The sequence below is a fragment of the Pongo abelii genome, chromosome 5 (assembly GCF_028885655.2).
Source record: "Pongo abelii isolate AG06213 chromosome 5, NHGRI_mPonAbe1-v2.0_pri, whole genome shotgun sequence".
Classification (NCBI taxonomy): domain Eukaryota; kingdom Metazoa; phylum Chordata; class Mammalia; order Primates; family Hominidae; genus Pongo; species Pongo abelii.
The window spans coordinates 118715911-119004268 of record NC_071990.2 but is presented as its reverse complement, the minus strand read 5'-3'; the positions used below and the strand labels follow the sequence as shown (position 1 = coordinate 119004268).

Here is a 288358-nt window from a genome sequence, read left to right as displayed (position 1 = left end):
ACTTGGAGGCATCAGAGGAAGGGATCTTAGTAGTGGTTGTGGCCAAGGGTCTTTTACTTGTCTCCTGGGGGCTCCACCCCAAAGAGATCACTCAGTGCAATTAGCCCAGGATGGAGGATGGAGGGTCTGTGCTGTGGGCCAAAGCTGGAGTTTCCCCGTCTGGGGATGAGAGTTGGTGGGGGGTGGGGGGATGTGGGAGGACCCAAGGAAGAGACACTGGCCTCCTCTCCTTGGGTTGACTGTAGCTTGTTGGAGGTACGGATAAGGCACTTAAGGTCTTTGCTCCTTTGTTAGTCCAAGGATAGCAAGGGCAATTCCACTGCAGATGCAGTGGCAGAGAGGCTTTCAGTTGCACCTGGGGGCTCTGTCCAAGGAGTTGCAGAGCTGCTAACTGGCTTGATAGCTCTGGTGGGGAGTGGCTGGAGGCCAAGGCCTGGAAGATGTGCTTGGTGAGGAGATATGGAAACAGGCACCCACATAAGAGTCTGGCCACTATTCTGTAAGACTGCTGTGGTATGTGGAGGGCCTGCTGCAGTCCCTAGTTACCTCATATTTTCCAGTATCTGGAGGTATCAACAGTGAAGTCTGCAAAACAGCAAAGATGGCAGTCTGCTCCTCAATCTGGGAGCTCTGTCCCATTGAGGTACAAACCTGTTGCTGGCCTGAACACACTGGTAGGAGGTAGCTGGAGAGTCCAGTTTTGAGGTCCCACCCAGTGAGGAGAAACAGGATTGGGGACCCTCTTTAAAAAGCAGTCTGGTCATGTTTTCATACAGCAGCTGAGATGTGCTGGGGCAGTGCTTTTGTCCCCAGTGAGCTAGGACTCTTCAAATCCCAAAGGCTGGAACAATCAAGTCACCGAAACAGCAAAGATGGTGGCCTGCCCCTTCCTCTGGGGGCATCATCCCAGGGAGGTTTCAAATCTCTGTTGTACAGAAACCACCAGTGGGGGTTGCTGTAGACCCTGGTTGGGAGGTCCTCCCAGTGAGGAGAAACAGGACTGGGGACCCGCTTAAAAGAGGAGTCTGGTCACATTTTCATAGAGCAGCTAAGCAGTGCTAGGTTGGACCCTCCACAGCCCAAAATCTGAAACAGCTGTTGCCCAAATAACAAAGATAGTAGCCCACCTTTCCCTCTGGGAGCTCCAAACCAGAGAGGTTTCAAATCTCTGTTGCCCAGAAAACAGCAAAAGGGGTGTTTGGAGACCCTGGTTGGGAGGTCCTCCTCAGTGAGAAGGAACAGGATCAGGGACCTACTTTAAAAAGTGGTCTGGCTGGCAAGGCATGGTGGCTCATGCCTGTAATTCCAACACTTTGGGAGGCCAAGGCAGGCAGATCATGAGGTCAGGAGATCAAGACCATCCTGGCTAACACAGTGAAGTCCCGTCTCTACTAAAAATACAAAAACAAAATTAGCCAGGCATGGTGGCAGGCACCTGTAGTCCCAGCTACTCAGGAGGCTGAGGTAGGAGAATGCCTTGAACCTGGGAGGTGGAGCTTGCAGTGAGCTGAGATTGTGCCACTGCACTCCAGCCTGGGCAACAGAGCAAGACTCCATCTAAAAAAAAAAAAAAAGAGGTGTGGCCAGATTTTCATAGAGCAGCGGTGCTTTGCTGGGGGACCACTTCTGCCCCCTGTCTTCTGCTTGGACTTTCCAAAATCTGAAGGCTGAAATGGCAAAGTCACCCCAAGAGCAAAGATGGTGACACACCCCTTCCCTGGGAGCTCTATCTCAGGGAGGTGTAATGCTATTACCAGAGGCTGGCTGGAATTCCAAGCCAGTGGGTCTTATCCTGTGAGGTGTCATGAAAGTGGGGCCTGTAGACTGTTGCTGCTCAGCACCCTAGATTTAGCCCCTTTCCTGGGGGTATATATGGGAGTCTAGCCTCCTGCTTTGCCAGAGTTGCAGCCACTTTTGCTGAGAAGCTCAGAAAGCCTGGGTGTCTAAGGCTCATAGATCTCCACATGTGTCTGAGCAGTTGCTCTGCTGAGGCTGCACATAGCTCTGTGTGTCAGACTGAAGGCCCTGGTGGAGTGGGTTCATGGGGGGATATCATGACCCAACGGTCACACAGATCTGTGGGAGAAATGTGGGTTCCTGGGGTGGCACATTTACTCACCTCTTCCCTGGGTCAGGGAGGTTTCCCTGGTTTTGTGCCACTCCCAAGTGGGCTGTCTTCCTGCCTTACTTTTCTCCATTCTCCATGGGTCAAGATGTTTCCTTGATTAGTCTCAATGCATGTACCTGGGTGTTTCAGTTGAAGGTGCTGTATTTACTTGCTTCTTCCTTTCCTCTCCATGAGAGCCATGCACACTAGCTTCTTCTAGTCAGCCATCTTGCCCACCACTTAAAAATTTGTTAACACTTGTTTTGTGACCTATCATGTAGTATTTTTTGGAGAACGTTTCATATGCTGTTGAAAAAGCATATATATTCTGAAGTTGCTGCATGGAAAATCCTGTAAATGTCTTTTTGGTCTATTTAGTCTACAGTGCAGTCCGACTCGTGTTTCTTGTAACTTTTCTGTCTGGATGATCAGTCCATTGCTGAATGTGGAGTGCTGAGGTCTCCTACTATTATGGTATTGTAGGCAATCTCTCCTTTTAGTTCTATTAACATTAGTTTTATATATTTGGGTGCTCCAGTATTGGGTGCATATATATTTATGGTTATTATACCTCTTGCTTGAATGACCCATTAGTCATTATATAATGTCCTTCTTTGTCTTTTTTTTTAAACTATTCTTGAATTAAAGTCTATTTTTCCTAAGTATAACTACTCCTTCTCTTTTGGATTCCATTTCTATGGAATATCTTTTTCCATCACTTCACTTTCAGTCTGTGCATATCTTTATAGGTGAAGTGAGTTTCTTGTAGACAGCATATAGTTGGATCTTAATTTTTTATCCATTTAGCCACTCTATCCTTTAATTGGATAATTTAATATATTTATATTCAAAATTATTATTGAAATGTAATGGTTTATTAATGCCTTTTTCTTGTTTTCTAGATGTTTTATAGATTCTTCCTTCTTTTTCCTTTCTGGATGTCTTTTGTGGTTAAGCAATTTTGTCTGGTAGTATGTTTTGATTCTGAGCTATTTAGTCTCATATATGTATTATAGGTTTTCTCTTTGTGGTTATCATAAGGTTTACAAAAATTTATTACAGTTGTAACAGATTATTTTAACGATAACAGCTTAACTTTGATCACAAAGAAAAGTAACAAAAACAAAGGCTACACTTTAAACACCCCCATCATTTGGACTTTTTGATGGTTCTATCTATTTACATTTTTTAATATTTTCTATCTCTTAACCAATTCTTAAACTTATTGTTTTTATTTGTTTTGTATTTTAGTCTTCACACTTATATTAATAAGTGTTTTACTTATCTCAGTCATAGTATTACAGTATTCTGAATTTGTTTTCTTTCTTTTGCCAGTGAGTTTAATACTTTCCAATGTTTTGTTATAGAAAATTATAGATAAATGTTAGCATTCATCTCTTCCTGATTGAAGAGCTCCCTTTAGCATTTTTGTCAGACAGGTCTGGTATTGACAAATTCCATCAGCTTTTGTCTGGGAAAGTTTTTCTCTCTCTTTCATGTTTGAAGGATTCATTTGGTGGGTATAACATTCTTAACTGGCAGAGTATTTTTTCTTTCAGCACTTTAAATAAGGCATCCCACTCTCTAGGCTTGCAGTTTCTCCTGAGAAATCCACTGACAGCCATATTGGGGCTCCATTGAATGTGTAATGTTTATTTTCTCTTGTTGCTTTGAGTAATTCTTTCTTTGTCTTTGATTCTTGCTATTTTGATTATGATGTGCATTGGCAATTTCCTCTTTGGGTTAAATTTGTTGGTGACTTCTGAGCTTCCTGCATCTCATGATGTCTTTCTCTAAATTTGGGTAATTTTCAGCCATTTCTTCCTTAAATATGCATTCTAGGCTGTTTTTTCTCTCATCTCCTTCAGAAATTCTGTTATGCTGTGGTTAGTTCTCTTGATGGCATCCTATAATTATCATAAGTGTCTTCACCTTTTTAAAATTCTTTTTTTCTTTTTACTCCTCTGGTTGGGTAATAATATCATATGTTCTATCTTCAGGCTCACTAATTTTTTCTTCTATTTGATCAAGTCAGCTGTTGAAGCTCTCTAATAAATTGTCAGTTCAATTATTGTATTCTTTATTTCTAGAACTTATTTTTATTGTTTCTTCTTCTTTGTCTAATTTCTCATTTTGTTCCTGGATTGTTTTCCAAATTTCATTTAGTTTCCCATCCATATTTTCTTGTGACTCCCTGAACTTCTTTAAGATAATTATATTGAATTATCTGTCTGAAATTTCATAGATCTTAAATTCTTTTGGGTCCATTGCTGGAGCTTTGGTTTCTTTTGATAGTGTTCTATTTCCTTGAGCTTTCACTGTCCTTGTGTCTCTACACTGATGCCTGCACATTTGAGAACACTTGCCTCTACTAGTTTTTGCAGGTGTTTTTTAGTTGTATTAGACCTTTACTACTTAGTTCAGGACTTAAATGCTGACCTGTGGTTTCTTAACATCTGGAGAGGACTTATAATGAGCACTGGAACTAAAACACTGCACTGCAGCTATTGTGTTGCCCTGCTATTGTTTCTTGGTCTGAGGAAGACTTATAATGAACAGTGGAACTTAAATGCTGCTTTGAAACTAAATCACTGCCCTCTCAATGTTTCTCACTATAGGGAAAACTTAAGCAGACACCAGAACGTAATACCAAGCCTTTAGTTTTTTCCAGGCCAAAGGAAGTCTCCACATGAGCACCTGGGCTTTGTAAAAACTTCAGCCAGGGATTTGGGCCTTGCCACAGATAGTGCTCCATGCAGGAATATGGCATCTGGAAGTGTCTTCAATGTAGCATTGCCACTAATCAGTGCACAGAGTAGCCAAATAAGTTCTGCGTACCAGTCACTGCAATCATCACCCCACTCTTTGTTCCCAATTCACCCCAGTTGGTTCAGCTCTGCTGGGCCTCATAATGACTCCTGCAAGATGGGACCAGAGGGGGCTCCTTGAAAAGATTTCCAGACCATTGGAGAGATAAAATGTTCACCTCCAAATCCCTCCACTCACCTTAAAAATCATGGGCTTAGGATGATTATCTGTGAGTCACATTATGCTGGCTTGGAGAAGGGATTGGCATAATCCAAAATGATGGTTTATCTTATTGGTCATGGTTACTCCTGTTTCTGTGGGATCAAGATGTTACTCCGCTTCTCTTTGGAGTTCTGGTGAATTCAGGGTGGTATTCTTTCCTTGAATAGTTTCTAGCTGTATGTTTGTGGGGCAAGAGATGCCATGGGATCTACTATTTGGCCATCTTGCTGATGTCATTCTGAAATCTAGTCTTTTCCCCCCAAGCTTTATTGGGGTATGATTGATGAAGAAAAATTGTACCTATTTAAGTGTGCAACATGATGTTTTGATATATCTATACACTATGAAATGATTAACACAATCAAGTGAATTAATATACACATCACCTTATATTTGAGTGGTGTGTGGTAATAACATGTAAAAATTGCTAAGAAATTTACTTTCTTAGCAAATTACCAGTATATAATACATTTACTATAGTCACCATCTTGTACATTAGGCCTCCCAAACTCATTTAACTTGTAACTTGAAGTTTATATTCTTTGACGAACATCTCTTCTTCTTCCCTTACCCATAACCTCTGATAACCACCATTCTGTCCTCTATTACTATGAGTTTGACTTTTTTTAGACACTACAAAAATAAAACCATGTAATATCTGCCTTTTTGTGTCTGGCTTATTTCACTTAGCATAAAGTGTTCCACGTCTATTCATGTCATGGCAAATAAAATGATCTCCTTTTTTCTTTTTTTTTATAAGATGGAGTCTCACTCTATTGCCCAGACTGGAGTACAGTGGCCTGATATCAGCTCACTGCAACCCCTTCCTCCCAGGTTCAAGTGATTCTCCTGCCTCAGCCTTCCTGGTAGCTGGGATTACAGGCACCCATCACCACGCCCAGCTAATTTTTGTATTTTTAGTAGAGATGGAGTTTCACCACGTTGGCCAGGCTGGTCTCGAACTCCTGACTTCAAGTGATCCTCAGCCTCCCAAAGTGCTGGGATTATAGGCATGAGCCACTGTGCCCGGCCAATCACCTTTTTTTTTTTTTTTTAAGGCTGAATAGTATTTCATTGTGTCCATATACCATGTTTCCCCCTGCCCTCCCGTCCCCTCGCCTCCCCTCCCCTCCCTTCCCCTTCCCTTCCCTTCCCTTCTTTCTGTTTATATTTTGAGATAGGGGTCTCAAACTCCTAATCTCAAACTCCTGGCCTCAAGTGATCTTTCTGCTTCGATGTCCTGAGTAGCTGGGATTACAGGCACAAGTCACCACACGCAGCTAATATGACACTATATTTTTTTATCTATTCATCTGTTGTAGGACAGATTGTTTCAATTTCTTGACTAATGAAAATAATGCTGCATTGAACATAGGAGTACTAATATCCCTTTGAGATACTGATTTTATGTCTTTTGATATATACTCAGAAATGAAATTGTTGGATCATATGGCAGTTCTATTTTTAATTTTTTGAGGAGCCTCCATATTGTTTTATATAATGGCAGTGCCACTATACATTCTCAACGATGTACAAGGGTTTGTCCACATCCTCACAAAAATGATCTTTTTTTCTAACAGCTGTCCTAACAGATGTGATGTGATAGCTCACTGTGGTTTCAATTTGCATTTCCCTAAAACATAGTGGTGTTAAGTATGTTTTCATACACACTTTGCCAATTTTAATGTACTCTATGGAAAAATATCTGTTTAGTCAGGTCCATGGCCCAATTTTAAATCAGATTATAATTATGTTTTCTTTTTGCTATTATATTGCACGAATTTGTTTTTTTAATTACTATTATACTTTAGGCTCTAGAATACATGTGCAGAATGGGAAGGTTTGTTACATAGGTATAAACATGCCATGGTGATTTGCTATGCCCATCAACCTGTCATCCACATTAGGTATTTCTCCTAATGCTATCCCTCCCCTAACCCCCAACCCCCTGACAAGCCCCAGTGTGTGATGTTCCCCTCCCTGTGTCCACGTGTTCTCATTGTTCAATTCCCACCTATGAGTGAGAACATACAGTGTTTGGTTTTCTGTCCTTGTGATAGTTTGCTCAGAATGATGGTTTCCAGCTGCATCCATGTCCCTGCAAAGGACATGAATTCATCCTTTTTTATGGCTGCATAGTATTCCATGGTGTATATGTGCCATATTTTCTTTATCCAGTCTATCATTGATGGGCATTTGGGTTAGTTCCAAGTCTTTGCTATTGTGAACTGTGCACAATAAACATACGTGTGCATGTGTCTTTATAGTAGAATGATTTCTAATCCTTTGGGTATGTACCCAGTAATGGGACTGCTATGTCAAATGGTATATCTGGTTCTAGATCCTTGACAAATCACCACACTGTCTTTCACAATGGTTGAACTAATTTACACTCCCACCAACAGTGTAAAAGCATTCCTATTTCTCTACATCCTCTCTAGCATCTGTTGTTTCCTGACTTTTTAATAATCGCCATTCAAACTGGCATGAGATGGTATTTCATTGTGGTTTTGATTTGCATTTTTCCAATGACCAGTGATGATGAACTTTTGTTCTTATCATTGTTGGCCACATAAATGCCTTCTTTTGAGAAGTGTCTGTTCATATCCTTCACTCACTTTTTGATGGGGTTGTTTTTTTCTTGTAAATTTGTTTAAGTTCTTTGTAGATTCTTGATATTAGCCCTTTGTCAGATGATAGATTGCAAAAATTTTCTCCCATTCTGTAGGTTGTTTGTTCACTCTGATGATAGTATTTTTGCTGTGCAGAAGCTCTTTAGCTTAATTAGATCCCATTTGTCAATTTTGGCTTTTGTTGCCATTACTTTTGGTGTTTTAGTCATGAAGTCTTTGCCCATGCCTATGTCCTAATGGTATTGCCTGAGTTTTCTTCTGGGGCTTTTATGGATTTAGGTCTTACGTTTAAGTCTTTAATCCATCTTGAGTTAATTTTTGTATAAGGTGTAAGGAAGGGGTCCAGTTTCAGTTTTCTGCATATGGCTAGCCAGTTTTTCCAACACCATTTATTATCCTTTCCCCATTGCTTGTTTTTGTCAGGTTTGTCGAAGATCAAATGGCTGTAGATGTGTGGTGTTATTTCTGAGGACTCTGTTCTGTTCCATTGGTCTATATATCTGTTTTGGTACCAGTACCATGCTGTTTTGGTTACTGTAGACTTGTAGTATAATTTGAAGTCAGGTAGCATGATGCCTCCAGCTTTGTTCTTTTTGCTTAGGATTGTCTTGGCTATATGGGCCAAGAAAAGTTTTTTTCTAGTTATGTGAAGAAAGCGAATGCTAGCTGATGGGGATAGCATTGAATCTATAAATTACTTTGGGCAGTGTGGCCATTTTCATGATATTGATTCTTCCTATCCATGAGCATGGAATGTTTTTCCATTTGTTTGTGTCCTCTCTTATTCCCTTGAGTGGTGGGGTTTGTAGTTCTCCTTGAAGAGGTCCTTCACATCTCTTGTAAATATACAGTCATGTCATCTGCAAACAGAGACAATTGGACTGCCTCTCTTCCTATTTGAATATGCTTTATTTCTTTCTCTTGCCTGATTGCCCTGGCCAGAACTTCCAATACTATATTGAATAGGAGTGGTGAGAGAGGTCATCCTTGTCTTGTGCCAGTTTTCAAAGGGAATACTTCCAGCTTTTGCCCATTCATTGTGTTACTGGCTGTGGGTTTGTCATAAATAGCTCTTATTATTTTGAGATATGTTCCATCAATAGTTTATTGAGAGTTTTTATCATGAAGAGGTGTTGAATTTTATCGAAGGCCTTTTCTGCCTCTACTGAGATAAGTATGTGGTTTTTGTCATTGGTTCTGTTTATGTGATGGATTACGTTTATTGATTTGTGTATGTTGAACCAGCCTTGCATCCCAGGGATGAAGCCAACTTGATGGTGGTGGATAAGCTTTTTGATGTGTTGCTGGATTCTGTTTGCCAGTATTTTATTGAGGATTTTCGCATCAATGTTCATCAGGGATATTGGCCTGAAATTTTCTTTTTTCTGTTCTGTCTCTGCCAGGTTTTGGTATCAGGATGATGCTGGCCTCATAAAATGAGTTAGGGAGGAGTCTCTCTTTTTCTATTGTTTGGAATAGTTTCTGAAGGAATGGTACCAGCTCCTCTTTGTACCTTGGGTAGAATTCAGCTGTGAATCCATCTGTTCTGGGGACTTTTTTGGTGGTAAGCTAACAATTACTGCCTCCATTTCAGAACTTGTTATTGGCCTATTCAAGGATTCGACTTCTTCCTGGTTTAGACTTGGGAGGGTTTATGTGTCCAGGAATTCATCCATTTCTTCTAGATTTTCTAGTATATTTGCATAGAGGTATTTACAGTATTGTCTGATAGAAGTTTGTATTTCTTTGGGATCAGTGGTGATATCCTCTTTATCATTTTCTGTTGTGTCTATTTGATTCTTCTTTCTTTTCTTCTTTATTAGTCTGGCTAGTGGTCTATCTGCTTTGTCAATCTTTTCAAAAAATCAGCTCCTGAATTCAATGATTTTTTTAAAGAATTTTTTGTGTCTGTGTCTCCTTTAGTTCTGCTCTGATCTTAGTTATTTCTTGTCTTCTGATAGTTTTTGAATTTGTTTGCTCTTGCTTCTCTAGTTCTTTTAATTGTGATGTTAGGGTGTCAATTTTAGATCTTTCTCACTTCCTCATGTGGGCATTTTGTGCTATAAATTTCCCTCTACACACTGCTTTAAATGTGTCCCAGAGATTCTGGTATGTTGTGTCTTCGTTCTCATTGGTTTCAAAGAACTTATTTATTTCTGCCTTAATTATCTTATTTACCTAGTAGTCATTCAAGAGCAGGTTGTTCAGTTTCCATGTAGTTGTGTGGTTTTGAGAGTTTCTTAATCCTGAGTTCTAATTTGCTTGCACTGTTGTCTGAGAGACTGTTATGATTTCCATTCTTTTGCATTTGCTAAGGAGTGTTTTACTTCCAATTATGTCATCAGTTTTAGAATAAGTGTGATGTGGTGCTGAGAAGAATGTATATTCTGATTTGGGGTGAAGCATTCTGTAGATGTCTATTAGGTCTGCTTAGTCCAGAGCTGAGTTCAAGTCCTGAATATCCTAGTCTTTCTGTAGGTCTCTAAGAACTTGCTCTATGAATCTGGATGCTCCTGTATTAGATGCATATATATTTAGGATAGTTAGCTCTTCTTGTTGCATTGGTTCTTTTACCATTATGTCATGCCCTTCTTTGTCTTTTTTGCTCTTTTTTGGTTTAACGTCTGTTTTGTCAGAGACTAGGATTGCAACCTCTGCTTTGTTTTGCTTTCCATTTGCTTGGCAAATATTCCTCCATCTCTTTATTTTGAGCCTATGTGTGTCTTTGCATGTCAGATGTGTCTCCTGAGTACAGAACACTGATGGGTCTTGACACTTTATCCAATTTTCCAGTCTGTGTCTTTTAACTGGGGCATTTATCCCATTACATTTAAGATTAATATTGTTATGTGTGAATTTGATCCCGTCATCATGATGCTAGCTGGTTACTTTGCATGTTAGTTGATGCAGTTTCTTCATAGTGTCAATGGTCTTTAGAATTTGGTATGTTTTTGCAGTGGCTGGTACCGGTTGTTCCTTTCCATATTTAGTGCTTCCTTCAGGAGCTCTTGTAAGGCAGGCCTGGTGGTGACAAAATCTCTCAGCATTTGCTTGTTTGTAAAGGATTTTATTTCTCCTTTGCTTATGAAGCTTAGTTTGGCTGGATATGAAATTCTGGGTTGAAAATTATTTTCTTTAAGAATGTTGAATATTGGTCCCCACTCTTTTCTGGCTTGTAGGGTTTCTGCAGAGGGATCCACTCTTAGTCTAATGGGTTCCCTTTCTGGGTAACTTGACCTTTCTCTCTGGCTGCCCTTAACATTTTTTCCTTCACTCAACCTTGGCGAATCTGACGATTATGTGTCTTGGGGTTGCTCTCCTCGAGGAGTATCTTTGTGGTGTTCTCTGTATTTCCTGAATTTGAATGTTGGCCTGCCTTGCTAGGTTGGGGAAGTTCTCCTGGATAATATCCTAAAAAGTGTTTTCCAACTTGGTTCCATTCTCCCCGTCACTTTCAGGTACACCAATCAAACGTAGGTTTGGTCTTTTTACAAGTTCCATATTTCTTGTAGGCTTTGTTCATTCCTTTTCATTCTTTTTTCTCTAATCTTGTCTTCATGCTTTATTTCATTAAGTTGATCTTCAATCTCTGATATCCTTTCTTCCGCTTCATCAGCTATTGATACTTGTGTATGCTTCACTAAGTTCTTGTGCTGTGCTTTTCAGCTCCATCAGGTCATTTATGTTCTTCTCTAAACTGGTTATTCTAGTTAGCAATATTTCTAACCTTTTTTCAAGGTTATTAGCTTCCTTGCATTGGGTTAAAACATGCTCCTTTTGCTCGGAGGAGTTGTTATTACCCACCTTCTGAGGCCTACTTTTGTCAATTCATCAAACTCATTCTCCATCCAGTTTTGTTCCCTTGCTGGTGAGGAGTTGGGATCCTTTGGAGGAGAAGAGGCATTCTGGTTTTTGGAATTTTCAGCCTTTTGGCATTGGTTTTTCCTTATCTTCGTGGACTTATCTACCTATGGTGTTTGATGTTGGTAACCTTTGGATGGGGTTTCCGTGTGCACGTCCTTTTTGTTGGTATTGATGCTACTCCTTCCCATTTGTTACTTTTCCTTCTAAAAGTCAGGCTCCTCTGCTGCAGGAGTTTGCTGGAGGTCCACTCTAGACCCTGTTTGCCTGGGTATCACCAGCAGAGGCTGCAGAACAGCAAAGATTGCTGCCTGTACCTTCCTCTGGAAACTTCGTCCCTGAGGGGCACCTGCCAGATGTCAGCCAGAGCTCTCCTGTATGAGGTGTCTGTCGACCCCTGCTGGGAGGTGTCTCCCAGTCAGGAGGCATAGATGTCAGGGACCCACTTGAGGAGGAAGTCCATCCCTTAGCAGAGCTCAAGTGCTGTGCTGGGAGATCCACTGCTCTCTTCAGGGCCAGCGTGCAAGAATGCCTAAGTCTGCTGAAGCTTCTCCCACAGCTGCCCTTCCCCCAGGTGCTCTGTCCCAGGGAGCTGGGAGTTTTATCTATAAGCCCCTGACTGGGGCTGCTGCCTTCCTTTCTGAGATGTCCTGCTGAGAGAGGAGGAATCTAGAGAGGCAGTCTGGCTACAGTGGCTTTGCTGAGCTGCAGTGGGCTCTGCCCAGTTTGAACTTCTAGTTGCTTTGTTTATGCTGTGAGAGGAAAACTGCCTCAAACCTCTGTAATGGCAGATGCCCCTCCCCCCACCAAGCTGCACAATTTCAGGTTGACTTCAGACTGCTGTGTTGGCAGTAAGAATTTTAAGCCAGTGGATCTCAGCTTGCTGGGCTCTTTGGGAGTGGGGTCCACTGAACTAGACCACTTGGCTCCCTGGCTTTAGCCCTCTTTCCAGGGGAGTAAACGGTTCTGTCTCACTGGCATTCCAGGTGCCACTGGTATATGAAACAAAAACTCCTGCAGCTAGCTTGGTGTCTGCCCAAACGGCCGCCCAGTTTTTTGCTTGAAACCCAGGGCCCTGGTAGTGTAGGCACCTGAGGGAATCTCCTGGTTTGCGGGTTGTGAAGACCATGGGAAAAGCGTGGTATCTGAGCCAGAGTGCACTGTCCCTCATGGCACAGTCCATCACTGCTTCCCTTGGCTAGGGGAGGGAGTTCCCCGACCCCTTGTGCTTCCCAGGTGAGATGACGCCCCACCCTGCTTCAGCTCACCCTCCGTGGGCTACTCCCACTGTCTAACCAGTCCAAATGAACCAGGTACCTCCATTGGAGATGCAGAAATCACCAGCCTTCTGCATTGATCTCACTGGGTGCTGCAGACTGGAGCTGTTCATATTCAGCCATCTTGCCAGCCACCTGCATGAATTTCTTATATATTTTGAATATAAACTCCTTATCAGTCATATGGTTTACAAATATTTTTTCCTGTTCCATAGGTTTCCTTTATATGTTGTAGATTATTTTCTTTGCTATGCAGAAGTAGTTTTCTGTAATCCATTTTTAACTTTTTCACCTCTGCTGCCTGTGCATATGATGTCAAATCCAAAAATTTATTGCTATGATGTGTATCATAGTTTTCCCCTTTGTTTCTTCTAAGAGTTTTATGGTTCCAGTATTTATGTTTAAATCTTTAATCCATTTTGAGTTGATTTTTATGCATTAAGATAAGGATCCAATTTCATTTTTTTGCATGTGAATATCCGGTTTCCCCACATCATTCATTGGACAGACTATCTTTTCCCTGTTGTGTGTTCTCGGCACCTTTATCAAAAATCAGTTGACTATATATGTGTGGGTTTATTCCGGGGCTAATTTTGTTCTATTGGTCTATATGTCTGTTTTTATACTGGTACCATATTATTTTGATTTCTATTCCTTTGTAATATAATTTAAAATCAAGAAGTGTGCTGCCTCCAGCATTGTGGTTCTTGCTCAAGATTTCTTTGGCTATTCAGGGTATTTTGTGGTTCTGTATAAATTTTAGGATTGTTTTCTCTATTTCTATAAAAAATATCACTGGAATTTTGATTGTGATTGCACTGAATCTGTAGATCACTTTGTGTAGTGTGGATATTTTTAGAATATTAATTCTTCTGCCCCATGAACAAATAATATCTTTCCATATATTTACATCTTCTTCATTTTTTAATCAGTGTTTTATAATTTTTAGTGTACAGATCTTTCACCTCATTGGTTAAATTTATTTCTAAATATTCTTTTTTTATGCTATTGTAAATAAGATTGTTTCTTAATATCTTTTTCAGCTAGCTTATTGTTAATGTGTAGGAATAAAACTGATTTTTGTATGTTGATTTTCTGTCTTGCAACTTTACTGAATTTCTGTAGCAGTTCTCATAGTTTTTCATAGAATCTTTAGAGATTTCTACATATAAGCTCATGTCATCTGTAAACACATAGTTTGATATCTTTTCTGATTTGGATGCCCTTTCTTTTTCTGGCCTAATGGCTCTGACTAGAACTTACAATATTGTGTTGAATGGAAGTGGTGAGAGGGGGCATCCTTGTTTTTTTCTTGATCTTAGAGTAAAAGCTTTCAGCTTTCCACGATTGAGTATGACATTAGCTGCAGGCTTGTCATATATGGCCTTTATTGTGTTAAAATACATCTCTTCTATATCTAATTTGTTGGAAGTTCTTATCATGAAAAAATATTGAATTTTGTCAGATAATTTTGTTGTCTATTGAAATAATCATGTCTTTTTTTATTCATTTTGTTAATTTGGTGTATCCCATTTGACTTGCATATGTTGAACCATTGTTGCGTACCACAGATAAATACCATTGGATCATGGTGTATTATCGTTTGAATGTGCTGTGGAATTAAGGTTTTTGTATTTTCTTGAGGGTTTATGCATTTTTGTCAATCGGGATATTGGCCTATAATTTTATTTTCCAGTAATGTCCTTGTCGGCTTTGGTATCAGGATAATGTTCACCTCATAAAATGAGTTTAAAAATATTATTTCTCTTCAACTTTTGGAAGACTTTAAGAAGGATTTCCATTAATTTTTCTTTAAAATTTTAGTAGAATTCACCAGTGAAAGCATTTGGTCCTGGACTTTTATTTGTTGGAAGACTTGATTGCTGATTGAATCTTCTTATTATTGTTCAGTTCAGATTTTTCTATTTCTTAAGTCTTAGTAGGTTGTATGTTTCTAGGAATTCATCCATTTTTTCTAGTTTATCCAATTTGTTGGAATGTAATTATTCATAGTAGTCTCTTATGATCCTTTCTTTGTGTGATATCAGTTGTTTCCTCTTTTCTTTTTAATTGTATTTGAGTATGCTCTATTTTTTTTGTTAGTCTAGCTAAAGGTTTGTCAATTTTGTTTACCTTTCTGAAAAACCAACCCAGTTTCACTGATTATTTTTCTAGTGTTTTTCTAGTCTATGTTTTATTTATTTCTGCTCTGATTTTAATTATCCTTTATTTTATTCTTCGTTTTTAAACTTTGGGCTTCATTTAGTTTTATTCTGTTTCCTTATGTTCAAGATCTTTCTTTTATCCTTCTTTAAAAAAAATTTTTTTGAGAGACAGGGACTTGCTGTCCTGTTTCCCAGGCTGGAGTGCAATGGCATGATCATGGCTCATAGCAGCCTTGAAACCCTGGGCTCAAGTGATGCTCCCACCTCAGCCTCTCCAGTAGCTAGGACTACAGGTACATGCTACCACACCTGCCTAATTTATTTTTTGTAGAGGTGGAGTCTCACTATGTTGCCTAGGCTGATCTCAAACTCCTGGCCTCAAGCAATCTTCCCATCTTGGCCTTCCATAGCACTGAGATTACATGTGTGAGCCACCAGGCCAGCCCATCTTCCTTTTTTCTTAATGTAGGTCCTTGTTGCTATAAACTTTCTTCTTAGAATGCCTTTTTTTGTATCCCATAAGTTTTGGTCTGTTGTGTTTCCATTTTCATTTGTCTCAAGATTTTTTTAAATTTTCCTTTTGAGTTCTTCTTTGACCCATTTGTTGTTCAGGAGGTGTTGTTTAATTTCCACATATTGTGAATTTTTAAATTTCTTCATGTTGTTGATTTCTTGTTTCGTACCATTGTGGTCAAAAAAGATACATGATATAAATCCAATCTTAAATTTGTAAAGACTTGTTTTGTGGCCTAGCATGTGATCCTTTCTGGAAACTGTTCCGTGTGCAATTGAGGAAAATATTCCACCATGTTGAGTGGAATATTCTGTTTATGTCTGTTAGGTTTATTTGTCTATAGTGTTCAAGTCCAATGTTACTGATTTTCTGTGTGGACGATCGATCCATTGTTGGAAGTGGAGTATTACTTTTCTCTACTATTTATTTGTGGTCTAATTCTCTCTGTAGAGCTGTTGATATGTGTTTTATATATTAAGGTGTTCCAATGCTATGTGCCTATATATTTACAATTGATATATCCTCTTGATAAATTGACTCATTTGTCATTATATAATGACTGTTTCTTTTATGGTTTTTGACTTAAGGTCTATTTTGTATGATATAGGTATAGCTACCCCTGCTCTTTTCTAGTTTCCATTTGCATGGAAAGTCTTTCTTTCATTTATTTCCTTTCAATCTATGTGTGTCTGTAAAGCTGAAATCAGTCTTTTGTAGGCAGCATATAGATGGGTCTTGTGTGTGTGTGTGTGTGTGTGTGTGTGTGTGTGTGTGTGTGTGTTTAATCTATTCGGACACTCTATGTCTTTTGAATAGAGAATGTAGTCCATTTACATTTAACATAATTATTGAGAGGTAAGAACTTATTATTGCCATTTTGTTAATTGTTTTCTGACTGTTTGGTAGGTTCTTTGTTCCTTTCTTCCTCTTCTGTTATCTTTGTGATTTATTTATTTTATGTAGTGGTATGCTTTGATTTCTTTCTCTTTATCTTTTGTGTATCTAATATAGGTACTTGTTTTGTGGTTACTGTTAGGCTTACATAAAACATCTAATAGTTACAACAGGCTATTAATCTAATAACAACTTTGATCACTATACAGGCTCTGCCCAATTTTATGTTTTTAATTTATAACTTCTTATATTATGAACCTATTAATAAATTATTATAGACATAATTTTTAATACCTTGACTTTTAATCTTTGTACTAGAGTTATAAGTGATTTACACACCATTCTTACAGCACTGGAGTATTCTGAATTTGACTACATAATTATCTTTCCAAGTGAGTTTTATATTTTCATATGTTTTTACATTACTAATTAGCATTATTTCATTTCAGGTTGAAGAACTCTCTTTAGCATTTCCTTTAAGGCAGGTCTAATGATGATGAGCTCCCTCAGCTTTTGTTTCTCTGAGGAAATTTTTATCTATCCTTCATTTATGAAGAATAGCTTTGCCAGGTTAACTATTATTGTTTGGCAGGGGTTCTTTCCAGCACTCTGAATATATCATTCCATGTTCTCCTGGCCTGCAAGGTTTCTGCTGATAGCCTCATAGAAATTTTCTTGTGTTTGATGAGCCTTTTTTCTCTTGTTGCTTTCAAATTTCTCTCTTTTGTCTTTGCTTTTGATAGTTTGATTAAAATATGTGTCAGTGAAGTCTTTGGGGACCACCATTGAGCTTCATGTGCTTGGATTTCCATATGTCTTCCCAAACTTGGAAAATTTTCAGCCATTATTTCTTTAAATAGTTTCCTGTCCTTTTCCCTCTCTGTCTTCTCCTTCTAAAGATTCTGTAATGCAAATGTTAGCTCTTTTGATGGGGTCTCAAAAATCTCATAGGCTTTCTTCATTCCCTTTTATTCTTTTTCACTTTTTCTTTTATGCCTTGATAATTTAAAATGACATGTCTTCAAGTTCTGATTCTTTGGCTTGATTGAGTCTGCTATTGAAACTTTCTGTTACATTCTCTTGTTCAGTCACTGTATTCTTCAGCTTCAAAATTTCTGTTTGGTTCTCTCTTTTTCTGTTTCCTATCTCTTTTTTGAATATCTCATTTTGTTCTCATATTGTTTTCCTGATTTCATTAAATCATTTGTCTATGTTCTCTTGTAACCTGCTGAGCTTCTTTAGAACAATTATTTGTTTCTTGGTTGGTGTCTTGTTTCCCTGGGTCCTTGTGATCCTTGTTTGTGCAGGTTTGATATATAGGTAAACAGGCAGCTATCTGTGCCTTTGAAGACCTTTTCCAGATTTAATTGACCGGCTGTGGTAAGAAAAGATGTTTATCAGTGGGGTGAGGGGGCCCTGGAGCATACTCTGTCACCAGATATCAAATGTGGGAGCATAAAGTAGCTCTGGGTCTTGTGTGGGGGTGGTGTAGAGTCTTGTCAGCTCAGAAAGCTATGGTCCATGATGTCAGCAGCAGCAAAACCTTTATTGATAAGAACTGCAGGGGATCCACAGTGAGTAAAAAACCTGTTAGGGTCCTCAGCAGTGCCTCTGGCTTCAGTAGCAAGGGACAAGGGCAAACAGTGGTGGACATCAGGGCTTGAAGTTTACACATGTGTGGCTGCAGGGACCAGCTGTACATGCAAGTGTGGCTGCAGGGGTTGGGCCTGCCAGTATGCATGAGCTCAGCTGCAAGGAACAGCTGAAGACATGTGCCTGGTGGTGAGGGAGTTGGGGCTAGCTGGTACATGTACACTGCTGTGGGGACCAGAGCTGATGGCTAGCTGCAGGTGACTGAATAGTAGTGAAGGCTGGCTGTGGGGTGTCAGCTATGTAAACACACATGCCTGCAGGATCACCCGTGGGCATACACACAGCATTGCATGTCATGGCTTGATGCAGGAACCCAAGTCATCTGCAAGCATGTGCATGCCGTGGCCATGCTGTGTGTGGGGATGGGGCACCCATGGTGGAAAGAAAGCTCTGGGAAGGGGAGAAAAAGGTGGCAGCTCAGACAGCTGGAGTCTGCAAAGACAAAAATCTGTAGATCTCAAAGGCAAAAGCTTTTGGCATCCCTTGTGGAGCAGACCGCTTGGATCCACAATGTTGAACACCAGGGGGTCCTCAGTGGAGCTGGCTGGTGGTGGTGGCGGCGGAGGCGGGCGGGGTGGGGATGCTGTGAAACACCACAAGAGCTGTTGAGGTCCTCAGTGGTGAGAGTTGAGGATCAAGCCATGGGGGGGTCACAATAGCATCCACCATATGGCTGACACTGATAGCCTCCAGCCTTCTTTGTTTTTTAGTTGAATATATGTCATGTTTTTAGTCCTCTCCAGAAGTCTCAGCTATGTTGGTGTCCCCAGAGATATGGGTGAGGTGAAACCAAAGCAGATCCTTAGGGCAATGCCCCCAAAAGACTGGGGAAGTTGGTCATTCATTCTGCTCTTCTTTTCCCTGTAAGGACAACTTGTGCACTGGGTAGTTCCCTCTTAGCACTGAGCAGTGACAGCCTCAGGAGATGAGATGGTGCAGGCAAAATGAAACTGTTGTTCCTATGCCTTTTGTGCAATAATTATTCTTTTTTTTTTTTTTTTTTTTTTTTTTTGCTTTGCTGTGTTGCTGCAGCTTTTCAAATTGATGCCTGAGCTCTCCAGAGCTATTTTCACTTGTGGATAGCTGTCTAATATTTTTTTGTGGGAGGATGAAGGCTGGCATCTCCTACTCTGATATCTTGTTTTTCCCTGAACTCTAACCTTTAAAAGGAAATGTTACCTTGTTTTAAAAAGTGCTAGGAGTTTTAAATCAAATTGTTCCTTTCTGGAAATTTTCCATTCAAAGCACTAAGAAAATGAGATACTGTAATTTTAGTTGAATATATATCATGTTAAGTAATAAGAGACAGGAGTTCGGTGTCCTTAGCTATTGCTTCAGTTGACTGATTTGCCAAAAGCCATTTTGATTCAATATCACTGGGAAAAATTAAGAAAACATTAATATTCCCTGCACAGACTAACATATTCAAGACTTGCTATTTTCAGTCAGACAAAGATCATTAGGAAATAAATTTGTGTTCATCAGAGCCAAATATGCTTAATAACTACTTCATTAAAATCTGCTAATGCTGGAACTCTTTTTGAGAAATTGGACTTATAACAACAAGCCATAAATAGCAACGAGATGACTCCACCCCTGAAGAAATGGCCCTTATTTTGTCTAGTTTAAAAATAGTTTGTTTAGTGGTAAGAAAAGCCTTAGTTCTTGGCTTCTGTCTCTTGCAGTTTCCAACATGATAACAGGAGAGGGAGGCAACAAAGAGTACATGATAGGAAAACGTGCTAGCTTCCCACTGACTGGGGGCAAAACTTCCCAAGAACAAGATGAAGACTGACCTGATTCAACTCAAAACAACAGAAGCAGCACTAAGATGGTAAATAAAGAGCTTTTTTTTTTTTTAGATGAAGACTCGCTCTTGTTGCCTAGGCTGGAGTGCAATGGCGCGGTCTCGGCTCACTGCAGCCTCCGCCTCCCAGGTTCAAGTGATTCTCCTACCTCAGCCTCCTGAGTAGCTGGGATTACAGGTACCTGCCAGCGAGCCTGGCTAATTTTTATATTTTTAGTAGAGACGAGGTTTCACCATGTTGGCCAGGCTGGTCTCCAACTCCTTACCTCAGGTGATCTGCCCACCTCAGCCTCCCAAAGTGCTGGGATTACAGGCATGAGCCACCTGGCAAATGAGGAGTTTTATGTGGACAGCACAACCCTGGCTGCTTCAGGGCTGACAACCAAAGTAACAGGCATGGGGAAACTCACAGGCAACACAAAGCTCATCTCTTTTATATTTATAAGGCAACATTGCCTCTATCCATTCTTCAGCACCTTTTCCTTATCTTCCTCCTGGGTCTGCATCTTAACTCTAACCAAGTGGTTGTCAACTCAGTGTGAGTGTCGGAATTACCTGTGTAGATATTCAAATATCACACATGATCTATTCATGTGGTAGGACCACCATAATAATACCAGAGACTGGATGGCTTAAACAACAGAAATTTATTTTCTCACAGTTCTGGAGGCTAGAAATCCAGGATTAAAGTTTCAACAGATTTTGTTTCTTCTGACGCTTCTTTCCTTGGCTTGTACGTGGCCACCTTGCTCTGCCCTCACATGGTCATCCCCCTGGGCATGTGCACCCCTTGTGTCTCTCTGTGTGTCCATATTTCCTCTTCTGACAAGGACAATAGTCAGATTGGATTAAGGCACACCCTAACAGCCTCGTTTTAACTTAATCACTTCTTTAAAGACCCCCATGTTCACATACAGTCACATTCTGAGGTACTAGAGTTGAGAGCTTCAACATGGGAATTTATGGGGGACACAATACACAGTTCAGCCCATTACTTTCCCCAAGTCCCAGTCACAGAGACTCTGATTCAGTAGGTCTGGGGAAGTACCTTGGGATCTCTACTTTAAAAGTACCACAGGGAGCCTCAAATACACAGGATTATTTTCCAGTGTATTGTATTTTGACTTCTATGTATAATCCTTGAAGTCAAAGACTGCCTTGTACATGTATGTAATCTCATTCATTTTTATAGTACCTATCAAAGATGTTTAGGAAACAGTCTACTTTGTTTCAGTTATTACTCTCTTCTCTCTGGGTTTTTCCTACTTTATCTATCTATCTATCTATCTATCTATCTATCTATCTATCTATTTATCTATCTTTGAGACAGAGTCCCACTCTGTTGCCCAGGTTGGAGTGCAGTGGCACGATCTCAGCTCACTACAACCTCCATCTCCCGGGTTCAAGTGATTCTCCTGCCTCGGTCTCCCGAGTAGCTGGGATTACAGGTGCGCCATCACACCTGGCTAAGTTTTGTATTTTTAGTAGAGACGGGTTTTGCCATGGCGAGGCTGGTCTCAAACTCCTGACCTCAGGTGATCTGCCCACCTCGGCCTCCCAAAGTGCTGGAATTACAGACAAGAGTCACCACACCTGGCCTATTTATTCTCTATATTTGATTTATTACTGACATGAGTGTTTTATGTTTGCACTCTTGTACCCTTCCAGGGGCCATTATCTTCTCATCTCTATAACTTTGATGAGGACCCACCTGTTCCCTGTCCCAGTACTTCTTTATTCTCCAACCCTATTTCCCTGCAGGGCTCTGGAATCTAAACCATTCTGGGAAGAATCTCAGGACTAATCCATACTTCAGTTAAGTTGGCATGTGGGCAAACTTGCTGCTTTTCTAATTTCAGCCTTGTGTCTCTCTGTCTTGGTAATTAGGTTTCTATCTTATTTCAGGGTCTGGATCCATGCAACACACACCAGCTCCACATTGGTCTCTGGACTGTTAGCTGATATCTAACTTCCTGCCTTGTTAGCCTGCCCATTCTCCAAGCCTGGGAACCTTTGTGCCTTGTCTTGTTCTTGCCATCCTCCCAGTGTCATCAGCATCAATAATCTAGATCAAGAAGTGGTAATCTTTTTCTGTTAAGGACCAGAAAGTAAACATTTTAGGCTTTGCCAGCCATGTGGACTCTGTCAAGACTACTCAACTCTAACTCTGTAGAGCAGAAGCAGCCAGAAATGACATGTAGACAAATGAGCATGGCTATGTTCCAATAAAACTTATGTACAAAAACAGCTAGCAGCTGAGGGCTTCTGACCTGAGGGCTGTAGTTGGCAAACTTGATCGCAATGGAGTGTTATCAAATTATTCTGTGGAATTTCATGGGCTCCTTCTATTAGAGAGGAGATTTTAATTAGATACTTTCTCTTTTATTGGTTTTATATTTAGGACTGTAATCATTCCATCCTATATTCAGTCCATCGAGGCTGCTATAACAAAATTTCATAAATTGGGTGGCTTAAACAACAGAAATTTACTTCTTATAGATTTCGGGACTGGGAAGGATCTAGGTCATGGCAGATTTTGTGTCTGGTTGAGGATCCACTTTCTACTTTACTACATCCTTACATGGTGGAAAAATTATGGTTTCTTCAGCCCCTGTAAGGGCACTAATCCCATTCATGAGGGTCCCACCCTGACGACCAAATCACCTCCCAAAAGTTCCGCCTCCTTACAGTATCACGTTGGAGATTACGGTTCAACATAAATCTTGGGGAGACAAAAATATTCAGACCACAGCGGACTCCAAGTAAAAATTTTGATGTAAAGGGGGTTCTACTGCTTTAAAATAAACGGTTTGAAAACTACTAGTATAGATGAATTCTAAGAAATGAGCAAACTGAGATCTGAAAAAAAATAACTTGCCCTCAGTTGTAGAATTGCAGCTAGAAACTGCAGCTAGAAACCATAATGTTTAAGAATTAAACAAAATGTGAGGCCTTTCTAAGCATGGGAACCTTGTACAACTACACAAATTATACAGCCATAAAGGATAGTTTATGGCTTATAAATTTATAGAGGGAGGATTGCTCTCTGTAAAGTCTGAAGAGGCACTGAGTGGTTTGAAATTATTAATAATTTTTTTAACAAGGGGCTCTGAATTTTCATTTTGCACTGGGCCTTGCAAATTATATAGCTGATCCTGCTCTTCACCTCCACATACATATGCAATGCCTTTGTGCAGTAAATAAGATGCCATAAATGTCCAGAGAGGTGAGATCCCCCCTGACTTAATTATTTTAAGAAACAGCTCATAGTCCTTACCCTCAACTTATAACTGTGCTGTAATTGCCTAGAGCTTTTGGTTTATTTATGAGTTACACAAACATTTGAGTTTGATGGCCCAAGGCAAAATTTGTAGCCAGCCAAGCTGGCCTTTGAAGTTTGCTTTCCTTCCTTTGGGATCAGCTTCATGACCCCTATTTCTGCCTGAATCCCCTCCCAAGCCCGTCTCTACCTGGGGTTCACTGCCCCCATGCTCTCCATCTTATTTTTTTGCTACATGATTCTCTCCCTTAGATTGGTACATATCCCTTGTGTGGCAACTCTCCTTCGGTACCAGATTTTTTAGCTTCCAAGGTCAGAGTAAGTAAACTTATTTGTAGTAATGGGGTTTAGCCAACATTGTTGTTCACCACCAACATGTCTCCTTAACAATAGTACTTTGATTTTCTTCAGACAGCCACCTCTTCCACATGGCCATATAATTCAGAGGAGGATACCCCATCCCTAAGCCCAAGACTAGGTCCTTATTCGTCTAAGCCAATTATGAAGACATTATTCTCCTTTCTGTGACTGCTTTGAGAAGATGTGTGACACAGTCCAAGCCAAAGAATGCAAGTGGTGGAATGGGATAAGCAGAGGTGGAACAGCATTCTGGGCAATGTTGCCTTGCTCTTAAAGATATAAGAAAATGATGCCCTCTCGTTTTTCCTCAATATGTGTGTTATTATTCCTCAAAAACCAAAATACCTGAGAATCTCATATTTATATAGAAAGTGGATTTATCTTAGCCAAAGCCTATTTTCATGTGGATTTGAATGACCTAAAAAAAAACTTTGCAGACACAAAAAAAGCGCCAAATTCTTCAGAACTCTAAGGACTATATTTATAAATTTCACAAATTGTTCCAATGCTTTTTAAATGTCTAGATTCACAGGTTGTTTTAAAACTTTACTAGTCTATAAAATTAAATCTTGCATTAAAACACAATTTCCCAATTAAAAAATGGGCAAAATCCTGAATGGACTTCTCACCAAAGATGATAAAGACAGATGGCAAATAAGCATAGGAAAAGATGCTCCACATCACATATCATTACAGAAATTCAAATTAAAAAATGAGATACCACTACACAACTATTAGAATGGCCAAAATCCAGAACATTGATAATAATGCTGGTGAAGATGTGGTACAACAGGAACTTTCATTGCCGGTGAGAATGCAAAATTGTACAGTCACTTTGGAAGACAGTTTGGCAGTTTCTTAAACATACTCTTACCACATCATCCAGCAGTCACACTCAGTGGTATTTACCCAAAGGAGCTGAAAATTTATGTCCACAAAAATCTTGCATACAGGTGTTTATGGCATTGCCAAAACTTGGAAGCAACCAAGATGCCCTTCAATAGATTCTATGGATTGAATTGTTTCTACTCCCCTCTCCAAATTCACATATTAAAGCCCTAATCCCAAATGTGACTGTATTTGGAGATTGAGGCTTTAGGAGGTAACTAAGGTTAAATGAGGTCCAACACAATTGGTGGCTTTATAAGAAGAAGAGATCTCTCCCTGGCCACTCCACATGAACTTAGAGAAAAGGCCAGTGAGGATGCAGTGAGAAGGTGGCTATCTGCAAGCCAAGAAGAAAGTCCTCACCAGAAACAAGACCTGCTGGACCTTGATCTTGAACTTCCAGCCTCCTTAACTTTGAGAAAATAAATTTCTGTTGTTTAAGCCATGCAGCTTGTGTTATTTTGTTATAGCAGCCCTAGCCACCTAAGATGGTATGTGAATAAATAAATAAACTGTGGTATATTCAGACAACAGAATATTATCCAATTATCCAGTGTTAAACAAAAGTTAGCTATGAAGCCATGAAAAGACATGGAGGAAACATAAATGCATATTACTAAATAAAAGAAGCCAATCTGAAAAGACTACATACTGCATGATTCCAACTATATGACATTTTGGAAAAGACAAAAGTATAGAAACAGTAAAATGGAGAAGAGGCTGGGCGCGGTGGCTCACGCCTGTAATTCCAGCATTTTGGAAGGCCGCGGCGGGTGGATCACGAGATCAAGAGATCAAGACCTCCTGGCCAACATGGTGAAACCTCGTCTCTATTAAGAATACGAAAATTAGGTGGGCATGCTGGCACGTGCCTGTAGTCCCAGCTACTCAAGAGGCTGAGGCAGAAGAATTGCTTGAACCCGGGAGGCAGAGGTTGCAGTGAGCTGAGATCGCCCCACTGCACTCAAGCCTAGTGACAGAGTGAGACTCCATCTCAAAAAAAAAAAAAAAAAAAAAGGAGAAGAACAGAATCACTAAGTGAAGCATAGGTGATTTTTAGGCAGTGAAAATACTCTGTATGATATTATAGTGGTGGATACATGTCATTATACATTTGTCAAAATCCATAGAATGTATATCACCAAGAGGGAAAACTAAACTATGGACTTTGGGTGTAAATGTTATGTCACTGTAGGTTCCATGATTATAATAAATGTACCACTTTGGTGTGGGATGTTGATATTGGGGAGATTATGTGTGTGAGGAAGTATGGGGGTAAAGGGGAACTGATAAGGTTTGGATGTTCTATCCCCTCCAAATCTCATATTAAAACATGACCTCCAATGTTGGAGGTGGGCCTAGTGGGAGATGCTTGGGTCATGGAGGTGGATAATATTGCAGAATATTATCCAATTATCCAGTGCTAAAAAAAAGAAACCTTAGCTATGAAGCCATGAAAAGATATGGAGGAAACATAAATGCATATTATTAAGTAAAAGAAGCCAATCTGAAAAGTCTACATATTACATGATTCCAACTACATGACATTTTAGAAAAGACAAAAGTATGGCGACAGTAAATGACTCATCAATGACTAAGTGCCCTCCCTGTGGTAATGAGTTAACATTAGATCCAGTTGTTTAAAAAGAGCCTGGCACCTCCTCCCTCTCTTTCTTGCTCCCTCTCTCGACATGTCACCCGCTGTCTTCTCCTTTGCCTTCTGTCATGATTGTAAGCTTCCTAATGCCTCACCAGAAGCAGATACTGACACTATGCTTCTTGTATAGCCTACAGAATCATGAGCTAAATAAACCTCTCTTCTTTCCAAATTTCTTAGCCTCAGGTATTCTTTTATAGCAATGCAAAACAGACTAACACAGGAACTTTCTGTTCTTTCTGCCCATTTTTGCTGTGAACCTAAAGCTACTTTAAAAAATAAAGTCTATTCAAAATAAAAATAAATTTTAGTGTTTTTCTGAATAAAATGATTTAACTATAAAATACCTGAAAATATAATAGATGAGAAAAGCAACTGAATATTGAAAATACTTAAGATGGCAAGAATGGAGAAAGAGGTAAACAAAAAATAAATAATTTTTTAAAGTAGCAAGATGGTAGAATTAAACTCAACCATATCAAGTAAAAATAGACTAAACATTCCAGTTAAAAGGCAGTTTATTAGATCTGATAAATAAGCAATACCAAAAAATATAGCAAAGAAACACATTAAATATAAAGTTGTAAAACGTGCAAGAAGCTATGCTATGCAAACATTAAGCATAAGAAAGTGTTTGTGACTGTGTTATATCAGACCAAGCAGACTTTGAGACAAGAAGTATTACTATAAAGTGGGATATTTGGTAATAATAAAAGCGACAATTATTAAGAAGATATGACAATACTACGTATGTAATCACCTCATAACAGAACCTAAAAATGCATGAGTCAAAATTGTCAAAACTAAAGAAATCAACAAATACACAATTGTAGTTGGAAATTTTAATGCCCTTCTCTCACTACTTAAAGAAAGCAGAGACAAAAATCAACAAACACATAGATTTAAGTAATACTACTGGACCTGTCATTTATAGAACATAATATCCAACAACTGCAGAATATCCATTCTGTTTAAGTCCACATGGAACATACACCAAGATACACCATGTGTCAAGCCAGAAAAAAAGTCTCAATGAATTTCCAGTAATAAAAATGATAGAGTAATTCTCTGACCACACAAGTATGAAATTAGAAATGAATAACAATACAATACCCAGAAAATTCCCAAACATTAGGAAGTTAAGCCACACATTTCTAACTAACACAAGGGCCAAAGATTACAGAACAAGGAAACATAAATTATCAGTTTCACAAATAAAAGAGGATATCACTATGATCTGATAGATATTAGAAGAATGATAATGGGTATTATAAACAACTTTATGCCAAGAAAATCCAACAAGCAAGGCAAAAAACACAAGCTGCCAAAGCTCATTCAAGAGAAAGCAAATATCCTTAGTAAACCTATATCCATGAAAGAAATTGAATTTATAATCAAAACCATTACCACAAAGAAAACTCGAGGCCCAGATGGCTTCACCAATGAATGCCATCAGACATTTAAGGAAGAAATAATGCCCATCTTAAACTGTTTTATAAAAGTTATTACTCTTTTACAGAAACACTTTCCAACTTGTTTTATGAAGCAAGGCAGCATAACCTTCCTACTAGAAGTAAATACGGTGCAATAGAAGCACAGACCAATATACCTCCTGAACAAATATTTTAAAACTCCGTAACAAAAATTAGCAAGCCAAATCCAGCAATTAAAACTATAACACATCACAAACAAGTGGAGTTTATCCTAGGAATGTAAGATTGGTTTAACAGTTAAAAAAAATCACTGTAATTCATCACATTACAATAGTAAAGAAGAAAAGCCACAAAATCATTTCCATAGATAGAGAAAACAGAAATTTGATAAAAGACAATACCCATTCATGATTTTAAAAATAAAAACTCACAGGAAACAGGAAACAGAGGGTAACCTTGTCAATCTGATAAACAGCCAACATCATATTTTAATGGTGAAATATCACAATATTTCCCTTATCCTTGGCAAAAGGGCAAGGATATGTACTATCTCCAACATTGTACTGGAAGTCCTAGCTAGAAAGAAAGACAAGAAAAAGAAATAAGCAGCATGAAGACAGGAGAGGAAGAAGCTAAATGATGCTTAGTTACACGTGGCATGATTGCATTCGAAGAAACTATGACATCTAAAAAATGACTACTCAACTAATAAGTGAAATTAGCCATGTGACAGGATATCAAGAAACATCAAGTATCTAAAAATAAACATGAGAAATGTGGAAACTGCTACAGTACAAAACACAAAACATAGCTGAGAAAAATGAAACCCTAGAGATATAAACCATTCTGTTGATTGAAAGACTCAAAATTGATGACTTTTATTTTCTTCAAATTGATCTGTAGGGTTAATGCAATTCTTATCAATATCCCAGCAAGCTTTTATGCAAAAATGTATTTAAAGTAGCCTAAAACTGGAAGTTACCAAAATGCCTGTGGAAACAGGCACATGGAAAAACAAAATTTGCTATAGCCATACAATTGAAAACTCATCAGTAAAGGGAATAAACTATGAATACACTGAACTTAACAGAAGAATTTCAAAAACATCATAAGTGAACAAATCCAAACACAAGAGGTTGCATAGTGTATACCATTTACATGAAATTGAAGAACTAGAAAAGCTAATCAGTGGTAGTTGAAATGAGAACAAAGATTGCTTCTAGGTGTGAGTAGGAGCCACCCAGAAAGGGGCATGAAAACACCTTCTGAGGTGATAGAAATGATTTATGTCTTGTTTTGAATAACGTTTACACAAGTATATGAAATTGTCAAAACTCAGATAAAAAAACACAAGATTCATGGATTATATTTAGGTTAGTTATACCTTAAATTATATTACATGTTATATCTCAAGAATGTTGATTTTAAAAGAATCAACCCGGCTGGGTGTGGTGGCTCACACCTCTAATCCCAGCACTTCGGGAGGCCAAGGCGGGCAGATCACCTGAGGTCGGGAGTTCGAGACCAGCCTGACCAACATAACGAAACCCCGTCTCTACTAAAAATACAAAATTAGCCAGGCATGGTGGCACATCCCTGTAATCTCAGCTATGTGGGAGGCTGAGGCAGGAGAATCGCTTGAACCTGGGAGGCAGAGGTTGCAGTGAGCCGAGATCACGCCATTGCAATCCAGCCTGGGCAACAAGAGCAAAACTCTGTCTCAAAAATAAAATAAAATTAAAAAAGAATCAACCCGTAGGATCTCCCAATTCTTTTACTCAGAAATGTATTGTCACTTTGTTCTGGTCTTACCTTTATTTTGAAGATAAGGCATAACTCACTGCTCTCAAAATTCTGTGTTAAACCCTGACCAAAATTATTACAAATCTGACCTAACCCAAAAAACCATGATATGCAAGATAATTGTTTTTACATCTGTGTATGGGTGACTGAAATGAGGATGTAGCCTAATGCAAGGAGAATGGAGAAAATGCTTTTATCAAATGTCCATCATGTACATGCACACAATGTTTGAACACAAACATGGTTGTGATGCTGCCATTACACAATGTGGTGCCCTGGTTCTTTGGTGATTCCCAAAGTTGTCCTTTTATAGTCTCCTCCCCTTGAATTTCACCTGGCCCAGTGACCTCTTTTGACCAACAGAATAAGGCAGAAGCCCTGGCAGCTTCTGCTTTTGTACTCTTGAAAGTCCTGAGCTGCTACATAAGAAGTCTGGTTACCCCATTGTTGACACCACATATAGAAGCCCTACGGAGACACCATGTGGAGAGGGAGAGGTCATTAGATTGCATGAAGAATTGAGGAACCCAGCCAAGAGTTAGACCAATGACCCTAAATATATGACCTCAGCAGAATCACTCAAGCCAGCTCCTACCATTAGAGACTAGTTAGTGCAGGTACCAGTCATGGAAGTGTGGAAACCATTTTGGACATTCTAGTAGACATGATATGGGGCAGACATTAGTCATCTCTGCTCTTCCCTCTTTGAATTCCTGACTCACAGAATAGTGAGAAATAATAAAAACAGTTGTTTTAAGCCAGTAAATTTTGGGGTACTCCCTTGTGCAGCACTAGACAGCTGAAAGACACCTAATGGGATAAGCTGCCAAGGGAAAGCTGGGGCCAGGAGAAGTGGGTAAGAGGCAATATGAGAATGAACAGAAAATCAAAGAACAAAGGAGATCAAGGCAGATACATATAATACTGAAGAAACAGGAGAATCCCAGAAACACAGAATTGTGCTTCAGACAATCCTTTCTACCTATATGATCCCTTTAGCCTGCCGCAGCAAAGAGGTAAAATATCACTAGGTCAAAGGATGGTACTAGGGCAGAAATGCCTAAAAAGCTATTTCTGCCAGCTTGACTATGAAACCTAACCCATACTGACTTCTTTAAAAGTCATTTTTGGTGTACACTTCTGTATTGAGATTCTCCTTATGGTTTTCAGCTGAGCTATAAAATTGAGATTGCCTTAAATAATCCCAAATGATTCTCTAGATGAGGAAGGTGTTCCTTAAAAAAATTATACATTAAAATAGTGCACTCTTATTATTTTTATATATCTGTAACATATTAAACTACAGATTCATTTGCAAAATTTTGCAGATAGCTTCACTCTACATCTGCTAGGCCAGCTGCACCATCTGTATGTGGTGCTATTTTGAGATCTATACTTAAGCAGCAGATAAAGGATACAGGAAGCTTGCAGTGGCTGAGCTGTCTGGACCTGGCTGCACTTAAGATGGCAGAGTCTTACAGAACTGCCTTACTAATAATGATGAAGTTAAAAGCACTACAGAGTAACAAAGTATCGGCTGCCTTTTATTTTTGATTTTGCAAATGCCCCCATTTCCTTATCTGCAAAATGGGAATTTTAATGGTACCTTCCTCATAAGATTGTTATGAGGATTAAATAAATGTCTAAATGCTTAATGTCTGACATGAAGTAAAGCTTCAATAATAAGTTTATCTATTATATAATTTCCTATATATGTCATATTATTCATACAACAAAAAATATTATATCATTTTATCTTAAGTTTCAAGCAGAATTTGTTACCTTTGGTGTTATAATGATGCAGACACTAGCTAGCTTGTGACAAAACTGCTTACATGTTTCAATTACTTTTTACAATCTGGTATAGCTTGAAAAGATAATCAACACCTATAAGTTTAAGGCTAAACAGGATGTTTTACTTTTACCTTCTCTGAGTCAGAAATTCTATTGGATGAATAAACCTTGAACTGCTAAGAAACTATTATGAACTAAGATGGATACCAAGAACCATTATAGCTTTTATAAGCCTTTCAACTGAAAGTAACAGAAACCAACACTGGTTCTTTCAAGTAAAAAGGGAATTTATTGGAAAGATGTTGAGAGCTCACATTATTGATGGGATGCTGGCAAATCAAACTTGGAATATGTGCCAACAAAGGCAGTACTGAAGAGCAGAAATAGCTGCCCCTGCCACCATGAATCCTGCCTAACTCCTCCTATGGATACGTTAGTCACTAAAGATGCAAAGTTCTGGGTGGGAGTGTTTGATTAACTGAGCCCTGATCCCATGACCAACTCCTGGCTCCAGGAGAGGGAAGAGGAAAAGAAAAACATTTTAGCTACTATATTTAGGGGTAGTATCCTATCTTCCATGAAGATTATACCAATGGTGGACTATCCCAAACAGGAGGGAATATTTGGAGGGTGGACAGCCACCCAAACACTGATTGTCCAATACATCTTTGAATTGTTAGACATAGTAACATTAGACTGGCATCCACCTTATGACTAGTTGTCCGAAAAGTAAGTTTTACCAAGTGACTGTAGTTCAGTAATATTTGAGGGCAATCCATACCTCATTTATCTTAGAAATCCAAATTGAGCCTCAAAAAGTCTGTACAGCACAATAATTTGAATCAAATCAGAGTACACAAGTAGCAACAGTTTGTAAAATTTAAATAATTACATAGTAAAGCATAATGTTTATTTGCACATTTTTCACATACACACACACACACACACAAACCAGTCAGGTTATGTTCTTTTTTTTGTTGTTGTTATTATTATACTTTAAGTTTTAGGGTACATGTGCACAATGTGCAGGTTAGTTACATATGTATACATGTGCCATGCAGATTTGCTGCACCCATTAACTCGTCATTTAGCATTAGGTATATCTCCTAATGCTATGCCTCCCCCGTCCCCCCACCCCACAACAGTCCCCAGAGTGTGATGTTCCCCTTCCTGTGTCCATGTATTCTCATTGCTCAATTCCCACGTATGAGTGAGAACATGCGATGTTTGGTTTTTTGTCCTTGCGATAGTACACTGAGAATGATGATTTCCAATTTCATCCATGTCCCTACAAAGGACATGAACTCATCATTTTTTATGGCTGCATTGTATTCCATGGTGTATATGTGCCACATTTTCTTAATCCAGTCTATCATTGTTAGACATTTGGGTTGGTTCCAAGTCTTTGCTATTGTGAATAGTGCCGCAATAAACATACGTGTGCATGTGTCTTTATAGCACCATGATTTATAGTCCTTTGGGTATATACCCAGTAATGCGATGGCTGGGTCAAATGGTATTTCTAGTTCTAGATCCCTGAGGAATCGCCACACTGACTTCCACAATGGTTGAACTAGTTTCCAGTCCCACCAACAGTGTAAAAGTGTTCCTATTTCTCCACATCCTCTCCAGCACCTGTTGTTTCCTGACTTTTTAATGATCGCCATTCTAACTGGTGTGAGATGGCATCTCATTGTGGTTTTGATTTGCATTTCTCTGATGGCCAGTGATGGTGAGCATTTTTTCATGTGTTTTTTGGCTGCATAAATGTCTTCTTTTGAGAAGTGTCTGTTCATGTCCTTCGCCCACTTTTTGATGGGGTTGTTTTTTTCGTGTAAATTTGTTTGAGTTCATTGTAGATTCTGGATATTAGCCCTTTGTCAGATGAGTAGGTTGCGAAAATTTTCTCCCATTTTGTAGGTTGCCTGTTCACTCTGATGGTAGTTTCTTTTGCTGTGCAGAAGCTCTTTAGTTTAATTAGATCCCATTTGCCAATTTTGGCTTTTGTTGCCATTGCTTTTGGTGTTTTAGACATGAAGCCTTTGCCCATGCCTATGTCCTGAATGGTAATGCCTAGGTTTTCTTCTAGGGTTTTTATGGTTTTAGGTCTAACATTTAAGTCTTTAATCCATCTTGAATTAATTTTTGTATAAGGTGTAAGGAAGGGATCCAGTTGCAGCTTTCTACATATGGCTAGCCAGTTTTCCCAGCACCATTGATTAAATAGGGAATCCTTTCCCCATTGCTTTTCTCAGGTTTGTCAAAGATCAGATAGTTGTAGATATGTGGCATTATTTCAGAGGGCTCTGTTCTGTTCCATTGATCTATATCTCTGTTTTGGTACCAGTACCATGCTGTTTTGGTACCAGTACCATGCTGTTTTGGTTACTGTAGCCTTGTAGTACAGTTTGAAGTCAGGTAGCATGATGCCTCCAGCTTTGTTCTTTTGGCTTAGGATTGACTTGGCGATGCGGGCTCTTTTTTGGTTCCATATGAACTTTAAAGTAGTTTTTTCTAATTCTGTGAAGAAAGTCATTGGTAGCTTGATGGGGATGGCATTGAATCTATAAATTACCTTCAGCAGTATGGCTATTTTCACAACATTGATTCTTCCTACCCATGAGCATGGAATGTTCTTCCATTTGTTTGTATCCTCTTTTATTTCATTGAGCAGTGGTTTGTAGTTCTCCTTGAAAAGGTCCTTCACGTCCCTTGTAAGTTGGATTCCTAGGTATTTTATTCTCTTTGAAGCAATTGTGAATGGGAGTTCACTCATGATTTGGCTCTCTGTCTGTTATTGATGTATAAGAATGCTTATGATTTTTGTACATTGATTTCGTATCCTGAGACTTTGCTGAAGTTGCTTATCAGCTTAAGGAGATTTGGGGCTGAGACAATGGGGTTTTCTAGATATACAATCATGTCTTCTGCAAACAGGGACAATTTGACTTCCTCTTTTCCTAATTGAATACCCTTTATTTCCTTCCCCTGCCTAATTGCCCTGGCCAGAACTTCCAACACTATGTTGAATAGGAGTGGTGAGAGAGGGAATCCCTGTCTTGTGCCAGTTTTCAAAGGGAATGCTTCCAGTTTTTGCCCATTCAGTATGATATTGGCTGTGGGTTTGTCATAGATAGCTCTTATTATTTTGAGATATGTCCCATCAATACCTAATTTATTGAGAGTTTTTAGCATGAAGGGTTGTTGAATTTTGTCAAAGGCCTTTTCTGCATCTATTGAGATAATCATGTGGTTTTTGTCTTTGGTTCTGTTTATATGCTGGATTACATTTATTGATTTGCATATATTGAACCAGCCTTGCATCCCAGGGATGAAGCCCACTTGATCATGGTGGATAAGCTTTTTGATGTGCTGCTGGATTCGCTTTGCCAGTATTTTATTGAGGATTTTTGCATCAATGTTCATCAAGGATATTGGTCTAAAATTCTTTTTGGTTGTGTCTCTGCCTGGCTTTGGTATCAGGATGATGCTGGCCTCATAAAATGAGTTAGGGAGGATTCCCTCTTTTTCTATTGATTGGAATAGTTTCAGAAGGAATGGTATCAGTTCCTCCTTGTACCTCTGGTAGAATTCGGCTGTGAATCCATCTGGTCCTGGACTCTTTTTGGTTGGTAAGCTATTGATTATTGCCACAATTTCAGATCCTGTTATTGGTCTATTCAGAGATTCAACTTCTTCCTGGTTTAGTCTTGGGAGGGTGTATGTGTCGAGGAATTTATCCATTTCTTCTAGATTTTCTAGTTTATTTGCGTAGAGGTGTTTGTAGTATTCTCTGATGGTAGTTTGTATTTCTGTGGGATAGGTGGTGATATCCCCTTTATCATTTTTTATTGTGTCTATTTGATTCTTCTCTCTTTTCTTATTAGTCTTGCTAGCGGTCTATCAATTTTGTTGATCCTTTCAAAAAACCAGCTCCTGGATTCATTAATTTTTTGAAGAGTTTTTTGTGTCTCTATTTCCTTCAGTTCTGCTCTGATTTTGGTTATTTCTTACCTTCTGCTAGCTTTTGAATGTGTTTGCTCTTGCTTTTCTAGTTCTTTTAATTGTGATGTTAGGGTGTCAATTTTGGATCTTTCCCGCTTTCTCCTGTGGGCATTTAGTGCTATAAACTTCCCTCTACACAGTGCTTTGAATGTGTCCCAGAGATTCTGGTATGTTGTGTCTTTGTTCTCGTTGGTTTCAAAGAACATCTTTATTTCTGCCTTCATTTCATTACGTACCCAGTAGTCATTCAGGAGCAGGTTGTTCAGTTTACATGTAGTTGAGCAGTTTTGAGTGAGTTTCTTAATCCTGAGTTCTAGTTTGATTGCACTGTGGTCTAAGAGACAGTTTGTTATAATTTCTATTCTTTTACATTTGCTGAGGAGAGTTTTACTTCCAACTATGTTCCAACTATGTGGTCAATTTTGGAATAGGTGTGGTGTGGTGCTGAAAAAAATGTATATTCTGTTGATTTGGGGTAGAGAGTTCCGTAGATGTCTATTAGGTCCACTTGGTGCAGAAGTGAGTTCAATTCCTGGGTATCCTTGTTAACTTTCTGTCTCGTTGATCTGTCTAATGTTGACAGTGGGGTGTTAAAGTCTCCCATTATTATTGTGTGGGAGTCTAAGTCTCTTTGTAGGTCACTCAGGACTTGCTTTATGAATCTGGGTGCTCCTGTACTGGGTGTATATATATTTTGGATAGTTAGCTCTTCTTGTTGAATTGATCCCTTTACCATTATGTAATGGCCTTCTTTGTCTCTTTTGATCTTCGTTGGTTTAAAGTCTGTTTCATCAGAGACTAGGATTGCAACCCCTGCCTTTTTTTGTTTTCCATTTGCTTGGTAGATCTTCTTCCATCCTTTTATTTTGAGCCTATGTGTGTCTCTGCACGTGAGATGGGTTTCCTGAATACAGCACACTGATGGATGGGTCTTGACTCTTTATCCAATTTGCCAGTCTGTGTCTTTTAATTGAAGCATTTAGTCCATTTACGTTTAAAGTTAATATTGTTATGTGTGAATTTGATCCTGTCATTATGTTAGCTGGTTATTTTGCTCATTAGTTGATGCAGTTTCTTCCTAGCCTCAATGGTCCTTACAATTTGGCATGATTTTGCAGTGGCTGGTACCAGTTGTTCCTTTCCATGTTTAGTGCTTCCTTCAGGAGCTCTTTTAGGGCAGGCCTGGTGGTGACAAAATCTCTCAGCATTTGCTTGTCTGTAAAGTATTTTATTTCTCCTTCACTTATGAAGCTTAGTTTGGCAGGATATGAAATTCTGGGTTGAAAATTCTTTTCTTTAAGAATGTTGAATAGTGGTCCCCACTCTCTTCTGGCTTGTAGAGTTTCTGCCAAGAGATCCGCTGTTAGTCTGATGGGCTTCCCTTTGAGGGTAACTCGACCTTTCTCTCTGGCTGCCCTTAACATTTTTTCCTTCATTTCAACTTTGGTGAATTTGACAATTATGTGTCTTGGAATTGCTCTTTTCCAGGAGTATCTTTGTGGCGTTCTCTGTATTTCCTGAATCTGAATGTTGGCCTGCCTTGCTAGATTGGGGAAGTTCTCCTGGATAATATCCTGCAGAGTGTTTTCCAACTTGGTTCCATTTTCCCCATCACTTTCGGGTACACCAATCTGACATAGATTGGGTCTTTTCACATAGTCCCATATTTCTTGGAGGCTTTGTTCGTTTCTTTTTATTCTTTTTTCTCTAAACTTCTCTTCTCACTTCATTTCATTCATTTCATCTTCCATCACTGATACCCTTTCTTCCAGTTGATCGCATCGGCTCCTGAGGCTCTGCATTCTTCACGTAGTTCTCGAGCCTTGGCTTTTAGCTCCATCAGCTCCTTTGAGCACTTCTCTCTATTGGTTATTCTAGTTATACATTCATCTAAATTTTTTTCAAAATTTTTAACTTCTTTGCCTTTGGTTTGAATTTCCTCCTGTAGCTCGGAGTAGTTTGATCGTCTGAAGCCTTCTTCTCTCAACTCGTCAAAGTCATTCTCCATCCAGCTTTTCTCCGTTGCTGGTGAGGAACTGCATTCCTTTGGAGGAGGAGAGGTGCTCTGCTTTTTAGAGTTTCCAGTTTTTCTGCTCTGTTTTTTCCCCATCTTTGTGGTTTTATCTACTTTTGGTCTTTGATGATGGTGATGTACAGATGGGTTTTTAGTGTGGATGTCCTTTCTGTTTGTTAGTTTTCCTTCTAACAGACAGGACCCTCAGCTGCAGGTCTGTTGGAGTTTGCTAGAGGTCCATTCCAGACCCTGTTTGCCTGGGTATCAGCAGCGGTGGCTGCAGAACAGTGGGTTTTCGTGAACTGCGAATGCTGCTGTCTGTTTGTTCCTCTGAAAGTTTTGTCTTAGAGGAGTACCCGGCCATGTGAGGTGTCAGTCTGCCCCTACTGGGGGGTGCCTTCCAGTTAGGCTGCTCGGGGGTCAGGGACCCACTTTAGGAGGCAGTCTGCTCATTCTCAGATCTCCAGCTGCGTGCTGGGAGAACCACTGCTCTCTTCAAAGCTATCAGACAGGGACATTTAAGTCTGCAGAGGTTACTGCTGTCTTTTTGTTTGTCTGTGCCCTTCTCCCAGAGGTGGAGCCTACAGAGGCAGGCAGGCCTCCTTGAGCTGTGGTGGGCTCCACCAAGTTTGAGCTTCCTGGCTGCTTTGTTTACCTAATCAAGCCTGGGCAATGGCGGGCGCCCCTCCCCTAGCCTCGCTGCCGCCTTGCAGTTTGATCTCAGACTGCTGTGCTAGCAATCAGCAAGACTCCGTGGGCGTAGGACCCTCCGAGCCAGGTGCGGGATATAATCTGGTGCAACGTTTTTTAAGCCCATCGGAAAAGCACCCGATGGGTGGGAGTGACCCGATTTTCCAGGTGCCATCTGTCACCCTTCTTTGACTAGGAAAGGGAACTCCCTGACCCCTTGTGCTTCCCGAGTGAGGCAATGCCTTGCCCTGCTTCAGCTCGTGCACGGTGCGCTGCACCCACTGTCCTGCGCCCACTGTCTGGCACTCCCTAGTGAGATTAACCCAGTACCTCAGACGGAAATGCAGAAATCACCCGTCTTCTGCGTCCCTCACGCTGGGAGCTGTAGACCGGAGCTGTTCCTATTTGGTCATCTTGGCTCCTCCCCTGCTATTTTCTATTACAATAGCATTTTTAATGATCACCTAAGTAACAGTAGGTTTTTCCATCCGTATTACTTTCCTGTGGCTGTTGTAACAAATCATCACAAATTAGTGGCTTAAAACACAAAAATTTATTCTCTTGAAGTTCTGGAGGCCTGAACTTTGAATCAAGTTGTGAACAGGGCCACATTCCTTCCTAAGACTCTAGGGGAGAATCTGTTTCTTGCTTCTTCCAGCTACTGACAGCATTAGGTATTCTCTGGCTTGTGGCTATATCACTCCAATCTCTGCCTCATGGTCACACCGCCTCCTCCTCATCTGCATGTCTTCTCCTCTGTGTGTTCATGTTATCTCCCTTTGTCTCTTTTAAGACTATTTGTGATGGTACTTAAGGCCTTCCCAGATAATCCAGAGTAATCCCCTTTCCTCAACACCCTTAATTAGATCTGCAAGGACCCCTTTTCCAATAAGGTAACATTTACAAATTCTAGGGATTAGGACTTGATGTCTGGATGACCATTACCGAACCTACTATACCATCATAATCTATTCCTGTATATTACTAAAGTACCCAGTAAAATAAGACTGGTTTAAAGAGAAATTAGGTTCAAGGAAATGATGAGCATTAATACATTTAATTATGTTTGAAAACAGAATGGTAGCCAGGTATTTCCAGGGTTTTCCAAAGAAACAAAATGAATAGGCTGTGGGGGATGGGTGAAGTAAAGAGACTGATTTATAATAAGGAATTTGTTCACATGATTATGGTGTCTTAAGATCTGTTGTTGGCAAGCTGGAGACGGGAGAGCAATGGTGTAAGTTCCAGTCTGAAGGCCTGCAGTCTTAAGACCCAGGAAGAGCCAATGTTTCAGTTCAAGTTCAAAGGCAGAAAAAAAACCAATGTCCCAGATCAAGGTAGTCAAGCAGGAGGAGCTCCCTCTTACTCACCTGGAGGATCAGCCTTTTTACTCTATGCAGACTTTCAGCTGACTGGATGAGACCCATGAACATTAGGAAGGTCAGTCTGCTTTCTCAGTCTGCCCATTCAAATGTTCATCTTCCAAAAACACCCTCACAGACACACCCAGGATAACATTTGACCAAGTATCTGGGCACCCCGTGGCCCAGTCAAGTTGACATATAAAATTAACAGTTACATCACGTCATGCTGAATTGCAGAGAACTCATTCTTTCTAGGAGATCATAAATTTGATTCCAGCAGACACATTCAAATAAGGATTAAGGTTGCCTCAGGGAGGACACACTGCAGTCATTTATTTATCTAATATTCGTCAAGCATCCTCCATAAGCATGTCATTGTTATGGGTGTGGAAAATGGTGCAATAAAAAAGGAAAAAGGAAATGCCAATGAAAATACCAAACATATTTGATGTTTTTACCTGTCCAAAAAAATATAAAATCCATATCAAATATTTAAAGTTCAAAAAAGTATATAAATTTTATGTAAGTAGAATAAAATATATACTACAAGGATGAAATATAGAATCCTGGCTTTTTCAATATGAAATATGCTATATAGGTGTTCCTTTACTAAAATACTACAAATTATTGAAAACTTAGGAGGCATAAAACATAGAAAGAGTATAATCAATGTTTCTCTTTTTTCAGTTATCTATATTTTACTTTCAAATATATGAAAAACTGAGTTAAAAATCCATCCATCCAAGACCCCAACTAAAGTTTATTCCTGTCTTATTTCCTATTGTGAATCAGTTTATAGCTTAACAATATATTAAAAATGCTTTACCTGCTGGCATTTGTTAGAAAAATTGAAGTACAATAAAAACGACGTGTCACAACTTTGTAGAAGCATGTCGTGTGCAGAAAATTATTTGCACTAACATATTTTCCCCTCAAGGGAAGCAACTTTCATATCTAAACCACTTACTACTTTTTAAAGAGAAGTTGTACTTTTCCATTTTCCCATAGTAACAACATCCAAATTTAAATGACAAAATCAAAAATAACTTTCTCACAACTGACCAGACTGAAATCATGATACACTTACCTATTGATGGAAACCATATCAAAAATGTAAGGTACTTTATATAAACATAAATTGCTCCTGAGATAAAAAATTAACTAACATAATGATGTTTCTGTAATAGAAATTGAAAGTTAATTATTAACTTGCCTGAGTCTAGTTTCCCAGAGAGGGAGTTGGAATTTGCAAAGCTACATAGAAACTGACTATGCCTAGCATTCAAGGCAATCATTCTCAGTTAACCCCAAATCTTGGACTTCAGTGTCTTGGTCATGCCAGGAAAGAGGCAGGTGAATCCTACTACCAGATTGCCACATCACTTGGAACCAGGCCCCTGATTACAACAAGGGAGGAAAAAAAACAACCCCCATCCCTTCACACACACACCCTAACCACAAAGCCTGAGCTATTAGGATAGGGCCAGGATCCCCCTGGTCCCTGATCAACCAGCAGGATGCCAGTGCCTTCCTAGTCATGCAGGTTAGAAGGCCAACAATCTAAGTATTCTTTCTGAATAGAATACCAATCCCTGCTAAAATCTCTATGCATTTTCTAGAGGGGATGGACAATGGCATCCCCTGGATATTACTTGTCTTTGGTAGTTTTCTCCCAGTGAATGCTGTTCTAGCAGACTTGATCAATGTACTGCCTGACCATTTGAGCTTGCTTGTGTAATAAAAGCACAATATTCCTACTCAAAAACGTATTTTCTCTTAAGCAATTTTAAAACTACATTTTTAAAAATATTAACTTGGGGTGGTCATATTCTTTTGATAAAGCTGGCGAATATTTCTTACTTATGAAATTTAAGAAAATGAAGGTTAGACAAGATCATCAGTATTGTAAAATGTGTTTACAAAGTAAAGTATTTAGCATTGCTAGAGATTTGTAATAAGTGGTAGCTCTAACATGAATTTGGAAGTCTCAGGCTGACTTTCTCTACTGCACAGACTTACCAGTAAGTTGTATGAATAAATGTAGACAGGCCTAACCCATTTGCCTTGTTTCCAAAAAAGGCCAAAAAGTAAAGGAATAGGAAAAGTAGAGTAGGCAATTGCAAAAAAAAGTAAAGCAAGGTTGTGGGCTTTATATCTGATAAAGTAGAATTCAGGCATCAAAGTAGTAAACAAGACAAATAAAGATGCTTTATAGCATTATAACCATAATTAAGATATAATCATAAGGAAGATATAATCATTTTGAATATCTACATACCAAATAACAGCAGCCACCTTCATAAAGCAGAAACTACAGAAGATGCAAGAAGAAATGAACAGAAATATACTAAGAGATCACTATCAGTCCAAGACAAGTCAAGTGAAAAAAGTATACATTAAGTATATACAAGGCCTAAAAACAGAACCAATAATGTCAATATTATATATATCCAAAATATACCCTGATGCTAGAGAATCTTATCTTTCTGTCAAACAATGTGAAACATTCAAATAAATGTACTATATGTCACAAAAATTCAAAAATAGAATACAACCAACATTCTTCAGTCACAATATAGTAAAACTAAAAGTTAGAAATTGTTTAAAACCAAAAATGTCATTTCACCCTGGAAATTAAAAAAAAAAAAATATCCATTAAACAAACAGCTCAGATCAGAGTGAAAAAAAATTGCCAAATTTCTTTTTAAAAAATCATAATTAAAATATAATATATTAGAATGTATAGTATAAAATTAAAGCAGTGAATAGTGGAAAATTTAGAGTCTATATACTTATAGCAATAAAAATTAAAGAATCAATGTACTAAATTCAATACTCATTTCAAAAGCTATAAAAATAGTAACAGCTGAAAGAGGAAATGCAATAAAGACAAGGTACAAATAATTATTTAGAAATGAAACAACAGAATAAATAATCTGACTCTTAAAACATTCATCAACAAAATAAATGGTCACTAGTTAACCAGTCAAAGTGGGGAGGGAAGAGATGACAGGAAGAACACAAATACACAAAACAGGAAATAAAGAGGGAAAAATGACTTTGACACAAATGCTGTATTTTAAAAAATGAGAGATGGCATAATACACATCTTTCCAAATAAATTTGAAAACCTAGAGGAAACAGATATTTCCTCAGAAAATACCTCTTATCAAATTTGACAAGATAGAAAGTAAAAATTGAAATGTAAAAACTTATCAAAAACTAACCTAACTAGCACTGGCCCTAGATGGTTTCAGAGGGGAATTCTACCAAATCTTCAAAAACCAAATACTCCCAATGCTATTTAAACACTACTAAAAGAGGAAAAAACTTTCCATTAATTTTTATAAAGAAAACATAACATTGATTCCAAACCTGAATTATACTGCAAAGGACAGAAAATTTTAGACCTACCTCACTTAAGAACACCAATGCAAAATTTTAATTTAAAAAAAGTCCCATTTACAATACTAAAAAAAATACTTAGGAATAAATTTAACCAAAGAGGTGAGTCACCTGTAAAGTGAAAACTATACAACACTGATAAAAGAAATTGAAGATGACACAAATAAACAAAAAGCTATCCCATGTTCATGAATTGGAAGAATTAATATTGTTAAAATGTCCACACTACCCAGTGATCTACAGATTCAATGCAATGACATTTTTCACAGAAATAGAAAAAAAAAATCCTAAAATTCATATGGAACCACAAAGACTGTGAAAAGCCAATGCAATTTTGAGCAAAAAGAACAAAGTTGGAGACATAACATTACCAACTTCAAAATATACTACAAAGTTATATATAGTGATCAAAACAGCATGGTACCAGCATAAAAACAGACACATAAGCCAATGGAACAGAACAAAGAGCCCAGAAATAAATCCATACACTTACGGTTGGTTAATTTTAGACAAAAGTGTCAAGGACACACAATGGAGAAGGAACAATCTTTAATAAATGGTGCTGGGAAAACTGGATATCCACATGTACAGTATTAGACCCTCATCTCCCACCATATACAAAAATCAATTCAAAATGGATTGAAGACTTAAACATAAGACCTGAAACTGTAAAACTATTAAGAGAAAAACATAAGGGAAAAGCTCTTCATGGCATTGGTCTGGGCAATGATTTTTTAATATATGATTCCAAAAGCATAGGCAACAAAAGCAAAAACAAATAAGATTACATCAAACTAAAAAGCTTCTGCACAGCCATAGAATCAAGAGTTGAAGAGACAACCTATGAAATGGGAGAAAATATCTGCAAACCATATATCTAATAAATGGTTAATATCCAGAATATATAAAGAACTCAAATATCTCAATAGCAAGAAAACAAATAACTGGATTTTAAGTGGGCAAAAGATAGATATTTCTTAAAAGATATTTTAATAGATATTTCTTAAAAGAATAATTCTTTAAAGATATTATTATTATCTTTAAATATCTATAAAGATATTTCTTAAAGAATAGATATTTCTTAAAAGACATACAAATGGCCAACAGGTACATGAAAAAATGGTCAACATCACTAGTCATCAGGGAAATGCAGATTACAATCACGATGAGATATCACCTCACACCTGTTAGAATGGTTCATATAAAAAAAATAAAAGTGTTGGGGGGGGGATGTGGAGAAAACAGAATTTTTTTACACTGTTGAGGGAACGTAAATTAGTATAAAAAACAGTGAGGGTTCCTTAAAAAATTAAAAATAGCGCTGGGCATGGTGGCTAACACCTGTAATCCCAGCACTTTGGGAGGCCAAGGTCAGGAGTTCGAGACCAGCCTGGCCAACATTTCAAAACCCCATCTCTACAAAAAATTAGCCAGGCATGGTGGCGGGTGCCTGTAATCCCAGGTACTTGGAAGGCTGAGGCAGGAGAATTGCTTGAACCCAGGAGGCAGAGGTTGCAGTGAGCTGAGATCATGCCACTGCATTCCAGCCTGGGCAACAGAGTGAGATTCTGTCTCCAAAAACAAAAAATTAAAAATATAACTACCATGATCCAGCAATCCCACTGCTGGGTATTTATCCAAATGAAATGAAAACAGTATGTCAGAGACATATGCATTCCCATGTTAATTGCAGCATTATTCACAATAGCCAAGACATGGAATCAACCTAAGTGTTCAATGGATGAACAGATAAAGAAAATGTGGTATATATACATAATGCAATACCATCCTGCCTTTAAAAAGACAAAAATCCTGGTATTTGGAACAACATGGATGAACCTAAAGGACATCATGTTAAATGAAACCAATCAAGCAAAGAAAGACAAATACCAAATGATCTCACTTATATGTCGAATCTAAAAAAGTTGAACTCATAAGAAGTAGAGAGTAGAACGGTAGTTATCAGGGGCTGGGTGTGGGGAAGTGGGTGGAGGCAGTTAGGGAGCTGTTGGTCAAAGAATACAAAATTTCAGTTAAACAGGACAAATAGGTTTAAGAGATCTATTGTACAACATGGTGACTATAGTTCATAAGAATGTACTGTCGTCTTGAAAATCACTGAGAATAGATTATAAATGTTCTCATCACAAAAAAATGTGAGTTAATGCACATTAGTTAGCTCAACTTAGCCATTCTACATGTACACATATATCAAAACATCATGTTGTATTCAATATAAATACCTAAGTTTTATGTGTCAATTCAATCAATTTTTTTTTTAAATTCCTGCCCTGACTTTGAGCTCACATTCTAGTAAGAGGCAGGCTATTAAAAAATAAGCTTAATAAGTAAATAAAATAATATGTTAGAAAGTGATAAGTAATATGGGAACAGGGTAAGAGGATCAGGAATTTTGAGGAAACAAGGAGACAGGTAAAGGCTTTCAAGACGTTTAACAGTGGCAGGAAAAGGAGAGATGCCATGACTCGAGGAAATAGAAAGGTTAAAAACCTAAAATACCTGTAGCTGAGGGGAAGAATATAGCACAGAGACTGGAAGGGAAAAAAAAATCCTGAAAAGAGGAAGAAATGGTATCGAGGTACAATGTGAGGCCTTGCTTGTGATAAGGAGTAAACTTACTTATTACTTGTAATAAGGAGTAAAAGGAATAAACTTTTTTTTTCTTCACACAGGGCACGGAATTTGGGGGTAGGAAAAAATGATGTTGACACGAGTTAGAGAAGGCCTCCTTGCGGCATGCTTAACTACCAAGAGCTAAGTTCATCTTTTTGGACATTAGATTTTTTTAAAATAGAGAATTCTTGGACATAATCACCAGTTTAGTAACTAAGTAGTGCTGTTTTATGTGTAATACTTATTTCTCCTTTTAACTGACAAAAATCCAAATTCTGAAGCACACAGGTTCATTTTGTTAACTTTGCTTTTTTCTTCCAGTGCTCAGAAGAGTAGGCAGTAGGGAAACTGATTATTTCCTTTAAAATAATTAAAGGCATCACCAACTGATATGCTATGAGCATTGTAGCTGGTCTTAACATCTAATAGGCATCTGATACCTTACAGTACATCTGATAGTTTGGATTTGCAACCAATTTGATATTCTGCATACTCATGTATAGATAGCTTTCAGCTTCCAAGTAACTCATAAATTAATATTTAATGAAATCATTTGCCTGGAGATTTTTTGTACTTTCCTATTAATCTCTTGGATTGTTTACATTTGGTGTGCCCTGCACACTCCAGTCAATGACAGAGTTATGAGGACTAGTTTCTCATATACATTTACATCTCATATGTACCTGAACAATAGCAGGTGTATTTCCCTTTTATTATCCCCTAGAAAAGTCATCTATCTCCAGGGCAAGCAAAATTCCTTTATAAAAAACATTCTAACTACTTATTTGTGGAAATCACAGAAGGTTGAAACCACCTCAATCAATGTTGTGCTTTCAGAAGACTAAAAAAAGACCACCAGATGAATTATTTAAAAACAAGAGGTAAAGAAATTTAACAGTGATTTAGTCTGTTCTTGGAGATGTGACCTCAAAAACAAGCCATAGTTGTGTTACAAACACACATTTTAAAGATCATTTTTGGCCTGGCGCAGTGGCTCATGCCTGTAATCCCAACACTTTGGGAAGCTGAGGCAGGCAGATTGCTTGAGCTCAAGAGTTTGAGACCAGCCTGGGCAACATGGCGAGACCGTCTCTTCCAAAACTACAAAAAAAAAAAAAAAATAGCCAGGCATGGTGTTGTCTTTCGGGAAGTCAGGGACCCCGAATGGAGGGACTGGCTGAAGCCATGGCAGAAGAACATAAATTGTGAAGATTTCATGGACATTTATTAGTTTCCCAAATTAATATTTTATAATTTCTTACACCTATCTTTACTGCAATCTCTGAACATAAATTGTGAAGATTTTATGGACATTTATCACTTCCCCAATCAATATCCTTGTGATTTCCTATGCCTGTCTTTAATCTCTTAATCCCGTCATCTTCGTAAGCTGAGCGTGTATGTCGCCTCAGGACCCTGTGGTGATTGCATTAACTGCACAAATTGTTTAAATAATATGAAATCTGGGCACCTTGAAAAAAGAACAGGGTAACAGCAATGTTCAGGGAACAAGGGAGATAACCATTACGTCTGGCTGCCTGAGAGCCAGGTGGAGCAGAGCCATATTTCTCTTCTTTCAAAAGCAAATAGGAGAAATATCGCTGAATTCTTTTTCTCAGCAAAGAACAGCCCTGAGAAAGAGAATGCGTTCCTAGGGACAGGCCTCTAAAATGGCCACTCTAGGGATGTGTCTTTTACAGTTGTAGATAAGGGATGAAATAAGCCCCAGTCTCCCATAGTGCATCCAGGCTTATTAGGATGAGGAAATTCCCGCCTAATAAATTTTGGTCAGACCGGTTGTCTACTCTCAAACCCTGTCTCCTGATGTTATCAATGACAATGCGTGCCCAAAACTTCATTAGCAATTTTAATTTCACCCCAGTCCTGTGATCTCGCCCTGCCTCCATTTGCCTTGTGATATTTTATTACCTTGTGAAGCACGGTAACCTCTGTGACCCACACCCTATTCGTACACTCCCTCCCCTTTTGAAAATCACTAATAAAAACTTGCTGGTTTTACGGCTTGGGGGGCATCATGGAACCTGTCGACATGTGATGTCTCCCCGATAATGTGCACCTGTGGTCCCAGCTACTCAGGAGGCTGAGGTGGGAGCCTGGGGGTCAGAGATTGCACCACTGCACTCCAGCCTGGATGACAGAGTGAGACCCTATCTCATTAAACTGTGGAAATCACAATTACCTACAGAATGAATGGGAGAAACTGCTAATTTAATGTTTATACAATGGGTTATCTGAAGCATGAGATTTCTCATAACTTAGTATACGGATAAAACATTACTATCTGTCAAAGAACATTTTCTTTCAAATAAACTTAAGACAACAAACCAATAGACTTTGGAAAACTGATAGGTCAAATGTCAAAGATAAATGTGAACATCATGAATATAATTAATGAGTGGGCAATGTTAATATATCATTTCATACAATTAAAATATGCACATATAATGTATCTCTAGGATCTAGAATGAATTCTAAATAAATCTGATGTTTTAAAAAATTAACCTATAGGATAAATTTTAGGCAACATCCAGTACCACCCCACCTTCCCACAAATTAAGTGACAAAATTATAGAAATCACACTAGACCAAAGATTCTGAGACTTGACACTACTGACATTTGAGGCTAATTCTTTGTTGCAAGGGCTGTCCTGTGTATTGCAGCATGTTTAGCAGCATCCTTGGCTTCGTCCCACTTGATACCACTAGTATACCTCCTGAGTTACGACAAAAATGTCTCCTGTTGTCAAATGTCCACTGGGGGGCAAAATCACTCCAGGTGAGAACCACTGCACTAGAAAAATGAACGCCATGTCAAACATCCCCAGGTAAGTAGCTTCCACATTTTTCTGGATGTCCCATTTTCTAATTGTCTGAAATCTAATTAAAATACATGGTGACAACAGTTGGTTACTATTATCATTACCTATATCTACTTCTATTTCACGTAAAATAAAAAATTTGCCTGGCATGGTGGCACACAACCTGTCAGCCCAGCTGCTCATGAAGCTGAAGTGGGACGATCGCTTGAGACCGAATTCAAGCCTAGCCTGGGCAATATAGTGAGATCTGATATCTAAAAAAAAGAAATAAGAAATTTAAGGCAGTTATTAAGTATAGCTGTTACTGATAATTAACACTGAAAAATACACATTTATTAAAATAAAGCACTCATAGAACCAAATCCATGATATAGCAATTGAAATAAATCTTTATCAGAATGGAAACATTACTCTATACAAGGATAGAACTATGCTGTTAGCATTTATCCATATTCTGAATTTTTTGTTTTTTCCAGGATTGCCTTTTCCAAGCCAGATGCTTTTCTTGTCCTCGTAACAGCAACTTAAATTACTAATACTAATGAAGGGGACTATGAACAGTCAATAGCAGATATTGCTAATAGTTTGACCTCAGAGTACATTTAATTTTATTTGTTGCAATCATCTGGATACATCATGCTAAAATTAACAGTCCTTGAACACTAAATGAGAGAAGAGATGAGCATAAAATTATTTGAAGAATTTGGGCCAACATTAAATATTAAGAATAACTGAATGTGGACTATAATTTTTTAAAACATTTTATTTTCATGTGCTATTGTAATTTATATCCAGACACAATAATCAAATACCAAAGAGAATGCAAGACTCTCAATTTCTAGATTATAGTTTTTAAAAAAATCTCTTTATTAACTTGTTACAGTAGAATACATTTTTTAAAATATAAGTACAAAAAATTCTTGGTGATCACCAAAAATGTAATCAATAAGGTTACATTCCTTTGTTTCTCTGAATCTTCTTTTTCCTATAATGAAAAGTATATTTTTTAAACCTTGAGAAATTCTTTTTGCACTACCTTTTCCTACCCATTGTATCACAGTTTACGTCCTACCAGCTAGGATCTTGGAGAACTGCTCACATTAATCTTGTTTCCTGGGTTTTATTTCAAACTGTCCTGAACTTTATAGTAATTTTTGCTAAAGGAAGTTCCTAGTAAGCAGTTATTTACCTTTGGTAAACTTAATTTTAGATGAAAACTATGCACAAAACAACAATTGTCTTATGATTAGACCTTCAAGTTAGGAGGTGAATAGTCTATACAGCATAAGACAAACCATAACTCTTACCTTTAAATTTTCTCATTTGACAAGAACTATCAAATTCCTTTTTAAAAGAGTACACAAATACGTTTTTAATTTGGAAATTTCATATTTGGTGAAAATTCAAATTTTAATTACTGTGGAATTTTGACAACTCTAGCAATGGCAAAGCTGAATTTATTTCACTATTATCTATCAAAAAGCAAGTAACATTATAAGATTTCAAATGTTTAACCTGGTAAAAGTGAGAATATACTTCAATCAAGAGCATACCATCTAAAAAAAACAGTATTGCTATCTAGTCATATGCATTTCTTATTACATTTTTGCAGCCCCTAAGTGTTCAGAATAAATGTAGCATTCACATAATACTATAGTCAATGAAAAGAGTATATTCTTTTATTGGTTTTTGTTCATACATGTTAAGTTTCAACTTTCAATAATAAAATTCAATAAATTTGATTCCTTAATCATAAAAACCGGCTTTACACATTATTTACATGTTGTCAAAGTCCATACAAAACATCACAAGGATCTGATTGACTCTATGCATGGTACCATCACACAGAAGGAGGAGGGAGCTAATCCAGTAACATACATTCAAATATTAAATTGCAGATATGCACAGTGTATTTGGCACTGTTCATTAATATTATAACACCTTCCTCTCAAAGACAGGCATCCTTAAACTTTAGTCATGATATACCAGAATTTGCTATTCACATTAAAACCACCTTTTAAACTTTATAACAGTAACCGATTATTATAGTTTTAACAAACAAAACACAATGAGAACTGGGAATGGAATTCAAATCCTCCAACTTCTTGCTATGCTCCAAGCTGCCATCCATAAAACAGGTTTAATTCAGTAATTTTTCCATTGTGGGGAGTGTCAACAAGAAACAATTTAAAGACAATATTTTCCAATACAAATAAACACACATACTTTTGTTTAAAATTACCAGTTCTTGGGAGTGCAAAGGGAGACTTGATGATGTACAACTTGTGATGCTTTTGGCAGGAATTATAGAACAACCAATGCTATTCAAGTTGTGGAGATTGTACTAGCAGGTGAACTCATAAAGAGAAGGTTCTGGAATGACTATATCTGAAATCAGAATCCTAGTAGTTTGTAGTTTGCCTCTTCCTAGAACTTCAAGAGGCTTAAATCATAGGCTACAGATGTACTTTCAAGTATATACTTATGAATGGAAGGAGAAAATAAAAGCATGAAAATGCAAATATTAAACCTTTACTGGCCTGGGCTATATTCCAGTAGGTAATTTATTTGACTAACTTAACTTTAACAAAGATCAAATCCCTTCATTTTAATCAGGTCCATTAAATTTCATTCATTAAAGCTATACATACTCCAGAATGCTTATAAGACATTTATACCTATCATGTTTACAAAAGGCATAAATTCAGTCTTAAGCTGCACTACAAATGCCTCAATATAACATAATCACAGTATAAGGAATCAGAAATTCTCTGATTAGATATGCTGTAGCTTCACACAAAACTCTCAGTAATAAATTAAAACAAAAAAAAAAGTCATACAACGTATAATGGATTATGCAGTGCAAAGTAATGTCACTGGACCAAAATTTAGTTTAATCATTTTTATTTCAAGTGTATTTAAAAAATCATAAATGGGGTTTCATAATCCAAAGTTGAAACATTTATTCTTCATAGCTTCAGAATTTGACAAGCAATTGTAGACCATGCTTTCCAAATCCAGTCTTCTTTGCTATTTTTCAAACTTCTGAGATCTAGTATTAAACTGCTCCATTCTAAATGTATAGTTTTAGATACGTATTGTACACTTGTTGATAAGGGTTTTCTGAAAACAGTCTATCAAATATAAAGAATGGTTTCTATCTAAGAATCAGCAGTGAGGGAAGAAATATTAAACACCTATCAAGAAATCAATTATTCATTTTAAAAATAAGAGAACCAGTGCTGCTCTCTGTCATAAAAGAGAACATATAAAATTTATTTTTATAGACTTTGGTAATATTTTATTCCCCACAGAGGCCTTCAATCCTACTTAAAGATATTTTACACACAGTAACCATCAGGATTTACTGAGTAAAAATCTCAGGTATTAACCATGCCCCTAAAATGTGCTATTCCAAAGAGGAACAGGTTACTTTTGAGGAAAAAAGCTGCCTTGGTAACTTCCCTCAAATGTTTATTTTAAATAAAAATAGTTGATGGAAATATTTTTTAAACGAACTTTGGGTATAATATGGCATACTGCCCATCAAACAAAAAAGGAAATCAAAACTTTCTTTCCATTTATAATTAGTTTTCCACCTTTACTATCAAGATTACAACTTAATGACCTTTTATGCTTGCTTGGTTTTTTTGACTGCCTAATCCAATATTTAAATTTTTAAAAGTCTGCATTTCAATGTAGTAAGAGTTATTTTTCAAATAATCTTCAGAACCCAGAATACAGACACCAGAGCAACACTCTCAAGTCATACTTTTGACTACAATTAAGAGATGAAAATGGACGGATATCTGAAGATAGGTATTCCCTCTGCTCTGAAGGTGAGCAAGATTTTAACATGTGAGCAACACAGAACTCCACTCCTCTGGAGCTCCTTTCAACTCAGAATGCTTCAGTTCAGTAAGTCAATATATTATTCTTAAAAATTAAAGTTTGGTCACTAAGAAGGACTGAACAAAAATTATTCCCCTCCCGCCAAACACAACCAGAACAGTTCTAATCAGGCCCTCTTCTCCCCACAAAAATAGGGAAGTAGCTGGGCTGAAGACTTTAAGTGTGACATTTCAGTTCCTAAAACATCGCTGCTATTTGCTCAAAGTTGTAGGTCTATGTATTTCCTTCTCCAATACGTCCCCATTTATAAGTTTATTTCCATACATACAAACGTGCACATGTGTGCACGTGCACACGCACACACACACACTCACTCTCAAGTAAGACACTTTTTTGTGTTTGTTGATAAATTATGAGGATTATGAACTAGGTGTGTACAGGGTTTCATAGGTGCTTTGTAAACATCAGAGTCACTTGGGTCATTTCCTCCACAAGCCTCAAATCAAATTATGCAACCAATGACCACTACTTTCCCAGACGCTGTTCACAGGCTGCATATTGACGAAGGGCAGAGAAAAAGTCCTCATAACTGATGTTTAGGTGGGAAGGCAAAGATCTGAAAAGAAAACACGGGGGGAAAAAAGCAATTAGATATACACTGTAATGTAGGGGGGAACCAGAAGATAAGGACCAAAAAGAGGTTAAGAATAGAATACACCAAATTATCCTCCACCAGACAGCACCATGACAGGCACGGAAAATGTCTTAATCATAACATGTAGACTGAAAGGGTGGGGCCCTGACAGAACCGACTGGGAAATAGCAGAGAGCCTCTGAGACACCGAGGGGTAGTGGAACTCACTGTTTATTGACAAGTGTTCACTGAAGATAGGTATTCCCTCTGCTCTGAGGGTAAATTATAAGCAGAATATGCCAAACAATTTCTACTAAGATTGTTCAGCTCATTGTGAAAGAGTTCAAGTAAAAAATTAATGTGCCTCTTTTTCCACAAGAAAAGCAACTAGTAATGAGAGATTCATAACTTGTTAAAGCATAAGCTCAGATTAATGCAAAGCTAGAGATCTATGTATAAAGGATCTCATTTAAATCCATTAAAGAATTTCTCCTAGTCAGAGTAAAGGCAATATTACTTAGTTTAGGAAAGCCATGCTTAATGTTGGGCAGAGCCACACAACATCCAAACATGATGAAATATTGTAGCCATGTTGTAAGCAACCTAGAAATCAACACTTATCTCCACCATTTCCAATTACTCAAGGACAATTACAGTGTGAAAATAAGCACTTTAAAGATAGACTGAATACACAATCAGAGGGTTCCCTTTTATGTATTATAAGTAACTATTAATTTTCAATAAGTAACATGAAAAACATCTGTAGTTTATGTAGCTTTATAATGTGGGAATTCCAAATATAATCTGGGAATTCCAAATAGTATCAGGGTCAAACACCTGGTCAGAATTGAAGAGTCACAGTCAGAGTCCTATAGTCACATGCACCACAAAAAAAGACTGAACAAACCTACCTTGAAAGGACTCCTGCCTGTCTTTAGCTATACTTTTCTTTATCCTTCCTCAGACTGCCAGAAATTCTGAAGTAAGTCACCCACTTCTAATTCCTCATCATCTCTTAATAATCTCTGCTATCAACCTTAAGTCTTATTCACGCCTCTGAAATAATATGCTCAAAGAACAAATTTAATGCATTCTTCTTGCTAAAGCTTGCTTCAAATGTCCTCACACTCTCAACTTTCCTAAGTCTTCCTCATCTTACCCCTTCAATCAACCTCATCTCCTACGACTCTTCAATAAATATAGTGCCACTACCCCTCAATGCCTCAGAAGCTCTGTTGCTATTTCTCAGTCTGTTCTGTCAGAACCCCACCCTTCCCTTCTCTGTATTATGATTAACACATTTTCCCTGCCATCACAATGCTCAGTCTCGTACAGGGTAAACAAATACAAAGCAAACCTCAGTATAATGTGATATAGCTATCATAGACATGTACATAGGTCAAAGGAACAGCCTGTTATGTGCTTCATATCTTGTCCATTATCAGATTTAAATTATCAACTCCACATTAACATGCCCTTCGTACAAATATAGAGAAGTTTAAATAACTTTCCAAAGTCACATTATTGAGCTGCACAGTCAAGATTCAAACCAAAATCCTTCTGTTCTTCCCTCCAAACCACTCCCAACTGTACACAGCATCACTGCTGCCATACTTGGAGACCACCTGAAATGACTTGAAAACCCTTGGAGAAAACCAGGTAAGAGAAACATACTCCCACCATAAAGAAACTCTGAGTCTGGAGATCTGGGTTCTAATTCACTTTGTGACAAGCTTGAACAATGTCTCTCTTCCCTATTTTCCTTATCTATAAAATGAGAAGGTGGGACCAGATGATTTAGAGTCCTTTCCAACTCTAATATGCTACACGTTCTCTTCTCTTTTTCATACTTTGTCCCTCCTGCCCGCAAGCTTAAAAGACCCCTTCGCACACCCTAGAGAGATACTCTATATTCTCATAGGTTCAACTACTTCCTAGGTTATGATGATCCCCAAACATATATCTTTAGCCTTGACTTCTCACTCAAGCATCAATTCTACATCTTTATCTGTTCTACACTAAGTGTATCCATCCAAATAAGACTATGGCCTCAAAATCATCTGCATCTTCCCTTCAAAAATGAATATTCCCTTCATTTTCTGGTTTCCTCTCAATAATATCATAATCACTTAGTCACTTAAGCTTAAAAACTTAGGAGTCATTTCATCTCTTCTCTAATTTTATCACAATTAGTAAAGTGCTATGCCTGCAATTATACTTGGTAAATACTTGTCATGAGAGAGAGAATTTGTAGTACTCTCCAAGACCCAACATTTAAATATATTTTAAGGCTACTATGTCTCTACTTTATTCTAAATTAGGGGTCAGCAAATACAGCCCAGGAGCCTGATACTTGTTTTTGTAAACAGTTTTATCAGAATACGGTCACAACGCTTGTTTACATATCATCCATGGTTGTTTAGCTATAGCAGCAGAGTTGCATAGCTGCAATAGAGAGGAGCAGTTCCAAGTGACTGTACGGCCTGAAAAGCCTAAAATATTTACTATTTGGCCCTTTACAGAAAAAGTTTGCCTGAACTGTTCTAAATAAGCAATTTCATTCTCTTCAATGTATTCTCCCTTATAGTTATGGCCTCTTCACTTGTCTTTTTAATCTCATCCCTTCCCAAATCCAATCCACTCTAGTGCATAAGCTGCTAAACAAATCTTCCAAAATCACCATTCCCACATAATATACAGGCTCAACACGTTTCCTATTGCCAGCCTACCACTATACACATTCCTATGCTGGCATTTAAAAATTTCTGAGCCTTGACACCTCTGAACTATTTGATTTCATCTCATACTACTGCCTAACACTGTCTGCTCTGGTGTGGCTAGTTCCTTATTTCTTTAAAACACATCCCAGGTTTTCTTTTTTCCCCTCTTCTCACCTTTTCTCTAAATAAGAAAACTGTACCCATTTTATATATCTGCGGATCAAGCCACACCCTTTACAGTTAATCTCTCACTCCTGATCTCCTAAGGTAATTAGTGGCAACACCAAACATCTGCACAACTATACACTCTCTTGTGTCTAACTCATTTATGTATGACTTTATTTTACCAGTGGTACTGTGAAATAACTGAGGTAAAGGATCCAGTATTATAATTCGTTAGAAATCCCCACTAGATCTAGTACAGTGCTGAGCTCAAGAAACACTTGCTGAATCTAAACAAAGTCAGTACGCTTTTAATTACTTACACAATCTCAGTCAATCTGATGTGCCAGGGAAGAAAGCCTAATGTGCTGTCCACAGGACCGAACTTCAATACTAAATCAGGATCAGGACAACCATTTGAACCTTGGAAATAAATAAATACACATGAACTTAACATGCACTGCATGCGCACGCACACACACAGAAACACACAGATCAAGGGCAAAATGTATTAATCAAATTGGTTTCTTAATCTACCTGTTTTCTTCAGAAGTTTTATCTGTATGTCTCCATGCCCCACCCCCAACTCTGTAATACATACTTTAATATCTATGCTCATTCCAAATGTGGAAGTTTACTCAAAAGTCTGTTTAACTGGATTGATTACCTGATAAGAAAGGGTAACCCATCTCCCACACTATACCCAATAGGTGCCCCCAAAATCCCATGTATCTTTTAAGACTCAATGTAGGTGTTCTCTTGGAATCCTGGGAAAGGTACTACAGTTCTAAAGGCATGACTGCTTGATTCTGGCCACAGAATCGAATAACTTCAGAGATGAAAAGGAAATTTAAAAAGTATCTATTCTCCTTCCTTCCCTCATGCACCTCATTTTACAGCTATGAACCCAAAAAGACCAACTCCTAGCCATACACTACAAATGTCTTCAGTGCTCCCCAGAGCCAGAGCAGCCTCAGAGAGGAAAAGGAGACCAAGCATCTGCCTCAATAAGCACAAGGACAATTTTTATCACTTTCATGAACCAGTTTCCATATGAGACCTGACTTGGGGAAAAAAAGGATAAGGGTATTTCAACAGCTTAAAAATAAATTTGAAGAGTATAGAAAAAAGATACTATAATCCAAGAGACTAAGGTTCCAATAGTTGTTAATATCCTCAGTTCTGCCACTAACTTGTCTGTTATACAATCTCTCCAGTGCTAAATTCCTTCATTTGTCAAATAAGGAAACTGGATTAGGCAGTCCTGTCCAGCAGTAATACTGAAAAAATTATTTCCATAACAAAGTCCTTTTAAAAGTCCATACTGGTAGAGTGAATGGGCCAAGCAGAGGAACACACATTCCTGTATCACCTAAGAAGCAATAAATTATCTTCCATAAAAAATGACAAGAAGGAACTCCAAACCAATAGTGTTGTAAAGAGGGTGGCAAATCTTCTCTATAAAAAACGTGTTAAGTTGGACAAAACCAACCATTCAAGTACACTAGATACTGACCAAAGGCGGACAATTATTCTTAAAGAAAACAACAAAAAAAGGCTAGAGCTTTCAGTAAGAATGACAAAGATCTATGGCCTTCTTGCCTGGGACTGCTCCCAATGCCCACCCACCCCAATCAACTGGAGAGAACTTACATTTTACCAGTATAGCTCTGACAGCAAAAATTAGATGATTTGCTACTTGCTGCCAAAAGATATGGGCTCAATTTGGAACTGGAGGGTGTAGGCAAGAAGGAAAAGGAACAATGAAAATCCATGGTTTGACAGTTAAAGGTGGGAAATTCAAAAGAGAAAAAATAGGAAAACCCACAGCTTTACTTGCCTGAGGTTGTAGCCCCAGTTAATACAATGGCAAGAAATTTCACAGTGAGATCCAGGAAATAAGGGCTCAGATAAACTCTCACATATCCATGGCCAACTGGGAAATAACATACATACTAGGAGGGGAAGCAGGGTAGGGGACAGGCCAGAAAGAAAGTCCAGTGAAAATCAAAAGCCAAGGAAACTTGAGAACTGGTGGCAACTTTAAATTCAGTTTCCAATACCAGAGATCATGGAAGCCTTACAAATTTAAGGTATCTAAGCATAACCAGTGTGGAAATCATTGGCTAACCACTAAGCTATGTAGACATAAGCCAGACTAAAAAATAAAATAAAAAAATAACCTGAGCAGAGACAGCAGGAGTAATCTTTATTCATAGACAACATGATCCTGTATTTAGAAAATCCTAAGTCTCTACAAAAAGAGCTACTAGATTAGGTGAACTTGTATCTCAGCAAGGTTGCAGGATATAAAATCAATATTAAAAAACAAGTGTATTTCTAAGTATTAATAAACAACCTGAAAATTAAGAATATAATTCCATTAACAACAGCATCAAAAAGAATACCTAGGAGTAAATTTAACAAAAGAAGTAGAAATTCTATACCCTGAAACTGCAAAATATTATTTAAGAAAATTAGAACCCGGCCGGGCATGGTGGCTCACGCCTGTAATCCCAGCACTTTGGGAGGCCGAGGCAGGTGGATCACGAGGTCAGGAGATCGAGACCATCCTGGCTAACACAGTGAAACCTCATCTCTACTAAAAATGCAAAAAATTAGCCAGGTGCGGTGGCAGGCGCCTGTAGTCCCAGCTACTCGGGAGGCTGAGGCAGGAGAATGGCGTAAACCTGGGAGGCGGAGTCTGCAGTGAGCCGAGATCACGCCACTGCACTCCAGCCTGGGTGACAGAGCGAGACTCCATCTCAAAAAAAAAAAAAGAAAATTAGAACCCAAATAAATGGAGAAATATACTATGTTCATGAACTGGAAGACTCAATATTGTTAAGACGGCAACTTTCCCCAAATTGAGCTATAGATGCAACTCAATCCATATCAAAACCCCAGCAGAGTTTTTTTTAAATTAAAAAGCCAATCCCAAAATTTGTAGAAAAATGCAAAGGACCCTGAATAGACACAACAACTTTGAAAAAAAAAAAATCTTATTCAATTTTTTTTTTGTACACAGTAGCCAGCCTCACTTCCCTGCTGGCTCACTCCCCCATTACCTTTCCCAGCCTCTAGCAACCATCTTCTACTCTCTATCTCCATGAGTTCAATTGTTTTAATTTTTAGCTCCCACAGGTGAGAACATGTGATGGTTGTCTTTCTGTGACAGGCTTATTTCATTTAACGTAATGACCTCCAGTTTAATCCGTGTTGCTGCAAATGACAGGATCTTGTTCTTTTTATGGCTGAATACTACTCTATGGTCCATATGTACATTTTCTTTATCGATTCATCTGCTGATGGACACTTCAGTTGCTTCCAAATCTTGGCTATTGTGAACAGTGCTGCAATAAACATAGAAGTCCAGATCCTTTTCTTTTTGGTATATACCTAGCAGTGGGATTACTGGATCATGTGGTAGCTCAAGGTTTAGTTTTTTGAGAAACCTCCAAACTGTTCTCTACACTGGTTGTACCAATTACATTCCCACCAACAGTGTACAAGGATTCCCTTTCTCCACATCCTCGTTAGTATTTGTTATTACCTGTTTAGAAAAAAGCTATTTTACGATAATACATTATTGTAGGTCTAATTTGCATTTCTCCAATGATCAGTGATATTGAGCATCTTTGCATATACCTATTTGCTATCTGTATGTATTCTTTTGAGAAATATCTATTCAGATCTTTTGCCTATTTAAAAAATCAGATTAGATCTTTTTCCTATAGATTTGCTTAAGCTCCTTATGTATTCTAGTTATTACTCCCTTGTCAGATGAGTAGTTTGCAAATATTTTCTCCCATTCTCTGTGTTGTCTTTTCACTTTGCTTATTGTTTCCTTTGCTGTGCAGGAGGTTTTTAACTTGATGTGATCTCATTTGTTCATTTTTGCTTTGGTTGCCTGTGCTTGTAGGGTTTGGCCCAGTCCAATGTCCTAGAGAGCTTCCCCAATGTTTTCTTGTAGTAGTTGCATAGTTTGAGATTTAGATTTAAGTCTTTAATGCATTTTGATTTGATTTTTGTATATGGCAAGAGATAGGGTTCTAGTTTCATTCTTTTGCATATGGATATCCAGTTTTCCCTGCACCATTTACTGAAGATAGTGGTTTTTCCCATTGTATGTTCTGGGCACCTTTGTCAAAAAATGAGTTCAGTGGAGATGTATGCATTTGTCTCCAGATTGTCTATTCTCTGCCATTAGTCTGTGTCTGTTTTTATGCCAGTACCATGCTGTTTTGATAACTATAAGTATAGCTCTGTAGTATAACTGGAAGTCAGGTAACGTGATTCCTCCAGTTTTGTTCTTTTTGCTTAGAATAGCTTTGGCTATTCTGGGTCTTTTTGTGATTCCATATAAATTTTCGGATTGTTTTTTTCTAATTCTGTGAAGAATGTCACTGATATTTTGATAGAAGTTGCATTGACTGCAGATTGCTTTGGGGAGTATGGTTAACAATATTGATTCTTCTTCCAATCCATGAACAGGAAATAGGCTTACATTTTTTGGCTGTCCTCCTTAATTTCTCTCATCAATGTTTCATAGTATTCATTGTAGAGATTCTTCACTTCTTTGGTTAATTCCTAGATATTTAATTTTATTTGTACCTATTATAAATGTGATTACTTTCTTGGTTTCTTTTTCAGATTGTTCACTATTGACATATAGAAATGCTCCTGATTTTTGTACACTGGTTTTGTATCCTGCAACTTTACTGAATGTGTTTATCTGTTCTAATAGTTGTCTGGTGGAATCTTTAGGTTTTTCCAAATTTGAGATCAGATCATCTGCAAAGAAGGACTTCTTCCTTTCCAATCTGGATGCCTTTTCCTTCTTTTTCTGGTCTGATTGCTCTAGCTAGGACCACCAGTGCTATGCTAAATAACAGTGGTGAAAGTGGCATCCTTGTGTTCCAGATATTGGAGGAAAGGCTTTCAGTTTTTCCCCATTCAGAAAGATAGTAGCTATGGGTCCATCATATATGGCTTTTATTATGTTGTAGTATGTTCCTTCTATACCCAGATTTTTTAGGGTTTTTATCATGCAAGTGTTTATCAAATGCTTCTTCAGTATCAATTAATTATGATTTTTATCTTTCATACTGTCAATATATCATATTCATTGATTTGTGTATGTTCAACCATCCTTGCATCCCTGGGATAAATCCCACTTGGTCATGATCTTTTTAATATATTGTTGAATTTGGTTTGCCATTATTTTGTGGAGGATTTCTTCATGAACATTTATCAGTGATACTGGCTTCTAGTTTTCTTTTTTTGATGTGACTTTGTCTGGTTTGGGTAACATGGTAATACTAGCTTCACAGAATGAATCTGTAAGCATTCCCTCCTTTCTATTGTGCAGAATAGTTTGAGTAGAATTGGTATTAGTTCTTCTTTAAATGTTTAGTAGAATCCAGCAATGAAGCCATCCAGTCCTGAGCTTTCCACTGCTCTAAGACTTTTTATTACTTCAGCTTCAACCTCATCATTTATTATTGGTCTCTTCAGGGTTTGGATTTCTTCATGGTTCAATCTTGGTGGGTTGTAGGTCTAGGAATTTATCTATTTCTTCTAGATTTTCCAATTTATTGGCATATAGTTACTCATAGCAGCCACTAATGATCCTTTGAATTTCTGTAGCATCAGTTGCAATATTTCCTTTCCATCTCTGATTTTATTTATTTGGGTCTTCTGGTTTTTTTCCTTGGTCTAACTAAAGATTTCTCAATTTTATCTTTTCTAAAACACCACCAAATTTTTAATCTTTTGTATACGCTCTTTCATTTCAAATTCATTCATTTCTGTTCTGATCTTTAAACTTCCCTGTTAGTACTGCTTTGCTGCATCCCATAGGTTTTGGTATGTTGTATTTTTATTACCACTTGTTTCAATAAATTTTTCAATTTCCTTAATTTTTTCATTGACCCACTGGTAATCCAGGAGCATATTGATTAGTTTCCAGGTGTTTGTATAGTTTCCAAAATTCCTCTTATTGATTTCTAGTTTTATTCCATTGTGGTCAGAGAAGATGCTTGATATTATTTCAATTTTTGTGAATGTTTTAGACTTGTTTTGTGGCCTAACATATGGTCTCTCCTTGTGAATGTTTCATGTGCTGACAAGGAGAATGTATATTCTGCAGCCATTGGATAAAATGTTCTGTAAATATCGATTAGATCCATTTGGTCTACAGTGCAGATTAAGTTCAATGTTTCTTGTTGATTTTCTGTCTCTATCTGTCCAGTGTTGAAAGTAGGGTGTTGAAGTCTCCAGCTATTATTGTATTCGGGTCTCTCTCTCTCTCTCTCTCTTTAGCTCTATTAATATTGGCTTTATATATCTGGGTTCTCCAATGTTGGGTGCATATGTACTTACAATTCTTATATCCTCTTGCTAAAATGACCCCTTTATCACTAGATAGTGAACTTCCTGGTCTCTTCTTAGAGTTTTTGTCTTGAAATATCTTTTGTCTGATATAAGTATAGTAACTCCTGCTCTTTTTGGGTTTCCGTTGGCATAAAATATCTTTTTCTATCCCTTTATTTTCAGTCTGTGTGTCTTTATAGGTGAAGTGTGTTTCTCGTAGGCAACAGATCATTGGGTCTTGTTTTTTATACATCCACCCACTGTATGTCTTTTGAAGAGTTTAGTCTACTTACACTCAATGTTATTAGCGATAAGGACTTACTCCTGCCATTTTGTTATTTGTTTTCTAGTTGTTTCGATTGGAGGTTACCATGAGGCTTGCAATACTATCTTATAATCCATTATTTTAAGCTGATTACCATACTGCTTGTATAAACAAATAAACAAAATGAAAACTAATAAAAACTGTACACTTTACATTCATCTCCCCATTTTAAAACTTTCTGTTGTTTTTATTTGTATCTTAATTGTACTATGTCTTGAAAAGTTGTTTTAGTTATTATTGACTGGGTCATCTTTTAGTCTTTTTACTTGACAGTTTTATACACCACAGTTACAGTTCTGTAATATTCTGTGTACTTACTATTACCAGTGAGAGTTGTACCTTCAGATGATTTATTGCTCATTAACATCTTTTCCTTTCTGATTAAACAATTCCCCTTAGCATTTCTTGCAGGGCAAGTGTGGTGCTGATAAAATCTCTTAGCTTTTGTTTGTCTGGGAAAGTCTATTTCTTCTTCGTGTTTGGAGGATATTTTCACTGGGCATACTATTATTCTAGGGTAAAAGTTTCTTTCCTTCAGCACTTTTTAAAATACGTTATGCCACTCTCTCCCAGCCTGTAAGGTTTCTACTGAAAAGTCTGCTGCCAGATATGTTGAACCTCTATTGTATGTTGTTTCTTTTCTCTTGTTGCTTTTAGGATCCATTTTTTTTTTTAATCCTTGACCTTTGATAGTTTGATTATTAAATGCCTTAAAGTAGTCATCTTTTGGTTAAATCTGCTTGGTGTTCTATAATCTTCCTGTAGTTGAATGCTGATATTTTTCTCTAGGTTTGGGAAGTTCTCTAGGTTTGAATAAACTTTGTAACCCATCTCGTTCTCTCTCTGTATCTCCTCAGATTTGCCCTCAAGAGGCTTTTTCCTAGATTTTGTAGGTGTGTTTCATTCTTTTGTCTCCTCTATTTGTAAATAGCTTATCTTCAAGCTTATAACTTTCTTCTGCTTGATCAATTCTGCTATTAAGAGACTCTGATGCATTTTCAGTATGTCAACTGCATTTTCAACTCCAGAATTTCTGCTTCTTTTTAATTATTTCACTCTCTTTGTTAAATTTATCTGATAGAATTCTGACTTTCTGAATTCTTGAAAACACACAAACATCCACACAAAAACTTGTACACAAATGGTCATACAGCATTATTCAAAAACTGGAAACAAAGCAAATGTGCTTTAACCAATGAATGCATAAGCAAAATGTGGTATATCTAGAAAATACTACTCACCAATAAAAAATAATGAATAACTAATGCATTTTACATAGATGAACGTCAAAAATATTATGGTAAGTAAACAAAGCAAGACATAAAAGACTATATATTGTATGACTCCTTTTATATAAAATTTATACAAAAAGCAAAAGTATAGTCAGAAACCAGACCAGTGGTTGCTGGTTTAGGGGACAGGAGTGGGGACTAAATGCAGTCACAAAGGAACTTTGGGGGTGATGGTATTCAGAATGCTTGCTTCTGTCAAATTAATGAGTTAAGAATTGTGTACATTTTCATTTATCCTAAGCCTACAATGCCTGAAGGCAACAGCTGGGCTTAATAAACATTAGCGCTTTCCCATGGACTACCTGAAGGTCATCTTTGGATCTCCATCAACTTTTAGCATGTCCTTATGAAATTACTCTCTTATTAGGGCCTCATAGGGTGCAGGAAACAGTCAACATCCCAGTAACATCTGAGCAGAGAGGCCCCATAATGGTCTACTACTCACTGAGCCTGAATATAATTAGGCAATGACAGGGTAGGGTAAGAAGCGAGTAGTCAACAAAAGTAGGAAGTTAGCGAAATCAAGAAGTGGGAGATGGCCTTTGCTCTGTGACGGACACATGTCAAAGTGGAAGAAACAAAGAATGGAGAGTTAAGTAAATAAGTTAAGATAGAAAATGCATTTCTTTTTCTTTTTTTTCTTTTTTTTTTTTTTGAGACAGGGTCTCACTCCGTCACCCAGGCTAGAGTGTACTGATGCGATCTTGGCTCACTGCAACCTCTGCCTCTCGAACTCAAACTATACTCCTGCTTCAGCCTCCTGAGTAGCTGGGACCAAAGGCGTGAGCCACTATGCCTGGCTAATTTTTTATTCTTTGTAGAGATGTGGTTTTGCTTTGTTGCACAAGTTGGTCTCAAACTCCTGCGCTCAAGCGACCCACCTGCCTCAGCCTCCAGAAGTGCTGGGATTACAAGTGTGAGCCACCCCATCCAGCCTGAAAATGCATGATTAATAAGTAAATGGATATTCTAAGTAATAAAAAATGAATGAATATCTAAAACTGTAGGCCTATAGAAGCTATTAATGAACATGAATTTACTAGAGAGATTGTCTTTCTTCAAAAGGATCAAGGCTAACGCTAGTAAGCAAGAAGGACCATGACATTAAGGCAAAAAGGTCCTAGAGGGAATTCTCTAGAGAGAATATGCAAACCAAAGGCTTTTTTAAACAGCTGAAGAAGAAAGGTTATATTTGGTATAACATGACAAATACAGTTGTATATTTGGTATAGCATAACTGAAAGAATAATTAAAAAGGAATCACGGTTAACAGTAAGATTATATTCCTGGGATCACCTCATAAAAAGATTAAATTCAAAGTTACGGGAAAGTTCAAACTAAAAAGAAAGGGGAAGAGGGAGAGGAAGGCTAACAAGCAGAAGTACTATTTTCAAGAATATTCATCACTACAAAAAAGATCCTCAAAGGTCGTCTCCTTTACCATTAAATCCTCATGCAAGTGAGTGGCTACAAATCTCACTGTCTTGAAACCATTTTTACATAGGTCTTTAAATTTCAGAAATTTAACAGGTATTAACAACAAAAGAATCAGGCTTTATGGTGTGAAAGAAACATAAATATTTTCTTTCATACTGTATCCTTGTGTGACAAAACTAAACACACACACACATACATATACATATATATGTATATATATATAAAAAACTTACTAAGTAAACTGCCTAATGTATCTACATCCAAATCTGTGGGTCTCTTTTGCTTCTGGGCTACTAACTGGCAAAAGTCCTGAGCAGCTCTTACAATATCTGCTTTTCCATCTTCCGGAGACAGCACCTTCACTGCCAAATGGCAATTTAAAACTGGAAGAAAAAACAAACAATGTATTTTAAAAACGCTCTCTTCCAGGTATATTTCAAAATCAGTTTTAAGAAATACAAGGTTAAACCAAAATAAACATACAGTTCTTACGGTAAATAAGAATTGTTTAAGCCCTTCAATTTCAATATCAAAACATACTTAGCTATTCTCCTCTGAAAGGATCCATATATCCCAAATCACATCCATGTATATATTTATACACTGCCTTCTTTTCAAAGTGTTCAGAATGACTATACATTGCGACTACATCCTCTAGAAAACAGAAACTTTATAGGCTAGCTAACAAATTTTCACGCATCTAAAATTTCCTCTATAATTGCGATATCGTTAGCAGTAGCACAGAATAAAAGAAAAAAATAAAGACTAAGAAAAAACTGTTAGAGTGGAATATGCATTGCCTATAGCATACATACCTTTATCAATTCTACTTCTATAGGAGCTATCTTACAACTGATGGGATTCTCAGATAACACTGCAAAATTCTTATCTATAGACAGGCAAATTCTTTCTTGTCCAGCAAAGATTCAATTTCTTTCCTCACCCCATAGAACAACCAGTTGTACCTCTATTTATATATTCATTTCAATATCCCTACAAATGTGTTCATTCTATGGATTCTCTGTGGAACCAGTTAAAAAATTTGCCTGGTTAAATAAAATCCTTACCATGTGTTCACTTTTTACCAAGATTAAGACAGGAAAGTCTAAATCTGATGATTAAAGATGTTGACAATAAAGAGTAACAGAGCAACGTGAATGAATAAATGACAGAGTAACAGAAATTGCCATGAAATACAAAACACACATCTTCATATGTTACATGTTCAATTATACACTCAAGCTTACCTTGATCATCTTTGTCATTACTATTTGCAAATTCTGGTGAGTATTTTGAACAATCTAGGCCCAGAAGTTCTTGCTGTTGTTTTAAAATTTCATCCATCAATCTGGAATTATTTCTTTTGAAAATACCTTTAAAAAAGAAAAAGGCAAGTAAAACACAACTAGGTTAATTTTTCCTCTTCAAGTGAATGCTTGCTATGAAAACAACACTAGATCCAGAACTAAACAAATGTCAAACAAACTGTAATGACTAGTCCTAAAATAGAATCTAAAAGGAAAACATGACAACAAAACTTTGTTAATGCAAAAGTCTGGCTTCCAGCAAAAAAAAGAATAGAGGTAACTACTTAAGTAGTGGCATGTGAATATGACAGAAATTTAGACTTAGGAATTTTAAGAGATCACTTACTTAAAATCTTTATGGATTCAGAAACTGAGGCCTAAACTCTTTAAGGTTCTTCTCCAAGAAATTATAAATTGCAGCAGTGGTCTACAGCCTGTTATGTTCCTCACTCACAGTCTAATGTACCTTTTCTGCAGATTTACTACTTGTATTAGATACTCTTGCCTCAATTTGATTAGTTTTTTAAATCATAAGAGGAAGTAATAGGATTACATAAAAAGTAGAGAACAGAAAAACAATTTAGTAAATTAAAACGAAGCACAGAAATAAAATACATAAAAACAATGTATGGTCCTCTATGCAGGGAAAAGTTAACACTGTTAACTACTGTCATGTTATTGAGAAAGATGAGAAAGACAAAGGAACTATGTGACATACATTTAATGTAAAACTAGTAAGAGCGCTAACTAAAAAAAAGGAACAAGTCTTTGACAATTTGCAGAGGCAGCTTTCCAGTAGCCATTGCCTTTTTAATCTTTATCAAATGTTCCTACTCTGCACTCTCAGTCAGGCGTGACTTTAAAGTAGTTTAACAAAATAACTGGGAGAGAGAACACAGGCTAATATATACACATCTATATAAGAAATATATACATATAAAGCTGCTTAAATCTTTTCCTTCAAACCAGTTATCTTTGTAGAATTTCCAACTTTTATATATATATATCTATGGCACAGAACCTGCTGAATATACTGTATACAAATGCCAAGCCAGAAGTGTATGTGTAACAGTAGTTACAAAAGTAGTCTCCTTTGGTGAGGAAGGCTTTATAAAATAAGATTTGAGCTGAGATGAACTCAGAAGGGTAAACAGAAGAAACTAGAGAAGATATCAGGTGGGAAAAAATGCTTAAGAAAAAGCATGAGTTTGGAATGTTAAAAAAACAGACCAATGCTGCTGATGCAAAGGATATGAAAAAACTGGTAAGAGGATAGTCCTAGTTTTTATCTCATTCTGCCTATCAAATGGATAAGCAACAATTTCTGAGCAATATGGGAATATGTAAAAATTTTCATCTTTAGAAGAATTAATCTGGCAACAGCTATAGAAGGGCAAGCAGCAGACTACTGTATTAGTCTATACATAATTTGTTGAGGCGATGAGGGGAAAAAGGATTTACCACAAAGGAAGAATTGACAGAATATGGTACATGACTGACTTAGAAGTGAATGTAGAAAATTCCATGGCTTTTATCCTAGGTAGCAGAAAATGATAATCTTTTTTTTTTTTTTTTGAGACAGAGTCTCACTCTGTCGCCCAGACTGGAGTGCAGAGGCGCAGTCTCGGCTCACTGCAACCTCTGCCTCCTGGGTTCACGTGATTCTCCTGCCTCAGCCTCCTGAGTAGCTGGGACTACAGGAATGCGCCACCATGCCCAGCTAATTTTTTGTATTTTTTTAGGAGAGATGGGGTTTCACCGTGTTAGCCAGGATAGTCTTGACCTCCGGACCTCGTGATCCGCCCGCCTCGGCCTCCCAAAGTGCTGGGATTACAGGCGTGAGCCACCGCACCCAGCCGATAACATCTTTAAAAGCTGAAAATTCCACAAAGAGAACTGGTTTGAAGGAAAAGTTTGGTTTTAGACAGCTGATGATAGAAAATTTAGGTGAGGATTACTATAGAAGTGATTAAGAGAGATGACACAGAAGGAGTTCAAAAGAGGTCATATAAGCACCAATGTGAGTAGGGATCTTATCTGTTTTCCTCACCAGGGCCAACCACAGTGCCTGGCAGAGAGCAAACAATAAATAAATGTCTGCTGAAAGAATATGGGAGCTCAGAAACTGAGACATAGATATATATACACTTGGGAGTCATCCTCCTTAACATGGGACAGCCAGATACACAAGAATAATGATTAGTAAGATTTCAAATATAAGTAGGTATATATAGAGAAAAGTAGAAGGCTAAGATGGCACTACATATGAATGCCCACAATTATTATGAAAGCCCACAATCATAAGACTCTAAGCGTGGAAATATAAAAGTGAACATTTTGAAACAGCCATATCCAGAACAAGATTAAGCAAAAAATATATCACTTAGCAAAATTTTTAAAGGAAGGTGATTAATATCAGGAGCTATTTGAATGGCAATCTTTAGAACAGTAATACCTGTGGAGTAATGCAGAAGTGTAGGATATAATCATATCCCCAAATCAATCATAAAATTCACATGTATATAAAAAGCATATATTCCAAAACAGCATATAAAATATATGATGCCGGCTTATAAATTTTACAAGATTTCCAACTATCTATGCAAGTTAGACCACACTTTGGTCTGTATTATATGTATAAATTGTGGAAGTCATATGAATTTCAAAAATTTCTTAATTTAACAATGGGCTGGGTGCCAGTGGCTCTCACCTGTAATCCCAGCACTTTGGGAGGCCAAGGCAGGAGGAACACTTGAGGCCAGGAATTAGAGGCTAGCCTGGGCAACATAGCAAGACCTTGTCTCTACAAAAAAAATGTTTTTTAATTAGCTGGACGTGGTGGCACACGCTCTTAGTCCCAGCTATTCAGGAGGCCTAGGTGGGAGGATCGCTTGAGCCCAGGAGTTCAAGGCTGCAGTGAGCTATATCATGCCACTACACTCCACTTGAACAACAGAGAAAGACTCTTTTCTTTAAAACAGACCAAAAAAACCCAAACAAACGTAAAATCTCCATAACACTCCAGCCAGGACATAAAGTTTATTAAAAATCAAATGATAAATGACTTCCTTTCCCATAAAAACTAAGGTTTATTCATTTTAATAGTGTTGGGTAATACTAGGAAAGCCTGCTTTGTCTATTCACATCACACCAATCCCCTCCTTTGATACTCATTATAAAAACCTAGCCTTCAGTTCTCACCAATTTGTTCATATTTACCTTAGCCTCCAGATTAAAATGGTAAATCTTTTCAGGAACTCTTGCCCTCTTCAAAGCAATGGATAACAATCTTATCACCAGAATATTCACTACCTCTCCTCAATCTTTATTCTTCCCTCCTCAGCTTCTCTGAAGCATTACCATTAATGACCACCATGCTTCCTTCTCAAAATTCTATCTTTATCCCAACTTGTCTCAATGTTCTCTTCCTGATTCAACACATAACCTGGCTCCTTGAATGGCCCATTCTCACTTTCCACTGAATCCTCTTCTTTTCACCCTAAATAAAGATTATTCCTCAGGGTTCCTGTCTCAGCCCTCTCTTTCTGTCCATATGCTCCTTCTTTTCTGATTCTAGTCACTCACAAGACTTGAAAACAAAAAAAGCCCAGACAAAAATAAGTGAGGTAAAATTTGGGGTGCAAAAATTTAAGGGGGTCCCAAAAAAACTCAGTAATTAAGATAGTGAATAACAATGCAGTATCTTTAAAAACTAAAATGCCAAAGTATCCATGATGAACAAAACATTAAAATTTTAAGTAGAAACAGGATCATTTGGTTCCTAACATTTCTAGTTCATTCAAACATCTAATTCTACCTTGAAGTTCTGTAGGCATCTGCGAGTGAACAAAGCCAAACCTTGGCGGCTTATCTGATAAAGCTAGCTCTCAGAACACTTATATGACATCAAGGTTAGAAAATAAATTAAAAGGAGCAGGACTTTAAGTGTATAACTTAAATGCACTTAAGAACAAGACTGGAAGAGGACAAGCAAAACGAGAACAGTAAATGTACAGGGGTAGTAGGACAGCACGTGATTTAAAATCGTAATTGCTATAAAGTGGTTTATAATTAAAAAAAAAAAAGTCCTCCTTCTTGACGCTCTATTTCTAAAAAAGGCGTAAGTATCTGCCGTCACCAAGGCATCCTCTCTACTCTCCCATTATCACCCCCCAAAGCCCTACTAATTATGCTAAGCCCATATACTCTTTTACAGCAATGTTTCCTATATCCATATTCCTTTCTGTCCATTGCCCACACTGTTCCAAGCCATTGTGCTGTTCTTTATTATATATACACATACATATTCTTAAGAAACAGGGTCTCACCCTGTTATCCAGGCTGAGTGCGGTGGGGCTATCATAGCTGACTGCAGCCTCCAGCCTCTAGGCTCAAGTGATTCCCCTGCCTCAGCCTCCTGAGTAGCTGGGACTACAGGTGCACACCACTGTGCCCAGCTAATTTTTTTATTTTTTATTTTTGTAGAGACATGGTTTTGCTTTGTTGACCAGGCTGGTCTCTAACTCCTGGCCCTCAAGTGATCCTTCCTCCTCGGGTCTCAAAAAGTGCTGGCATTACAGGCATGAGCAACCGGCCCAGCCTACTTCCTTATAATATTATAAGCAACTTCTGTGGGTGTTCCTGCCCCCTTCTATCAAGTACTGCTAGCTTCACCACAAGATTATTCAATCCTGGCACATTCCAACTTCAGTATCTTAAATGGTTCCTAAAATGCCTAGTGTATTAAGAACGAACTGCTCAGCCCAACATTAACATTCCAGCCTATGCTTCCATGCTTGTTGAACGGAAAGCAAATGAAGTTTTTCATTTCTCAGTAATACTTTATCCCCACAAATCAGAATTGCCTATGTTCCTCAAAAACACATGGGGTGACTCCAACCTCCATCCTTTATGCCACTTCCCCAAGCCCATGCCTGTTAAATTCTCCTAATTCTTCACAGGCCAGCTGAAATGTCATTTACCTTCAAGAGGCCTTTCCCAATTTCCCAGCCAGATGTGCCCCATTCCTCCTCTGACTTACCCTCACTCTCAACCCCTCCATATACACTCATTTAAACTTGTTAATAAATGAATATTCTACTTTTTATTATAGGTTAAATCTCTCCACCCTCCCCTCAACTGTAGTCTTATTTGTGAACGTGTGTCTTACTCATCTCTTTTCCTATATTTTCCATATAGCAGTTCAATGTTTATTTAATCAACTGAATTACCAATGTATAAAGTGCCACTTAACAATAACGAAACATAAAGGAACATGTCACTGAATGGAATTTTTCTTAGGTTTCCAGGAACATCCCACAATAAAAGCAGACACTTCCTTATTGCACACAAGCACAAGTTCCACTAAAAGGAAAGAATGTTACAGACAGACAGTTACAAAATGTCTCTTATAAAGACTTTCATACAGTTATTGGAACAGAATCTTTGTCTTGGCTGATTTGGATACAGAAATGAAATTTAAAGCTATAGTTTCTGAGAATTGCTAAGAGTGTAGACAAGACACTATGGGCAAGACGATTCCTAATAACTCATAACTTGACCCCCACCCAGAAATCTGATTACACTTATTCACAAGCAATATTATCAGCTTACAATTTTCTTCAGGATTCAGTGTCTACACACACACACACACACACACACTTCACATGATACACAAGAAATACAAGATATAAGGTTGGCTTTGACTAAAACAGGCAATTCCTCTAGTAATATCATAGTATATGTACAGATTATTTTTCTTATATTATAATTCATCCTGTTTCCCTTCCAGAATCCAAACTAAACCCAAAATGATAAAGAAACTATTACAAAAGTTATTTTATGTAAAAGGAAGCTAAGGCCATATTCATTCAGAAATAACTGATTAAGGGAAAACACTTAAAAATGCTCAAATTTTTAAGAAAACGGTATTTTACAGAATTATATACTATTGCGCCTCAAGAATCACTTTATTCCAACCTTTTACAGGTGAGAAAAAAGATCCAGAAAGGTCAAGCAATTGTCTTTGGCCAAGCACCTAAGAATTTGGCCTGAAATCCAGGTATCCCTCTAATTATTCAGTTCAGTTACTATTTCTAACTCTGATAAAGGAACACTACTAAACTCCACTGTACAACTAAATTTTGAATTCCCCTCCAAAAAAGTTGAATTTTATAAAATAAATACAACCTATCTTTTAATAAATGAGTAGTATTTTTCGAAAAAACTAGGACTAGAGCTTTTTTTTTTTTTTTTTTGTGGAATCTTGCTCTGTTGCCCAGGCTGGAGTGCAGTGGCACGATCTCAGCTCCCTGCAAGCTCTTCTGGGTTCACGCCATTCTCCTGCTTCAGCCTCTCGAGTAGCTGGGACTACAGGCGCCCGCCACCACGCCCGGCTAATTTTTTGTATTTTTAGTAGAGACGGGGTTTCACCGTGTTAGCCAGGATGGGTCTCATCTACTGACCTCGTGATCCGCCCGCCTCGGCCTCTCAAAGTGCTGGGATTACAGGCGTGAGCCATGGCGCCCTGCCTTTTTTTTTTTTTTTTCTTTTTTTTAATGAGACGGAGTATCACTCTCTCACCCAGGCTGGAGTGCAACTGCGCGATCTCGGCTCACTGCAGCCTCCACCTCCTGGGTTCAAGTGATTCTTCTGACTCCAGAGCTCTTTTTTAAAAGGCTTTTGAGGAGGTTTCACAGGGCAAACATATTTGAATTCTTCAGGAGTGACTTGGGAATCTAAAATAAGTTTTTGCAATAATGACTTAAAGATTTTTACTTTATGTTTTGTTGCTTTAAAATTATATTTCATGTACTCTCAATTTCCCAAATGTAAACTATATGAAATATAAAGAAAAAAGTTAAATGGGCTGGGCATCGTGGCTCATGCCTATAATCCCAAACACCTTGGGAGGCTGAGATGGGAGGATCACTTGAGGTCAGGAATTTGAGACCAGTCTGAGCAATGTAGCAAGACCCTGTCTTTATAAAAGAATTAGCCAGGCATGGTGGCTTGTGCCTGTAGTACTACCTACTCAGGAGGCTGAGGCAGGAGGATCGTTTGAGCCCAGGAGTTCAAGGCTGCAGTTAACTATGATCGCACCACTGCACTTCAGCATGGGCAACAAAGTAAGACCCTGTCTCTAAAAAAAAGAAAGAAAGAAAAGATATATCAAATAGCCATTTATGACAAAACACACACAAGAAAATCTTCAATTTCCAAAGTAAGGAACCTGCACACATATCCTTTGAATCTACAATAAAAGTTGAAAAAGAAAAAGTAAAACCATAAAATCTTCAACTTCCGTGAAAGAAGAAAATTATTCTAGCAAAGTTATACCTCAGAAAGACTACCATGCTTTTGTTATTTCTTAATAAACAGCAGGTATGCATTTTGGGGGCCAAATGAAGACTTCATTTTAGATTCTAAGAAACATTTGTTTTAAATTCTAGTCTTAAAAAATAAGATGTTCAATGTTTAGATAATAAGGGAATGTTCCCTAACCTTCCCCATAACTACTGGAATGTCCCTAATCTTACCATTGTAACACAACTATTTCTGCTTCTCAATACTGTCTAGTCTTTGTCCACATGCATATGTAATCCTAGTGTATGTGATTATGCAATTTTGTATCCTGCTTCTTTTACTTGTATAATATGTATCCTTCCTTGGTGCTAGTCTCATGATTATTTTAACAACTGCATTAAACAAAAAGTTTTTTGCTGTTTTTTTCAGTTCTTAAACTATAAAAATCAATACTTCCCCAGGTGATTGCTATTATAGGAATCACTCTATTGCATACTCTCTCTCAGCAGTCAGGTTTCTCATCACATTCGAGGAAAGAAGAGTATCATATGGAGACCAGAAATGTCAGCAGTGGCCGTAACATGAAGGGGCCTGTGGGCCTTGGTAATGAATTTCTAAAGCATTCCAACTACAACGAGAAGCTGTTGGAGGGTTTTATTCAGTCCGAATGATGCCATCAAAAAAAGAACACCTCGCTGGTAGGTGAAGAATGGATTATGCAGGGACCAAGATAGAAAAATGGAGATCAATTAGGAGGCTACTACAGTAATCCAGGTGAAAGAACAATGGTAATTTAAACTTGGGTGGCTGCAATGGAGACTAAAACAAGAATTAGGTCTCAAAAGTACTGTTTTAGACATATAAGGCATCGGATTGACCTAATAAATGATTTTAGGCAAGGAGTTAGATACAGAAGTCTGGAATTATGGGAGATATCAGGACTGTATTTCCAGCCCAAATCTGTGTGTCAGCACACACATGACATTTAAAGCCATGGGATTGGGGAGATTACCTGAGGGACAGGGGTCAGCAAACTACTGCTATGGAAAACAGCCACATTTGCTTATGGCCATTTTTGGCTACACTAGCAGAGTTGAGTAGTTGCAACAAAGTGAATAACAGCAAGACAAAGGCATACATACAGCTCCAAACTCTAGGACACCACAACATTTGGAAGTACAACAGAGGAGAAGCCAGACATATGGACTAGAAGAAAGCAGAGTAGAGTAGAAGTTAATTTGCCTAATCTACTTATTAGGTTACATACTGTATTCGGTCTTACACATTAACTGAATAATAAAGTCATGACATGCATACTTTTTTTAAATTAAGGGAACCAAGTCACAAGGAGTTTAATTAGACAAGTATTCCATCAGCAAATCTTATCTGCATTCCTCAAATACTGATTATTTTAAAAGGTATGTGAAATGTATAATCAAGTCTATAAAATGAGACTTTTAAAATACATTTAATCTCTTTTAAATCTGAAACTGGAATTTTTACTGTGATTATTTATTCCCTTCTACAGAAACAGACTTTCTAAGAAATAATAGCAAGTACTTACAAGAACAAACAAGAGAAAAAATGAGATAAGCACTGAAACAATCTCTCCTCATTATTAAGCACTTCACTGGTTATGGAATTAAAGTAATCTCTATTTATAAATAAATGCCAGTTCTAAAAATTGGCCTACCTCTTTTTCTTTTTAAACTAGTCACCGAAGTTACCTCTAACAACTCAATTATAGAACGACTAGAGAGCAATCTTCAGAGAAGAAAACATATATTTATGGAGCAATTATTTAAAATGAAAAAAATCTACCATTAAAATTTTACATGACTGAAGTAGTCATAAGAAAATAAATCATAACAAAATACATAGGCCATTAAAAGCTATTTTATTTCAGGAGAGAGCCCTTCAGGACACCTCACAGAACAACAATTATACTGTAGAAAATTATACTGCAGTGCTGTAGTAAGAGAACAGGTATGTGTAATGGTGACAAAGTATATAACAAAATGAGGGCTGGATTTAAGTCCTAGCTTGTCAGCATGTAAAGTCCTAGCTTGTCAGATATGTAAAATGAACAAACCATGTGGGTTTTTTCGGCATCTTGTTGGACATTTTTAAAATGAGAATATATTTACAGAATCTGCTCACCTGACAAACTAACAGCTCAACACAAAGCTGGAGCACCATAACATTAAATTTTTAGCTGGTTTTTTAAAAAATGTGTCCTATAACTCAAAGGATGAACATGTATACTAGTAGGATGAAGAAACTTCTATTAGTCTTTTAATATCTTTTACAAATAATTTCTATGACCTGTAGATAAGTGCCTGTTTACCAAGGCTTGAAGATGACCCAAAAGAATCAGAAACAGTACTAAAAGTGACTATTGTTGTCACATTCTCCTACCAGTGGAAATCAAAATAATGTAATGGTTAAGCACAAAAGCTCTAGAATAAAAATCTGGTTCAAATTCTAGATCTGCTCCTTACTAGATTTGGAACCTGGCTTTTTAATTCTCAGTTTCTTTATCTGTAAAACTGCTAACGACTTAAGGGACTTTTCTATAGTATCCAGTACAGACTAAAAGTTCAACAAAGGATAATTATTACTATTAAGATATAGGTTTGATTTATTGATTGATTGAGGCAGGGTCTCACTTTTTCACCCCGGCTAGAGTAAAGTGGTGCAACCATGGTTCACTGCAGCCCCAACCTCCAGGACTCAAGTAATCCTCCCACCTCAGCCTCCTGAGTAGTTAGGACTACAGGCACACACCATGTCTAGCTCATTTTTTATTTTTATTTTTCAGAGATGGGGTCTCACTATATTCCCCAGGCTGGTCTTAAATTCCTGGGCTCAAGCAATCCTCCCATGTCAGCCTTCTAAACTGCTGGGATTACAGGCATGAGCCACCACACTCAGCAAAGGTTTACTTTTATACACAGATCCAGTACTATAGTTAAACAAAAGGGTACATAGAAAATAAAGTCATTTAAAAAGTTAACAAAAGCAGGATACAATTTTTCAAAGACAGAGTAAGACTGGGGATGGAATAGTCGAGAGAGGCTACTTCAGAGATGATAGGATGGACTTACAAGAATCAACAGGCTGGGCACGGTGGCTCACACCTATAATCCCAGCACTTTGGGAGGCTGAGGCAGGTGGATCTTGAGGTCAGGAGTTCAAGACCAGCCTTGCCAACATGGTGAAACCCCATCTCTACTAAAAATACAAAAAAGTAGGTGGGCATGGTGGCATATGCTTGTAATCCCAGTTACTCAGGAGGCTGAGGCAGGAGAACAGCTTGAACCCTGGAGGCAGAGGTCGCAGTGAGCCGAGATCGCACCACTGCACTCCAGCCTGGGTGACAGAGCCAGACTCCAACTCAAAAAAAAAAAAAAAAAAAAAAGAATCAACAGTCTTTTGACAGGTAGCTAGCCCTTTGCCAGAAAAAGGTGAAGAGGACATTCCAGGATGTCAAGATAATTGTGAAACTCTGTACAAGAAGTCAACTACACAAAGGTAGAGATTAAGAATAGAATGTTCCCTTACATGAGTTTCCACATGAGGGAAGATAAAACACTAGGTTGCACTATTCAGTATGTCAAACGTAATCACATCTATATTTAGACTTTCAACATTTCCGGCACCTCTGTATTTCAACATAAGGAGAATAAATTTAAGAAGATCATACTTCTCAGTAGTATCTGTGTCACTGTGCCAACTAAGTAAACTAGGGTAAACTATGTTCATTTTCCTGCATTACTTTAAGGCTTCTGGGTATTGTGTTGGGAAGCAGAAAGTGCAATTCAGTTCATTATTCTTATCTACATGAAATGCAGCCCTTCTTTGAATTCAAGGAACACATATTAACTATTCATTACATGCATAACACCAAGATACACTCTGTAAGAAAAGCAAAAATGAGAAGGATGGGTAGCATCTGTGGAGCTTATAATCTAGTAAGAAAGTTTATGCACATATACATATAAATTTAACCACACAAAGCGGAGAACAGAAGTACCTTTAGAGATGTCTGAAGTTCTGAGGAGATTCAGAGATACAGTAAGATAGGGAACGGAGTGAATACTCAAGAAAGGCAAAAATACACAAGGTGATATTTAGGATCGACTTAGAAAAGATGAACAATAGCCCCTTGGTAGGCATACAGCCATTTGCCAGAAAAAGGAGAAGAGGGAGTTTCAGGAAGACGGAACATTAAATAATCTAAATACAGACGTAGCAAAAGGTATGCAAAGCATTGAGAAATAGGTTGAAAAGGTGGGATACACTTGGCAGACTTTTAAAATGTTACTGTGAGAAACCTGTACCCAAAAACCATTTCAAAAGCAACCTAGCTTTGATTTAAATAAACTAAGGAAATAACACTAGAAAGAGCAGCACAAAAAAAAATTTGTTATCTTACTGTTGAATTCTCACACAGAAGGCAATGCCTTATTCTGGATCATTCCAATTTACAGCAAATAATCCTAAGGCTTACCCCAAATTATCCTCAATCATGAAAAGGAACATGAAATATAAATAATCTAATGTAAGGCAAGTAGCAGAGTATCCTTTGATCTGCGTTAGGGTTAAACTTCAGTGTGCAGAAGTATCATATAGGTAGCTTGATAAAAACAGAGACGCCCAGGTCCCAGTTCCCTCATTAAGTTTGATTACTTAGTGTGTTGAATCTGTATTTTTTATAAGCATCCCCAATGACTAATTCACAGATGGTCCACAGACAGGTTTTGAAAAATACTGACCAAGAACAAGGTTCCCAGCAAGGCACAATAAAGCCAGGAAATAAGAAGAAGTTCCATCACTTAAGATAACAATACATATCCAGATAACTTGGAGCCAAGTGTACTTGCATGTGAGACACAGGCAAACAACACTGCTAAGGCTAGAACAATAAAATCCATTTACCCCAACCCCTGGTTCTTGTACCATCCCAGTTATGGTCATTTCTTAAATTATAATCATATAGACAGAACGGCCAAATCTCACTAGAATTCTGAACTCAAAAAATTCCTGATCACTGTCCTGAGAGAACAACTCGAATTTTTGAAAGATGAAAGAATTACTTGCAGACTCTATTATAATCAAGAAATATTGCAGGTAGTGAAAAACAAAAAGACCAGTTTGCTGTCAGTCAAATCAAGGTCAATATAATAGATCTTTTAGTCTAAGGATTAAATATTATTATCTAGATCCAACAATAATTAGAACGAATTTAAGTACAAATTTGAGGGCAAAGGGGTGTAGGACAGAACAAAATGTAAGGTGGTAAGCTTGTCTTCAAAGTGGCTGCCCATCCATCTCCCTTCAAATCCTCACCCAACCTTTCTACACAAGCCATTTTCTCATTGAGAGGTGAAGTCCATTTCTCCACTTTCTTGAAGCAGAACAGACGTGAGACTTCTCTGACCAAGAGAACATAGCAAAAATAACACTGCATGATTTCCTAGGTTAGGTCCTAAGACATCTTTCAGCTTCAACCTTTGGCCAAGTCTCTGGAAACATTCGTTCTGGGGGAAGTTAGTTAACTCGTTACCCTGAAGCCAAACCTCCAGACCATGTGAAGCCAGATGACCAACCTGCCCCATCTATTTCAGCCATCAAAAACCAGGCACCAGACATAAGGAGAAACCTTTAGGTCCCAGACTCTATCTGAATGAAAGCTTATGAGTGACCCAAAGGAAAAACTGCCCAACTGAACTAAGTCAATACATTAAATTGTTGTTTTAAAACACTATGCTTTGGGTAGATTTCTACAAAGCAGTAGATAACCAGAATAGCTGTCCAAGCCTTCATCCTACCTCACTTCCCAACTGTTCATTACATAAATTAACCTACTATATTCACTGCTCCCAACACTCTACTCAATGCTATTACTGAAGCTAATCTAATGGGAATGCTGCCATTAGGGAAATCCCCATTCACACACATAGAAAACACTGTTCACGCCAATCCCAATTCTATCTTTTTGACTAGGTCCAGCTCAGGTGTTGCTCCCTTCCTTAACAGACAAATATGGAGGTAACCCAGGAAATTTTCCATTTTTTGCTCCTTCAATAAAGTATCTGCCATTCACTTAGCATTTCTATATTAGCTTGTGTTGATTTTTAATGGACATCCTTACTTGAGTGGAAACTCCTTAAGAGACACCATTTCTTGTACTTCTTGTATCCCAGTGGCATTTATGAGTATGTCAATAGGATTTTTCATATGTTAAATATCTATCTAGATATAAGCTTAAATAGACATTTATTCAGAAACACTGAATATGGCCGGGCGCGGTGGCTCACACCTGTAATCCCAGCACTTTGGGAGGCTGAGGCCGGCGGATCACCTGAGGTCAGGAGTTCGAGACCAGCCTGGCCAATATGGCAAAACCCTGTCTCTACTAAAAATACAAAAATTAGCAGGGCGTGGTGGCGCACAGTACCTGTAGTCCCAGCTACTTGGGGAGGCTGAGACAGGAGAACTTGAATCTGGGAGACAGAGGTTGCAGTGAGCCTAGATTACACCACTGCACTCCAGCCTGGGTGACAGAGTGAGACTCCGTCTCAAAAAAAAAAAAAAAACACTGAAAAAGAAACACTAAATAAAGTTTACATGTCTATACTCCCTCTGAGTGATTCTTACATATCCACATGGCCTATATTTTCAAGTCTATATTCAAAGAGCCTTTCCTTGGCCTCCCTATTTAAAACTGTACCCCTTCCTACACCACTGACTTTCAACATTCCTGTCTTCCCTTCTCTGCTTTATTTTTCCTCATTGCACTTACATTATCACATATTTACCCACGTATATTATTTGTCAGACTCCCACTGAAATCTAAGTTCCATGAGTACACTGCTGCATTCCCATGTCTGGAAGAGTATCTGGTACTTAACAGACCCCAACTGTCACCTGTAAATGAATGCATGAACAAATCAAAACCAAGAATGGACTAACTGAAGGTCTCTTATTTCAGGAATATTTCTTATTCCTTTAAAAAAGCAAACAAAAAAACTGCTTTTACAGTTAAGACACAAAATCCTGTAAGCCCTTTCACTGAAAATGCTCCTTAAGGTGCCTTTCAGTTCTCAGCCAAAACTTGGCTTAGCTTACTTCTTCCTTTTAAGTACTAATCATTTTTCTTTTAGCAAGTATGATACAGGATACTTCTGAATCACATCCGCAATTTAAACACAGGACTTGCCGGAACAAGGAAATGTGGCAACATTATAGTCTGTGCTAGGAGGCACGGTCATCAAGTCAAACAATTTAGCTATACATTTTCCTTCCCTACTGGAAGATAAAGATACTTGCTTTAAAAGAATCACCTGGTTGTACATCAATCCACCACATTGCTTAATGTCTTCGATGTGCACTTTTGCTTCACTTATTTTTTTCTCCAAGCATTGGTTTAGGCATGGATTGTGTCATCTCCTAACAGTCTCATGATTTCTATTGGTCTGCTGAGTTCTTTAGCAAGTTCCATAAATGTCAGTCCCTGAATATATCAAACTTTACCCTATAGGGCAAATCATCATTTGGTGATGACAGGCTACTGCGTCATCATGTTCCTTGCGGGCTGCAGGAAAGATGATAGGGCAATCAGAGATCACCCTGTAAGCGTTACTGTCTGGCCTACGCCTACCCTTTCTGACAAAACCCTGCACTTAAATTTACCTATCTGACAAAGATTTATGCTTCTCTAGAGCACACAGGTAATTTATTGAACAGAGAATAAAACTTTCGTTTTCTTCCCTTCATACCAATACTCCTAAATCATTCTTCTCACGTCTTTATCTTTAAAGAAATTCCAATGCTCTCAAGATCTGATTGAAAATCAAACCTGACATCCCAAACCTGAGTCTTCCTCAACTTATCTTCTACCTATTCTTCAAGGTCCTGCTTAAATCCCACCTCTACTGCATGAACTTCTCAAGTTCCTTCATTCACAATTTCTCTCCTCTCTCCTCACAATAGTAATTTTACTCTCAACACTTCTTGTTTTTAACCATGTCAAATACGTGAGTGTGTGCCTACCTCCTAACAAGCCTGAGAGTCCATGGAATTAAATGCAAGATTCCAAGGAATATGCCTAGCACAGTGCTTTAGGTTTGTAGCTACCCAATAAGTAATGAATTTTTGTACTTACAAAAACTCCCTATGGTGAAATTCGTTCCCTCAATCAAAACGTATGAGAGGACAATTCAATCAAGTACTGTGTTGGGCACTGATGATGAAGGATCACAAACCATCCCAGGCTTCCAAGACAGAAAGGGAGCATTTTCTTTTCTGCCTATCCAATCTCTCACATATTTTTCATAAACTCAGTTGAAATACCACCTGACCCCCACCACTCCCATTTGCAGTACCTATCACACAGCCCATGCCTAAGTCCTCTATAGCCTCACTGCGACTTAAGAACAGCGCCTGGAAGCTCTCTTACAGAAACACTGTGGTGTAATCAAAGGCAAAGATTGTGAAAAAGCAAAGAATGGCTAAAATTCCAATATCCTCATTCCGATCTTTGTGGCCCCATTACGATCTTGTGGCCTGGGGCAAATCAGTTAATGTTTTTAAACCTTGGCAAGGGTATACAAATACCATCTACATTACTGCGGTACTATAACGAATAAGAGATTTATTTATTTATTTATTTATTTTTATTTATTTATTTGAGAAGGAGTTTCGCTCTTGTTGCCCAGGCTGGAGTGCAATGGCGCGATCTCGGCTCACCGCAAACTCCGCCTCCCGGGTTCCAGCGATTCTCCTGCCTCAGCCTCCCTAGTAGCTGGGATTACAAGCATGTGCCACCACGCCCAACTAATTTTGTGTTTTTAGTAGAGACGGGGTTTCTCCATGTTGATCAGGCTGGTCTCGAACTCCCGACCTCAGGTGATCCGCCCGCCTTGGCCTCCCAAAGTGCTGGGATTACAGGCATGAGCCACCGAGCCCGGCCAACGGATATTTTTTAAATGTTAAAAAGCGACTAAGTCAAATCCAGAGAATTAGTAGGTGTTCAATAAAGCTGATCTCCCTTCCTCGAAAGCGCTAGCGCTGTGATTTGCAGAGAGGCCGCGGCAACTCGCGCCATGGGCACCACCCGCCAGACCAGCGGTCTAGCGGTCCAAGACGCCTCGGCCACCCCCCACCACCGCAGCGAGCCTCACCTTGGTGGTCGTAGACGCTAATGTAGGAGATGCCCACGGCCATACACCACACCACGAGGCTCGCGATGTCCGAGAAGCTGGGTTCCTGCTCCACCTCGGTGATCACCAGGCCCATATGCACAGGCAGCTTCTCCAAGGAACGGCCGTCCGCGCGCCAGCGCATCCGGTGGTGTGCGGCTGCCAGGCACGACCCCCCGCGCGGGTGCCGGTGGTGACGGCGGTTCCTGCCGACTGCCGGGGGCTTGCGGAGCGTGAAGCCGAGCGGCGCTAGGACCGCGGCAGAGGCGGCGCGGCAGCAGCGCCGCCAGATCCAGTTCCAGGTGCCGAACCGAACGCGGAGCCAGGAGGTGAGCGTGCGGTGCAGACAGAGCAGCGCGTGCAGCACCCGCCACACCAGCTCGTACAGCCCCGTCATACTCCTGTGGCCCTCGGACACCCCCTCTCCCTCCCGCCCACTCCCGCGGCGCGACGGCTTTTTATCCGCCCCTGCGGCCGGCGCGGGCCATCGCTCCGCGTCCCCCCGCCCCCCGAGCCCGAACCCCTTTCCACTGCCAACACCTCACCTCGCCCCCGCCGCCATCTTCCTCCTCCCTTGGCAGCCCCGCCCCCAGTAGTACATGGACAGTTCTGATTGGCCAGCGTGGAATTCTGACGCGGCTTCTGGCTCCGAGAATATGGCCCAGCCTGGCGCAGCGAGGGAAGGTGCACGCCTGCGAACTAGCCGGGCCGATACCGCGGGCGCCCCCTGGTCGCGTGGAGGGCGATGAGCGAGTGACCCGGGACTTTTCTGAATGGGACCCCACCAAGTCACACGTGGTCTTCAATGCGATGGGCGCTTCCAGGGGACCCGGCGTCCCTTGGGTCCAGGACGTCTTATAGTGTCTCCTTTCACGGCCCCTACAGAAACGGTTTCTGAGGAGTAGAAGTGTCCTAAGTGGATCGGAAATTACAAACGCCGGAAAGAACCTAGGGAGGGAAAGCAGCCCTCAGTAAGTGTTGATGCTGGGAATCCACCAGGGTTTCCAAAAGTGACCTCAAAGGCTGGAGTGGTCCTGCTACTGTCCTTTATTCAGCCTCCCAGCTGAGGCTGGGAGCGAGGCTCTTTAGCCATGTTCCTGAAACACCCCTCTACCTATGTCATTCTCATCTAAGGTATCCTTTCCTGGCTGTACATTGCTTAGTAGAGGCTCTACAGCTTGGCAGTCCAGTCACTTCATTCTTTGTTTTTTTTTTTTGTTTGTTTTTTCATTTATTCGGCAAGACTTTGACCAACCGCTGTGGGTTAGGTTTACAGTGGGGAGAAAAATAGACATTGTGCCTGACTTCAATGACCGCCACTATTTGAAGTAAACTGCCCATCCAAGCCTTATCATCCCCTTTAACACCCTAATGTTTCCGTCCATCTGGACTTCGAAGTGGTCCTCTAGAATGGTTTTGTACTTCCCCGCAGTAAGTCTGTACTGTCTTTGCCCTTTTTGTTCAAGCTCTTCTCCTGAATTCCTGATTCCCAACTTGGTATTGCCGACATTCCAACCCATTTCTCAAGGTTCATCCTACATGCCACATCCTCTATCATCATATATATGTGTGTGTGCAATAATATTTATATTATTTGTATTTATATAAGTATATATATAAATATTAGGGAGGTATGACAAAAATGCAACTGTACACATACACATACGTATACACACATATTTACACACATGTGTGTGTGTAAACAGTTGCATTTTTGTAATACCTACCTATTCTTTGTTCGCTAAAGCCTCTTTTTCCCCCTGGGAAACATCTGTTCACGTCTTGGCTATGTGACTTAATTTTTCCGACATTGTCACTTTTTCAACTAGTCTCACTTTGGTTTCTAAGACTCATTTAACTTTACTTTAAAAGTTGAATCTCATGTCCATCTCCCTTTAGCAGTGCAATTTTCCTCCCTTTGGCAGTGCAGCCTGAAGAACTGAGGGCTGGGCACCAGGCACACCCTTCACACACTTGTTTCTCTCCTGGTCTCCTCTGCAGTAGCTCCTCTGATAATGGACAAAGAAGGAGAGGCGAAAGGCCATGATCAGGGAAGCCTACAGTCTTCTTCCTCACTGCCCATTGCTGCAGTTTATGCAGCTACATGATGCTTGTTAAGGAAGCTCCCTAGACACCAGTGTCCCATTGAGATTTGGCCATGTAGTCTGCAGACCCCACCCCACCCCCCATGCTGACTACCTTGCCACATTTCTCTAAGGTACTCACTTCTTTGCCCCAATGTCTATCGGTTCTGAAAAGATTAAATACATCAATCTCATGTTCCCATGGCCTGCTCTCAGGTGTGCAGGCACAGACAGGTTCTATCATCTGTATTTCTTTTTTTCTTTTTTTTTTTGAAACGGAGTCTCGCTCAGTCGCCCAGGCTGGAGGGCAGTGGCGCAATCTCAGCTCACTGCAGGCTCCGCCTCCCGGGTTCACTGCAGGCTTCGCCTCCCGGGTTCACGCCATTCTCCTGCCTCAGCCTCCCGAGTAGCTGGGACTACAGGTGCCTGCCACTACGCCCGGTATTTTTAGTAGAGACGGGGTTTTACCATGTTGGTCTTGAACTCCTGACCTCAGGTGATCCGCCCGCCTTGGCCTCCCAAAGTGCTGGGATTACAGATGTGAGCCACCGCGTCCGGCCCCTGTATTTCTTTGAATTGCAAACTTAAGCAAAAGGATTCTAGCCACATGTCCATCTGACACACCCACATGCAGATCCTGGCGTCTCTCCCCAGCCATTTGTTTGCTTGTTTTGCTCCTAGAGTTTCCTCCTAGTAGCAGGTCCCCTAGCTCCCAGGATGTTCAGCCTCCTAAAGAGTGGTGGGGCGGCGGTACCCACTTTTCTTCTCTGTCAGCTGTCAGTAGGCTAGGGATGGAGGGTCTCATACAGAACAGTTCTCTGGGTGGCCTTGAACCAACACAGTTCTTCCCCTTTTCTCACTTGTAGTTCTCGCGAATAACTGTAGAATGTGTTGGAATGCAATATACTATAGACAAGGAGGAACTGACCAGAACAGCCCAGGCTCTGTTCCAGTCTCTTCTAGAAATAGGATGTCCTTCAACTAGTACTAGCCCAGCACATCCCATTGCCCTGTAGTAAAAACTGAGAGCAAACTGCTTTCTGGGGTCCCTTAGTTGTAGTGCAAGTGGTGCACGAGCAGATGAGACGCCATCCTCCCTAAGAAGTTTCCCTTGGCCTTGGGAGATATGGTCATTATGACATGCTTCTGTTGTCCCTTGCTGCTTGTCTGTAAGTAATAAACCCACTTCATGTAATTTGTGTGTGAGTGTTCTGCATCACTGGACACTGGATATAGGAAAAGTGCAGTCCAAAATGCAGTGGGCTGAACCGGTAACCAGTGCACAGTGAACCTGCTTTGCATCTGTGGTTGCTGTCAACTTCAGGCTGCTTCACTGTACTTAGAAGGAGGTGGACTCAGTGCCTTTTGTTCTCAGCCACAATTCTGGAATAACAGGAAAGCCACACTGGATGTCTTGCTCTGGACATACTTGGAATCTTAAGTTTATGGAGTCCTCTCTCTTCTAAAGCTTTTCTTCTTTTGTCATTTCAAAAAAGCAGTAAATGTGGCACATTTAGGAACTTAGGGGTTCTGAATATAATGTTTGGATTTCTTAAATACCATTTAACCTTCCACCCCAAAATTTTACGAAGCACAGAAAAATACAGAAAGAGTTATCCAGCCTCAGACCCTTCAGCCCCAAAACATTATGGGGACGGTATTTCATTTACTTTTCAGTTTACAAAATGCTTTACATTATCTTAACTTAGTCCTCACAACCACTGCTACTTTTACTGTCTCCATAGTTTTACCTTTTCCAGAATGTTACACAGTTGGAATCACCCGGTATATAGCCTTTTCTTATTGCGTTATTTCACTTACTAATATGCATTTAAGCTTGTCCATGTCTTTTCATGATTTCATACCTCATTTCTTTTTAGTGCTGAATAATATCCCATTGCTGGATGTACCACATTCCATTGCTGATGTACCACAGAACTTATCTGTTCACCTACTGAAGGACAACTTGGTGGCTTCCAAGTTTTAGCAATTATAAATAAAACTGCTATAAATATCAGTGTGCAGGTTTTGTGTAGATATAGGTTTTCAACTTATTTGGATAAGTACCAAGGAGAAGGCCAGGCATGGCTGAATCCTATAATCCCAGCACTTTGGGAGGCCAAAGCAGACTGAGCGCTTGAGCTCAGGAATTTGAGACCAGCCTGGGCAACATGGTGAAAACCTGACTCTACCAAAAATACAAAAAATTAGCTGGGCATGGTGGCATGTGCTTGTGGTCCCAGCTACTTGGGAGGCTGAGGTGGGAGGATTGCTTGAGCCCAGGAAGTTGAGGTTGCAGTAAGCTGAGATCGCACCATTGGACTCCTGCCTCGGTGACAGAGTGAGACCCCATCTCTGAAAAAAAAAGAAAAAAAATACCAAAGGACCACAATTGCTGAATCATACAGCAAGAGTGTGTTCAGTTTTGCAAGAAACTGCCAAAATGTCTTCCAAAGTGTCTATATTATTTTGCGTTTCCACCAGCAACGAATGAGTTCATATTGTTCCACATCCTTGCCAGCATTTTGTGTTGTTAGTGTTTTGGATTTCGGTTGTTAGTGTTGTGAATTTTGGCTGTTCTAATAGGTGTATAGCAGTATTTCATTGTTTGAATTTGCAATTCCCTAATGATTTATGATGTTGGCATCTTTCTGTATGCTTATTTGCCATCTGTCCATCTTCTTTGTTGAGGTGTCTGTTCAGTTCTGTTAAAACCCCATTTTAAAATGAGGTGGTTTGTTTTCTCATTGTTGAGTTGTAAGAGTTCTTTGTACATTTTGGATAATAGTCCTTTATCAGATATGTCTTTTGCAAGTATTTTCTCCCAGTCTGTGGCTGGTCTTCTCATTCTCTTGACAGTATCTTTTGCAGAACAGAAGTTTAAATTTTAATAGAATCAAACATCAATTTTTTTTCACAGATTGTGCCTTTGGTAGTTGTATTAGTCTGTTCTCACGCTGCTAATAAAGACATACCTGAGACTGGGTAATTTATAAAGGAAAGAGTTTTAGTTGACTCACAGTTCCACATGGCTGGGGAGGCCTCATAATCATGACACAAGGTGAATGAGGAGCAAAGTCACGTCTTAAATGGTGGCAGGCAAGAGAGCTTGCACCGGGGAACTCCCATTTATAAACATAGATCTTGTAAGACTTAATCACTACCAAAAGAACATTATGGGGGAAATCATTCCCATAATTCAATTATTTTTACCTAGCCCTGCTCTTGACACAGGAGGATTATTACAGTATAAGGTGAGATTTGGGTGAGTACACAACCAAACCATATCATTCCACCCCAGCCCCTCTCAAGTCTCATGTCCTCACATTTCAAAACCAATCATGCCTTCCCAACAGTCTCCCAAAGTCTTAACTCATTTCAGCATTAACTCAAAAGTCCACAGCCCCAAGTCTCATCTGAGACTTCCACCTATGAGCCTGTAAGATCAAAAGCAAGTTAATACTTCTAGATACAATAGGGGTACAGGCAGTGGGTACCTACACCCATTCCAAATGGGAGAAATTGGCCAAAACAAAGGGGCTACAGGCCCTATGCAAGACCAAAATCCAATAGAACAGTGGTTAAACCTTAAAGTTCCAAAATGATCACCTTTGACTCCATGTTTCATATCCAGGCCACACTGATGCAAGAGGTTGGCTCCCATGGCCTTGGGCAGCTCCGCCTCTGTGGCTTTGCAGGGTATAGCCCCGCTCCTGGCTGCTTTCACGGACTGGTGTTGTGTCTGCAGCTTTTCCAGGTGCATGGTACAAGCTGTCAGTGGCTCTACCATTCTGTGGTCTGGAGGACGATGGCCCTCTTCTCACATGTCTACCAGGCAGTGCCCAGTGGGAACTCTGTATGGGGGCTCCAACCCCACATTTTCCTTTCACACTGCCCTAGCCAAGTTTCTGCATAAGGGCCCTGCCCCTGCAGCACACCTCTGCCTGGACATTCAGGCATTTCCATACATCCTCTAAAATCTAGGCTGAGGTCCCCAAACCTCAATTCTTGTTTTCTGCACACTGCAGTACCAACACCACGTGGAAGCTGCCAAGGCTTGGGGCTTGTGCCCTCTGAAGTAACAGCCTCTTACCTTGGCCCCTTTTAGCCATGGGCTGGAATGGCTGGGACATGGAGCACCAAGTCCAGAGGTTGCACACAGCAGAGGGGCCCTGGACCTGGACCAGGACTAGAAAACTATTTTTCCCTCCTATGCCTCCTGGACTGTGATGGGAGGGGCTGCTGTGAAGTTCTCTGACATGCCCTGGAGACACTTCCACCCCCACACCTTGTCTTGGTCATTAGCATTTGGCTCCTCGTTACTTATGCAAATTTCTGTAGCCAGCTTGAATTTCTCCCCAGAAAATGGGTTTTTCTTTTCTACTGCATTGTCGGGCTGCAAACGTTTTGAACTTTTAGGCTCAGCTTCCTCTTGAACACTTTGCCACTTAGAAATTTCTTCTACCAGATACCCTAAATCATGTTTCTTAAGTTCATAGTTCCACTGATCTCCAGGGCAGGGGCAAAATGCCACATGTCCAGCTCCCAACAAACTCCTCATCTCCATCTGAGACCACCTCAGCCTGGACTTTATTATCCATATCACTCTCAGCATTTGGGTCAAAGTCATTCCACAAGCCTCTAGGAAATTCCAAATTTTCCCATATCTTCCTGTCCTCTTCTGAGCCCTCCAAACTGTTCCATCCTCTGTCTGTTACCTAGTTCCAAAGTCAGTTTCACATTTTCAGATATCTTTACAGCAGCACCCCACTCTCAGTGCCAATTTACTCTGTCTGTTCTCACACTGCTAATAAAGACATGCCTGAGACTGGGTAATTTATAAAGGAAAGAAATTTAATTGACTCAGGCCCCAAGGGCTCTTTTGTCAACAGGTAATAAATTCTGCCAGCACTGTATCCTTTCCTTCTAGGAAGCAGGTTCCCTCTGGCCCAGGGTATATCTAGAAATGTCATCTGGGAGCTAGGGCCTGGAATGGGGCCTCACGACTCTGCCTAGTGCTCTATTCTACTGTGGCTAAGCTGGTGTCCAATTTGCAAGACAAAGTCCTCTTTGTTCTTCCCTCTCCTCTCCTGAAACAACAAAACAATTCTTTTGTTAGGTACCTACATAATAAGGATTTTTCTATCTTCTTGAAGAATTGACTTTATCATTATACAGTGCTTCTCTTTATTACTGACAAGTTTCCTTGCTCAGAAGTCTCCTCTGTCTGAAATTAGTATAGCTACTCTTGTTTTCTTTTGGTTAGTGTTAGCCTGGTATATCTTTATCCATCTTTTTACTTTTAATTTATGTATATTTACATTTAAAGTGGGGGTCTTATGGAAAGCATATCATTGGATCTTGTTTCTAGATTCACTTTGACAATCTCTGTTTTTTTTTTAACTGACTCAACTGAGGAACAAATTATCTGATTTTTAATTAGTGTATTTAGACCATTAATATTTAAAGTGATTACTGATATAGCTGAATTAATATTTACAGTATTTGTTACTTTTTTCCATTTGCTGTACTTGTTTTTTGTTTCTATTTGTGTCTTCCACTTTTTTTCTGTCTCTTATGGTTTAAATTGAGCCTTTTATATGATTCCATATACTCTCTTAGCATACCAGTCATACCTCTTTTTTTTTTTCTGTTTTTAGTGGTTGCCCTAGAGTTTGCAACATATATTTACAAATAATCCAAGTCCACTTTCAAATAACACTATACTTCTTCATGGGTAGTACAAGTACCTTATAATAACAAAATAATCCTAATTCCTTCTTCATATTTCCTTTTATAATTCCTATCATTCATTTCACTTATACATATGCATATGTACATATATAATATCTATGCATACATAATCAAATATATATGCTCACATAATTGAATACATTATTGAAATTACCATTTTAAACACACTGTTATCTGTTAGATCAATTAAGAATTAGAAAAATAAATTCATTTATTTTACCTTCACTTATTTATTCTTTATTGCTCTGTTTCTTTATTTAGATCTGACCTTCTAAACTATCTCATTTGCCTTCTCTCTGAAGAACTTCTTTTTAACATTTCTTATAAAGCAAATCTGCTGGCAACAAACACCCTCAATTTTTGTCTGTCTGAGAAAGTTTTCTTTTTCCTTCACTTTTGAAGTATAATTTTGCGAGCTACAGAGTTCTAGATTGGTGGGGTTTTTTCTTTCAACACTAACATATTTCACTTTACTCTTTTCTTGTTTGCATAGTTTCTGAGAAGCTGGATGTAATTCTTATATTTGCTCCTTCGTAGGTGTTTTTTCTCTCTGACTTCTTTCAAGACTTTTTCCTTATCTTTAACTTTTTGAAGTGTGAATATGATATGCCTAGGTGTAGTTTTGGGGGCATTTATCCTGCTTGATATTCTATGAGCTTCCTGACCCTGTAGTTTGGTATCTGATATTACTCTGGGGGAAATTCTCAGTTGTTATTGCTTCAAATGTTTTTTTTTTTTCTTCTTTTTCTCTTTCTGGAATCTCCATTTAACATAGTTACACATTTTTTAATTGTCCCAACAGTTCTTAGATATCCTGTTTATTTTTCTCCTCAATCTTTTCTGTCTTTGCTTTTCTGTTTTGGAATTTCTAGTGGTATACCCTCAAGCTCAGAGATATTTTTCCTCAACTGTGTGCAGTCTACTAATGAGCCCATCAAAGGTATTCTTCATTTCTGTTACAGTAATTTTGATCTCTAACATTTCTTTTTGATTCTTTCTTAGAATTTCCATCTCTGCTTACATTGCCTATCTATTTTTGCATGCTGTCTACTTTATCCATTAGAGTCCTTAGGATATTAATCACAGTTGTTTTAAATTCCTGGTCTGATAATTTCAACATCTGTGCCATATCTGGGTCTGATTCTGATTCATGCTCTTTTTCAAACTGTATTTTTTGCATGTTAGCATACCTTGCAATTTTTTGTTGATAGCCAGACATGATGTGCTGGGTAAAAGGAACTGCTGTATATATACTACTGGTAATGTGGTTGTAAGGTACCTGTTTTTGTAAAGTTTTATGGAACACAGCCACATCCATTCATTTATGAATACAGCAGTTTATGGCAGAGTTGAGTAGTAACAACAGAGAACTCAAGACCTACGAAGCCTAAAATATATATATATTGGGTTGTACCCATAAAAAGTTTGCCAACACCTGATTTAGTTTATAAAGTCTCTTCAGTAAAAGGAACTTTACTCTTATTAGCTTTAGAGGCTAAAAAGTATTATATACATCTAATATTCCTAGAACTCCCAGATAATAAGAAACTATTAATATGTACTAGTTTTTTAAGGGGTGAAATCCCTTTTTGACAAAAACTACTAGGTCACAAGCATTTTTATTTAACAATCCAAAATCCTTAGGTAAATCACACTGGCTTGATAGTTTGGGTTTTTTAAAAAATTTCTAAGTTCATTCCCTGGATTTATCTTCACATAAAGAAACTAGTCAGTATAAACTTCCTGAATTTTTGCACCGAGTTACTGATCAGATACATTTACTCCCATATAATGTTTTAAATTAGGAAAAATATAAAATTATAAACTCAACAGTTTAGAACTATATAAATTCTGAGAAACATTTTATATCAACATTAATTATGATCTGTAATGTATCATCTTAAATAGAATTTCCAAAATCTTTAATTAACTTTAAGACCTGGAATAATATGAAATCAGGTTAGTTAATTGACTAATTGATATACGTTGCATCAATAACTTCTAAGTAACATGGAATACTGAAACATTGGTCACGTATATACATATATTCTTATATATACACATTGATACATATGTGTATGTATATACATTTAGTGTATATATATATATATATATATTCCACCAATCTAGAACTCTGTACCCTGCAAAATTATACTTCAAAAGTGAAGGAAAAAGAAAACTTTCTCAGACAGACAAAAATTGAGGGTGTTTGTTTCCAGTAGATTTGCCTTACAAAGAATGTTAAGCTATTCAGGGAGAAGGCAAATGAGATAGGTTAGAAACTCAGATCTAAATAAACACACATAAATACACACTAAATGTATATACACACACAAATATATTTTACTGTATGTATCTATGTGTTTATAGTATATGCTCTATATATAAAAGATTGACTAATTTGATTATCTGAAGAATTAAGGGAGTAGACCACCCCTCATATTGTCTTATACCCAATTTTTGCCTCCAAAGAAAGAAGAAGTAAAAACTAAAAGGCAGAAATGAAATCCATAGGCAGACAGCCCAGCACCGCACCCTGGGCCTGGTAGTTGAAGATCAACCCCTGACCTAACTGGTTATGTTATCTATAGATTCCAGACAGTGTATGGAAAAGCATTGTAAAAATCCCTGTCCTGTTCTGTTCCGATCTGATTACTGGTGCATGCAGCCCCCAGTCACATACCTGCTGCTTGCTCAATCGATCACGACCCTCTCACGTGGACCCCCTTAGAGTTGTGAGCCCTTATAAGGGACAGGAATTGCTCACTCAGGGAGCTCAGCTCTTGAGACAGGAGTCTTGCCAATGCTACTGGCTGAATAAACCCCCTCCTTCTTTAACTCGGTGTCTGAAGAGTTTTGTCTGCAGCTCATCCTGCTACAGGATAACTTTTTTTTTTTCTTTGAGATGGAGTTTCACTCTTGTCGCCCAGGCTGGAGTGCAGTGGCGCGATCTCGGCTCACTGCAACCTCCACCTCCCAGGTTCAAGTGATTCTCCTGCCTCAGCCTCCCAAGTAGCCGGGATTACAGGCACCTGCTCTTAGGCCTCTGAGCCCAAGCTAAGCCATCATATCTCCAGTGATCTGCACGTATACATCCAGATGGCCTGAAGCAACTGAAGATCCACAGAAGTGAAAATAGCTTAACTGATGACATTCCACCATTGTGATTTGTTTCTGTCTCACCCTAACTGATCAATGTTCTTTATAATCTCCGCTTAAGAAGTTTCTTTGTAATTCTCCCCACCCTTGAGAATGTACTTTGTGAGATCCACCCCCTGCCCCCAAAATATTGCTCTTAACTCCACCACCTATCCCAAAACCTATAAGAACCAATGATAATCCCACCACCCTTTGCTGACTCCTTTTTCAGATTCAGCCCACCAGCACCCAGTTGAAATAAACAGCCATGCTGCTCACACAAAGCCTGTTTGGCGATCTCTTCACACGGACACATGAAACATTTGGTGCCGAAGACCCAGGTCAGTGGGACTCCTTTTGGAGACCAGTGCCCTGTCCTCACCCTCACTCCATGAAGAGATCCACCTATGACCTCAGGTCCTCAGATCAACCAGCCCAAGGAACATCTCACTGACTTTAAATCGGGTAAGCGGCCTCTTTTTACTCTCTTCTCCAACCTCTCTCACTATCCCTCAACCTCTTTCTCCTTTCAATCTTGGTGCCACCCTTCAATCTCTCCCTTCTCTTAATTTCAATTCCTTTCATTTTCTGGTAGAGACAAAGGAGACACATTTGATGTGTGGACCCAAAACTCTGGCGCTGGTCACGGACTCGGGAAGGCAGCCTTCCGTTGGTGTTTGATCGTTGCGGGATGCCTCTCTGATTATTCACTCACGTTCCATTGGTGTCTGATCTCCGTGGGGATGCCTACCTTGATCATTCACCCACGTTCCCTTGGTGGCAAGTCAATCGCAGGGATGCCTGCTTTGGCTGCTCACCCACGTTGCAGCCCAGGGCTGCTCCCCACTCCCCTTCTCCATGTCTCTACCCTTCTCTTTAAACTTGCCTCCTTCACTATGGGCAAGCTTCCACCCTCCATTCCTCCTTCTTCTCCCTTAGTCTGTGTTTTCAAGAACTTAAACCCTCTTCAACTCTCGCCTGACCTAAAATCTAAGTGTCTTATTTTCTTCTGCAATACTGCTTGACCCCAATACAAACTCGACAATAGTTCCAAGTGGCCAGAGAATGGCACTTTGGATTTGTCTATCCTGCAAGATCTAGATAATTTTTGTTGAAAAATGGGCAAATGGTCAGAAGTGCCTGACATCCAGGCATTATTTTACACATTGGTCCCTTCCCAGTCTCTGCTCCCAGTGAGGCTCGTCCCAAATCTTTCTTCTTTCTCTCCTGTCTATTCCTTCAGTCTCCACTCCAAGCTCTGAGTCCTTTGAATCCTTGTTTCTACAGACTCATCTGACCTCTCCCCTTCTCCCCAGGCTGCTCCTCACCAGGCCGAGCCAGGTCCCAATTCTTCCTCAGCCTGTACTCCCCGACCCTATCATCCTTTTATCACCTCCCCTCCTCACACCTGGTCTGGCTTACAGTTTCATTCTGCAACTAGCCCTCCCCCACCTGCCCAGCAATTTCCTCTTAAAAGGGTGGCTGGAGCTAAAGGCATAGTCAAGGTTAATCCTCCTTTTTCTTCATCTAACCTCTCCCAAATCAGTTAGCATTTAGGCTCTTTTTCATCAAATATAAAAACCCAGCCCAGTTCATGGCCCGTTTGGCAGCAACCCTGAGACGCTTTACAGCCCTAGACCCTGAAAGGTCAGAAGGCCGTCTTAGTCTCAATATGCATTTTATTACCCAATCTGCTCCCAACATTAGAAAAAGCTCCAAAAATTAGATTCTGGCCCTCAAATCGCACAACAGGACTTAATTAACCTTGCCTTCAAGGTGTACAGTAACAGAGTAGAGGCAGCAAAGTAGCAATGTATTTCTGAGTTGCAATTCCTTGCCTCCACTGTGAGACAAGCCCCAGCCACATCTCCAGTACACAAGAACTCCAGACACCTGAACCGCTGCTGCCAGGGGTTCCTCCAGAACTTCCTCCCCCAGGATCTTGCTTCAAGTGCCAGAAATCTGGCCACTGGGCCAAGGAATGCTCACAGCCCGGGATTCCTCATAAGCCATGTCCCATCTATGCGGGACCCCACTGGAAATTGGACTGTCCAACTGGCCCAAGGCTCTGATCGACTCCTTCCCAGATCTTCTCGGCTTAGTGGCTGAAGATTGACACTGCCCGATTGCCTCGGAAGCCCCTTGGACCATCACGGATGCCGAGCTTCGGGTAACTCTTACAGTGGAGGGTAAGTCCGTCCCCTTCTTAATCAATATGGAGGCTACTCACTCCACATTACTTTATTTTCAAGGACCTGTTTCCCTTGCCTCCATAACTGTTGTGAGTATTGATGGCCAGGCTTCTAAACCTCTTAAAACTCCCCAACTCTGGTGCCAACTTGGACAATATTCTTTTATATACTCCTTTTTAGTTATCCCCATCTGCCCAACTCCCTTATTAGGTTGAGACATTTTAACTAAATTATCTGCTTCTCTGACTATTCCTGGGCTACAGCCATACCTCATTACCACCTTTTCCCGCATTTCAAAGCCTCCTTCACATCCTCTCCTTGTATCTCCCCACCTTAATCCACAAGTATAGGACACCTCTACTCCCTCCTTGGCAACCAATCATGCACCCCTTACCATCTCATTAAAACCTAATCACCCTTACCCCACTCAACACCAATATCCCATCCCACAGCATACTTTAAAAGGATTAAAGCCTGTTATCACTCGCCTGTTACAGCATGGGCTTCTAAAACCTGTAAACTCTCCTTACAATTCCCCCATTTTACCTGTCCAAAAACCAGACAAGTCTTACAGGTTAGTTCAGGATCTGTGCCTTATCACCCAAATTGTTTTGCCTGTCCACCCTGTAGTGCCCAACCCTTACACTCTTTTGTCCTCAATACCTTCCTCCACAACTCATTATTCCATTCTTGATCTTAAAGATGCTTTTTTCACTATTCCCCTACACCTCTCGTCCCAGCCTCTCTTTGCTTTTACCTGGACTGACCCTGACACCCATCAGTCCCAGCAGCTTACCTGAGCTGTGCTGCTGCAGGGCTTCAGGGACAGCCCTCATTACTTCCTCCAAACTCTTTCCCATGATTTACTTTCTTTCCACCCCCCTGCTTCTCACCTTATTCAATATATTGATGACCTTCTACTTTGTAGCCCCTCCTTTGAATCTTCTCAACAAGACACCCTCCTGCTCCTTCAACATTTATTCTCCAAAGGATATCCAGTATCCCCCTCCAAAGCTCAAATTTCTTCTCCATCTGTTACCTACCTTGGCATAATTCTTCATAAAAACACACATGCTCTCCCTGCGGATCGTGTCCGACTGATCTCTCAAACCCCAACACCTTCTACAAAACAACAACTCCTTTCCTTCCTAGGCATGGTTGGATACTTTTGCCTTTGGATACCTGGTTTTGCCATCCTAACAAAACCTTTATATAAACTCACAAAAGGAAACCTAGCTGACCCCATAGATCCTAAATCCTTTCCCCACACCTCTTTCCATTCCTTGAAGACAGCTTTAGAGACTGCCCCCACACTAGCTCTCCCTGACTCATCCCAACCCTTTCATTACACACAGCCGAAGTGCAGGGCTGTGCAGTCGGAATTCTTACACAAGGACCGGGACCGTGCCCCGTAGCCTTTTTGTCCAAACAACTTGACCTTACTGTTTTAGGCTGGCCATCATGTCTCCATGCAGCAGATGCCGCTGCCCTAATACTTTTAGAGGCCCTCAAAATCACAAACTATGCTCAACTCACTCTCTACAGCTCTCATAACTTCCAAAATCTGTTTTCTTCCTCACACCTGATGCATATACTTTCTGTTCCCTAGCTCCTTCAGCTGTATTCACTCTTTGCTGAGTCTCCTGCAGTTACCATTGTTCCTGGCCCAGACTTCAATCTGGCCTCCCACATTATTCCTGATACCACACCTGACCCCCATGACTGTATCTCTCTGATACACTTGGCATTCACTCCATTTCCCCATATTTCCTTCTTTTCTGTTCCTCACCCTGATCACACTTGGTACATTGATGGCAGTTCCACCAGGCCTAATCACCACTAACCAGCAAAGGCAGGCTATGCTATAGTATCTTCCACATCTATCATTGAGGCTACTGCTCTGCCCGCCTCCACTACCTCTCAGCAAGCCGAACTCATTGCCTTAACTCGGGCCCTCACTCTTGCAAAGGGACTACACATCAATATTTATACTGACCCCATATCCTGCACCACCATGCTGTTGTATGGGCTGAAAGAGGTTTCCTTACTACGCAAGGGTCCTCCGTGATTAATGCTCTTTAATAAAAGCTCTTCTCAAGGCTGCTTTACTTCCAAAAGAAGCTGGAGTCATATACTGCAAGGGCCACCAAAAGGCATCAGATCCCATTGCTCAGGGCAATGCTTATGCTGATAAGGTAGCTAATGAAGCAGCTAGAATTCCAACTTCTGTCCCTCATGGCCAGTTTTTCTCTTTCTTATCGGTCACTCCCACCTACTCCCCCGCTGAAACTTCCACCTATCAATCTCTTCCCACACAAGGCAAATGGTTCTTAGACCAAGGGAAATATCTCCTTCCAGCCTCACAGGTCCATTCTATTCTGTCATCATTTCATAACCTCTTCCATGTAGGTTACAAGCCGCTAGCCTATCTCTTAGAACCTCTCATTTCCTTTCCATCCTGGAAATCTATCCTTAAGGATCACTTCTCAGTGTTCCATCTGCTATTCTACTACCCCTCAGGGATTGTTCAGGCCCCCTCCCTTCCCTACACATCAAGCTTGGGGATTTGCCCCTGCCCAGGACTGGCAAATTGACTTTACTCACATGCCCTGAATCAGAAAACTAAAATAACTCTTGGTCTGGGTAGACACTTTCACTGGATGGGTAGAGGCCTTTGCCACAGGGTCTGAGAAGGCCACTGCAGTCATTTCTTCCCTTCTGTCAGACATAATTCCTCAGTTTGGCCTTCCCACCTCTATACAGTCTAATAACAGACCAGCCTTTATTAGTCAAATCACCCAAGCAGTTTCTGAGGCTCTTGGTATTTAGTGGCACCTGGTTTTACCTCAACTGCCACCCTTAAGTCTCTCTTTATGTGGATAGAAGATCTTCAGTGGCAAGGTACCCTCCAGTACTTGCACCCTGATGAAGTCCTTTACTGTTATACTTACTCTTATTCTCATTCCCGTTCTTATGCCATCCTTTACCTCTCCCCAGCTATCTCCACCACACTATCAATCTCACTCTCTCCTAGCCATTTCTAATCCTTCTTTAACAAACAGTTGCTGGCTTTGCATTTCTCATTCCTCCAAAATCACCGAGGCCGTTACTTACTCACTGCTTAAAAAAAAAGGCCGGGGCGGGGGGACTCCGTGTATTTTTAAATGAAGAGTGTTGGTTTTACATAAATCAATCTGGCCTGGTATATGACAACATAAAAAAACTCAAGGATAGAGCCCAAAAACTTGCCAACCAAGCAAGTAATTATGCTAACCCGCTTGGACCCCCTTGGACACTCTAATTAGATGTCCCGAGTCCTCCCAATTCTTAGTCCTTTAATACTTGTTTTTCTCCTTCTCTTATTCAGACCTTGTGTCTTTTGTTTAGTTTCTCAATTCATACAAAACCGCATCCAGGCCATCACCAATAATTCTATACCACAAATGCTCCTAACAACCCCACAATGTCACCCCTTACCCCAAAATCCTTCTTCAGTTAACTCGCTTCCACTGTAGGTTCCCACGCCACCCCAATCCCACTCGAAGCAGCCCAGAGAAACATCGCCCATTATCTCTCCATACCACCCCCAAAAATTTTCACCACCTCAACACTTTACCACTATTTTGTTTTATTTTTCTTATTAATATAAGAAGACAGGAATGTCAGGCCTCTGAGCCCAAGCTAAGCCATCATATCCCCAGTGACCTGCACATATACATCCAGATGGCCTGAAGCAACTGAAGATCAACAGAAGTGAAAATAGCTTAACTGATGACATTCCACCATTGTGATTTGTTTCTGTCTCACCCTAACTGATCACTGTTCTTTATAATCTCCCCCACCCTTAAGAAGTTTCTTTGTAATTCTCCCCACCCTTGAGAATGTACTTTGTGAGATCCACCCCCTGCCCCCAAAACATTGCTCTTAACTCCACCACCTATCCCAAAACCTATAAGAACCAATGATAATCCCACCACCCTTTGCTGACTCCTTTTTCGGACTCAGCCCGCCTGCACCCAGGTGAAATAAACAGCCATGTTGCTCACACAAAGCCCGTTTGGTGATCTCTTCACACAGACACGTGAGACACTCGCTACCACGCCCAACTAATTTTTTGTATTTTTAGTAGAGAGAGGGGTTTCACTATGTTGGTCAGGCTGGTCTTGAACTCCTGACCTCAGGTGATCCACACGCTTTGGCCTCCCAAAGTGCTGGGATTACAGGTGTGAGCCACCTTGCCCAGCCAGGATAACTTTTTCTGTAAGATGAAAGACATCATAATGCAAGCCATTTTGGAAAATATTTTGGGATAAAATGCTAGTAATATATCTGACAAAATACAGATAATATCCCTACCATAAAATAAACCTTACAAATTGATTTTTAGAAAAGATGAAGAGCTCGATTGCTTAATGGGCAAAGTATATGAATAGGTAATTAACAGAAGAGGAGATGCAAAGGCTAACACATATATAAAAACCCATTTAATCTTACTAGTGGTCAGGAAAGTAAAAAATGAATTAATGAGATACCATTATTTTCACCCATCAGATTGGCAAAAAGTAAAGACTGCACATAGATGCTGATGACTTCCCATAAAAAGGGACCCACAACACTGCTGTTAAGAGTTTCAGTGTGAGTCAATATAACATTTGGAGGAAGTAATCTTTGCAAAATTATCAGGTGGGATTAATTACAATTGAAAATAGGCTGAGCACAGTGGCTCACACCTGTAATCCCAGCACTTTGTGAGACTGAGGTGGGAGGATCTCTTAAGGCCAAAAGTTCAGGACCAGCCTAGGCAACCTAGCAAGCCCCTATTTCTACAAAAAAAATAAAAATAAAAATAAATTGGCTGAGTAAGGTGCTGAGAGTTTGTAATCCTAGCTACTTGGGAGACTGAATCAGGAGAATAGTTTAAACCCAGTGTCTCACACGTCCATGTGAAGAGACCACCAAACAGGCTTTGTGTGAGCAGCAAGGCTGTTTATCTCACCTGGGTGCAGGCAGGCTGAGTCCAAAAAGAGAGTCAGCAAAGGGTGGTGGGATTATCATTAGTTCTTACAGGTTTTGGGATAGGCGGTGGAGTTAGGAGCAATGTTTTGCAGGCAGGGGGTGGATCTCGCAAAGTACATTCTCAAGGGTGGGAAGAATTACAAAGAACCTTCTTTTTTTGTGTGTGAGATGGAGTCTCGCTCTGTTGCCCAGGCTGGAGTGCAGTGGCACGATTTTGGCTCACTGCAAGCTCCACCTCCCAGGTTCACACCATTCTCCTGCCTCAGCCTCCTGAGTAGCTGGGACTACAGGCACCCGCCACCACACCTGGCTAATTTTTCATATTTTTAGTAGAGATGGGCTTTCACCGTGTTAGTCAGGATGGTCCTGATCTCCTGACCTCGTGATCCGTGATCCGCCTGCCTCGGCCTCCCAAAGTGCTGGAATTACAGGCGTGAGCCATCGTGCCCAGCCACAAAGAACCTTCTTAAGGGTGGGGGAGATTACAGAGTACATTGATCAGTTAGGGTGGGGCAGAAATAAATAGCAATGGTGGAATGTCATCAGTTAAGGCTATTTTCACTTCTTTTGTGGATCTTCACTTGCTTCAGGCCATCTGGATGTATACCTGCAGGTCACAGGGGATATGATAGCTTAGCTTGGGCTCAGAGGCCAGACACCCAGGAGTTCAAGGCTGCAGTGAGCCAAGATCATGCCACTGCACTCTAGCCTGGGTGACAGAGTAAGATCCTGTCTCTTAAAAATGAACGAACAAACAAAAAAACAAAATAAAACAAAAAACACATAACCAACACAGGGATCCCAGTTTGGAATTTCATTACATTTCCAGGTGAATCATGAGCTACTTTTCATACAATACATGGAAATTTATTGCCTATTCAGACAATTTTCAGTGACATTGGGAATTGAGGGAAAAAAAAGTGGTTGATAAATTCTAAGTAAGAAATTAGTACTATAGGCCTGAATAACAGTGATTTAATCCAGGGTGAGGGAGGTTATGGCAGTTGTGGGGTTGTGTGGTGTGGAAGAGAATAGATTGAGCAAAAGGACTATATACTAAGTATTTTTCTAATATGGAGATTGATTGGGTTAAGAACACTCCCACTCTGAAGGCAATCGTCAGTGACTGTTTTGAATGTTGAAAATAGGTATTAAATAAAATCCTTTATATTGGATTCTTAAAAACTGTGTTTTGTGGAAACCCATAGAGAATATTAAAACAATATCTTGCCTTAGAAAAAGATGGGGAAATCCATTACACCACCTCTGTCCTGTCAAAAACAGATACCACCTAGAATAAAGGCAATCCTAGGGCTGAGAATATGCTAGTAAGACCCCTGAATCAAACCGTTAAGATAATCCATTTTTATTAACTGGAATGACACCAGTTCCACAAGGTTTATTCTCACAAACATGGGCACTTTTACCATTCCCTGGGGCTTCAGACTGATATGCCAGCAAGAATCCAGTTTAATTCCCCATCAATTATGGTATGTGATGCAAAAACACTGAGTTTCTGGGTGACTTGTAAAGACGGCAGTTATTTCATTTGTGTGCATATTTGGCTAAGCAAATTTAGCTAAGAGCAAAATATCAAATTAACTAAATGATGGGTGACATAACTGAGCCATGAAGCATGACAAAGAGAGCTTTAGAAAATTATTATTCTGTAATCCAGCACTTTGGGAGACGGAGGCAGGCGAATCACTAGGTCAAGAGTTTGAGACCAGCCCAGCCAACGTGGTGAAACCCCCAACTCTACTAAAAATACAAAAAATTAGCTGGGCATGGTGGTGAGCACCTGTAACACTAGCTAATTGGGAGGCTGAGTCTAGAGAAACACTTGAACCCAGGAGACAGAGGTTGCAGTGAGACGAGATCGCACCACTGCACTCCAGCTTGGGCAAGAGTGCGAGACTCCATCTCAAAAAAAATTGTTATTATTCAGTTCTTAGTGTTGGCGAAACTCATATAACCTACAGATAAAAATCATGAAAGAGCTAAATGCCATCAGACCCTTCTAACCTCCTTTCCCCTACATTATTGGCTATTTTGTAATGAGACCAGACTCTTCAGCTGTAGCCTGAACACCAGAGCATTATTTGCTGAGGGGAGATGGTAAACACCTATAGAGAAAAAACAATTCCTTGTAAGGAAGGAGAGTTTTCTGACCATCAGCCTTGAAGTTAACTTACCCTTCTACAGCCAAGACATCCATGAACATCCTCTCTCTGTAGTAAGGGAGGAGACTCACAGGTGCAACCAAGCAGATTTGGAGAAGACTTTTGAGCCCCTTTGCAAAGGCATTAGCAGAAAGCCCACATCAGAGACAGATAAGTCTACAGCATTTCCTCCTGCTATTGTATATGCTGCATAGCAGAAATTTTTAAAGTGTCCAAAGAAACGCTTTAAAGTTGATAAATTTTGAGCAATTCTGAGTAGATACTAAGAATGCTGTTTAGTGAAAATATCAGCTCTGATCAAAGCAGTAATTTCCAGTGAGACTGTGTGTATGCCAGAAAAAAGCACTAGCTCCTTTTCATTTATTTCAGCTCTTGCTTCTTAGGTTCCAAACTGGGATGACATTCTCACCCACTAACCCAAGGCTGAATGGGAGATTAATCCATCTAAGAACAAGCAGGCCCTTACAGGGGCCAACTTAAAGGCTCTAACCAGAATTTGTATTACCAAGGGAGCAGCCCATAGGAGGCATATGACCAGGCAATGGCTCAGTTCTGACTCTTGGCAGGGCTAAGCAACCGTAATTTGTAATGTTTGGGGTCATGGAGAAAAGACAAGGGCCTTCACCCAGTGGACACATGCTGTCCACTGCATAACCCTGGGGCGAACCATTTACATGTCACCATATGACTGGCATCTGGGATATTAAGCAATGTCTCCATTGGGAGAGAGGAGCAGATTTGCAAATTATGGGGAGCAGATAGAAAAAATGTTTTTTTATATGTTTTATTCAAGAAAATTAACTCTAGGAGATATTGCTATAATCCTTAATTTACAGATGAAGAAACAAACACTGAAAGGTATCAAGAAAAACTAGTCTTTGGAAGTTTATCTTCCCTTTACCTATCTACCCCCAAGTAGTCCCTTTTCTCAATACCCAAAATGACTCTTTCTTCTCCAACTCAAGTGACACTCAACCTACACCTACCATCCAGGGCGTTGATACAACATCTCATATTTTGTATTTCATTCTTCCTTCTAAATGTCACCTGCCCTGCATCCCAATCCTGGTCTCCAGCTGCTTTCCAAGATTGATAGGTAATTATCTAATTAGAAAAAAAATTCTACATAAGTATAAGTGGGTGATAATTAGGCTTTAAAAAATTTGCTTATCCTTTTCTACTTTATCCTTCTCCTCACCCTTTTTTCTCTTTTCTAGTGAAGTAATTAATCAACTCAATGAAGAACAGATGAATGGATGGATGGATAGATAGATATAGATAAATTCTATTATTAAGTAAATTGGGTCCCTCCAAAATCCATATGTTGAGGCCCTAACCCCCAATGTGACTGTACGTGGAGATGGGGCCTTTAGGAGGGTAAGTAAAGCTAAATAATGTTATAAGGGTGAGGCCCTAATCTGGGTGTCCTTATAAGAAGAAGAAGAGAAACCAAAATGCACTGCGTGCTCTCTCTTTTTCCCTGCGTGCACAGACGAGAGACGGAGCAGAGGCCTCACCAGAAACCAACCCTGACAGCACCTTAATCTTGGAATTCCAACCTCCAGAACTGTGACAAAATTAATTTGTTGTTTAAGCACCCAGTCTATGGCATTTAGTTATGGCCACCAGAACAGATGACTGCAGATACTTTATTGGACATATGACTATTCTAGATACTGTTTGTGAGTAGAATACACTGAGTGAATGTTATATTGCTGCAAATGCTGTAGTCAAAAGAGTGCTGGATGGAAGTAAGAAAACTCAGGTACAATCAAGTTCCTGCTCTACCTCTTCCTGTAGGTGTGAATATGACAGTTACTTCACCCCTATAAGCCTGAGCTCCTTTATCTGTAAAAGGATAGATTCCTTCTCAAGGCCCTCACAGCTTGGGAATTCTAATGATAAATATCCAGGCAATGTCAGTGGGTATAAATTATTACTCATCGTGCATTATTAGTCTTCCTTAGAGAGAACTGTAGGTCTAGCACATAAGAGTTGAAGTCCCACACAATAATAAGAAAAATCATGTAAGAGTTCCCTTATTTCTATACTTCTGTGCTTCATATGCTTGGGATACATGTCAGTATGCCAAGGAGAAAGAAAAACCCCAATACAAATAGGGCTTTTCTGCAAGAGGGTCAAAATTTTTTTTTTTTTTTTGAGATGGAGTCGTGCTCTATTGCCCAGGCTGGAGTGCAGTGGGGCAATCTCAGCTCACTGCAAGCTCCGCCTCCTGGGTTCACACCATTCTCCTGCCTTAGCCTCCTAAGTAGCTAGGACTACAGGCGCCCACCACCACGCCCGGCTAATTTTTTGTATTTTTAGTAGAGACGGGGTTTCACCATGGTCTCGATCTCCTGACCTCGTGATTCGCCCACTCAGCCTTCCAAAGTGCTGGGATTACAGGCGTGAGCCACCGCACCCCGCCAAGAGGGTCAATTTTATAAAGATTTTGAGAGAGGAAAATATGAAGTAAGTACTGCAAAATGTGAATAAAATGGTAAGTTAAAACATGACATTCTGAAAAAAGGTTTGGCTTCTGGTGGACATCTTTGCTCATCCATTCATTCTCTATTATTTACTTTCTTTCTCACTGGGGATATTTTAACAGAAAAATGTTGTAAAGTACTGCAACAGATAAATCTTGTAGGACCTAATTTGGAGAGAGTTTCAGATTTATTTGCAAGTAGACTATATTCACAAGTGGATTCACAGAACAAAATTATTCTTTGGCCATTCCCAAACAGGCAACTCTCAAAAGCTTACATTTAATCAAAAGAAAGGCAGGATGGGGATTGTGGTCACCTCAGTGAGAACTGCATAGAACTCGGAGCACAACTCTTCAGGAAGGTCATTGTAGGGATATCTGTAGGATTGAAGGTGCGTGTTTGCATTTCCCTTTCTGGTTTCATTTTGGTCTGGTTAAGACTGTCAAACAAGACCTACTGTTCCTTAGCCTGGCAAATGTGTGACTCAAACTAAGCCAATTAATCTTTCCCTCTGAAGATATGAATGTTGAGAGGAGGGAGCTAACAATGAAAATAGTTGGAGGGCTGCATTCTGCCAAGAGGAGAGCCCTGAAGAAACTGAGGGTCTCTTCCATGATGTATTTTCTGCCTGGGGCCCTGGAGCAGGTTTGATCCCTGTCCTTTCAAGATCCTCATCTTTTCCTTTGATTCTTTGAGCTATCCCAAGTCCTTTCAATAACTTCTTTCATGCTTAAGTCAGTTAGAGTCTGTTTTTATTGCTTGCAACCAAAAGCCTGTAGTGTATGCCAATAGCACCAGCATCACATACAAAAATTATTTTTCTTATTTGATAAAATCAGCTACTCTATTTCCAGGAAGTTATCCATATGATGATTCTATTTAGCATTATGATTTGCCAAGTGTGATGGTTAATATTAAACATCAACTTGATTGGATTGAGGGATGCAAAGTATTGTTCCTGGGTGTGTCTGTGAGGGTGTTGCCAAAGGAAATTAACATTTGAGTCAGTGGACTGGGAGAGGCAGACCTAACTTCAATCTGGGTGGGCACCATCTAGTTAGCTGCCAGCACAGCCAGAATAAAGCAGGCAGAGGAAAGTGGAAAGCGCAGACTTGCTGAGTCTTCCAGCCTTCATCTTTCTCCTGTGCTGGACACTTCCTGCCCTTGAACATCAGAATTCCAGGCTCTTCAGCTTTTGGAGTCTTGGACTTACGCTAGTGGTTCGCCAGGGGCTCTCAGGACTTTGGCCACAGACCAAAGGCTGCACTGTCGGCTTCCCTACTTTTGAGGTTTTGGGGCTCAGACTGGCTTCCTTGCTCATCAGCTTGCAGACAGCCTATCATGGGACTTTGCCCTGTGATCCTGTAAGTCAATAATCCTTAATAAACTCCTGTTTGTATATACATATATCCTATTAGTCCTGTCCCTTTAGAGAACCCTCACTAATACACCTAGGTTTCACTATCAAGCACAAATTACTTTTTTTCTCTTTTTTTCATAACTTATTTTGATTTATTTATTTTTTATTATACTTTAAGTTCTGGGATACATGTGCAGAATGTGCAGGTTACATAGGTATACATGTGCCATGGTGATTTACTGTACCCATCAACCCATTAGATATTTCTCCTAATACTATCCCTTCCCTTGCCCCCCACCCACTGACAGGCCCCAGTGTGTAATGTCCCCTCCATGTGTCCATGTGTTCTCATTTTTCAGTTCTCACTTATGAGTGAGAACATGTGGTGTTTGGTTTTCTGTTCCTGTGTTAGTTTGCTGAGAATGATGGTTTCCAGCTTTATCCATGTCCCTGTGAAGGGCATGAACTCATCCTTTTTTATGGCTGCATAGTATTCCATGGTGTACATCTGCCACATTTTCTTTATCTAGTGTATCATTGATGGGCATTTGGGTTGGTTCCAAGTCTTTGATATTGTGAATAGTGCTGCAATAAATATATGTGTGCATGTGTCTTTATAGTAGAATGATTTATAATCCTTTGGGTATATACCCAGTAATGGGATTGCTAGGTCAAATGGTATTTCTGATTCTAGATCCTTCAGGAATCGCCACACCATCTTCCACAAAGGTTGAATTAATTTACACTCCCAGCAACAGTGTAAAAGTGTTCCTATTTCTCCACATCCTCTCCAGCATCTGTTGTTTCCTTTTTAATGATCGCCATTCTAACTGGCATGAGATGGTACCTCATGGCGGTTTTGATGTGAATTTCTCTAATGACCAGTGATGATGAGCTTTTTTTTAATCTGGTTGTTGGCCACATAAATGTCTTCTTTTGAGAAGTGTCTGTTCATATCCTTTGCCCACTTTTTGACAGGGTTGTTTCGTTTTTTCTTATGAATTTGTTTAAGTTCTTTGTAGATTCTAGATATTAGCCCTTTGTGAAATGGATAGATTGCAAAAATGTTCTCCCATTCTGTAGACTGCCTGTTCACTCTGATGAAGTTTATTTTGCTGGGCAGAAATTCTTTAGTTTAATTATACCCTATTTGTCAATTTTGGCTTTTGTTGCCATTGCTTTTGATGTTTTAGACATGAAGTCTTTGCCTATACCTGTGTTCTGAGTGGTTTTGCCTAGGTTTTCTTCTAAGGTTTTTATGGTTTTAAGTCTTAAGTTTAAGTCTTTAATCCATCTTCAGTCAATTTTTTTATAAGTTGTAAGGAACGGGTCCAGTTTCAGTTTTCTGTATATGGCTAGCCAGTTTTCCCAGCACCATTTATTAAATAGGGAATTCTTTCCCCATTGCTTGTTTTTGTCAGGTTTGTCAAAGATCGGATAGTTGTAGATGTGTGGTGGTATTTCTGAGGCCTCTGTTCTCTTCCATTATTCTATATATCTGTTTTGGGTACCAGTACCATGCTGTTTTTGTTACTGGAACCTTGTAGTATAGTTTGAAGTCAGGTAGCATGCTGCCTCCAGCTTTGTTCTTTTTGCTTAGGATTGTCTTGGCTATACAGGCTCTTTTTTAGTTCCATATGAAATTTAAAGTAGTTTTTTCTACTGTGAAGAAAGTGAATGGTAGCCTGATGGGGATAGCATTGAATCTATAAATTACTTTGGGCAGTATGGCCATTTTCATGATATTGATTCTTCCTATCCATGAGCATGGAATGTTTTTCCATTTGTTTGTGTCCTCTCTTATTTCCTTGAGCAGTGGTTTGTGGTCCTCCTTGAAGAGGTCCATCACATCCCTTGTAAGATGTATTCCTAGGTATTTTATTCTCTTTGTAGCAATTGTGAATGGGAGTTCGCTCATGACTTGGTTCTCTGTTTGTCTATTATTAGTGTATAGGGATGCTTGTGATTTTTGCACATTGATTTTATATCCTCAGACTTTGCTGAAGTTTTTTTTATCAGTTTAAGGAGATTTTGGACTGAGATGATGGGGTTTTCTAAATACACAATCATGTCATCTGCAAACAGAGACAATTTGACTTCCTCTCTTCCTATTTGAATACCCTTCATTTCTTTCTCTTGCCTGATTGTGCTGGCCAGAACTTCCAATACTATGTTGAATAGGAGTGGTGAGAGAGGACATCCTTGTCTTGTGCAGATTTTCAGAGGACATCCTTGTCTTGTGCAGGTTTTCAAAGGGAATGCTTCCAACTTTTGCCTATTCAGTATGATATTCGCTGTGGGTTTGTCATAAATAGTTCTTATTATTTTGAGATACATTCCATCAATACCTAGTTTATTGAGAGTTTTTAGCATGAAGGGGTGTTGAATTTTATCGAAGGCCTTTTCTGCATCTATTGAGATAAACATGTGGTTTTTGTCATTGGTTCTGTTTTTGTGATGGATTACATTTATTGATTTGCATATGTTGAATCAGTCTTGCAACCCAGGGATGAAGCTGACTTGATTGTGGTGGATAAGCTTTTTGATGTGCTGCTGCATTTGGTTTGCCAGTATTTTATTGAGAATTTTTGCATTGATGTTCATCAGGGATATTGGCCTGAATTTTCTTTTGTTGTGTTTCTGCCAGGTTACGGTATCAGGATGATGCTGGCCTCATAAAATGAGTTAGAGAGGAGTCCCTCTTTTTCTGTTGTTTGGAATAGTTTCAGAAGGATTGATATCAGCTCCTCTTTGTATCTCTGGTAAAATTTGGCTGTAAATCCATCTGTTCCTGGGCTTTTTTGGTTGGTAAGCTATTAACTACTGCCTCAATTTCCAAACTTGTTATTGATCTATTCAAGGATTTGACTTCTTCCAGTTTAGACTTGGGAGGGTGTATGTGTCCAGAAATGTATCCATTTCTTCTAGATTCCCTAGAGTATTTGTTTAGAGGTGTTTATAGTATTTTCTGATGGTAGTTTGTATTTCTTTGGGATCAGTGGTGATATCCCCTTTAACATTTTTTATTGTGTCTATTTGATTCTTCTCTCTTTTCTTCTTTATTAGTCTGGCTAGCAGCCTAGTTTGTTAATCTTTTCAAAAAATTAGCCCCTGGATTCATTGATTTTTTGAAGAGTTTTTTGTGTCTCTATCTCCTTCAGTTCTGCTCTGATCTTAGTTATTTCTTCTCTTCTGCTAGCTTTTGATTTTATTTGCTCTTGCTTCTGTAGTTCTTTTAATTGTAGGGTGTCAATTTTAGATCTTTCCTGTTTTCTCCTGTGGGCATTAGTGCTATAAATTTTCCTTTAAACACTTCCTTATCTGTGTCCCAGAGATTCTGGTATGTTGTGTCATTGTTCTGATTGGTTTCAAAGAACTTATTTATTTCTGCCTTAATTTCATTATTTACCAATAGTCATTCAGGAGCAGGTTTTCCAGTTTCCATGTAGTTGTGCAGTTTTTAGTGAGTTTCTTAATCCTGAGTTCCAATTTGATTGCACTGTGGTCTGAGGGACTGTTTGTTATGATTTCTGTTCATTTGCATTTGCTGAGGAATGTTTTACTTCCAATTATGTGGTCAATTTTAGAATAAGTGTGATGTGGTGCTGAGGAGAACGTATATTCTGTTGATTTGGGGTGGAGAGTTCAGTAGATGTCTATTAAGTCCACTTGGTCCAGAGCTGAGTTCAAGTCCTGAATATCCTTGTTAATTTTCTGTCTTGTTGAGCTGTCTAATATTGACAGTGGTGTGTTAAAGTCTCCCACTATTATTGTGTAGGAGTCTAAGTCTCTTTGTAGGTCTCCAAGAACTTGCTTTATGAATCTGGGTGCTCCTGTATTGGGTGCATTGATCCATTTACCATTATGTAATGCCCTTTTTTTTTTTATCTTTGTTGGTTTAAAGTCTGTTTTCTCAGAGACTGGCATTGCAACCTCTGCTTTTTGTTGTTGTTGTTGTTTCCAATTGCTTGGTGAATATTCCTCCATCCCTTTATTTTGAGCCTATGTGTGTCTTTGCATGTGAGATGGGTCTCCGGAATACAGCACACTGATTGGTCTTGACTATTTGTCCAGTTTGGCAGTCTGTGCCTTTTAATTGGGGCATTTAGCCCATCTCCATTTGAGGATATTATTACGTGTGAATTTGATCCTGACATTATGATGCTGGCTGGTTCTTTTCCCTGTTTTTGATCCAGTTTCTTCATAGTGTTGATGGTCTTTACAATTTGGTATGTTTTTGCAGTGGCTGGTACCAGTTGTTCCTTTCAATATTTAGTGCTTCCTTCAGGAGCTCTTGTCACCCGGCAGGCCTGGTGGTGACAAAATCCCTCAGGATTTGCTTGTCTGTAAAGGATTTTATTTCTCCTTCACTTGTGAAGCTTAGTTTGGCTGGATATGAAATTCTGGGTTGAAAATTCTTTTCTTTAACAATGTTGAATATTGGTCCTCACCCTTTTCTGACTTGTAGGGTTTCTGCAGAGAGATCTACTCTTAGTCTGATGGGTTTCCCTTTGTAGGTAACCCTATTTTTATCTCTGGCTGCCCTTAACATTTTTTCCTTCATTTCAACCTTGGTGAATCTGATGATTCTGTGTCTTGGGGTTGCTCTTCTTAAGGAGTATCTTAGTGGCATTCTTTGTGTTTCCTGAATTTGAATGTTGACCTGTCTTGCTAGGTTTGGGAAGTTCTCCTAGATAATATCCTGAAGTGTGTTTTCCAACTTGGTTCCATTCTCCCCATCACTTTCATGTATATCAATTCAACGTAGGTTTGGTCTTTTCACATAGTTCCATATTTCTTGAAGATTTTATTCATTCCTTTTCATTCTTTTTTCTCTAATGTTGTCTTCCCGCTTCATTTCATTAAGTTGATCTTCAATCTCTGATATTCTTTCTTCCACTTGATCTATTCAGCTATTGATACTGTATATGCTTCATGAAGTTCTCATGCTGTGTTTTTCAGCTCCATCAGGTCATTTATGTTCTTCTCTAAGCTGGTTATTCTAGTTAGCAATTCCTCTAACCTTTTTTCAAGGTTCTTAGCTTCCTTGCATTCGGTTAGAACATGCTCCTTTAGCTTGGAGGAGTTTGTTATTACCCACCTTCTGAGGCTTACTTCTGTCAGTTCGTCAAACTCATTCTTCATCCAGTTTTGTTTCCTTGTTGGCAAGGAGTTGGGATCCTTTGGAGGAGAAGAGGCATTCTGGTTTTTGGAATTTTCAGGCTTTTTGCTCTGGTTTTTCCTCATCTTCATGGATTTATCTACCTTTGTTCTTTGATGTTGTTGACATTCAGATGGGGTTTTTGTGTACCTCCTTTTTGTTGATGTTGATGCTATTCCTTTCTGTTTGTTAGTTTTCCTTCTAACAGTCAGGCTCCTCTGCTGCAGGTCTGCTGGAGTTTGCTGGAGGTCCACTCCAGACACTGTTTGCCTGGGTATCACCAGCAGAGACTGCAGAACAGCAAAGATTGCTGTCTGTTTCTTCCTCTGGAAGCTTCATCCCAGAGGGGCACCCACCAGATGCCAGCCAGAGCCCTCCCTGCTGGGAGGTGTCTCCCAGTCAGGAGGCACGGGGTCAGGGACCCACTTGGGGAAGCAGTCTGTCCCTTAGCAGAACTTGAGCACTGTGCTGGGAGATCCACTGCTTTCTTCAGAGATGGAAGGCAGGAACATTTTAGTCTGCTGAAGCTGCACCCATAGCTGCCTCTTCCCCCACATGCTCTGTCCCAGGGAGATGTGAGTTTTATCTATAAGTCCCTGACTGGGGCTGCTGCCTTTCTTTCAGAGATCCCCTCCCCAGAGAGGAGGAATCTAGAGAGGCAGTCTGGCTACAGCAACTTTGCCACTTTGAATTTCCCCATCAGCTTTGTTTACACTGTGAGGCGAAAACCACCTTCTCAAGCCTCAGTAATGGGGGACGCCCCTCTGCCTACCAAGCTCCAGTGTCCCAGGTTGACTTCAGACTGCTGTGCTGGCAAGTGAGAATTTCAAGCCAGTGAATCTTAGCTTGCTGGGTTTTGTGGGGGTGGGATCAGCTGAGCTAGACCACTTGGTTCCCTGGCTTCAGCCCCCTTTCCAGGGAAGCAAATGGTTCTGTCTCACTGGAGTTCCAGGCACCACTGGTGTATGAAAAAACAAACAAACAAAAAAAAACTCCTGCAGCTAGCTCGGTGTCTGTCCAAACCACTGCCCAGTTTTGTGCTTGAACCCCAGGGCCCTGGTGGTGTAGGGATTCCTGAGGGAGTCTCCCGGTCTGCAGGTTGCGAAGACTGTGGGAAGAGCATAATTTCGGGGCCGGAATGCACTGTCTTTCATGGCATGGTCCCTCATGGCTTCCCTTGGCTTGGGGAGGGATTTCCCTGACCCTTTGTACTTCCTGGGTGAGGTGACACCCTACCCTCCTTTGGCTTGTCCTCTGTGGGCTACATCCCTTGTCTAACCAGTCCCAATGAGATGAGCCAGGTACCTCAGTTGGAAATGCAGAAATCACCCACCTTCTGTATTGCTCTCTCTGGGAGCTGCAGACTGGAGCTGTTCCTATTCGGCCATCTTGCTAGCCACACAAATTACTTTTAAAATGGAAGGAATCTTACATCTTCTTACCATTGTTCTTTTCTGTTTTCTTCCCCCATCTCATCTTAACCCTCATTCTTAAGACATTCTTCAAACAAAAATGAGAACCACTACAAAAGAGAGTCTTGCATATCTAAGTGTATAGCACATTTCTACTTAAGAGATTGAACATTAAAAAACACTTTCTAAACTGTGAGCAAAGTTCATACTTAATCTATTTCATAGTTATAATCATCCATCATCCATGTTGATTCTGATGCTGGAGGGGTCTTCAGGTTTTGATTTCTTATTGGTCTCTTTGCTTTTCTCAGTCAGATGAAAGTGATGCTCACATTGCCTCATGATCTTCTTGGAGGACATCCAGCTCTCCCCTTGCTGTTCAGCTGGTGCTGCACATTGTCCTCCCCTTACATCTATGCCCTTGGCCATCAGGACTTCTCTCGCTTTTAAGAGACTGCAGGTGCAATTCCAGGGATTTCCATCCAGGTACAGGTGCCTGAGGTGAGTTAGACCCTCTAAGGCTTTTAGGTCTAAGGCAAAGATCTTATTGTTCCTCAGGCTTAGAACATGAAGCTGCTTGAGGTCCTTGAGCTCCCATTCAGCAATATTCTGGATGACATTGCGTTTTAGGTCCAGCCCGGTTAAGGTCCCTCGGAGCCTGCAAAGCATGGAAACAGGATGTGAGAGGAGGCCATGCCCATCATTCCACAACTGTCAGGGCAACAGTAACTGAGCAGCATTGCCTTTTCATACAGCTCTGTCTCTTCTCAAGCTAGGAAACAAGATTTATTTGAGAAAATTAATTATAAGCACAAATCTCAGTGTTAGTGTATGGATCCTTAACTTTTTCTCATAGATCTTATGTTCTAACCCTCTGATTTTTCTGGCTCCTATTCATAAAATCTTTAGTTTTTTTTCTTGTGAAATGAGATCACTCAAACAAATTGATAAGAAAAACACTAAGTTCCTCATTTCTAAGGTGGCAAAGGCCATTAATCAATAATTTACAGAAGAAGCAGTGAAAGTGTCAAATAAAAATATGAAAAAGTGTTCTTCATGAATATAAAAGGCAAATGAAAGAATGCAATGTTTTAATATAGCAAATTAAAACATGGCTTTAATTTTAAAACACTGCTGCTGTAGGTATAGTAAATACTGTTGGTAGAAGTGTAAACTGGTACCGTTTAGGAAACAATTTATTAATATGTATCAAATTTAATTAATATCATGCCTTTTGACCTAGGAAAAATAGAAAAAGTAAATATTTATTGACAAAGATGTTTGTCACATATTTGATATTTATAACAGCAAAAAAAAAGACTAATGCTCAATGATTTTAAATTATGAGATAATGGACTATTATGTGGTTACAAAAATCATGGGTTTTGATTTTTTTTTTTTTTAAATACAGGATCTGTCTGTGTGGCCCAGGCTGGAGTGCAGTGGTGAGATCTCGGCTCACTGCAACCTCTGGCTCACCAGCTCAAGTGATCCTCCCACCTCAGCCTCCTGAGTAGCTGGGACCACAGGCACACACCACAACACCTGGCTAATTTTTTTCTATTTTTGGTAGAGACAGGGTTTCATCATGTGGCCCAGGCTAGTCTGGAACTCCTGGACTCAAACAGTCCACCAAACCTCGGCCTCCCAAAGTGCTGGGATTACAGGTGTGAGTCACCGCACCTGGCCTGATGTTTTAAAATAATTTTTTAAATAACAGTTATATGAAAAAGCTTTTGTAACTATGACTAAAAAAATCTAGAAGCTATAAAAAATTGATAAAGCATCAACATTAAACAGAATTTTAAAAGAAATTATGTACAGCAAAAGACAGGCAAAGTCAACAGACAAATGATAAACTGGGGATAAGCATGATGTCTGCACTTTATATCAAAAAAAGAATTAATCTCCTTAATATACAAAAAGCACTTAAAATTGAGAAGAAAAGATTATAAAATAAAACAGAAAAATGGGCAAAAAACCAAATGGAAGTTCACATAAAAAGCAAAGCAAAGGGCCCCCAAGTTTTCAATTTTATGCAGAACAGAGAAATTAAATTAAAGCTACACAGAGATGCCGCTTAACACTTATCAGATTGGTAAAAATTCTAAGCCTTAGCAATCTGGCCTGCGAACAAAGCTGTGAAGAAACAGATATTCTCATATATTGCTCATGGGAGTCTAAAATGGCATAGCCCCTATGGAGAAAAATTTAGCAAAACCTAACAAAAAAATACATATTTATTCTTTAGACCAGCAATCTCACTTCTAGGAATACACCCTGAAGATATGACTTTACAAATATAAACAGTATATGTGGCATTTATTATGATATTATTTATAACAGCAAAAGATTGGAAGCAACCCAGTACATTAGTAAAGAATTACTATGCAACCTTAAAAAAAATAAAATAATAAAAAAAAGAGGCTGGTCCCTATGAATTACCATGAAGTGATTTCCAGAAAGTATTGTTAAAGAGAAAAAAAGCAAGAAACAGAGCCGTATATATAGTACACTAGTTTTTGCGTAAGAAAAGGGGAAATAAGAATTACATATACAAGTTTACTTATTTGGGGCAACTGAAGGAGAATGATAAACCAGAAATCAATAAAAATGATTATATATAGGGAGTGGTTGGTTCCATGTGATTTTAATTTTTCAACCATGTTAATGTTTTACGTGTTCACAAAAACAAAATCAACTCCTAAAACTGAACACAAACAGGAACAAGCATATCTAATTAATTAATCCAATGTTTATATTTGTAACATAGTCATACAGAGAAAAGAAAAAGTATTCTGACTGAACAACCTTAGTGGATATATTTAAGCCTTAGATTCTGAGGACAAAAAGATCTCGAAATTTCTCTTAGTATGTTTATTGTTAATACTAATGTTAATAATGAAATTTTGAAATTTTTTATGAATATTATCCGGCAAAACAAATAAGTAAATATATTCATGTCATTAGGAAACTATACTTTCATTGTAAGAGAAAAAGATAAAAATATAAAATAAAATAAAGAAAACCCTCTCTGATGTTAAATATGAATTGAAAATGTCAATGTGAATTCATAATTTTAAAAAATGTATTTTCTAGCTCTTGTTTGCTGAAAGGACCTAGAAACAGTATTATATTCTAGTAGCAATGCTACCCCAATGACATGAGCACACCAAGCACACAGATCTTAGCTGCTGAATTCCAATCTTTACTGGAAAGAACCAGAGCTTCTTGGAGAAATGACTGATTCTATGTCTAGGGAAAAAACCCCATAGAGTTTCTCAGCCAGAATGTGATAAAATGTTTAAGGATTAATGGAACACCCATTGGGATTGCTACTGTCAAAATAATGGAAATAAAAGTATTGGCAAGGATGTGGTGAAATTGGAAGCCTTTTGCACTGTTGGTGGGAATGTAAAATGGTGCAGCTGCTGTGAAAATAATATTTTTTTATTTTTAAAAATCTAAAAATAGAATTAGCATATAGTTTAGCAATTCCACTTCTGGCTATATATCCAAAAGAACTTAAAGCAGAGTCTTGAAGAGATATTTGTACCTCCATGTTCATAGCAGCATTCTTCACAATAGCCAAAGGTATAAGCAACCCAAGTGTCCATTTACAGACAAATAAATAAACCAAATGTGGTCTATACATACAATGGAGTATTATTCACCCTTAAAAAGGAAGGAAATTTTGACACATGCTACAGCATACATAAACCTTGAGGATATTATATTATGCTACATGAAAGAAGCCAATCACAAAGACAAATACTGTATGGGTCCACTTATGTGAAATATCTAGAATAGTCACATTCATAGAAACCTAAAGTTAGAAAGTAGAATGGTGGTTGTCAGGGGCTAGGAGGAGGGGAATATGGAGAGTTTTGTAATAGGTATAAAGTTGTAGTTTTGTAAGATGAAAACTTCTGTAGGTTGGTTACACAAGAATGTGACCATACTTAGCATCACTGAAATGTACACTTACAGATGATAAATTTTACCTCATGTGTATTTTACAACTAAAAAAAAAAAAAAAAGATTAATGGAGTCATGTCTCATGAACAGAGGAACTACCTTGGAGGGGCTCCCAGTAGCCATATTTGTGACAATTTGGGCACCAAAAGAGACTAGCAACTGTAAGTGATCAAAACATACCAAATAAATTAAAATCCGTGGGTCCATAGTGATACTTGGGAAAAAAACAGAAAAGGGGAAGAGAGAGAGAAATAAAACATTATGTTAAGTGGAAAAAGTAGAATACAAAATTGAATGATCCCAAATATGTAAAAACAAATTATGTGCTTATGTCTAGACAAAGGCTCTGGTTGAACAATTCTGGATGATTTTTTAATTTTTCAGCATAATAAGTTTTCAAGCTTGAACAGCTATTGCTTTATGGAAGAAAATACAGGTTTTTTAAAACTGTGAATACCAATTTGAAAAATGTCATGCTCATGCCTGTTGATTTAAAAATAGAAAAGAATCACAATGGTGAATGTGAAAATCTTTTTCCTACACAGAAACTTTGTAGTAAGTGCTTTCCTTTTTATGAAATACAAAACATCTGAAAGTTTAATAGGGAAAAAAAGCCCTTCAAATTGAAATACCACCTGAATGCTATTTTCATACAAAGTGAACATACTGGATATATATTCATGAATTTTAGTATTCAGTGTAGTTTATTGTGGCAGTCCCAGTTATAGAAGTGTTATATCAAAAAGAGAAAACAAATAAGTTTAGCCATATTCTATGCCAATATTACCTTTTGCTTGTTATAGTATTATTATTACATGAATTTTATCCCAGAAGGTCAGTATTTTGGGTTTCTAGCACTTAGCCTACATTTTGCCTTTGGGATTTTCTTTTTTAAACTAAATTTGTCATTTGATATTTGTAATCATATCCTATACAGTAGTATGTATACATAAGTATTTACACTTTTTGAGTAAAAATAATCATTTAAAGTGTCTTCTTCCTAGACAGAATAAATTTTACCTAATAAAGTAGTTTAATTTACCAGGGAAAATCACTTTATGCCTTCTAACAGTTTGATAATTAAATTCAATTCAAAGTTAATCTCCAAGAAAATATAATTTTGTGCACACACCAGCTTATCTAAGGTGAATTTCTAAATGGTATACAGAAAATCTCTTATGTATAGGTTCCCCCCTGCCAAGGAAAAATAGACTATTGTTGGATTGTGTAGTAGTAAGCAAGACTTCATTCCCATTGCAGAGGACAATGAAGCCTAACTGGGAAAGATCCGCTAGAGTAAACAGGTGTCAAAAAGTCCCAATGTATTAAGACTTGTGTTCTAACTTAAGCCATTCTGTTTACCACTGTGTGGTTTTAGGTAAGTCATTTCACTTCTTAAAGATCCTAATTTTCCACCCTACAGATGAACCATTCAGTACACACGTCCCATAACCAATGTTAGAGAATGAAAATGAGTAAGCCAAGTTTTCTAGGAAACAAATACAATTATCCAGTTCTTGGATGTGTATCCAAAAATTGTGCCTGTTCTTAGGCTTGCCTTTTTTTTTTTTTCGTGTCTTGTTTGTATGGAAGCCATCACCAAATGACATTGTAAGAGAAATCACTATTTATCCTGGTTTTGTGACTTTCTGACAGCCACTTATTGCTTTGATATAATTTGTCTTTATAAGTCTGATTTATATTTTAAAGTAGCTCTGATTTTAAAGTAAACAGTTTTCTAGAAATGCTGTCATGTTCTTTGGGTAGCTATTGCTTTTTAGAGTAAAAAGGGGCACAGCCCATTTTGCAGTAGATAGCAGTTGGGTGTAAGATGCTATCTGCATTTGGTTCTAAGAAGCCATTCTAGATTTCAGTTATCTGAAGAGTGGATAAAAGAGATAATCTAATTTATATTTATTCACTAAGCTGCAAATTGATGAAATCCGAAGCAGCAACAATTGAAGACCAGTTCCTGGGCATTTGAAGTAGTATAGTTATTTTATTGACAGTAGAGTAAATCCTAGAGGCAGGACTATGCAGTGGCTAAACTTCCCTGGCTCTGGAGTTAAACTACTGTGTTTAAATTCTGACTATGACGTGGACCCAGTTTCTGAATACCTCTAAGCCATAACACCCTAGTCTGTAAATTATTAGGTAAACCAGTGTACCTACCTTCACAGAATTATTGTATGTGTCTAAGTTCACTGCTGGTTTTAGTAAGCACTTAATAAATGTTAGGTATTATTTTCTATCTCAATTAGTGTAATGAGGCAAATGTAGTAGGTCTTTGAATATATGTGTACCTAAAACCATATACTACTATTTTCTTGATGAAATGTAGAATGGAGGATGGTAGGCAAAAGAAAAGATATGCCAAAATATCGTTGGTGATAGAAGCAGGTTGCCTGTGTTAATAGTTTACTTGTAGAAAACTGAATTGTATATTATAGATACTGTGTATGAAGAAGAAATATACAAATTTTTAAAAGTTGTAATGTTTAAAGGCCATAAATAAAAATTTTTTAATTAAAATATAAGGAATACATATTATCATGTTTCAAGTTTTAACTTTTTTTTTTTTTTTTTGAGACAGGGTCTTGCTTTGTCACCCAGGCTGGAGTGCAGTGGCACAATCATGGCTCACTGCAGCCTCAACCTCCAGGGCTCAAGCAATTCTCCTACCTCAGCCTCCTGTGTAGCTGGGACCACAGGCATGCACCACCACACCCAACTAATTTTTTAAAAAACTTTCATAGAGATGGGATTTCACTATGTTGCCCAGGCTAGTTTTGAACTCCTGGGCTGAACTGATCTGCCTGCCTCAGCCTCCCAAAGTGCTGGGATTACAGGCATGAACTACTGTGCTCAACCATGTTTTAAATTTTAGTGAGAGGAAAACCACAGGGAAACCTTTCTGGGTCTTTCCCACTTGTCAATCAAAACAAAAAAGAGCTGAGGAGTGGAGGCAGTGTTGATAGGGGTATTTCAAAACAAAGAATTTTGCTATCACAGCTGGCCAAGTACTTTGACAGAGCAGACAGTTGTGTTGCTTAATTTAAGCCTCACAGGAAAAGCCCACTCCCACCTCATGTTACTGGCCCCATTGTCCTTGCAAAGTAGCTCTTGACCCTAGCTGCACATTAAATTCATCTGGGGAGCTTTTCAAAAGTAGTGATGCCTGAGTCCAGGGGCATCTGATTTAATTGGTTTGAAGTGAGGCCTAGGTATAAGTATGCTTTTTAAAAATATTTCTCCATATAATTCTAATGTGAAGCCAGATTTGAGAACTATGGCTAGCTCATGCTTGCAATTCCACTATACATTCCACTGGGTAAAACACTGTGCTTTCTGTAGTCACTTGTTAAAACACAAATACTCTGAGAAGAGTAAATAATTAAGTTACTTTTTCCACTTTTTTTTTTATTATTATACTTTAAGTTTTAGGGTACATGTGCACAATGTGCATGTTAGTTACATATGTATACATGTGGCATGCTGGTGTGCTGCACCCACTAACTCATCATCTAGCATTAGGTATATCTCCCAATGCTATCCTTCCCCCCTCCCCCCACCCCACAACAGTCCCCAGAGTGTGATGTTCCCCTTCCTGTGTCCATGTGTTCTCAGTGTTCATTTCCCACCTATGAGTGAGAATATGTGGTGTTTGGTTTTTTGTTCTTGTGATAGTTTACTGAGAATGATGATTTCCAATTTCATCCATGTCTCTACAAAGGACATGAACTCATCATTTTTTATGGCTGCATAGTATTCCATGGTGTATATGTGCCACATTTTCTTAATCCAGTCTATCATTGTTGGACATTTGGGTTGGTTCCAAGTCTTTGCTATTATGAATAGTGCCACAATAAACATACGTGTGCATGTGTCTTTATAGCAGCATGATTTATAGTCCTTTGGGTATATACCCAGTAATGGGATGGCTGGGTCAAATGGTATTTAGTTCTAGATCCCTGAGGAATCGTGACACCGACTTCCACAAGGGTTGAACTAGTTTCCAGTCCCACAAACAGTGTAAAAGTGTTCCTATTTCTCCACATCCTCTCCAGCACCTGTTGTTTCCTGACTTTTTAATGATTGCCATTCTAACTGGTGTGAGATGGTATCTCATTGTGGTTTTGATTTGCATTTCTCTGATGGCCAGTGATGGTGAGCATTTTTTCATGTGTTTTTTGGCTGCATAAATATCTTCTTTTGAGAAGTGTCTGTTCATGTCCTTCACCCACTTTTTGATGGGATTGTTTGTTTTTTTCTTGTAAATTTGCTTGAGTACATTGTAGATTCTGGATATTAGCCCTTTGTCAGATGAGTAGGTTGTGAAAATTTTCTCCCATTTTGTAGGTTGCCTGTTCACTCTGATGGTAGTTTATTTTGCTGTGCAGAAGCTCTTTAGTTTAATTAGATCCCATTTGTCAATTTTGGCTTTTGTTGCCATTGCTTTTGGTGTTTTAGTCGTGAAGTCCTTGCCCATGCCTATGTCCTGAATGGTAATGCCTAGGTTTTCTTCTAGGGTTTTTATGGTTTTAGGTCTAACATTTAAGTCTTTAATCCATCTTGAATTGATTTTTGTATAAGGTGTAAGGAAGGGATCCAGTTTCAGCTTTCTACATATGGCTAGCCAGTTTTCCCAGCACCATTTATTAAATAAGGAATCCTTTCCCCATTGCTTATTTTTCTCAGGTTTGTCAAAGATCAGATAGTTGTAGATATGCAGTGTTATTTCTGAGGGCTCTGTTCTGTTCCATTGATCTATATCTCTGTTTTGGTACCAGTACCATGCTGTTTTGGTTACTGTAGCCTTGTAGTACAGTTTGAAGTCAGGAAGTGTGATGCCTCCAGCTTTGTTCTTTTGACTTAGGATTGACTTGGCAATGTGGGCTCTTTTTTGGTTCCATATGAACTTTAAAGTAGTTTTTTCCAATTCTGTGAAGAAAGTCATTGGTAGCTTGATGGGGATGGCATTGAATCTATAAATTACCTTGGGCAGTATGGCCATTTTCATGATATTGATTCTTCCTACCCATGAGCATGGAATGTAAAAACCACATGATTATCTCAATAGATGCAGAAAAGGCCTGTGACAAAATTCAACAACCCTCCATGCTAAAAACTCTCAATAAATTAGGTATTGATGGGACGTATCTCAAAATAATAAGAGCTGTCTATGACAGATCCACAGCCAATATCATACTGAATGGGCAAAAACTGGAGGCATTCTCTTTGAAAACTGGCACAAGACAGGGATGCCCTCTCTCACCACTCCTATTCAACATAGTGTTGGAAGTTCTGGCCAGGGCAATTAGGCAGGAGAAGGAAATAAAGGGTATTCAGTTAGAAAAAGAGGAAGTCAAATTGTCCCTGTTTGCAGATGGCATGATTGTATATCTAGAAAACCCCATTGTCTCAGCCCCAAATCTCCTTAAGCTGATAAGCAACTTCAGCAAAGTCTCAGGATACAAAATCAATAAACAAAAATCACAAGCATTCTTATACACCAATAACAGACAAACAGAGAGCCAAATCATGAGTGAACTCCCATTCACAATTGCTTCAAAGAGAATAAAATACCTAGGAATCCAACTTACAAGGGATGTGAAGGACCTTTTCAAGGAGAACTACAAACCACTGCTCAATGAAATAAAAGAGGATACAAACAAATGGAAGAACATTCCACTCTTAAAACTTAGCAGGATTACTCAACAAAATGCTTTCTAAAAGTCACTTGAGTAGAAAAACCCACCAAGTTCACAATATTGCCCATGGCTGTCATAGCCTGCTGTCACATCTTTTACATGATATAGTTACTGTCTAACCTGTTGTATGATTTTTCATTTTATACAGTATTTTTTTCCTTTGGAGTTGGGGCAGTCAGTAATTAAAAAATAAGGCTTGTGGCCGGGCGTGGTGGCTTATGCCTATAATTCCTGCACTTTGGGAGGCCAGGGCCGGAGGATCACGAGGTCAGGAGATGGAAGCCATCCTGGCTAACACGGTGAAACCTCGTCTCTACTAAAAATATAAAAACAAAATTAGCCAGGCGTGGTGGTGGGCGCCTGTAGTCCCAGCTACTCAGGAGGCTGAGGCAGGAGAATGGCGTGAACCCAGGAGGCGGAGCTTGCAGCCAGCTGAGATCGAGCCACTGCACTCCAGCCTGGGCGACAGAGCAAGACTCCATCTCAAAATAAATAAATAAATAAATAAATAAAAAATAAGGCTTGTGACATTGTCAAGAAGTTATTTAAATAAAAAGTAGTAGAATCTTGAGACACTGCAAGTGTGTTTTCACCTTAGGGCCCTTGAATTGGCTGTTCTTCTGTCTAGAAAACTTTCTCTCAAATAGCTTCGCAGCTAAATCCCTCACCTTCTTCCAGTCTTTGCTCAAAAGTTATGTTTTCATGAGGGTTACCTTTCTTACCTTATTTAAAATTGCAGCCAGCCACCTCACCCACTACACTCTTGAACCTGATAATCATGCCCTTTTTTGTTATAAGCTATAATAGCTAATATAGTCTGAATCTTATATATTTTACTTATGTATTATGTTTGTTATCAGTCTTCCCCTGCTAGATTTTAAACTGTATACAACAGGAAGTTTTATGTCTTTTATTACATTGATGTATCCCAAGTGTCTGGTAAAATACCTGGCACATGGTAAGTGCTCAAAAGATATTGATTAAATTAAAGCAATTGTATATTCATGCTTATGTAGTAAAAGAAATTAATTACTTTGAAATCACCTTCAATATATATTTGGAAATACTGATTTCTCTTGGAAACATTACTTTTTGATGTTTTATGCTGAGTACAGTTACCATACTATATAATTTTAAAATCCCCTTTTCGACTAGAAAAAAGAACATCTCTACATGTCAAAGATAATTTTCCCTTTTTTATTGATAAAAAATTATAATAGGCTGGGACTATAATTAGTGGCTTATGCCTATAACCCAGCACTTTGAGAGGCTGAGGTGGGAGGATCACTTGCTCCCAGGAGTTTGAGAATAGCCTGGGCAGTAGCAAGAACTCATCTCCAAAAAAAAATTATTTTAACTAGCCAGACATGGTGCATGCCTGTAGTCTCAACCACTCAGGAGGCTGAGGGGAGAGGGCTGCGTTAGCTCAGGAGGTTGAGGCTGCAGTGAACCATCATCACCCCACTGCACTCCAGCCTGGGTGATAGAGTGAGACCCTGTCTTAAAAATATATATATTATAAAACACAATAAAATTAGGTAAATAGAGTAGCATAGGATTCTATAGAGACCAGAAGTTGGTATATTAATTATGAGAAATTTGATAATGCTAATAGCCAAGGCAAGAAGCCTTTTATTTTTTCAATAAAGTGCTGAAAGGAAAAAAAAGAATCCACTGATAGACAAACATACTATCATTTTAAAGAGAATAATAGTGATTCATCCTACATTTTAAAAATTTATCTACTTTAAAATGTAGAACATAAGATAAAGTTTAAAGAAATAGGATCAATTAATATAAACACATGTTGCATTAGTTATAAATTATGAGTAGTTGGGAACAGGTGCAGCAGGTTGGGTATAAAGGGAGGGATATTCGGGAAGAGAAATTGTCCGAGTGTGAGGGCGTGCTTGTGTGTGTGTGTGTGTGTGAGAGAGAGAGAGAGAGAGAGAGGGAGACAGAGAGAGAGAGAGAGAACTGAAGACATAACCAAAACCAGAAGGTAAGACCAACCTGGTGGACTCATCCACTCATACAGACAGACATACAGAGAAGTAACCAAAGCCAGCTAAAGCTCTTTAAAGGTCACATCACTGAAAAGAATATGAGGCTCCCCAACAAGTAATTCAAAATAAATACAATATTACATTGTAAAGTTTTAATTTTCCCCCAATAACTACTACTTCAATGCATTTTAAATTATAAATATCTTACTATATTTTCCCCCTTATTTTTTCCTGGTGTCCTTGTTTTGCTAGTAGCTAAGCTCAGGCTTACTGACTGTTGATTATCCAGGCAATATGCAGTATGAAACTGAGACACAGTCTTTACAGTGTCTTCATATTATGTTTGCTAATAGAGATATCACCTGTCGGTGTCTTGTTGAGAGGTGAAGCCGCCTGGGCTTCTGGGTTGGGTGGGGACTTGGAGAACTTTTCTGTCTAGCTAAAGGATTGTAAACACACCAATCAGTGCTCTGTGTCTAGCTAAATATTTGTAAATGCACCAATCAGCACTCTGTAAAAATGCACCAATCAGCACTCTGTAAAATGGACCAATCAGTGCTCTGTAAAATGGACCAATCAGCAGGATGTGGGTGGGGCCAAATAAGGAAATAAAAGCTGGCCACCCTAGCCAGCAGCAGCAACCCGCTTGGGTCTCTTTCCACACTGTGGAAGCTTTGTTCTTTTGCTTGCAATAAATCTTGCTGCTGCTTGCTGTTTGGGCCCACGCTACCTTTATGAGCTGTAGCACTCACTGCAAAGGTCTGCAGCTTCCCTCCTGAAGTCAGTAAGATGACGAACCCACCAGAAGGAAGAAACTCTGGACACATCTGAACATCTGAAGGAACAAACTCCGATGCACCATCTTTAAGAACTGTAACACTCACTGTGAGGGTCTGCGGCTTTATTCTTGAAGTCAGCAAGACCAAGAACTCACCAGAAGGAGCCAATTGTGGACACATTGTCACATAGACAAGATAGATAAAGTTAGTGCAGGAGTGAGTTTGAGGGCTGGAGATTCCACACCTCTGTTTAAAACTTCTATCCCTAAATCCTTGTGTAGCCTTGATCAGATAATTCACGTTTGCTCTAATTCTCTTGCTTATATGATGTGCTGAATTGTCCAAATCTTCAGAAAATTTCTACGGTAGCTACAATAAATGAAAACACTCACTCACCTTAGGAGTATGGACAACAGTAGGTTCTGCTCCAGGGCCAGGTTGGAGAGCTGAGAACACCTCTGCAGGGCTCCAGCTTCAAAGAAACTCACAATATTGTTGTGCAGAATCAAATGTTTCAAGTCTCGGAGGTCCTGGAAGTCTTGTGCTGTAACTCTCTGAATCAGATTATTGCTACAATCAAGTTTTTGTAGCTTTACTGGTAGTCTGAAGGGCAACATTTGGAGCTGGTTTTGGGACAGCTCAAGAGCAGTTAAATTGTAAGGAACTGTGCCCCATTGATGGAAGAGAATAAGTTTTCTGACAGGTAAAGATGGGACAGATTCTCCAAGTGTCTTGTATCTCAAAACCTTACCATTGTGAGCTGGTTTCTTTCCATCTTTAAAGATAGCAAGGATTTGGGTAGATTGATAAGAACTTTAATCAGAAAGTTACCACCGAAACTGAGAAATTGCAAAGACAACAGAGAAGTAAAGAAGCTATTGTTTAAGATGTAGCTTATTATTCTCCAGGCTCATATGTGTCAGATGGGGAAGTATCAGGAGTCCAGCTATAGCCTCCATATTGTTACCATCCAACATCAAACTTTGCAAACTGGCAAGGGAGGAGAAATTGCTGGGAGAGAGGGAAGAGATCAGGTTGTTTTTAAGTTTGAGGATTTTTAATTTCTTCAGTCCTTCAAAATCTGATCCATGTAGGACATTTATTGACTTATCATTTAGTTTTAACACTTCAAGACTGGCTGGGAGAGCACTGGGGACTTAACTTATTTTTCCAGAGTTCTAAGGTCTTCAAAGTACTCAGAGTTTTGAAGGTGTCATTTTCTACTGACTCTGTTCCACTAGCCAGCAGAATAGAATCTTCTAAAGCCAACATTCCGGTGAAGTCAGACAGCTACAAAAAAAGTGGAGGCAGGGAAGGGGAAGAAAAAGCAATAAATTAATATTGTTTAAAAAATACCATATACACTGTCATTACAGTACTAATAATACTTCAGATTTCTCTTCAGATTCTATTTTAAATTATCTCTTGGAAAAGGGTTGAAACTCAGATCCTGAATATTTTTATTTATGATTGATAACATCAGTGTAAGGTATGAAAAATATTCTAAGCACTTTCACACATCATTGATAGACACATATTATTGGCCAACTTTTACTACATATTGTCTGACCCAGCAAATTTACTTATAGGCAGAGATACTTACAAATTGCAAAATGACTCATGCACTAGGATGTTCTTTGTTGTATCATCTCATATTAGCCATAAATTGAAACAATCTGGAAATCTTTCACCAAATTGTTAGTAGTTTCTAAATCTAGAGGGTAAGATTACAAAGGATTTTCACTAGCTACATTTTGCATTAACATTATGAATCACACGTTTTAAAAAGGCATTAAAAATTACAAAAATGTAAATGTCCTAGTCTGTTATCACTAGAATGCACTTACTGAAAACACTTTCAACTATATTGTATTTTGGAAAATGAGCCTACCTGTTTCCTATACCCAATTTTCACTTCACCAATGAAAAAAGTTCATAAAGAGACAAATGTATACATGTTATCTCCCTCCGTCTCTGTAGAGCAAAGAGTTCATTCATGCATATATCGCAGACCTAATGCCACTCTTCCTCTAGAGTTTAGATATTTGCCAAATCTGATATACTTTCTTCGTGTTTTGTAAATTCTCCTGTCTCTCTACATGCCTGCCAACCTCTGAGCTTAATACCCATGTCTTTTTCTCAATGATGTAATTATCTTTATTTGGTGCTAGGAGTAAGGTTATGTTTAAGCAGAAAAAGGAATTGTTCCATGATTTCTTCAGGTTGATAAATCTTCACAAAATTTTCAATCTGCCTTAGAATTCAATAAAGCTGCAGTTTTCAGTATACAATTTCATGTGTCTTACTATCCACAGTTTTTAAATATTTGACTTAATTATGCAGTTGAGCACTTTTGTAATACCAGTACATGATTAACAACTTCAAGATGAGTTAATTTTGTATCATATATTTATTATAAGTACTTATATTCTGAGAGCATATATGATGTGAATTATCGTGTATTTTTAAACATCTCTAATATGTTACTCCATTAGGACACTCTCCAGTTAAAATTTCCATAAATGAATATTTTTAATCATAATGGTTTCAGCAGTTGCCTTGGTTAGATATTGCTGCTAACATTTTATATTTTCTTAATGATTTATCAGTTATATTGAATAGTCCTAGTCCCAATAATGATAGAGATTTTATTCTTGCATTAATTGAGTATCTATGAGTGCCAAGTGCTTTTTTATATATTATCACCAATCTCCTAATAACCCAGCAAGTTTACTGTTATCAACACTGGCTACTAGATGAGGAGACTAGGAGAACTAGAATGTGAAAGAATTCAGAATTTCAGCAAGGTCTGTTGAACTGTAAACCCCTTTCTTCCTTAGCTACACCATTTTCTAAAGCATTTTCTATTGCCTTTGGCCTGTAATTGATGTTTTTCAAAAGAGGCTCAAGATCTAGACACAAATGACAGAGCTTTAAAAAAGCAGAGATTTTAGGGATTATCTAATCTAAATTTCCCATTTCAGCAATAAAGAATTTCAGGCCCAAAAAGTTAAATAACCTGCTGAAGACTCAGTGTTCTTTACACTCCATTCTGAAATGCCTTTTTGTAGGCTTATCTTTTATATAGAGTCAGAAATATCTCTAGACATATATCTTTATGTCTTGGACTGTTGAGATTCCCCAAAAAGAACTGGGTATTATATTTCAACTTATATCTGAGTGACTATAAACAAAAAATGATTACTAACTATATAGTAAGTCTCAGAGATGACATGGATCAGAATGGGCAATTTATTTTGGGAATGGACAAGGGATGGTGTCAAAGCTTCAATTTGTCTTGATTTCTATTTATAAAGTATACAGACTGGGCTAAATAGACTTCATATTCTTAAATCACTATTATTAAGCATAGAAAGCATTTTCTTTCTTTTTTTTTTTTGGTCAGGGTCAATAGAGATTACATTTAATTATTAATTAAAATGGCTACAATTTTAGAAATATTTACTGTATTTAATTTTTACAAAGCCCTATGCATAAGCATAATTATTCCATTTTCAGAGAGGGAAACTAAGGCTCAAGAAAGTGGAATAACCTGTCCAAGTATATCCTTTTCTAGTGGAAAAGTTGGGCTACTAACCCAGGTTTATCTTACCCCAGTGCATATATTTTTAGCCTTACTGCTATAACATCCTTTAGCTGAAGAAAATAGAATTGAGGTGCCACATAACAATGAGGAAGACTCCTGCTGACTTTCAACTTTTCAGTTGGGGTTGCAGAGCTGACAAAGGGAAAAAAATTCTGCCAGACCAATTATTCCATTTCCATGGCTTAAGCAGGGCTTCACACAATATATGTGGAAAGAGATGCTTTTGCCCTAGAGCTAACCTTGGGGCTACTGGCAGCTTTTCCAATATTGCTTAAAAAGCAAGGCCAGTAAAATGAAGTAGAGCACAGGATAGCTCCTGCTAGCTTCTCCAGGAAAGACTTTGTTTCTGGTTTCAATCCTAGGCGGACCCTTCTCCAAGTAGTAAAGGGAACACACCCTTTTCTGGCTCCTTATAGATCCAATGTACAATGAAACTGACATACACACAAAGTGATGGTTTCAGACCTGTGTGAACAAAGCCAGGAATGAGTTTGTAAAAAAATGTTGGATGTTTTCCTGATCATCAAAGCAACATTTTTTCTCTACAAACAATTTTTAAATTCTGGAAAATAGAGAGAGAGTATAAAATAACCCATTATCCCCCCATTCAGTAATAATTCTTGTTTATATATTTCTTAGGAAGAATTTGAAGAAGCTTCTTGTCTTCCACGAAAAGCTTCTTGTCTTCCACAAAAGATGTAAAGTACAATCATTTTAACTGACTGCTACCATAACTATATTCCCATTTGTCTTCTACCTCTGAAGAGAATATATCACTTTGGCTTATCCATTTGAATGGCAATAGTGAAGTAAACTTAATGATTTTTTACACATGTGGACACAAAGTACGAACTAAACCTACAATCCTCTAAAAAGAAGTGACTTGGGTCACCTAGCACATTGTCCATTTGGTATCACATGTAATCAGCTATTCATTGTGTCTTTCACTCAACATAGTTAAGCAGTTCATCATGGCTTGAGACTAAAGTCCGAGTTAGTGAATAGCAACAGAACAGGACAGAGGGAACAAAAGAATGAAGCTGAATTCCTTTCTTATGCCATACCCAAAAATTAACTCAAAATGGATCATAGACCTAAATGTACAAACTAAAATGGTAAAACTCTTAGAATAAAATATAGGCATTACATTTTCATGAACTTGGATTAGGTAAAGCTAGCTTAGATATGACACCAAATGCATGAGTGACAAAAGAAAAATAGATAAATTAAGTCAGGTGTAGTAGCTCAAGCCTGTAATCCCAGCACTCTGGAGGCCAAGGCAGGTAAAGAGCAGCTTGTAAAGAAAGAGTAACTGAATATATGGGGGTGCAGAAAGTTAGAGAGCAAGGTCTGGAGAGAAGTGTGAAGCATGGAATCAAGGGCCTTGAATACAAGGAGAGACTTGTCCTCTCTGGAGAAAAGAGTTTGCAAAAGTGGATGGAGACAAATTTGTACACAGTGAGCAGGGACTGAGGGAGATCAAGTTTTGCATGATTTGTCAATAAAATGGGAGGCCAGCTATTCATTGAGAATGAGGATGGCAGGAATTGAGTATGCAACCCAACACTCTACCGAAGTTTTGGAAGATATTGAATGATTCTGTAAATTCAAACCCAATAAATAGAATGTACATTGTATTTACCAAATGCAAGTGAGATATGGTCACTTAAAACCTATGCAAGTGAGATATGGTCACTTAAATCCTAAGTATTTTTAAAAGAGAAGTATCATTGGTCAGAACTTTCATCAACAAAAAGAACTTTCCTTTTCCTTGACAAAACAATCCTTTTATTACATTTCTGTTGTGAACAGTCCTTCCAAGAAATAATTACCTAGCTTAAAATCAGGGAAGTGGCAATGCTGCTATTCAATGAAACTAAACCAATGACAAATTGACTCAACCAATAACTGAATTTAATAAGAGGCATAATTTTATCTTATTGGCTACAAAGTACCAGTGTATAATCATTACTAGGATTAGTTGACATTCTGCTCAATAAGCATATCAAGTCCTCAGAGCAAATATTTAAGTAGCTTACCCTTTAACCAGGTGTCTTGCTTGAATATTTACACTTAATGGGGTCAGACTTTCTATCTGGTGTTAGACACTACAGGGTTAGAAGAGGAAAGCAAACAGATGGAGACAAGAAAACTGTGTTTATTGAGCCGGGATCTAAATACCATGCCACATATTTAAAACTCTATGTGTTTATGGGACACTCATATGAATATTTCTTAACCAAATTAAAGGGATGGTGTCTCTGAAGGTAAGGTACACTCACCTGCTGCCTCTCTGCACCTGGCTCACAGAGAGACATTTCTTTATCTTAGGATTTGGATCTTTGAGGGAGAAGCAATGAATAGTAAAGGGAAAATTAGAGAGCCATAGAATTTTCCATCTGGAAGGGGCCTGGGATCACCTATCTAATCTAGCCTTCTCACTTCATAAAGGTGCTGCCCAGAGATTTTTTTAACAGCCAACCTAAGATAGTCATATCTCTAATTAGGGGGGAAACTGGGATGAGACTCTAGTCTCTTGATAACTTTCAAAACATCAGAGATCAAAAATAAAAGTTCATTTATATTATATAAGTCAGACAAATCCATAGCACTCTTTTCAGTGCCCTCTGGATAAGTGGGCATAAAAATAAGTCATAATTAAAAGCACATAGAATGAGAACTGTGAGGAACTTGGCAAAACAAAAAAATTTATTTCCTCTGTATAGGTTTCCACAAAGACACTGGTACCTGACTGATACATAGGGTTTGTGTGAATTCTTCTGATATGCTGGGTTCGCTTTGGTAGTCTGATGAAACTCTAAGTATCATCTTCCATCCATGGAATAAACAAAACTACATTTTCCCCTGAAAGGATTTATTCTTAATCCTGGGGACATAAAGTAGCAGTATACTTTTTGTTAAGCAAGAGTCATTTTTACTTTGCAGCAACATAGTTTTTAATATTTTGAATAAAAATCAAAATAGAGTATCATTAACTGTAGATTCTGACTTTTGTTGTTGTTTTCCTAAAAATAAACATCCAGAGGCATATACCCATCTCAATAGTACAGAGCAAGCAGGTAGCTAGTTCAACTACCCTACTTTGATAACTAGCACATTTAAGGTATGATTATTTAAAATAAATTTAACAACCCCACACTTGCCCCTCATACTGTCTCACAAAGTAAGATTGCAACAATTTGAGTGGTGCATGGCACAGTTACCTGGAGGTGATGAAATTTTCTGTGGCTGATGTAGAGCCTCTTGATGGTAGAAGGAATACTTGATGGTACCTCCGTTGGTCTGTAGCATTGCGCCGACTGCATAGAATCACAGTTACATCTTCCAGGACAGTTAGGATTAAAACCATTGCTAAGAGAGGGCAAAATAAAGAAAGTATAAAGCAGATGCATCTTCCAAAACAGGGGATCTCAGATGTAGGTAGGTGTTCAGGTGATGTCTCTTTATACCATGAAATCTGATAATAAAATCTTATGAATGTGTACTCTGTCAATGTAAGAAGACAGTAAAGAAAAATTTTCTTAATTTGGGTTAAAACGTTAGCAACAATTATAAAGAAGAAAGGGCTTAAACATTGATAAGCTGCCTTAATATTTGTAGGTGAGCAAAACCCTATGTTATTTATGGTTTTGAAAGCTAATCTGCAAACACCTCTATTATCTGTAGTTTGCTTGTTTTGTTGAATGTGACACTAGGGAATTAGTGGACAAAGACAAAGAGCTGTTTTATAATGGGCCATAAAACCTTTGAATTTTGTGTGACCCTATATTAAAACCATTTTTGTGGGACTGAAACAGGCAGGTGTTGTCTTCTCACATTAACTAGTAAGGGAAAATAGGAATGTTTTCTATTTGTTACTGCTGTTTCAGTAACATTTTATTGCTAAATAAAACAATGGTGGTACAATGGCAAGATACTTAGAGGCACAGATAACTTACTCATTTATCACTTGATCCACCCAAATATAATATTTGGAAAACAACTTTGTTGCTCAAAAATATAGCTCATTCAGAGAACAAAACCTCAACATGAGTGGATTATTTTCATCTATTTTTAATAATGATAGAAAGGGCCTCTAGCCACTTCAGAGAAAGTTGTCAGTTGTGAAACCTCACTGACTACAGAGGGGAAAACTTCACTTGTCTAGGCACTCCTTTGATGTGGCTTTTTTATCTTGCTCTCAGCATACCTGCTGAGGGTTTCAAAAGCATGCTATGCAAAAAATTATATAAAGAAGATCTCTATCCACAAATGAAGAACTTTATTTCCTAATGCCAGCAGGCCTCAGCAGTTTTCTCTAATGAAACTCTCAATATTGAAAAGATCCTTCGGTCTCCTCTTCAACCTTGCTTCTCTGCTATAACTGTCATTTGAAATGTGAACTCTGAAAACCTGAGACAGGTCTCAGTTAATTTAGAAAGTTTATTTTGCCAAGGTTGAGAACACATGCCTGTGGCACAGCCTCAGGGAGTCCTGAGTGGTGGTCAGAGCAGTTTGGTTTTATACATTTTAGGGAGATATGAGACATCAATCAACATATGTATGATGAACATTGATTCGGTCTGGAAAGGTGGGGAGGGGACTTCCAGGTCAAAGGTAGATAAGAGACAAGTGGTTGTATTCTTTTGAGATTCTGATTAGCCTCACCAAAGAAAGCAATCAGATATGCATTTATTTCAGTGAACAGAGGGGTGATTTTGAATAGAATTGGAGGCAGGTTTGCCCTAAGCAATTCCCAGATTGACTTTTCCCTTTAGCTTAATGATTTGGGGGGCCAAATCACTAAGATATTCAGTCCCACAAGATATTTTCCTTTCACATTTCCTTCCTTTTAATTTTTTAAAATCTTTTGGAGAAAGCATTTTAGAAGAAAATGAATCTCTGGTCTCAGGTTTCATCTGATCTCTCATGGCTAGGATGTTTTATTCCTAGACAGGTGGGTCTTGAGTTATTAGGAAAGCTCATTTTTAGAAGGTTGTGAAGTGTCATGTACTATGAAAGGAAAATAGGAGGAGGAAGGGAGAAAAATAACAACAAACAAAGAACATCCTGGAAAATCAATGTAGGCCACATTACTCTGAAGTCCATACATCAGTAGGCAGTTATAAAAGTGGCTTATGTATGTAAATAGGTTGCTGTTATTTTCTTCTGAAGTTTAAGCTGTCTAGCTTCAGTTCACAGGGCTTTATGAAAGCACAGCTTAGTTTTCAGTGACTCTGAATTAGGAAAAATGGGAAAAAAGGTAAAAAAATGAAAACATTATTTTAAAGTCTTCTAGCCAAGAAAAATTAGAATTTGATCCAAACTGTAGAAAATAATAAAAATTGAAAAGCATTAGGGAAGACTAGAATCTAACAACAGGTGTACTACAGTTTTTGAAACCTAATTTTTCTCTCTCCAGTTTCCCATTTTTACTAAAGAGAAACCATAGTAGGACTAATTTGCTTTATTATATTTGGCCTAATTATTTGTATACAGTGTGGCAAGAATAATTAATTTTTACATAACTTTTTTTTTTCTTTTGAGATGCAGTCTCACACTGTCACCCAGGCTGGAGTGCAGTGGTGTGATCTTGGCTCACCACAGCCTCCATTTCCTGGGTTCAAGTGATTCTCCTGCCTCAGCTTCCTAAGTAGCTGGGATTACACCTGGCTAATTTTTTTTTTGTATTTTTAGTTAAGACAGGGTTTCACCATGTTGGCCAGGCTGGTGTTGAACTCCTGACCTCAAGTGATCCACCCATCTCACCCTCCCAAAGTGCTGGGGTTAAGGGCATGAGCCACCATGCCTGGCCTAAATAGGCTCTTAAATTGGTCTTGATGGAACTTTATTCCATAGTAGGAATAAGCCAAGCCCAGTCATGTATTTATACTATTAAATACCTATGTGTTGGGTGAATTCGTCTCCTCTTGAGGTTCCAAGATAAACCTGGGGCCCTGGACTTGTCAGAAAGTCCAGGACTTACCACAGGTCAGGAACCCTGTACAGGAACTGTGTAGACAAAGGTAAGCAGACAGTTTTTCCAAGGAGTTTTATTGGCTCAATAAGTTTGATTCCTAAATGGAAAACCCACCATTCCAGTAAAAGCCTTGGTAAAATAACCAGTTCTCCAACTGTGTCCTGTTACAAATGAAAACACATTCTTATTGCACTTATGCTACTAATTGTATTGTCACCAGTTAAGAATACTCACAAATAATTTCCATATTCTGTGGAAATAAGGTAGAGAGAAAAAAATATGCTCCAATTTTGTTCATAGGAGTATACTTTACTCAATTGTTAAAATTTGTAAATAGCTTACAAGTTGTTGACTCTGAAAAGCAAAACAAAGGATCACCAATGTTTTAAGCAAAACTTAAAAAGATTACTTCAGCCTTCTACTAGTTTAGTCCATGAAGTTAATTCCTATTCTGCTTGATATTCATGAACATTTCAGCTCTCCATGAGTCCTGAAAGTTTTCCTCTATTCTGAAGTCACAATCTTGAAAGTTATCAGAAACCTGCATTCAAGAGCACCTGTTAGAGTTTATAGAGGACTATAAAACCATCTTCTAAAGAGGACCAAAACAAGACAGTAATTGTCCATGGATGGCAAAAAGTTTCAGGGCAGCCATACTCAAAGACAAAATTGACAAGGAAATTTGTTACCTCTTGTGGCACACAATAATTTAACATAACAATTATAATTATTACTGATAACATACATTAAGTCACATCAAAATTATAGGAATTCTCATAATTTTAGAACACATACCAATAACATAGTTATACAAATACAGCCCAAAGAAAATCAAACACCATTTTATATTTGACAATGCTTCCTGTATAATTTTTATACCAAATAAGCCAAATATGTCATCAAATACAACCCAAAGAAAATCAAACACCATTTTATATTTGACAATGCTTCCTGTGTAATTTTTTTACCAAACAAGTGAAATATGTCATTTTTGGAGTTTAGGGAACTTACGAATAACATCTTAAAGGATTAATTAGGTCAGAAAGAGACATAATTTATAATTTGATTTTGGAAAGTTTGTCAATTGCCATATGTTTAAAACACTTGATATTACAAAATCGGATTACAGGTCATTGTAAAATAAGTCATTCATTTAACCAAAGTGATAACTCAAGTATTTAAAAAAAAAAAGGCAAAAACATTTATTCTTTCAGAGAGACTAATTTTCCAAACAATAAGACCTAATAAAACAGCATGAAGCCAATCAAATTTGTTTTCCAAAATTTTATAAACAATCTATAAAATTTCATCTTGATTTTAATTTATAACTTCCATAAGTCTTTATAACCTTTGTAACCTTTATTAAGGAGTCATCTAATGTTTCATGAAAACCTTGTTAATCTGACATGGGGGCTCATATGCTGGTCTTGCATCAGTGTGCCTTTGACATTAATGATTAGTTTATACAGAAATAACTTATTTTATCTCTCAAAATCGGCCCTTACAATCTCACATGCCCCCCTCTTCCATGATTGTCCCTGGGCCTTGAGGAGTTGAATAACTTTAATTTCTGACCCTGTGTTTCAGGAATGCAGATAATTTTGAGGCTTTAATGCAGTTAATTAAAGATAAGGCTTTAATGCAGTTAATTTTGATTGGCATCTTCTACCAGGTCTGAGATGACAGGAAGATCCAAGAATCTAATAACCTTAATTAATTTTTTTAATCTCAGTTTTTCCTAAGCAAACCTAACTCAATAATAATGGCATAGGAATTATTTTGGTAAAATGTAAAATTCGTTAGGCCAGTTACTAAAAGGAAAAGAAAAGACCTTCTGTACTGCACAGAGTATTACGCTAGAAGAAAACATGTCCTTGAGATCTTTAAGAAAACATTGTTAGCATCAGGCTACAAAAAACAGAACCCAAAGAAAACCATTTTGAAGCTAAAATTTGATTTTGGGAAGCCTATTAAATATGTTAAAGGTTTAAAACACTTGATATTATTAACTAGAATTCCAGGTCACCCCAAGTTATTCATTTAGCCAAAATGATGACTCAAAATTTTTTAAGAAGTCAAACCATTTACTCGTTAATGGAGGGAAGACTTAGCTTTCCAAATACTCTGTCTTTGTCTTTCCCTTCTTTTTCTTCTTTTTCTTTTTTTGGTAGTGTATTTAAAAGGCAAACAACCTGTAATCCCAGCACTCTGGGAGGCCAAGGCAGGCAGATCACGAGGTCATGAGATCGAGACCATCCTGGCTAACACGGTGAAACCCCTTCTCTAATAAAAATACAAAAAATTAGCTGGACGTGGTGTCAGGTGCCTGTAGTCCCAGCTACTTGGGAGGCTGAGGCAGGAGAATGGCGTGGACCTGGGAGGCAGAGCTTGCAGTGAGCCGAGATCATGCCACTGCACTCCAGCCTGGATGACAAAGTGAGACTCCATCTCAAAAAAAAAAAAAAGGCAAACAAATATCTTTTATTATCTCTTAATATTGCATGAAAATCTTGTTCAAGTGAGAAGACCAAATTTCACCCTTGCATTAGTTGCTATTAATATCAGCACCAATTTTTAATAAAACATCATAGATAAATCTATCCAAGCTTAATCAGTTTGACCATAAGGCAAGATTTTTATGAATCTTTTATAACTCTTTACAAATTTTTGTTAAACAGCAGATTAGTGCTTTAAGAAAACCATGTTTTGCTTTTATTCAATGTTCAATTTATGGAAAAACCGCATAGTACTCCTTTAAATTTAGTCAATATGTTCACACATATCATTTCTTTTACAAGGTTCATTTTTACAAACCTTCCAAAACTCATTTAGACCTTTAGCTTTATCTTATTTAATTTAAAATAGTCCTTTAACTCTCTAGACAAAATTGTACATTCCCTGCCTTCTTCTAGTCTCTTACCAAAAACATATTTCATTCTCCTCACACACCTTGCATGTAAACCTAATTTTTTCAGTAGTCTTAATTACATGTTATAATGGTAATTCTTAGCAACTTTCACTTTTGGTGCATAAATTTTCTTTTACAAATCCCTTTGCAACTTAAATAGAACATCTATGACATACTTGGACTTTCTGACTTGTCCTAAACATCCCTCCTTTTAAACAACCGTCATTTTACTTTAGGACATGAATGTACCATACAATACTATTTCTTATATAAAACATTTTTCTTTATAACTGTCTTTGCATAGCTAGGGGGTAAGGCTAATACCACATATCCCCAGGCCTTATTTAGAATTTAATGCCTCCAAAAGAAATTGAGTAATTTCCAAAAGTCAAAGCTGTTTATGGCCTTAAAGCATTAAGAAAACCTAATATCTGACCTGCATGATTTAGACTAAATGTATTTATTTTATTAATAATCTTTAAAGCTGTGTTTATTTCCCAAAGATTATTAAAGTTACATGAACTAAAAGGCATTACAGTTTTTATTTTTCTTCCAAAATATTTTATATGAACACTGTGATTTAAGCCAATTAATTAGAGCTCTTATATATAAACATTACACACACAACACATATATAACTACACAGACAGAAGAAGATTACTACAGTATTTGTAAGACTTTTCATTTGCCAGTGTTAAAGTTTCTTAATTGGATTACTGGCTTTAGGGTGGAGTCCTTGAAAGAACAGGGCCAGGAAAGGGTCTCTGGCATCTTCTGTTTTTCCCAAGGAGTCCCAGGCTCTTAGAGCTTCAATATTCACTTTTAATTAAGCTGACTTTTAACCATAGCACTCTTTAACAAAATCCTTTTAAAATTTCTTATTACCTAACTTTAGCCAGGCCAAACAGCTGATATTTCTGGCTTTTAAACGTTACCAAAAGTAACCTCACAGGTGCTTTGAGAAAGGAAAATTCAAGACAACTGGTGGAGGGGAAGAGAATCAAAAAATGACCAATTTCACCCAAATATCAACAAAAAAGTCTCATCCCCTAAGCTAGGGATTGAACCCTGAACTCAGGCCACCATTGTGAAAAGAGAAAGCACGTGGTTACAAGTTCATGGTTACAAGTTCAATCTCCCAAGGACATAACTTAACATTTTGCTGGGCCACCTTGAACATCAGGCTTATGGGGTTTTAGGCATGCATTTTATCCTAAGGTACCACTCTTTATTACAGAACAATACAGAAAGACACACAAAGCACACCAGATTCACTACAGCTTAAGACCAGCCTCAGAATTCTTTTTCATATTAATCAAAACTTTACAGAGGAGATAAGCAGTATCTTTTTACCCCTAATTTAACCAGTTTGCACAGAGAAAAAGAGGGAGAAAAGCCAGAAATCTGACTACCTAGGAATTCTAACACTTTTGCCAGCATACTAGGCTTCTCTAAGCAGCCCTAGTGACCCAGCTTGCTGCACCATCAACCTTGGGGCCAAGCTGCACAAAAAAGGAAAATTATCTTTTTTTTGTTCTGCCCGGAGCAAAATATGTGTGATGAAACATAGACATTAGCCACTCTGCTTAACTCCCAATATCAAACTGTCAAGGCTTAAATTTGCCCTCAGATGAGCCCCATCATCTTTAATCCAACCTCTGACTATGAATTTTGACACGTGGTTTCTGGGCAAGATGGTTTCCCTGGGTAACAGAAAAAATAGGAAAGGAAAAGTAGAGAAAGAAAAGTATTGCCTATGGCAGGGTGGGGAAGGTGAAGAGCTCAAGGAGACCAAATAAAGACCTACCCACTGCAGTGACACTGAAAAGTTCAGGCAGCCACTTGTCAGTAGCAAAGGGGTCTTTTCCAGCAGTCCCATTGGGTCTCAAGTTTCCCCTTTTGGGGAGGAAAAAGCTTCCCATATCCCATGGTCCTGTAAATGCCTTATCCTGTCACCCATACCTGTCAGCAAAAAGTGTAAGACAGATTAATCCAAAGGGAATAGCAGTTAACATGCCATAGTGCCAAACCCATTCTTAGCCAAAGGGTACTTTACTGAGAGCCCTCATTTTTAAATGTACTTCAATGAATTGTTGTTCATTTGGAATGTTCCACAGTAAGTTATCTTTAGTAAGATTTTGCCATTTCTGTAAGACTTCACTGCCTCCTGGGCATAATGTATAAGCTAGAAAGAACTCAGTTTTCCAGAAATTAAGGATCCCATTTTTACCTAAAATATTGGCTTTAATCTCAGGTTCTCTTGATTGACTTATCCAATGATTTTTCCTACCTAAGCATGCAAGCAAAAGGAAACAAAGGGGTAGAACACAAAAATACCCATGAATTTTCAAAAGCCAAATTTTATAACCCCTGTAATATTACTGCTTAATACCAGTTCCTTTCTGACCAAGTCAGATATATGGAGCTTCTAACTTGATCCAAGCCAGTTAATTCCTGGATCAAATCCATTCCTGGACCCAGCCCAGATTCTGTCATGACTTCAAACCCAGTTTGGATCAGAAAGTTGCTTGAAGAAACTCAGAGGGCTAAAAGCACAAATCCATGGAGCTCTGAAATCTGAGAGAGAGAGCTTACCCATGATCCCCAGCTGCTCTGAGAGATTAATGGACAAAAGTGGGTCCTGCAGGTACCTTGTTTGTTCACTCAGTGCTCCTAGGGCTTGCTAGAAGCTCTACTTTGGATCCCACTTCTGACACCGTCTGATAACAGAAAAACTTCAGCCAAAATAAATTCAAAGGAGTTTAATTGAGCAATGAGTGATTCATGGATCAGGCAGCCCCCAGAATTACAGCAGATTTAGAGACTCCAGCACAGCAACATGGTGGAAGATTTATAGACAAAAATGGGAAATGACATACAGAAATCAGAAGTGAGGTACAGAATGGCTGGATTGGTTACAGGTTGGCATTTGCCTTATTTGAACACAGTTTGAATACTCAGCAGTGCATGAATGGTTGAAGTATGGCTGCTGGGACTGGCTAAGACTCAGCTATTGTTACAGGCACATACTCCTAAGTTAGGCTTTCAATATTGTCTACCTATTAAACTAGGTTGCAGTTCATCCATATGGACTCATATATAGAAGTACAGAGTCCCTTCTCAGGCCATATTTAGTTTGCTTTAACGGGAAAAACTTAGTTTACAGTTTAGCTTTGAAACAAACACAGTAACAGTTTTTTCCCAAAACAAACCTTACAATTGTTTGAAATGCTTGTTCCCTGGTGCTGTAAAGAAATAGCACTTGAACATAAATTTAATTTACTCAGCAAGGCCATTTTTATACTTTCTGTAGAAAGGATACACTTGCTAGCAGTTTTGCCAAGACAGTACAAGGAACAAAGGAGACAGGGTTATTTATAACCTGGCGTGCCCACCCTAACACTGTGTCTGGTTTCCACTGGCTAGAACGGGACCTTACATTCTGTATTTGTCCTGATTGGCTAGCAACTTAGAACTTTTTAAAAGAAGTAAAGATAGAGGAGAACAAAGGAAGGAGGAAGTAACTTGTGGAATGCTGAGAAAGGTAAAAACACCTTCAAATAAGGAGGAGGAATAGGCTATGACCTAATGCTTGCTTGGACCAGTATAAGCACGCTAGGGCAAATATTTAGGCCAAATTGTGGGAGCTAAGAACATAAAGTGTATTGATTTCTTTATCACGGCTAGCAGATATTTAAGAATGTTAGCACAGGTCTTTGAATACATTTTGCGTCTAACAGAAGTTACTATTTATTCCTAATTAAATGGGGAGGAAAGTCTTTGAAGAGGAACCTCTACTTTACTTTTTACAATTCCCCCTCTTTTTATGTTATAATTCCTCTTCAAACTTCTTTAATATGTTTTGACTTAATTGCTTTGTTTGTCCTTCTAAGAGAAGTAATTTTTCCAAATAGGGTGGAGGAGAGTTAGGAGTTAACTCTGTAAGAGTGGTAGAGACAAGTTTTTGTATAAAACTTTGAAGGCAGTGAATAATGTAACAGCCTACAAGAATAAGTACACCAATAACAAGAGCAAACAAGGTGAGAATTGATGTTAAAATTTTATTTTATCCACTGAACCAATGTTTCATTATTTTAGAAAAAGGGTTATTTATTTTAGACTTTTTGGCAAGTTTATCAGATAGGGCTGTTAATCCTTGTAGCGATTTTGTTATAGTTCTGTCAGGGCAGTATTATTGGGAACAAAGGTACAACATTGAGTTTTAATTATGACACAAACAACTTTTTTTGCTAATGTTATATTTAAAGCTATTCTATTTTTCTAGGCCATCTGATTAGTAGGTCCTAATTGCTTAGCTATCTCTTTGATAGCATCCCCAGTGTAATTTATGAATCATTGCTGATTGTAATAGATATAGTTTATGTAGTCTAATTTTTTTTTTATTTACCTACCGGAATAATGTGGATTTAAATTCTGCAGCTATTTGATTTTGTGCTTTAACCTATTTGGCACTTCTCACAGGACCTTAATAGCATTCATGTAAACCTGAGGATTAAAGGACTTATAAGGAGTTTCCTTTGGCCTGCAGTGTTTTGTTTTTACCTTTTTAGATTGATGAAATGCCAGGGTGAAGGGGATAGCCAATTGGATTAGAGCCCAAGTACTCCTCCAATTATTTGGCAAAGTGTCCAATAAAGGTCCTCCACAGTACCACCATACATTTGCTTGGGGATGGCTAAGCATGGATGGATGGGCAAGCTCTTGGAAAGGCTTGAGCTCCTTGCATCCTTTTATGCTTCCAAGGAACACCAAATTTTCCCCCTGCCATGAGATACATGAAGTAAACTTGGCATTTAGAGGTGGAAACTGGATTGCCCTCAGGGGCTGACCTACAGGGTGCTGAATTTCAGGAAATTGCAGAGAGAACTCAGCATATGGATTATCCCAAGCAGTGGGATTCTGAAAAAGACCCACCATACAGTCCATATCTGGTTGACGAGGAGACCATCTGAGTGGAAAGGGGATAATCTGGGCCTCTGGCCTACTGTGCATACAAGTGTAATAATTGCTTTTATTTAAAGTGTGAACAGAGTATTTAATCCATTCCAACAAGGCATTTGCATCTTGATATTTTGTCTTGATGGCTAAGGTCTCTCTTAGATCTATTATTTTTACAATAGACACCCTAGTTTTATTAGACATAGGAGCACCTGGTGTGGGATCTAGAACTGAGGCTACTGAAGAAGGGGAAGATGGGGGAATAATGCATATTTTAAAAATACCTAGGGAGTCTTTTCCATTTATGTCAATCCCCATACCATAGAAGTGACTAAGGGCAGGTCTAGAGTTAGTTAAGGTAGAGGTGGTGATACAGAGAAGGACAGGGTTACATTGATAAGGCTGACAGTTACAAGGGGTAGTCATTTTAGTGAAATAGATGAGGGGTTTTAGATCTGCACAAATCTTTTTCATGGAAGTCCAACTTTGCTCCTGAGTAGTTTAAAGGATGGAGTCCCATTTACTACAAGGTTACCAGGCTGTAGGAGCAGAAAATCAGCGTCTTGGCTTTAGGTCATTACAACTATGAGTGCTAGGGGAAACTGTGTCAATTAGAGGGCTGGGACATAAATATTTGTGTGAAAAGGCTAGCTGTTGTTGATCTTTTACATTTCCACAAGGTATGACAGAGCAAGCACTAAAGGCAATGGTCTAAGGTGTGTCAGACTTAGTTAATTAATAACAAAGGAACTAGTGACAGAATAAAGAAAGGAAAGGAAGCAATATAGAAGGTATATGAAAGTTAAGCTTTCTTTAACTTAGGGCCTGATCCTAGTACAGTGATGCATGATTCTGAGAGGAGGATGTTTTCTTGACTTGAGTATGGTGGGTCCATTTTTCTCTCGGCTGTGTGGACAGCAGTCTCAATGGTTAACAGCATAAAATAGGGTTCTTCCCAGGGTGGCTCGAGGTTTTTCTTTCTATCTTTTGATAAGGACTTGGTTTTCAGGCTGGTGCTTGTGTGCTGGATTTCTAGGGGTGGAACCTGTGCTGAAAGACTTTAAGTTCCAAGGGAAGGGAAAGTGGAAGATAAATTAAGTATATAATTTCTGCTGCATATCTTGGGGATTGAGGCCCCATGGTGATGCCTCCCACTCTATTCCTGCTCAGCACCACCCAGGGGTTGCTGCGGCCCTGCCCCTTTTTAATGTCTTGGCCTTCTTGCGGCCTTCACTGCCCCTGCACGCTGTGGCCTTGCGGTTGAGGGGCCTTGCGACTTACCTGGCTGCCTTTTGGGACTTAAGAAAGCTAAATGCCAGGCTGGGTGCAGTGGCCCACACCTGTAATCCCACCACTTTGGGAGGCTGAGGCAGGCAGATCACGAGGTCAGGACATGAAGACCATCCTGGCTAACACGGTGAAACCCCGTCTCTAAAACAAATACAAAAAAAAAAAAAGCCAGGCATGGTGGCAGGTGCCTGTAGTTCCAGCTACTCAGGAGGCTAAGGCAGGAGAATGGTGTGAACCCAGGAGGTAGAGCTTGCAGTGAGCTGAGATCACACCACTGCACTCCAGCCTTGGTGACAGAGTGAGATTCCATCTCAAAAAAAAAAAGAAAGAAGGAAAGCTAAACACCACTTTATATTTGACAATGTTTTTTGTATGATTTTATACAAAATAAGTTAAATTTTACCTCTATATTAATGTGCTATTAATGTGAAACTTAATTTTCATAAAATCTTATTATCATTATTTATCCACTTTTAATGTCTGACTATAAGGTAAGACTTTTATAGACTCTTTTTAACTTTTTATAATTTTTGTTAAAGAGCAGGTTAGTGCTTTAAGAAAAATTTATTGTGCTTTTGTTAATGTCCAGTTCACTGGATGATACCCCTTTAGCTTTAGCCAATATGTTTACACAAAGAATTTCCTTTACAATTAACATTTTAAAACTTGTTTAATTAAAACAAAAATTTTTAAACCTTTTAATGTAGGTAAAAATCCATATTCTTATGCCTCCTTATAATCCTGTTATTAAAAGTATATTTTATCTTTCTTACATACCTTGTACATAATCTGGGTTTTTAAAAATAATTTTACATCCAAGAGGCCTAATTATTTTTAAATTATACAATATTTCTTGCATAAATTCCCTTTTATAGCGTTTCTTATGACTTTAACAATCTTCAACATGTCTTAACTTTCTGCCTTCCTTTTACGCTATTTCTTTTCCTAGTTTCACCCTCTGTGTCTTCCTTTGATTTCTGTCTCTTCCAGTTTCTTTCTTACTCTTTCCCTTGATTTCTCTATCATTTGCACTCTATTTTCCTCTCTCTCTGTGTCATCCCATTTCCCTTTCCCCTCCTGAGTTCTCCCACTCCTGCCACCAGCGGGGCCAGGCCACAGCATGGGCCCCACCCCTGTGCACATGCTGCCATCTGTTTCTCCTATTTTTTCCCCAACTTCCCCTTTTTGCTTTTTTCCTTTCTTCTTACTTAGTTTCTCAGGGTGGGTGGGATTTGTGCAGCTGCAGTCCGGGCCCCGGGCAGTCACCAGCCCAGACGCTTTGCAGATGCCTGCCACAAATTGCAAGAATTATGCCCCTTTCACCTCCTCTGCTCTCCCCCTGGCACTGGTCCCTGCCATCTTTTTCACATAGAGCCAGGCTGGGGAGTGGGACCTAACTCTTGGTGTGCCTACCTGGCTGTTTGGTGCTGTGCTTGCTGTTTTTGCTTTCTTTCTCTCTGAATTCCTCTCCTGGTTTCTTTTTCCTCTCTGCTGGTCTTTCTTTTGTCTTTGCCAGTGACCTATGCTGCTGTTTTCCCCTCTCTTTCCCCTTCCCTTAGGGGAGGGACCAGCGGGAGTGGAGCTACTGTTTCTTCCCCCAAGAGGAAAGGAAAGGGGGGTTCTGAATATTTTTCTTACTATGGGAGGTTTGTGTGAGGTTCAACCCCTGCTCATGGGGATTTCTCACCTCTTTCTGAGGCTCGAGCCCCCCCCGATGGGGATTTCTCACCTCTTTCTGAGGCTCGAGCCCCCCCCGATGGGGATTTCTCACCTCTTTCTGAGGCTCGAGCCCCCCCCGATGGGGATTTCTCACCTCTTTCTGAGGCTCGAGCCCCCCCCCGATGGGGATTTCTCACCTCTTTCTGAGGCTCGAGCCCCCCCCCGATGGGGATTTCTCACCTCTTTCTGAGGCTCGAGCCCCCCCCCGATGGGGATTTCTCACCTCTTTCTGAGGCTCGAGCCCCCCCCGATGGGGATTTCTCACCTCTTTCTGAGGCTCGAGCCCCCCCCGATGGGGATTTCTCACCTCTTTCTGAGGCTCGAGCCCCCCCCGATGGGGATTTCTCACCTCTTTCTGAGGCTCGAGCCCCCCCCGATGGGGATTTCTCACCTCTTTCTGAGGCTCGAGCCCCCCCCGATGGGGATTTCTCACCTCTTTCTGAGGCTCGAGCCCCCCCCGATGGGGATTTCTCACCTCTTTCTGAGGCTCGAGCCCCCCCCGATGGGGATTTCTCACCTCTTTCTGAGGCTCGAGCCCCCCCCCGATGGGGATTTCTCACCTCTTTCTGAGGCTCGAGCCCCCCCCGATGGGGATTTCTCACCTCTTTCTGAGGCTCGAGCCCCCCCCGATGGGGATTTCTCACCTCTTTCTGAGGCTCGAGCCCCCCCCGATGGGGATTTCTCACCTCTTTCTGAGGCTCGAGCCCCCCCCGATGGGGATTTCTCACCTCTTTCTGAGGCTCGAGCCCCCCTCGCGGGGATTTCTCACCTCTTTCTGAGGCTCGAGCCCCCCTCGCGGGGATTTCTCACCTCTTTCTGAGGCTCGAGCCCCCCTCGCGGGGATTTCTCACCTCTTTCTGAGGCTCGAGCCCCCCTCGCGGGGATTTCTCACCTCTTTCTGAGGCTCGAGCCCCCCTCGCGGGGATTTCTCACCTCTTTCTGAGGCTCGAACCCCCCTCGCGGGGATTTCTCACCTCTTTCTGAGGCTCGAACCCCCTCGCGGGGATTTCTCACCTCTTTCTGAGGCTCGAACCCCCTCGCGGGGATTTCTCACCTCTTTCTGAGGCTCAACTCCCCCTCATGGGGACTTCTCACCTCTTTCTGAGGTTCAACCCCCCACCACGGGGACGTCTCACCTCCTTCTGAAGTTCAACCCCCCCCTCATGGGGACTTCTCACCTCTTTCTGAGGTTCCATCCCCCCTCATGGGGATTTCTCACCTCTTTCTGAGGTTCAAACCCCCCTCATGGGGATTTCTCACCTCTTTCTGAGGTTCAACCCCCCCACGTGGCTTTCTCATCTCTTTCTGAGGTTCAACCCCCCACATTGGGATTTCTCACCTCTTTCTGAGGTTCAGTACCCCCACCATGGGGATTTCTCACCTCTTTCTGAGGTTTAACTCCCCACATCCTGCCCACTTCATGGGAATTTCTCACCTGTTTCTGAGGTTCAGCCCCTCCATGGGGATTTCTCACCTCTTTGAGGTTCAAGCCCCGCCCCCATGGGTATTTCTCACCTCTTTTTAACCTGCAAGACATCCCGACTAAGGAATACTTCACGGCCCTGCTGCAGCTTTCTTTCCCTAGTCCCAACTAAGGAATGCTTACTGCCCCTGTGGTTTCTCTCTCCTTGGTATATCCTAACCAAGGAATGCTTTACAGTCCTGTGGCTTTTTCCTTAGTCCCAACCACCAAGGAAATACTTTACTGGCCTCTGCGGCTTCTCCTTCCTTGGTCTGTGCAGAGTTGTCACCACGGTATGTGGCTAGGTTGCTGGCCAGTTTCTTTCTTTTCTTTTCTCTGCATTGCTGAGAGTCCGAGTTTATTCGTCACACTGGGAGGGTCTCAATTTCTCATCCCTGAGGCCACTGCAATGAGGCAGAAGAGCGCGCTCCCTCGTGAGAGAGGACTGGTGACCGCCCCTGGAGGAGAATATATCCCCATATGGATTGCCACCAAATTGTTTGAAATGCTTGCTCCCCAGTTCCATAAAGAAATAGCACTTGAACATAAATTTAATTTACTTAGCAAGGCCATTTTTATACTTTCTGTAGAAATGATACACTCACCAGCCGTTTTGCCATGAGAGCACACTGAACAAAGGAGACAGGGTTATTTATAACCCGACATGTCCACCCTACTGCTGTGTCCGGTTTCCACTGGCTGGAACGGGACCTTACATTCTGTATTTGTCCCGACTGGCTAGCAACTTAGAACTTTTTAAAAGAGGCAAACGTAGAGGGGAACAAAGGAAGGAAGAAGTAACTTGTGGAATGCTGAGAAAGGTAAAAATGTCTTCAAATAAGGAAGAGGAATATGCTATGACCTAATGCTTGCTTGGACCAGTATAAGTATGTCAGGGCAAATATTTAGGCTAAATTGTGGGAGCTAAGAACATAAAGTGCATTGATTTCTTTATCACGGCTAGCAGATATTTAAGAATGTTAGCACAGGTCTTTGAATAAATTTTGCTTCTAAGAGAAGTTACTATTTATTCCTAACTGGGGAGGAAAGTCTTTGAAGAGGAACCTCTGCTTTACTTTTTACGTTTGTGGACTAGACCAGCTAAAGCTGCAAGATTAGAAGTTATGGTAATCTTACTAAATTCAAGATGTAGCTATCTTTATTAAACCAATATCAATGTCTTATTTATTAAAAATTACACAAGCAAAGATCATTCTGTCTTGGGCTGGGTTTATAGTTTTATAACCCCTATGCCCAATTTTGACACCTTGTAGTATTTGGCAGGGATAAGTATGAAATTGCTTGATTAATAAATGCAAACAAAAATGTATGCTGGCAATTCTTCAGACATTTCTAATATTACTTTACCAATAATTTTAAAGCTAGCTTATTTACTAAAGATTTTGCTTATGTAAATAAGAAAGCATTTGACTAGTCTTTTCTTTTTTCCTGATAAAGTATCTGATTCAAGTGTTTTTATTTTCTTAAGCCAATTAATTAGAGCTCTTTTATATCAGTAGTGAAACATTGTGTTTGCAATGCATAAATACCTAAATGTATTAGGCGTGCTGATAGAAGTACATTTTTTAGATTTATAACAACCTTTTGTTTTTCCCTATCTGAGACTTCCATATTCTTGATAACCTGTTTCACAACCCTAGGCAGTAGTCAGTTAAATAGCCTTAAATTTGCATATTAAAGTAAACAACTCAAGTGAAACTCAAATAGCAAAATTTACATCATAAGGTACAGAAAGAGTAAGTTTGGTGGTGCTGTAGGAAGATTAAAAGTGGATGCAAAATCAAACATAAAATTATAGAAATCTATCATAGGATTGTATAAGGAGACCAATTTTATTTAAATAGGAACTATCTATGGATCTCCAAGCTCTGGGCAGAGCCCACACTGAATTGTAAATCTTCAAAAAGGGAAAATTATTATGAGGTTAGACCATGTGATGCTTTTACACTGGAAAAAAAATTTTTAAAGACTCTTCTAAGTGTCTAAACCACACTCTTCCTTTAAAACCCAAGAGTAACTTCTCTTGTGGTAATGATTTTAGTCAAAAATAAAAAAACAGTTAACACAATACAAAATTAAGCAGTCTAAGAACTGAGACGTATGTGGCTAGGTTGCTGGCCAGTTTCTTTTTTTTTTCTCTACATTGCTGAGAGTCCAGGTTTATTCGTCACACTGGGTGGGTCTCAATTTCTCATCCCCGAAGCCACTGCAATGAGGCAGAAGAGCGTGCTCCCTCCTGAGAGAGGACTGGAGACCGCCCCTGGAGGATAATATATCCCCATAATTAAATACATTCCCCATAAGGAAAAACAGGTTTCTCCCCAAAAGGGAGTCTGGTGCCTTCATTTTCTTTAAGGAGCCCCAGGCTATTATAAACTATTTTAAGTCCCTTATGCAGCAGAGGGTGCAAGAGAAAAGAGAGACAGCAGAAGTAAATGAAGAAAACAGAATTCAGTCAACTGAGAAAGAAAAAAAAACTTTTGCTCAAAAAAAGACATGGTTTTAGGAGAAAAACAAAAACAAAAACATAAAGGCCTTTTAAATATGGGCACACACATATGCACACATACACACACACACACGCACATCTTGGATGTTAGCTTTTAATTAAGCTGACTTTTAACCACTGAGTTGCTTTAAAAAAATCTTTTAAAATCTCATTACCGTATTTCAACTAGGACAAATTGCTGCAATTTCAGAAGTATAGCCATCGCTCTTTCAGTTTGGTCTGGCTAGTGAAAAGGTGGCCTTGTTATGTAAATAAAGCCCCTTGGTAGTCAAAATGAAAAATCTTTCCTCTTTTTTTTCCCTTTTTGCTGGCCATTTTTTTCCCTGATCACACCACCATTTTTTTTTTTTTTTTTTTTGGTAGGAATTTAGCCACTTCAGAGGCCTCATTCCCTGTAATTTGGAACTTCCTTCAGATTTAATCAGGTCAGATAGAGCTGATCAAACCCAGTGGTAAAAAGACCAAAACAACAACAAAAACAGAAACAAACAGCAGCAAATAAAAAAGTTAAGCAAAACAAACGATCACACGACTTATATAGTTACTGAGCGCTCTAATGGTAAGGAGAAATTAGGACCAGCTGGTTGTTAATCTTAACTTTAGCCAAGACAAACCGCAATTCACTTACTTATCTAGGATTGGGTCTCAAGCTGAAGACTGCTCTCTACCATCCTAGAAGCAGGGAAAGAAAACCTCTTCTTCCCTGTTGAAAGCAAGCTCAAACTCCCCAAAGGAGTTACCTGCTGTTAGATATGAGTTCTAAATTTCTTTTCAAATAATTAGTATGTCAGTATGTTCAATTCTTTGCCTTCTACTTTTAAACTTAACTTCCTCGTAAAACAACATTTTTCGATTACCTACGCCACCCTGACTCATTCTGATCACCTGCTCCACCCTAACTCATTCCAATCACCTGCTCCACCCTCATTCTAATTACCTGTTACCAGCTCTGCCCTGACTCCCACCAAAGCACTCACTCCCTCATTCTCTTTAAATTAGCCAGCCAATCAGAATTAGCTTAGCCAGTGCTATCTAACCCTAGCCAATAGGGGAACGACACAGCAGCAGGGGCCACGTGCATCAGGGATAAGAACCCCTTCCCCTCCCTTGTCCAGGTGAGTGCTCACCATTGCTCTAACTGTAAGGGTGCACCCTTCTATAGAAGTACCTTGCCTTGCTGAGAATTAAAACAAAATTTTACATTTGAGTGCTATTTCTTTTGCGGCACCAAAACTTTATATATAACACTGCCTACCATCGTCGTGGAAGCAGAAAAACTTGCCTTCCTTGTGTTGGAAACAAGTAAAACTCCAAAAAAAAAAAAGTTGTACAGCAAAATAAACTAGTTCTCAACCAAATTTTGGGAGATCAGGGATTCTTTGGAGGGGATGCTTCCAGGCCTCAGCAAATTGTTCTACTAGTTTGAGTCATAAAGATTGCTGAAGCTGGTACCAAGCACCCATAGGATATTTGTCAAAGGTGAGGGACACCTACACTCAGAATCCCTCCGTGGTTACCAAAATGTGAACCCCCAAATTCTGAGACAGGTCTCAGTTAATTTAGAAAGTTTATTTTGCCAAGGTTGAGGACACACGCCCATGACGCAGCCTCAGGAGGTCCTGATGACATGTGCCTAAGGTGGTCAGAGCACAGTTTGGTTTTATACATTTTAGGAAGATATGAGCCATCAATCGACATATGTAAGATGAACATTGGTTTGGACTGGAAAGGTGGGACAACTTGAAGCAGGGAGGGGGCTTCCAGGTCATAGGTAGATAAGAGACAAATGGTTGCATTCTTTGGAGTTTCTGATTAGCCTCTCCGAAGGAGGCAATCAGATAGGCATTTATCTTAGTGAGCAGAGGGGTGACTTTGAATAGAATGGGAGGCAGGTTTGCCCTAAGCAGTTCTCAGCTTGACTTTTCCCTTTAGTTTAGTGATTTTGGGGGCCCAGGATATTTTCCTTTCATGGAAGCTAAAAGTTTCTTTGATCAAATAATCAATTTATTTTATTTCCAGAGTAAGGATTTCTGTGTGCTTTTCTCCAAAGACTTTTGTATTATTTTTAATAATTGTTTTTCCTCTGTTTTCTTATCTATCACAGATAAGGAATGGTAAAGAGATTTTGGTAACTATTCTGACTTTCAGAACACTTTGTGGTTTCTTTTGTTGAGTAATAGAATTTCTTTTTGATTTTTAGAATTTCTAACAATCAAAATAATGCTCAATGAAAGAAAATGTGGAAAAAAAACACAAAACAGCAAGGAGGGAAGAATTTTCACCTTGAGTCACATCCCAAAGTCAAACATTACATTTCCAGTTTCTTCTTTTCCATGCTTAGGCTTTGAAAAGACAACGAGTAATACTTATTGCACATGTTTCTGCATTACTAGAAAGGTAAATTCATATCCAGTTACTTGAAATAAAATGCCTGCAAAATCCTGTCCTCTCACCTGCCATTGATAACAGCAAATTTTTCTGTTATGCAGCACAGTGGTGAGTTCCATTCTTCATCCTTTGTTGGTGACCATAGGATTCCTTTTTCTTTGAGCCTTGAAATTATACTATATAATTTTTTTCTTCTTTTTCATGGCATTTCTATACCTTTACTGCAATTCTAGCATTATTTATAATATTTTACACTGTGAAGAGTTTTATTTTCTCAGGTTGTAAACATACTCATACATAACTTTATATTTTACTCTTTTCACTATTATATTTTTGCATATTATTTCAGTTTCTATAAATCAAAACTTAAATGTCTAAATAATAGTCCATCAAAAGTATTGTCTATAAAACTACTTTCTAACTATTGGAGTTTTATGTTGTTTTTTGATTTTAGCATTATAAATGTAAATAACTTTGATCATAAAAAGTTTCAGAATGTTTTGAAGAATAAAAGATCTGTCTTTTCCCAGAACATACCTATTTATTTAGGTTAAGCTGAAAAGTCAATTTTTTCTTTTTTTTTAATAGGAGGCAAAGTCTTGTTGATACTTACAAACTGCAGAGAAAATATAAAACAAAGGTACAGCCTTTATGCTTGAAGGACACACATGTTTTGTTCCTTTTCTGGAGATGGCAAGCCTGTCTCATCTTTATTATGCTAGGAGCAATACAGGAGCTGCCACCATTGCTCAGCTTCTAGTTCACTTTCTGCCAACTTTTGGAGTTTTCACACATTGACTAAGGACCATAAGTATAAAGCTCTGGTGTTTTTATCTCTGGAGCTTGTGGATCCCTAAGGCTAAGTGTGAAGCATGCAGTACTTTTTTCCAAAGATTTTAACAACACCTTACATGATTGTTATTACTTGACTCCTTTGGGTAAGAGGAAACCAAGTGAAGGAACAAGGGTGCCTCTCAAGTATGGCAACTCAACGACACGCCCAGCAACTGTGTTCAAAATAGAGCTCAGAATCTAGCTTTAGTCTTTCAACACGTGAAAGATAGCAATCTCAAGAAATATGCTTTGTATTTGAATTTGGATTGGAGTAGATTGTTTGTTCAGATTCTCCAGGCTGGATACTCTCATTTTAATTTTTATTTTTATGTTTCTTTTTTTGAGATGGAGTCTCACTCTATTTGCCCAGGCTGGAGTGCAGTGACATGATCTTGGCTTACTGCAACCTCTGCCTCCCGGGTTCGAGCCATTCTCATGCTTCAGCCTCCCGAGTAGCTGGGATATCCCTCTCTTGCTTTATCCTTATTTTCTCTCTCTCTCTGGAAACTTTTCTGTTTTGTTTTATTTGAGATAGACTCTGTGTTGCCCAGGCTGCAGTGCGGTGATGTAATCTTGTCTCACTGCAACCTCTACCTCCCCAACTTCACTCCTTCAGAGTAACCGAGACTACAGGGGTGCCACCATGTTCTCCGCTGGAAACATTATTTTTGATTATCATCAAAACACGGGGAAGAGGGGCAGTGTTATCAGCCTCTAGTGGGTAATGGCCAGGAATGCTGCTTCATTGTGGGGGCTACAATGCACAGGATAGCCCCCACAATGAACAATTATGGAGTCCAAACTGTCCATAGTGCCGTCATTAAAAATGCTGCAGTACATACAAATGTGTACCTCTATGAGATGGACATTGGCCTTCCCTGATTTATTAAAAGCAAAGGGCAAGAAATAATTGGCCTAAACTCTGAAGTTACCTAATATCTTGCATGTAGTATTTGAGTAATTACCATAGAAGGCATATCATACCAGGATAAATAAATATGCAGAAACTTCTGTTGTGGTTAGGAGGAGAATTTGGCAGCGCCAGGTACTCACGCCTGTAATCCCAGCACTTTGGGAGGCCGAGGCAGGCAGATTACCTGCAGTCAGGATTTCGAGACCAGTCTGGCCAACATGGCGAAGCCTTGTCTCTACTAAAAATACAATTAGCCGAGCCTGGTGGCGCACACCTGAATCCCAGCTACTCAGGAGGCTGAGGCAAGGAGAATCGCTTGAACCCAGGAGGCAGAAGTTGCAGAGTCGAGATTGTGCCACTACACTCCAGCCTGGGTGACACAGTGAGACTCAGTCTCAAAAAAAAAAAAAAAAAAAAAAAAAGGGAAGGAGTATTTAACTTTGTTTTTGATGTGTGGATCATTTTTATTACTTTCATAGGATGTCAGCACTGGAAGGAACTTTAGAGATAATCTAATCAACACCACATTTTTTTCCATTGTACATAGGAAACTGAATTCCAAAAAGGAAACGAACTAACTCAAATTTTCCCTGATCTGGGATTACAAGCATCAGCTCATTATTCCTGCAATAAAACCGATTGGCCAGGAGCTAAACAGAAGACTTCTAAAAAATGAAAACCCCTGGCCGGGCGCAGTGGCTCACGCCTGTAATCTCAGCACTTTGGGAGGCCCAGGCAGGCGGATCACGGGGTCAGGAGATCGAGACCATCCCGGCTAATACGGTGAAACCCCGTCTCTACTAAAAATACAAAAAATTAGCCGGGCGTGTTGGCGGGCGCCTGTAGTCCCAGCTACTCGGGAGGCTGAGGCAGGAGAATGGCATGAACCCGGGAGGCGGAGCTTGCAGTGAGCCGAGATGGCGCCACTGCACTCCAGCCTGGAAGACAGTGAGACTCTGTCTCAAAAAAAAAAAAAAAAGAAAACCCCTGTCTCTGATAAAAGACATTTTAAAGATTAAACAAATTATGTATATGATTATTTTTAAATATATTTGCTCCTTCTGAAGCACGTTGCATAAAGAGCATACGTTTAAAGTAACACAGAAAATTAAATTCTTCTACTACTTAACTTCTCTAAGCCTCATTTTTGTTCTTCTACAAGATAAAATGGGGGAAATAATTTCCACTTTACAGAAAGGAATAGATGAAGCAAACTAAAGTTTATCAAGTTGATGGGCAAAAAGTAGGATCTCAACAAATGATAGTTGGCGTATCAGTTTAAGTTATGGATTGCAAGCAACAGAATCAAATTCTGGCCAATTAAAGCAGAAAAAGAATTACTGAAAGAAAATTGGGTAGCACAATGAAGTATAAGAATGACTGGAGAATGTGAATTGGAAATGGCCAAGAATAAAGGAAGGCTGCATACTCAGAATCACAAGCAAAATTGCAAAATTGCACCTCAGTTGAGTGAGGACACCATTCCTGCTGCCACTACAGAACACGAGTGCACCAGCCTCTACCACAAACCTGAATCTAGCACAACACCAACACTAGCATGGCTGCTGCTGAAACTGCTATCCTCACTCCCTCTCCAATCCCTACCAAAAGGAATTCTCCGAATCCTGCCTATCTCCATGTTAAAAATTTCAGGTGGATAATTCTAGTTAGCTGAGTCTAGGTCACATCCCTGTGCTCTACCTGTCACAGAGTCAGGAAAGTGATCATCTGACATTTTCAGCTTATTATGGAAGGATTCTCTCTCTCACCAAGTAACATAAAATGGGAAATTCCCTAGAGGAAGGGAGCTCAAATATGGAGAGTATCCCACGTGTAGTGACAAATTTTCACTATAGAAGTCTTTTCATCCTAACTCCCTCTGCTCACCATGGCCACAAAAGCCAAACAAATTCTGAGTGAGTTACAATCATCTGGGGACAAAACAAATACTATCTCCAACAATTGTTGTGATAGAGCTTTTTGTGTAATAGTTTCACTACACTTTTCTGAATTTTAGTTTCTTTTTTTCCTTTTTTTTTTTTTTTTTTTTGAGATGGAGTTTTGCTCTCATTGCCCAGACTGGAGTGCAATGGTACAATCTCGGCTCCCTGCAACCTCCGCCTCCCAGGTTCAAGTGATTCTCGTGCCTCAGCCTCCTGAGTAGCTGGGATTACAGGTGCATGCCACCACGCCCGGCTCATTTTTGTATTTTTAGTAGAGACGGGGTTTCACCACGTTGGCTAGGGTTGTCTCGAACTCCTGACCTCAGGTGATCTGCCCGCCTCGACCTCCCAAAGTGCTGGGATTACAGGCATAAGCCATGGCACCCGGCTGAAATTTCTAATTAGATAACTTATACTTTTCAGTCAAAACTCGAAAAAATAATTATTGTTGAAGGGTATTTGGAATACAACTGTTTGGGAGGCCCTTAGTAGACTAATTTATAAAAAAAAAACAGAGGGTGATGAAGGAAAGTCTATGTTTGATCCATACAGTCTGACACTTGAGAAATAAACAGTGACTTCACAGTGGATAAAAGAAGAAGAAAACATGAGTAGGAAACTGATACTACTGTTGATAAATGGTGGTTTCAGACAAGGCTGACGCAAACTTGGAGCTGTGGGAAGTGGTTGATGAAGAATGTACATCGGGGAAAAGGGGAAAAGCAGTTACAGACTGTCTTTGATAGTGTAAGGAAATAAAAATATAATAACAATGGTTTTTAAAAAATTTATTATGTTTTGGTTTTAGGTTGAATATACTATACAAAACATAGTATCTAGTAAATTTTAACAAATTTTAAGCAAATTTTAAGTAAATTTTAAGCAAAAGAATCCTTGAAGCCTAAATTATAATGGATTTATTAGTCAAATAAGCCAGATCATTGTAAAATAAAACTTTATCTTTAGGTTTGGAAAAGAAAGACTAATATGTAATTTATAGATATCCTAATCTCTGAGGCAATATAAAAATATATTAATATTTAGCTATGCTCTCTAGCATGTATCACAAGTATGTCCTGAAAAGTGAAGTGACTGTTAGTTTCCTAGGTAGAATGATCGAACACCTTAATTATTGAAGTTATCACACAAATAGTTACAGCATTCCTACCACATTCTAGGTCCTGTGTTAGGACCTGGGATACAAAAATAAGTAAGATACAGTTATTGTTGCCAAGGAACTCACAGTCTAACAAGCTCCAAAATAATATGATAAATGCTGTAAAAGATATTTACAGGAAACTAATTGGGGATGGAGCCCATAGCATCATATGAGGAGAAAGAAGGAAGGCTTCCTGGAAGAGGAGGTGTCTGAGCTAATTCTAAATCACTGTACCAAAATTCTCAAGTTTTAAAAACAAGAGAGCAAACAGTTGTCCTGTTTTTTGTTTGTTTTTGAGACATGATCTCATTATGTTGCCCAGGAGGGTCTCAAACTCCTAGATTCAAGAAATCCTCCCATCTCAGCCTCTCAAGTAGCTGTGACTACAGGTGCACACCGCCACACCCAGATCCCTTTGTTTATATAAGGGAAATAATCAGGAGAATAAGGCTAATAAATCCCTTTGGATTCCTAAACTTACTTCTTTAGCATATGTATCTGAAATTTTCAAAACTGTGGGTAATATGAATAATAAATTCAATAAATATAAATAATATGTATGAATACAACACTCCAAACCTTTCCTACATTGATTAAGTAAAATGCTAGTGGATTTTTACTCTCTTCATTCACCATATATACAACTTGTTATAGCCACTAACAGCATATACTTAACCCCTTCTCTTGGTAGGGTTACTGGAAACTAAATGAAACATGTGAAGTTAGGTACAGAGCCTGGAACACAGTAGAGTTCAATAAGTGATAATCTCCCTCTCCAGTCCAAGGTGGGTCTTATACACCCTTTTATTACAATGCCCTTGCAATCAATGATGCTCCATAAATATTTAAACTATACACTGACCCCACAGTTAATTACCAGTACCTATCAAAGAAATCCTTAGCATCGTCTCTCTTTCCCCAATTTCCTCAGTCTCCAACCAATTTATTTTTAGTAATTCCTTGTGACAAAACTCTGTAGGGATAAGTTCCTAAAACAAGAGTGTCACATTTAAGTTATATTTTTTAAAAATCACATAAGCATGATTCATAAAACAGTTATTGGAAGCTTCTGCCAATCCAATTGCAAACAGAAGTATCAAGACTTTAATATCTGTGGAAAAACAAATCGCTCAAGTATTGACATTACATACAATCTCAAATTCCAGAGTAGGTAAGGATAAGGCAGTAAGTGTAGATAGAGCACACCGACAACAGATGGCAGCACTTGAACATCAAGCCCCAATGATAAGCCCTCCTTTTCACATCCATGTTCTGCTGTGATTTGCAGATTTGCATAACCTCAATCAAGGTGGGCAAAAGATTATGTCTACATACTATGGTAATGAGAAGGGGCAACATGACATGAAACTCGTCTGAGACACAGATGAGTCTATGACTTGTTGAAGTTGTAAAGGTAATAGATACGAAGCTGGGTTCTGCAATCTTGAAAATGGGGGTACCCACAAACCATTAGAGCACTGGAAACATATAAACACTTAAAATGTCACTCAGCTGCACCCACACAATGTAGCTGGAAGTTGATTTTTTAAAGAAATGAAATTTATACTCAAGTGTGCTTCATATAAATTAGAGTTACAAGTAATAGAAAATGAGTTATTACAATTTTTTGGTAATATTTCTTATATGTTAATAGATTTGTATATGGTTTCTAACTAGGAAGAAATTAAAAAGAACTTTTGGAACTGACTTGCTAGTTTATTATACTGCTAACTTTTACAAGAAGAAATAGATTCCTTCATTCTTCTGTATTACATGGTTAACAGCAACAACTTAGGAGAAAAAGACACCTAGATTGATATACTACCTCAATCACTTTCTAGTTTTGTGACCTTACCAAGACACTTAAGCTGTCTGTGACTTTATCTGTTAAAAAGTGATTACTGGGTGTAGTGGCTCACACCTGTAATCCCAGCACTTTTGGAGGCCTAAGCAGGAGGATTGTTTGAGTCCAGGAGTTCCAGACCAGCCTGGTCAACAAGGCTCTGAGGCTGCAGTGAGCTGTGATCGTGCCACTGCACTGCAGCATGGGCGACAGAGCAAGATCCTGTCTCAACAACAATAAAAGACGTGATCATACCTACCTCACAGGATTTTGTAAGGATCAAAGAATTAAAGAAAATAGCATAATGCCTAAAACATAGTAAGGACTCAATAATTGAAAGCTATTATAATTGTGGCTCGATGTATTCTCCCCCTGCCCTGCTAATTTTAAATTATTTACTTCGCGTTCCTGAAAATGCATTGCTAACTGTATTATGTGTAGATAAAGTGGCTAGGAGCTTGATATCTGTAGCAATGATGTTTTTGCAAATATTGTAGATGAAAATAAAGCTAATTTTGGCAGGGAATGGGGAAAGATGTAAATTTTAGTTTTACATTATTTATTGTGTACTAAAATCTGTATGAAGGTCCCTACTTAAGTCTAAGGTCAGGATCTCATGATCCATTTTGATTAGCTAAGTCTGCTCAAGCCGAAGGACTTTATTGCTTCATGCTAACCAGTCTGCCATGCAGTACAAAGACTGCAAAAATAAAATTGTGATTTCTTGCTCCTCAGTTGCCTTGCATCGGCGAAGGGCACACAATGCAGGCTTTGGGTGGTGATTAACTGGAAGGGTCTGTCCCGAGAACAGATAACAGCAGACTGCACTCAGCTAAATATGCTTCTAGGCAATGCAGGAGTTTCCACCAGCCTACTCTAATCACACAGGTTTCTCTTTCCCTTTCTAGGACTGTCTACCCTTGAAGTGGAAGTAGGCAGAATATAAAGAGAGGAGTTGCTGGATACTTTTAAAGGCACTGAACAATTCAAGTTAAAGTTATAGTTGAGAGTTAGTAGCCTCACTAGCCTATCTTGAGTAAGGGTTATGTCTCATTCATTTTTGTGTCTTCAATGTCGCAACAGAGCTCTGCATTCAATATATTTGTAAATATATGAATTCACAATTTTGATCTTCTGAAATGTCATGTGTGAGGACACTACCAGTTTTCAAATAAATACACCTTTTAAAGTACAGTTATGTGCCAAATAACAAGGCTTCAGCAATGAATGGATCACATAAACTATGGTGATCCTATAAGAGTATATGACTGTACCTTTTCTATGTTTAGATATGTTTTAAGTACACAAATAGTTACCACTGTGTTATAATCGCCTACCGTATTCAGAATGGCAACATGCTGTACAGGTTTACAGCTTAAGAGCAATAGGCTACATCATATAGCCTGGGTGTGCAGTAGGCTATACTATCTAGGTTTGTGTTTAAATACACTCTAGGATGTTCCCTAAGGGATGATTAACCTAAGGACACATTCCTAAGAACATATCCCCATCTTAAGTGAAGCACTACTGTAGTTGCTTTTGAAATGTGTGACCTATGGTGTATTAAGAGGAATACCTTGTGCCAAGAAGTGACGCTAAGCGTTTTACCTTACAACTGAGTTAAGTAAAATTTGGAAACTTGGTTTCGAGGTTAACTAATACATGAAAGGTGACACAGGTAGTATGTGACAGAGGGTAAGAATTGAATCCAGGTCTACCTGACTCTTAATCACAAGACAAAAAGTCTTCTATTAATTCCGCAAAATCTGGTCAGCCGCTTCAATGCGCAGCTTTAGGCAGTCCACACCTGGAATTTGGGGTCTGGTTTACCAAGAACAGCCAGTGTGTACACCCACTCCATCCTATCCAGGAACTGGAATTGAGAAGGTAAAACGTGGCTATTGCGCATGCTCACACCGCCCTTCCTTGCTCTCCCCTCCCTGACCCTAGATGCCACCGCAGCAACTTTCTGGGAGGATATTGGAACGGTTCCCGCCAACTGTTAAGTCAAACCGGCGGAAATCCTTCCTTTCTGCGACGTGGACACCTTTCTCATCCTCGGGCCTTTCCAACCAGGATGCAGAAACCACGCGCCTCGGTTTCTCAGGGATTCAAGCCGTTGTTTGCCAGTTGTTAATATGGCTGCTGACAGGCCTCTCCCAAGCTGAGGCCTTTCATAGGCCAAGGTCGCATCCTGTCCCCGCCTATTATGTCCCTCCTGGCTGCATCCGCCCAGCTCTTCGCTACGCATGCGCAGCGGGGGCAGGCTGGGAGGTGGGACGGACCGAGTCTTCCGTGTGTCGCCGCCGCTGCCGCCTCAGCTTTATCCTCGTTACTCCTGCGGTTCTGTGGCTGTGTTGCTGGCGTTAACGGCGCGAGGTGAAGGGAGGTGACGGAGCGTGCGCGCGCGCGCGGGGGTCCCCTCAGTCCCAGCAGTTCCCTTCGTGCGCGGGGGGCGGCGAGGGTCTTCAGCAGTCGAGAGAGGCCCTTGACGGCGCCATGGCGGCGGGCGGTCCATGCCCAGCAGCAGCCGGAGGGGGCCCAGGAGGCGCCTCCTGCTCCGTGGGGGCCCCTGGCGGGGTATCCATGTTCCGGTGGCTGGAGGTGCTGGAGAAGGAGTTCGACAAGGCTTTTGTGGATGTGGATCTGCTCCTGGGCGAGATCGATCCAGACCAGGCGGACATCACTTATGAGGGGCGACAGAAGATGACCAGCCTGAGCTCCTGCTTTGCACAGCTTTGCCACAAAGCCCAGTCTGTGTCTCAAATCAACCACAAGCTGGAGGTGAGCCGTGGGTGCTGGCGTCTGTGGCATCCAACCCCAGGCTGCCCGGTGGCGTCAGATCCCATTTAACGCTCCAGTGAAACGACCCTTGAAAACTGCCCACCGGGGCTTCAAATGTGATGGGAGAGTGCATGTCTGAGGAAAGGGGTGAGGTGAGGGTGGGGGACAAAAAGGGCCCTAGACCGACGTGTGAGTTCCCAGGGTACTGTCGTCCACCTTCCTAGTATCTCTCTGAGGAGGAAACTAATTACATAGACCAGCCTCCCTTGCACATGTTACATTAACAAACCTAACAAAGATTCTCTGTCATGAAAATACCGTAGGCCACCTTTTGACAATTGAGTTTTGCAGGTCTGCTTTCACATTGATAAACCGAATTTGTATATGTTAAGACAGATACAGCACTGATTATTTTCATTTTAATTATTCCAGGTCAGCGCCTATGATTGCATACAGAGACATGCATAAACTATTTAGGGGAATCTGATCAAAGCTCTTAGGAAAATTTCGTGGTGCATAACGATAGTATCATTGTCTTGGTTTACATCCATAGTTGGTCGTTAAATTACAGGCAGATACCTCCAGAGAGCTCCCTGCAATTATTGAAATTACTTCTGACATTGAGTTTTTATATGCTTGTACATTACTGTGTAATTTTCCGAAGTCTGGATTTATTTTTGAGAGAGTATAAAGAATCATTTGCTTTAATCTCTGATCCTGGGTGTGGGTGAGGGTGGAGTGGCTGTGGTTCAAAAAAACAAAAAAAAACTATCATATTGTGCAGAAAATTTAAAAAGGGCATTATTAAAATATTTAGAAATCAAGATAGATTAACATTATTGCATAAAGAGTACTTTCTAACTAGACAATTTAAGAGAATGGGTCTCTTTTCAAAAAGTGTAATAGATAAAAATGGGATAATCAGTGATGTGCAAAACTCTGAACATGCTTTCCTAAGAAATCATCATTACTTGTTGTCATTGACAGTGCCCATTGTATCTGTATCAATATGAATGTCAGTTAAACATCCTCTCCTTGCCTAGTGGTCAGCATTCTTTCTCTTCTATTAGCCATGAAATATGTGGCATAATTAATCTTTGATTAACATAGATTTACATATCCAAGAATTGTGGCTCTTCTCCACTGCGAGAACTGTTAATTTCTTCTATCCTTTTTGAAAAGATTAGAAAGTGCTAATATGAAGGTAATCACTTCTTACTGTAGGTAAATGAAAGCATCTCTTGATTTCTTTATTGGTAGTAATTTCCACAAGACAGCTATTTTTCTCAGATAGTGAAATTGCATTTAATGTTTTCTAGAAATAGTACTTTAGCTTTATTTCATCTTATTTTATCTTATTATATTTTTTTCAAAAAAGAGATGGAGTGCTTTGTTGCCCAGTTTGGTCTTGAATTCCTGGTCTCAAGTGATCCTCCTGCCTCGGCCTCCCAAAGTGCTTTGATTACAGACATGAGCCACTGTGCCTGGCCATTAGTTCTCTAGCTTTAAACAACAAAGATCAAGAGTAGCTTTTACCACATGGTATAATTCCAATGTGTCCCCCAAATTTCATGTAAGGGAAACTTAATCCCCAATGTGACAGTATTGAATCTCCAATATGGGGCCTTTAAGAGGAGACTGGATCATGAGTACTCTGTTCTTATGAATGGATTAATCCACTTATAGATTGATTTGTTATTGGATTAATGGATGAATGAGTTATCATAGGAGTGTAGAACTGGTTTATAAGAAGAGGAAGAGAGACCTGAGTAAGCATGTTAGCATGCTCAGCCTCCTTGCCATGTGACACCCTACGCTGCCTCCATACTCTGCACAGATCCCCTGCCAGCAAGAAGGCTCTCGACTTCTCGAGATCTGGCCCCTCAACCTTGGACTTCTCTGTCTCCATAACTGTAAGAAATACATTCCTTTTTTAATAAATTACCTAGTTTCTGGTATTCTGTTATAAGAAACAGAAAGTGGACTAAAACATCACATGAGAAATTTCATATCATTTACAACTGCAGTATCAACTGGGCATTAACAACTTTTTAAAAATGAAACAATATTTTATTTATTTTTAAAATGACCTAAGGAAACTTTAAACAGGGATTTTTTTTTATGTCAGATATAAATATAGACATTGGGAGGAAGGATACTTTTCTGAGTAGGAGGCTGTGCTCCATTTTTTTTGTCTTTAAATATTTTAGGTGAGTATTCAGAATTGTAATAAATTATGCATGTTCTTTTTTCAGAAATGAAAATCACACATTCTGACTTTATGTCCTGATTTAGGAGGTTGCATTGTTTCTCAAAATAGGAAATGCTAGCATATCACAATGTGAGCATGTTTTTTAAACATGCTTGAAACTCTTGATTTAAAGATCTTAGGAAAATGGGGAGGGGAAAAATCCTAATGATTTTTGTTTGTTTGTTCATTTGTTTGTGTTTTTTCAGTTACAGTCAACTTATTTGTCTTTGATGTTAATCTGTAGACGTTTAGCAGCTTCTGCCATTTTCATGGAATCATTGTGTATTGCTGTGGAAAGAAGTTCATTGTCAGCAGTGCCTTTCAAAGTAGACTTGCTGCTGTTCCATCTACAGAATTTCAGTGGTTGCTCCATATATTGTTTGAAATCTTGAAACAATTTCCATATTTTCTTGCCCTTTTTTACTTTTTAGTAAAAGGATTGAATTTGTTCTATTGTTTTAATTATATGGACATTAAGACATATTTGAGACCACTTATGGTTTAATATGACGAACGTGGTGACATTCAGTGGTTTCAGAGGTTAATACCTTAAATCATATTACTGTAATAAAATATTTTTATATAATAAAGAAACAGATACCTCCAATTTGGGTAATTTATAATGTAGTTAACATTAAACACTATATTTATTATTAAAATATTAAATTTTGCTGCAAAAAAATCATAGATTACTTTTTTACTTGAATAGGCTATTAGGGCTATTCTTTTTTATTTTTAATTGACATAATAATTGCACCTGTTTAGGGGGCACAGTGTGGTATTTGGATACACATAATCAATAATGATGAAATTAGGGTAATTAGCATATCCGTCACCTCAAACATTGTTCATGTTACAAACAATTCAAAACCTGCTCTTCTAGTTGTTTGAAAATATACATTAAGCTACTATTAACTGTAATCATCTTACGGTGCTATAGAATACTAGAACTTTTTCCCCCTTTTTAGCTATAATTTTGTTACCCCGGGCTGTGGACCAGTACTGGTCCATGGCTTCTTAGGAACTGGCTGAACAGCAGGAGGTGAGCAGTGGGCGAGAGAGCATTACAGCCTGACCTCTGGCTCCTGTCAAATCAGTGGTGGCACTAGATTCTCATAGTAGCACAAATCCTGTTTCTGTTGTGAACTGCACATGCGAGGTATCTGGGTTGCCAGCTTCTTGTGAGAGTCTAATGTCTTTTGTTGAAACCATCCCCACACCGTCCTGTGGAAAAATTGTCTTCCACAAAACCAGTCCCTGATGCCAAAAAGGTTGATGACCGCTGTGTTAACCAACATCTTCCTACCCGCCTCACCCTTCCCAACTTACAGTAACCACTGTTCTATTCTCTACTTCTATGAGATCAACTTTTTTTTTTCTTTTTTTGAGACAGGGCCTCGCTCTGTTACCCAGGCTGGAGTGCAGTAGTGTGATCATAGTGCACTGTGGCCTCCAACTCCCAGCTCAGTTGATCCCTCTGCTTCAGCCTCCCAAGTAGCTAGGACTATAGGCATGAGCTACTATACTCAGCTAATTTTTCTGTTTTTTTTGTTTTTTTTTTTTTTTTTTAGAGATGGGGTTTTACTATGTTGCTTAGGCTGATCTTGAACTCATGGGCTCAAGAGATCCTCCTGCCTCACCCTCTCAAAATGCTGGTATTACAGGTATGGGCCACCATGCCTGGTAGATCAATTTTTTTAGCTTCTACGTTTGAGTGAGAACATGCATTATGTATCTTTCTCTGCCTTGCTTATTTTACTTAATGTCCTCCAAGCTCATCCATGTGGTCTTGAATGTAGGATTTCATTCTTTTTTATGGCTGAGTAGTATTCCTTTGTGTATATATACCACTTTTTTTTTTTTTTAATCTGTTCATCTGTTGTGGAAATATAGGTTGCTTCCGTATCTTGGCTATTGTGAATAGTGTTGCAATAAACATGGGAGTGCACATATTGTTCAACATACTGATTTCCTTTTTAGGGGGCATATATCACTAGTGTATATGTTCTATTTTTAGTTTTTTAAGAACATAGATTACATCTTAAATACAAATGATATCCATGTGACTGCTTTTTGCCATAGCAATATTTGGGAAGAGTCATATCTGAAGAGAATGGAATAGCAGAGAATATCAGTGTATTTTGAGGTGGTGCCATTTCAAATTGCTCACATCTGTCACACTTTCCACGTGCTTGTGAGTTTTTGCTGTCATGAGCCACTTGATCATGGCTATGCTAGAATCATAGGCATTGATTGGAACAGTAGTAGCACTGTGGAAGAAAAAAAAAAGAAAAGAAACTTTTTATCTGAAGAATGTGCCCACCTTCACCACTTCTATTCAGTGTAGTACTAGAAGTCCTAGCCAGAGCAATCAGACAAGAGAAAGAAATAAAGGACATCCAAATGGTTAAAGAGGAAGTCAGACTGTTGCTGTTTGCTGATGACATGATAGTATACCTAGAAAACCCTAAGGATTCATCCATAAAGCTCCTAGAACTGGTAAATGAATTCAGCAAAGTTTCAGGATACAAAATTAATGTACACAAGTCAGTAGCCCTCCTATATACCAACAGTGACCAAACTGAGAATCAAATCAAGAACTCAGCCACTTTTATAAGACCTGCAAAAAAATTAAAATACTTCGGAATATACTTAACCCAGGAGGTGAAAGACCTATACAAAGAAAACTATAAAACACTGCTGAAAGAAATCATAGGTGACACAAACAAATGGAAACACATCCCATGCTCATGAATGGGTAGAATCAATATTGTGAAAATGACCATACTGCCAAAAGCAATCTACAAATGCAATGCAATTCCCATCAAAATACCATCATCATTCTTCACAGAACTAGAAAAAACAATCCTAAAATTCATATGGAACCAAAAAGAGCCCGCATAGCCAAAGCAAGACTAAGCAAAAAGAACAAATCTGGAGGCATTAGGTTACCCGACTTTATACTATAAGGCCAAAGTCACCAAAACAGCATGATACTGGTATAAACAGACATATAGACAAATGAAACAGAATAGAGAACCCAGAAATAAAGCCAAATACTTACAGTCAACTGATCTTTGACAAAGCAAACAAAAACATAAAGTGAGGAAAGGACACCCTATTCAACAAATGGTGCTGGGACAATTGGCAAGCCACATGTAGAAAAATTAAACTGGATCCTCCTCTCTTAATGTATATAAAAATCAACTCAAGATGGATCAAAGACTTAAATCTAAGACCTGAAACCATAAAAATTCTAGAAGATAACATTGGAAAAACCCTTTTAGATACTGGCTTAGGCAAAGACTTCATGACTAAGAACCCAAAAGCAAACACAACAAAAACAAAGATAAATAGATGGGACTTAATTAAACTAAAAACTTTGTGCACAGCAAAAGAAATAATCAGCAGAGTAAACAGACAACCCACAGAGTGGGAGAAAATCTTCACGATCTACATCTGACAAAGGACTAATATCCAGAATCTACAAGGAACTCAAACAAATCAAGAAAAAAAAAACAATCCCATCAAAAAGAGGGCTAGGGACATGAATAGATAATTCTCTAAAGAAGATATACAAATGGCCAACAAACATATTAAAAAATGCTCAACAACACTAATGATCAGAGGAATGCAAATCAAAACCACAATGCAATACTACCTTACTCCTGCAAGAATGGCCATAATCAAAAAAATAAAACAAAATAGATGTTGGCACGCATGTGGTGAAAAGGGAACACTTTTACACTGTTGGTGGGAATGTAAACTAGTACAACCACTATGGAAAACAGTGTGGAGATTCCTCAAAGAACTAAAAGTAGATCTACCATTTGATCCAGCAACCCCACTCCTGGGTATTTACCCAGAGGAAAAGAATTCATTATATTAAAAAGATACTTGCAAACACGTTTATACCAGCACAACTCACAATTGCAAAAATATGGAACCAGCCCAAATGCCCATCAATCAATAAGTGGATTAAAAAAATATGGTGTGTATATATAGACACTTGGAATACTACTCAGCCATAAAAAGGAATGAAATAGTAGCACTTGCAGCAACCTGGGTGGAATTGATTGGAGACCATTATTCTAAATGAAGTAACTCAGGAGTGGAAAACCAAATGTATGTTCTCACCCATACATGGGAGCTAAGCTAGGAGGATGCAAAGGCATATGAATGATAAAATGGACTTTGGGGATCTGGAATAAAGGGTGGGAAGGGGAGGAGGGATAAAAGACGACACATTGGATACAGTGTACACTGCTCAGGTGATGGGTGCACCAGAATCTCAGAAATCACCATTAAATAACTTATTCACGTAACCAAACACCACCTGTTCCCCAGAAACCTATTGAAAAAACAAAACAAAACAAAACCCAAACAAACAAAACAAAACACAACTGAGTTCCTTTCCATTGTGAGGCCTAGAGAGGCATTGGAATGAAACTGCAGTTATGGCACTCCCTTTTGACCTAAGCAATTATCTCTTGAAGCCACCTTCTATGTAGGATTTAGACTAACTGACGCCAAGTAGCCATAAAATACCATATGCTGGACACCGTAAGTCATACCTTACAGTGCAAAAATGAATAGCCAGTCACTAATCAGTGATTGTAAACCAATGAGAATTCTTATCAAGCAACTTTGTATCTGCCTTGTTCCTTTTTCCCTTTAAAATCTGCTTGTAATTCAGGTGCCAGAGCACTCCCCAGGCATCTGGGAAATATGTGTTGAGTAGCTGTCCTCATTTTGGCTCAGGTATACTAAAGTATATTTTGTGCCTCAGCCTCTTCCTTTTAGGTTTACAGTAGGAATAGTAATAGTAGCAGTAGTAGGTGTGTTGGAATAGAATAAAGATTGTGAACCAGTACTTTAAAAAATTCACCTCTGCCTTGAAATAGTGTTCTGCCTGTTACTCCTTTTTTAAAGTAACAGCACAACAATACACCTTCTGTCACATCCTCCTTTCCCTCAGCAATTGCTCCATTAGTATCTCTTTGAAGTGATTTACTGTTCATAGCCAACAGTAGAGAAACTTAACTTTGATCTAGAGCCACATTGATAATGAACTGGTGATATGCTTGTCCCTTTGCTGCTTTAAATCTGTCCTGTTTTTAAACAGTCTGTTTTGCAACATTGAAGCTGAAGTTTAATATTGATCCAGTACGCACTTATGAACACGAATTATGTGCCAGATGCTGTATTGGGCACTTGGGATACAATGGAGAGCAAAAAGGGATGTAGTCATGGCTTTTATGGAGTTTGGATTATACTGGAGGAATTTGTTGGGAGAATAATCATGTAAATGAGAAATTGCAACTTTGATGAATACTGTGAAAGGTACATAAGAGTAAATGAGACCCTATTTTGGGATGTCAGAGAAGGCTTCCCTGAGGAAGTTATTGAGCTAAGACATAAAGGAATTATGTGTTAATAGGAATGAATTAAGCTAAGAGAAATAGGAATGCCATTCAACATTGCAGTAGAGGGAATGGGAAGTGAAAAGCACCTGTGGTGGGCAAGAGCATAGTGCATTTGAAGATTCAAGAGACAGTTGGTATGTGTTACAAGAGAAGAGGGCAAAAGAAGCAAGATACAAGATAAGTTTGAACAGACAGGGAGGGACTATTTCTACATGACTTTATGGCCATGCAGAAATATTTGGGGCTTTATCATAATCGTGGGAAGTCTTTTAAACCAGTTCGTAGCCTCAGATATGAAGTTAGAATAGTTCACTCTGACTGTGGTATGGAGAAAGTTGGGGAGAATGACATGAATGAATGCAGAGAATTGTTTAGAAGGTTTCTGTTTATGTGAGATTATGATAATGTGGAGTAAGATAATAGAGGTAGGAGAAGGTATTCAGAACAAGAGAAACTGGAGAGGTAAAAATAAAAAAAACCTAGAGATGGATTGGAACAGAGGGATGAGGGAGTTCAGGATAAATCCAAGTGACAATCTTGTGCAGCTGGTTGCCTGAATAGATAGATGAATGTGTTATATTATTAGCAATAACAATATTGCCAACTTTATTGATCAATTACCATGGGCCAACCTCTCTTCTGAGTCTTTTACATAGACTGATTCATCCAATTCTCACAACAGCCCTGGAAACAGGTTTATTAGTATAGTTACTCCAACTTTACAGGGATTAAGTAAGAGGCCTGAGGCTACGGAGCTAGAGAAATCAGTCTCTGCACAAACACATTATGTCTGATGGGGGATGGAGGAGGTGGAGAGAAAAGCAGAAAGACTGAGTGTGGCTGAATAGATAGCAAGAAGTGAGATTGTAGGGTACAAGGGAGGTTTTGTTTTCATTTTGTTTTTAAATAAAAACAAAACATAAGTCTGTGAGAAGCATCTACTTGAGAGAAAAGCCAAGTATAGAAAAAGATTGGGGTAATTAATATTAGTGAGATTTTGTAATAACAGCTACTTAGAAGAGGGAGAGAATGCGAGTGGACAGTAGGAGGTTGTGGAAGTTTCTGTTTGATGGCTTTTTTTTTTCTGTAAAATAGGAGCCCAGGTCAGTTGCTGAAAGTAGGTGAGAGTAAGAGCATGAGGCTAGCAGAAGAGGTTTGAGATAGTTATGGAAGAGTGGGAGAGCCAGTTGGCCAGAGAAACAGGACTGCCAGGCATTGTTGAGGACCGACTTGGGGTTAGTTATCATAAATTATGGTGCAACCGGTCTGTACTGTTGTGTGATTTTCTCTAGCAATGTATATCTGTTTAGGTACAGGCACAGTAATGAGAGTAATAACTAGGTTTATTCAATGTTATAGCAAAGGAGTTTGTTATACAGACAAGTGTGTTATTGAAGTGAAAATGGTAATGGGGCTGATGAAAAGGAGATAAATTGAAGACTAAGGAAGGAGAATTGACAGGATTTGATAATTATGTAGATGCAGGAGATAAGAGAAAGGGTTAAGGATAACACTGCATTTCTGTTTGGGAAATGATTGTTCAGTATCTGTAGTGGGTTGAATCGTATCCCTCCAAAATTTATATCCACCCCCAAAACCTCAGAATGTGACCTTATTTAGAAAGAGGGTCTTTGCAGATGTAATTATGTAAAGATGGAGGTAAGATTATAGTGGATTACAGGGGGCCCTAAATCCAATGAAAGTGTGCTGATAGGAGACAGAAAAGGCCACACACAGACACAGAGAAGAAGGCTATGTGATGATAGAAGCAGAGATTGGAGTGATGTATCTACAAGCCAAGGGATGCCAGTGATTGCCAACAGCACTGAAAGCTAGGAGAGAGGCACAGGGTCTCCAGAAAGAGCCAGCACTGTCAATACCTTATTTCAAACTTGTGGCGTCCTGAAATGTGAAAGAATAAACTTATGTTGTTTTAAGCCACCATGTTTGTGGTAATTTTTTTTTTTTTTTGACAGAGTCTCTCTCTGTCGCCCAGGCTGGAGTGCAGTGGCACAATCTCAGCTCACTGCAACCTCTGCCTCCTGGGTTCAAGCAATTCTCCTGCCTCAGCCTCCTGAGTAGCTGGGATTACAGGCGCCAGCCACCATGCCCAGCTAATTTTTATATTTTTAGTAGAGACAACGTTTCACCATGTTGGCCAGGTTCGTCTTGAACTCCTGACTTCAGGTGATCCTCCCGCCTCGGGCCTCCCAAAGTGCTGGGATTACATAAAGGCGTGAGCCACCGTGCCCAGCCTTGTGCTAATTTTTTGTAACAGCCCTAGGAAGTTAATACATTACTATTTACTGAAGTAAGGAATACAGGAAAAGGAGGAGCAGGTCTGGGAAAGATAATGAGATAAGATTAGGATATTCTGCATAATTAAGGTCCTTATTCTTCTTGCGTATTCCTAACATAGTCTCCTAATCATTATTCCTTCCAAACCATCCTTTTGTTGCCTGATCATTCTAGAGTGATTCATATTAGTGGTTTATATTTAAAAAGACAAACCTAATTCTGTCATTCTTCTTTCTGTATCTCTCTAAAATTCAAATTCTTTGGCCCGTGATCAGTGTGCCTGTCTGTCTCTCCTTATCTCTTATCACCCCTTCTTAGCTGCTTTTGCCTCAATAAAACTGGTCTATTTGCAGTTCTATAAATAGGCCTTGCTCTTTTATGGCACCTGTACTTTCACATAGGCTTTGGTGTATAATGCCTTCTCTGTACCCTTTGTCTACAGTATCAAACATACACTCGTCTTTCAAGACTCCACTTACGTCACTGTCTCAGTGAGGGCTTTCCTTACTCCACTCCTCTCTGCTCTTTATAGGCAGAGGCTGCCCTAAGCCCTTGAACTTATTTGTACTGCTAGATTTGTTACATTGTACTATAATTAGCAGTTACCACATCTTTCTACCTCTAGAATGTAAGCTGTTTGAAAGTCAGAACCATGTTTTAGGGGAAATAGTTTGAACCATCAAATGCTTTGTAAAGCTGATTTAGAAGGTAGCATTATCTTTTTGTGAACTTATTTTGGTTTCTAGGAGCTTTTTGTTTGTTTTTTGTATTCTTTGCTTCCATGCTCCCAAACCACATTGCTGACTAATTCCTTTGGTATAGATATCAGATTGGTTTATATATGGATTACAGAATTGGTATTTGGCCCCTTTTTAAAATTGGAAATTTGGGGCCGGGTGCAGTGGCTCACGCCTGTAATCCCAGCACTTTGGGAGACCAAGGTGGGCAGATCACCTGAGGTCAGGAGTTCAAGATCAGCCTGGCTAACATGGTGAAACCCCATCTCTACTAAATATACAAAATTAGCTGGGTGTGGTGGCGTATGCCTGTAATCCCAGCTACTCAGGAGGCTGAGGCAGGAGAATTGCTTGAACGTGGGAGGTGGAGGTTGCATTGAGCTGGGATCATGCCACTGCACTCCAGCCTGGGCAACAGAGTGAGACTCCTTCTCCAAAAAAAAAAAAAAAAAAAAAAAATTTGGAACTGATGTGTTAAATACCAGCCATTTTGATCTAATTATTCCCTGTTTCACCTGTCAGGTGTTTTTATATCTCACCTTTCCGTTTCCACTCCCTGTATTAGCAGATCTCCATTCAAAGCTCAGAGAACTTCTTTCTGACTACCTCCCCTTACCTCTTTTTGAATTGGTATATCACACGTCTTTCAAATAGTGCTTACCACACTTTGCATCACAATTGGAAATGTAATCTTTTTATCTTTTTTTTTTTTTTTTTTGAGACAGGGTCCCACTCTGTTGCCCAGGCTGGAGTGTAGTGACACGATCATGGCTTACTGCAGCCTCGACCTCCCGGGCTCAAGTGATCCTCTGACCTCAGCCTCCTGAGTAGCTGGGACTACAGCCATATACCACCACGCCCAGCTAATTCTTTGTAATTTTTGTAGAGACAGGGTCTCACTGTGTTGCCCAGGCTGGTCTCGATCTCCTAAGCTCAAGCAATCCACCCGCCTTGGGCTCCCAAAGTGCTGGGATTAAGGTGTGAGCCACCATGCCCAGCCTGGAAATACATTCTTATCTTTTCCTAATAGAGAACTTCTAGAATCCATGTCTTATTCATCTTTTTGTCCCCATATTGTGGTACACAGTAAGTACTCAATGTTTATTTGAATGAATGAATTTTTTGAAACGCATCTGGTGTTCTGCTATAAATCTTCAAAGATTACGCACAATCATTCTGTAATATAAGCTTCATGAGAGCTAGGATGGTATCTGTCTTGTTGACTCTATATTCATGTATACAGTGCCTGCTCCATTGCTGAAAGACTGATCTTCAGGTTCATTTATTCCCCTGGTATGTAATTCATAAGCATATAATTTGTGAGTTAATATTTCATGGTATCTTATTTTGGGAAAAAATTGAAACTGATTGAAAATAACTTTAAACATCATTAAATAAGAATATTGAGTATGGATTTAGTAATTGTGATATTCCTAAAATATTGAGTAGGTTGATTCTCCTCCCCACCCCATCTCCAGTTTGATTATGGAGCAACTGAGTGCTTTGAAATTAAAATGGAAACATTTTTTATTGATTGGATCTTCATTTGAGGTTTACGGCAAATTACTTGTCAGATTTATCAACTGGTTTCCATTTCACATCCCCCAACTCAGTTCATTCATGTTGTCTCTCATATTACACATAGCTGCCTTTTAAAAAAAAATTAGGGCAGGGCGCAGTGGTTCACACCTGTAATCCCAACACTTTGGGAAGCTGAGGTGAGCGTTATCACCTGAGGTCAAGAGTTCAAAACCAGCCTGACCAACATGGTGAAACCCCGTCTCTACTAAAAATAAAGTATTTGCCAGGAATGGTGGTACGTGCCTGTAATCCCAGCTCCTGGGGAGGCTGAGGCAGGAGAATCACTTGAACCCGGGAGGTGGAGGTTGCAGTGAGCCGAGATTGCACCATTGCACTCCAGCCTGGGCAACAAGAGCGAAACTCCATCTCAAAAAAATAAATAAATAAATAATAAGAAAACATAAATTCATCAATTGCTTTTTGAATAAAATTCAAACTCTTAATTTTGGCAGACAGGCTCTGCATGATCTGACATTTGGGTATCCCTCCTATGATGTATCTCACCATTCTTTCCTCTTACTCTATATCAAGCTTGTCTAACCCGCAGCCTGTGGGCTGCATGTGGCCCAGAACAGCTTTGGATGCAGCCCAACACAAATTCGTACACTTTCTTAAAACATTATGAGATTTTTTTGCTTGATTTGTTTTTTCTTTTTAATTTTAGCTTGCAGCTATCATTAGTGTTAGTGTATCTTGTGTGTGGCCCAAGACAATTCTCCCAGTGTGGCCCAGGGAAGCCAAAAGATTGCCTACCCCCAATCTATATGGTGTAGCCACATGAGCCTTTTTTCAGAAGGTCTAAGTCAAGGTTCTCAAACTTTTTGGTTTCTGGACCCCTTGGCATTCTTACAAATTTTGAGAACCCCAAAGAGCTCTTTTTTTGTTTTTTAAATGTGGGTTATATGTATAAATATATAAAAATATAAAATATAAAAAAAGTATAAATGTAGAATTTATTGTATTAGAAATTAAACTGAGAAAACTTTATTACATCATTTAAAAATAACTACAATAAACTCATTACATGTTAATATAAATGATTTTAAATTAAAACGTAATTATATTTTCTAAAACCAAAAAATGTTTTAGAAGAATAGCATTGTTTTATATTTTTTCAAACCTTTAAATTCCTGGCTTAATAGAGGATAACTCACGCCTGTAATCCTAGCACTTTGGGAGGCTGAGGCGGGCATATCACTTAAGGTCAGGAGTTCAAAACCAGTCTGGCCAACATGGTGAAACCCCATCTCTACTAAAAATACAAAAATCAGCTGGGCGTGGTGGCAGGCAATGGTAATCCCAGCTACTCAGGAGGCTGAGGCAGGAGAATCTCTTGAACCTGGGAAGTGGAGGTTGCAGTGAGCCAAGATCATGCCACTGCACTCCACCCTGGCCTGGGTGACAGAGTGAGACAATGTCTCAAAAAAAAGTTTGCTGAGGCCTCCCCAGCCATGCTTCCTGTACAGCTTGTGGAACCATGAAGCATTTAAACCTCTTTTGTTTATAATAATAATATTTATAAATTACCCAGTCCCAGGTATTTCTTTATAGCAGTGAAGACTAATACAGAGGCCAAGCTGAGAGCATCACTTTAGACTGGGAGTTCAAGACTAGCCTGAGCAACATAGTGAAACCTATTTTTAAATAAATACAAAAAAATACAAAAAAATGTAAAAATGACCATGTGCTCATGTAGTCCTAGCTACCCAGGAGGCTGAGGTGGGAGGATTATTTCTACTCAGGAGTTCCAAGGCCCCAGTGAGCTGTGATCATGCCACTGCAGCCCAGCGTGGACAACACAGTGAGACCTTGTCTCAAAAAAAAAAAAAAAAAAAACTAAAACAAAACATCAGTAGTGACAAAAACTACAAGTGCATAGCAGTAAAGACTACAATGACTACTGATGGAGTTTGGTGCCACTGCATTGACTTGTACTAAAATCCCAACATTTTACTCATCATTACTTTTGTACCTTCAGTATATCAACATAGTGAAAAAGACAAATAATGTGTTATTATAATGAAAATAGTTTTGACCTTTCAGATCCCCTGAAAACGTCCCATAGACCTTGGGACCTGCTGCTTTAGTAATAATCAAAACTCTTCCCAGAAGAATAGCCATACACTCCCACTCTGCTAATTCTCTTAGTTTCTTTCATACAGCTCATTACAATTTGTAGTTTTATATATATATATTACTTTTTGGGGGGTTGATTTTTTTAAGAAATGGGGGTTTTGCTGTGTTGCCCAGACTGGCCTCAAACTCTGGGCTCAAGTGATCCTCCTGCCTTAGCTTCTCTAGTAGTTATGTATGCCTGGTTTACTGGCTTTTTAATGACCATGGTGAAGTTACCTAACCTCTATGTACTTCAGTTGTCGTATCTGGATAAAAAGTGCATCTCTCAGAGTATATTATGAGGATTACATTTGCTTGTCTAGACTGTAGAATTTTATTTTTTGGGGGAGAACTAATGGCAGATTAGTGGTCATTATGGTTGGATAGAAAAAAAATAGAGTGAACAGATACAGCTTTCTCACAGAAGTTTCATAGACCAGATAACTGCTTCAAGAGCTGACTTGAAGTAAGGAGGAGTATTATTTCCTGTCTTGAGGGATGGCAGAGATTTTCAATTTGACCTTTGAATATATTTTCTGTTTTGTCATAGTCTTGTGTTTTAGAGTAAGACTCATTAGATTTCTGTGATTTTGACCACCTCAGGCACATAGAAGAAAGAAAAAATAGAGGGAGATTTTTTATAATAAAGTGAATGAGTTAAATGATATTTTGAAGGTGTACAAGAAAAGGAATGGATCAAAATGGCTTTCATTGGTTACATTTTCTTCTTGACTTTTGTCACAAGAGAAAAGGTCTTATGAAGAATGGTTCTGCCTCTGTTGTCTGTCAGGTAGCTTAGGATCTTTTATGTAAGAATCTCTGTTCCTAGCACTTTGGGAGGCTGAGGCGGGCAGATCACAAGGTCAGGAGATTGAGACCATCCTGGCTAACACAGTGAAACCCCGTCTCTACTAAAAATACAAAAAATTAGCCAGGCATGGTGGCGGGCACCTGTAGTCCCAGCTAACTCGGGAGGCTGAGGCGGGAGAATGGCGTGAACCTGGGAGGTGGAGCTCGCAGTGAGCCGAGATCACGCCACTGCACTCCAGCTTGGGTGACACAGCGAGACTCCATCTCAAAAAAAAAAAAGAATCTCTGTGATGCATTCTTTTAAAAGTTTAGTCCCAGGAAAAAAGACAGTTTTGCCAGATAAAATGGAATTGCTTCCTCTAATGAGAAAAGGGGATTTATATAATCTGTAAAGATTCTCTTATTAATTGGAAGCTCAATTTACTATATTAAACTTAATATAGTACTCAATAACTAATACGTTAGTATTTTTTATAGTGTTATCCTGCCACCTCTATATGATTTTTATTTTTTACATTTTTGTTTTTTGACTATATGAGGTTTAAAGCCTTATGAAAAGTAGATGGATGTCTATGATAAATTTGGGATATTGGCACTAAATGGTATAATTGCTAGAGATTTAAATTCCAATCTGTACTTTCATCCTAAATTACATTTTAAAACATAAAGAGAATACAGATATTTAAAAGGTGAAGTGATTACTTTTTGTACACATACTTTAAAACAAAAGGTGTAGAAGCAATTATAGGTAGATGTGACATAATATTTACATCTTTATCAGCAGCTTTTTGTGCTGTAGTTCATTACAGTTAAATTGCCATGTGGAGTCAACTATTTTCTTTGTAATTCCTAAACAACTTGGGGAATGTGTGCTTTGTTTGCTTGCATATCTGTACCTGCATCTGTTCCTGTTTGCATGCCTGCAGGTGTGTCTGTGTATTCATACCTGTGTATGCTCACGAGTACCAGTGCCTGTCTTTGTGCATGTGTGTGGGTATGGGGTGTGTGTATGGGGTTCAGAATCTGCTGTTTAGTTAAAGCTTTGTCTAGTTCTGATATTTGGGGAATATGCTCTCATTTGGAGCTCATGCACTACATCTTCCCCATTTTTTCTATTATTGCCAGAATTACAAAGGATGTCAGGAGGAGGTCCGAGTTTTAATACCGTGCAATTTGTAATTTGGGGCATCTCACATAATCTCTTAGGTCTCAGTTTCTTCATGTGTAAAATAAAGATGTTTTAGGTTGTTAGCTTAGACCTTCTAAAACTTTATCAAAAGAGCTCTATGGCATGCTAAAAGTAATGATTGAGCTGCATCCAATTTTCCTGCTGTGCAACTTGATGTTCACAAATTTCTTGGCTTAGTTTGCTCCTCCTTCAAAACATGAGGCTTTTGAGGGGTGCTTAAGGTAAAATAATTGGAGTATTTATCCATAAGACAGTTAAAAAAATAAAAACCTGCTTATATTTAAAATGAAAATTGTGCAGTTGTTGTGTATTCTTAGAAAATAATATAGGTAGAGGATTAAAGTTTAGGCAAGTGGATTAATAGGAAACTGTGAATAAAAAAATTACTTTGATTTTGGTGCCCGACCTCCAGAGAGTGAAGGAGGCTTAGAATTAAGTTGATCACCAGTAGCCAGTGTTTTAACCAGTTATGTCTCTTGTGTTAATTTGTTTTTGTGTCACTATAAAGAAATACCAAACAGGGATAATTTATAAAAATTTTAATTGACTCACAGTTCTGCAGGCCGTACAGGCAGCATGATGCCAGCATCTTCTGGTGAGGTCCTCAGTGAGCCTACAGTCATAGTGGAAGGCGAAGGTGGGAGCAGATGGATCACATGCAAGAAAAGAAGCAAGAGTAAGGTGGGGGAGGTCACAGACTTTCCAACAACCAGATCTTGTATGAACTGAGTGAGAATTCAGTTACCACCAAGGGGGTGGTGCTAAACCATTCATGAGGAATTTGCCCCATGATCCATCCAGTCACTTCTCACCAGGCCCCATCTCTAACATTGGGAATCACATTTCAACATGAGATTTAGAGGGGACCGGCATCCAAACTATATCACCTGTGTAGTGAAGCCTCCATAAAAACCTAAAAGGACAGGGTTAGGAGAGCTTCTGGATAGATGAACGCATGGAAGTTCATGGAGACTGGTGCCCCCAGGGAAGGCATGGAGGCTCTGTGTCCCTTACCCCAGTCCTTATTCTGTGCATCTCTTTATCAGTATCCTTTGTAATATCCTTCATAATAAAATGGTAAATGTGCTTCCATGAGTTCTGTGAGCTGCTGCAGCAAACTAATTGAACCTAAAAAGGGAAATGTGGGAACCCCAACTTGAAGCCATTCAGTCAGAAGTTCTGGAAGCATAGACTTGCAACTAGTGTCTGAAAAGAATGGGGTAGTCTTGTAGGACAGAGCCCTCAATCTGTGGGATCTGACAGTATCTCCAGGTAGATAGTGTCAAAATTGAATTGGGGGACACCCAACTGATGTCTGCTGCAAAATTGATTGCTTGTTTGTTGGTGGGGTGAAATCCCCTACATTTGGTCACAGAAGTTTCTGTGATGATTATTGTGGAATGAGAGAATAGGAAAAACACTTTGAAGTTGTGGTTGTTTTCCCACTAATCCAAAGAAACCTTTCTGATAAATCTATTCCTGGGAATGAGCTGAAATCATTGGAGTAGCTTTGATTAAAGGTCTGGTACTGAGCATAGAATATATTTAATAGCAGAACAAAGACTATTGGAGTTAAAGATGATGGAATAATATTGAATGCTATATGCGCTGCAATATAGATTTTGTTTTCAATTCTCAAAATGGGAGAAGAGTGTTCTGAAAATGTGAAATAAGCTTGATGATCGCTCATAGTTATTAGCTGGGAATAGAAGGATAACACTTTGTTAAATGTTTGAGAAGAGTGAGGGAAGTGAGATGTTAACTAGCTAATTTCATGAGTGCTCATAGAAGGGATAATACCTTAAAGATAATAGCTTAAAATACAGTCAAAAGAGGAAATTAGGATATAATGTCACAGTAATCATTAGAACAAAGATACAGAGCTTCCAGAAGATTAAAAAAAGGTACGTTTTTAAAGCCATCAAAGAGAGCAATGAAGACTTTACATGTGTGTTATGTTATATACAAATATAACATGACAAATAGGATGAAAGGCTAAAAATAAAAGATCAGACAAAATTATACTGAGTAAATTGCAAATAAAATGAAACCAGGAGTTGCAAACTTGATACCAGATAAGGTAGAACTCATGCCAAAAAAGCATTTACTGTTGGGGAGGAAACTGTTAACGTAATGAGCTGCATTAAAATTAAGCACTCTGTTCGTTGAAATACACATTTATAAACTGAAAAGAAGCCACAGGATGGGAGAAGGTATTTGTAACTCATACCCAATAAAGGAGTTCATATTGATGCAGGATATTTTCTTGACACCTTCACGGTACTCACAACAGGGGTGCCCTGTTTACTCAGCCCACCCTGCTCAACTCCTGGCAGGAGGGAGCACACGAGCAAACGAGTGTGAGAACTGGCTGGCTGCTTTGGCACTGGCAGAAGCAAACTTGGTTCACTTGGGTCTGCTGCACTCCACCCCTCATGGGAGGGAGTGTGTAGGCAGGCAGGTGTAGGAACTGGCCAGCTGCTTTAGTACCTGCAGGAGCAAACTCCATGCAGGCCCTGTGGCAGCATCCAGGTCCGGGTGCCTGCGATCCCAAGGCTCCAGAGGGCATGTTACAAGGTTCTCTTAGCTCTACTGGACAGAAGTGTATTATCAGCTCACTGCACCTTTTGCCTTTTGTGGGGCAGCTGCCCTCCACCAGTAAGGGCAGAGGGCCAGTGTGATAGCCTTTTTGGGTACCTGCGCTTGGTGGGTCCCAAATTCTTGTCTGGTGCCCAAGAAGAATGAGGTAATGTGAATTCATGCTGAGAGCCACTTTCATTCACTCAATAAAATTCTCTGCATTGACCATCCTTTGAAGGATGGTCAATGCAGAGAATTTTATTGAGTGAATGAAAGTGGCTCTCAGCAGAGAGGGGAGCTGGAAAGGGGATGGGAAGGGCATGTCACTCTCCCCTGAAGTCAAGTTGCCTCTCTCCGATGTCCAGCTACCATCTCTGAAGTCATGCTGCCTGTGCCCGAAGTCCAGCTGCTTTTCCTCTCTACTGGCTGAGTCTGGGGTCTTTATTGGCACAGGATGGGGGGCGGGGCAGGCCATAGGTAGTTTTAGAAAAGACAACATTTGATTGGTAAAAAGACCTTATTCAGAAAGAACCAGTCGGGAGAGAGTGGGCACACAGGGATGGAAGTTCTCACTTTGTGCTTCAGCTTTTAGGCTCGAAGATGGGGTTTTGCTGAGGACACGCCCCTGTCTGCCTAGAATTTCTCTGCCTCCTGCCTCTATCAATGTGTGTGTGTGTGTGTGTGTGTGTGTGTGTGTGTGTGTGTAGGGAGGGAGGCAGAGGGAGGGAGGGAGAGAGTGAGAGAGAGAAAGAGAACTTACAAACCACTAAGAAAAATATGGACAACCCTCTAGAAAAATAGGCAAGAGACTAACACAGGTACTTCACAAACGAGGGTATTCAAATGGTCAGTAAACATATGAAAAGGCAGTTAAACCTTATTAGCAATGAGGAAATTTTAATTAAAACCACAACAAAATACCACTGCATCCCTACCAGAATTGCTAAAATGAAAAATACTGACAATGCCAAGTAAAGGCAAGGATATGACGCGCTCAGAGTTCTTATACATGGTGGGTATGTCAGTTGCTACAATCACCTGGAAAAGTGACCTTTTCTCCTGAAGTCTAACGTACATACTCTGTAACCCAGAAGCTTCCCTCCTAGATATATACTCAAGAGAAATATATGCAATATGTGTCAAAAGATAGATTCATAGCAACATCATTTTAATAGTCAAAAATTCAAAACAACACAAATGCCCATCCAAAGTAGAATGAAATAGAATGAGAAGTAGAATTAAGTTGAGGGAAAGTAGAATGAATGAAAAATAGTAATGTTATATATTTATTTAGTGAATACAATATTGCTGAAAATGAAGTGCAGCTGTGCAAAACAAGCTATGAACAAATCTTATAAGCATACTCAAACATTCAAAAACAGGCAAAACTATGGTGTTAGAAGTCAGTTTATACTCTGTTGGTTACCTTTGTGGATGAAGGTGGAGGTAGTGATTGGAGGGGGTCAAAAGAAGGATCCTGGGGTGCTAGCACTGCCCTTTTTTTTTTTTTTCAAGATCTGAGTGATAGTTAAATAGGTATTTTTTGTAATGTGTTACTTGTGTACTTCCCTGATATGTTTATATATGAATTAAAAAGTTATTAAAAAAAAAAAAAGGAATGCAGAAGCTTTATTAATAGGGAGTGATCTCCAGGAAGTAAAAAAGCAAGAGGCAGCCCACTATTTATAATATGCCACATCTTGGTTAATTTATAGCATGCTACTTCTTTTCTTCTACCTCTTGGGCCATCCCAGTCCTTGATACTCTGTTCTCCCTGTAACTCATAGGATATGAATTCACATCTCTGCTCCTAGTGTTAATCCAGATCCTACCTTTTCACTTATTTATTTTCTTTATTTCCTACATTCTGTGGAATATTTCCTGTTGATTATATCATGGTTGACACAAAATCAGCATGCCTAAAACTTAAATTTATCTTTTTCTCTCTCTCATATCTATATAAGCTGTCATCCTAATCTTACTGTTTCCATCAATGGCTTCATTATTCTCAAAACTGGAAATACTTGCATTATTCTTGACCTAATCTTCCATTGCACATCCACTGTACTAGATCACACCGTAACTAAGTATTGCTGACAATTTCTTTTCAGCATTGTAAAATCCTTTATTTTCATTTACAAAGTTACCATGGTAACATGTCATTTGATAAGCTACAAATAGGACGTTGCTACTGTGTCCTTGTCTTCACTTCCTTAATAATGTTGCTAAAATGCCATTGAGAGAAAATGCTTCAAAATTACATAGTAACTATGGTTGTACAACTTCATGAATATACTAAAAACCACTATATTATTTACTTTAAAAGAGTGAATTTTATGATATTGAATTATATCTCAGTAAAGGTGTTATTAAAAATAAAAACAAAAAACTGTCACTTAGGGCATAGAATGATTTCCTATTAGATTGAATATCAGTTTTAGTTTATCATCCAAAGGCCATTCACTGTATTCAGCTTCATTTCTCCTATCGGGTCATATCCAGTCTGTCAGTATACCATCCCTTGAGGTAGTTTAGTCTCCTCGATAATAACATTTTCCTAGTCTAATAAGTTCTTTTGTATATAAGATTAATAATCTTATGAGAATAGTCAAAGCCATGGATATTATCACTGTTTTAAACTGGGGGGACTTGAGACAGACTGTTTTATCTAGAATCACAGGGCTAGTATTAGAATTTATTTCAACTTTGCAGATACTTAAATTTGAGCATCTTTTATGCACTAGGCACTGGTTGGTGCAATTGGGATATAGAGACATATTCCAATTATCTGATCCCTATCTATGCTCAGAGAGGCTTCTAGTCTCTCTGCCACTTTGCCTTTGCTAGTCTTCCCATGTCTGTATTTCATTACTGCTTCTATTTTGTCCATGTTGTTGTTTTCCTTCAAAGCCCTTCTAAACTCACTTTCAGTATGAATCTTTTTCTTATTTCCCTTCTTTAAGCCTTCCTTTAGTTTGAATTCCTTGGGACTGGGTCAGTTCTCTCTCTATATATAACTTGCCACATTATTTTAGTTGGTCCACATGTGTATTTATCAACCCAGTTGATATGAAAGCTTGTCAAGGGCATAAATTATGATCTATGATTTTTAAAAATATTATCTACAATTTTTTTCTCATTGTGCTGACATAGTTCTGGGCCCTTAGATACTTAGCAAAATTATGTTGTTGAATAGGAAACAAAGGCATGTCTTGATCTTTAATCTACTGGCTAGCTGGGAAAACCAAAAACACAAGGGACACATCCTGTGCACAATTGTAAAACAATATATCAACTGTGCAAAAATGAAAACTTCAAACTGAATTGGTAAGTGGTCCTGATGAGTTGCTCTGCTATGCTAAAGCTGAAGACTTACAGTTAACTCTGATCTTTAGGCTTACCATAGTCTCAGAAGTTGATACCTTAGCACCTAAAATAACTTTACTAGATAATGATTGGGATGATTTGGGCTAGTATTTGTTGGATTGAAGACAGAACACAACTCACTTAGTGACATCTTCTCTAATACTGTTAATGTTAGTGATCCACCACAGCACACATTGTCTCTACCACATGGTGAACCACCTCATAGTTTTGTGTTTTCATAAGCTTTGAAGATAAAGGTGAAACAGTAAAAAGATTTCTTAAAGTAAGCAAAGTAAAATGGAAGTAGCATTCTGTGTTATTAGAAGATACAGCTTATAGTAGATTTCTCTTGCTACCAAAATATCTGACTTATACTATTGATTTTCTGTCAGTTTAGATAGATGTCTTGTATCTTGGATAATATTATTCTAATGTTTGTGTATTTATTTCAAAGGTAGTCTCTCTGTTGTCATTCTTGAATAACAATTATTAGTCAAAAGAAAGAAAATTAAGCATCCTTAATTTCTTCTATTATTTTCTTTATAAGGCACAGTTGGTGGATCTGAAATCTGAACTGACAGAAACCCAAGCAGAAAAAGTTGTTTTGGAGAAAGAAGTACATGATCAGCTTTTACAGCTGCACTCTATTCAGCTTCAGCTTCATGCTAAAACTGGTCAAAGTGTTGACTCTGGTACCATTAAGGCAAAATTGGTAAGTAGTTTAGAGAGTGACATGCCCTTGCATGTATTTTACAGGGTGTAGAGGACAATTTTGAATGAGACTTTTAAATTATAAAATATATGTGCTTATTGTGGAAAATTTAGAAAATATAAGAAATATAAAGTTTATGATCATTATGATAATCTACAATCTCATCACCTGTAGATAATCAGTGATATCAACAATCAACTGATAGAATTTTTCCTATTTAAAATATATGTATAAATATGTTTAAAAGATATTTGTGATTATAACATATAAGATTTTTTTTTGCCCTACTGTATCAGTTGGATTAAATTCAGTTGCATATAACAGAAATCCCAAGTAACATTGGGATTATTCTTGAATAGTGCTTATTTTTCTCTGAAATGAAATGTGAGACCGGCAGTCTAGAGTTGATACGGCAGCTCCACAGATATTAGAGATCCAGATTCCTTCCATCACTGTGCTCTGCCATTTTTAGCTTATGGTTTCCATCCTCAGTATTTCTTCATGTCTGCATTTCAGGCAGGAAGAAGGATTAATCTAAGTAAAGGGCAAAAAGATGCTTCTCCATGATGTTAGCCTTCTTTAAAGAACTTAATATTAAATCTTTCTCAGTAATTTTGCCAGCATTTCATTGACCATCCCCAGCTGCATGTCAGTCTCCTATTGGCCATATGGCCACTTCCAGTAAAACTGGAGTCTGTTAATGAGGAAGAAGTAAGAAATGGAATTGGGTACCAACCAGTAGCACATTCTTTTCTTTTGCTCTTAATATATTGTAAGCATTTTTCCTGCCACTGTGTACCACATATGTTTTGAGTGTGTAAGAGATAGCAGATATTTTGTTCCTATATGGGACACAGCAGTAAATAAGACAGCTATTGCTTGGCAGAGGCAGGACATGAAATGATGTTGATGATATAATGAGAGTAATACATTTACAAGTTTTACTTGTTTTCAGTTAATTTCATTTGGTTAATTAGTTCCTAGTACTGATGTGTTAAAATTCATGAAAATAATTTTAAGTTAAACTCTTAAGTTTTCAAAGTCTGTGAATCTGTGTTAGAAGGGTTTTATTTAACTGAAATAAAAGCTCATAACTGCTTCTTCGAGCTATTTGACATTAACATTCAGAAACAATCTGAGTTTTCTCTAGAAAAGAATTTTCCTGAAGTTTTAACATTAGAATTTGAAAGAGTATGATGAAAAGAACACTGTACCAGTTATGTTCACTAATTTTGATAAAACAAAAAATTTTAATCTAATTTTTAATAGTATAAACAGTTACTATTGTTTATAGATTGCAAATATATTTGTTCTAATGAATTTTACCCAAATGATATTCAACATGTGGGATTTTTCCTTATAATGATTATACCACTAAATAAAAGCATTTGTTTGATCTTTTTCTAATTATAAAACTTTTTTCTTATATCTGAAGTCTGGCCCCTCTGTGGAGGAGCTGGTAAGTATATTGTTTCTGTTTTGCTTTAATATGTCACGCTGAAGTGTTCTTAGTGTTTTATTTGCATATTATATGTTGTCACTCATTGTATTTGAAAATAGCATTAATGATGGCAATTTTTTAATGTTCCAGTACCTGAAAAGTTCAGTGGATGGCCCATTGCTCTTTTCTCACTGCATGTTTTTAAACATTTTTCTTTTGTTAGTGATTTATAGCCATTATTTGCAGAGCCTGTCAATTTTTGACAATTTTTGAGCCTTGTCACTTGCTCATACCTCTACTTCAAAGAGCAATTGGTTTTCCCACTTCAGGGTATTGAAGATATATCAAGCAGGCTTAGTTTTTAACCCCCTTAAGTTTCTATTTGAAATTATTTCCAGAAAAGAATGTGCATGTTGGTTTCTTCTTCATCTACTGCATGTGTTACAACTTTTCAAGAGTCTTGAGAATAATCATATGGCCTTTGAAACAATTGAATTTTGAAATGCTTTAGCAGAAGTTATTTTAGAAAATAACAATACATTTTTAATATTTTTCTCATTACCCCAACCTAATCAAGTTCCAGTTTGTCTTATGGCTTTACCTCTTTTGAAGATACAATCTTTGCTATCTAAATGTAAAATGAACATCTTGGGTGTTACCTAGTAACAAACAGGTTAACTAAGAACCAAGAAAATTTTTTTCTGGAAATCTAGAAATGGTTAACTTCAGTTTTCTTCGTCTTATTCTTGCTTACCTCTGTTAATTTCAGGCCCAAGAGTTTCTCAGATTCATTAGGGATTTGAATCATTAAAACCCCAGTGAGTGGTAGCTTAGTATGTCTCCCACATTTCATTAATGTAGTATAAATAGCTCATTAAAGTAATTGAAAGTAGGTAATCGTCAACATAAAGTTTATTTAGCCCATAAGCCAAAGAAATCTTGGTCTTCTAGGAATGCTTTTTCAAAAGTTGCATCAACTTTAAAATGTCATAAGAAAGATTTTTGTTCGTATCTCCAAACTGGTTTCTTTTGAAACAGATACTTGCCCTTTTAGGACATAGGTTCTGAAATAAAGATTTTAATAATTCCATAATCATGTTAAAAGGAGGATTCTAGATTGAGTTTTTCGAATCCTTTAAAACCAGTATCTAGAAATTACGTTCCAGAAATTGAAAGAGTCTGCTAATCTTTCATCTGTTTGTCATATATATAACAAATATTTTTAATCAAAGAAGTGATAAATATATCTAGCATTTAGTAGTTGTCATTAGTTTTAGCTTGTATGTGTGTGTGTGTGTGTATATGTAAATATATATATTTTTTAGGATTATGGTATTTATTGACCAGTATTCAAATATATCTATTTTGATGTTATTCAAAACAGTAGACCAAAGGAGACACATTAAATTAGTACCAAAATATATTCCATGAATTGCTGAAAATTTGCTTAAATTTGTTTCTTAGCTTCTCAATATCCAAAATAAAAAGGGAAATAATTATGTAAAATAATCAGTGCCCATACAATAGAAACAGTACTATTCATCATTTCCTCAAGAGAAACAATTTCTCTGGTGCTAAGGTAGGTTTTTATTTACGTCCTCACAAAAGGGACAAAGGTGGTATAGGGAATAATGTCTTCCACATATCGTGAACAAATGTAACCATGTTTTCATAGGATTTGTGGATTCTGTAAAAGCAGTTCTGCTCAGGATAAATGCAAGTTTTCAGTGTTTACGTGGTTTTTTTGATCTATAAATAACAGTTAAAAAAATGTCTATTGGGGTCCTTATTTAACTCTCAAAGGGGTTTTATCTGGCCATATAGTTTTGTGTGTGTGTTATAAGTTTCTTGTGGTCCTCCAAGATAAATTAGCTATAAAGTGTATATGCAAGTTCTGACAAGTCTACTTTATAGACTTGTTGCATTAAAGTTAATTAAATGTTTGGGAACAACCACCAAAATGATTATTTTTATATTAGTCCAGTTTTCTAAGTCAGTTTTAGAAGTAAATAGCAGATTCAACTATCCATTGAAGCCACTTTTACTAATATGTGATAACATGAGCTTAGAGTAGACTACTTTTCTTACTATACTCCATATCAGGGTAACCCATGGCGTGCAATTATTTTATCTAGAAGTAGTTCCAAGATATTGTGGTACTAGTTCAAAAGAACTAGATCCAGATCTTTGTGTTCCATTTTATAGAGGTGATACATTGTTGAACTGTAGGCTTTTGTGCATTTTCAGGAACATGGTCTAGTGCTAAAGAGTTTTTATTTTCATTAAATTATATGCTTTTAAAAATTACATAGGAAAGAGAGCTTGAGGCAAACAAAAAAGAAAAAATGAAAGAAGCACAACTTGAAGCTGAAGTGAAATTGTTGAGAAAAGAGAATGAAGCCCTTCGTAGACATATAGCTGTTCTCCAGGCTGAAGTATATGGGGCGAGACTAGCTGCCAAGTACTTGGATAAGGAACTGGCAGGAAGGTGTGTAAAAAATGGGTATTATTGTACTCTTAAGTGACAAATTGGATATTTAATGAGGTTGACTCTTATTTCTTTTTTTTTTTGAGACAAAGTCTTGCTCTGTTGCCTAGGCTGGAGTGCAGTGGCATGATCTCTGCTCACTGCAACCTCTGCCTCCTGGGTTCAAGCGATTCTCCTACCTCAGCCTCCTGAGTAGCTGGGATTACAGGTGCCTGCCACCATGGCCAGCTAAATTTTGTATTTTTAGTAGAGATGGAGTTTCACCATGTTGGCCAGGCTGGTCTCAAACTCCTGACCTTGTGATCCATCCACCTCGGCCTCCCAAAGTGCTGGGATTACAGGCATGAGCCACCGCACCTGGCCGACTCTTTTTTCTTATGGTAAATGAAGCATTAATCTTTTTCCTCAGAATTATTTTACAGTTGGTTTTAACTTACTGTTGTTAAATTAATACTGACAGCATTATGTATTGCAGATCTATTTATCCATACTAAATATGTTTAGTTTACACACACAAACACTGATAGTATCTTACTGTGAAATGCTAACAACTCTGTAGAGCAGCACTTTTCAATTATTTTGTGCCTTGAGACCAGTACAGCCGATATTCACATGCATAGCAGAACTTCCATAAGGAATTCTTTTTATGATCACTGAAACCCAGTCTTTCCTGCCCTTCAAAAAAACATGTTGGTATTTAGTTAATGACAATGATTTTTATCATAATCATACACAGAATTCTGCTTGTATTTATTAAGTAAATTATTAACAAACTTTGGTGACTTACCATTAGTACTAAATCATTTTGTGCATATTCTTTTAATGTCACATTAAAAACATGGAACAAAGAAAAAATAATTTATATCATCTTGAAGTACAAATTTTCTAGTAACTTTTTTTTTTTTTTTTTTTTAATTTTATGAGATGGGGTCTCACTCTGTCGCTCAGGTTGGAGTGCAGTGGTGCAATGTTGGCTCACTGCAGCGTCCACCTTTCAGGCTCAAGTGATCCTCCCACCTCAGCCTTCCAAGTAGCTGAGACGACAGGCACGCCACCATCCCTGGTTAATTGTTTTTAAGGTTTTGCCATGTTGCCCTGGTTGGTTCTAGTAACTTTTAACCACATTTAAAATAATCATTTTGTGAAAAGAAACTCTAATTAGAAGAAATATTTTTGTCCATTAATCTCATCTAAAAGCTAACATTTAATAGTATCTGAGTTCAGTGACTTTGCACGCAAGACATAAAACAGATTGACATTAATCTCATAAATTGTTTTTTTAGATTTATTTGAATTAAGTATATGACTAAAGGAGTTCACATTAATTCCTTTAAAAAAATTTTTTTACTAGTTTTTCCCTTGAAGATACCTGTTCTTTTCAGTTTTCATATTTTTTTATATCTGAGAGACATCAAGAAGTTCCTGAGTATTAGTTTTATCACTAATTTGAGATTCATGCAAAAGCTACTTATGTTCAGTAATTTTCCTGAATTCTCACTATAGTGAATATAATGAAAAATCAATGTACTCTTTTCCCACTATGAAGGGTCCAACAAATACAATTGCTAGGACGAGATATGAAGGGACCTGCTCATGATAAGCTTTGGAACCAATTAGAAGCTGAAATACATTTGCATCGTCACAAAACTGTGATCCGAGCCTGCAGAGGACGTAATGACTTGAAACGACCAATGCAAGCACCACCAGGCCATGTATGTTTGCTTTGCTGCTGCTTCCCACCCAGCCTCTTCTTTCTTTCTTTAATCAAAGTTGCTTTCCATTCTTTCCTTTATTCTAGTATTGTTTGAAACCTTTATTTAAAAGTGAAAATGGGATTCAACTTATTCAAAGTAGATGAAGTTTCAACACCCATAGAAATTTTAGTAGCTCTTCACAGACTTACTAATGCCCTGAGAGTGCTGCAGACAGTGAGCCATTGTTAGCAAATGCATATTGCTAGTATGTTGGATCATATTTCCAGTTTTTCCTGGATCATGATTGGGCATGCTTAAATTTGTTTTAATCTTAGCTTAGAGTGTGTGGTCATATTGATAATTTGGCAAATATTTTGGGGTAGTTCTTTAAGGGAACTTTTAGTAACTGAATCCAAATGTAGATTCTGAACTAACATTTACACCTGTTTGGTCTTGGATTAAGATGGAATTTGAGATCTGTAGCCAGTTGTCTGCTTCTGTAGCCACCATTATATAAAAGCTTCTATCTGGATAAATCTTTATTGAATTTTATCATAACAGCTGCTTGATAATATAGACCTTAATATATGAAAGCATGTCTCCCGAGGGTTCACACATCTTAGTACCAGATAATGTATGACCTTAAATAGTAAAATAGTCTGTTGCCTCTGCAAAGATTTTTGTAAGAAGAATTGGTATCTACATAGAGTTGGTGGAAGAGAAGTGGGGATAGCGATAAGCACTTATGCCATTGTTTTCTAGGACACTGGTGGTCCCCATTAACTTCTAGGTCCAGTAGATTTGGGAAATGGAGTGGTTAGGAGGAAGACAAAGTAGTTTGTATCAGATGTGTCTGATAAAAGCATGCTTGTTAAATTAGCTAAATATGAGGTTGGGGTTTTAGGTAGTGGCTGGATTATAGAAATTATTTTATACTAAATAGAGGAATTTTAACTTTAACCTGATAATCATGGAAGTTTTAAATAAAATGGCAGAATTCATAAAATTTACATTTTTTAATAGTTATTTTGGTGTAGTGAAGAGGACCAAGTTGGAGTCAAGGAGATATATTAGAAAGATACTATGGTCATCCAAGGAGAAAGTGATGAGGACAGGAGAAGTGGCATTTGAGAAGAAGGACAGATTTGAGAGGATTATAATCAGGAGGGTTTGATTGGTGACTAACTGCTTTTGGTTAAATAGTGAAAAAGAAGAGTCTGGGCTTTTAGTTTGAGCAACTGAGTGAGATCTGGCATTCACTGGGAAGGAAAATAGAAGAAAAGGAAGGATTTGGGGAAAAGATGATGAGATCAGTTTTAGACAAGTAGTGTTTGAGGTGACAATGGGATGTCCAAGATACATCCAATTGGATATATGACTCTGGATTTCAGGAGAGAAATCTGATTTGAAGAAATATTAGGGAAACTATCCTTCTATTATACTTGAAACCTTGGAACTGATTAAGCCAGTTCCAAGTATATATGTATATATAAAGTATATATGTAGTAAAAAGAATAGGAGGCCAAGGATAGAAACTTATGGAGTGGGAGAAGGAAAAGGATCACTAAAGGAAGGAGCCTGGGATAGAGCTGTCAGATACAGGCCATCTAGGAAAGTAGTGTAATAAAAACCAACGGAAAGAGTGGGTTTCAAGGAGGGGTTGGTGAACAGCATCAACTTTCTGCAAGTTTGAAGTAGGGTAGTGACAAAAAGTGTTAATTGTGTGTAACAATATTGATTACTGGTGACCACAGAAAAGAAAATTCCAGTTGTGCATGTAGGGGCAAAACTCTAATTACAGAGACCAGAGGACTGAATGTGAGGGCAAGGAAGTAGATATGATGAGGATGAACTTCGTGTGAAGGTTAAGGAAAGGGGGAGGATGATAGTTGCTAAGGAAGATAGTGAAGGATTGAAAGGTTTTTTGTTTTGTTTTGCGTTTGCACATGATCAGTATTTTAAAACTGGAAGAGGCTTGTGATTCATTTATCTGCTGAGTAGGAAAACAGCTTAGTAGAGACAGAAAGAGTAAGGGTACCAGAGAAAAGATTATTAGTAGATCAAGGCCCTTTATTTAAGAGGTAGACTCCAGAGCACCAAGGAATGTATAAGTAATTAATGGTCCAACTGGAAATTTGTTTTTCAACTCTACAACTCAGCTAAAATGAATGTATACCTTAAAGATATCCAGTGAAGATAGACACTTTTATTTTTTGAGGATATTTGTTCCTCAATTAATTCCTGGAAATAATTTCTTTTATAATGCCCTACAATTTAAAAAGAAATGTATCAATATTTTAAACATTATTGGCAAAAGTGTGAGAACATCATCTATAAATTTTGCATCAACAGAATAGCTATTTTCATTTTTCCATTTTATCTGTTACTTTCTTAACCCTATACTGTTTATCCATTCCAGGAAGTTAATACAGATTTCTGAAAGCAAGTTACATAGTATGAGTTTACTCTATTTGGTATGCTATTTAAATGATACTACTTTTTCTTCTTTTTTCTTCCCAATAAGGATCAAGATTCCCTAAAGAAAAGCCAAGGTGTTGGTCCAATTAGAAAAGTTCTCCTCCTTAAGGAAGATCACGAAGGCCTTGGCATTTCAATTACAGTAAGAAGTAGTGCTTCCAGTATCATTTTCTGCAGTTATCTAGTATAATCATGCTTCTTTGTTGGACATCACTGGGGAACAGATATTCTGGATATATTTTTTAAATAATTAAAATTTATCCCCATGGGGATAAATGTTTGCTTTTGTGTAAATATTTTTTTAAGAAATAAATATTCCTAGCAACTATTAAGTGTACCTTTAGTAAGCATAGTTTAACATTTTTATTATGATTCACTTAATAGTTCTGTGCCATATACTGTGACGCCTCCAGGAGCCCTTGGAAATATATATGGCTGTTTTCTTCTATGTTAAATGGCTTCAGATTGTATTGTTCTCTCTCGGAGTATGTGTATCTTTCTCTTGCCTCATTTATTAGCTGTGAGATTTCACTGGCTCTTGGGTCTAAATGTTATATATTCTTTTTTTAAATTCGATGCCTTTAGGAGTCATTTTGTTGTCGTCTCAGTGCTTTAATGAATAAGGTGGCTTTAATTTTCATTTGGTAATACTTAGGCATTGAGCAAGTTCATTTGTTTTTTTAGTATTGCTTAATGTAGAAATGTTTCTTATAATAAAAAGCTCATCTAATCTATATTTCTTGAATACTTACCTTTTTTAATATGCTGCCTTCGAAGAGCATACATTTTAGCAGGACAAATAAGACACACACACACACACCCACACACACGCAACAATGATATAAGCTAGAGAGTGATAGGTACCAAATACTGCATTTTTTCAATTCTACATTGCATATATTTTCATATTTTAACTTCTCTGAAATTGAAATTTATCTTATAATCTTAAAATTATTTTTGTGGCACCTAAAATAATTGGTCTTGTCATTCGTAGTGATTTAGACTTGATAAAATGTAATGGTGCTATGGAGTACTAACACATAAGTTTTTTATAATTTAAGAATTTAGCCAATTTCTGTTCAATACTCTTTGATAATTTTTGCCATTACTTAAGTAGCAAATAAAAACTTACCCAGCATAAATAGAGACAGCATAGGTGTGTAATGAAATATATTTTTAAGAAAATATTTTATCTCTAGATTAATCGGTAACTGTACCTTACAAAGAATACTTTAATTTACTACCCTTTGTTGTTGTTGTTAGGGTGGGAAAGAACATGGTGTTCCAATCCTCATCTCTGAGATCCATCCGGGGCAACCTGCTGATAGATGTGGAGGGCTGCACGTTGGGGATGCTATTTTGGCAGTCAACGGAGTTAACCTAAGGGACACAAAGCATAAAGAAGCTGTAACCATTCTTTCTCAGCAGGTAAATTCCCTTCATATAATTAGAACTGGATCTATCAATTGGTTATGAATCTATTGAACACTGTATACTTCCCTACGAAGTTTCTAAAGTAGTAAAGTGTTTACACATAGTTCTTGTTTCCTTTGATTTAATGCTTTTATAGATGACATTCAGTCAGATTTACTGAAAATGGACCATTCCATTTTGTTTACTTCATAACTTTGAGCAAGTTACTTAAGTCCTCTGTCCCTCAGTGTCCTCACCTGTGTGGGAGGGATTGAAAGAAAGCTGTGAGGATTAAGTATGTTAATACATATAAAGTACTCAGAACAGGACCTGAGACTGAAAAAACATCCTTAATGCCTAGAACACTATATATAAGGTATTACAGAAAAGACAGTGCTAGAAGTAGACTGATTTTAGTCATGGAATATTAAAATTGAAATCACACATAGAAACTATCTAGCCCAACTCTCTTTCTTAAAATGAGTAAACTAAAGTTCTTAGAGATGAAAGAATTTACTCAAAGTTGCCGAGCAAATAAATTATAGAATTGAGATTCATATTCAGGAGTCATATTTGTCGTACAGTTATACTTAAAATGTTGTTTTATTTTGTTTATTTCTTTCAAGAATAGAGTTGAGGGAATTAGAGGCATTGGTAGTACATTGAGATGTTTCTTGGATTATCAGTGTGGTATGCCTCTGTAGAATTGAATCTCAGAGTTGAAAGTGAATATAGTTCATTGGTTCAATTCTGTATGATGCATAAATCTTTGCAACATCACTACTTCAATAATTATATTACAGGGAAGACTTGCTGATATCAACCAGTCCATTCCATTGTTATACAGTACTGATTTTTAGAAAGCTTTTTCTCATATTAAGCCTGAAATCTGTGTCTCCATGACAGCTACTCACAGATCTAATTCTGTCATCTAAAACTTTGCTGAAGACCACTGCATCATCGGTCTCTTTCTGCAAAATGGTATTTTTAAAGCATTAGCTGACAAGAGAGATCTAAGAATGCTATGCTATTCTCTTAAGTTAGTGTTTTATCAATCCATCTTGACTGTCATCCAGTAGCAAAAGAGTGGGATAACTGGTGAAGGAGCTATCCATGGGCAGTCATAAGTTTTAAGGAAATGCTAACTAAGCACATATTAAAATTCTGAGGTATAACCTTAAACTGCTGGGAAAGAAGAGCACCAAAGAGACTAACTTAGTGAGTAGCAGTCAAAAATGGCGTGTTTTCTTTTGAGCAAAGGCAAGCCATAATTTTCAGAATTGCCAACACCACACTTACATGTAGTGGTTGGAGTCTCTTATTAAATGACAATTATAGCTTGGAATTTTTTCTTTTAACATAAAATGATCTGTAACTTTTTTTTTCGTTTTTGGAGCCAGGATCTCACTCTGTCACCCAGGCTGGAGCGCAGTGGCACAATCACAGATCACTGCAGCCTCAACCTCCCAGGCTCAAACAGATCCTCCGATCTCAGCCCCCCAAGTAGCCAAGACTACAGATGCCTGCCACCATGGCCAGCTAATTTTTTTTTTTTTTTTTTGTAGAGATGGGTTTTGCCATGTTGCCCAGGCTGGTCTCGAATTCCTGAGCTCAAGCGATCCACCTGCCTCAGCCTCCCAAAGTGCTGGGATTACAGGTGTAAGCCACTGTGCCTGGCATGATCTGTAACTTTTTACTTGAATGTTTCATTGTTAAAGAATGACAGTACAAATATTACAGTTAGTCTAGCATAATATAAAGATTAAGGACTTCAGAGTCAGACTTTTGTTTTTCTTTATTCTTGTTCATTATGTAGGGAAAGTTATCTGCTTTCTCCAGGACTCACTCAGCTTTCTCGTTCATGTAAAAGAGACTATAATAGGATTATTCTGAGGATTGAAGGCTATAATTTATAGTAAATATATAAATATAGTAATTACTATTAGTATGAGACAGAATACCTTGATTAACACTATGTCTATGTCTGGTACTCAGTGTAAGTTCTTACTCAAGACCTATTGAATAAGAAACAAAAAATCATTTTGTAGGAGTTTCTTGAATTAGTTAAGGAAAGATTTATATGATGTCCTTATGGCAGTGTACAAAAATCATTTTGTAGGGGTTTCTTGAATTAGTTAAGGAAAGGTTTGTATGATATCCTTATTTAATATCTGACTATTTAGATGTATTTGCTGAATTGCTGTGTGCAGTACAAAGTAGCAAATAACTTTAAAACTGAATACTTGTTCCAAAATTCTATGAATTTAATAATTAAGCATCCTCTTAAATTTTAGATCTATTAGCAAAAAGACTATGGTCAGTAGAAAGAGCTACTATAATGTTTAAAGGAACTGTAGAGAGGATTCACGAGGCTGATCTAGACATGATGGCCTCACTACCTCTTTAGATTCTAGAATTTTATTATTTATTTTCTGGAAATCAGCTATCTCTTAGATCTCTCTACCCCTAAGCCTTCCCACAAAGAATTTGGAAGTCCTTTTTAAATTACAATTACAATAACTTGACTTTCTCATTTTCATTTCCTGTTTTAGAGAGGAGAGATTGAATTTGAAGTAGTTTATGTGGCTCCTGAAGTGGATTCTGATGATGAAAACGTAGAGTATGAAGATGAGAGTGGACATCGTTACCGTTTGTACCTTGATGAGTTAGAAGGAGGTGGTAACCCTGGTGCTAGTTGCAAAGACCCAAGTGGGGAAATCAAAGTATTACAAGGTAAAAATCACTCTAAAAATTATTATTAACATATTCATTATTATTAAATGTTTAAAATGTGAAGGCCTCAAAATTTCTTCAGTAAAACTGTTTTGTGAGGAAATCAAAGGAATGAAGAGCTTTCCCTTGTTTATTGTTTTATTGTATACTATGCTAACAGTTTATTTACCATATATGTTCTTCTATACTCATCTTGGACTGTTAAGACAAGTACATTACCAGTTACTCTACTGCAAGTGATCCTTGAAAAATAAATAAAATTTTTTCTAGACTCTGAAACAAAGACCAACATACTATTTTGAGTAGATCTATCTTGTAGACTACATTGTTTCTGTCTTGAGGCAAATTCATCTCTCACAATGAATTTTAAGCTAATTATGAATAAGTATGAAGTATAGTGTCGCCTTATGATTGCTATTAGAATCAACTTATATTATCTTGGGGATGTTTGGTTTAGTTTCTTTGCTATCATTTACACATATTTTAAGGAAAAACTCTAGCACTTCCTTTTACATAGAGCAGTGGTCCTCAAATTGTGATCTGTGGATCTCTGAGGGTCTCTGAGATATTTTAGCAGAGTTCATGAGGTCAAAGCTTTTCATAATAATACTAAGACATCATTTGTCTTTTTTTGCTGTGTTGATATTTGCACTGATGGTATCTGGTTGATGCAAAAGCAGTTGGGGTAAAACTGCTGGTGCCTTAGCACTAATCAAGGCAGTGTTGCTAATATTAGTAACTGTACTAGTAATCATTGTTTTCTTCCTTGCCATCCATTCATAGTAAAAGAAGAAGAAGAAGATACCAATTTTGCTTAAAAATATCTTTGATGAAATGGCAGTAACAGTTAATTTTTAAATATTGACCTTTGAGTACCTGTCTTTTTAATATTCTTTGTGATGAGATGGAAAGTATGCGTAAAGCACTTACTCTGCATACTGAACAAAGATGCTGGTTTCAAGGGAAAGTACATAAGTGACTGAACTAGCCATTTTTCTTCATGGAAGACAATTTTTACTTGAATGAATGACTAACAAAGTATGGGTTTTTGGACTATTTGGAAGCCATTTTCTTAAAAATGAACAAAGTCCATCACTTCAGGAAAGACAACTGATAATATTTATTGCCAGTGATAAAATGTGAGCTCTCAAGTGAAAGTTAGAACTTTGTAAAACATACGTTGATCACCATGAGCTTGACAGCTTCCTGACACTTAAGCTTTTCTGATGAGATTGATGATGATATTAATGAATGTGATTTTTTGATACAGTAAAGTGAAATGTGTCAACTTTTGGAATTGTTACATAACTTCATGGTCCAATATTTTTCAAATCACCAGTAAATGATGTTATAAAATTTTGCATGGGAAAAGATCCATTCAAAATGCAAGATAGGCAAATGGATTTTAATATAACAGAGTGTGAAAAGTTCACTGATAAGGTTTCAAATTCCACATTGTCAAATTTTTGTATAATATCAGAGAACAATACTGACAGTTATCTGAAAAGGCTATTAAAATACTTTTCCATTTAGCAACTACATATCTGTATGAGGCTGAACTTTCTTCATATACTTGTAACAGATTGAATGGAAGCAGATATATGAAAACAGCTATCATCTATAAAGCCATTGAAGAGATTTGTAAAATTGTAAAATAATGCTACTCTTCTAACTAGAATTTTTTTGTTTGGAACATAGAGTTGTTTGTCATTAGAGAAATGTTATTTATATTAACATTCTGGATTTATTGTCATTTTTAACAAAGAAATGAATTTTTTTTTAGATTTTTCAGTTTTACTTACCAATATGGGAAACAGCAGTAGCTATAATCCACATAAACAGAAGCTTCTTGGAGTCCTCAATGCTTAGTATAAAGGCCTCCTGAGACCAAAATGTTGAACTCCTGGCATGGAGTTTTATGGTGAACTGATAAACTGTTGCACTTTTGATAAACTTGTGTGTTGTAAACTGTTTGCACAAAGATAGCAGTAGCAGTTATTGTTTTCACTGTGCATCTTGAGCAAAACTATTGTGGCAGTATGTCAAAACCTTACACTGTTGGGCTGCTCTCCATATGGTTTCATTGTATTTCACACTTTTTGTTGTTTTCTGTCGGGATTAGAAGGCCTGTCTCTTCCTTTTTTTGTAACTGAGGCTAGAAGTTTTCTCTGTCACTTATGCAAATTGCAGACACTTAAAATGTGACTCAAATAACTAAAAATTTGTGTGTATATATCTTTTAACTGACTCACTTAAAAAAATGTATCTATTGGTTATTGTTTCACACGTCTATACTTTATAGATCTATATATCACCTAAATAGGTGATATAGTCAACACTTATTTATTTATAAGCCTATTATTTATTTTATAGATGATCAGAATTCATTTTAAATTTTAGCTGACATCATCTTGCCAACAAATTACATTTTAAGCAATTAACTAGTATATGCCTCAGTTAACTGAAGTTAATGTAATCTGAAAGCAACAATGAAAAATAAAAATATAATTCACAGTTCAGTAGATATTTATGTAAGTAGAATTGACTGAATTTTACAATTATATGTATTACTTCTAAGTCTTACAGACAGCTTGATGGTGGCTCATGCCTGTAATTCCAGCACTTTGGGAGGCCAAGGTAGGAGGATCGCTTGAGGCCAGGAGTTACCAACCTGGGCACTATAGTGAACCCTGTCTCTTCAAAAAGATTTTTAAAATATAGCCGGACATGGTGGCACATGCTTGTAGCTCCAGCTACTCAGGAGGCTGAGGTGGGAGGATTGCTTGAGCCTAGGAGGTCAAGGCAGCAGTGAGCTGTAATCATGCCACTGCAATCCAGCCTGGGCAATAGAGTGAGACCCTGTCTCAGAAAAAAAAAAAAAAAAAAAAGGGAAAGAAAACTTGATAGGAAACAATACAATTTTTACGTAAGCCCAATATAGTATTTTTAAATCTGTACAATATTTGATACCTGCCATAAGGGGGAAGAATTCCCCTGTTAGGAATTACTGATTTGATTAATATAAGGCATTATTTTTGCCTCAGATTACTAATGTTAATTACAGTGGGCATTCCTTTGTTTTTCACTCAATAAACTTATACAACTAACTTTTTTTTTTTTAATTTTTTTAATTGAGACAGAGTTTCACTCTGTCGCCCAGGCTGGAGTGCAGTGGTACGATCTCAGCTCACTGCAACCTCTGCTTCCTGGCTTCAAGTGATTCTCCGGCCTCAGTCTCCCAAATAGCTGGGATTACAGGCATGTGCCACCCTGCCCGGCTAATTTTTGTATTTTTAATAGAGACGGGGTTTCACCACATTGGCCAGGCTGGTCTCGAACCCCTAACCTCCGGTTATCTACCCACCTTGGCCTCTCAAAGTGCTGGGATTACAGGCGTGAGCCACTGCACCTGACCAAAACTAACTTTTTAAACCAGAAAGTATCTGCTTTATTTTTCTCCTTTCTTTCAGGATTTAATAAGAAGGCAGTAACTGACACACATGAAAATGGAGACCTGGGCACTGCAAGTGAAACTCCGCTAGATGACGGTGCTTCAAAATTAGATGATCTGCACACTCTGTATCATAAAAAATCTTATTAAATTGACCATATCTCCAGACAAGATTGTTAATCAGACTATTCTGAATTTGGGGCACTGGGGAAGATGGTGACAAAGACTACAAAATCAGGGGAGGCTGTTTGTTGCCTAAATGAAAGGCAGGTACCTCAGGGCTTCATGTGAACAATTCTAAATGCATAAAACACCCTGTTTTCTGTGGTAGACCATAATTAGCTATTGCATGTAAAGCAATTTTGATTTTCTTGAACTTGTAAGCACCAAAGCATGTGTTTCCCAAAAGGGTATTACTGGGCTCTTAAGTACCAAATGAAACCCTACTGTTTTACTTGGTTCCTTTTCCCTTTAGTAGGAGGACAGTGCTAACTGGAATTTTATAAGGAGTACCCTTTAAAATACAGAGAGTAAGTGAATTCATATTTTATATTCTAGAATGTTAACTGTGGTGTTTCAGAAGACAGAGCTTGACTCAATGAATTGTAGAAATATAGGCTTGACTTAATTTTTGTAACTGAAAGGCTTTAGACTTAAAAAAAATTTATTGTGCATCCTGAAATCTAAACCAATTATTAATGATCATTTATTGTAATGAGTTTGCATTTCAGCTTTATTCAATGCAGTACGAAATAGTTTTCTTTAAGCAGTCCTTAATCAATGCTGCACTAGAAATAGATTCTCAAAAGTTACTAAACATTTTACTTTTTTTGTTTTTTAAAAGAAATGCAGATGAGTGTAAAACATCTGTTCTCAATTATGTTGATCTGTGTGCACGGTACTGGAGCATTTACCCATTCATGTTGAGTCTCAAATGCTTGTTTTCTGGGGTCCACAAAAGACAGTTTTATACATTTTGAGTTGTTCATAAAGTTTGTCTTGTGATAGTCCTGGCACTTAAAGATAAATTTTTCTGGTAGTAAAAGTTCAGATTTATTACTATGTCATGAAACAGTACATTCAAATCAAACGGCAGTTTTCTTTCTAAGTAAATGATTTCCAATCATATAAAAGGTGGGCAAGATGAGATAAAGACATTTTGATACAGTAATTGTTTTGGTTGGGTTTTCATGTCAGTTTATGTTTGACTAAAGCTCTCTTCATATGCAGGTTTATAAATTTGTTAGGTCTCTTGTCCCATGATTAAACATGGAGTGCCTCTTCTCTGATTTAATATTCTGCGGGTCATTGTAACCTGCTAGGCAAAGTCAAAACATTGCATTAAAGAGGTGATAGTTTTGCTAATATCACTGTTTTAAAGGACGTACAGTTAAGGGACTATTAAGTGGGAGAAAGCCTACAAGGCTTTTAGAATATTATCAATATCTTCATTTCTGGTATTCAGATGTTATGTGATAAAACACATTTTTTTTTTTGTCTTTCCCAGATACACTATATATTTGTTCAAGGGTAAATCTATAAAATGTATATACTTTATTTTGTGGTTTTGCTATTTATAAATTTAATGTTTTAACTGTTGCTCATTTATGGTTTGTTTTGGGTGGTGGTGTTCATTTGTATATCACCATGTTAATTTGTAATAGAAGTGCACTTCATAGTGTATATTGTTACTGACATTAAAATACTTTATAGCATTGTCACTGAGCAAAAGCTAGTATTTAATTGTACAAATGAATAAGCAAGTTACATGTTATTGTTTGCTCTTGACAGGGTACGCCTCTTAAAAGAAAAAAAACAACTTGTTTTTTCCTTATGAATCCCCTATGCCAAACATATACCTTCCATGCATGACATGAGATCTGCAAACTGGATTTTAGCCACCATATTTATTTAGTCAAAAAAATTGTCCATTGTAGCAGACCCGAAAACCTTTTTCCTGTGACATGAAACCATGTTATTCTTATCTTCTTAAAACACAGCCTTGGATGGAATGGCCATGGTATTTTCTTCAGAGAACATCCTTTATCTGCTATGACTGAATCCTTAGGAAATGTAAGCTATAACCCTTTGATTTTCAAGAACTACCAAATAAGTGTATGAAGAGGTGGTTTTTTAAAACTTCAAGTTGGAATTTTTATGAGGTCACTGTGTAATTTGAAGAATTGTGTGAGATTGTCATGATATAAATTCCTTTTAAGGACTGATAAATAGAATGAAAAGTTTCCAGGTAGTTTAAAACTCCACAGGTCAGTTTCCTTTTCATTCCTGCTTCACTGTGGTTTGTAAGCCTACGGGAGAGCACCATTGCTCAGATGCTACTGTGAGCTTCCTGTCCGGTGTTAGAAAGTAACTAGTTAAAAGTTCATTTTAGAATGTATGGTTTTTGGGGATGAACTAAGAATTAGTTATTAGTTCCAAAGGACTGAGAACCAATTTTAATATTTTCACATTTATAGGAAAGAAATTCATATGTCCCTGAAACTTCTAGGACAAAACCAAACAAGTAAGGAGGGAACTGTTGCAAAGCCGTTTCATCGAGAAAGGGACAGAAGGAGAAATACACACATGTATACACAAACAGAATGGTTGAGAAAACATTTTAATAGAATGTGAGGGTTGTATGTGTGCGTGTATATATTTACACTTAACCTCTAAAATTCTCTTCTACAGTATCTCTGTTATGAATACGATGGAAAAGCAACATTTTGGTGGTGAGACTATTGTTAAAATAAATTTGAGAAAGATGAAAATTTTGTGAGTCTTGACAATTACAAGTCAACAGCTATGGAAAGTTAGCACAACTTGTCTGTGGTGCTGTTTTTTCCCCACCACAGTGGACTTATGCTGTTTTCATGTTTAGAAACAAGGTTTCATGTGATTCATGTGTAAGATGCACAGTATTTGACATCCTGATTATGTAATCCCTATTCCATCTATCCAGTCTTACACTTATGGTTGGCCTCAAATCTATTGCATTTATGATAATGTAGTATATCTAGTTGAGTTTAATATTTTTTTATTAGCCTGTAAATAAAGATGGCATCTTCTACATTAAAATAATATTGATCTCATTTTTTTAAATAAACATTTTGTTTCCTTGACATTAAATATTTTGGCTTGTTACTTATTTCTAGTAGTTCTATTTGTACCAACATGTCATAAAGTCTGTGCAAAGGACTTGGCTTAATTTTGTGTTATAAATATTGCCAGCTGTTGTTATCTATGAGGAAAACATTGATAAAAGTTACAAAATCAATCCTGTTTTTAAGATACTATTTAAAAGGATATTCTTCTATTTTGACATCTAAGTATATATAATTTAGAAGTTCCTAAGTTATATGTAAAATAATTTTTGGAAAATAATTGTAAATGAATTACTTGAGTTATGAACATTTAGAAATGTTATGAACATTAGAAATACATTTTTGTCACTAACTAACCTTGACTTAGTGCTAATACATATATGCTTTCCATGTGTTGATTTAAGCTCCCAATTCACCAAGTGATTTGAAAAGAAGTCTTTTCCCCAGAATACAACCCCATAGGATATTGGTCAATTTATGAATTTTTTTTTGGTCAGTTTATGAAATTTTAAAGAGAACTTGCATTTTCATTGTTAATCAGTATTTTATTTTAGGTGGGTTTATAACTGTAACCTTAAAAAAAACACTTTAAAAGTATTGCAAATTACTGTGCGCTGTTGGTGCTGAATATTTGTTTAATAATGAACCTTTTTCAGGTGTGTTTTGAGAGCTATAACCACCATGGCAGCAGCCATGAGAATGCATCTGTCAGTTCTCGTGCAGGAGGGAGCATAGCTTACTGAAGGCCCAGCTGCTGTGGTCTGAAATCCATCCCTGTGTACATGGTGAGGCTATGCTTATCCATGCTGCTGCCAGTCAATGACTGATTATGACAGGGATATTATATGATGACTCCTCAGCTTCAGCTGGAGCACTCCATGATGGTCTTGCCAGACTCCCTTAGGATTACATTGTAGTCCAAGTTGCTTTCACGCAACCTTCCTTCCTCCTTTCATTCACCTTGGGTCTTAACTCCATTGTGATCTCATTGCCTTCCAGCCTCCCATCAACTCCAGCTCCCTACCTATTTTTCCTCACTGGCATTGCCCTTAATAAATTTGTTGCACAGCAGATCCCTTTTTGGTGTTGGCGTCTGCTTCTTAGAGAGGCTAGACTAACACAAGTGACCATGAGTGAGATTTGAGGAAACAGGTAATAAGATGAGCATTAGGAACCCACCCAAAGGGTAAAGACAATGACATCTGGTTGATAAGTATGGTTTATCTAGTCCTTGGCACAAAAGCATGGCTCAGTGGCTATTTCACAAATGGTGTGCACAAAAGAGTTAACAGAACAGGCCTGAACCTGTTGTCTTTAGGTCTGCTTGCAAGGTTGGACCTTGGCTAGCGTCCAGCAACTTGGATATCAGGAGTATTCCCATTATCCCCTTGCTGGTAAGTGTGGTTTACTGTGCCTGAAATGTTTGTACAAACAATAGGATTTTTGTTGAACACTTACTTTCCTCTGGGAATCTAGAATTTTGGTACATGCTAGGCAGAGGGTACCTACACTGACTTCCCTAAACCCTTGACTCCTAGGTTCAGTCAGGCAAGCTTCCTAGGTGGACAACACTTGATGTATTGTTACACGTTATTGCTAGAGGAATTAAGCATGTCCTGTGTGACTCCAATGGGGAATGAATCTTGGAGCTTGTACCTGATTGATTTTCTTGGGACTTTGCCCATATGCCTTTTCCCTTTCCTCATTTTGCTTTGTATTCTCTGTAATAAATCATAATTGTGAATAAAACTTTTTGCTTAGTCTGATGAGTCCTAGCAAACCACTCAACTTGGGGAGAGTTTTGGAGACTCGGGACACAGATAGTAGCTTATGGAGAGGGGAACTCTCCAGGAGGGTCAGTGATGCAGACATTTGAAAAATGTGGGGAGAACAACATCTACAAGAATAGCAGAGTTGGCCGGTTACAGCAGGATTGTATTGATGACCTACAGAAATGGATGGGGTGGGGCAGTTCCCAAGGAGGCCTTACCTCCTACAATGGAGGGATTGAAACAGCTGAGCTTCAGGCTGAACACCTAAGTGTTAAGAGTTGCTGAGTTTCAGACGCTTGAATGTTCAGCCAAACCTCTTCTATTTTGTGAAAGTCAAGGCCCTGGTGAGGAAAACCTAGAACCATGGGGAGATCTGGATGGATGCACCTGAGAGACTTTGCAGTCTCCACTGGACCGTTGGTCTTAAGAAGAAGCCCACGCTTCTCTAATAAGACCTTGTACCTTGTCTATGCTCCAAGATGTTACAGAGGCTGCTACTAACCACATCCCTAAGGCAATACCTGCCCCTACCTAGTCTGCTGCCAGGCCTGTAACTAGGGCTAAATCCTAGTAAAGCCAGGATGGGAGATGTGCTGGGCCTGATAAAGGAGAAAAGAAACTACACAAAAAGTGTAAGAATTAGCTAGCATATTCTGGCAAAAGCCAAAGGTGTACTCCTAGAACTGAATTTTATATTTTTTATTATTATTTTTTTTGAGACGGAGTTTCACCCTTGTCGCCCAGGCTGGAGTGCAATGGTGCAATCTTGGCTCACTGCAACTTCCATCTCCTGGGTTCAAGTGATTCTTCTGCCTCAGCCTCACAAGTAGTTGGGATTACAGGTGTATGCCACCACGCCCGGCTAATTTTTGTATTTTTAGTAGAGACAGGGTTTCACCATGTTGGCCAGGCTGGTCTTGAACTTTCTGACCTCAGGTGATCCAGCCGCCTCCCAAAGTGCTGGGATTACAGGCATGAGCCACTGTGCCCAGTCTAGAATTGACTTTTGAGAGTGCTTGATCAGGGTGTAAACTCATTAAAAGAAAGAACCGAAATTGGAAAACATTTGATTTAAATTGGAAAAAATCCAGCAATATGTTGTTTAAAAGGAACATACCTAAAACATAAGGACATAAAAAATTTGAAAGTGAAATCAGAAAGAATATACACTGGGCATATTTTCTCCAAAAGAACATGGATACAGTTATATTTTTTAAAAACAGACTTTAGGAAAAAAATCATTAGAGATAAAGGTTACTTAAATTCTTAAAGAATCAATTTACTACAATGTTAAATCTATCATCATAGTGGGAGATTGCAACAAAACTTTCAGGGAAATTAGGAAAGAAGGAAGATTTGAACAACAAGCTTGATTTGAAGTTTTAAGAGGGCATTTGGTTGTAAAAGAAATACCTCTGGTGTGTAAGTAAGAAGATAAAAAGTGAGCAAAAAACAGATTTTTCAAAAGAAAACATACAAGTGGATGATAAACATGAAAAAAATGTTCAACATCACTAATCAGAGAAATGCAAATTAAAACTACAATGAGATACCATCTTACACCAATCAGAATGGCCATTATTAAAAAGTCAAGAAACAGATGTTGGGGAGGCTACAGAGTAAAGGGAGCACTTACACTGTTGGTGGGAATGTAAATTAGTAAAACCTTTACGGAAAACAGTATAGAGATTTCTCAAAGAACTAAAAATAGAACTACCATTTGATCCAGCAATCCCACTACTGGGCATATACCCAAAGAAAGAAAGAAATTATATTGAAAAGATACTGGCACTCACATGTTTATCATAGCACTATTCACAATAGCAAAGATGTGTATGGAATCAACCTAAGTGTCCATCAGTGGATGACTGGCTAAAGAAAATGTGGTAAATATATACCATTGAATACTATTCAGCCATGAAAAAAAAGAATGAAATCATGTCTTGCAGCAACATGGATGGAACTGAAGACCATTATCCTAAGTGAACTAACTCAGAAACAAAGTTTAATACCACATGTTCTAAGTGGGAGCTAAATAAAGGGTACACATGGACATATATAGAGTGGAATAATAGACGTTGGAGGCTTCAGAAGATAGGAGTGTGGGAGTTGGGTGAGGGTTGAAAAATTACCTATTGGGTATAATGTTCAGTATTCAGGTGATGGTTACACTAAAAGCCCAAACTCCACCACTACGCAATATATGCATGTACAAAACCTGCACTTCTACCCCCTAAACCTATAAAAATAAAAATATATTTTAAAAAAGGAAGATAGGTAATGGACTATAACAAGGAAAATTAGATAAAATATAGGCCGACACTAAAACTTGGAGTCTATGCGTTGGAAAGGTAGAATTTGCAATTTGGTAAATTGCCAGCAGGGGGCAGCAGATTCCAGATGCATTATTAATTTCACTTTTATTAGCGGTGTAAGGCTTTTTGAAACTCATCAAATAAAATACTCCTGTGAAGATCAATAAATTGAAGGCTGATTTTTCTAGGGTCACACAGCTAGTTAAGTGTCTGAGCCAAGACTCAAATCCCTCTCTTAATTCTACTTTAATAGGCCACAAAGAAGGAAAGGGGAAATATAGATAAAATTGTCAGCTTTCAGTCTTCCTATTCCAACAATTATTTTTATTTTTTCCATGCTTGCCAACTGCAGTAGAATTTTTTAAAATTTTTCTTAAAAGGTGCAAGGTTTGATGGACCTTTGGCTTGATACAGTTTTGATTTCTAAAAATGATGATTGTGCTGGGTTTGAATTTCACAAGAAACTGTTTGGCTGTAGTGGAGTGACTACAGAATGAGAGAACTCCTAGAGTTACACAGTAGAATTCTAGATCGACAAGACTATAGCATTCCCCTGCCCCCACCAAATACTTACGGAATAAGTTATTTCTTGCTTGTGTGCATACTGTCCCCATATTCTTTAGGAAGCAATACTGCAACAAGGATATTTGTGTCCTTTGTGACATTTGAGGATGTGTCATGCTTGCTAGGTGCCCTCTACTGTCATGTTCACCATGGTCGAGGGCATTTTTAACCTCTGCCTAAGGCAGTAATAAATGGGTTGTTGGCTTCTGAAACAGTAGAAGTAACTACAAAAAAAACCCCTGATTTTTCAGAGGAAAAAGGCAAACTGCTGACTAAACTAGTCATGAAAAAAGGGAGTAAATGCAAATATACAAAACAAGAAATAAGAGAGAAACACCCATAAAAGAGAAAACTAAAAGGATAATAATGGACTACTTTGTTCAATTCTATAGGAATAAATTTGAAAACTTTTCTAGGAAAATGTAATGTACCAAAACTGTTCCCAAGGAAGTTTTAAAATCTAAACAAACCAATTTCCACAAGAAAAATAGAAGAAATTGTCAAAGTGCTCTCCCCACAAATTACCAAAATACATGATTTCACAGGGCAATGCTACTAAACGTTTAAACAACAGCTAATTCTAATGCCTAGCAAGAGAACCAAAAAAGGGAAGAAAAATTCTAAATTGTTTCTGTCAAGCTAATAATATCTGATCAAGATTGCCACAAAGAAAGAAAAGCCCTGATTCACAAAAGATTTTTTTTTTTTTGCAACTGAGTCTCGCTCTGTTGCCAGGCTGGAGTGCAGTGACTTGATCTTGGCTCACTGCAACCTCCGCCTCCCTAGTTCAAGCGATTCTCCTGCCTCAGCCTGCCGAGTAGCTGAGCCTACAGGCACAGGCCACCACGCCCGGCTAATTTTTATATTTTTAGTAGAGACAGGGTTTCACCATGTTGGCCAGGACAGTCTCGATCTCTTGACCTCATGATCTGCCAGCCTCAGCCTCCCAAAGTGCTGGGATTACAGGTGTGAGCCACTGTGCCTGGCCCACAAATGAATATTAATGTAAAAATCCTAAGTAAAATCCTATCCATGCAAATTTAATACAGTAATGGATTCATATACTATAACCAGATGTTTAACATTAGGACATCTAATTATGTAATTAATCATCTGACTGGCTCTAGGGAGGAGTCCTATGGAGGAAAATCATATTTTCCATAGATGCTGAAAAGGCTTTGGTCAAAATTAAGCACATTCCTTGTGAGGGGAAAAAAAAGGAATAAATAGATGCTTTCTTAACATAATAAGGTTTACCTCAACATAACAAATCTACCTCTGCCTAAAAGCCAGCATCATGCTAAGGTGGGAGCTACTAGAAGTATTTAATATGGTACTGGAAGTATTGCCAATAGAATTAAATGTACACATAAATACTGGAAAGGAGATAGCACTAGCACTATTTGCAAACGTGATCAAATTCCAGAAAAACCTAAGAAAATCAACTAAAAGCTACTAGGAATAATAAGGACATTTAGTAAAGGAGCAGTGTACAAATTAGTCGTAGAAATTAAACAGGAAGACTGCATATAATAGCTAACACCTCGTGGCACTTATCATGGGTCAGACACTGTTGTAAGGGTTTTATGTATATTAATCCTTGTAATCTTCACCACAACCCTGTAAGGTATATACATTATCTCCATTTAGAAACAACGAAATGGAGTCATAGAAAGTAAATCCTTCTTGGTCACAACTAAGGCAGAATTTGAGCCCAAGCAGCCTAAGCCCCAGAATCCATGCTTTTTACCACTAGGCCATACTGGTTCTTGATACATAAAAGAGAAGGTGGGGACAATTTACAATGGCAGCAACAACAAAAAACACCTAAGTATAAATTAAACAAAAAATGTGCAGTACTTATGTGGGCACCCTTTAAAATCCCCTGAAAGGATGCAAAAGGGGCTTGAACAAATGGAAAGGGATACTATGTTTTGTGTACTTATATAACTGACTAAAAACTACATTAGAAAAAGAATGAATGGGAAATAAGGCATACGAAAATTCCAAGAGATCACTCTTTGAAGAAAGACAACAGGTAATTAGAAGGGCTTAGGATATTAAGGGAGAATTCTTTATACTTGGGAGAGATTTGAGGAAGTTTAAAGGCTGAGGGGGAGACCTCCAATGAAAGGGAGAAGAAGATAAAGGAAAAAGGGATAATAGGAGCAAAGAGATAACGGGAAGGCAGTGGGATTTAAGATCACAGGTGAAGGTTTATAACACTTTTTCCATTGACACAGGAAGGAAGGAGGAAAGGAATGAAGTGGATACAGGTTTTGTGAGAAGAGGAATCAGCAGGAAGTTAGTTCTGATTTTAATGGCTTTTACTTTTAGGTGAAGGAAGTGGCAAGATCAGAGTAAGGGAGAGTGTGAAAAGTGGCACTGCTTTGGAATAATTGCTGAGGGGTATGGAAAAAGGAATCAAAGATAAATAAAAGCGTTGAGGAGTGATGGGCCCCCAGTAAATTGGAAACCGAGCTTTTGTAACAGCCACAGTGTGAATAGTTTTGCAATGTTCCCCTGCTGCTGTGATGAAGATGGAGAGATGGTATTCTCAAGGCGAATTATGTTGTTGGGGTCTCATGGTTTGGGGTTCCTGGAAAGAAAACGGAGTGAAAATGCTGAGACAAAACAGTTCAGTGATGGATAGGCAAGGAAATGCAACCTAAAAGGATTAACAACCAGAGGAAAATGATGGGATCTAGGGGTTTGATATCTAAATGAGATCAGTGACTAGGTGGAAAGCTGAAGAACTCAGGGGATTTTGGGCTGAGAGAGAATTGCTGGAGATTAGGTTTACAGTGCTAGGGTTCTTGCTGATGACAAGAATGTGGACATGTGTGGGAGTGGTTTAAATGGAAAGGAGGTTACTAGAGTGGAAGTCAAGAAACCATAAAAATGACCATGTTGGGCACTTCTTTCTCTAGCATGATTACAAAGGAGGAATGAAGAAGACCTAGAATTAGGTGAATGTCCTCAATGAATGGAAAAAAGTGGCCTGGAAGATATTAGGTGTCACAGCAAAAAGAAAAAGATGGTAGAGCTAGGTGAGAAAAAAAGGGAGAGCTTTGAATGGCAGTGAAAAAGTAAAAAAGGATGTGGAAGTGGTCTGTTGGGAGGAGGGTGTGTGCCACAGTTAAGTGCATTGGTTGGGAGGACAGGCAGCCTCCACTTGAAAAAATAAAAAGGACTCTAAGGCAAATGGTGTTGGATGACTTCAGATTGGGCAGAGAGAAAACGAGCTAATATTGATTGATCATCTAATGTATACAAAACACTATAATATAGTCTGCACAACAGCCCTTTTATAATAATTTCCACTCTGGGAATAAAGAAGTAGATTTAGAAAGCACCAGTAATATGCTTGCAATCACATAGTTACAAAGACTAAATCTCCAGTTAAACCGAAGTTCTATATGGTTCTAAACCTGTGCTATTTTCTTTTTTTTTAAAACAAAACAAAACAAAACAAAACAACAACAACAAAAACATGGTCTTGCTCTGTTGCCCAGGCTGGAGTGCAGTGGTGTGATCTTGGCTTACTGCAACCTCCACCTTCTGGGTTCAAGTGATCCTCCCGCCTCCCCAGTAACTAGGACTACAAGCTTGCACCACTACAACTGGCTAATTTAATTTTTTTGGTAGAGAGGAGGTCTCACTACATTGCCCAGGTTGGCCCCGAACTCCTGGGCTCAAGCTATCAACCTGCCTCAGAGTCTTAAAGTGCTGGGATATGTAAGACACCGTGCCTGGCCTGCTATTTTAATAAATATGCTTTCTTGTACCTGTTGGGGAGGCATCATTCCAGCAGGATGGCAGAATAAAGAAGAAGAAAACCTGTCTATTATGAATTCCTAGGAATGTCAGATCGAATAAATCAGAATTCTTCACAAGGCCTAGCTAAGCTCTTAAGAAATAAAGGGAAGCCGGGCGCGGTGGCTCATGCCTGTAATCCCAGCACTTTGGGAGGCCAAGGCGGGCGGATCACGAGGCCAGGAGATTGAGACCATCCTAACACGGTGAAACCCCATCTCTACTAAAAATACAAAAAATTAGCTGGGCGTCATGGTGGGCGCCTGTAGTCCTAGCTACTCGGGAGGCTGAGGCAGCAGAACGGCGTGAACCTGGGAGGCGGAGCTTGCAGTGAGCTGAGACACTGCCACTGCAGTCCAGCCTGGGTGACAGAGCCAGACTCCGTCTAAAAAAAAAATAAATAAATAAATAAATAAATAAATAAATGGAAATACTCAGGTATCAGAATCAAAGATAGGAAGAGAAGCTCTAATGAGCATCCAATAGGATTTCCAGGAGAAAATAAACAACCAAAAAAGAGGGCTGATCATTTTCATAGTTGATAAATCCTAAGATTCAAGAGGCACAAGTCCTGAGCAATGTGAACAGAAACAAATTCATAGCTCAATACATAGTAGTAAAATTGCAGAATACCAAAGACAAAATAAAAATCTTTAAAGCCTCTAGGGGAATTTATCCCAGAACAAGGAGAGGCTGGGAGCGAGATCAGTGGGAGACGGGGCATCTGTAGTGGGATGTGAACACAGCAGTGTGGGTGGGTGTGCAATGTGGCATGGGGTGACTGCATCGGCTGTGTTTTGGGCAGGAAATACTTGCAGGTTGGGGTGAGTGTTTGTATTCACCCTAGCTTCTCATTGGAGGGTTTCAACTGCTCTCAGATCTGGGGGACAGACTAGGCATACTCTCTTTCAACTCAAGAAAGTACAGGGTAACACTGCTCTCAGAACCTCAGTAACTATTTGGTACGTGCATGAATGCAAGATAAGCGTTTTAGGAATAGTGAGGTCAACCTGGTGGCCACATTTGGACTGCTGTGACTGGTCAGAGTGAGGAAAGGCCTCGTAGCTATTCATGGTATATACACTTGTGCCTATGTGATTTCATGTTAAGAATCCAAAGCAGTATAAAATAAACACAAAACAATCTCTCACATCCTTTCTATTTTCTAGGCTGATTATAAATGTTAATGAAAATTTAAATAACAATAATAAAACCCAGAGCAAAGCTTCAGGAGCCTGTATAAGTGTAGTCTTGCTTGTCATAGCAAATGTGTTTCAACCACAAACGTAAGAAGTGGCAGAATACAATCTTTGCCTCCCAGTAGGATTTGATAACATAAATCATACAATTAGAATTGTCTCATTCACACCTTATCATATATGTGCTGATATTGCAAAACACCAAAAAAGAAAGACGTAATATTTTTCTGCCCTTATCCTCTAGTTTAGGTTTAGCTGTGTAGGGTTTATCAGACCTTTCCACTCACCCAACCTGTTCTACAGAGTTTACCCTGAGGAAGTGATGATCCAAAAAAAAAAAGTCCTGTTCTCCCACTGGTCATGATTAGATCACTAGTGCCGCAGAAGAACCGTGATAGATGAACACAGCTCTATTGTAAAGAAGGGCTGTAGATCTAAGCCTATATTTATGGTCTAATATTCCAATATTAAAATTCGGTAAACAGCCCACTGAAGGCTTACATTGGAAAAAAGGACCTACTATAGACAACACTTTGATAAATGTTCCAACTAATTTTCATCAGTAAGTTTTGGAGGAAGAAAGCACAACAACACCATTTTCAAACATGAGGAAACTGAGTCTCATCATTATATAAGCAGCCAGACTTCTCTTCTGTGGTAGATTGGGGTCTGGCCTAATCTGGCACCAAGCTCTTGCTCTTTCCACTGTGGCACCTGCCTTTTAACGGAGGCTGAGCCTTGAGTGCCTCTAACACCCCAGCGAGTAGGGCTGACCAGTGAGAGTCAGGGGCAGTTTGGTTTGGCATAGTTTATTACAATTAGTGTGCACATAAAACCAGGTAAACTCCACAAAGTAAACCATTTCCCCTCCACACTAACCAGCAGCTAGTCTGCCATGACCCTCCAGCACCCCCATTATTTTAACATATATACATTTCACAGGATGTAATAACCATACAAATAGGGTTATAATACATTCTTCAGGGAAAAAAATTTTGGTCCATATTTTCTATTAAAAAAACACACACACTTTCCTCTTTGGTAAAAGAGGTTAAATCTCCCATAGTTAACTCACAAAAGAAACTCAAATAAAAACTACTGAACATGAGGTTCAGCTGAGGTCTGGACTGTTCTGGAATTACAGACGCCTCCTTGAGGGGAAAATCATTTCTTATAAAATGAGATCAGTTTCCAACAGTTTCATGTCAGTAGAAAAGCTCGATTTAGACTTGGTCAGAATCACTTTTGTATGAACATGTTCCAAATAACTTTGTTTTTCAGAGAACAATGGAAGTCACGAAAATGTGCTACTTCTGAAGAAAGTCATGAAAAGTGTGGCATCTGACCTCAGCAATATTTTTAATCTGAGGTACAAAAACATCTGACACAGCCATTCACACTGTTAATTCCTGTGCCACCTTCATGGTCACGGGAGCTGGGCCGACCTCTTCGCATCCCCCTCTGAAGTGGAGACTAAGGAAAAGGGCAGCTACTGAGGTGTTGTTTCTTTGCTTGTTTTTAAATCTACAGTCATAATTGCTAAATAAACAACCACCCTGGTGTGCTTTTCATGCTTCAAGTAATTCATTTCTTCCAGGAGAAGAATGTTAAAAACGCTTTTAGTTCTAGTTATCAAAGGAGAGGAAATGACTCAATAACAACAAGATTAGGTTTAAGCAGACCTGCTGCTAACACAGTATCAGATAATATACTGAAAAAAATGAACATACTATTTATATACGTTTTGCAACAGCTGCATTTTCCCACTTAACCTCTGTGCAGAACTAAAATCTGATAGAGCAAACTTAACTTACTTTTATTATTGTTAAATACAACTCTGTACAGATCACACCTTCAACACCAAAGCAGCTCAATATCACAGTCAGAGGAATGAAAAACGCCATCTGAAAATTTTCATTTTTCTAGCCCAACAAAACCCAACAGACGCACCCTAAGGGTCAGCACAAAACCAGCTGCACAATTTTGTAAACAGTATGACAGGTTGTCTCTAGGATCCTACTGGATCACACACACACACGCAAGTGTACACACACACCGATACACACGCATACTCTGGACCTGCAGGCTCCCTTCTTCCAGTGCCTTGCGACAGCCCGACGCTCAGTACCACAGCAGGCTTCTTTCACATTGTGTTCACAAAAGGGCAGTCATGGCCGTCTGGTTGAGGGGTGTGAGGCAGTCTCTGGGGGCAGAATAGCTGTCACTCGTCCCGGGATGCGTTGGGGGCTTCTGAGAGTCAGGGTACCCACTTTCGGTGGCGAAGGCGCTGACAGCTTTGGGCTGGTCGTAGACCCTGTCCGCAGGCTGTGCGCTGTGTGGCCTTTGATAGTCTCCGTCCTGGGCGCCCACACCCGCTACGAGGGAGAAGCCGCCCGAGGAGAGGGAGTGTTTGTGGCCGGGCTGGGGCCCTGGGACGCGGTAGCCGCTCTGCGCAGAGAACGTGTGGGCGCGCAGCAGGTGCCGCTCCACGATGGGCGTGGCGTACTCGGGCTCCGGGGGCGCCAGGGGCAGCGCGTACTCGTGGCGGCCGGCCCGCTGCGGGCAGTCATAGTGGCCGCCGGCGTCGGTGCTCACCCCTGCCTCCTCGGCGTCCGTGTCCATGGGCCGGAAGGTGGAGCCCTTCCTCGTGACTGTCCCGGTGCCAATCATGAGGGGCTGCTGGTAATCTGCAACCACAAGACAGATGGCAGTTAGCGGGCACCACACACGGGCCGGCCTGTCAGTGGCAGACGGGGATACGCTGCTTCAGGTTGTGGTGACTGACTCTCCCCCCGGGTGCCCTCAGGTGTCCCTGGCACTGCGGAAAACCCTGATGTGAAAGCCACAGAAGCCACCACAGGCAGTACACAACCGCACCGCCTGCTCAGGAAGCCTCGCAGGGTCTTCTCAGAGATGGGGGCGATGAAGACGTCCTGGGGCATGGGGAAATACTTCAGGGAGGAAGTGGCTCTGAAACTGGCTCTGGAGAAGCTATGGAGGTGGAAGTCACACAGTGTGGAAATGGAGGAAAAAACAGCCCCGAAAACAGAGTTTGATAGGGCCAGAGTATGAGGAACACAGAGTAGTTTGTTTAATAGGATATGAGGACCAAAGCAATAGGTCAGGGCTTAGTGGTGACAGTGAGGATGATGCCAGGAGCTCCCATTTATAGAGCTCCTACTCTTTGCCAGGCGCTATTCCAATAGCAAGATGTTAATAATCTTCAAAAAAATCCCCTGAGGTAGACTGTTACTCCATTTTACAAACAGGAAACCAAGGCAGAGAGAGACTAACTTTTCCTAGGTCACACAATGGGGCAATGGAGTAGGATTCAAACGCACATCCTGAATATATGCTGTTAGCCACGCGTTAGAGCATGGAAAAGCATTGATTGTCTTGCTAGGAAGTCTGGTTTAATTCTATGGGAAATGACAGACTGGCACTTTCAGAGGTAACTGTGGAGGTTGACCGAAGAGGAAAAGATCAAAAAGTGAGAGGTAAAAAAAGCACAGAGAAATGCACATAGAGGTCACAAACTAGGAAAGAGGAAAAGTGACCCTTTGGGACAGGAATCAGGAATTTGTTAGCAAAGAGAGGTGGGGTATGAGGGAAGATGGGAGGCAAGGACTCTTTCCAGAGGGTAAGCCTGGATGAGGCTGGGATGTGCAGTCGAGAAGCCATTAGACAAGGAATGCACAGAGCATGTGTGGTAAGGGTTAGGAACAATGGATTCGATTGTGGGTGCTGAGGAACGGGTGACATCTGCAGGTGGAGGCGTCCAGCAGGCTGCTGAGAATTATGGACTGGGGACTGAGAGGGAAGTCTGGGTGTGAGAAGCAGCATGGACAAACATGCAGGGAAGGGCACTGCTAGAAGTTGGGGAGGGTGTGGGACTGTTTAGGGGAGAGACTCTGGTGAGTGGGGTTGAGACAGAACCTGGGTCATTGCACATCTAAGGAGCCTGAGGACCACTCAGGGAGGAAGGAGGAGGGACTGAATTAGAAGCTGAAGGAGAATGAAAGGCATAAGAGAACAGAAAATAGGTTCTCCCTTCATGTCACTTCCAAGGAACAAGAGGATGGATTTTGGTTGCAGAGGATGCTCTCCTTGTCCACAAAGTGACTCAACCAACCCTTAGGCTGACAACTCCCAGTCACTGATGTGCACATGCGTCACCTGGGAGCTTCCAGTTCTATGGCCTCCCTTTCTAACAAGCCCCCAGGTGATGCCTATACTGCGGGTCCTCAGGCTGCATGTGAGGAGGGAGAAGCCAGAGCGCAGTGCTACTCAGAGCATGCCCCACAGGGTCCTATGTATCTGAGAACTGTTTTCAGCAGTGCCATAGAGACAGGTGCAGAAACTGAGACTAAGTGTCAAGAAACTACTCTTAGTTACTCTTTATTACTCTTAGAGTAATTTTATGTCTGTTGAATCTAATAATAAAAAATTAGAGCTTTGTATTTTGTATCTTTAAAATTTCCTTATTACTAGTATTTTATATTGCATTTTACAGTGTATTCATTCATGATGGAGTAGAAATTTTAAAAAAAGAAACAAAAAGCATTTCCCCATAGATGGTTTGGGAAGCTCGACTCTTGATGTGGCTTGTCAGGGACACTGAGGCCCTTCTCATACTGAGAGAGTTCCTTTATTTCCTATCTCACCTTCCTCAGGGCAGGAACTGTATTTAATTCCTCCTTTCAGTCCCTCTTTACCAGTGCCTTAATCAAAGCTTTGGTAACAAAAATAGATTCAGGGCTTCCAGATACAAGTAACACATCAGGGCTATCACTATGGATGTCACTATATCCCCTGCAGGTGAAAAGACTGGCTGAATAGGGCTTTTAAGTAATATCTCAGTGTCAGTTTGTAATTCTGTGCAGAATGCAGAAAAAACACATTTCAGATTTATTGGACCCTATCTAAATAGAAAAGGATTTTGCCTTATTTCTCTCCTGTCTCCCTCCCCCAGAAGCAGCACCTCCAATCTAACAGCACAGTCCTAGAAATATGACACTTACCTGCCATATCACTTGTGATGAGATCTAATTTTTGAGTCATCTCCTTCTCATTATCATAGCTGATGGTAAACTCAGCTGACTGATGTCTGGCAAAGGGATATTTAATCTGCTTCCAACAGTCTGGAATAAAGGTAACATAAAACAAATGAATATGTCAGAAATGTAATGCGCGTCCTCCAGAACATGTTCCTTGATGAGTCAGAGGTCAGGCTGCCTCCTGACAGCTGACAGTGATAAATGTCCTCCTCAGGTGTGTGTGCTAAGAACAGCATGCCAAGGTCATTAACCACAACAGCAAACACTACTCTAACCATGCTTTCCGCTGTGCCTTTAAAAGGTATTTTGCCCTCATCGGGTCCCAGATTCTCCCTTTGTGAGATCATCTGGGTATGGTCTCCCACAATCTGCACTGGCATGGCATCTGTGAGGCAGAGGAGACACTGCAGCTGATGTTTAGACCCTGGGGAGGTGGAGTCTCAAATGGTCCCTGTGCTTTCTCCGGGGTCCTGCCCCACTGCCCTCTCTCTCTGGACCATGGCTAACTCATTGCTTGGGCGCCTGTGTCTGGGAAAGTGAGAAAAAGACCAGACGGGGCTGGTGTGCAGGATTATCTGAAACCTGCACACCAGCCCTGCCTGGTCTTTTTCTCACTTTCTCATCAGGGTGGGAAGTGCAGCACAGGCCTGCAGATGCTAACAACACGGGCCTACTTCAGTTCCCTGATAAGGCTTTTGTCATACCTCCTTGATGGCAGACAGTGTCGTGGCCTAAACTCCAGTGGCCAAGAAAAAAGAACATCGACAAATGATAGGGGATGACATTGAACAAAAGTAAAGTGGCCATTAAAATAAAGAGACAGGACACAATAAATTCCTTCCTAATAGATATGCTACTTTAAAGGCTACAGGGCTTATGTCTTTTAACCAAATAAATGTGGGCCACTGGCCTTCTTATGCTTTCAATCAGCAGATCCTGTCCCTTCCTCAAAGACAGATAAAATTGTAGACAGAGTTTTCAACCAACCTGTTTTCTGAGCCTCTGCTGATCCATACGGACTTCCTTTCTTCTTCTTCCTATCAAGACAAAAAGTCCTACTGAATATTTATAAGCCAATGTATCTGCCTCTCTCTCCCTATATAACATAAGGATCATAATAGTACTTACCTCACAGGGTTGATGTGAGAATTAAGTGAGATGGCAGCTGCCATGTGCTTTAGAAAATCATACAAATATGTAGATTTATCTATAAATTTATCTCATTTATAAGAAAGCTCACAAGATTTCACTAGAAGAATATATACTAATCTTATTTTGCATATTAGAAATCAGTGCCTTATTTAGTTTATCACTAGCTCATGCAGTCATCCTGAAGCAATTCCTCATGACCACATGTTCTCACTTCATCTCTACTATACTCCAGTCCAAAACTGTGGGTGTCTTTAAAAGCATTTCATACAAGCACATTACACTAAGGCATTCTTTAACTTATGAATATCTACCTGAACCAGAGACTTCTGTACCTTCTCTCATGACGGCAGAAACTATTCTTCATTCTATTTGTACTAATACACACATTATAGATTCTGAAGTTGCTTAAAATATAAAAAGAGAAAACTTCAGAATACTTTCCATTTTTTGTTTAGATCCAACATCTAACAATTGTTAAAATAAACATGGATCTTAGGGTTCTGGAAGAGATTCAGAATTCATCTGGGTAAACTATATTTTATACATAAGGAAACAGGCTTGGGGAGGCTGAGTTACGGGGCAGCTTGGTGATACCCCAAGCAGCCTAGTTAATATTCCTTTTACTCTTCAGGGAGGAGAAGCACAGATACTTCTAAAGCAATATATCAATTTCAGGATACTTCAACAATACTCAAAGGTTAAGTCTTTACCAAAGGTCTCTAAATGACAAGAACTGCTTATAAAGTAATACATGGTGGGGTGCGGTGGCTCATGCCTATAATCCCAGTGCTTTGGGAGGATCAAACGAGACCAGAAGTTTGAGACCAGCCTGGGTGAGAAAGCAAGATCCCATCTCTACAAAACATAAAAAAATTAGCTGGGCATGGTGGCACATGCTTGTAATCCTAACTACTCAGGAGGCTGAGGCAGGGGGTTTGCTTGAGCCCAGGAGTTTGAGCAATCTCACCACTGCACTCCAGCCTGGGAGACACAGGGAGACCCTGTCTATAAAAAAAGATTAATAAAGTAATACTCGATCATTTCTACTTTTATCTATCTTGTTTGTAAAATATAAGTTAACATTTTATTTTGAAAGAAGTCATGCTGCTTTTGTACATATGCATTTCTGAAGAATAAACTTTTTGGTTTTTTATTGTTCGCATAATTAGAGAAGAAATTTAAAAATGTAAAGTCACCATACTTTCTAAAGGCTGCAAAGATCCCCATTCCAGCAAACACCAGGACAACAAGGAGCACCAATGGAATAGCCACCGTTGTAATATTTATTCCTAAAGAAGAGGGAAAGCCATCACGTTACAACACAAATGACCAACAACCACTTTTCATGATCTAAAACTGAACATGGAATTGAAAAGTCTTTAAGCATTTAATATAGGGGGAAAATGAATACATGTTAGGCATTTACTGACATTGGAAAGCAAAAAGAAAGGATTCAAAATCCTGGCTGAAGTTTGGGAAAGTAAAATTTCTCCCCCAGCCCCCCAGAGACAGTTTCCAATGTTCCTCAGGGACTAACAGGTACACTGGGCTTGTTGCTTGGCCCATATTAAACTCCAAAAATCTGAAACGAGGGGAACGTTTAACCCTTCCCCCACCCCTCAGGTGAGAACTATTTAGACAGTTAAACGATTTAAGCACAGTGTGGAGCTCCTGCTTTGGCTCAAGCAATGTGTTTCCCCAGATGGCAGGCGGGTTTGGACCTGTACCATAACAATAGCCTGGAAAACTGGGATCCTCGTTACAGAGCTCTGGGGCTGCGGACTGAGAGGAAGTGCAGCCTGATGACCTCAAACAGCATTTCCACTCTGTTGCATGAAACACCACATCATGTTTTCCTGTAACTCTTTCTGCTCTAAAAAAAGGACACTTTGACAGCCACCAAGGCAGGCCCCAAGTTTGTAGAAAATACACAAAGTAAAGGAAAAATATCTGCTCTTCATCTTTCTCTTCTGTGATCCCTGGGAAGAAAATAAAGGGATGCTTAAGAGTGGAAAAATGCAATTCATGAAGAAGGGGAAAAGGGATTTAGATGAAAACAAAATTTGTGTATAAGTAACAGAAGTGTTATTATTACTTTTTTTCTTTTTTTTTTTTTAGAGATGGAGTCTCGCTCTGTCACCCAGGCTGGAGTGCAGTGGTGTGACCTCGGCTTGGGCAACCTTCACCTTCTGGGTTCAAGCAATTCTCCTGCCTCAGCCTCCCGAGTAGCTGGGACTACAGGCGCATGCTGCCACACCCAGCTAAAGTGCAGTGGTGTGACCTCGGCTTGGGCAACCTTCACCTTCTGGGTTCAAGCAATTCTCCTGCCTCAGCCTCCCGAGTAGCTGGGACTACAGGCGCATGCTGCCACACCCAGCTAATTTTTTGTATTTTATTAGAGACAGGGTTTCACCATGTTGCCCAGGCTGGTCTCGAACTCCTGAGCTCAGGCAATCCGCCTGCCTCGGCCTCCCAAAGTGCTAGGATTACAGGCGTGAGCCAATGTGCCCGGTAGCGGTGTTATTTTTAAGAGTGAAAATTTGGGGAAAATCAAATAACTTAAGCATCCAACAGCAGGGGAATGGTCAAGTAAATAATGGTTTATCCATGTGAAAAAATACTATAAAGACATTAATAATTGGGGTTTTCAACCTTCCAATAACATTGGAAAATGCTCATAATACAATGTTAAATGAAAAATATATGCTACAGAACAGAATAATATGATATGCTACCATTTTTGTCTTAAAGTTAGAAATATAAATATAGTTGACTAGAAACAGTGAGATTTGGTGATTATCTATGGATACTGATTTATGACTAATTTTTGTTTTCTTATTTGTGTTTTTCTTATCTTTCCAAATTCTTATAAAATTGATATGCAAATTATTTTATATTCTGAAAAAATGTACTTTTAATGTTATTTGAATAGAATATATACTTACATGTTCAAAATGCAAACAGTACACAAAAGTATGGAATGGAATGTGTCCCTCCTACCTCTGTTCCTCCTTCACAGAAAGCCGCATTATGTTTCTTGAAATTTTTCTAGAGATACTGGAATGAATATTTATTCTTTATTTCTCCTTTTTGCAGAAAGGGTGTCGTGCTACTTAGATAGTTCTATATTTTGCTTATTTTTTTTAAGTTGCCACTATATCTCAGACAGCTTTCTATATTACCAATTGCTATATTTCAATTTTTTTTGTATGGCTGCAGAGTGTTCCACTGCGTGGATGTGCTAATATTTTATTTTTCCACAAAATACGTACCTAGTGTTTGAAGGGCACATAAGTTCATTCCTAATCTTTTTCTATTTATAATACTGCAATGAAAAGCTGTAAATATACATCATTTTATATATGTGCCAATGCCACTGGATAATCCACCTCAAGTGTTTATATGACAGAGAAAAAGAAACTTTGTTGAAGTTACTGATATTGAGTGGGTTACCAGTTATGCTCCTTATGAAACCACAAAACAATCACTGCTCTACCTATGGATGTTTCTTCCGAGGGGACGGGCCTTGTGATTGTCTCATCTTCTTTCTTAGTTGAAACACTGGTGCTTTGACTTGTCTTGCGCCACACCAATGAATCATTACCTGAGAGAGGAGAGACGTCGGGAAAACCACATTAGTAACAATGATAGGCGAAAAAAAATATGACCAAACTTGAGTAACTCACTGGCTTGCCCTGAGCCCTACCTTGTGTAATCTGGCAACCAATGAGCTCCACCTTCAAGGCTATCCTCTGGTGCCATGTCTGGGGGACAACCCGCACATATCTGGCCACGATGGGAGGGATGAAATTGTTTTGCACTGGGTCCCGAAAGTTAGAGTTACCCTGAAACACCTATAGAAGGAAATTATGTTTACCTTAAGATTCTATTAATGAGTTTTTTGGTGTTTATCATCCCACTTATACCTGGTTATATGAAACCAAGGCAAGGATTCTATGTCTGTTGCATTTTTCTAGACACTCTTGATATTGAAGATACGAGGCTTTGCAAACAAGGGCCAATTTATCTAACTAAGGTGGTGCTGCTCATCTGTTTACTGATTTAAATTTCATTTTGGATAAAGAAGCTAAAATTGCCTTGTTGTATTATTTGACCTTAATATTCCTACATTCAACTGGTGCTACAGACAAGCAACCTCAAGAGCACAAGGCCTCAGCTCTCTCACTTTGCCATTTCCTTCCGAATTCTCATTGTCACTAACAGGATCCCAAGACAAATGTCCAACTCAAACATCCACCATGCTTATACTGAAGCAGCCATTTCAAATGGCCAATTTTCACTTCCCAAGAAAACCACAAGTATTTCATTCCTGAAGTAGAAAAGAATTAAATCACAAAGAGCTCTCAAGGTTTTTATTGACACATTTCTTATTCTTGGATTTGGATGCCAAGAAAGCCCCACCTTTCTTTTTTTCTTTTCTTTTTTTTTTTGAGATGGAATCTCACTCTTGTCGCCCAGGCTGGAGTGCAATAGTGCAATCTCGGCTCACTGCAACCTCCGCCTCCCAGGTTCAAATGATTCTCCTGCCTCAGCCTCCCAAGTAGCTGGGATTATAGGCGCCAGCCACCACACCCGGCTAATTTTTGTATTTTTAGTAGAGATGGGGTTTCACTATGTTGGCCAGGCTGGTCTCGAACTCCTGACCTTGGGTGATCCACCTGCCTTAGCCTCCCAACGTGCTGAGATTATATGTGTGAGCCAGCACGACCAGCCCATCATCATCTTTTTAAATAGTTTATTTTATTTTAGAGACAGGATCTTACTCTGTTGCCCAGGCTGTAGTGCAACAGCACAATCATAATTCACTGTAACCTTGAACTCCTGAGCTCAAGTGATCTTCCTGCCTCAGCCTTCCAAGCATCTAGGACTACAAGTGTGCACCACCACATTTGGGTAATTAAAAAAAAATTTTTTTTTGTAGTGGTGGGGTCTTGCTATGTTGCCCAGGATGGTCTCAAATGATCCTCCTGCCTTGGCTTCCCAAAGCTTGGGGATTACAGGCATGAACCACCATGCCTGGCCTCACTGTCTTTTATTGAGATATTTAATGTAAACACACTGACGAAAATATATAGAGGCCTGTTCTCCTACTCAGTTCTCTTGCCTCTAGGGTTACCTCTTACCTTTTCTTCATTATTCACAATTCCTTTATAGGTCTTCCACTTAGAATTATTGTTTTTGAAGTTCATCACAAAACTCTTAACATAAAAGTTGAAGTTCGACTGTGTAGATCCAGTGGTCCGAATTCCTTGTAAGAAAATATTTACAGGCTATTTTTAAAAGTTTGTTAAATATAACATCTATTATAATTTCCAGTTTCATTTTTTTCTCCCTCATTTAAAACCTCAGATCATCTCACAGGCCAACTTATATTAGTTGCATTTAAAAATCTCTTCACAGATTAATGTTTTCACACTGACAATACACCATATAAAGATTTCACCATTGAAGAATTATCTCTCTAATCCATATATCCATATTTACAACCTGCATACAGATTCTTTCCACAGAAAGAATGTAAAGATTTGTTACATTTTCAAATATTTCAAGATCTTGGAGGTAGGTAGAGAGGCACCTATGTAAACAATAAGCATATTTTCAACTGCGAGTCATTTACAGTCATGAAACTACTCCTGCACTTTGCACTTGTGTTATTTTCTGCACCTGTTATTTTCTTTTTCTCCCCCAAATCGATCTCCAGCCACTCTCGTGGTTTGTGGTTGTTGCTACTGTCGCCCGAAGCCCATGATGGGCCTTGGTCCTGAAGTCGGGCTTGGCCAGGAGACCAGTGAACTTGGTCTCCACTCTCATTGACCGACTGCCATGAGGAAGAAGCTCTGATTTGCCCGTCAGGTTCCAAACTCAAGGATCTGCTGCAACCTGAAAAAAGAGTGCAGTAAGATATTTTAGATACAGACATAAAATAATAGCAAAAAAAAAAAAAGTAGTACCACATCTCACCTAGAAATATTCAACTAGTTGACTTTTATTCTGATATGGAATAAAGTGTTTAATTACCAGCTTTTAAATGGTCCAGAGTTGCATTTCACTCATTTGTACTACCATGCCTTGAAACTGTTACTGCAATAGACCTCCAAGTCACATCCTTTATAAGTGACACCTCTTCGTCCCCACTGTAGATTTTATTTTCTAACCTTCTATGTTCATCCTGATTTCAACAAAATGCAATCTGTGTTAAAGGTTTAAAATGCTGTGTTCCTTCTCACTTTAAAAGATTTAGAATCAGAGGGGAACCCCATTTTTTCCACATACTTGAAAAGCAGATGTGTCTAAGTCCTCTGAACATCAGTAAGTTGTACCCAATATTCATCCAAAGGACCTTAACTATACCATGGCCAATATACCAATGTGAAGGCAGCAAATAAAGGCAAAGAAGAAATATTTGTAGTGTTTTCCTTGAAATGGTTTATGCTAAGGGAGAATATTTACATAGAACACATTTCATGATGGAGAAGCTAAAAAGCCTTTATATACTCATTTTCAGTAACTTTATTCTAATAACAAACCAAATTGCAATATTTGAAAGCTTTTTCTCTTAAAATCTAAGATAAAGGGATTTATTTTAAAATAAATATTTCACTTTTTATTCTTTTTGGCAAAAGTTTGAGAGAGTTTAGATTATAAAGAAACATACTTTCTGCTTAATGTTAATTAGGCTTATTGTCCTGTGGATGGTTAAGTCAAGAAGATTTGGTGTGGGTGACTGAAGCAAGCGGATCGCTTAAGCCCAGGAGTTTGAGACCAGCCTGGGCAACATAATGAGACTCTGCCTCCTTAAAAAAAAAAAAAAAAAAAAAAAGGTGCTATGTAACCTGAGAAAAAAGAAAAAAAAAAACCAACCTTTTAAACTATATAATCTGAAGGGTATGGAGAAATAAATTACTACCGAAGATTTTTAAAATATCAAATTCTTTTTTTTTTGAGATGGAGTCTCGCTCTGTTACCCAGGCTGGAGTGCAGTGGCGCAATCTCAGCTCACTGCAAGCTCCGCCTCCCGGGTTCACGCCATTCTCCTGCCTCAGCCTCCCGAGAAGCTGGGACTACAGGTGCCCCCCACCACACCCGGCTAATTTTTTGTATTTTTAGTAGAGACGGGGTTTCACCGTGTTAGCCAAGATGGTCTCGATCTCCTGACCTCGTGATCCACCTGCCTCGGTCTCCCAAAGTGCTGGGATTACAGGCGTGAGCCACCGAAAATATCAAATTCTTAAGGAAAGCATGATCCTTACCATTGGAGGTAAACAGAAATCGCTTGTCTGACAGGGAACCACTGAAACAATAAAGACAAACATGAGAAGGTAAGTTGCTTACCTACATCTTAGTGACTAATATAGCTACATCCCAGGGCTCACAGAGCTTTCCCACCTATGCTTCCTTACATGATCCTCACAATACCCCTGCAAACCTACTGCTATTATCTTCATCATCGGTATTTTATAGAACAGGAAACTTAGGCCCACGGAAGGTAAGCAACTTTCCTAAATTCACGTAAGTGACAAGGGGCTAGGAAAGGGGCTAGGACTCTGAGATGCTGCTTTTGAATCAGAATCCTGTGCTATTTCCACCATGCTGAATTTATTGGAAAGGAATGTGTAGATATACAGCCTCAGGAATAACCTTACATCTCAATTAATTATTGCAAGAGGATGAAGACAGAAAGGATTACTGCCCTGTAATCTCCCTTTGTTTCAGCAGTCACCTTGAAGTGTCCCACTCATTTCCATCTGCCTTCCCCACAGATCTCTCGACTCTCACTGAGGATGTTTCAGCAGTGTTACTCTAGGGACAGTCTCTGCCCTGTCTCTCTCTCCATGGCCACACTCCTACCTACTGTAGCAACCAGCACCAAGCCTTGAACCAGCTCCGGCTTCTGGATGACAAGGTACAGCTGGAGAAAACACACAGCATGTCAGTGAGCTGGCCTTACTGCCGCTTCTATCACTATCACAGGAGAAATGATTGCATCAGCCTCATTCTGCAGTTGTCTCCTTCAGTGCAGAAGACATTCCTAAGGCCACAGGAATGTCCTTATCTACCTTTGAAGGCCAGATCAACCTTTAAAATAATCCCTCACAAAGTCAGTGGTATGAAAAATACAGAGAACGAATGGAAAATTTGGGGGCCTCAACATTAGCTTTATGTGCACAGTATTAGATACTAAACACCAAAAGGTAGATGCCCGTTGTGTCCAACTTTTCACAACTATTTTACAATCTCAGAGTGCTGCTTATTATTTTAAATGTTTAATTCTGAATTATAGATGGGAATAATGGACACAGAGAGTACTAAAACATGAAATCCACAAAGAACCCCAAAGTACTCTGGCCAAGAGTATAAGTACCTTCCCATCAAAAGCTCTTTTTAGAAGTAATGGGTAGTAAAACTCTCTAGAATAGATTTTCTCTTTCACATTGTCTATGCATGGCAGACTTCATAAACCCTGGTATTCCACATCTAGGTTCTTCTATAATCTCTGCACTGAATATAATGCAGGCACCAATCATTACTTACATGAGAAAACTCAGACCCACTTGGGTCCTGGGACTTGTCTAAGTTCACAGTTAGCAAAAAAGCTTGGATGAGAACTCTCCTGACACTTAAAGAAAGGTGCTAATGATATTGAAATTGTATTAAGATTTATGTAGAGCCTCTCTTTTGTCTCTTTTTCCATTTTCTCTAACTTTCCTACGCTGTTAAATTTGAAATGTGGCTCAAATAAGCCTAAATAATGCTGCGGCAACCCTAAGAAACTAAGCTCACTTGTCATGAAATATTAGTTTTGTTGTTGACCAAAAAGTATGGAAAGGATAACTTCGGAGTTAAGCCTGAGAAGAAACCAGGAAAAGCTCTGCTTCTAACAGCTGTCTGCCTGGCTCTCCTCCATTATCAACTGGAAAATATTTTTCCATTTCATTCCATTGAACGAATTAAATACAGACCACTTAAAGAATTCTATAGGTTAATAAGCCCACTCTTTTAAAAATAAAAACACCCTAGGGAGGTTAGGGTTCTGAAGCATTCACACATTAGAGTGAATGAATTCAATCAGTTTACAGGAATAAGGAGCCTTCCCAGAGGACTACAGAAGCAATCAAGAATAATCTGATGGAAGCAGAAAGAAGGTTTTCGCTTCTGATGGTTAGCACCATCGTTCTCTGTATGAGGTCAGTCCCTCTTCCTGATACCATTCTGGTCTCTTCAAATCAAGGAAATGACCTGACCGGAGATGAATCCCAGAAGAGCCCTGGATATTTACTTTAGGGACTCCTTCCTCAGCTGCAATACTTCCTTCTCTGGTTTTTCCTGAACGCCAAACAATCATGTGTGGGAACATAAGTTCAATGACCGCATGTACAGTGTTTCCCCAAGAGTAAAACAACACAGATAAAAACAACTGCTCCCTGAAGATTTCAAATCTAAATGAGTGGAAGAGGCTGTGTGAACATACAGTTAACTATTTGCTCAGTGCAAAATCACAGATCTAGAAATAAGAAGAGATCTTGATATAATTCTGAACTTTCTATCTACTCCCCCCAAAATAAAAATCAGACAATTAGTACAAATAACTATATGGAATATGAAGCAAAACCCTTTCTAATTCACTAATGGTTTAGATTTCTGTACTCTACGTTTTGCATGGAAGTTTAACGTCAAATTATATAAAATACATAATATATACTTTTCAAATTATATAAAATATATTATATATGTATGTATTAAGTCTAGTTGATGTAGCAAAAGTTAACTGAGAACATAAAGTCAAATTTATTCAATAGTTTTAATAATGTTTGTTCAAAAGTAAGATAAAATCCAAGTTAAACTTTTTGTTATCCTGTTTTCCTACAAAAGGGGCATTCAAATGTATACAAATACAGACAAATGATTCCAAAAAACAGATTGAAAGCCAAAGGGAAGTTCTTTGTTCCTGTTTGGAGGTGGTAGCACCTAACAAATTCAGGCTACAGCCTGTTATCTTCCTGAAGTAGCACCCTCGTATCAACAGAAGAAACCATCAAAAAACATAAAAAGGAATACATTCTCAAAAGTCAAGGTCAAGTTGGCATTTAAAGGTTTACTGTGCATAAGTGATCACTTTTACTATAAATCAGGATGTAAACTTTAAAATAAAATTTAAAGTTCTGAAAAGTATGTGGCAAATATTTATGTGAAAAATGTGATATATGTGTGTGTGTATATATGTATTTTTATTCATTTGAGTAAAGATTTTAATTTCTAATAGCATACTGTTACTAAACTTTTGGATCTTAAACCTTGGCACAAATTTAGAGACTAATTTGTCTTTGAACGTTCAGGTAATATGAAAACAACACTTTGTGTCCTCTCATAGCTAAAAATCTATCCAGAAGGGGAAAGTAGATGGGAGGGTCATGGTAGGCAGAGAACACAAATATCATGAGGTAAGCCTGCATGTCCAAGTGCACGGCATGCACTGCTGTCCTTGGTGGATGGAAGTCTTTTGTGGATTACGTACAGTACTACTTGCATTGCTTGTGAAAGAGTTATGTTGGAACATCTTCTCTAGTTACCCCCACCCTGACCCCTGAACTCAGAATTGCCAGTGAGAGGCTCTCCCTTTTCTCCAGACACCCACCAGCCAGCCTCCTGGCCGTGAGCATGGTGTGCCTATGGCCACCCCCACCCCTCTCTAACATTGCTCCTCAGTCTTGACTCTACCCCTGTAATCTCCCTTAACTTCAGTTACTGCTTCTAAATGCCACTGCCTATGAACATGGGCCAACAACCTCAATCATAAAATGGGTTGTTAGTCCCAAAGTTTATATGTGAGTTCATAAGTCGGTTCTTCAGAACTTAAGACACATTTTCCAATAAAAGCAATGTTATAACTTGTGGTCAGGATACCTGTTTGACCTATGACATTGCTAACTATAATACACTTAAATAAAAAGTAGGAGGGGGAAGGAAAATACTACTAAACAATTATCAAAATAACATCAGAGTCACCATATCTATGTTGACTAACTTGAGAACCTACCCAAGATAAGATGGCCCACCATCCATTGTGAAAATGGAACAGCAAAATACGACCATGTTCTTTCTGATGCAAGAGGGGGCTAGGACAAAATAGCAGGGGCAGGGGGAGAATGTCATACAGATTAATGAGTGACAGAATATATAGGTCCTGACATTTTTTCCCCCACTTCTGGATCCCAAAACGCCTAAAACCTCTGTCTTGTGCCTTATTCTTGGAACTCAGGCCAAGTGAAAACCTGTCCAAAAAATAGTTGCAGAAGGCAGAAGGAGAGAATGAGAGAGAGAAATACAGTGGCTTGAGGAGCACTTTTCTCTCACTAGGTTTCCACTCCAGGAGTGTCTCCCACTTGGCCATTCTGAACTGCCTGTTTATATGTGTGGACATCTGGACCACAGGGTAGGCTGACACTGAGTTCTACACAGCTCTAGTTTTACACCTTCTAGTGGCTGAGGAAATCTGAAAATATGAAAAGCTTAAGTTGAACCATTTAAAGCACTTAACATATTTTTTTTCTCATGAAGCTAAAAGAGCACAGGATAAAAACAAACGAAGAATATAACGTTAATAAAGGCCATCTTTTTAAACAGGGTTAACAAAGGCCATCTTTCTTCACTTCCCAAACTCATCACTAAACGACTGTCTCTAGGAGTGTTCTAGGGAGCTCAGTGGTTCTGTAAGGGTTTCAGATGATGATAATATTGGAGACAACCAGTAATTTACAGAAGTTGTAAAAACCTAAAAAGAATTAAGCCTTTATTTTCTCCCACAAAAGCATCTGAGAGTAAAAACACTCCTCTGCCCCAGGGCTTCAGAGTGCGCCATTTTAATTTACATGTCAGCACAACCAGTGAGCTTTCTGATTGCTACATTTATCATCCATGCAGAGACCAGAAATGCTGCTCTAAGCACTCATGCATATTTTTCCAGTTGACAAACCCTTGCTATCACATCCCTGCTGTCTTTTCAAAGTTGTGAGCTGGTTAATTATCCTTCAGGGTTACCTTCTACTCAGAACAAACGATACTGAAAAAAAGTACTTACTCCCTCGAAAGCACACCATTGGCCAGAATCCCTTCATATCGACTGATCCCTTTGCGCTGAAGCACACTGATCTGGCCACCCAGTTCATCAGCAATTATTCCTGCATGGATGGCCGCTTTGCACAATAAAGAGGTCTGAAACACAGCAACATCATTATGCAGAACTTAAAAGAACACAGTTAAAATATAGTTGGAGTTTTCTATTTCGTTTCTGTGGTAATTTATAGTAGTGGCCCCAATGAATAAAGCCTTCCAATGGCCATGCCCTGCAGTGGTCACCTCCCTCACTGACTCTGGACCATGTGGCTTGCTTTGTTCTGCTGCAGATAACAGGGCCTAGCCAACTGCTACACATGTGAGTGAAGCCACCTTAGACTCTTGAGCCCCAGTTAACCTGCCATACGATGGCAGCCACAAGAGTGATTCCAGGCTAAGGGAGCTTACTAATCCAGTGTGGGTGGAGGCAAATTGCTCACCCTCAAACTCATCAGCAAATAAAATGGCTGCTACTTTAAGCCACTAAGTTTTGGAGTGGCTTGTTAAGCAGAAATCGATAACAGATCCAGTTTCTTATACTTAGGCTATTAGACACACATGCCAAGTTATCATTTAAGAAGCTGAACTTTCAATTCCACGTGTTCATTTTTAAATTAGAGATTTATCAAGGTACCAAAACCACAATGGTAATGACAGCCACAGAACATTAAACGGAACAAAAAGCTTAACGAAGTTCCTAGAGGGATGATGTTCAACTCAGGGCTGACAGCCTCCATCTCACTTCCTGAATCCCCTCAGGAGGTATCAAAAAGCTGGTGCCAGCTCAGCTCTGCAATGTTCAGTGTGAGGTGTCAGCAGGCTGCTGGCTGTTCTGACAGATGCAGCAGGAGCAGCAGACTGGCTCTGATTTACAGGCGGTTGTGGGATTGGAATCGGCTCTGTCAGGAAGTGGGGCTACAGAAATGACTAGAACTTTCTATGGGGTGCCCAGGCCTGTAGGTCCCCAAGTGTAGACCTCTGTGGAAGGGTGATAAGGCACTCAGACCCAGGAGTGAGGGGATAAGAAACATAATTTCCTAAATAAACCTTAGCTATGCTCCACTTCTTCTTGACTGTTAATGTCAACATAGAAAGGCAGCTCATGAAATTGTGTCTCAATAACTGGACTCAAGAATTTCTCTTTTTGTTAATGACAATGCTGCTTACCTTATTTACAATGGAAAAGTTCCCTTAGACTTAAGTTACAACAGTATAAGGACTAATGAGACAAATCATATTTTGCAATATAGTTGCAATAAAGTTGAGAACTTTGTGATATTCAATTTAGAGAGTTCATATTTCCCAAACTAGATTAGGTTTGGCAAAGTGAGTCAGTTTTGCAATAACTGTGTTATCATAACAAGAGAGAGGAAAGATTACATGACAGAAAGAAAAAAAAATGAGAATGCTGAAACAGAGATGCAAATACTACCCTCCCTAATTTTGGAGGAAAAAAAGAATTAAAATTAGAAGAGAAAAAGATCATACCCTTTAATAAGAATGCAGGTTGCTTTTTTATCTTTCCTGAATTTTTTGTATATTGTTCCTGAATTTTCTTTCATTAAAAAGTTTTCTTATCATCAGTTTGGACTCCTGGGTCCAAACAAAATGGAGGAGCCAGTTGAAGACGAAAAGTCCTGAATTTAAATTTAGCAATTTATCTTGTCATCCTGGCTTTGCCTCTAACTCCACAAAGTATATGCAAGTCATTCCACTGCTCTTGACCTGGCTTCCCATTCCTCTGGACAATGACAAGCCTGGACTGGATGTTGTCTGGTGCATGGGTCCCCAAGGCCCCAGGCTGTGGACTGGTACTGGTCAGTGGCCTGTTAGGAACTGGGCCACACAGCAGGAGGTGAGCGGTGGGCAAGCACACATTAAGGCCTGAGCTCTACCTCTTGTCAGATCAGCAAAGGCATTAGATTCTCACAGGGGTGCAAATCCTACTGACAACTGCGCATGTGAGGAATCCAGGCTGTGTGCTCCTTATGAGAATCTAATTCCTGGTGATCTGAGGTGGAACACTTTCATCCTGAAACCAGCCCCCACCCCATCTGTGGAAAAACTGTCTTTCACAAAAGTGGTCCCTGTTGCCAAAAAGGTTCGGGGCTGCTGGTCTAGTGTCTTTTCTGAAGGTCTGTCACCTTGTGATTCTAAAGGGTACCCAGTGCACCTTTTATAGGACCCATGCAGGCCTGTCTCCCTCACTAAACCCCAGAATGAAAACCGAATCAGTTCAGTGGTCTGCTGAGCAGCTATTCCCACTGTCCTTGGGATCACAGGTCTTCATCCTAGGAACCCTGCCTATTGAGAGCTCTCACTGGACTTGGCATGTCCCAGGGCCTCCTTGGCTGTAAGATGACAGGTTCACAGGCCAACGAGCAACAGGATCTAACAGCATCATTGGCCAACAAATATTCTCATTTCTCATAGTACCCAGTATTGAAGGAATTCAATGGTGAATACCCTTTTTATAAAATTTTTATTTAATTGCAGCTATGGCTTTCCATAACAGGTTGATGCAAAAGTAATTGTGTTTTTTGCCATTTCTTTTCATATTAATTGTAGGCTATAGGATACATCTCCAAAAGACTAGCCATCAAGTCTCACTATCATATTATTATGATAAAATTACGAACATTTTCCAGGATTATTTTCTTTAAAATAGTCACTCCCTCATCCATCCAACTTAAAGGAAATTGATGTTTATTTGTCACTTTTTTTGGTATTGATTTTTAAAATTCACATTTATTGAACCTGATTTTTGAAAATTCCCTTTTGAACAGATGATACAATTTATACTTTTATTTTCTAGCTATTTTGAAGTCTAAGTCTCACTGATATGTAAATATTGGAAAGCCATATTACCTAGCCTTATGTACATGGGTACATATTACCCAGCATATGTACCTAGCCTATGTACATTCTGCTCTGTAGAGCAGAACGTCTCTACAACCAGCTGGGCAGAATTTGCTGGAAAAAGAAAAATAAATAATTTATATTTTATTAAATTACACAACCAAAAAAATTAAACTGTACTTAAATTTTTAAAGTATTTTCTGCCCTCCATATAATATCTTGCTTTAATGGCAAATTAGAAACCTGATTTGTGAAAATACAGATTGATCTACAATGTTCATCTGAAGGCAACTTTTACACAATAATTATTTGTTTTATATAAGGATTCACCATAAAGTCTATTAAACAATGAGCTTCCTGGCTGGGCGCAGTGGCTCACACCTGTAATCCCAGCACTTAGGGAGGCCAAGGCAGGTGGATACAAGGTCAGGAGATCGAGACCATCCTGGCTAACATGGTGAAACCCCGTCTCTACTAAAAACACAAAAAATTAGCCGGGCGTGGTGGCAGGCGCCTGTAGTCCCAGCTACTCAGGAGGCTGAGGCAGGAGAATGGCGTGAACCCAGGAAGTGGAGCTTACAGTGAGCCAAGATCACACCACTGCACTCCAGCCTGGGCGACAGAACGAGACTCTGTCTCAAAAAACAAACAAACAAAAACAACAAGCTTCCCTAATGCATTTTACTTGATTCTAAGACGTTCAGCTATCCCTGACAAATGGTTTTAATTAGTAAATTATCTTAAACAAAATATACTTAAACAGAATAATGTAAATGTAATAATTCTTTAGGAAAGGGAACACAATGGCCAGCTGAAGAGAATACCTTCATGCCTCAGGCAATTGCAGGTGGATGGCATTATCTACAATAAACATTTCTGAAGTTCACTAAGCCATAAATGATAGCCAAACAGATTAGTGTGAACTAAGGCTAAACAACTTTCAAGCAACTATCAAATCATCCCAGAATTTTCTTAACTCTTCCTTTAGGAAAAATCAACTTGTACTAAAACAGTGTCGGCAATGTTTTAAAAGGAAGTGTAAGAAAAAAGTAAACATTTTAGGTTGCATTTAATAAAACATGAACCAAAACCAGTAAGGTAGAATAAAGCACATGCTTAAAAATGTTGGTGGAATGATAGCAAAATGTTAAATGATCAAATATATGCCCCTTTCCATCATACGAATTATGTCTGTGCTGTTACAGTCCTCCTAATTACCATACCAATAATGTTTTCTTCATAAAATGTGCATTCTTTATAGAAATGTTGGAAATAATGAAAAAAAAATCACTCATATTGTCATTACCCAGAGATAATCACTTGCCATTATAATGTATTTCCTTCTGGCTTTTTCTGGGTATGTACAAGAGGCCCAGTTTCTCCCCTTCTCCTCCTAAACTGCAGCGCACTACATGTTTACTGTCTCTATTTTACAGTACTTCTTGAACATTTTGGGGAGAGGAGAATTGCTGAAACAAATTAATTAAGTGATGTGTTCTGCTTAAAAACAGATGGTTTAGTTAGCAGGCTGGGGAGAAGGTGCCAAGAGAAAAATTGTTCTGGGGGCAGGTGAGGCAGATCTTAAGCCCATATTCCTTCACTGGCATTGGAAACATACACCAATTTGGATGCCTTAATTTGTCAGTAGCAGACAGAACTACAGAATCTCAAAAATTCAAAAAAGACTTTAAAGTTCCCTCCTCACACCTCCTGACAGACCACCCCCGTCTCCACTCCACAGCACCCTTCCCACACAAAGACAGTCTATCCCTGACAAATGGTTTTAACATCTACACCTGACATTTTCAGTGACTAGGAAATCAGTTTCTCGAGACAGCCTATCCCATTTTGCATTGTTCAATTATTCCTTATATGCAGCTGAAATTGGCATCACTATAACTTTTATCCACTGATCCCAGTTCTGCCTTTTGGAGCAACACAGAATAAACCAATGCCTTTTCTATAATAGCTCTGTAAGACAACATATTCTTCCCTGAGACAGGGTACCTCCTTCTTCAACAGCTCCTGTAGTTATTTATTTTACATATTCTGTTATCCTGACCTACAGGATATGCTTTGGTTTTGCAAAGATTCTTCTGAAAAGACTTGCTACAACTGAACGCATTTCCCAAGATGAAGGCACTGTGGAGGCAGACTCTAAGATAACCCCCACGATCCCTGCTCCCTGTATCCCCTCTTGTGGAATCCCTCTGAATCCCCCTGAGTGTGGGTGGGGGCTGAGATTTTCTTCTAAGTCTATAAGAACATGGCAAAAGTGATGGGATACCACTCCCATGATAACATTATATAAGAGTGTAATCTATCTTGCTAGGCGATCCCTTTGCTCAAAGACTCTCCCTTGTTTGCTTTGAGGATGCAAGTGGCCACGTTGGGAAAGTCTACATGACAAGAACTGAGGACGGCCTCCAGCCACAATCCAGGAAGAAACCGAGGCCCTCAATCCAATAACACACAAGTAACTGAATGCTGTCAACACCACATGAGCTTAGAAGCAGATCCTTCCCCACTTGAGCCTCCAATGAGATTGCAGCCCCAGCTGACACCTTTGTTGCACCCTTATAAGACCCTGAAGCAGATAACTCAGCTAAACCATGTCCAGTCTCCTAACCCACAGAAAATGAGATAATAAATATATGCCACTTTAAGCCTCTAAGTTTATGGTAATATTATTATGCAGCAATAAATATCTAATACATCCATGACATTGACATATACAAAAAAGGCACTAATCCGAGTTCTTTGAAGAGAGTAGCTTTCAAAACACAAAATTTCCTTGCAGATAAAATCATTCTAAAAGCAAATAGTGCAAAATCAGTTAGTGGGTCAAATAGGAAACCTGTTTGCCAGCACTTAGGGATCATGTACTCCCATCTACCATGCAGGGAACCATTTACCTGTTACGCTAAAAAATATAGCTCTGTCAGGAGGAGGTAAGATAAACATCTACAGTAAGAAAAAAACTATGCTATTTCTCTTATTGTACATAATTCTTACATTTCTTGCATAGAACAGGAAAATAATAAATAAAAACTTTCTATTGCTGGGAAAAAATGTCAACTTTTTATTTCTCTTAATTCCCTGTAGTCATTTAAGAATTGCCTGAGCCAAGTAAATCTTCAAACTGAAATAGTGTAAAACATTTTAAGAGTCAATTTATAGGCCAAATGAGTATCCTGTGTCAATCTTGTAAATAAAAATACAGAAAAGGGGAACGAAAGGCAAAATAACAACAAAATCTGCTGTTCCCAGAATCAGAATGTGCTAAAAGAGAAAATCACAGTCAAACTTTTTCCCCATGCCACAGAGGATTTATCAATCACCTAGAACAAGTAGATAAAGGTTATTTTCCCAGAGGCATAAAAATACATGTTAATAACTTTAAGAACAGTTTCACAACAATAGATTTTTGCTATAGATTTCTAATAACTCAGGCACTTTCCAAAAGCTAGGCTATAAACCCAACTACTTCAAATAGCAATGTAAATTTTTAAAAAATCAGATACTAGATTTCCAGGACAGAAATTTGTAAATAGAAACAAGTGGAGGATTATGTATCTGAGATACAACATGCAGGAACAATGTATTACTACATAACCCAGGTAGTCTTACTGGACATAAGAACTTGGTTTGCAAAGAGAGAGGGGAATAAGAGCAGGGTGGATGGCTTCATTGGCCCCAGACACAATGTCACTATTCTATGATACGAATATTCATGTCCTTTGCTCTATTACAGGAACCAGTTGGAATGTTAAAGAAATAAACCATAACAAAAAGGATGTAAATCTATAACCTCTTACAAAAAGTGGATGGAATAATACTCTCAGATGGTAAAGTTTTGTTTTTCATTTCATTTATAGTAAGCTTAGCTGGAAATGCTAGAAATAGGAATGAATGCATGGGTAACCTTGGTTTTTATACTTATTTCATTTATTCTTGGAGGAGAGAGACTCATGCATCTACCTAGAGTTTTATATCTCATTTGACTTTACTCAGTAATTAATTTAGGCAGAGTAAAGCACTTACTCCTTTTAATTCATTCTCTGCCATTACCCTCAATTACTTACATCTCTATATCCATCTACCATATTCCCAGAAATGTCTCCTGCTACGTCTCTACAACCAGCTGGGCAGAATTTGCTGGAAAAAGAAAAATAAATAATTTATATTTTATTAAATTACACAACCAAAAAAATTAAACTGTACTTAAATTTTTAAAGTATTTTCTGCCCTCCATATAATATCTTGCTTTAATGGCAAATTAGAAACCTGATTTGTGAAAATACAGATTGATCTACAATGTTCATCTGAAGGCAACTTTTACACAATAATTATTTGTTTTATATAAGGATTCACCATAAAGTCTATTAAACAATGAGCTTCCCTAATGCATTTTACTTGATTCTAAGGCTTCCAATAAATATTTTTCAGAAACAGGAACATTTCTAAACATTATATACAGTATAATCTTGTTTCTATAAGAAATGTTTAAAATATGTAACAATTTTGTTTTCTATGGATAAAAAAGACAAAGAAGAATATCCCTAGATTCTCTCTGGGAGTAAGACTGTGAAGAACTTTCACTTTCCATGTTATACATACTGTAATATTGCCATAATATTAGCACTGTCTGATAGAAATATAATGGGAGCCACATATACAAATTTAAATATTCAAGTAGTCACATTTTTAAAAAGTAAAAAGAAACATGCAAAATTAATAATATATTCTATTTAATCCAGCATGTTCAAATTTTATCATTTCTAAATGTAATAAACAGAAATAAATACCAATAAGATATTTTCTCTTTTTTTGATTTAACTTCCAAAATCTGGGGTGCATTTTATACAACACCCCTCAATTTGCACTCACCACAGTTCAAGTGCTCATTAGCCACCCGTGGCTAGTGGCTACCATATTAGATGGTCTGGTCTACGTTAGTTATGAAATACTTTTGCAATCAGAAAAAAAGGATATATTTTAAAGTTAGGATTCCAAGGCCGGGCACAGTGGCTCACGCCTGTAATCTCAGCACTTTGGGAGGCCAAGGCGGGTGGATAACCTGAGGTCTCAAGTTCAAGACCAGACTGGCCAACACGGTGAAACCCTGTCTCTACTAAAAATACAAAAAAATTAGCCCGGTGTGGTGGCAGACGCCTGTAATCCCAGCTACTTGGGAGGCTGAGGCAGGAGAATCACTTGAACCTGGGAGGCAGAGTTTGCAGTGAGACCAGATCGCGCCACTGTGCTCCAGCCTGGGGACCAAGAGCAAAACTCCGCCTCAAAAAAAAAAAAAAAAAAAATTAGGATTCAATTTACTTAACAGTCATTTTTCAAGAAACTTTCCAGAAACATGTCATAGCATGTGGTGCAGCTGAAGGGTGTCAGTGCTAGGAACAGAGTGACACAGGCTCCAGCACTACCTAGCTAGCAGTGGGACCCTGATATTGCATATAATCTCTCTTAGATTGTTTCTTCATCTCTAGTCCCTTCAAGTGTCAACATATCAACAAGATATGAAGACAGCTATAAACATCTATAAAAAACACACAAAAAGGAAGCCAAAGTATTATAAAAATGTTGTCAGCTTTGAAGATGCATGCCATGTGCCCTTACTTCTATATATACACCACTTTACATAATGTTTACTTGGTTTGTTTAAAAAGAGTGTACCAGCCCAAACAGATTCCAGAATAGAAGTTGTTTTTATTTCATTTCCTCTCAGTGTCCTCCTGCTGACTTGGCAAATTATATATGTAACAACTAATTATCAAAACTATCCAAATAAATATTCCATAATTTTTTCCCATTGACCTTTTGGAGTCCCTGCATTGCAGCAGTACTCATGGAATTAAGAAATAAAAATAATGGGAATTCCAATTATAGGGTAACAATTCCCTAAAGCCAATTCCCTTAGAATCAGCTGTATTTCAGAATTCTGAATTTCTTGGATTCTAGAAAAGTAAAACAGTTCTAATGATGTATATGATGTAATACGCTGGTGGGGTCTGCACACATTAATAAAAAACATTAAAATACTTGTGTCAAATGCCTTAATAATCCTATTAAATAACATATGTAAAACTAGATAAAAACATGTTAAGCTAGTTCAATTTTGCTGTCAAACGAATTTAAGGTCACATTAATCAAGAATCACCACCAAATGAGTTACAAAAGGCTTTCAAAACTTTCTATACTTCATAATTATGGATGAGGGCTTGTGGGTATTAGTCACCAGGCCTTATCTTTAATCTAAACACTACAAAATGGCTGGGCTAAAGCTGAGATAATCTGGCACCATAATGCCACCCTGTAAGCGGGGATATATTCCCTTTCTTTAGGAGAATAGGAAATGACCAATTGATGTCCAGAGGCCCTATCACCAACTGGGACTGTAGATGTATAGCTAGAATAGATAATACTGGCATATGTGTATATTGGATGAACAGTAACTTTAAAAGCAATATTTAATTATTGCTCATTTTCATTTTTCCCCCTATTAGACATAATATTAGTTAACACTAGAGTTGTTTCTGCACATAAAATAATCTCATTCATTAGAATGACCAAATGTCTGAGACAGGACCACAGGCTCTTAAGCCTGACTCCCTGGCTACACTTATGAGGTGTGTAGCCCTCAGCAAGTCTTAATTGGTTTGTATTTTGGTTTTTACGATGTAACAGAACCTTCCTTGCAGACATGTTGAAATGTTCACAAGAGCTACTTACTCTGTGCTAAGTGCAGAGAGTTATACCGGGCACTAGGAAAGCACTCTAGAGAGTCATAGCTGGGTGCCATGATTCACACCTGTAATCCCAGCACTTTGGGAAGCTGAGTCCAGAAGTTAGAGATCAGCTTGGACAATATAGAAAGACACCCATTTCTAAAAAAATTTAAAAATTAGCCAAGTATGATGGTGCACACCTGTTGTCCCAGCTACTTGGGAGGCTGAGGCAGGAGCATACTTTGAGCCCTGGAGTTTGAGGCTGTAGTGAGCTATAATTATACCACTGCACTCCAGCCTGGGCAAGAGAGCAAGACCCTCTTTCACAAAAAGAGAAAAAAAAAACAGTAATAGTTTTTGTTAGTGTTGTTGCCAATGATCTCTAAACTAGTGGTTCTCCACTGGGGGCGATTCTGCCCACTGTGAGACATTTGGCAATGTCTGGAGACATTCTTGGTTATCACAATTGACATCTAGGACATAGAGGCCAGGGATGCTGCTAAATATCTAACAATGCACAGGACAGCCCTGCAATACAAAGAATTATCTGACCCAAAATATCAATAGTGCCAAGGCTAAGAAATTCTGCTTTAGACTGTTTTACTTGATAGATGAGGAAATGTACATCAAAGTGGCTAAGTAGTTTTTCCAGTTAAAGCTGGGTTGAAAATTTTCATCTTCTTATTTGCAGTAGGTTTTTCTCTAGTGGTAAAGACAAAATGCACCTCCTCCCAAATGAAAGAATTTTAAAAGTCACTCCCAAATACCAGCCAGGAAAAAAAATACAGTCTAGACTCGGTAATGATTCATTGGCCCTATAGCGGAACTCAGGGGTCAGCAAACTATGGCCTGCAAGCCAAATCCGCCCTACTGATGTTTTGGTAAATACAGTTTTATTGAAACACAGCATGTCTGTTAGTGTATACATAGTGTCTATGGCTGCTTTTTTGCTACAACAGCAACAGAGATTATATGAATAAATGCAACAGAGATTGTATGGCCTGGAAAACCTGAAATATTTATTATCTACCCCTTGACAGAAAATGTTTGCTGACTTCCTGCTATATAAGAAACTATTTCAAATATTCCTCATTAGTTACAACATGAATGGTAAAAAGAGCTTTAAGTACAAACGTATCTGGTTTAACGTGAAGGAAAACAAAATGTTCAGCAATACACAACTGCAACACAGTTAGGATACCTATACTTACCTGTATTCTGTCTTCAAATAATGGCTAGCTCGTTCCAAACACGTTATTAAATCTGTCATAAATAGAGATAATTGCAATTAATAGAATGAATAAAAACTAGGATACTCGTCCTGCAAAGCTTTCTTCTAAAATAAGAGAGTTTTTAAAAAGCATTTATTCACTATGTAGTTATCAGAATTTTCCTTTTAAAAATAAACACTGAGAATCACTGTCTCCAGTATTTAATGAGTTCCTTTCATTTCTTTTTTTCTGCCACCAATGATAGTTTTTCAACACAATCACCTAGTAAATGATAGCAGAATCTATAGTTAACAGAAAAAAACAATACTCTTCAGTTGCTATCCACTATATGCCTACAAAGACCATGTGTATAATGTCCCCTGGCAGGAAGAAAATAATTTCAAAAGCCCAACACAGTTCATAGAGAAGGTTCCCACAAACATTTTAATTCAACAAGTTAGCCAGTGGCATCTGGTGACAGAGAAGCACATCTTTACCAAGAAAACCTACAGCATATAAGCTTTCTTCAACCAGGACAAAGCATTTTAAAAAAGAAGGTGCTGTCTGGAGTAATTTACAGAACCAAACTAATATTCAGCAACAGAGGCTAAGATACAGTGGATCTTGATGCATTTAGAACAACATAATATGGTTTCCAAAATATTCCACACTTACCGTAATAGTTCTTTGGGAGCAGTATATGGTGAACACCGGCCATGCAGGCATCTGCTGTGATTAGTCAGAGCTGATTGGCTAAGAGGAAAATGAATGGCGTACCTCCTTCCCAGAGCTTTTCTGCCAGAGAGGACTGAGAGCAGAAAGCTCTATGACCATAGGCAGACATGGTATGGGCTGCACAGTAATTATTCTGAAGCACAAGAGCCCAGGACAGGAGCCCATGCTTCTCTCTCTTATCAGTGTTCGTGTTTCCCTTCCCTTCTCTCCCACACAAGTTTCAGCTTTACAGTTATTACACTGTGTGACACTGACTTCTTCATCCTGCACACACTGTGCATGCCTCCCATGCTGGTGTATTGGTGTGTGTTGGGGAGGGGCTCACTGGTGAAAAGCCTTGCCCCTGAGCTGGGAAGGAGGATGGGGGAGGGCTCCAGAGAATAGTGAAGACTTTGAAGGGTCAGGAGGGGAACACAAAGGTGTGCTATCCAAGGTTTTTAGGAAAAATGAGATGAATCCTATCCCATATAAGTCAACTGATCAATCTAACATGCTAATAAGCTTGTCCAACCCATGCCCCTTGGACCACATGCAGCCCAGGATGGCCTTCGATGCAGCCCAACACAAATTCCTAAAGTTTCATAAAACATAATCATAAATTATTTTTGCAATTTCTTTTTAGCTCATCAGCTATTGTTAGTGTATTTTATGTGTGGCCCCAAGACAATTCTTCTAATGTGGCCCAGGGAAGCCAAAAGATTGGACACACCTGTGCCACAATATGATTCAGTTCAGATCTAACCATTTACAAAGATACAATGTTCCTCTTCTCCCTCATATCTTAATTCTGCATCTGAGTCCACAATTATGTCCAGGGATGGGGATAAGTGGCAAGAGGAATTCTTAGACAGATAATGTTTAGAGATTTGTGTTGATTCTTCCGTTATACCTGGATGGTCGCTGCTCGCGTAGGTCAACAAAAAACCCCGGCCAGAAATGTGGGATCCACTCTCAAAGCGGACGGTTACTTCACTTGTGTTCAACAAGAGTTCTTTGGGAACAGTCATACTTCCACAGTATGGACCTAAAAACAAAGCACACTTGTGGCACATTTCAAAATTTATACCAGCACAAATGATTGGTATATGGCATTTTTTTCCTTGAAAGGCCAAATTTACCAGGCAATACATATGTATGATTATAATCTTTACCAACTGAAATTTAGCTTGACACTCAGACTGATAGTTTCTGACTGATTGTGAACTGTGAACTAAGCCAAGGGAGAAAGTGGCTTACTCTAGACAAGCAATAGGCTGGAACTAGTTAACTGTGAGCAACCCAAGAGATAGGTTTTGTTTTTTGTAACAAGAAGACAAAGGTCAAACACATTAGGTAGTAAAGAAAATTTTATTACAAAAATGTTATTCTAGGGGCCTCCTAAATTTGCTCAAATAACCAAAAAAAATCATTTTTTTCAGGAAAGTTTTAAAGTTAAAAGACTTTGCAAAGCATGGTAAGAATTTTATTCACAAGCAGCATTCACATGCAGCATACACACTGATTTTCCTTTACAGTAACTTCTGGTTAATCCCCAAAATTCATTTTGATTTATAAAATGTATACAAAAGCAGAATAACTTCTAAAGCATTTTGAAATATTATAGTACAAAATTATACAATTAAGGGTATAACATTGTCTCTAAAATAAGTTGCTTGAAAAGCAATAGGGATCTCAATGAACTTTCAAAGGGCAAAATTACATTTGGAGCATAAAATAACAAAAACTCTTCCTAAGACTACTCAAACTAAAGTTTACCTTTTAAATTGTCATTTTGAAAGTTAACATACGCAAGACAATCTCTACGAAATAGGGATTAGCAAGCAAATTTTGAAGAGAGGTATTATTTATTAACTTCTCTCAAAACAGTATGGAAATAGTCAGTAGCAACAACAATCATGATGAAGGAAGAAGAATAAAAGAAAAAGACTGCTCCAAGTCAATATGAATAAAACCAGGTTATATTAACCAGAACCAATAGGGACAAAACTGCTTGATATGGTTTTGCTGTGTCCCCACCTAAATCTCATCTTGAATTCCCATGTGTTGTGGGAGGGACCTGGTGGGAGGTAACTGAATCATGGGGGAAGGTGTTTCCCGTGCTGTTCTCATGACAGTGAATAAGTCTCATGAGATCTGATGGTTTTTTAAAAAAGGAGTTCCCCTGCACAAGCTCGTTTCTCTTGTTTGCCACCATGTGAGACATGCCTTTTGCCTTCTACCATGATTTGAGGCTTTCCTAGCCATGTGGGACTGTAAGTCCAATTAAACCTTTCTCTTGTAGATTGCCCAGTCTCAGGTATGTCCTTATCAGCAGCATGAAAACGGACTAATACAGTAAGTTGGTGCCAGTAGAGTGGAGTTCTGCTGAAAAGATACCTGAAGATGTGGAAGTGACTTTGGAACTGGGTAACAGGCAGAGGTTGGAACAGTTTGGAGGGCTAAGAAGACAGGAAAATGTGGGAAAGTTTGGAACTTCCTAGAGGTTTGTTGAATGGCTTTGCCCAAAATGCTGATAGCGATATGGACAATAATGTCCAGGATGAGGTGGTCTCAGATGGAAATGAAGAACTTGTTGGGAACTGGAGCAAAGGTGACTCTTGTTATGTTTTAGCAAAGAGACTGGTGGCATTTTGCCCCCACCCTAGAGATTTGTGTAACTTTGAACTTGAGAGAGATGATTTAGGGTATCACGTGGAAAACATTCCTAAATAGGAAAGCATTCATGAGGTAACTTGGGTGCTGTTAAAAGGCATTCAGTTTTATAAGGGAAGCAGAGCATAAAAGTTCAGAAAATTTGCAGCCTGACAGTGCGATAAAAAAGAAAATCCCATTTTCTGAGGAGAAATTCAAGCCAGCTGCAGAAATGTACATAAGTAATGAAGAACCGAATGTTAATCCCCAAGACAATGTGGAAAATGTCTCCAGGGCATGTCAGAGGTCTTCAAGGCAACCTCTCCCATCACAGACCCAGAGGCCTAGGAGGAAAAAGTGGTTTCCTGGGCCAGGCCTAGCGTCCCTGTGCTGTGTGCAGCCTAGGAACTTGGTGTCTTGTGTCCCAGCTGCTCCAGCTATGGCTGAAAGGGGACAACGTAGAACTCAGGCCATGACTTCAGAGGGTGCAAGCCCCAAGCTTTGGCAGCTTCCATGTGGTGTTGAGCCTGCGGGTGCATGGAAGTCAAGAACTGGGGTTTGGGAACCTCCACCTAGATTTCAGGAAACGTATGGAAATGTCTGGATGCCCAGGCAGATGTTTGCTGCAGGGGCTCTCATAAAGAACCTCTGCTTGGGTAGTGCAGAAGGGAAATGTGGGGTCAGAGCCCCCACACAGAGTACCTACTGGGGCACCATCCAGTGCAGCTGTGAGAAGAGGGCCACCAGACCCCAGAATGGTAGACCCATTGCACCTGAAAAAGCTGCAGACACTCAACGCCAGCCCATGGAAGCAGTGGGGAGAGAGGCTGTACCCTGCAAAGCCACAGGGGTGGAGCTGCCCAAGCATGGGAACTCACCTCTTGCATCAGCATGACCTGCATGTGAGACATGGAGTCAAAGGAGATCATTTTGGAGCTTTAAGATTTGACTGCCCCACTGGATTTCAGACTTTCATGGGGCCTGAGCCCCTTTGTTTGGCTAATTTCTCCCATTTGGAATGGCTGTATTTACCCAATGCCAGTACCCACATTGTATCTAGGAAGTAACTAACTTGCTTTTGATTTTACAGGCTCATAGGCAGAAGGGACTTGCCTTGTCTCAGATGAGATTTGGACTGTGGACTTTTGAGTTAATGCTGAAATGAGTTAAGACTTTGGGGGACTGTTGGGAAGGCATGATTGGTTTTGAAATAAAAGGACATGAGACTTGGGAGGGGCCAGGGTCAAAATGATATGGTTTGGGTGTCCCCACCCAAATCTCATCTTGAATTCCCAAGTGTTGTGGGAGGGACCCAGTGGGAAGTAACTGAATCATGGAGGAAGGTCTTTCCCATGCTGTTCTCATGATAGTGAATAAGTCTCATGAGATCTGATGGTTTTAAAAAAAGGAGTTCCCCTTCACAAGCTCTTTTCTCTTGTCTGCCACCAGGTGATACGTGCCTTTCGCCTTCCACCATGATTTGAGGCTTCCCCAGCTATGTGGAACTATAGTCCAATTAAACCTTTTGTAAATTGCCCAGTCTCAGGTATGTCCTTATCAGCAGCATGAAAATGGACCAATATACATGCTAAAGAGTCAGAAGATCATGACACAACTAAGCATTGCCCTTCTGGTATAAAGGATCCAATTTCTCTCTGTTCCAAGTTTCACATACTGAAGACGTGACAGAATAAGAAAGAAATGCTATATGCTTACCCTCACATGCCAAATTTCTAGCATTTCCTATTACTAAATTATAGTGAAATCTAAATAAAAAATGTTCACTTCCCTCTTTAGAAACACTCATCATATGTAATTACTTACATGAGTTAATACTTCCTTTTTTTTTTTTTTGAGATGGAGTCTCGCTCTGTCCCCAGGCTGGAGTGCAGTGGCATGATCTCGGCTCACTACAAGCTCCACCTCCTGGGTTCACACCATTCTCCTGCCTCAGCCTCCTGAGTAGCTGGGACTACAGGCACCCGCCACCACGCCTGGCTAATTTTTTGTATTTTTTTTTTTTTTTAGTAGAGACGGGGTTTCACTGTGTTAGCCAGGATAGTCTCGATCTCCGGACCTCGTGATCCGCCCACCTCGGCCTCCCAAAGTGCTGGGATTACAGGCGTGAGCCACTGCGCCCAACCAATACTTTCAAATCACTTAGAATAGTGCTTCGCACATAGTAAGAGCTATATAAGTGCTTGTTAAAAATGAATATATTAAAAAATAAGTAATACCTATTTTCTCTTCAGACTGTGTTCCATAGTGCCAGGAACTTTTATATCCATCCCTTTATCTCCAACAGACTGCATAGTACCTGGCAGGTGACAGCCTCCCAAAAACAGTTTGAATTGAATTGAAATGCTCTTTTTACAACAGTTTCTAAAAGCCAAATCCAACTAAGCGATTCATAAAATATTTTTAATCTTGTCACTTTTAAATACTATGGAGAAGTCAGGAAGAGAAGTGTAAAGAAGCAAGAAAAAAATTTGTGTAATGAATAATATGGATTTTTATAAACTTTACTCTTGTTCACAAGCACAGCAGATAGGCAATTCAGACTAAATAAGTAGAATGATAAGCATTTTTGCAAAGTTAAGGTGAGTCAGATTGCTATACTTGCCTTTTCCAACTTATTGTTTGTTTTAGATATGTTTGAAATTCCTCTGTTCTTTGCACAGATAAGAGGGGTGAAGACACTTGCTTTGTAAACCTAAGGATGAATATTGTGAAGTAACTAGTAACTTGTTGCTTTTAATTAGTTAGTATATTTTCAAATCACATTTTTTATATTAACCCAGTAATACACCCCTCCCCAAATGGTGATGATGATAGTAATCTCTCCTTAAATTTCTATAGCATTCCAATGAGTTCTAATGAAAACTGTAGGTGGCCAGGCACGGTGGCTCACACCTGTAATCCCAGCACTGTGGGAGGCCAAGGTGAGTGGAGTCAGGAGGTCAGGAGTTCCGGACTAGCCTGGTCAACATGGTGAAACCCCATCTTTACTAAAAATACAAAAAAAATTAGCCGAGCATGGTGGTGGGTGCCTGTAATCCCAGCTACTCGGGAGGCTGAGACAGGAGAATTGCTTGAACCTCGGGGGTGGAGGTTGCAGTGAGCCATGATCCCACCACTGCATTCCAACCTGGGTGACAGAACAAGACTCCATCTCAAAAAAAAAAAAAAAACCCACAAACTGTAAGGTAAGCAAATCTAAATTGATTATCAGTGAGAACTTGTTTAGATTTTTTTTTTAGATTTTATGAAACAGTTGAAAAGTTGCAAAAAGTATACATATTTTATACAAGTAAGAGTGTATACCATCATACTAAGTTGTTGTGCAATATATATGATTTCCTAGACCAAAAACATATAAATATAGTAAAACTCTAATTTGGTTTCATCCTCCCAGTTATGATAGGCATGTAACTATTTCTGGAAGCAGATCAAAGAAGGAAAATGTAAACACATACGCCTTTAATTACCCTTACCACACAGACATCAATCCCTTTCATATTTTTATTACTGTGCTGCAAAATTCTAACTAGAGGGGTAGGAGATACCCTCTCTATATAAATATCATCATTGAGAGGATTTTTTTTTTTTTTTTTTTTGAGACAGGGTCTTTCTCTGTCACCCATGTTGGAGTGCAGTGGCGTGATCACAGCTCCTCCTGGGCTCAAACAATCCTTCCACCTCAGCCTTCCAAGAAGCTGGATTACAGGTGTGTGCCACCATGTCCAGCTAATTTTTTGATTTTTTTTGTAGAGATGAGGTCTCACTATGTTGCCCAGGTTGGTCTCAAGCTCCTGGCTTTAAGCAATCCTCCCATCTCAGCCTCCTCAAAGTGCTGGGATTACAAACATGGGCCACAGTGCCTGGTCTGAAGAGTTATTTTGATGATTTCGTCATAATCACAAACATCAGAATAGCAAGAATGAGTTTTAATTCAGGGCGGGGGATAACAGTTGAATACCGGCTGTAGTATTGCCTATGGCAAAACATCCAAATTATTGCCTGTCTCAAGGTCTGACAGATGAAAATTCCTTTCATAGACTAGAAGTTAATAATCACATTCTTAGAGTTAAAAGGCAAGAAAGAAAAATGGGAAAATATGATAGCAGTGAGAGGGAAAAATAATTAATGGGAAACCATGGAGAGACCCTGGGAGTCTGTCCTAAGCAATGTCCTCAGTGCTCCGCCAGACTCCTTTAAGGATAATCTCTCGTCTTATGAAAGAAAATCTTTCTCCACTCACCCCTGCCCACGTGATATACTTCACTCTTGGTACTCTCCAAAGGTCTCCTGACTTTTAAAAAGGATCTACACCTATATTTAAATGTTTACAAAGACAATTTCACTGGAAACCCACATGAGAGCTCGGTGACTTCTAACTTTGATTGTGGTTATATTCTTGGGCTCAGGCAGTGTTCTTAGATTGGCAAACATACTTCAATTCAGTCAGACTGAAATCCAACCCCCCTCCCTAAAAATAGGACGCACAGTTTTGCATGGATGTTTGCTTCAGAACCAGCAGTGCTACGTGTTTTATAGCACTTGGACTTGCCATCTAACTTCCTACATTTGCTCACTTCTATCTATCCCCGTCTGCAAGGCAGGTTCCATCTTACTTTGCAGTTACAAATTCCCATCACTCTGGAGCACAGCAGTTAATCGAGTAGGCAGAAAAATCAGGAAAAAAGAAAAACTTTTATCTTTTGTGGAATGTAACTGGCGGCCCTATATTGTGGGAAGAGCTATCAGAGATACCAAATGGAACAGCACTGTGGCATTTGGCACCAGACATGAGACTCCAGCAGACAATGGGCTGATTCCTTGGACAAAGGGAATAAAGGGTCAGGAACTGTAGGAGTTGCCTTCTTTGAGCACAGTAGGCCAGTTCCTCTCAGCACATTCCCTGTTTGGGGCTACTATTTCATTAGCAGCTGCAAGGGAAACCCTTTATCTATGTGTGAATAAAAGAAAGCTGTCCTATAAGGAAGAATAAACTGTCTGCTACAAGCCAAGTCTGAAATCCTCTTGATTTTCTGGCAATCTAACAATCTGTATAGCAATGTATAGTACTTCTCTATTCTCCTGGACTGTGTGCCCAAGACTCTGGGCATTACAAGGCAATGATGGTTTGGTTAAAAACTGTTTGTTCTAAGTCACTTCAGATGGGTATAAGGTTTTGATCTTAAAACTGATAAAACTAAGTTATTGTTTTATATATAGAAGGGACCTGTTTAAAAAATACTATGCATGCCATTACAGAAACAAAGAAGCCTCTTTCCCTTAGTAGTATTATTTCTGATTTTTTTTTTTTTAACTACCATACTGTCAGTGGTAAAAAATCACTGAGAGATCAAATAAAAACCTAACTCCTGAAAGGTTTGTTATAAATCAACAATGACAACAACACAAAATCTCCAAAAAACCCTCATTAACCTTCTGGAGCATCATCTGAAGCACACAATTCTTTCTTATGACAGATAAGAACATGCCTGATTGACCTAAGTGTCCCTCCCTGGGAGTACATGTGGGTGGAGCCAGCCATATGGAATATTCGGCTGCCAGGCGAGTGGTACTCCTCGTGGCCCAGATCTGTGCTCAGAGGTATGCTGATAAAACAATCTCCAGAAATGCTGAAGCTGCAAACACCATTAGATTTGTGTCCATTTTCAATTTGTTTTTGACGCAGTCAAATCGCAGATTTTTCCTTGCTTGCTAATTGCAGTAGGGTCATTGTACAACATTACAGAATTTTCAAGGCCATTTTCTTTGAAAAGGAGAGAAATTAGCATAAAAAAGGGATATTCCTGGACTGTGCCATTAAAACCATAGTCACGTAACAGTAAGTGGTATCCCTGGAGAATTTTGGTCTCTCATTCCCACACAAAAATCAGTGACAAATGATAAATGAAGCAGGCAGATTCTCAGACAAAGGTGTGGCTTTCCTTGGGGCTACAGGACTCAGGTCAAGAAGTGTGTCAACGCTGGGAGTTCACTACCCACTTAAGCCATTACTTCTCTCCCAATGAAAGATGGCAATTACTGAAACTGAATCACAGTGAGTCTCCAGGGAAGTATTTATGGGGAAAGAGGAGGAGGAACCCAATAGCTTTTTCTCCTTGAGGCTTATGGTTGTGTTAAAAAAATACCTAGAGTAAAGCATTCTGGCTGATATAATGTTTTATATGTTCAAGATTCTTTCTGAATTCTATCTTGGCATAAAAGGCAAAACAAAACAAACAAAGAAAAAGCAGTCCTTCTCAATAATTTCCACCAAAGTAGTCTCAACCATAGAGGAGAATGCACTTCTAGGGTGTTTGCAGCCCAAAACAGCTCTCTGTGAGCTGGAAATTTCTTTGAAGTCTATTTATTTTATCTTTAAAAGCCATAAAAATTTTTCATTCTACTTCATAATATGTCTGAGAGACATATAAACCATTTGCAAAACAGAGGCTGTCAATCTTGTGCTTTTCCCTCTTTGGGATTTAAAAAACTTCAACAGATAAGATGTAATTATTAGATCTTATTGCAATATGTCAGATATGTATCATTCTAAAAAATGACATGCAGAAACCTGTTGTGATTATGAGTCTAACCACTTAGTATTATTTCCAACTATTCCTATTTCTCTCATTCCTAGTGTAACATAAACATTAACAGTTGACTTCACATGATTGTACTTCTAAGTCACTGACAATGCTTAAAAAAATATTGTGATTGGAAGTGGAGGTACAGAAAACGTAGGAGAACAATTTTTTAACTTCCTGGTGCAAATCATTATGCAGAACACAACCAATTTAACTGACTACCATTAGGATCCTATAGTAAGGAGTTTCGTTCTATCACTGGCCACCATGCCTCCTCTTAGCATTTTGACTAAGAAACATTTTTTTAACTTTAAACTTATATTGGAACTCTACGTAAGAGATTTCTCAGACTCCCACTTTATTCTCCGGATACTCCTGTGGAGAGGCCTGGAGAAGTTTCCATTTCTTCCAGTAAGTGACGAACAAGAACTACACCTCAGGTCTTCTTATGCACAAGCCACAGGAACAGATGGCTTTCAACACAAACACTGAATCGGATGGTGCAGAGCTAAAGAGCAGGGCCTCTGGGCATTTGAGCAGGGCCTCAAATGTCCAGACTTGAATCCCAGGTCCCGCTAAGTGATCTTATAAGCATGTTAGTTGGCCTTTTTTGAGCTTCAGTTTCCTTAGTGTAAAGGTTGATAACAGGACCTATCTCACAGGGCCTGTTATAAGGGTTAAATGAGTTAGTAACGCTAAGGTACTAAGCCCATTGCATTGCACATAGTTGAATGCTCACTCACAGGCACCTTCCACATTATTACATGGTCTTTTCCACATAATAAGCATAGTTTTAAAATTTTATGTAAACCAAAGCTTTCTTTAAATGCAGAGGGAATGTTTATAGAGGAATCTTAGTGTAAATTTCCCTACAGTGTGAATAATGACACTCCAATTTATCTTTTGTAAAAATCCAGATTTTTCAATATGTTTGCCAAAATCAAACTACTTATAATCTCAGTCCTTAAATACTGACTGAACATCTGCAATTGTAAGACTATGCTAAATATTAGGTGAATAAAAGAGGATGAATAAAATGTAATTCCTGGCTCAGGGCACCCCATATCTGACAGAGAAGCTAAAATAATTATCCCAACCCGAAACTGATGCTCTACTGAAACTTTAGAAAGAGAACATGAGCACAGAAAAGGAACAAACTGATGAACATCAGAGAAGGTTCCAGGGTAGGCAGCCCTGAATTTGAAACTTGAAGGGTTTACTTTTACTTGTGTGTGTGTGTGTGTGTGTGTGTGTGTGTGTATGTGTGTCTGTGTCTGTGTGTCTGTGTGTGTTAGAAGGGGCAGAAAAAGCAGGAAAATAAGAAAAAGAGGGGGACATGGAAGGAATAACATCAACGACTGTAAAAATGTACTAGGCCATGAAACTGTATGATGCATTTGGGAAACGGCACAGAGATGAAGGACTCAGAGATGAGGCTAGAAATGAGAGTGAAGAAGAAAGCAAGACGATGCATCAACGTTAAGCTAGCAAGTTTCTGTAGACAGTGGGGCACAATTAACAATTTTTTGAACTAAGGAAAGAAATTATTGCAACTATTTTTAATTACACAACATTAGATGGCCTGGAAGGAATTGAGACTGGTGAAAGGAGAGAGGAGAAAAATCAAGAGGTTCTTCAACGAGAAAAAGATGCAAAGACATAGACCGGCAGTGGCAGTGAAGTAAATAAAACCACCAAACTGAATATACTGTGGCTTAGAGAATATGTGTTCTCTGTTCATCTCATGAGGCTGGAGAAAATCTGTATATGCAGCTAGTTCTGGCTCAGTGAACCCTTGCCACCAGCTTGGCATGATTTGGGCCAACTCTTGGATTACCAGGAATCCACCAGGAGGAGTAGGGTAGGGTGTGCTGCTGGAGCTCAGCCTCTGCCTGGCGAACAGAGAGTGCTCAGGGTATTATGAGGGGAACAAGGGCACATCTTAGACAAACAATATTAACAGTATGCAAGACAACTCAGGAGGAGGAAGAAGAAGAGGGGGCTGGGAAGAGGGAGAGGAAGAGTAAAGTAGAGGGGCAGAGGATAGGGGAGGAGGAGGAAAAATAATGGCTAACGTTTACTAAGTGCTTACTATGTACCAGGTATCATCCTTTAAAGTCATATATAAGTGTGCCAGTCACCTATATGTGGTAGATACTATTATTTTGCCCATTTTGTTTTATTTTATTTTGAGACAGTGTCTCCGTCTGTCACTCAGGCTGGAGTGTTGTGGCACGACATGGCTCACTGTAGCCTTGATCGTCTGAATTCAAGTGATCCTCTTGCCTCAACCTCCCAAGTAGCTGGGACTATGGGCATGTATCACCATGCCCAGCTAATCTTTGTATTTTTTGTAGAGATGGGGGGTTGCCATGTTGTCCAGCCTAGTCTCAAACTCCTAAGCTCAAGTGATTCATCTGCCTCAGCCTCTCAAAGTGCTGAGATTACAGGTATGAGATGTCGCACCTGGCCTGCCCATTTTAAATATGAGGGAATAGAGACACAGAAAGTTTAAATAATTTGCTCAAGGTCAAGCAATTTAGAAATAAGCAGTCAGGGCCAGGCACGGTGGCTCACACCTGTGAGTAGGCAGGAATTTGAGGCAAGGGAGTCTAATTACAGAGTTTGTGCTCTTAAACACACATGTAATATCTAGGCAGCAAGAAAAATTTCAATCCATTTTCAAGGCCAGCCTGGTTTTATTGATCTACACTGATCCAGGTGGTAAAGTCTAGAAGTCTCCATCAGAACAACCTCCTTTGAGACCCTGAGATGCCTATGAAGACTGGCCAGTGTCTGGTTCCTGCCAAGACTGCTCCAACAGCTCTTCAGGCAGTCCCGGACCCACCCCAAACTCCATCCAGTGTGGAGGTCACCTTTCAAGGGAAAACTCGGACCCAACCTTCTTGAAAGATCAGGAAAACAGAAATGACCTCCTCTGAGGTCCCTACAGTAGGCAGTGGGGCAAAAACAAACCTCTGAATGAATTCAAATCTCTAAGTCCATTCTGGTCAGCAAGACTGGAAATGGAATTTACCCAGAGGGCAAGTCAAGGTTACATGGTCACTAAAGAGCTGTAAAGTTAAGAGTAGTATCTTTAGTATGAATGCAAAGCCTTCCCTCTTCAGTGTTATAAATAAATACAACATTATATATTTAATATTTTAAATTTGTGTATATTAGTGTGACACAACGCCTGAATCAGCAGCTATTTTTCCTCAAAGTGTAAGATATTTCAGTGTTTTATATAACTAACCTCCTGTTATTTTACCACATATATGTAAAATGAGGGAGGGGGGAACTGAGAACAGGACCAAGGCAGTCATCTTAAATGTCTTACACAATATGTTTAAATTTAAAGAGATGTTATTTAATAAACCACTTGTCTGCATCTCCAAATTCCAGGTTTCAAAGTATGTTCAATCCTAGAACAGCCTGGGTAGGCTACTTTAATCAACTTTCTATTATCTTATGTGCCCAAATTTCTCCAAAATTGTCTTCTACAAAAAGGCAACACCTTATATTTGAGTCCTTTCAAAGTTTCATATTACATGGGCCTCTTTGAAGAACAAAGAACTGCTCCAGGAAGACACTTCAGCTTGAAATAACCTAAAAATCAATGCAGTTTTGATAGAAAAAAAGAAGAGTCATTTAATCAAATAGTCAAGAGGGAAGCAAAGAAATGTAATGCAGATTTAGTTCTCATTCTTGAAGGGACACATGACCTCATAATTTCTAATGTTAGAAACTGTTATAAGCAAGCCTTTTAAAGATTACTTTAAAAAGTAGTAGTATTATGTCTGCCCAGAATATATAATCTGAATTCAATCACGAGGAAACATCAAACCAACTCAATTGACAGACATTCTGTAAAATAACTGGTGAGTATTGTCAAAAGATGAAGGAAGACTGAGAAGTCAGGACAAGTAACTGCTTTATGATCCTGAATTGGATCACAGACTGGAAAAGGGATATTAGCATTTTTTCAAAGGGAGTCTCAGTTACTTCGGTCTGTTAAACAAAAACCTAGAATTCCCTTAGCTATAGTGAAAATGATGTCTACTAAGAAAAGTATGATACTTCTTAAAGATTTTTTGTTTTGTTTTGGCCAGGATAATATTAATAGCACACAAATCTCAGTGTCTTAATTCAGCCATAGGCGTACAAGTACATTTTTCTAATGGATTCTTGAATCTGAAAGATCAGCTGTAATTATAATATATGACAAAGAGAAGAATAATAATCCCATTTTGTCTGTATTAGGAAACAGTGAGATCAAGTGCATATTTTGCTGGATTACTGTGAAAGTTGTTGTGGGTGTTTACACTTGTTTACAACGCATTTTTGTTAGCAAGAATGTGAATTACCAAAATACCCAAAGTATATAAACCAAATATTTAAAACAAAATTGACATGGTGGGGAATCATTAAAAATTAACTGCGTAATGATGAACACTATACAACTTTAGCATATTCACAATGGTTAATGTAATCACATTCCAAGTATGTCCACTCTTGGCAGACATTGCAAACATTAATGCCAGAAAATATTATTCTTTTTCAAAACATTAACTCCATATTCAAATTCTGATAGTTTTAAGTTTTAAAATCCTTTGGCAGTGGGTTTTAACAATTAGTTGGTTAATAAAAAATATCGGGCAGGATAAACTAAAACGATTCTTCTGTTTCAGCCACACACATAATCATTAGAAGCCACCATATTTTGGAATTAAAGGTGGTATTCCAGAACATGCATTCTCTCCCTGCTGAATTTCAGCAGACATTCCCTTCTTTTACTGGTTCAGGCAATATAGCTCTGGATCCCTGGGACCCTGCAAGGGCACTAGGGCCTTGCCTCTGCAGCCATGCCAGATCCTGTGGCCACATCAGCTTGCAGAGGTGCCTCCCACCCTTCCACCCTTCCAGGAAGCTGGGCAACAGCTGCACAGGAATGTCCACTCTCTGAGCGCCAGCCACTGAAAGACAAAGCACTTCTGTCTCCTCCTCCTTCTGCATTCCTGGAGGATGTTCAAACAGACCAGGGGTTTATTTAACTAAGTTAAAATATAGGTCTGGTTAGTGTTTTTGGTCAAAGGAAATCTTTAAAGTAGCCACAACACAAATTCTGAGCATCATTATATAGTTTATCTTAAGCACATCCTGAATCAAAAATACTACCTACTTCTTGTGTTTTAGACGAAATTGCTGTACAATGTAATAATGGGCCAGTCCACCCGGGAAGGATGATAGTGCAATGTGGTTTTTTGGCGATGGTGAAACCAGGAGACAACAGCAGTGGGAGTAGGTGTCTTGCAGCCACAGAGACACAGATATAAATCTCTCTTTCACCCCTAATTGTACACTCTTGGGATCTTGGGCATGTTCACCTAATCACACTGTGCCTCGGTTTCCCTATCTGTGGAAAGGCATTGATAATATTTATCTTGGGAGGTGGATTAGGGGATTCTAGAAAATATATGTAAGAGCCAAGCAGGTGTCTGGCATACAATAGGCACTGAATATGTTTATTTCTATAATAATGAATGATAATAATAATAATAAAGATGAGCATACATTTTATTTTCAAAAGACAAACGTTCAATTTATACAGAAAAAAATTCAAGGAGAAAAATTAATTAGCTTTATTGCTGTGAATGAATTGCAACTCATTATTCATCTTCTAGTGACGCATCTAAGCTTGAAAGCTCAAGAATCTAGAAATGGGGAGGATAACACCCTGAGGCAGAACATGATCACCTTGCAAGCTAGCTTGAGATACATAGCTAATTCCATTCTTTTCTGCCTTTTTTCTCTTATAATGTAGAGATGGGGGTCTCACTGTGTTGCCCAGGCTGGATCGCTTGAACTCCTGAGCTCAAGCGATCATTCCTCCTAGGCCTCCCAGTGTTAGGATTTCAGGCATAAGCCACCGCCCCTGACCTTTTCTGCCTTTGTGTATATTTATGAATATACCTCAAAGATGATGGAGGAAACTCCCTAGTGCGGGAAAGCCACATCCATTCTCCACATCCTGCTTTGGGAGGATTTGCTTCCCTTAGTTGCTCTCACTTCAGTCTCTGACGTGACAGAGTCTTATGCAACAAAATGATTCCTCCACTGTTATGTCAGCAGGTGGAATGAAATGCTCATCTTCCGGGCAAGGCAGATGCTTCCCCCAAGAGACCCATGTGGAAAAGCTGCTTCCGGCCCTGCAGCACTTTGCATCACTTTTCACACTGCAGCTCTGACACTCACCCCCTCCTCAGAATCTGAAAGAAATCTCCTGGCTAATGAGGGACTCCCTGACAAATGCCTCCATAAGTTAATACACATTAGATTACCAGAGGTAATGGAACAATAAGTGTTCCCAGGGGCCTTCAGCATCCCTGGAAGTGTCATCCTGCCCATTTGAGTCAAACTACAGTTAAAAAGTTACCAACAATTATATGGAAACTACCATCTTGACTTTGTCGGAGTAACTCAACCATCATTAAATAGACAATGCTCCTAGGGATTAAAAAAAATCTTAGATCTTTTTATCCCATGGGAGCTAGTTTAGCTTTCTGAATCGTCTCAGGGCTGATCTGGGCTTCTAAACTGTGGGAAGAGGCAGCAGGAGTGAGGAAGCAACTCTGGGTGCAAAGGTCAAGACAGGTGAGAAAGCTCTGTGTGTTTGAGAAATTATCAGTAGAGCTACCAGGCAGACAGGATTTTACCTAAAACCTATATCATTTTTAAAGTTGTGTGCACAGAGAATATCAGAAAATCTCTATACTCAAAAGAATGTATGTAAGATTTTGTTATCGTTTTCAAATTGTCCAACCTGAGCTATTTCCTTGGGCTTAGGATCAAAGGGTCATTGTTACTGTGATTTCAGGTTCCAGTGCGCTAACAGCACATCTCAAAGCACAAAACACTAAATTTCAAAGGCTATTTAGGAAACTGACCTTTGCACTTGCTGTTTTCTTCCCCAGAAAATTCTGACCTCAGTCATACCAGAACAGTCCATTCCCTTACCTCGTTTTGGGTCTCTGCTCAAATGTCCACTTACTGATGATGCCTCCCTACCATCCCATTTGAAGTGGCACAAAAACACTCAAATGCAGGCTCTACATCACCTTTGGATGCCTTCGTTTTCATTATTCCTTTTCTTTCTCACCATCTCTCATACTACAGATGCATTTGCTTATTTTCTGCCTTCCTCTCCCCGCAGATGCAAGTTTCATAGAGGAACTTTGTTTTTTCACTGTTACATCCCAGTTGCCTGACAGAGTACCTGAAACATGGTCACTGTTCTATTCAATAAATATTTGTCAAATGAATAATGAACTGCAGATGGTTTACCAAATGTCACGTATCTCTAATTCTCTTCCTAGGAGCACTGAAACTCTAACAAAGGTTCTGAGACACACACACAAGGCTCACAGCTCCTTAGATGTCTTTTGCTGTTTCAGCTTATGAAGCAAATGTGTCCTTCTAAGTTATCCCCAAGAGTTTACACAAGCAAGTTTCTCTTCTAATCTTCTCAGGATATAGCGTTAATTAACACACCACTTGCCCCTCTCTGCAAATATCGAAAATTTTGATGCTCAGAGAAACCTAGTTCTCTTTTCTTACCATATTGATCTGAAGAGCTGGTGAAGAGAAGATAGTCAGAAGCACAGGTCTGGGATTCGATATCCAAATCTCCCAACCTCAGAATCAGTCTTTTCCCCTTTGGTACTGTAATTGTCTTTTCGCAAACAGTGTGATTGGGGTAGGTCCCCGGATAATTCTTAGATGTCATTGTGCCACTATCCTGATAAGTCACTAGGTGTCCACAGCCATCACCTGGTAAAGAAAAAGAAGGGCGGAATAAAAGAAGAAGGGGTAATTAATTATTACTGAGGACTGAGAGTACGATACAATCTCCAAGTTATGTATTTTATTGTTTTTGGGGAGAAGGAAAACCAAAAAACAAAAAAAGAAGATTGAATTATTAAACAATATCTATTGTTTCAGGTTATTTCATCTCTTGTTTTCCAGTTTTATCTTCTTGTTGATCAAAATGTTTCACATATTAGAACGGAAAGCCCTTAGGAAACAAATCATTTAATCATTATTTTTTCTAATCATCTATCCACCCGTCCAAACTTGCTCAGCAGGCCTTGCATGCATTTGCCAAGCCACTCCCAAAGTCAATGTCATGTAATAATTCACAATGGAGAAAAAGTATTACTCACTTTAGAAGGTGGTTGTGCTGATTAAATGAGATAATGTACAGAAAATGCTCCTGTTAGAATCTGAGGCTTAAGCTGACATAACTTTGTTTAGCTACAAGTCACTTAGCTGGGGACTGAGCCTAATAATCATTTGAAATATAAGTCTTAGTTAATGACAGTCACAGATTCTAAGGTTCCTCATAGACTTGGGATGTACAATCAGAAAATGTCAAGGATCTACTATGTTGAGTGTTTTTCATAACCAGACATGGTATTAAAAGCTGGAAACACAAAAGCAGCACTTGCTGTCTCATAGAACTCAGAGTAAAATGGCAAATAGTCACACATTCAAATAACTATAATTCTAGGTGCTATGTGTTATATATACATCAGGGGTGCAAACAAAATGCAAAGGAGAGAGGCAAGAAAGAATGTTTCAGCGAATTACCAGCATTTCATCAAAACAAGAAATTATCTGAAGACTTTTCTGAATAGGGAAGTTCACCTATTAACCTACAAGTTGCTCTAGTTGATTAAAGTGACTTAGTCAATCACACAACTATCTAAGGACATGCACAACTGGGTGGGCTGCAAGGAGAATGAGCATACGCTGCATTCAGATTGCAAAATGTCTGTGGTTAGCACAGCTTCACATAAACAAAGCAAAAATTTCTGGTCTCAGCTGGAGGGAGAGAAGCAGAAAGCTGTTGAAGAAGGAACTCTCAAAGGTAGTAAAAGAAGGCCTCTCCATCCCAAAGTCTCTGATGGAGAAGCCTCACCTTGGGTATACTGTGAATCTGTGGACCTCAAAGCAGCCCTCTTCCCTCCCAGCCTCTTCCCAAGTTACAGCTGGATTCAGGAGTCTTCCTTTATTCCACTTCCTTCTTGCCTTGAGGTGTCAGGGCCAAATGGTAATAGAGGTTTATTAAAAAAAAAAAAAAAGAAAAAGATTTGAAAACCATCATCTCAACAGCCAAGGCCTAGGGAAAGGATCTACCCATTATTCAGAAACTCCCACAAGATTCCTGGCAGCCCCTGACAGGGGGCTGAATTGGGGAAATAGAGTTGGCTTTAACGGACCAATAGGTAAGGAGTGCCGGGGGGAACTTTAGACAGCCAAGATAAAACTACTATGAAGCCCTGAGATCTAGGCAGAATTAGTGAAATTTACATGGTAGGCAACAAGGACACAGAATTTTTTGAGTAGGAAGATAACGAAAGAGGTATTAGAAAAAGATGATCAACCTGGCTGGACAATGCTACAGGAACTAGAATGGGGACAGAATCTGGATCAGAGGAGCAGTAGGCAGGCTAGCAATGGGGGTAGCTGGAACAGGAAGGAAAGGAACAGAAAACAGACAAATTCTTGAGACAAAATCAACAGACTCAGGTTTGGGGGAACTATAGTGGGAAGAACAAAGGAGAAAAAATACCAAGGCCTTGTTCAGTCCAGAAATGATTGCAACACAGAGGCCAATATAGACAGCAAAAAGAGTCCAGAGAGGGAGCAGGTTTGGGGACAAAGGTTGTAAGTTTGGTTAAGTTTGAGGTGACAGCTAAATTCCTTGGGCTCCCTGGCAGTTGGTAAACACAAAATTGCCAAGAATTAAATGAAAGTGATACAAGAGAGAAGCATAGTGTGCAGGAGCACACAGTGCACAAGGCTTTGATGTAAAATCTGAATTATTTGTCGGCTTTAAAGGGCTTTAATAAAAATTCCAATTTATAGTTTCTCTTTAAAACTGAAGGACAAACGGGGAGTGGTGGCTCATGCCTGTAATCCCAGCATTTTGGGAGGCCAAGGCGGGCGGCTCACCTGAAATCAGGAGTTCGAGACCAGCCTGACCAACATGGTGAAACCCTGTGTCTACTAAAAATACAAAAATTAGCTGGGCATGGTAGCGCGAGCCTGTAATCTCAGCTACTCGGGAAGCTGAGGCAGGAGAATCGCTTGAACCCAGGAGGCAGAGGTTGCAGTGAGCTGAGATCATGCCACTGAACTCCAGCCTGGGCAACAGAGTGAGATTCCGTCTCAACAACAACAACAACAACAACAACAACTGAAAGACGTGACAACCACGTGATCAGGCATTCTCACAGGGCTAGTGATACAGTGGCTATCCCTTGAAAGGAGCCAAACACCCTAGTTCTTCACCAGGTCCTTGTTACTCATTTCTGTTACCTGCCCTACCTTTGTAAGCATTTATTTTGAGCACCCTCATAAAGCAATCCTAGGGTAATTAGTACAAACAAATATGCATCTAAATATAAACACAACACAACCTCTCCAAGCCACCAAGAAATCTCCTGGTCAAATATTTAAGTCACTTTTCTTAGGACTATGAAATTCTCCTTTCATAAAAGAGGAAGAGAAAAACTTTTTTTTTTTTTCAGAAAACATAGTTAAATATAAAATAAGGAGCAAATTATATGAGTCAACCTACATGTGACTATCATATTCTAAATTTTATTTTTTTAAAGTGACATGCGTCAGCAAAGGAAAATCTTAGGGTGTCACTTTTTCTTTTGAGACGAAGTCTCGCTCTGTCGCCCAGGCTGGAGTGCAGTGGCAGGATCTCGGCTCACTGCAGCCTCTGCCTCCTGGGTTCAAGCGATTCTCCTGCCTCAGCCTCCCAAGTAGGTGGGATGACAGGTGCATTTACGTCTGGCTAATTTTTTGTATTTTTAGTAGAGACGGGGTTTCACCGTGTTAGCCAGGATGGTCTCGATCTCCTGACCTCATGATCCACCCACCTCGGCCTCCCAAAGTGCTGGGATTACAGGCATGAGCCACCACACCCGGCCAGGGTATCACTTTTATTCAGCCCTGTAACTGTATTTCTTTCCGACCACTTCCACTCTAAGGCCCAAGAGAAAACTTCTTTCACCCAGCAATGCTGGCACAATGCAGGCAAGTTCAAATCGTCAACATTCCCATCGTTACTTTGCCTGGGGATCTGTACCTCCTTGGGAAAATTTCTCTCTTTCATTAACTATCAGAACAAAACTCCATGAGTCTTTTTTCTGCCAAAGAACCTGAATCGCAAAGGAAGTGCTGAGTCCTAATTTATTAAAAAGCAACTGTCATCAGAAGTTCTAGTATCACTCTGACCTATGGAAGTAGATTATTTATGGAGTTTTCTGTGGCAAGACTAATATAATAAGTTTATTCCATGGGTATTAACTACATCAGGAATTTTCACTCTCTTGTGCTTCCACAGTTTGGGTGATTTCAAAGGATTAAGTAGAAAGATGCCAAAGGGTAAAATGAAAAACTGCTAGGGAGAGAAAACGCCTACAATGTCATGTGTTGAAGAAGGCAGATGCATACACATGAAAACTAATAGACAAGTATTATTTATTTTTGAGACGGACTTTCGCTTTTGTTGCCTAGGCTGGAGTGCAGTGGCGCGATCTCAGCTCACCGCAACCTCCGCCTCCCAGGTTCAAGTGATTGTCCTGCCTCAGTCTCCTGAGTAGCTGCGATTACAGGCACGCGCTACCACACCCAGCTAATTTTGTATTTTTAGTAGAGATGAGGAGAAGCATTATTCTTATTACCTCATTCTGACACTCAGGTAGCCTACCTCTCATAGCCTGACTCTCTAATTGACAATCACTGACAAAGAAGACAAAAGTTACTTAAAAATCTATCAGTTTATCTTCTTTTTTTTTTTTTTTTTTCCTTCTATAGGGTTTCTTTAATTTCTCTCAACAATGTTTTATAGTTTTTTTTTTCTTTTATTGTAATTATTATTATTATTATTATTATACTTTAGGTTTTATGGTACATGTGCCCAATGTGCAGGTAAGTTACATATGTATACATGTGCCATGCTGGTGCACTGCACCCACCAACTCGTCATCTAGCATTAGGTATATTTCCCAATGTTATCCCTCCCCCCTCCCCTCAACCCACAACAGTCCCTGAAGTGTGATGTTCCCCTTCCTGTGTCCATGTGTTCTCATTGTTCAATTCCCACCTATGAGTGAGAATATGCGGTGTTTGGTTTTTTGTTCTTGCGATAGTTTACTGAGAATGATGATTTCCAATTTCATCCATGTCCCTACAAAGGACATGAACTCATCATTTTTTATGGCTGCATAGTATTCCATGGTGTAGATGTGCCACATTTTCTTAATCCAGTCTATCATTGTTGGACATTTGGGTTGGTTCCAAGTCTTTGCTATTGTGAATAATGCGGCAATAAACATACGTGTGCATGTGTCTTTATAGCAGCATGATTTATAGTCCTTTGGGTATATACCCAGTAATGGGATGGCTGGGTCGAATGGAATTTCTAGTTCTAGATCCCTGAGGAATCGCCACACTGACTTCCACAAGGGTTGAACTAGTTTACAGTCCCACCAACAGTGTAAAAGTGTTCCTATTTCTCCACATCCTCTCCAGCACCTGTTGTTTCCTGACTTTTTAATGATCGCCATTCTAACTGGTGTGAGATGGTATCTCATTGTGGTTTTGATTTGCATTTCTCTGATGGCCAGTGATGGTGAGCATTTTTTCATGTGTCTTTTGGCTGCATAAATGTCTTCTTTTGAGAAGTGTCTGTTCATGTCCTTCGCCCACTTTTTGATGGGGTTGTTTTTTTCTTGTAAATTTGTTGGAGTTCATTGTAGATTCTGGATATTAGCCCTTTGTCAGATGAGTAGGTTGCGAAAATTTTCTCCCATTTTGTAGGTTGCCTGTTCACTCTGATGGTAGTTTCCTTTGCTGTGCAGAAGCTCTTTAGTTTAATTAGATCCCATTTGTCAATTTTGGCTTTTGTTGCCATTGCTTTTGGTGTTTTAGACATGAAGTCCTTGCCCATGCCTATGTCCTGAATGGTATTGCCTAGGTTTTCTTCTAGGGTTTTTATGGTTTTAGGTCTAACATTTAAGTCTTTAATCCATCTTGAATTGATTTTTGTATAAGGTGTAAGGAAGGGATCCAGTTTCAGCTTTCTACATATGGCTAGCCAGTTTTCCCAGCACCATTTATTAAATAGGGAATCCTTTCCCCATTTCTTGTTTTTCTCAGGTTTGTCAAAGATCAGATGGTTGTAGATATGTGGCATTATTTCTGACGGCTCTGTTCTGTTCCATTGATCTATATCTCTGTTTTGGTACCAGTACCATGCTGTTTTGGTTACTGTAGCCTTGTAGTATAGTTTGAAGTCAGGTAGCGTGATGCCTCCAGCTTTGTTCTTTTGGCTTAGGATTGACTTGGCGATGCGGGCTCTTTTTTGGTTCCATATGAACTTTAAAGTAGTTTTTTCCAATTCTGTGAAGAAAGTCATTGGTAGCTTGATGGGGATGGCATTGAATCTGTAAATTACCTTGGGAAGGATGGCCATTTTCATGATATTGATTCTTCCTACCCATGAGCATGGAATGTTCTTCCATTTGTTTGTATCCTCTTTTATTTCCTTGAGCAGTGGTTTGTAGTTCTCCTTGAAGAGGTCTTTCACATCCCTTGTAAGTTGGATTCCTAGGTATTTTATTCTCTTTGAAGCAATTGTGAATGGGAGTTCACTCATGATTTGGCTCTCTGTTTGTCTGTTATTGATGTATAAGAATGCTTGTGATTTTTGCACATTGATTTTGTATCCTGAGACTTTGCTGAAGTTGCTTATCAGCTTAAGGAGATTTTGGGCTGAGACAATGGGGTTTTCTAGATATACTATCATGTCATCTGCAAACAGGGACAATTTGACTTCCTCTTTTCCTAATTGAATACCCTTTATTTCCTTCTCCTGCCTAATTGCCCTGGCCAGAACTTCCAACACTATGTTGAATAGAAGTGGCGAGAGAGGGCATCCCTGTCTTGTGCCAGTTTTCAAAGGGAATGCTTTCAGTTTTTGCCCATTCAGTATGATATTGGCTGTGGGTTTGTCATAAATAGCTCTTATTATTTTGAGATACGTCCCATCAATTCCTAATTTATTGAGAGTTTTTAGCATGAAGGGTTGTTGAATTTTGTCAAAGGCCTTTTCTGCATCTATTGAGATAATCATGTGGTTTTTGTCTTTGGTTCTGTTTATATGCTGGATTACATTTATTGATTTGCGTATATTGAACCAGCCTTGCATCCCAGGGATGAAGCCCACTTGATCATGGTGGATAAGCTTTTTGATGTGCTGCTGGATTCTGTTTGCCAGTATTTTATTGAGGATTTTTGCATCAATGTTCATCAAGGATATTGGTCTAAAATTCTCTTTTTTTGTTGTGTCTCTGCCAGGCTTTGGTATCAGGATGATGCTGGCCTCATAAAATGAGTTAGGGAGGATTCCCTCTTTTTCTATTGATTGGAATAGTTTCAGAAGGAATGGTACCAGCTCCTCCTTGTACCTCTGGTAGAATTCGGCTGTGAACCCATCTGGTCCTGGACTTTTTTTGGTTGGTAAGCTATTGATTATTGCCATAATTTCAGCTCCTGTTATTGGTCTATTCAGAGATTGAACTTCTTCTTGGTTTAGTCTTGGGAGGGTGTATGTGTTGAGGAATTTATCCATTTCTTCTAGATTTTCTAGTTTATTTGCATAGAGGTGTTTGTAATATTCTCTGATGGTAGTTTGTATTTCTGTGGGATCGGTGGTGATATCCCCTTTATCATTTTTTATTGCATCTATTTGATTCTTCTCTCTTTTTTTCTTTATTAATCTTGCTAGCGGTCTATCAATTTTGTTGATCCTTTCAAAAAACCAGCTCCTGGATTCATTTATTTTTTGAAGGGTTTTTTGTGTCTCTATTTCCTTCAGTTCTGCTCTGATTTTAGTTATTTCTTGCCTTCTCCTAGCTTTTGAATGTGTTTGCTCTTGCTTTTCTAGTTCTTTTAATTGTGACGTTAGGGTGTCAATTTTGGAACTTTCCTGCTTTCTCTTGTGGGCATTTAGTGCTATAAATTTCCCTCTACACACTGCTTTGAATGCATCCCAGAGATTCTGGTATGTTGTGTCTTGGTTCTCGTTGGTTTCAAAGAACATCTTTATTTCTGCCTTCATTTCGTTATGTACCCAGTAGTCATTCAGGAGCAGGTTGTTCAGTTTCCACGTAGTTGAGCGGTTTTGAGTGAGATTCTTAATCCTGAGTTCTAGCTTGATTGCACTGTGATCTGAGAGACAGTTTGTTACAATTTCTGTTCTTTTACATTTATTGAGGAGAGCTTTACTTCCAAGGATATGGTCAATTTTGGAATAGGTGTGGTGTGGTGCTGAAAAAAATGTATATTCTGTTGATTTGGGGTGGAGAGTTCTGTAGATGTCTATTAGGTCTGCTTGGTGCAGAGCTGAGTTCAATTCCTGGGTATCCTTGTTGACTTTCTGTCTCGTTGATCTGTCTAATGTTGACAGTGGGGTGTTAAAGTCTCCCATTATTAATGTGTGGGAGTCTAAGTCTCTTTGTAGGTCACTCAGGACTTGCTTTATGAATCTGGGTGCTCCTGTATTGGGTGCATATATATTTAGGATAGTTAGCTCTTCTTGTTGAATTAATCCCTTTACCATTATGTAATGGCCTTCTTTGTCTCTTTTGATCTTTGTTGGTTTAAAGTCTGTTTTATCAGAGACTAGGATTGCAACCCCTGCCTTTTTTTGTTTTCCATTTGCTTGGTAGATCTTCCTCCATCCTTTTATTTTGAGCCTATGTGTGTCTCTGCACGTGAGATGGGTTTCCTGAATACAGCACACTGATGGGTCTTGAGTCTTTATCCAATTTGCCAGTCTGTGTCTTTTAATTGGACCATTTAGTCCATTTACATTTAAAGTTAATATTGTTATGTGTGAATTTGATCCTGTCATTATGATGTTAGCTCGATGTTTTGCTCGTTAGTTGATGCAGTCTCTTCCTAGTCTCAATGGTCTTTACATTTCGGTATGATTTTGCAGTGGCTGGTACCGGTTGTGCCTTTCCATGTTTAGCGCTTCCTTCAAGAGCTCTTTTAGGGCAGGCCTGGTGGTGACAAAATCTCTCAGCATTTGCTTGTCTGTAAAGTATTTTATTTCTCCTTCACTTATGAAGCTTAGTTTGGCAGGATATGAAATTCTGGGTTGAAAATTCTTTTCTTTAAGAATGTTGAATATTGGCCCCCACTCTCTTCTGGCTTGTAGAGTTTCTGCCGAGAGATCCGCTGTTAGTCTGATGGGCTTCCCTTTGATGGTAACCCGACCTTTCTCTCTGGCTGCCCTTAACATTTTTTCCTTCATTTCAACTTTGGTGAATCTGACAATTATGTGTCTTGGAGTTGCTCTCCTTGAAGAGTATCTTTGTGGCGTTCTCTGTATTTCCTGAATCTGAATGTTGGCCTGCCTTGCTAGATTGGGGAAGTTCTCCTGGATAATATCCTGCAGAGTGTTTTCCAACTTGTTTCCATTCTCCCCATCACTTTCAGGTACACCAATCAGACGTAGATTTGGTCTTTTCACATAGTCCCACATTTCTTGGAGGCTTTGCTCGTTTCTTTTTATTCTTTTTTCTCTAAACTTCCCTTCTCGCTTCATTTCATTCATTTCATCTTCCAGGGCTGATACCCTTTCTTCCATTTGATCGCATCGGCTCCTGAGGCTTCTGCATTCTTCACGTAGTTCTCGAGCCTTGGTTTTCAGCTCCATCAGCTCCTTTAAGCACTTCTCTGTATTGGTTATTCTAGTTATACATTCTTCTAAATTTTTTTCAAAGTTTTCAACTTCTTTGCCTTTGGATTGAATATCCTCCCGTAGCTCGGAGTCATTTGATCGTCTGAAGCCTTCTTCTCTCAGCTCGTCAAAGTCATTCTCCATCCAGCTTTGTTCCGTTGCCGGTGAGGAACTGCGTTCCTTTGGAGGAGGAGAGGTACTCTGGTTTTTAGAGTTTCCAGTTTTTCTGCTCTGTTTTTTCCCCATCTTTGTGGTTTTATCTACTTTTGGTCTTTGATGATGGTGATGTACAGATGGGTTTTTGGTGTGGATGTCCTTTCTGTTAGTTTTCCTTCTAACAGACAGAACCCTCAGCTGCAGGTCTGTTGGAGTACCTGGCCGGCCGTGTGAGGTGTCAGTCTGCCCCTGCTGGGGGGTGCCTCCCAGTTAGGCTGCTCGGGGGTCAGGGGTCAGGGACCCACTTGAGGAGGCAGTCAGCCCGTTCTCAGATCTCCAGCTGCGTGCTGGGAGAACCACTGCTCTCCTCAATGCTGTCAGACAGGGACATTTAAGTCTGCAGAGGTTACTGCTGTCTTTTTGTTTGTCTGTGCCCTGCCCCCAGAGGTGGAGCCTACAGAGGCAGGCAGGCCTCCTTGAGCTGTGGTGGGCTCCACCCAGTTCAAGCTTCCAGGCTGCTTTGTTTACCTAAGCGAGCCTGGGCAATGGCGGGCGCCCCTCCCCCAGCCTCGCTGCCGACTTGCTGCTTGATCTCAGACTGCTGTGCTAGCAATCAGCAAGACTCCGTGGGCGTAGGACCCTCTGAGCCAGGTGCGGGCTATACTCTCCTGGGGCACCGTTTCCTAAGCCCGTCGGAAAAGAACAGTATTCGGGTGGGAGTGGCCCGATTTTCCAGGTGCCGTCTGTCACCTCTGGAAGGGGAACTCCCTGACCCCTTGCGCTTCCCGAGTGAGGCAATGCCTCGCCCCTGCTTCGGCTGGCGCACGGTGCGCTCACCCACTGACCTGCGCCCACTGTCTGGCACTCCCTAGTGAGATGAACACGGTACCTCAGATGGAAATGCAGAAATCACCCGTCTTCTGCGTCGCCCGCGCTGGGAGCTGTAGACCGGAGCTGTTCCTATTCGGCCATCTTGGCTCCTCTCCCTCCAGTTTATCTTCTTTGTCTTACGTATCAATGTCAGTATCCTGGTTGTGATATGGTATTGTAGTTTGCAAAGATGTTATAATTGAGGGAAACTAGGTAAAAGGTATACAATATCTCTCTGTATTAGTTCTTCCAATTGCATGTGATCTACAATGATCTGAAAATAAAAAGGTTAATTAAATAATTGAAAAAACAATGTCAATCAAGTTTGCCTGGCTGGCGATGGAAGTGAGGAGGCTTTTACTTTTTCTATTTTATACTTTTTTATACTCTTTGCATTTTGTTATCCTGTATGCTTTTTCTCTTAATTTTTTTTCTTTTTCTTTTTGAGATGGTCTCATTCCGTCACCCAGGTTGGAATACAGTGGCACGATCACAGCTCACTGCACCCTTGACCTCTGAGGCTCAAGCAATCTTCCCATGTCAGCCTGCCAAGTAGCTGGAACTACAGGCGCACACTACCACACCTGGCTGATCTTTTTTTTTTTTTTTTTTTGGTAGAGATGGGGGCCACACTATGTTGCCCAGGCTGGTCTGGAACTCCTAGGCTCAAGCGATCCTCCCGCCTTGGCCTCCCAAATGCTGGGATTACAGGTGTGTGCCACTGTACCTAGCCTAAAATTCTTTTAATTAAAGCATTTAAACAGATCTGCAATAAAAAGATCTCTATGAAATAGAGTTGACCTAGTTTCTTCAGCAATGAATTAAAGAGGCACACACAAAAAAGTGTTTATTTTAGATTTAAAAGACACTTACGTGCCATAACAATTAAGTGAGATTTGCTTGAATCCTGATTTGAAAAACCAACCTTATAAAATCTTTTAAATAGATAATTGGGATATTAAATAATTTCAGATAATTATTAACTTTATTAGGCCTTGAGGCTACATAAGAAAATGCCATTGTTTTGAGGGATGCCTACTGACATATGTAGGGCTGAAATGACGTAAGGTCTGGGATTTGCCTTAAAATACCTGGCAAAAAAGAGGAGATGCAGAATAAATGAAAAAATATGGAGAAATGTTGATGGTTGCTATAGATGGATGATGAGGGCTCACAGTTCTAAGAATATTAAAAATTAAAAGAAATAAAGATCCTTCTTTAAGGGAAAAAAATAAAACCACGATCTTATGATTAAACTCCAAGTAGTGTTGCGGGGAGGACAGGTGGGGAGTGACACAGTAAAGTGCCACCTATCTAACATCAAAATAGGGGGAATGGGGAATGAAGAGGGGAGGAGGAAGTTTTGCCATAGGGAATTTGACCACTCTTCAAAGCGGCTACTACACAATGTTTATCTGTTCCTTCCTTTCGACTGTAATTTCTTGCCAAAGCACATGATGACTAAACTAAGTATCATTTCCTCCTCTTCTAGACTGAAAGCTCCTCTCGACTATAGAATATTTCCAGGGTGGTCTCTCTGTAATGGGCCTAAATCCTGGTGTCTGTTTGGAGCCACAGCTGGTTTGTGACACTGACCACCACTTCCTCAAAAACAATTTACAAGAACAAAACTAGATGTATGAAGCTTAGATTCTGGAAAAAGGTGCAAGTATTCATGAATATTTCAGAACTCCCAAAGTGATCTATGTACAGAATTTAAGTATACAGATTTTAATTCTGAACATTTGGAAACAATCTAAATTAGAAAAGAATAGCCAAACTGATATCTCCAAGCAATGTGATGTTAAGGAACTTACTCATGTTTTAGAAGAATATTTAAAATGAAAACACTTTAATACAGAATATACTGTACACACATAGATGTGTAATATTTAAAGTGTTTACTTCTACGGTATAAGTTTACATGTGATTTTCATTTTATTTATACATTTTTCTTCTAAATATTCTATAATATGAATATATATAAAGGAGAAAAATAATATAATTAAAACTACCAAATTCACCTAACATTCTTTGTAACACTAAAGGCCACTTTCAACATTAGCCTCATAATACAGATAGGAAGAAGTCTCAGACTGTCATTAAAAATTCAGGAAACAAACAACTAGGAACTTAGTATACTGTAGTTCTCACTTCAAGAAGTCCAGTCAAGAGAAGAAAGATATCTTAACAAGTAAATTCTTGAGACTAACTTGACACTTACAAAAACAGAGATATGGACTCAGTATCTATTCTCCAAATGCCTGAAATTAATGGATAGGTCTCTACCTTTTAGCCTTTAACATCAGCTATTCAGGAGTTGTCGACATACAAGCTTTCTAAATAAGCTTAGAACAAATCCTAGATGCTTGTATACACAAGCCAATCCTTTATTTAGTCTACTTTAATTCCATCCACTACGAAAGGAAAACAATAACTTCCTTAAAAGACTATTTCCCTTTGATAAGAAATCATGTTCCACTAAAAGAAAAGCAAAATAAGATATACCTGGTATGGACTAAGTTCTGCAATACTAGAAAGCATGATTAGACTTTAAAAGAAAACTTGTAACTGAATTGCACTTGTTGGAAAATGATTTGGGTGGAGTAAAATGAATAGTGCAAATACACTTTTTTTTAAATTTTTTTTTGAGACGGAGTCTCGCTCTGTCACCCAGGCTGGAGTGCAGTGGTGCGATCTCGCCTTACTGCAACCTACGCCTCCCAGGTTCAAGCAATTCTCCTGCCTCAGCCTCCCGATTAGCTGGGATTACAGGCATGCACCACCAAGCCCGGCTAATCAAATATACTTTTTAGATTGATTATTAACTAGTCCTTAGAGTAAGACAGAAACCTCAAGCTTTTTTAAAATTATTATTACGGCCTATAGTTAGAACACAGATTTTTTATCACACCCCAAGTAATCACATATGCATACACATGCATAAACAATGAACAAAAGTTAAGTGATACAATTATTTTATTACATGTAATGCACTGTGATTATTTCCTATTCTATTCAGTTTCATTTTTGTTTTTGTTAAAGCATACTGGTTGTGCCTACTCAAGTGATTTCATTATCTATTAATGGGTCCTAACCTGCAACTTGGGAAAGAGTGCCCTAAAATATCACAAGAGTAAAACCATTTCTAAAAACATGATTTCATTAGTTGTATCCTTGCTCTTCTAATATTCAAGTTACAACAGGTCTCAACAAATATACAATCATCCATGTGTGGGTGTGAGAAAATTTCTTCCCATGTCTAAGATCAAGTGAGCTCTTGATGACTACAATCTTTTCAACCACAAAGGAGAGCTTGCAATTATTACAAGAGTTTTGTCTGATGGTAGGGCAAACAGATTTTCCAAGATATCATTAATTCCATTTTCAGCCTTACTCTCTTGGAAACTTTGCTCTTCTTCAATTGTGCTTAGCTTTTTACCTTGTAGGCTGCTAGAAGCAAAAGAAAAACAGGAGCAAAAGGGCCTCGGTTGCTATGTGAGAATGAACAAAGGCAAAACAGAACTTGTAATGATAAAACAAAATAATTATTCAAAATCTTTAGTTTTTCTGAAAGGAATACGGATAATAATACTATGCTGAAAGAAGTTACAGCTATCGACTAGAAACACACGACCATGTTTTATAAAACTGTTTGATAATCTCTTTCAACTTTATTCTCACCACATATAAAATAGATGCTAATGATATGACTAGTGATCTAATAAGGATGATAATGCTGTTGACTCAGCAGATGAAACATTTGAAAGTAAAATAAAAGGAAACGCAAGGAATATGTCAAAAGTCTCTCCGTGGAAACTTTCAACATTCCTATCAGCTAAAAGTATCACTTAAAATAAATCAGTCTGAATGTATGAAAATGAACCAAATCATTTAAAGAGATCCTATCTATGATTCCTCTATGATTCCCTATATAATGTGGGATTACTTCCATCAGTGTCCAAAGACATCAATAATTACCATGTTAAGATATTTACAAGAGTCATAATTTGCTGCCAAAGGAAAAAAATCTCAAAATCTAGCCAATGCTATTCTTTAATGTGCTATACATAAAATCAGTGAACACTGCAGTTCTTGGTCACTCTCCAGTCTTGAGACTTCTGCTGAAAAGCAAAAGATTATTAGAAGGCTTGTGGATGTGGGGGAGGAGAGTTGACACACCTATCATTTCCTAATTCATAAATTATTTCCATATACTTGGGAGGTGACAGAGCATAATGGTTACAACCTGGATTCTGGCACAGCCCTGCCTAACACTGGCTTTGTGGCCTTGGGTGAGTCTTTTTACCTCTCTAAGGTAAAACTGAATTCCATCATCCATAATATAAAGACAACAATAGTGCCTAATTTCATGAGCATTAAAAGGGAGAATGCTAATAAAAACAAAGTATCAAGCAAAGAGGCAACCATATAGTAAAAATTCAATATATTAACTGCTACTATTTTTATCTTAAAATTCTACACATTATTAAAGTATCAAAAATATTGCTTTGAATTAGCTGACTTTGTCCAAATTCCATCACCCATTGGCTGTATGATCCTAAGAAATCCCCCATTTAGTGTGTATCAATTTTCCTCATCGGTAAAATTACCAACCATAACTGGGTGTGGTGAAGATGAATAAGGCTGTGTGTGTGCTTTAATCGGCTGAGAAAGTCTAATTAGAATGCATTTCCCAGTATTCATCTAATGCCCACTTACTGCTATGTCAGCATGTCCTGAAGTAGACACTGTGGTACTAGTCTGGGTGGTTTACCAGGGGGTTATGCCCTCACCCTCCTCAAAAGAGCTGCAAGGTCAGTAAGCTTGCAGAATCCCACCTTTTTCTTTACCACAGAACATCTCAAAGCCCTTACAGTGCATAGTGAAGCTCTGATGCGTGTTGCAGTTTACAGCATTTCCCAGAAAACTCTTTCCTCTTGGGGCATCTCCTGGGAGTAGTGTTCTGTGAGAGATACTGGTGAACTCCTGGGTTAGACTCTCACAAGTGGGACACACAGAGAGATCCCATGATAGGGCTTCTGGGATTAAAGATCTTATGTGGAGAAGCGGACTTTGGCCTCTGGAGTTCTAAAAATGATACTGAAATTATATTATGTGACTTGATTCAAAAGCAAGACTTTTCTCACCGTTGTTATTAAGTTACAAGTGCTTTGTGGGCATCTACAACAAATTGGACACATTGGTTAAGAGAAGTTTCTTAATTTCAAAGAAGACTTTTAAGAAAAAAACTTGTTTGTACAGCGAAACAATTCTAAGACAACTGTTTTATCTCTGTTGAATAGATGCTTAGAATAAGGAAGTCAGAGAAAAGAGGCTGCTGACCTTTGTCAATAATGTCAGGATGTTGATGTAATAACCAAGCTGCCACTGCTTCAGTTGAAGATAAGTCAAGAAATCTTTCCTGCCGCTGGAACATGCTAGCTTTCTCACCTTGGTTTCATGTTAAATATGCATACTGCCAATATTCAGACAAAGTGTAATACTGATATTGACTTTTCTCTCTGGAGTCCAGAAAAATCCAATATTACCAAGTAAAGACAAAGTTAAACTGAGTTTTATAAGTTAAAACTGTAAACACTTCTCCTTTGCACATAGATGTGAGCTTTCACTTTCACAGATAATAGTTTAAAAATTGAGAGTCAAAAAGTTATTGGGAAAGGAAAAAAATAAAATTATGAAAGGGCCCTTACTAAAAATTAGCATTTACCAAACATTCATTGTAAAAAGTAGCAGATACAGTGTTCTAAGGACTTTATATTACCTTATTTAGCCTTCATGACAACCATATCTGATAATGGTAATTTTAAAAAATTGATTACAAATTATTTCACATATATACACACACACATATATATACAGATACACACATACAAAGAGTAATTTCACAAACATCAAAGTGTATACCCAGTAGCTTATAAGATAGGACATCTCCTATACAACAAAACTGAAGCCCACAATACCCTTTCTTCGCCACACATCCCTCCTATTATCTCTATTCTGTGGGTGAAGGAGTCAAGGCTCTGAGATGCAGCATAACTCAGCCCATGTGGCTGGGCTGGGATCAGACCCTAACCTGAAGCCAGTCTGACCTCAAAGACGATGGAATGGAATCATGTACTCTAGTGCCACTACTGCCTAAGTCACCCATCTTAGAGGTGACAAAACTGAGGTAGCGATATTTAAGACACTGCCCAACCTCACATTACTGCTGAGCAGCATAACTGATATTTAGTTTTTTGTAGTCATACTCTTTTTGTCTCAAAATTAACATGAGAAAAAAGTCATGTTTAATTAGGAGTTTTTTTGTAAAAATTATGATATGAGAAGTTCTATCATCCCCCTTTTTAAATTATCGAAGTACTCTTTACTAGACTATTAAGGGAAAGGTCTAATGAGAGGTACCTATTTTACTTCCAACAAAGGTTGTTCACTCTGCTTAGCTCCTGAAAGATGCTTTGTAAAAGAAGGTGTCAGTGTATTAAAGTGCTACTTCTCACACTTCAGTATGCAAACTAATCACCTGGGGATCTTGTCAAAATGCAGGGTCTGGAAATTCTACATTTCCAAAAAGCTCTTATTAGTGACTGTTCAGTTGGATCCTGTAAGATACATTCTGAGTAGCAACAGACTGAAAAAGCCCTCATTATTAAGAGGGATATTGCCATGAATATTTTTTAAAGTGAAAGAAAATCCTCAAGATAAAAATTTTGTATGGTTTAATTTTAATATCTATTCCTAAAATTGGAACACATCCGTATCTGATACTTATTTTCACTCCAGATTTCATTTATAAGTCTAGGACAGGCAACAATAAGTTCCAGGATCTATAGTTAAGCCAAAATGGCATTTCTGAAACCTGGATAAAAGTGTCAATTCAGGAGTTACTTGAGCATACTGTGGAAAATAAACAAAGAAATAGGATGGGAAGGTTTGTGCAAGCGTAGGTTTATGCACCATATCCACAGAACAAGCAATCAATGTTTACTGACAAGAAAATAGCAAATCTCAGTGGGGAGACAGATGGTATCTTATCATACATCTAATAAGGTATGAAACATGAGAGTTGAGAGAAAAAATAAACCTCATGAAACTCATATCACAGTCCAGTCCTGAAAATTGTACTGCTTTTCCACATTCCATATTCTGCACTGCTGGATGTACTGCAATGCTATAAAAGCAATGGTTAGCTACCAGTAAGGACTTTAAAAAATCTTAATATTTCTATGGCAAATGTGATCACCTCAAATATAAACCAAAGACTATGAATTTCAGGTTTCATTGCATAAGTAGTCCCCTCAAACTGTGTTCCCCCATGACTTCTTTTCTAACTTTTTCTCCCCTGGATAGGAACATATGATGGGTATCCTTGGAGACAAAGGGCAAGAAACCATTTCAAGGCATTTAGAATTGTAAGATACATGCCTGGGTCCCACTTTGGACAGACGAAGTAAATGTGTCTTGGGTAAATAATTGTTTCTCTGAATCTCAGTTCCCTCAATAGCTCTCAGAATCGTTGGGATGAAATTCGATGTAAAAAACATACAACGATTCAAAATACATATGAAGATAGAGGTTTAAAATTTGTCTATATGTAAAATCAGACTGGACAAGCTACAACAGTGATTGGATGCTTAAACCATACAGTGAATTGTTGACAGGGAAATACTTTTACTGAGTAAGAAACTAACATTCCAAAGATTACTTGTAAGTCATAGAGAGATGGCAGTTTTATAATGGAGAGATCGATGTATCACTTCCTAAAGTCACTGGTGATTCTGAGCATCACTAAAAGTGGAGCAATAATCACAACAATAATAACATATGCGTCCTATTGTGATACAATTAGAAGTACATAGCACCTTTGAGTACTTTTACCAAAAACATTTAGTCTGAATCTAATCGAGTCTTTAGGTCAAATTTCGGGCTTATACAGAAATACAGGTATAACGCACCAAGTAAAAGATAAACTACTCCGAAGCGGTGAGTACACTTAAGGACATGAGCTGTGTCACAGAACAACTGAACCTGGTTTCCTTGCAGGAAAAGAAAAAGCATGTGGGTGGGGGTCAGTGATAGATTAAAAGTGACTAAAGAGACATAATAACTAATATGTAGACCTTGTTTGGATCTTTGTTTGTACAAACCAAAGGTTAGAAGACATGTTTAGGATAGCTTGGGAAATCTGAATATGACTTGAGTATTAGATGATATTAAAGAAAAACTATTAGTGTTCTTAGGTGTGCTCATAACATTGTGGCTATGCAAGAAAATATTTAGAGATTCAAATGAAATAGGAAAAAAGTCAAGAAATCCTTAATAAATTTTTAGTTTATTAATAGATTTTGAAGTCTCAAAAGACTTGTAGACCCTTCTGAGCTGGCAGCGACAGTAGGTACAGGGCCATTTTTCTGTCTGCAATAGGCCATCTCCTATTTTAGTCTCTTGGCAAAGCAGAAGCTTTCCAGGGATCCCAAAAAAATGGTGGGCGGGGTGGGGGCAAACCTTGGTTCATTTTATTCTCAAAATAAGCAGCCTCCATTCTAAAATCCTCAGAATGGAAGTAATTCAATATATGAATCTCCTGTTTCAGTGGTCCCATGGGTCATTAAGCCTCTACAGTTTTCTCTTTTGGGCTGAAATCAACCATATTTTAATATGAGGTAAACTTGCTTTTGTGAAAAGCAATAAAAAGGCTGAATTAAATCCACTCAGCCATTTAAAAGTTAGGCAACAAATGCACAGATGTTTATCTATTGTCCCTGTAGGAAATTTTATGTCTTGGTAATTCAAATTTAACTGGACATCACACTTTTAATATCCTTTTGTCTTGTTTTTTGTCAGAAATAATAGTGAAATAAAGTTTTTCTTTCCTTTGTTTTTCAAGAATACCATGCTTCTTAAAAATCATTTACACACAACCTTTAAGCACAACCATTAAACATGCTCAAATGCAAAAATGGAGCTATATATATTATTCGTTTTCAAGGATTTTAATTTTGTGATGAAAGAAAACAAAGACTATTCTTTTTCAGTAAATGTAAATATGTTGAACACTGAATAAGAAGGCCACAATAGCGGTTATAATTTGAGTTTGAAGATGCTGACTATAAAAACTAACGTGGGTCTCAATAAACTCCAAATAGTCTAATAATGAACAAGCCTGATCTATTCAATACAAATTAAGAATCTCACCAAAGAAGGATTAAAAAAATACACCTTACCTTTCTGATACTTAGTATGTTTAAGCTTATGTACTTTTCTCAAATAAAGTATGAATAGGCAAATTATATGACTCCATGAGTAAGAGAGAGTAATTTGAATAATATAAAACAAAAACATTGACAAGACACATCAATTATAAGTTGGCCTGGACAAAAATTCCACTTTCCCATTAGGTATTTCTCAGTAGCAATAAATGACTAAGTTTTTGGTTTACTTCAAGGCAAATTCTAAAATAAATATAAATATGGAATTTTTCCAAGTAATATAATAAAAAACTTTCAATAAAACATAGGTTTTAAAAAGCAGAATATAAAAGCATACACAGACTAGGTAGCAGAGGGGGGAACCCAGGTATTAGTTTTATTGTTGTTCTTTATACCTTTATTTATAGTCTATAATTTTGTGTCTACACAATATTTAATAAAAACAATAGTAAATGTGTGTGTACACACATGTATTTGCTATAGGGGTGTGTGTGTGTGTGCATTTACATAAAAATATATAGAACCAAAACATGTCCTCAATGGTTCTATGTGTAACATTTTCCATGATTATGATATATCAGGACAATGTTATTTATTGACACCCTACTTTGTTTCACAACTGTTCTGCTTCTATTGTAAGCATTAGGGAAGATCATTGGGAAAGTAGGGAAGAAAGCTCCAACCTAAGAGAAATTTATTCTTTTTTGTTTTGTTTTGTTTTTTTTTGAGACGGAGTCTCGCTCTGTCGCCCAGGCTGGAGTGCAGTGGCACCATCTCCGCTCACTGCAAGCTCCGCCTCCTGGGTTCACGCCATTCTCCTGCCTCAGCCTCCCAAGTAGCTGGGACCACAGGCGCCCGCTACCACACCCGGCTAATGTTTTGTATTTTTAGTAGAGACGGGGTTTCACCGAGTTAGACCAGGATGGTCTTGATCTCCTGACCTTGTGATCCGCCCGCCTCGGCCTCCCAAAGTGCTGGGATTACAGGCGTGAGCCATGGCGCCCCTCTTTTTTGTTTTTTAAAAAAGAAGCTCAAGCACAGCTCTATTTTTAAAAGGGGGGTGGCATGGGGGTAACACAGAGCTACTTAAGCTGTTACCTTATTTCAGTATTATCCTTTGCAGCTTTTCCTACAAAAAAATCTACCTAGCCTAAAATTATTGTTGATATGGTTTGGATGTTTTGTCCCCTCCAGATCTCATGTTGGAATATGATCCCCAATGCTGAAGGTGGGGCCTGGTGAGAGGTATTGGATCACAGGGACAGATCCCTCATGAATGGCTTGGCACCATCCCCTTGGTGATGAGTGAGTTCTTGCTATTACTTCACAGAAGAGCTGGATGGTTAAGAGCATGTCTCTTGCTCTGTCTCTCACTATGTGATGCACATGCTTCTCCTTCACCTTCTGATATGATTACAAGCTTCCTGAGGCCCTCACCAGAGGCTGAGCAAATGCTTATGCTATGCCTGTACGGCCTGCAGAAACTTGAGCCAAATACACCTATTTTCTTCATAAATTTCCCAGCCTCAGATATTCCCTTACAGCAACACAGAACAGACTAATACAATCATATATAATTATATACAAGACACAAGACATCTCTGCAAATATTGGGTATATTATCACACAGCATGTGGCTCCTAAGGAAATAGCTAATAAGAACGAGATTAATCAATCAAGTAGAAATGGCAGTAAACAGTAAAGTCATACACGACAATATGGCTTAACACAGTGCTGATGTCACAAATGCCTAGACACTGTCCCCAAATGATGTTTGAGGTGAAGTAGGCCCCTGATACCCTAAATGTGTAAGCATTAGCAGACCATAGGGGATACCTGGTCTAAATCAGTGGATCATTTGCTCCCCCGTCTAATCTCAAGACTGCCAGCCCCTTACTCATGGCAGTTTTCCTGCTGTTGCCTGTAAAAGGGTCTCAGAGATTCCCGGTTTTTTTCAGAGTTGAATAACTTCAAAGTTATTTTCTTTTTGAGACAAGGTCTCACTCTGTTGCCCAGGCTAGAGTATGGTGGCACCCTCACAGCTCACTGCAACAGCTGCCTCCTGGGCTCAAGGGATCCTCCCACCTCAGCTTCCCAAGTAGCTGGGATTACAGACGTGTGCCACCATGCCTGGCAAATTTTTGTATTTTTTGTAGAGTCGGGGGTTTCGCCATGTTGCCCAGGCTGGTCTGGAACTCCTGGACTCAAGTGATCTGTCCACCTCAGCCTCCCAAAGTACTGGGATTACAAGAGTTAGCCGCCCTGCCCAGCCTAGTTATTTTCTTAAATCCCTGCACTGTGTTTCCTAACGCTCCACAATAGTCATATACACAATTTCTGTTTAAAATAACATGAATATTACCCTCCTTTCAATTCTTTCAAACCTCAACCACAGTATTCATGCGCTGACTCAGGAACTAGTAGTTATCTGGAGCCTGCTATGTGCCAGGCACCGTACTGGGTGCTAGTGGTGAAAGAAGAGGCTGAGATTCATCTCTGCTTTCATGGATCTTGGTTAGGGAATCCTCCAATGCTTACCCCACAATCCCCCAAAACCCCTCCTCTTCAACTCCCACTGAAAGGCAAGTTTGGCAGTTGGTTCTAGATTCAGCATACCAGGGCTCACAGTCACAACTCTATTTCCACATCGGGTAAGAAGTCATCACATGCGTTTGCTTTATTTTTCCCATAAACTAAGTCTCCCTCACCCAGTAAGGCAAACAACTATTTTTTTAATATACAAAGCAGACAATGAACATCTGGAAGATGACATCCACATGACTCCTCAGTTTGCAAAAAGGCAAAACTACTCAGTCTAATGAAAAAAAACAATCTGAAATTCTGGCTATATTTTTCCCTTCACCCTCAATGCCAAATTTCTAATATGCCAGAATGAATTTCTCTATTTTACATACATACTTTCAGACTTTTACATTCAACATTGGATTAGACATACAATTTCATTACTTTGCCGTGTCCAGGTTTTAATTTCTTTTCTTTTTTTATTTGAGACTGGGTCTTGCTCTGTCACCCAGGCTGGAGTACAGTGGCTCAATCTCAGCTCACTGCAACCACTGTCTCCCAGGCTCAAGAGATCCTCCCATCTCAGCATCCTGAGTAGCCGGGACCACAGCACACCACGACACCTGGCTAGTTTTATTGTATTTTCGCTAGAGATGGGTTTTTGCTATGTTGCTCAGGCTGTCTCAAACTCCTGAGCTCAAGTGATCTGCCTGCCTTAACCACCCAAAGTGCTGGGATTACAGGTGTGAGCCACCTCTGGCCAGTTTTGATTGCTTAACTAGAGTGAGGTTGAGTCTTACAGGGCAAGAATTGTGTTTTCACTGCCTTCTCACCCCACCCTCACTAAGCACCCATCCCCTATTGAGCTCCCAATATGGCCACTGTTCAAGGCACAAAACTCACAGACCTTATAATCCAGTAGGAGGAAGGCAGACAATTTAAAGTGTAAATTATACGCTTTGTTGGAAGAGGGTAAGTGCTCCAGAGCAGTGGTCCCCAACCTTTTTGGCAACAGGACCGGTTTCGTGAAGGACAATTTTTCCGTGTATGGGGCTGGGTTGGAGGGGGATGGTTTCGAGATGAAACTGCTCCACCTCAGATCATCAGGCATTAGATTCTCATAAGGAGCGTGGCAACCTAGATGCCTCAAACATGCAGTTCACAATAGAGTTCAAGCTCCAATGAGAGTCTAATGCCCGGCTGATCTGACAGGAGGCGAGCTCAGGTGGTAATGCTCCATCACCTGTTGCTCACATCCTGCTGTGTGGCCCGGCTCCTAACGGGCCACTGACAGGTACCAGTCTGCAGCCCAGGGCTTAGGGATCCCTGCTCTAGAGAAAACTGAAAGCTAAGAAGGGGAATATGGAATTCTGGGAATGAAGAGAGGGTTTCAAGTGGTTAGGAAAGTTCTCCCTAAGAGGGCAACATCTAAACAAACACTGAAGGAGGAGCAAGCTTTGTGGATATTTGGGGCAAGACTATTCCAGGCAGAGAACAGCATGTGCAAAGGTTCTGAGGTAGAACAGTGCTTGTCATTTTGGAGAAATAGCAAAAAAACCAAACGGCTAGAGAGGCCTGAGTATGGGGGGAGCATTTCAGGGAATGAGGTCAGAGAGGCAGTAGAGGAGACAGAACAAAGAGGCCTCAATATTTGTCACATCAATAGTAATAAACAGTAATGAATACTAAGATAGCTAACATTTATTGATTTGTTTTAATAAAGAAAAACAACTAATTGCTCTAACATGTACAGAGTTGACTTTATGCTTTAAGACACACGTAGAAATAGATGTAAATGCTATGGGGTATATTTCCCAGAACAAACTTTTTTTTCCTGCTTTAACACAACTAAAACCTTTGCTAAATGCTGCAATTAAATTAATGCCCCCATGTATCTTAAAAATAAGACATAATTCCTCATAAATGTCAGATGCCTTACTAATTTCCAAGTTGTGGTTTTTTAAAATGATTTTCAAGTCTGTGTCAGTTCCACAAGGTTAAAGGGTTCAAATTGTAACATGAAAAGTTAATAAAAGCAGTTTGAGACATTATTCAGAGTTCAAATTCTGCTTTAAACATGTCATTTGATTTGTTTAAAGAATTTTTTTAACATAACCTCTTTCTTCTCTGAAATATTAATATATAACTCACTGTTTCTGAGTGTTACAAATTATATCTACTAGAGCCAAAAGATATTGTACATATTGTTCTGCTGGCATGTTCCCTTCTTTCTGCTGTATTTTCATTTAAACGGCATCCTTACATATAGAAATAAGCATGCCAAGAGAGCTGGACTTGATAAACAAAATTAATCAGTAGAAGCAGCAGATGTACATCTTTATAAAGAATGTCAGTAGGCTCTTTATTACTTGGTTTCCACTAGTTAGGAAGTAATTTCAAAATATATCCTAAACACAAAGAGATTGTTCAGTTCAACTCAAGGAACACTGAGCACCTTTGTCAGATACTCGGAAGACAAAGACTATATAGTCCCAGTCTCTGCCCTCAGGATCTTACAGTCTACAAGGCAAGCTGTCCAGATGAGACAAGAGAAGGGTGAGTGCACACACTGGTACAGAAGGTGACAGAATAAATTTGTGCTGATTTTTAAAAAAGCCACTCACCTAAAACATCATCTATCAGCTGATCCTATGTCTAACCCAAAATAAATGACAGATGATTTAACAGCAGACCTTCTAAATAACAAATTAAGAGTTGGGCAGAGGGTTTTGAAGCAATTCTTAATTATGCAAGATTTGAATCTACACTTGGAAGTTTCCTCAGAGATCAAGCGCTCATTTTGATTCTTCACTTAAATCATAAGGGAATACTTTAGCTAATAACCATTTGCAAATCTTGTGGTGGAGAGAGAAGCAGGGAGTTTTAGGTTGCACAAATTCATTACATAAATGAAGGGTATTTTATTCTACAAAAATGTATATCAAGGTAATAAATTTGGACTAAATCCAAACCTATGAATTTATACAAGTGGAATAAAAACTAATGATCAACTTAATGTCTTATTATGAAAGGTCAAACTTACGTGAAACAATCTATGTAAATATGTACCTTTAGTTAAGTGGATCCAGAAGAACAGGGCATAAGGAGCCGAAATAATCCCAAGCTCTGGCCACTAAACCCAAATGCCAGACCTGGCTGGCTGCAAACAACGGGAGGTGTGGACACTTTTTTAAAAATTTAATTCAAGAAAAACACCAGATAGGCAAGCAGTTGCCCTACAAAGGACCCAGTATAGCTTTATGAGGTCACCAGACTCTGACACAAAAAAACTTAATTAATTGTATTGATTAGGCTTATAAACATTCAGGTCAAGTTATGCCATTTGTTTCCTAAAACCACCCAATAAATAAAAGTCTAATACGAAATTGCCTATAACACAGATGGTAGCATTTTATCACAACCCTAACATAAAATTATAAAGATTTGAAGCCCAGTAAGAATCTAAGCAACCACACATGCCTGTAAGTCCCAGCACTTTGGAAGGCCGAGTGGGCAGATCACTTGAGCTCAGGAGTTCAAAACCAGCCTGCGTAATATGGCTAAACCCTGTCTCTACAAAATATACAAAAATTAGCCAGGTGTGGTGGGATGCACCTGTAAGGTCTCAGCTACTCAAGAGGCTGAGGTGGGAGGATTGCTTGAGCCCAGGAGGTTAAGGCTGTAGTGAGCTGAGATCGTGCCACTGCACTGCAGCCTAGGCGACAGAGTGAGACACTGTCTCAAAAATAATAATAATGATAATAGGTTTTTAAAAAGAATCTAAGCAATCACACTTGTTCCTAGAGAACCGCTCTCACAAAGTGCCCAGTTAACAGCCTGGATGACCATAAGAAATCTAAATCTTTATTGGGAAAGATAAGTGACAGCTTTGGCCAGATTAGTACAGGAACATACTGCTGGACTGATTCTCATAGACGTATAGTATTAAAGGTGCACCTTCAAACTGTGAGTTGAGAAAAAAATAAAAATATTTAAAACATCCATTATAAAAGTCCTACGCATTTAACAAAATCTTACGTATTTATTACAATTTTACAATCTGCCTAGTATTGTGCTACAGTACCAGACAAAATAACTTTAGGGTTTTGGGGATTTTTTAAACAAATTGGTATGTAATATAAACTTAGGAACCACCACCACCATCTCGAGTATCAATGTTTCAGAATGGAGGCATAGTTCAGTGAAAAAAATGCCGGCATTGGTTTTAGTTTTGATTCTTATTTCACCAGAAAGCATGGTGGTTGGGGGAGCTGTCAAAGTACTCTGGATAGACTCAGCGCCATTAAATAAGCTCAGGCATATTGGGCCAGGAGCAAGGGAGGAGAGGAAACACTGAAACAACTCGGCAGAAAGCTGGCCCTTGCTATTAAAAAAAAAAAAAAAAAAAAAAAAAAAGCACTAATTAATGAGGACAAATGAAATAGGGACACCCAGGGCTGGTAAAGGGGGTTGCTGCCTTAATCGGCTGGACAGGCAGAGGGTAAACTCGGTTGTGGGTTAATCAGGTCTAACTCCAAGTCAAAGACCAGCTCCAGAGAAAAAGCAGCCTGGTTGAGAGTCTACCGGCTCAAATACACAGGAAGCCACACGATTCCAACTTGCGGCGCCACTCGGGAGGAGGTGGCAGCACCGCCTGCTCGCCCGCGTCCAAGGCCAACCTCAGCAAACGTGCCCCGGCCATTCCGCACGAGCCCCGAACGCACACGCCGGGATTCCAACTCCGCGCGGGAGGAGCTGCGGCAAGAAGGGCAGGGCCCAGCGCCGGCCGAGGAGCGGCTTTGTCAAAAGGCGGCTGGAAAGAACTGGCCCTGCACACGGCTGTCCCCTAAGGCGACCCTCGGGGTCAGGTCACTTCTCACGGGGCCAGCAGAGTCAGGAAGTCTGGAAACTAAGTGAAATGGGCTGGGGGGCGGCGGAGAGAAAGTGCAGAGACGCCAGGTTAATTCTCTGGTTTTGGGGGAAGGAAAGAGTTTGGTGGGGGAGCGACACGGAATGCAGCAACCTACTTCACCCCCAGCCCCGCGGGTAGAGCCGGACTCCGCGGGTGGCAAGCGGCGAGCCCGACTTCCTCCCGCGCTCCGTTCCCCCAGGCCCGGCCCACCCCGCAGCCCTCAGCCCGCCCCCGGCGCCTCGGGTCCCGCCGCCAGCCGGACGCGCTCCACTCACCCAGCTCCTCCGCCTGCAACCGGAGCGGGGCGGAGACCGCGAGCAGCAGGGCCAGGAGGCCCGGCCCGGCAGCCCGCGCCAGTGCGCCGCCGCCGCCGCGGGCGCCGGGCACCATGACCCCGCTGGGCGCCAGCTTGGCAGGCTCGGCCTCCCCTCGACGGACTCTGAGCCGCAGCTGCCCGGGCCGGGCCGCCTACTCAGCGGACGAGCGCGGCGCCGGGACGGGGCGCAGTCGCTGCCCCGCACCGAATCCCATTGGGGCGGCTTTGAGCCCAGCCCTGCGGGGGCGTCTCCCGCCCGGCCCCGCCCCGCCCCGCACGTCGGCCCCCAGAGGAGGAAGTCGCGTTCCCAGGCAGTGACCGACGGCGAGGCCGGAGGCGAGCCAGGCGCCGCCCGCGTTCCCCTCCACGTATCTGGCGCTCCCTGCTGCGCTCCTTCCTTCCCTTCCTCCCCACCTGCACCAGTACACGTGAACCTGCTAGGCAGCAGGACACCTCGCCGCCGGACCCGCCCCTCGCCGCATGGTGCGGGAGTCCTTCCTGGAGGGGCTGAGCCCGCGGCGGTGCCTTAGGAGGCTGCCACCTCCAGGGTTTTGCCCGCC

The 288358-nt window shown here is 39.0% G+C and overlaps 4 protein-coding genes, 2 long non-coding RNA genes and 1 pseudogene across 12 annotated transcripts; 3 read left to right on the top strand and 4 right to left on the bottom strand.

Annotated features, from left to right (window-relative positions):
- Positions 1-49760: 49760 nt before the first annotated feature.
- Positions 49761-83338, bottom strand: NUS1 (NUS1 dehydrodolichyl diphosphate synthase subunit). The gene is made up of 5 exons (XM_009242189.4): positions 82706-83338; positions 66153-66278; positions 65139-65288; positions 55800-55899; positions 49761-52576 (listed from the first exon to the last, which is right to left on the bottom strand). Exons 1-5 carry the CDS (start codon positions 83118-83120, stop codon positions 52486-52488), a joined length of 882 nt encoding a protein of 293 aa, XP_009240464.2. The 5' UTR covers positions 83121-83338; the 3' UTR covers positions 49761-52485.
- Positions 53955-75196, top strand: LOC129060231 (uncharacterized). Of its 2 annotated transcripts, none has more exons than XR_008526775.1 (4): positions 53955-54253; positions 74024-74215; positions 74850-74935; positions 75046-75196. It is a non-coding gene; the product is annotated as an uncharacterized LOC129060231 (long non-coding RNA). The 2 variants fall into 2 exon arrangements; XR_008526774.2 differs by lacking the exon at positions 53955-54253 and adding an exon at positions 72095-72273.
- Positions 83240-95888, top strand: LOC134761548 (uncharacterized). The gene is made up of 3 exons (XR_010140330.1): positions 83240-83694; positions 93932-94164; positions 94295-95888. It is a non-coding gene; the product is annotated as an uncharacterized LOC134761548 (long non-coding RNA).
- A 17833-nt stretch (positions 95889-113721) lies between these two features.
- LOC100459642 (nephrocan-like) lies at positions 113722-133145 on the bottom strand (annotated as a pseudogene).
- Positions 133146-135736: 2591 nt separating this feature from the next.
- LOC134761547 (uncharacterized) lies at positions 135737-145093 on the bottom strand. The gene is made up of 3 exons (XM_063724967.1): positions 144722-145093; positions 140289-144498; positions 135737-138021 (listed from the first exon to the last, which is right to left on the bottom strand). Exon 2 carries the CDS (start codon positions 143912-143914, stop codon positions 142958-142960), a length of 957 nt encoding a protein of 318 aa, XP_063581037.1. The 5' UTR covers positions 143915-144498; positions 144722-145093; the 3' UTR covers positions 135737-138021; positions 140289-142957.
- A 16344-nt stretch (positions 145094-161437) lies between these two features.
- On the top strand, positions 161438-204197 carry GOPC (golgi associated PDZ and coiled-coil motif containing). 2 transcript variants are annotated; one of them, NM_001131679.1, is given in 9 exon segments: positions 161804-162305; positions 185206-185370; positions 186806-186829; positions 189124-189299; positions 190846-191011; positions 193518-193613; positions 194735-194899; positions 197437-197617; positions 201088-204197. In NM_001131679.1, coding segments are annotated over 9 exon segments (1389 nt in total). In that variant the 5' UTR covers positions 161804-162020; the 3' UTR covers positions 201219-204197.
- A 10434-nt stretch (positions 204198-214631) lies between these two features.
- DCBLD1 (discoidin, CUB and LCCL domain containing 1) lies at positions 214632-288051 on the bottom strand. 5 transcript variants are annotated; one of them, XM_002817287.5, is made up of 15 exons: positions 287758-288051; positions 260578-260790; positions 244617-244751; positions 242993-243044; positions 239124-239196; positions 232145-232278; positions 227319-227359; positions 225733-225948; positions 225192-225316; positions 223754-223901; positions 223544-223651; positions 221249-221336; positions 219883-219932; positions 218860-218979; positions 214632-216525 (listed from the first exon to the last, which is right to left on the bottom strand). In XM_002817287.5, the coding sequence occupies exons 1-15, from the start codon at positions 287870-287872 to the stop codon at positions 215993-215995; spliced, it is 2151 nt and encodes a 716-aa protein (XP_002817333.4). In that variant the 5' UTR covers positions 287873-288051; the 3' UTR covers positions 214632-215992. The 5 variants fall into 5 exon arrangements, with proteins under 5 accessions (XP_002817333.4, XP_063581036.1, XP_009240463.3 ...); XM_063724966.1 differs by lacking the exon at positions 287758-288051 and adding an exon at positions 270837-270922; XM_054558778.2 differs by having other exon boundaries at positions 216376-216525; positions 219883-219928; positions 287758-288043.
- Between the last annotated feature and the right edge of the window lie 307 nt (positions 288052-288358).

Bases quoted from the DNA above. Each gene is read 5' to 3' on its own strand.
- GOPC (XM_024247800.3), top strand. From the start codon at position 162,021: ATGGCGGCGGGCGGTCCATGCCCAGCAGCAGCCGGAGGGGGCCCAGGA. The intron at 185,371-189,123 runs GTAAGTAGTTTA...AAAATTACATAG, and splicing joins GTACCATTAAGGCAAAATTG to GAAAGAGAGCTTGAGGCAAA. The intron at 191,012-193,517 runs GTATGTTTGCTT...CTTCCCAATAAG, and splicing joins TGCAAGCACCACCAGGCCAT to GATCAAGATTCCCTAAAGAA.
- DCBLD1 (XM_002817287.5), bottom strand. From the start codon at position 287,872: ATGGTGCCCGGCGCCCGCGGCGGCGGCGGCGCACTGGCGCGGGCTGCC. The intron at 225,317-225,732 runs GTGCAGAAAATA...TTTTCTTACAAG, and splicing joins GGAGAAAAAGAAAATAACAG to GAATTCGGACCACTGGATCT. The intron at 216,526-218,859 runs GTAAGTGTCATA...TTGTGGTTGCAG, and splicing joins CATCACAAGTGATATGGCAG to ATTACCAGCAGCCCCTCATG.
- NUS1 (XM_009242189.4), bottom strand. From the start codon at position 83,120: ATGACGGGGCTGTACGAGCTGGTGTGGCGGGTGCTGCACGCGCTGCTC. The intron at 55,900-65,138 runs GTAAGTTTTTTA...TTTATTTCCAAG, and splicing joins TACATTAGGCAGTTTACTTA to GTTCAAATGGTTGTCCTGAT. The intron at 52,577-55,799 runs GTAAGTAATTAA...TTTTCTTTTCAG, and splicing joins ATCAGATTGACTGAGATTGT to ATCTTTGCCTTCCCACCTAA.
- LOC134761547 (XM_063724967.1), bottom strand. From the start codon at position 143,914: ATGAAAAAGATTTGTGCAGATCTAAAACCCCTCATCTATTTCACTAAA.